This window comes from Ascaphus truei, chromosome 21, assembly GCF_040206685.1.
Source record: "Ascaphus truei isolate aAscTru1 chromosome 21, aAscTru1.hap1, whole genome shotgun sequence".
NCBI classification, from domain to species: domain Eukaryota; kingdom Metazoa; phylum Chordata; class Amphibia; order Anura; family Ascaphidae; genus Ascaphus; species Ascaphus truei.
This window is the reverse complement of record NC_134503.1, coordinates 3,947,773-4,215,272: the sequence shown is the minus strand read 5'-3', so window position 1 is coordinate 4,215,272 and position 267,500 is coordinate 3,947,773. Positions and strand designations below refer to the sequence as shown.

General features: G+C 51.9%; 12 protein-coding genes and 1 long non-coding RNA gene across 46 annotated transcripts in view; 5 read left to right on the top strand and 8 right to left on the bottom strand.

Annotated features, from left to right (window-relative positions):
* Positions 1–14,543, top strand: part of CERCAM (cerebral endothelial cell adhesion molecule) — an 18,372-nt gene extending 3,829 nt beyond the window's left edge. For 3 of the 5 annotated variants that reach the window (XM_075578556.1, XM_075578558.1, XM_075578560.1), the window contains exons 2-12: positions 1,469–1,579; positions 1,708–1,825; positions 2,944–3,078; positions 3,408–3,612; positions 4,649–4,768; positions 5,537–5,613; positions 8,145–8,251; positions 8,716–8,848; positions 9,792–9,955; positions 11,059–11,262; positions 12,907–14,543. In XM_075578556.1, coding sequence (XP_075434671.1) covers positions 1,469–1,579; positions 1,708–1,825; positions 2,944–3,078; positions 3,408–3,612; positions 4,649–4,768; positions 5,537–5,613; positions 8,145–8,251; positions 8,716–8,848; positions 9,792–9,955; positions 11,059–11,262; positions 12,907–13,144 — 1,612 coding nt within the window. In that variant the 3' untranslated portion in view covers positions 13,145–14,543. Of the gene's footprint in view, positions 1–551; positions 601–1,468; positions 1,580–1,707; positions 1,826–2,943; positions 3,079–3,407; positions 3,613–4,648; positions 4,769–5,536; positions 5,614–8,144; positions 8,252–8,715; positions 8,849–9,791; positions 9,956–11,058; positions 11,263–12,906 lie in introns of all 5 variants that reach the window. The other 2 variants (XM_075578559.1, XM_075578557.1) reach the window with 2 other exon arrangements.
* Positions 14,544–16,076: 1,533 nt separating this feature from the next.
* Positions 16,077–26,380, top strand: CFAP157 (cilia and flagella associated protein 157). Of its 3 annotated transcripts, XM_075578552.1 has the most exons (10): positions 16,077–16,243; positions 16,584–16,855; positions 17,671–17,824; positions 18,397–18,664; positions 19,230–19,360; positions 20,368–20,518; positions 21,554–21,738; positions 22,968–23,139; positions 24,145–24,298; positions 24,506–26,379. In XM_075578552.1, the coding sequence occupies exons 1-9, from the start codon at positions 16,104–16,106 to the stop codon at positions 24,247–24,249; spliced, it is 1,578 nt and encodes a 525-aa protein (XP_075434667.1). In that variant the 5' UTR covers positions 16,077–16,103; the 3' UTR covers positions 24,250–24,298; positions 24,506–26,379. The 3 variants fall into 3 exon arrangements, with proteins under 3 accessions (XP_075434667.1, XP_075434666.1, XP_075434668.1); XM_075578551.1 differs by having other exon boundaries at positions 24,145–26,380; XM_075578553.1 differs by lacking the exons at positions 24,145–24,298; positions 24,506–26,379 and adding an exon at positions 24,029–24,138.
* Positions 20,234–28,752, bottom strand: PTRH1 (peptidyl-tRNA hydrolase 1 homolog). Of its 2 annotated transcripts, XR_012789563.1 has the most exons (6): positions 26,766–28,752; positions 25,858–26,077; positions 25,410–25,509; positions 25,175–25,220; positions 24,772–25,090; positions 20,234–20,807 (listed from the first exon to the last, which is right to left on the bottom strand). XR_012789563.1 is itself a non-coding variant. In XM_075578555.1 (5 exons), the coding sequence occupies exons 1-5, from the start codon at positions 26,940–26,942 to the stop codon at positions 24,872–24,874; spliced, it is 762 nt and encodes a 253-aa protein (XP_075434670.1). In that variant the 5' UTR covers positions 26,943–28,752; the 3' UTR covers positions 24,309–24,871. The 2 variants fall into 2 exon arrangements, 1 of the variants encoding a protein (XP_075434670.1); XM_075578555.1 differs by lacking the exon at positions 20,234–20,807 and having other exon boundaries at positions 24,309–25,090.
* Positions 28,753–30,658: 1,906 nt separating this feature from the next.
* LOC142471978 (carboxypeptidase M-like) lies at positions 30,659–36,306 on the bottom strand. Of its 9 annotated transcripts, none has more exons than XM_075578537.1 (9): positions 36,040–36,306; positions 34,759–34,946; positions 34,202–34,299; positions 33,831–34,003; positions 33,356–33,540; positions 33,098–33,253; positions 31,996–32,148; positions 31,726–31,874; positions 30,659–30,837 (listed from the first exon to the last, which is right to left on the bottom strand). In XM_075578537.1, the coding sequence occupies exons 2-9, from the start codon at positions 34,943–34,945 to the stop codon at positions 30,718–30,720; spliced, it is 1,221 nt and encodes a 406-aa protein (XP_075434652.1). In that variant the 5' UTR covers position 34,946; positions 36,040–36,306; the 3' UTR covers positions 30,659–30,717. The 9 variants fall into 9 exon arrangements, with proteins under 9 accessions (XP_075434652.1, XP_075434653.1, XP_075434654.1 ...); XM_075578538.1 differs by having other exon boundaries at positions 34,759–34,895; XM_075578539.1 differs by having other exon boundaries at positions 34,759–34,895; positions 36,063–36,306.
* Positions 36,307–36,378: 72 nt separating this feature from the next.
* Positions 36,379–45,877, top strand: TTC16 (tetratricopeptide repeat domain 16). Of its 4 annotated transcripts, none has more exons than XM_075578527.1 (14): positions 36,379–36,493; positions 36,913–36,972; positions 37,059–37,237; positions 38,343–38,433; positions 38,608–38,751; positions 39,240–39,340; positions 39,699–39,828; positions 40,867–41,081; positions 41,987–42,240; positions 42,658–42,799; positions 42,885–43,050; positions 43,537–43,670; positions 43,889–44,009; positions 44,692–45,877. In XM_075578527.1, exons 1-14 carry the CDS (start codon positions 36,473–36,475, stop codon positions 44,845–44,847), a joined length of 1,914 nt encoding a protein of 637 aa, XP_075434642.1. In that variant the 5' UTR covers positions 36,379–36,472; the 3' UTR covers positions 44,848–45,877. The 4 variants fall into 4 exon arrangements, with proteins under 4 accessions (XP_075434642.1, XP_075434644.1, XP_075434645.1 ...); XM_075578528.1 differs by having other exon boundaries at positions 36,411–36,500; XM_075578529.1 differs by lacking the exon at positions 36,913–36,972.
* A 3,283-nt stretch (positions 45,878–49,160) lies between these two features.
* On the bottom strand, positions 49,161–54,312 carry TOR2A (torsin family 2 member A). 3 transcript variants are annotated; one of them, XM_075578548.1, is made up of 5 exons: positions 54,141–54,312; positions 52,940–53,205; positions 51,798–51,973; positions 51,135–51,262; positions 49,161–50,344 (listed from the first exon to the last, which is right to left on the bottom strand). In XM_075578548.1, the coding sequence occupies exons 1-5, from the start codon at positions 54,271–54,273 to the stop codon at positions 50,100–50,102; spliced, it is 948 nt and encodes a 315-aa protein (XP_075434663.1). In that variant the 5' UTR covers positions 54,274–54,312; the 3' UTR covers positions 49,161–50,099. The 3 variants fall into 3 exon arrangements, with proteins under 3 accessions (XP_075434663.1, XP_075434665.1, XP_075434664.1); XM_075578550.1 differs by lacking the exon at positions 54,141–54,312 and having other exon boundaries at positions 53,107–53,205; XM_075578549.1 differs by lacking the exon at positions 54,141–54,312 and having other exon boundaries at positions 51,798–51,987; positions 52,940–53,076.
* A 3,012-nt stretch (positions 54,313–57,324) lies between these two features.
* Positions 57,325–92,202, bottom strand: SH2D3C (SH2 domain containing 3C). 7 transcript variants are annotated; one of them, XM_075578521.1, is made up of 12 exons: positions 91,556–92,202; positions 88,340–88,904; positions 80,804–80,843; positions 71,208–71,336; positions 70,260–70,699; positions 69,509–69,612; positions 68,152–68,675; positions 67,632–67,747; positions 66,551–66,722; positions 65,860–65,971; positions 64,737–64,943; positions 57,325–59,519 (listed from the first exon to the last, which is right to left on the bottom strand). In XM_075578521.1, exons 1-12 carry the CDS (start codon positions 91,593–91,595, stop codon positions 59,344–59,346), a joined length of 2,625 nt encoding a protein of 874 aa, XP_075434636.1. In that variant the 5' UTR covers positions 91,596–92,202; the 3' UTR covers positions 57,325–59,343. The 7 variants fall into 7 exon arrangements, with proteins under 7 accessions (XP_075434636.1, XP_075434635.1, XP_075434637.1 ...); XM_075578520.1 differs by having other exon boundaries at positions 69,509–69,633; positions 91,556–92,200; XM_075578522.1 differs by lacking the exons at positions 88,340–88,904; positions 91,556–92,202 and adding an exon at positions 85,311–85,466 and having other exon boundaries at positions 69,509–69,633.
* An 852-nt stretch (positions 92,203–93,054) lies between these two features.
* On the top strand, positions 93,055–101,598 carry CDK9 (cyclin dependent kinase 9). Of its 2 annotated transcripts, none has more exons than XM_075578547.1 (7): positions 93,055–93,456; positions 96,916–96,997; positions 97,521–97,611; positions 98,815–98,981; positions 99,080–99,251; positions 99,537–99,685; positions 100,169–101,598. In XM_075578547.1, the coding sequence occupies exons 1-7, from the start codon at positions 93,365–93,367 to the stop codon at positions 100,532–100,534; spliced, it is 1,119 nt and encodes a 372-aa protein (XP_075434662.1). In that variant the 5' UTR covers positions 93,055–93,364; the 3' UTR covers positions 100,535–101,598. The 2 variants fall into 2 exon arrangements, with proteins under 2 accessions (XP_075434662.1, XP_075434661.1); XM_075578546.1 differs by having other exon boundaries at positions 98,803–98,981.
* Positions 101,599–104,285: 2,687 nt separating this feature from the next.
* Positions 104,286–123,447, top strand: FPGS (folylpolyglutamate synthase). Of its 3 annotated transcripts, none has more exons than XM_075578534.1 (15): positions 104,286–104,443; positions 111,627–111,755; positions 113,879–113,932; positions 114,031–114,095; positions 117,700–117,814; positions 118,851–118,928; positions 119,162–119,223; positions 119,675–119,777; positions 120,641–120,718; positions 120,798–120,945; positions 121,093–121,191; positions 121,814–121,964; positions 122,141–122,216; positions 122,449–122,515; positions 122,632–123,447. In XM_075578534.1, exons 1-15 carry the CDS (start codon positions 104,420–104,422, stop codon positions 123,054–123,056), a joined length of 1,674 nt encoding a protein of 557 aa, XP_075434649.1. In that variant the 5' UTR covers positions 104,286–104,419; the 3' UTR covers positions 123,057–123,447. The 3 variants fall into 3 exon arrangements, with proteins under 3 accessions (XP_075434649.1, XP_075434648.1, XP_075434647.1); XM_075578532.1 differs by lacking the exon at positions 104,286–104,443 and adding an exon at positions 108,355–108,568; XM_075578533.1 differs by lacking the exons at positions 104,286–104,443; positions 113,879–113,932 and adding an exon at positions 108,354–108,568.
* A 4,144-nt stretch (positions 123,448–127,591) lies between these two features.
* Positions 127,592–129,614, bottom strand: LOC142471981 (uncharacterized). Its single transcript, XR_012789562.1, has 2 exons — positions 128,703–129,614; positions 127,592–128,626 (listed from the first exon to the last, which is right to left on the bottom strand). It is a non-coding gene; the product is annotated as an uncharacterized LOC142471981 (long non-coding RNA).
* Positions 129,615–129,786: 172 nt separating this feature from the next.
* On the bottom strand, positions 129,787–188,449 carry ENG (endoglin). Its single transcript, XM_075578531.1, has 15 exons — positions 187,582–188,449; positions 168,117–168,259; positions 151,923–152,054; positions 149,115–149,286; positions 146,429–146,594; positions 145,308–145,440; positions 144,460–144,628; positions 143,599–143,720; positions 141,738–141,869; positions 139,691–139,723; positions 135,560–135,667; positions 133,740–133,958; positions 132,877–132,949; positions 131,162–131,263; positions 129,787–130,534 (listed from the first exon to the last, which is right to left on the bottom strand). Exons 1-15 carry the CDS (start codon positions 187,634–187,636, stop codon positions 130,416–130,418), a joined length of 1,878 nt encoding a protein of 625 aa, XP_075434646.1. The 5' UTR covers positions 187,637–188,449; the 3' UTR covers positions 129,787–130,415.
* A 25,404-nt stretch (positions 188,450–213,853) lies between these two features.
* AK1 (adenylate kinase 1) lies at positions 213,854–253,420 on the bottom strand. Of its 5 annotated transcripts, none has more exons than XM_075578515.1 (14): positions 253,346–253,420; positions 250,795–250,972; positions 250,288–250,452; positions 249,926–250,098; positions 247,899–248,012; positions 247,577–247,768; positions 246,723–246,813; positions 245,799–245,878; positions 228,608–228,647; positions 225,242–225,277; positions 224,178–224,341; positions 223,298–223,414; positions 219,119–219,310; positions 213,854–214,461 (listed from the first exon to the last, which is right to left on the bottom strand). In XM_075578515.1, the coding sequence occupies exons 1-14, from the start codon at positions 253,403–253,405 to the stop codon at positions 214,393–214,395; spliced, it is 1,671 nt and encodes a 556-aa protein (XP_075434630.1). In that variant the 5' UTR covers positions 253,406–253,420; the 3' UTR covers positions 213,854–214,392. The 5 variants fall into 5 exon arrangements, with proteins under 5 accessions (XP_075434630.1, XP_075434632.1, XP_075434631.1 ...); XM_075578517.1 differs by having other exon boundaries at positions 250,288–250,353; XM_075578516.1 differs by lacking the exon at positions 253,346–253,420 and adding an exon at positions 251,447–251,464.
* A 3,190-nt stretch (positions 253,421–256,610) lies between these two features.
* On the bottom strand, positions 256,611–266,612 carry ST6GALNAC6 (ST6 N-acetylgalactosaminide alpha-2,6-sialyltransferase 6). Its single transcript, XM_075578514.1, has 3 exons — positions 266,175–266,612; positions 263,440–263,547; positions 256,611–257,522 (listed from the first exon to the last, which is right to left on the bottom strand). The coding sequence occupies exons 1-3, from the start codon at positions 266,477–266,479 to the stop codon at positions 257,315–257,317; spliced, it is 621 nt and encodes a 206-aa protein (XP_075434629.1). The 5' UTR covers positions 266,480–266,612; the 3' UTR covers positions 256,611–257,314.
* Positions 266,613–267,500: the final 888 nt, after the last annotated feature.

The following is a 267,500-nucleotide window of genomic DNA, read 5'->3' as shown; positions in this document are numbered from 1 at the left end:
ATGCTGCTCTGCGACTGCACATCTGGCTCTGCCTGTGATATGCTGCTCTGCACACTGCACATCTGGGCCTGCCTGTGACATGCTGCTCTGCGACTGCACATCTGGGCCTGCCTGTGACATGCTGCTCTCTGCGCACTGCACATCTGGGCCTGCCTGTGACATGCTGCTCTGCGACTGCACATCTGGGCCTGACTGTGACATGCTGCTCTGCGCACTGCACATCTGGGCCTGCCTGTGAAATGCTGCTCTGCACACTGCACATCTGGGCCTGCCTGACACATGCTGCTCTGCGACTGCACATCTGGGCCTGCCTGTGACATGCTGCTCTGCGCACTGCACATCTGGGCCTGCCTGTGACATGCTGCTCTGCACACTGCACATCTGGCTCTGCCTGTGACATGCTGCTCTGCGCACTGCACATCTGGCTCTGCCTGTGACATGCTGCTCTGCACACTGCACACCTGAGCCTATATTTAAATAAATAAACATTGTAAAACCTACATAATAATAATTCACAATTTGCGTTAATCCGAGTGTTTCTTCTCCTTGAGGCACCAAGGAGTTGCTGAGTTTGCTTACGCCTGAAACTAGCTCAGCCTGGTATTTATTGCTCCGGTACATGGGGCAGTATGGGTATTTGGGGCAGGTTGGGTATATGGGGCAGTTTGGGTATATGGGGGAGTTTGGGTATATGGGGCAGTTTGGGTATATGTGGGTGTTTGGGTATATGGGGCAGTTTGTGTATATGGGGGAGTATGGGTATAGGGGGCAGTTTGGGTATATGGGACAGATCGGGTATATGGGGCAGATCGGGTATAGGGGGCAGTTTGGGTATATGAGGCAGTATGGGTATATGAGGCAGTTAGGGTATATGGGGCAGTTCGGGTATGGGGATTTTGGATATATGAGGCAGTTTGGGTATATGGGGCCGTTTGGGTATTTGGGGCAGTTTGGGTATATGGGGCAATTTTGGGTATATGGGGCAGTTTGGGTATGTGGGGCAGTATGGGTATGTGGGGCAGTATGGGTATATGGGGCCGTTTGGGTATATGGGGCAGTATGGGTTTATGGGGCCGTTTGGGTATGTGGGGTCGTTTGGGTATATGGGGCAGTATGGGTATATGGGGCAGTATGGGTATATGGGGCAGTTTGGGTATGTGGGGCCGTTTGGGTATATGGGCAGTATGGGTATATGGGGCAGTTTGGGTATGTGGGGCCGTTTGGGTATATGGGGCAGTTTGGGTATATGGGGCCGTTTGGGTATATGGGGCAGTATGGGTATATGGGGCAGTTTGGGTATGTGGGGCCGTTTGGGTATATGGGCAGTATGGGTATATGGGGCCGTTTGGGTATATGGGGCCGTTTGGGTATATGGGGCCGTTTGGGTATGTGGGGCCGTTTGGGTATATGGGGCAGTTGGGACAGGCCCGCTTTACTTTCCGATACAAGCGTGTGTTTTTCTGTGCAGGTGTGCGACGGATCACAATGAGGACGGCAGCAGAGCGATGCTGCAGCGGTGGCTGGGAGCGGTGCAGCATTTGTATCACTCGGTGGTGTGGACAGAACAGGAGAAGCCCAGGTAACACAGCAAGAAGTCTCCCTCCCTGTGTGTGTGTGCAGAAATATATATATATCTCAAGCTGCAGAATTAGGGCAGATAGTTTATGAAGGACATGCCCCTATGTTCCCCCCCCCCCCCCCTTACAGGTGGTACCCTGAGGAGACTGGCCCGAAGCACTGGCCCAAAGAACGCTATGAGCATCTGATGGAGCTGAGGCAGGCAGCGCTGACCTACGCACGGGAACACAAGGCTGATTATATCCTGGTAAGGTCACCAACGTGAGGGCAAAAGGGCACTTTTAAAAACTTCTACACACCTGAAAAAGTAATGCACGGGAGCGTATAAGTGGAACATAGAGATATATTCATACCAAAATAAAACCATTTATGACAAAATAGAAATAATGCAATTATGGACTAATATAGTTTAAGTTCAAAAACGCAGCCCAAACAGCTCAGGGAATGTCACAAATATTCCACGATAAACTCTGATTTGAATTAAGACTTCTTAAGGTGCGGGTTATCCCAATTATGGAATAGAAAAGAAACAAAATCAATATATCAATAGTGTTATATGTAAGAAAATCCCTGTATTGTAAGGCTTTTCCCTGTGTGCTCATATAGTGAGAGCGTGGTGTTATAAGGGTTTTTTTCTGTGTGCACATATGATAGTTATATTGATAAGGCGCGGCTCAGCGAGTAAAGACACTGACTGGCACTGAGCGTATGAAGCAGGGGAACCTGGTTCAATTCCCGGTGTCGGCTCCTTGTGACCTTGGGTAAGTCACTTTATCTCCCTGTGCCTCAGGCACCAAACACATAGATTGTAAGCTCCGCGGGGCAGGGAGCTGTGCCTGCAAAATGTCTCTGTAAAGCGCTACGTAAAACTAGCAGCGCTATACAAGAGCAAACAATTATTATTATTGTATTGTAGGTATTTTCTCGCCCCATTTTCTCGTAGTTATTTCATTTCTCTCCCACTATCAGAGCCCTGATGGACTCATTCCAACATGGAACAACGAAGAAATATGAGAACGCAAAGTGCCGTATGTCCGTCTGAATCACTGCGCCGCTTTAACACATACATATTACATATATGTCATTTTTTTACATACAGACATATTACACTATTCTGGTCTTTTTACATTACATGTATAATTGGGATCAACTGCGCCTTAAGTCTTCATCCAACCGTTGAGATGATTCGTTTTTATGCCTTTAAATGTATCCAAATGTGATATTCTTGCGGCCCTCCTGCTCCTAATTTTCGGGTCGGATCTGGGCCGTTCGGAGAACTGGTTGAAGATCCCAGCGGCGCAGTGGCCTGGCGCGGTGCGGCTCTGTAGCGGCGCCGTGTATCAGCGTGGCTCTGCTCTCTCGCAGTTCGCGGATGCAGATAACATCCTGACGAATGACGAGACCCTGCGGCTGCTGATGGCGGAGAACAGAACCCTCATCGCTCCCATGCTGGATTCGCAGACGGGTTACTCCAACTTTTGGTGCGGGATTACCCCCCAGGTAAATTACAGGGGGGGGGGAAGAATGACCGGGACAATGCCAGAAGGGGGGACAGCAAAATCTATAAGGCAGGCCATGGAGCGCCGGCGCTCGCGATGTTTCTGTGACGCGATGGCTGGGTCACATGAGCTGTTCACCCCGACACGCCTCCCCGTCGCGTCTACCCCTAGGGCACAAATCTCTCCTGCTACAGGCGTGTGTGACGCCGTGCGAACTAACCATGGACGCGTGTACTAACCATGGACGCGTGTAGATTAGTATATGCTTTGCTGCCCCGTGGCTCTGTGGTACTGTCCCCTCACTAATCTCCGCTGCGTGGTTGCCCTCAGGGTTTTTACCGCAGGACGCCTGACTATTACCCCACCAAGAACCGCCAGCGCTCCGGCTGCTTCCCGGTGCCTATGGTTCACTCTACCTTCCTCCTGGACCTGCGCAAGGAGGACAGTCACGGGCTGGCCTTCTACCCCCCACACGCCAACTACAGCTGGACGTACGATGACATCATCGTGTTCGCGTACTCATGCCAGGCAGCAGGTGCGATATAAGGGGGGTTGTTACTGGAAGGAATGATGATGGGGGGTGTTACTGGAAGGATGTTGGGGGTGTTACTGGAAGCATGTTGGGGATGTTACTGGAAGGATGTTGGGGGTGTTACTGGAAGCATGTTGGGGGTGTTACTGGAAGGATGTTGGGGGTTTTGGGGTGTTACTGAAAGGAATGATGTGGGCTGTTACTGGAAGGATGTTGGGGGTGTTACTGGAATGATGTTGGGGGTGTTACTGGAAGGATGTTGGGGGTGTTACTGGAAGGATGTTGGGGGTGTTACTGGAAGGATGTTGGGTATGTTACTGGAAGGATGTTGGGGGTGTTACTGGAAGGATGTTGGGGGTGTTACTGGAAGGATGTTGGGGGTGTTACTGGAAATATGTTGGGGGTGTTACTGGAAGGATGTTGGGGGTGCTACATGAAGGATGTTGGGGGTGTTACTGGAAGGATGTTGGGGGTGCTACATGAAGGATGTTGGGGGTGTTACTGGAAGGATGTTGGGGGTGCTACTTGAAGGATGTTGGGGGTGTTACTGGAAGGATGTTGGGGGTTTTGGGGTGTTACTGGAAGGATGTTGGGGTGTTACTGGAAGGATCTTGGGGTGTTACTGGAAGGATGTTGGGGGTGTTACTGGAAGGATGTTGGGGGTGCTACATGAAGGATGTTGGGGGTGTTACTGGAAGGATGTTGGGGGTGCTACTTGAAGGATGTTGGGGGTGTTACTGGAAGGATGTTGGGGGTTTTGGGGTGTTACTGGAAGGATGTTGGGGTGTTACTGGAAGGATGTTGGGGGTGTTATTGGATGTTGGAGGCTTTGGGGTGTTACTGGATGGATAATGAAGTTTTCAGGGGGGGGGGGGGTCACAAGGTGAAGCCTAGGTTGGATTGCCCTTTGTACTGGAGTCCCCCCCCCCCCCCCCGCCCCTCTTACTCGCTAGTGATTTTTCCCCTCGGGGTTGGAGAGGATGGGGGTCGGACCGCTGCGGGGATGCCGGGGGAGGGTCTGACTGTGTGTGTGTTGCAGGGGTGCAGAGTTACGTGTGTAACACCCATCGCTATGGTTACATGAATGTCCCTGCGCAGCCGCACCAGTCGCTAGAGGACGACGGTCTGAACTTTGTGCATCTCATGCTGGAAGCCATGGGTGAGAGGGGGGGTGAGAGAGCGGGGGGGGGGAGCACGAGAGGGTGGGGCTGTGAGGGGGGTGAGAGGGGGGGTGAGAGAGCGGGGGGGCACGAGAGGGTGGGGCTGTGAGGGGTGAGAGGGCGGGGCTGTGAAGGGGTGAGAGGGGGGGTGAGAGAGCGGGGGGGGTGAGAGAGCGGGGGGGGCACGAGAGGGTGGGGCTGTGAGGGGGGTGAGAGGGCGGGGCTGTGAGGGGGGTGAGGGTGGGGGTGAGAGCGGGGGGGTGAGAGTGGGGGGGGGCTGTGAGGGTGGGGGGCTGTGAGGGTTGGGGTGAGAGTGGGGGGCTGTGAGGGGGGTGAGAGTGGGGGGGGGGCTGTGAGGGGGTGAGGGCGGGGCTGTGAGGGGGGTGAGAGTGGGGGGGGGCTGTGAGGGGGTGAGGGTGGGGGTGAGAGCGGGGGGCTGTGAGGGTGGGGTGAGAGTGGGGGGGCTGTGAAAGGATGGACTGTAAGGGGGGTGAGAGCGGGGGGGCTGTGGGGGTGAGAGGGCGGGGCTTTGAGGGAGGGTGAGTGGGGTGAGAGGGTGGGGCTGTGAGTGGGGCTGCAAGGGCAGTAGGGGAGGGGTAGGGTGAGGCAAGTGGTAGGGGTAAGAAGGGGGTAGACGTGAGAGGGGTGGACAAAAGGGGAAGGCGGGGGAGAGTGGAAGGAGTGAGGAGGGAGTTGTGAGAGAGTGGAGTGAGGGGAGAGGGGAGTGTGAGGAGGGGTCTCGTTTCACCCTCTGTACTCCCTTGCAGTTGATGGACACCCCATGCTCCCCTCTCAGTATCTCACCCCATCCCAGAGGCAAACTGACAAGATGGGGTTTGACGAGGTAAAGTATGGGAGGCAGAAATACAGATCCCCTACTGTCCTGTCCCCTATACCACCATCTCCTACTGTCCTGTCCCCCTATAACACCATCTCCTACTGTCCTGTCCCCCTATACCACCATCTCCTACTGTCCTATCCCCCTATACCACCATCTCCTACTGTCCTGTCCCCCTATACCACCATCTCCTACTGTCCTGTCCCCCTATACCACCATCTCCTACTGTCCTGTCCCCCTATACCACCATCTCCTACTGTCCTGTCCCCCTATACCACCATCTCCTACTGTCCTGTCCCCCTATACCACCATCTCCTACTGTCCTGTCCCTCTATACCACCATCTCCTACTGTCCTGTCCCCCTATACCACCATCTCCTACTGTCCTGTCCCCCTATACCACCATCTCCTACTGTCCTGTCCCTCTATACCACCATCTCCTACTGTCCTGTCCCCCTATACCACCATCTCCTACTGTCCTGTCCCCCTATACCACCATCTCCTACTGTCATGTCCCCCTATACCACCATCTCCTACTGTCCTGTCCCCCTATACCACCATCTCCTACTGTCCTGTCCCCCTATACCACCATCTCCTACTGTCCTGTCCCCCTATACCACCATCTCCTACTGTCCTGTCCCCCTATACCACCATCTCCTACTGTCCTGTCCCTCTATACCACCATCTCCTACTGTCCTGTCCCCCTATACCACCATCTCCTACTGTCCTGTCCCCCTATACCACCATCTCCTACTGTCCTGTCCCTCTATACCACCATCTCCTACTGTCCTGTCCCCCTATACCACCATCTCCTACTGTCCTGTCCCCCTATACCACCATCTCCTACTGTCCTGTCCCCCTATACCACCATCTCCTACTGTCCTGTCCCCCTATACCACCATCTCCTACTGTCCTGTCCCCCTATACCACCATCTCCTACTGTCCTGTCCCCCTATACCACCATCTCCTACTGTCCTGTCCCCCTATACCACCATCTCCTACTGTCCTGTCCCCCTATACCACCATCTCCTAATGTCCTGTCCCCCTATACCACCATCTCCTACTGTCCTGTCCCCCTATACCACCATCTCCTACTGTCCTGTCCCCCTATACCACCATCTCCTACTGTCCTGTCCCTCTATACCACCATCTCCTACTGTCCTGTCCCCCTATACCACCATCTCCTACTGTCCTGTCCCTCTATACCACCATCTCCTACTGTCCTGTCCCCCTATACCACCATCTCCTACTGTCCTGTCCCCCTATACCACCATCTCCTACTGTCCTGTCCCTCTATACCACCATCTCCTACTGTCCTGTCCCCCTATACCACCATCTCCTACTGTCCTGTCCCCCTATACCACCATCTCCTACTGTCCTGTCCCCCTATACCACCATCTCCTACTGTTCTGTCCCCCTATACCACCATCTCCTACTGTCCTGTCCCTCTATACCACCATCTCCTACTGTCCTGTCCCCCTATACCACCATCTCCTACTGTCCTGTCCCCCTATACCACCATCTCCTACTGTCCTGTCCCTCTATACCACCATCTCCTACTGTCCTGTCCCCCTATACCACCATCTCCTACTGTCCTGTCCCCCTATACCACCCCTCTGGGTTTCCCCTCTCATATCCCCCTATACCACCATCTCCTATCCTTGCCCCGCTGGTTACAAAAGGTTTTCTGAAGCCAGGGTCACGTTTGATGTGAATGGCCCCCGATAGCATTAACACAGTTCCCTTTTAAATCACTCCAAGCCCTGTAATATTTCCTCCACTTTATTGGGAAAAGCAGCAGAACACAGATACTTGTGGATGGTATGTAGTGGTAATTATTGGTTAGAAACCGGTAAAAAGAGATGGCGTCACCATGGGGGATGAACAGAGAAGGGGTTCTGTACTCACTGTCTCCAGGGTGGAAAAGGAAGTGAGGGGCAGTGTGGGTAAAGGGATAGTCTAGGGGCAGACTATGTCTGAACAAACAGGAGGGGGGGCAGACTAGCCCATTCTGGTGAGGAGCTCAGAAACTGCTGTAGCAGCTCACTGATTCCATGCTCGCAGGCAAGGAATGCAACATTGTTGCAAGTTACACAGGCACAGTATGTGTGTGCAAACTCCATGCAGCTGGGAATGAGATCTGACAGGCAGAAGCTGCAAAGGAGAGAGGGGGGTGAGTCAGGAATGTGGTTCTTGTTCCATGACAAAAGGGTTCATTTTCTTTTGATTGACACTTTACTCCCTGCCTCCTCTCCTGCTTCTCCCCTCCCTCCCAGGTCCCATCTCCTGCTTCTCCACCCCCTCCCGTCCCTTTTTCCATCTCCTCTCTCTCCCCCCTTCAGCTCCCGCGCCCTTCTCTCTGGCTCCTACCCCCATGCCCCCCTCTGTGGCCCAACACCCCATTGCCCTGCTCTCTGGCTCCTCCCCCGTGCCACCACTCTGGCTCCTCCCCCCGTGCCACCTCTCTGGCTCCTCCCCCTGCGCCCTTACCTGTCTCCTCCCTCTCAGATTGCAGTAATGCTCCCCTCTCTGCCGCAGGTCTTCCTGATTAGCTTGCTCCGCCGGCCTGACCGGCGCGAGAGGATGCTGCGCTCTCTGTATGAGCAGGAGATCTCGTGCCGTGTGCTGGACGCTGTAGACGGGAGGTGACGTGTCATTTATAACTTAAACCACATAGAGACTGCGCCGGTCACATGATCTTGTGTTCAGCATCTGATATCGATCTAGATAACACAGTGCTGTGTACACTGGCTGCATCATACACTCATTAATACACTGACACTGCCATGCCTGATAAATGCAGCGTTAAGTACCTTGCGAGGTGCAGTGCCAGGCACATTGTCAGTAATACACAGAAATACAGTGCTGTGCACATTACCAGCACTATACAGACATTATTATAGTACCAAGTACATCGTCAGACCTAGATATACTATCTTGTGTTCCTTGCCAGCCGTATTTCTACATCTTTATCACAATGTATTCTGCCGGTGATATACACCAAGATATGGGAATACGGACAGCTCATATACACAGATACCTCTGTACAGCGCCGAGGACACTGCCGCAGAATATAGTGCTGATTGGGATGGGTTGTGCCTTCCCTCAGCGCCCTGAACAGCAGTGACATTAAGCGGCTGGGCGTGAGTCTGCTGCCCGGATACTTCGACCCTTTCTCGGGCCGGACTCTCACCAAAGGCGAGGTGGGCTGCTTCCTGAGCCACTTCCACATCTGGGAGCAGGTAAGGGGCCGGCGGCTCTCCCGCTCTGCGCGGCGGGGTGTGATACATTGTATTCCTCTGCCGACCCCTCCTGGTTTATTTCTTATTTGCCGCTGGCGGCTCCTTCTCTCCAGGTAACCACACCCCTCCTGCGCTCGTTCTCTTTGCACCCAAACAGATTTCTCTCTTGATCCTATCGTACTCTCCTCCTCCTCTCTCTCCTCCCTCCTTCCTCTATTTTCTTCCTCCATCCTCTCTTCTCCTTCCTCCCTCCCTCTCTATCCTTCCCCTCTCTCTCCTTTCTCTCCTCTCTCCTTTCTGTTTCCTCCCTCTCTTTCCTCACTCTCTCCTTTCTCTCTCTCTCTCTGTCTCTCTCCCTCCTTCCCCTCTCTCTTCACCCTCTCCTTCCTCTCTTCTCTCTCTCGCCTTCATCTCATCTTTGTTTCTCCTTCCGCTCTCTCCCTCCCTCCTTCCACTCTTCTCTCTCCTTCCTCTCTCTCTCCTTCCTCTCTCTCTCTCCTTCCTCTCTCTCTCCTTCCTCTCTCTCTCCTTCCTCTCTCTCTCCTTCCTCTCTCTCCTTCCTCTCTCTCCTTCTCTTCTCTCTCCTCTCTCTCTCTCCTTCCTCTCTCTCTCTCCTTCCTCTCTTGCTCTCTGTCTCTCCCTCCTTCCTCTCTTCTCTCTCTCTCCTCTCTCTCTCTCTCCTTCCTCTCATTCTCTCCTTCCTCTCTCGCTCTCTGTCTCTCCCTCCTTCCTCTCTTCTCTCTCTCCTTTGTTTGCTTCCTCTCCCCTTGCTCTCTTCTCTCCCTCTTTCCTCTTTGCTCAGTAACACCCCTCTCTTCCTTCTTTCTCCTCTTCTCTATCATCTTCTCTCCATCTGTTTCCTCTCTCTTTCTCCCAGTAACCTTAACACCCCCCCCCCCACCCTGGGTCTTCCATTCTCTCTGTTTCTCTCCCCCTCTCTCAGTCACACTCCTCTCCGGTCCCCCCCTGCCCCTCTCAGATCGCCGAGCGCCAGCTTGACGTGACTCTCGTTTTTGAGGATGACGTGCGCTTCCAATCGTTCTTCAAGCGGAAGATGATCCGACTCATGGAAGACGTTCGCAGCGCCCACCTGGATTGGGACCTGATGTAAGGATGCATTTATTACCGTACCACAACAAGCAATGACCAGGAGAGGGCGATATGGGTGTGCAGACTCGGATCTGAGCTGCTGGGGCGATGTTGCTTGCAAAACGTGGCCAATATGCACTTGAACCTGTGTGTTACAGCTGTGAGCTGCTTAGTGCTATTACTGCCCTGCCATGTGTAATTGAGCCACAATGCCTATAAAAAAAGCTGTATTATTATCCTGATTTCCTAGTGGTCGTCCTAATGCATACCTTACAGGTAGTTTCCCCATAGGTAGGTGTACGTGGTTGGTTTATAGTTAAATTCACCAGTATATACGTGTCTCTGGAATAAGAGGGAACCACGGTTCCAATATCGGTGCTCTAGCGTACACAAACAATGTCCCGCAGTCTTCATTTATATAGGACATATATTGAATATATTATTATAACATTTGTAAATGCAGTGTGTCCAGAGAAGCATGAGGCGTCTTGTACATACGAAAAGTCATTTATACGCTTTGAAGAAAAAAAAACTTGATAATTGCACAAAGTGCGCACGTGCGAAACGCGTCGGCGGCCCTTTCTGCTTGCTCTCTTCCTTTTTATCATGGTGCTGTTGGCCCAACAGATATTTGTAACAATTTGTGAGCGATCCAGCCTCCATCGCTTCATTTCAGCAGTCCACCGCGTATTCCTTCGCCCTGGGCATTTTACTTCCTATATGTGTCTCTGGTAGTTATAGGTAGGTGCACTGGTCTGTATAAGTAGGTGTGATAAGTAGGTGCTCCTGGTAGTTATAGGTGAGTATCCCTGTAGGTAGGTGTCCCTGGCAGTATTAGGAAGTGTCCCTGATATTTAAAGGCTGTTCTCCTGTAGGTAGATGTCCCTGGAAGTTATAGGTAGGTGTACCTGATTGTTAAAAGTTGTGCCCCTGCAGGTAGGTGACCCTGCTATTTAAAGGCTGTTCTCCTTTAGGTAGGTGCCCCTGCTAGTTAAAGGCTGTTCTCCTGTAGGTAGGTCCCCCTGGTAGTTAAAGGCTGTTCTCCTGTAGGTAGGTCCCTCTGGTAGTTATAGGTTGGTCCCCCTCTCAGTGCCTCCACGATATGTCTCTCTTTGCCGCAGATACATAGGGAGGAAGCAGGTTACGTCCGATCCGGAGCCACCTGTGGACAATGTCAGGAGCCTGGTGCATGCGGACTATTCCTACTGGACTCTGTGCTACGTCATCTCCCTGCAGGGGGCCCAGAAGCTGCTGAACGCTGAGCCGCTCTCCAAAATGCTCCCTGTGGACGAGTTCCTGCCCATCATGTCTGACACACACCCAAAGTAAGTGCCCCCTGGGATGCCTGTGCTAAGCTCTGTGTGTGACACTGTGTCCTGGAATCCATGTGCCCATCTCTGTATGCGACTGTGTGTCCTGGAATCCATGTGCCCATCTCTGTATGCGACTGTGTGTCCTGGAATCCATGTGTCCATCTCTCTGTATGCGACTGTGTGTCCTGGAATCCATGTGCCCATCTCTATGCGACCGTGTGTCCTCGGATCCCTGTACACATCTCTGTATGCGACTGTGTGTCCTGGAATCCATGTGTCCATCTCTGTATGCGACGTGTGTCCTGGAATCCATGTGCCCATCTCTGTATGCGACCGTGTGTCCTGGAATCCATGTGTCCATCTCTGTATGCGACGTGTGTCCTGGAATCCATGTGCCCATCTCTGTATGCGACGTGTGTCCTGGAATCCATGTGCCCATCTCTGTATGCGACCGTGTGTCCTGGAATCCATGTGCCCATCTCTGTATGCGACCGTGTGTCCTGGAATCCATGTGTCCATCTCTCTGTATGCGACGTGTGTCCTGGAATCCATGTGCCCATCTCTGTATGCGACCGTGTGTCCTGGAATCCATGTGTCCATCTCTCTGTATGCGACTGTGTGTCCTGGAATCCATGTGCCCATCTCTCTGTATGTGACCGTGTGTCCTCGGATCCCTGTACACATCTCTGTATGCGACTGTGTGTCCTGGGATCCATGTGCCCATCTCTGTATGCGACTGTGTGTCCTGGGATCCATGTGTCCATCTCTCTGTATGCGACAGTGTGTCCTGGGATCCATGTGTCCATCTCTCTGTATGCGACAGTGTGTCCTGGGATCCATGTGTCCATCTCTCTGTATGGCACGGTGTGTCCTGGGATCCGTGTGTCCATCTCTCTGTATGCAACAGTGTGTCCTGGGATCCATGTGTCCATCTCTCTGTATGCGACAGTGTGTCCTGGGATCCATGTGTCCATCTCTCTGTATGGCACGGTGTGTCCTGGGATCCGTGTGTCCATCTCTCTGTATGCAACAGTGTGTCCTGGGATCCATGTGTCCATCTCTCTGTATTCGACAGTGTGTCCTGGGATCCATGTGCCCATTTCTCTGTATTCAACCGTGTGTTCTGGGATCCTTGTGCCCATCTCTCTGTATGCCACGGTGTGTCCTGGGATCCATGTGCCCATCTCTGTATGCCACTCTGTGTCTGGGATCCATGTGTCCATCTCTCTGTATGCCATTGTGTGTCCTGCGATCCATGTGCCCATCTCTCTGTATGCCACAGTGTGTCCTGGGATCCGTGTGTCCATCTCTCTGTGTGTGACACTGTGTCCTGGGATCCATGTGTCCATCTCTCTGTGTGTGACACTGTGTCCTGGGATCCATGTGTCCATCTCTCTGTATGCGACTGTGTGTCCTGGGATCCATGTGTCCATCTCTCTGTGTGTGACACTGTGTCCTCGGATCCATGTGTCCATCTCTCTGTATGCGACTGTGTGTCCTGGGATCCATGTGTCCATCTCTCTGTGTGTGACACTGTGTCCTGGGATCCATGTGCCCATCTCTCTGGCTACTTATTCTGTTCTGCGGCTTGCGGACCATGTGCACATGTCTTTCCATTCATTCACCCATATCTATCTTGCCCCACTTTGCCCGCAGTGAGGAGCACAAGCAGCACTTTGTGAACAGGAACCTGCGTGTGTTCTCTGTGGACCCCCTACTCGTCTACCCCACCCACTACGCCGGGGAGCCCAGCTGGCTGAGTGACACTGAGACATCCACCCTCTGGGACAATGACAACATTCACACAAACTGGAGCGGCTCCCAGAAGACCCTCAAGGACTCAAGAGGGGACGCCCACCAGGGGCTGCGCCCCGGGTCCCACGATGAGCTGTGAGCCTGGGAAGGAGATCATGCTTTGTAACCTCCAGTGCCCTCATGTCCACATCTGTGACACGCGTGGCCTCCATGGAAGACACGGAAGGGTTGTTTAAGGACCCTATTGTCCCAGGTTAAGGGCAGGCTGCACCTTCTTAAAATAGCTCATAATCTTAAAATGAGCTACTAAATGTGAAATAAAACGATTGAGATATCCATATTAAGTGTAAGAATAGATAGACTCACTATTAATCCCTCGGGTTTCTGCTGCTGCTTGTGCAAAGGCATAAACCTCCTTCTCTCCTCTCCTCTCATGGTGTGGAGGACCACGGGGAGAAGTCCAGTTTGTGCAGATCCAGGAAGCTGGTAAGAGTCCCGATACACTTCTGTGTCATAAGTTGCACCAGAAACCTTCCATGTCTGCAGATATCGCAATGATTTAATTTCATGTTGTATATGAGCTGGAGGAGCGGCTCAGCGAGTAAAGACACAGACTCTGAGTGAGGGGAGCCTGGTTCAATTCCGGGTGTCAGCTCCTTGTGACCTTGGGCAAGACCTAAACATAGATTGTAAGCTCTTCGGGGCAGGGACTTGTGCCTACAAATACTCTATGTACAGTGCTGCCCACTTTGTCAGCGCTATAGAAGTCCTTCCTGTGGATCTGCATTGTTAAGCGGTCCTAGCTAAGTGGTAAAGACGATGCAGTCTGATTTTAAAATGAATTATTTCAGGCGCCTCTACCTGCAGTAAGGGGGAGAGGGGTCATTCTCACTCTCTCACTCTTCATCTCATAGTTTGCACATCATCAGTGGCCATATATAGAGGCTACCTATAGACAGCACATTACTGAAGGAGGTCTTTGCCAGACTTGATGCTTCAGAGTATACAGAATTTCCCCTAAGAGTCTGGGAGTTTTATCCAAAAAAAAACCTCCTTAACCCCTTCAGGGGCCTGCAAATGTGTCACTTCATCTATGAAACAGAACATGCATTGCTGTCTGCCACGTTGTCACGTCGCTGTCTGCCACGTTGCGGAAATACATTTATTGGGAACATTTGTGGCCGTCCTATTTACTGTTAATTTGAATTCAGGTGTTTGAATTTGAATCTAAAACTTCTCAGGTTCTGATGCAGGAGCGGCCAACTCCAGTCCTCGAGGGCCACCAACGGGTCAGGCTTTCAGGATATCTCCTGCTTCAGCACAGGTGGTGCAGTCGTTCATTGAGCCACCTGTGCTGAAGCAGGGATATCCGGAAAACCTGACCTCTCGGTGGCCCTCGAGAACTGGAGTTGGCCGCCCCCTGATCTAATGAAAGGCAAACAACTAATTCTAGTTCATAGGATAATTTGGTTGACAATTGTATTAATTCAAATAAATGTGTGTGTATCTATATATAAACCTTTTTCCTTTTCGTGGAAGTCTTCTAAGAGTACAGTTATGGGGAAGTCCAGATATATATCACGCGGTTTAAAGTTTGTCAGAATGACAGTGTTTAAACTGCAGCTAACACAAGTCTATTCAGGTAGGTACAACGGAGGGTGTTACTCAGCGGTTTCGAATGACATGGAATATTCACAGACATCTTCAAGGAACAATGTGCTGATGCGGAAATCTAACGCAGAAGACCAAGTTAATTACTGTTACGCTAATCTCGGTCACTCCAAATTCTAATTATACTTAGCGGCAAAATAGGTTGTGAAAATAATAGGTTTTGGTTCAAAGGGCCGGCGTGTGCCCGGCTGCAGAGACGCGATAGTTATTCCGTGATGGAAGTGAGCGTGGTGGTTGAGGTCTGGCCCATACTGCCCTGCGAATGTGGGTATTAATTGATAAATGAAGGGGAATACAAACTCAACCAAGCAGAAGAGTGCACACTTTATATAATGTTTGTAAGTGTGATTATACTTTATCCAATGGTGTATTTTATGTGTGTATGCACTTTACTCTGACGGGTGTGTGTGTTGTTTTGGGGGGATTTGCACCTATTTCTCTATAACGGTGCTCAACTGCAGTCCTCAAGCCTCCCCAAACGTCAGGTTTACAGGGTATCCCTGCTTCAGCACAGGTGGCTTAACCAGTCCCAGCTTCAGCACAGGCGGCTCAGAAGCTCAGTCTTTGAGCAGGGATATCCTGAAAACCTGACCTGTTGGAAGGGTTGCCCCCTCTTACTGAAGGCTACCCCGGAGATAACATTTCTAAATGTAGCGCTTACCGTCAGCGGCTTCCGGCATCTTCCCCTGCAACTCCCGTCAAATGGCGCCGCGTTTGCCATGACAACGGGGCGCCTTATGATGCCGAGACGTCACGGCGACGCGGCGTCGCGAGACGACGTGTAGCGTCTCGTTACGGCTGCACCATTTGACGCCGCGCAGCCATATTGACGGGAGTTGCAGGGGGACGAGGCCGGACGGTGCCGCCACCGCCCAGCGGTTTACAAGGTAAACCCGTGGCCCGGAGATTTGTGGCCAAAAAACGTAGTCTCCGGGTCAAACCCGGAGTGGTGGCAGCCCTGCCTGTTGGGGGGGCTTGAGGAGTTGAGCCCCACTGGCCTATGAGATGCAAGTTATTGATTATTTTAGTAGGCGTGCGCCAGTTGCTTTACCAGTGATACATTAACCCCTGAGTTGTCAGAGGAGTGAGATCTCCTGATCACATGGAGATAAGTGGCAGCCAGCATGGGGACTCTGTGCAGTGACTCCGCCCACTTGTAGCTCCACCCTGTGGGCGTGGCTGGGTGACATGTGCTGGTGACGTCTGCTGCCTAGCAACGGGACGCTGAAAACTTCCCAGGCCTAACACAGAGGGGACACCGGGGAGGAGGGGACAGAGAGGGGGACCGAGAAGCAGGGTAGGGGGGGTGGGGGGACACAGAGTAGGGACCGGGGGGGACACACACAGAGGGAGAGGAGGGGGACCGAGAAGCAGGGTAGGGGGACCGGGAAGGGGGGGGGACCGGGAAGGGGGGGGGGGAGGTCGGGATGGCTCCCAAGAAGAAAGGGAAGCGCAGCGCGTCCGGGAAGAAGAAGGAAGTGATCCCGGAGAAAGTGGAGCCTCTGTCCGAGCAAAGCAAGGAGTTCTGTCAGATGCAGATCCGAGACCTGGAGGGCCGGCTACAGAGGTGACCTACTGCATCTATATAGCATCTATACTGTATAATACACACATATATATACCCACCCACGCACACATATACACAGGATATATGTATTATACGTTTCACTTTTTTTTAAATATAGGTGTGTCATCATGTGTATATATATATATATATATATATATATATATATATATATATATATATATGTATGTATGTAAATTTATATATTATATATACACACACACAAACACAATATCTATCAATATATACTGATATTCACACTAATTGGAAATGTCTAACAAGTGTCTCTCTCTCTCTCTCTCTCTCTCTCTCTCTCTCTCTCTTTGTATGTACACATATACAGGTATCAGCAGAAATGGGACGAAGTGACCACAAAGGAGAACCTGTTCCAGGCTCAGTATGAGCAGCTGTCCAGAGACAAGAAGGAGATTGTGCTTTTCCTAAAGCGCACACTGAACAAGCGTCAGGACCAGATCGAAGACCTGAATGACCAGCTGGTGGGTCTCCAGCAGACCAAGGATGCAGAGAAGGACGCTTACGAGGCCCAGCTGACTCAAGTGCGACGCGAGTTCCAGGAGAACAAGGACCAGCTCACCTCGGAGAACATGCTGCTAGGTAACTGCATCCATAGATCCCCAACCCTGTGCAGTACGGGATGGGGAATACACCTTCACTGCAGGAATCCTATAGGGTCCCAAGGCTTTCTGTACAGGGACCTGTGAAGGGCGATTAGTAGGCTAGGATTTCAGGATTTACATACCTGATACCTAAGCAAGTTGTCTGTGATAATTAAGGCTAACTGGTTAGGTAGGTGGTAAGTAGATCTTAAAAACCTGGCTTGTTGGTTGCACTCAAGGACATTGAGAATCTCATCATATTATACCAGGAGCAGAAGCACATCTCCCAGCATCCCACGCTGCAAGCCTTGGGGCAGTAGAATCTGGTCACATGGAGGCATTAGGCTGACTAGTCATAATGGCTGAGCCACCTGTGCTGAAGCAGGGAGATCCTGAAAACCTGACCTGCTGGTGGCCCTTGAGGACTGGAGTGGGCCACCTCTGTATTAGACTATAATTCCCGAGTTGTTTTTCAAAGCGAATACATAAAAATGTAGCCAGGCCCAAACGTTTGTCAGTGTTCCTGGTATACACTAATCTAAAAAGATGCAGCGACACATAGACTGATGTGCAAAACACAGAATCAACGCAGCACCAACCTTTTTATATTAATTATCCGGGGGCCACCCTCAGCTGTCACAGTTATATACAGATCAACATAGAAGAAACGAAAACAGGAGATATTGGTTCAGGGCTGAGAAAACATATTCAAGTAGATCCCACAGACACATAGTAAACCAATTCAGGAAGAGACCGAGTGCGGACGTCTCTCCGATAGGGATGTGATGCTGACCCGTGTTCCTCTCCTTGCAGCGGGGAAGCTGGCCTCACTGGAGGAGTTCAAGGTGCAGAAAGAGGAGCTGATGGCCAAATTCGCTGCTCTCGAGGAGTCTTTGAGAAAACAAGAAGAGGATCAAAAAGAGCTGATCTACCAGCTGGAGAAGAAGGCCGTCTTGGACAAGGACAGGTCAATGAGGGTGTAGTGCTGGGCGGGAAGATAATGGAATGACTGGTACATCCAGCAGCCCCAATACATGAAGAATGGGGGAGGCCATTGGCAATAATGCTGATTGCGATCTAACTAGAATAAGACTGGGGCCAGGTTAACACTTGCCATTTGCGTTGCATATTCCTCCTCCACTGAAGGTGTTAAATGCTATTTGGGATCTTTGATTTCTTTTAATGAACAACTGGGCAGTTTAAAAATATATTCATCTGAAGATTGGAAGTCGTTGGCAACAGGTGTTCCTCAGCTTCCTCCCTCAACTAAAGTCGTAAAACTTCAAATGCATATACTCTTAGACTTTCAGAGCTGCCATGTCTAAAGAGGACCATTGTGGGTTAAACGCGTGTATACTGTGTACTAATAATTGGCCCAATTACAATTCCGGTTTATTTTTCTTCATATATTTCCTAAAATGGAAAGTAGACGCATTCCCTGTATACTACGGGCATCTTGTATTCGTTGCTTATGGTTAGAACCATATCAGAACACCTGTCTGTAGGAGGGTGAGTCCCTGACCTCCGCTCGCCCTGCAGGCTGAAGAAGGAGATGGTGCAACGCGTCAACACAGTGGCAGCCGAGTTCCGCAGGATGTCCAACAACCAGATGGCCGAGACCACGAAGCGGGCGATCCGCGAGAACGTGTCCATCAGCTCGCAGCTCACGAAGATGTCCGACAAGAGCATGGAGATGATCCACGAGAACGACAAACTGAAAGAGCGAGAGGCAGAGCTGATAAAACAGCTGGAGTTGCTGGAGCAAAATGAGACGGAGCTGGTGAAGAACAACCTCAGCAACCAGAAGGTGACGGGGAGCCCCTCATATAACGTTATATGTAACTAATTACCTACTTGATGGCTTTTGCGTTGAATTACCTACCTAATACTTGGCTAGATATGGATGGGCACATATCTATTTTGGTGTATCGTTATTCAATTAACACTTATTATGTAACACCATGAGTGTCCTACAGTATCAAAGCCTTGCATGCAGAAAGTGGAGGCTAACATTAGCACAATATTTATTCAATCATTCAATTAATCAAATTATTTAATGAATCCAATGTATGCATGCTTGTTGCATCAGCTTGTTTGGAGGAATCCTTAATATAAGCTTGTCTATACCTTTTTTATGGTTTTTGTTTATAAAATAAAACTGTGAATAATGCTGGTTATCATTCAGCTGTAGCTCGAACGATAGAGTAGATTTCACATTTTACTTTCACTAGGAGTAACCCAGAAAACGCTGATTTGGGCAAACCTGGGCTCGCCTGTAACTTTTCTATGAAGGTTTTTTCCAACACTGTTATATACCGAGGAGTTGCGGAAGGATTGCATCTCCCACACGTAAGCATATGATGTTGTTCCAGGTGATCTGGATGCTGACAGAGAAGTGTCAGCAACAGCAGGAGATACTGGACCAGTGTGTGGAGACGAAGCGTGAACTGAACCAGCTGCAGACGGAGCACAAGGACCTTCAAGAGGAGGCCCAGACATTGCAGTGAGTCCTGTTACAGACTCTGTGCCCTCCCAGGGAGGGTTTAAAGGCAGCTGCACCCCAAGGAAAAACTGTAATCTAAAGCCCACTCCCATGTAAAACCTCCCTCTCACTGCCCGACACCTCTGGAATACCCTTCCCCCAGTGGCGAATTTAAAATGTTGTCGCCCATAGGCACTTACCTCTTTGCTGCTCGGGCTGCCTCCTCCTGCAGTGTCGTGGCGTCATTAACCATTCCAACGCGACTCCATGCGACATCACGTTGTCATGTCAACGTGTCGCCATGTGACATCACAGCGTCATTTGATGCCGCGATGCTACAGGAGGGCAGCACGAAGGAGAAGGTAAGAGACCTTTACAGAGGCCCCCACGCTCTCCCCTAGCAATCAGTGGGGAAGAGAGGGGGGGGGGGCTCTCTATATGGGGAAAAAAAAGAGTGAAAAAAAACAGAAAGTGTGCCGCCCTAGGCCTGGGCTTAATGGGAAATCCGCCACTGCCATCCCCTCAATATCCGGCTGGCCCCCTCTCTCCACCGCTGAGACCCATCTTATAACACACCTCTGTAACGCAGCTTATGGGCAGCTTCGCTGGCTGGTACTATACATCTTGGATGCAGTAACTTTTACCCCTCGCAGACGCACTGACCAGAACCTCCTCCTACTGTCCCTCTAAGTTCTCCCCACGTACCACTTAGAGTGTAAGCTCTTCGGGGCAGGGACTCCTTTTCCTAATGTTACTTTTATGTGGCAAGCGCTTATTCCCACTATGTGTTATATTACTATGTCCCGTGTATTGCTGCTGTGACGCGCTGTGTACAGGCGTGGCGCTATATAAATAAAGATAGACATAGATGTTTTTATGTAAATGAATGCGGCCTGGGATTACAACACAGAACAAACAGGATGAGGGTGGCTATAAATTGCTGGTTCTTTGTATGTTAAAATAAAGTGGCCTCCACCGTGGCTTCTTGTAGGGGGCATATTTAGGATTTCCATCTGTGGTTCCTACAGACAAAACGTGTCCTCTCTGGAAGAAGAGGTACAGAGATCCATGCAGGAGAAGGACAGTCTGAGCAGGCAGCAGGAGGAGGAGAGGAAGAGCAGGGAATCCGTGGCCCGTGTCCTGGGACAAGCGTCCGAGTCTCTGAAGGACTTGCTGCTGGTAACTGAGCAGATACACCGCTCACTGCATATTCACGTACACATTCTCACCACAACTTGTGCCTATAGGATCTAATGCAGGATCCAAGCCACTATTAGGGAAGGATGAAGAGAACCACCATTAAAGTCAGCCGGCGGTAAGGTGTCTTCCAACGCCCGCAGGTATTCCGTGGCAGAGGGCTTCTTAGCAAGTGTGGGCCCATATGCTGTTACGAGTGATAGGCTTAGAGAAAATACCTCCTCAGTGAAGGGGTAGTGGAGTCATGGCGCAGCCTGCCAGGAGAGGTGTGCTTAACAAAAAAAGATCAGGGATTAAATAAAACCCGAGGGGCTTCATGGCAGGTAGGACATTAAAACTTAGTCAAGTGCAGGCAATCTGCCGATCATTTCTACGGTGTGTTGGGAAACATGCAGAGTGGTTATAGATATTATTGCAATAGGATCTAAGTACACGTAGTGTTCTAACCATGTAAATATATAAGCAAAGAAGGGTGGGAGCCGTGTTGGTCCGTTCTTCCATGTAGTAACACGAGGGAGAGAGGGAGTAGGGGGTGTGATACCTTTTATTGGACCAACAAGTAGTTGAAATGTTACAAGCTTTCCAACCTCTCAGGGTGCTTCATCAGGTCCTTCCTACCTCTACCCTGAGAGGTTGGAAAGCCTGTAACATATCAACTACTTGTTTGTCCCTCCTCTGTTACTACTCCCTCTCCCTCCTCTGTTACTACTCCCTCTCCCTCCTCTGTTACTACTCCGTCGTGTGTTACTACTCATTCTCCCTCCTCTGTTACTACTCCCTCTCCCTCCTGTTACTACTCCCTCGTGTGTTACTACTCCCTCTCCCTCCTCTGTTACTACTCCCTCGTGTGTTACTACTCCTTCTCCCTCGTGTGTTACTACTCCCTCTCCCTCCTCTGTTACTAACCGTAAATATATCACACTTTTCTACAATGATATCCAAAGACATTGCTCCCTTGTTTAATAGACGTGTGCAGGACAGCTGCCTTCACACACACAATGCTTCATGTCTCTGCAGGGGAAACCAAGCGAAGATGGAGAAGACCTAGAAGTCATATTGCAAGCGAGGCGGAACCACACGTTGCAGAAGCTGCTGTTGCTGTTAAACAGCGCGGCCACCCTGGGTCTGGGGCCCAGCCTTCATGCCTTCCAGACTAAGGACGCGCACTTCACGGAGCACAGGATGGCACCCAAGGGAGACAGGTACACCTCCGTGTTCCCAAGGGCAGGCTAAGCCTTAGCCCCTCCAGATGCAGGTCATGAGGGAGCTATACCAGTATCATTGCACCGCAGGAAACAGAAGGCAGACCAATCGGAGTCAGTTCCAGAAAAGGAGGCCAGGGGAACAAAGAGAAGTAGTAAACGTAAATATCCAAAGAAGGGACTTCTACGAACTGCTGTCCTTTTGAAAATGCAATTCCTCCAATGTGAGCCCATAACAGTGCCATGTTTCAGAGTTGTCTGTTTTATTTGTGGGGGTTCTGAAAAACAGACAACTTCTGGTGTTTTTAATGTTTCAATGGTAGCCAGTTTCAGGTTGTATACGTTGCAGTCTGTAACATGGGACAATGTTTCACTCCCTTTAGGCTCCTATCTTTTGTGTGATGTCGCTGTTCAGCGATTCCCGCGTAGGCGTTTGTGAGGTGTCACCACGGGGTTCGCCATAAAAAATATGTAGGTGGTATAGGGAACATAGTATAGGGAGTCGCTGAGCCCGTGTGGGGCCTGCACACCTAGTAAGGCCCCAAACCGCACCCTAGCATGGGGTTATATTGTAGCTGTCACTTATAGCTAAAGATTCCAGTCGCTCCCCACAATGCTTTGCATCCACAGCAGCAAGGCATTGTGGGACGTGACTTTGGAAGCTCCCGTAGTGAGTGACAGCTATACCCCCTCACCCCCCATGTTGCCTGCACACACAGAGGGGCAGTTTGGGGCCTTAGGCGTGTGTTCCCCACACAAGCTCAGACATTATACTGCCTGGGATCGCTCGCACCATTTTGTTAGCGATAGTCTGATGAGTGGACAATAAGATTAATTAGGGGTTCTGGGAAGGAATATTCTAGCAGTGGGAGCTCCGTGTAATAAAGACTGGGCACCGCTGATGTATAGTAATGAGCATGTCCTGCACTTCTCCTGTTTGTTTGAATAACAGGGAGGGGGCATGCAACATTAAGATTATGCCATTATCAGAGCCCAGGAAAATAGACTAAGGGATAAGAAAACAGTTGTCATTCCTCTTCCAAAGAATCCATCCAAGTCGAGGTTATATTTAACGGATGATTTCATTTGCTGAAACCAAATTCCATCGGTAAGAGGTTTACAAAACTCTGTGAACTTAGTGCGACTGATCTTTATATGCACGGGCTACACATCGCACGGCTCAGAGAAGGGTGCAGGGCAGTCACTAAACGTCTTGCTCTTGTCCCCAGGCTGCACCTGTCCCCAGTACTGAAAGGACCCGGTGTCGTCTCTCACTATCGGATGGGAGACTTAGGTCTGGTGCCCAGACCAGACATCAACACAGCAGTGCTCAGCAAAATCGGGATGCTCTCCAGAACCACCAGGCTGGGACCCTTACGGGGGAAACACAGCGCACCAAAGGTACCGCCCATACTGAACGACATGAGGATGGAAGGGGAGCCATGTCATTGATTATAGCCCGGGAAAAAAATCAGCTGGACCAGCACTCAAAATAACTGATCACAGGTCAACTTGCCAACCGTTCAACTGTTTGCAAAAAGTATTCCAGTTTCATTTCAACATGTTGCACTTTCTAGCATCCAAAACAATATAGTGGCAAGCACAACAAAAAGCCCTTAGTTGCGCTAGCATTCCTTCCAGTAGCTATTTATTTATAAAAATGTGTTACCAGGAAGTAATACATTGAGAGTTACCTCTCGTTTTCAAGTATGTCCTGGGCACAGAGTTATAACAATACATGGTTACATTAAAAGAACAGGAGGTTATGGAGTCAATTCAGACATTTCATTGACAAGAGTTGGAAAATTGGGTACAAGGGATAAAGGGCTTGTGAGTTTCAGATTGAAATAAGAGCAGCTTTAACAAAAGCAAACGGTTCACACACTTTTGCTGCCCTTCGCTGGTCCTGTGCAGAGGGGGAGACCCATCAAGCTGTCTGCCTTAGGGGTAACGCAGAAGTACACTGGGGTGGTTCAGAATCAATGCAGCTGTAAATACAAAGTTCTTTATCTATCGTGTGTGTCTAAGGGGTTTTTATTATGTCTGCTACTATTGTGTTTTGGATGCTTGAAGGTGCAATATGTTGAAATTACGTTGAAGAATCGGCAAGTTATTTTTGACTTGTGATACGTTATTTTGAGTACTGGTTCAAGAGAATTTTTTTTATACGTTGCGGTGAAGGATCGGAGCACCAAAGGAGACAACAAATACACGATTGGAGAGTACAAGTTCCTTGTGTATTGTGTATAGCCCACCTTCTCCTTATTGGATACACTCTACCCTCTCCTAGTTGGATACATTCCTACCTTCACCATCCTATGACCTGAAAATGGCAGGTGACCCAAGGATCCCTAGGAGCCCTGGCTGAAAAACACTGCATTATTCTCTGCTCCTCCTTGGTTTCAGGACGTGCTTTCCCTCAGCCTGGAAGAAATTCCGCTGAAGCAAACTGCTCTACCAGGAATCCTAGCTCAGCCAACCAATAAGACACCGATTCTCATCGCCAAATGAAGACCGCGATGAAATGTGACCAGCAAGTATATGTCAAATAAAAAACAAGGTGCAAAAACAACATTCTGCATCCATCAAAAGAGAGATGATAGATTTAATCATGCATTCCTCAAACATAATGTGGAAATATATTTACGTATATTAAAGCAAATATCAACTCAGCAACACTAGAACATATTACATTTATTGTGGGTTTTCATATTCTGATATTACGTTATACATTAAAAATACTTTATAATCTGTCTATTTACTTAAGGTGAACAATCATTTGCTTGTGAACAGTTAAATGAACATCGTCTGATGTCACAGACAACTAGACCAGAGAGAGAGACCATAACCCCATCCCTCCACGTCTTAACCACTGGGATAGAAAAAGATGGCCACCCCGAAGTCACATTAAATAGAAAGAAGTGTAAAAAACGTGTACAGTGACTTTAGTGATTTTTTTCTATTGCAATATTCAAGTTATACCAGCACTCCTCGTAAAAAGTCTTTGTAAAGTGAATACAGCATCTGACTTACGAAGATAGGGCTTGGAGGTATCCGATTGTGTCAGGTTTTTCAGATCACTGACCACAGTCAATCGGCAGCTTCCACTGGCACGCGAACACTTGCTTTACTGTCAGGATTTGTTGGGTCCCTCTTCTGCGTTCCGTAACGTCTTGGCACTCGGTATTGTCCCACTCCGCTGCATGATGTGTGCCAGGACCAGCTCCACACCCTGCTCCAAAACTCGCGGCAGAATCTCTTGCTCATCGCCGGTAAAGCGCCCAAGTACATGCCGCTCCACTGAAGAGTGGCCAACTGGGCGGCCAATGCCAACCCTGAGCCTGACCATGTTCTGCATGAGTGGAAGAGAAACCATGTTACCCGAGAGCTGGGGTGTAGGATGTCTGCCTGTGTTTGTAATAGGTTATGAACTTACATCTGATTGCAGACGTTCAATGCAGGAACGGACACCATTGTGGCCCCTAAAATAAACAGATATAGGTCACAAGGTGTGATTCAGATGTCTCAGCTGAGAACATTAGTCTTTACATCTTCCTAATCCTCATCAGGTGGCTGAATCCCACCTAGAGTGAGGCGCTCTTTTATAGCACGCCTTTGCATTAGACACATTTTTAGGTCTTGAGTTAAGCAACAAAGTCATAGTCTGTCACCTGGCGCTTCCTCCAAGCTTCAGGGACATCTTCCCAAGCGGCTTGTCCAGCTCATCATGCAGGAGATAGATACTCTCGGGAGTCAGACGAAACTTTCCAGCTGACAGAAGTGAGACAGGGTATATATATATATTAGGTTATAGGAAACAGGAGTCAGACAGAAATCTAGAGCGATATAACAGAACACTTCTCTAAAGCAAGACCTCCATTGAGTTCAATCTTTGAGGCTCTTACAGTGGACTATCAGCACATCCGTTACCTACCTTATTTAGTTTTCTACCATAATAACAAGAACTTCCTTTATTGTTACAGGTGTGCCGAAGTATCTATAACCTGAAATTTGGCTCTGAAATAAGTTTTATGTCATTCTTGTGCTTGTTGTCGGTTTGTCTGCGCTGATGAGCCACACAGAGAATGTGAAAATACTGGTGGGATTCATGACTCTTACCGGCACTGGCCACACTCCTTCCATTAATGTTCATGAGTTGCCGAGGCTTTAATAGCACCACCTGAACCTGACCAATAGAGGTCAGAACAAGGTCTGCTCCACACTGCTTGTCTGTCTTCCACTGCTCAGCAATGTCCAGCCTGCGAGCCAGCTGATTCACCACTGCCATGCCAACACTGTGCCTAGTGCCTGCCATTCCATGATTCCCTAGCCCTGCCACCTAGAGAGAGAACAGCAAGGGTTACAATACTACAATAAAAACCTGTCAATAATTAAGGGTTTCATTTTCTTTCCCACCCCTTCTATCTACCCCCATGTCTCTTTATCTTCCTCTCCCGTCTCTGATGTTCAGTGATTTAAATTTTCTTTATTTATTTTTTAACTTTTATTTAAAAAATGTAATGTATTTATTCCTATGGAACAGCTGTTTAGATAAATATCACCATCAATTTCTTACATATGGTTATTATCAGACCCTACTGGGACCCCACATTTGCAAGAAACATCCGTTTCTGGCTAATCTGTATAAATATATATATATATGTGTAGCAATTCAGTTTATATTAAATCCGTAAATCATACACAACCTAAAATTTGACGGTGTGTAATTACATTATTTCTAAAAAGAACGTAAAAAAGTACAAAATGGTCATTTGTCTTTTCTTTAAAGGTACTTTTTAGTTTCCTAAACCTCTTTAAATATGTTTCTGTGACTCATAACCCCTACGTATCCCTAATGTTGCACATTGACAGCTATCTTAATAAAGATCATTGGGCACATGTGGAAGTCTTCCCACACCAACATGGCCGCCACGTTGGTTCACCATGGGGTCACGTGGTCGAGCTTCTAGCCATAAGGAATATACGATCAGCCTCGGTTCTAAATGACGCCGGTAGCTCCTCCTCACCATTAGCCGCTGTTCCCCAGTGCGACTTTCTAGGGCTACTTCACTTAGACACCGACCCAGGCGGAGACAGCAAAGGGCTCTTAGCGACAGCATCCCGATTTCCAGGCACCAAACACCCACCCATCGGCCATGCGTGAGAGTAGCAACATGGCGCCACTGAACTTCCGGAAACGTCATAAGAAAGGAAAACAAGCCACTTCCGGTAATTAACAGAGTCCTAAATAGGGTCGCCTAGTGATGAACACATAGTTACTATGGAGAATGGAGTTATAGATCCAGTATATGGTACAAATGTCTCAGCCCAAGCATCAGTGTAGTCTCAGTCTTTTACTTTTCCATTTAAATGCCATGTTTTGGTGTCAAGCCCTATGCTAATGAAGTGCCACCTATCTGTATTGAGTCTGACCTATTGAAAGGAATTCTCACTCATTATCAAGCATTTAACCTCAGAGATAATTTATCTGGACAGCAGTGCATGAAAATAAAGCCCAATCAGAAGCAATCGGATTAATCAAATTATTTTTACAGGGCTCATATGGACAACGCCTGTCCTTCATACTCTGAAGCAATCCTGTCTCTGTTCTGGCTTTTAAGCGTTAAAGTGCAGATTGGAGGGCCCTGTAAAAAGAATTTGATTAATCCGATAGCTTAATGTGACTCCCGACAATATTTTACTATCTTTCATCACCATGGATTTTCCTCACAACAAACTTTCCAATATTTGTATGGAATCAGCTCTAAAACAAACCAGTCTCTGAAAACCTGGATTTCCCACAACCTGGAAGCACACTATTCAGTCTTTATTTTATTTTTTAAACACTTTAGGGGATTATTTTATAAAGTCTCCCAGATGCAAAACTGGGATAAAACCAGGCCCAAAACAGCATCATATTTATCAAAGAAAATACATCGTATTGAAAGCAATGGGAGGGTTTCCTTTCATAAATCTGGTGCAATAAAACTGGAACAACCTACCAGAGACTCTCATATCCACCACCAGCTTAAGTTCTTTCAAATCTAAGGCTGTCTCACACTTTAATCTGGTCTGTAACTGTTTCATACGCTCATAATATATATTTTCTTTAACTGTGCATGCAATGTCTTGTATATAATGTATACCTTGTTCATTTATGTAACTGTATTTGTAACCATGTATTATTTTGTTTTACTCTGTGCCCAGGACATACTTGAAAACGAGAGGTAACTCTCAATGTATTACTTCCTGGTAAAATATTTTTTATAAAAAAATAAATAAATAAATAAATTGTTCATATTGCTTTTTTTCCTAGTTTTGCATCCCAGAGAGTTTAATAAATAGTGCCCTATATTTGTTATTCTGGATTGAAAGGTATTAGCATGAGAAGTAAAGGGTACCAGGGTAGGTAAAAAGCCATGGCTAGCCTTCAATCTCAGTGCAGCGTCATAACTTGGCCTGTGAACTTGGAACTCACTCCAGATATTGTGCACATTGATGATGGGTGTATCACCTCCCAAGGATGGGTGATTGTCTCAATATGCATGGAGCACATCGGACTCAAGCTATGGAAGCATCAAACACATTACAAGTGTGTAGTAACCTTTTTACAATGTGTTGTAGCTACCACTGCCCGCATTGGCTATTGCTCTTCATCTGTTGATTTGCATGTTATTTTGTTGTAGGATGGGATAGCTTTTCATGGACCAGCACAAGAGTTCTTCATCAATGAAATTGTAGTAGACTGAGCTTTTCAGACCTCGCTGGTCTCTTCTTCAAGTGTACTCTTTGACTTTACAGGAGTGATCCCATTAAAGCTTATGGAGCAAGTAATGTGTGTAAAGGGTGATTAGGACTTTTTAGCAATACAATCATACTTGATGCCTGTTGTGGCATCTTATATAATTATGATAATAATGAGGGGGAAGACTTTACAGCAGAGGTTTAAAACCATAATGCAGGGGTTTCAGTCCTCAAGATCCGCTAACAGGTCAGGTTTTCAGGATATCCCTGATTCAGCACAAGTGGCTCAGTCTCAGCTTCAGTACAAGTGGCTCAGTCGAGCCACCTGTGCTGAAGCAGGGATATCCTTAAAACCTGACCTGTTGGGGGGTTTTGGGGACTGAAGTTGAGAACCCCTGTCGTAATTAATCATTGTCAATGATTACATGTGCTGACCGACCGCTCAATAACCTCTATCCCCTTCCAAACACTAACACAGAAACCAAAGATTTACTGCAAAGGGCTCTCACTGCCGGAGCGGAGTACAACGCTTTGCAGACCCCTCTGGCAGTGACAGCGTTAAAGGGCAGTTGGGGTGAGACCTATAAATAATTGACATGGCAAAGGGTGTGCATGTTGGGGCTACTTTGAATCCTACTAACCCTGACTTTTTGGAGTATATTTGCAGGTATGCTTAGTATCATTACATAGTGCAGCATATTCATTATTAGGGCGCCTGTTCCACATCCCTGTAACGTGCTATGCTGCCTTCATTTAGCTCTTTTTCTGGCAGCGGGGCTCTGCGACGTAATACAGACAATAAGAGGCATTTCAGGCATTTGTTTTAGTTACATTTGGGCACCTGCAAGAAATGTGAGCGGGTAACAGGGTCCAGTGATTGGACAGTGAGTCACTTAAACCCCATTAATATTGCAGGCACACTTGGCAGTGAAGAGGTTAATTACCCATGCAAACAGGGGCTGTGACGCTATCAACACTGGGGCCCCGATTTACCAAACAGCGCTATGCCTTCCGCAGTCCTTAACGCCCAATGACTTAAATAGGCTTCTATGTGTTCTGAGGCTGACCACCGTTTAGTAAATCTGGGCCTATCTCTGTTACTGGTGTGGGAAGGGGGGTTTTGTGTGTCTGGTGGGAGCCCCGAGGCGCCGAGCCCGGGGTGATGGGGCAGATTCAGGGTTCACAGGCTGCTGTAATAAACATATAAGGAGACAGAGGTTCTCCTAAAAAAGATCCCAGTTTACTGCACAACAAGACTGAAAGTAATTAGGGTTCAAATACCCAACCAAGATAAGGTAGAATAGGCTCTAAAGGGTCCCATTACGTAACCGCTCCCAGCACCTCCCACCTTGAGAAAGCGCCAGCCCCTTATGCGCGAAACGTACGTCGGCTTGACGTCATCGCGTTGACGTCGTGTAGGAGGAATCACGGGTGAGGTTGTTCCTGAGTATAGCTGGTAGGGCGGGAAGAGCTGGGTTTGAATGGTGCAGGTTTATTGTGCTTATTAAATGCATACAAGCGTTCGATTTGAGCTGATTTAACAGTGTTTTGCTTGTTCCCACTGGACGCCTATTGTGGGCTGGGTGTGTGATATATTACACACGGGACTTAGTATTGATTGATATACTACCATTTGATGCACTGCACCCTATGCTGATTGCTATATCTGCATTGAGGTATTTACAGCACTCATCCTATCAGCTCTACCCATTCCAGCACCCTATCTTGAGACAAGAAAGACTATTGCCTTATGCTTATTTACCCGTTTTCCCAATATTGTCTCATATGAACAACCCTAATTTGGCTAGGGGATACATACTTTATTATTCTGGATTTAACCCTAGATATCCCTGAACCCTTCACCACCCGATATATGTGTTTTAAGTGTTTTTATAATAGTTTTGAGTATGTGTTACTGCGCCGAATTTTGCTTAACATTAAAGTATTTATTGTTTTTAGCCTATGGGCATTTTTAGTGGTAATTGTCCTCCTGCAGTGCTGGGAGCGGTTACGTAATGGGACCCTTTAGAGCCTATTCTAACTTATCTTGGTTGGGTATTTGAACCCTAATTATTTTCAGTCTTGTTGTGCAGTAAACTGGGATCTTTTTTAGGAGAACCTCTGTCTCCTTATATGTTTATGTCTGTCATCCCTATCCCTTTTGCACCGACTGTAATTATATTGCGTATTACTTTTTTTATTGCGGTGAGCGGTATTTCACAAGTTATGCATGTTTCACAGGCTGCTGCCCTTCTGCTTGTTTAATCTGACGTTGTACGTATTGGCTGAGTAAGGGTTAGATGTGCCGGTCACTGTCACTATTTCCCTCAGGGGCAAAAATCCCGGAGCTTCCACCTGCAAATGAAACAAGAAGGAGACAGCGTGAGAGCTCGGAAACCCCGAATACATACCGCCATCACACCGGCTCTGCGGAGGTAAAGTGAGCAGACTAGGGAGTCAAATGCAATATAACGGACGGGTGAGATAAGGCCGCATAACACTCTGTTGCCCTAAATAGTCAAAACCCATGTCCCTTTGTCTATTGCCCTATGTAAGCGGTATTAGATAGGACCACGGGTACAAACGAGGAAATAGGGAGAAGATAATGGAATGAAGAAGGCAGCACATCTCCACTGAGCTGGGTGAGGAACACTTCCGCGTGTATTCCATGCTGCTTTATATAGAGAGAGCACAATGAGAGCCGGAATGTCCGGTCACATAATCCCCGTGTTACGAGGCCAGTGATAGGGGACTGTGCAATCTCATGCAGGTCGGGGGGGGGGGGGGGGGCGGCTGTATGTGTTGACGTTTGTTTGCATTTGTTAACAATTTTGCTTTCTAATGCAGCACACAATATGTGAGGAGGCTTTGGGATATATTCACTGTGAGATATCTTTAATGGCCCTCACTTGAATGGATGTTAATGGCTGATAATGGACATTGTTCTTGAGTGAATATACACCAACATCTGTAATCCAGTGGCGGCCAACTTCAGACCTCAAGGGCCACCAACAGGTCAGGTTTTAAGGTTATCCCTGCTTCAGCATAGGTGGCTCACTCAACAGCTGCACCACCTGTGCTGAAGCAAGGATATCCTTAAAACCTAACCTGTTGGTGGCCCTTGAGGACTGGAGTTGGCCACCCCTGCTCTAAACCAAAGCCTAGGCCTCTGAAACAGGAAACCATATTACATGACCCTAGCATGTTATTGCCATGTTGGCATGTGACAGTCTCTGCACTCACATACAAGGTGTATTTTCCGGGCAGTACAATCTTGTAGAACTCCCCATTGCTGGCTGCTGTGTATAGGTATTCCTCAGGTCCTGCTACCATGCGGAGGGCCGCTCTCGGTATGGGGTTCCCGGCAGTGTCCAGCACTCGGCCTTTAATCCCTGGAGAATGATAAAGTCGGCCATGGTGGTTCCCATCGGCTGCTCCCAGGTTTTTGGGTGCAGCTCCGTTTTCTGAGTGTAAGTGACACTTCTCACTCTCTTCACTTTAAGTGGCACTCACCTTTGTGCACCTGTTTGATGAGCTCTATGAGTGCTTGTTGGTTTTGTTGCCAGAGAGTCTGGAGCTGGTCGTCCACGGGGTACTTGCAACACGACACCTCCAAAGTCACCTCAAGGCACTGGCCCTGAATGTAATTGTAATCCTGCAGACACCCTGCGCAGAACAGTAAATGGATATCAGTGCCTCAGGCACGTCCCTCCAGTGCTGGCGGGGTTAACATCCCATATCTCTTCCTATAAAGACTTGCCAAATAGGCCATTGATGCACAAGATACACAGGAACGGTAAACGGTTACAGGGATGTATGTGTAGATGGGGGCTCTCTTAGGGCCTTATTCTATATCCGCCAATTAGGCCGTTGTGGCCAAACCTCCTCATTTACTTCAATGGGGAATTTCGTTCTAAGGCATGTTGATCGGGCGCAGAGGAGGAACCAGGTACTGTTGCGCCCGCGGCATGTTCCACCAAAGGCACCCCCCCCCATCCATTTCTCTCACCCTCCCCACCTCTCTCCATCCATTCCCTTCCCCATCACCCATCCATTTCTCTCACCCTCCCCACCTTTCTCCATCCATTCCTTTCCCCATCACCATTCCATTTCTTCCCTCCCCTTCATCCATTTATTTTCCCCTCCCCTCCATTTATTTATTTCTCCCTTTCTCTCCATCCATTGATTTCTCCCCGCCCTCCATCCACTTCTTCCCCCCATCCATTTATTCCCCCCCCCCTCCTTCATCCATTAATTTCTCTTCCCCCCCTGCCCCCCTCCTCTCAGCTAAGAGACCCCGGTCCATACCTGTGGCGTGAAGCCCATCCAGGTGGCAGACACCAGAAGTTGTGACTGACTTCTGGGTCGAACAGCTGGGGCGGGCTCCGCTGCCGCCCTTCTTAGCCTCGGCCATCACCATCCTCAGCCATCCTCTGCCGCCTGTCACTGCCAGCCTGACCTGCGCCCATGGCAACTGCCACCCTCACCCCTCCCCCTGGTTCCGCCTCTGATCGGGCGATACGGCTGAAGTAGAACAAGCCCCCTTGTTTCAGCTTAACTGAAGCACATGCTGTTCTACCCTTGGTGCTTATCCCTCAGTGGAGATAATTCCTACCTTTGACAGGGTACCATGCGGCAGAATTAATGACTCCACCAGGAAACGACTCGTTGCATAAATTTCCTTTGTGCATGGTCTTGTGGGCTCTTGCATAAGTCTTTGCTAAATATCTAAACACTTCATCATCGGGGGTCTTGGCGTCCCCTGGAAGACCTGGGCAAAGGAAAGGTCACAGTGAGATCAATGGTTACAGGTGAGAAGGGTAACCACAGGCCTCGAATCCAGCGTGGAATGTTGCACCTAGAGGATGCTTACCTGCCTGGTTAAAGCTAAATGGATAAACGGCAACGACCGCCCCTCCGTGGAGAGTACCCGAGAGCACAAAGGTCTCTTTCTGAAACCACTGCATGACAGCGAGGGTCTCCGGCTCCGGGGGGGATGGGTTTGGGCCGAAGAAGTATGGGAAATTCCGATTCAAATCTACGTTGTGAAAATTATTCCTGAAAAGCGAAAGCAATGAATGAAAGGCGGCAGCAAACCCGGGAACATTCACGCCCACGGTCTGCGCACATACATGTAAAACACACGCGAGGATTTCTCACGTGCAACACGCACAACTTGAGGAAAAGTCACTTTGTGCCTAAATCTTTAACTGCCACACAGGGCAACAATGCACTGCACAGCTCCAAGAGGAATATAACTGCATGGTGCAGTAAAAGGGACCCCAACCAGTACACTTCCAATGTTCTCTTTCTAGAACACATGTGACTGTGCAGTTCCTGAGAATTACCTCCCGTGTTCTCCCCCGCAGTCTCCTGGGGTAGACACCTTGAAGCCATCTGGGTTCATTGCCGGCAGAAAGTGGATCCTGGTGCTTTTTATAAGAGCTGTGATGTCTTCATCGTGTCCATAATTGATCAAGAGGTAGTCAATCAAATGAAGCAACAACTCTCGTCCTACCGGCTAAAGAGAGAAAGACTGCTAGGTGAAGTGACATGAATGAACTGTTACATTTCTTGTGTGGCAAACGCGCATCTCTGCTTTCAATACTTCGTCTGACACAGGGGTCTGCAATGCATTATTACTCTGCAATGTGTCGCTGACCCCTGTGGCAACCAAGGGTTAACCCGCACTTATATATATATACGTCCCAGCTTGTACCTCATTTCCGTGGATATTTCCAATGTACTTCACTTCTGGAATTCCAATCATATGGAGTGCCGGGAAGTAGCCAATGGCCAAAACCCAAAGAGGTACCCCTAAACCAGGAGAGAGCAGGTGAGACGCATGCATGGTTACATGGTATATTCTCCCTGTGACCCAGGTAATTCAGGGTTTATGGTTATAACACCTAAGAAGAGGAGAAACTCTACAATTGAGGGGCACGGTGAGGAATCCGGAAGGGGACCTAGTGCCTCGATGGCCAAAAGCTCAGATCAGGAGGAAAGGAGGGGACTTATTGACATGCATTGGAATAATAATATACACAATATACCTGTAAGCCATACATACAGAGAAGTAACGATGCCTCTATAGTAACAACATAAAGCTTCCTTCTGAATCCATGGGAGCATCTAATGTCTTAAGAGTGAGACTCTGAATTATAAATGGCTGATGCCCTTGAAGAGCGTGGTGTGTTTAAGAGGGTTGATGTGCGGAGAATGAGTGTGAATGGAGAGGCGTAGTAGCTGAGTACCATACAGTATAACACCCCAGACCTTGGACAGATCTCCCAATGGAGTAGAGGTGGGTGATGGACGAATATTTCTCCTTCACGTCCCACAGCACGGCCTCCAGCTCCTTCTCATCGTGGTATTTAAAAGGCAGACTGCTGGATTGCATGTTCTTACTCAGACTGGGGAAGAGGAGGTGGAGGAGCAGAGCTAACCAGGCTGCAGCCGGCATTCTGGAGTCAGATGGGGAATCAGTGTTACCAAAGGCAACAGGCTCCTTTAACCCTTCCTAGCTAGAGGGGCCCTGCGGCTGCGATGGGATTAACATACAATTAGTCAGCTGCCAAAGGGTTAGTGCAGGGGAGGCCAACTCCAGTCCTTAACGGCCACCAACAGGTCAGGTATTGGGGATATCCTTGCTTCAGCACAGGTGGCTCAATCAGTGGCCACGCTAGCGCTGAGCGTGCAGCGCTTGCCGAGTTTAGTTTCTGCAATTTAAATTGTCCCATCCCCGCTCACGCAGTGCGCACGCACACTCTCCCAAGCTTGGCGCTTGGGGAGACAAAAAAAAGAGTTTGAAGCGCGCTCAACAAGCCCCCAATGCCCCCACGCGCGCGCTTGCAAAATAGGTGACTGAGACAAATTATATGGTATACCACGACTGACCTGGTGGCGAAAGGGTTAATTTGTTTGTGAACAGGTTGCAAGGAATGTCTGAGGAGGATGGGGACAGTGAGACTGTGTGACAGACAGTGAGACTGTGTGACAGACAGTGAGACTGTGTGACAGACAGTGAGACTGTGTGACAGACAGTGAGACTGTGTGACAGACAGTGAGACAGTGTGACAGACAGTGAGACAGTGTGACAGACAGTGAGACAGCGAGACAGTGTGACAGACAGTGTGACAGACAGTGTGACAGACAGTGAGACAGTGTGACAGTGAGACAGTGTGACAGACAGTGAGACAGTGTGACAGTAAGTGAGACAGTGTGACAGTAAGTGAGACAGTGTGATAGACAGTGAGACAGTGTGACAGACAGTGAGACAGTGTGACAGACAGTGAGACAGTGTGACAGACAGTGAGACAGTGTGACAGACAGTGAGACAGTGTGACAGACAGTGAGACAGTGTGACAGACAGTGAGACAGTGTGACAGACAGTGTGACAGTGTGACAGTGAGACAGTGTGACAGACAGTGAGACAGTGTGACAGTAAGTGAGACAGTGTGACAGTAAGTGAGACAGTGTGACAGACAGTGAGACAGTGTGACAGTAAGTGAGACAGTGTGACAGACAGTGAGACAGTGTGACATTGTGACTGTTTACCGAGAGAGAAGGGTTACTCTTACTGTTAGCAACTTCAGGGTCACATGCAACTAACAAGATGAGTTACATATACACCCTGTAATATTATCACACCACCCGGGCACTCAGGCCCTGGCCTGGGCGTAGGCTCGGGGTCCGGGTGAGGCCCCGGTGCTGGGATCGGTTCCTATCCGGTGTGTTGTCCTGGGGCCGGGCCATTAAAGGCAGCGGCGTCTGGTCACCATAGCAACATGACAGCGTCGCCCCCTGGATACAGCTTAGCAACTCGACGACCCGCCCCTAGATACAGCATTGCAACTCGACGCCCCGCCCCTAGATACAGCATAGCGACTCGACGCCCCGCCCCCTAGATACTTCATAGCAACGGGATGCGCCCCCTGGCAACGGAAAAAACGAATAGGCCGCAAGAGCTGTTATTGGGGCATGAGTTCTGATGCAAGTGCAGAGGCTGCAGGTATATGGTGTGTGCAATAAGGGGAAGGGGACTGCGGGTGTTGGTTATATACAGGCCGTGTTATTAAGCACAGAGAGGCAATGTTTGGGTTGTAGTATGGGTGGCCAACTCCAGTCCTTCCCCCCCCAACAGGTCAGGTTTTGATGATATCCCTGCTTCAGTACAGATGGCTAAATCAAAAGCGCAGTTTTCGACTGCTGAAGCAGGGACTGATTGATCTACCTGTGCTGAAGCAGGGACTGATTGAGCGACCTGCGCTGAAGCTGGGATATCCTGAAAACCTGACCTGTTGGGGGAGGGGGGGGGGGCACTGGAGTTGATCACCCTGGGTTATAGACTACAGGAGAAGCTTGTATATCTGTGCCTGAAAGGTGTATTGTGTGACAAGAGAGGCCTCGTGTTGATGCTTCTCCCTTCAGGGACCCTCGGATATGATGGCCGAGAAGGTGTCCGGGACAGATCCCTTATTACTGGAGGAGGTGAGGCTCTGTCACACGGTGTCACCGCCGTCCCCCTGGGCTGTGGTTGGCTACGCGTCCGTTTGATCCCCTGTCCTCTCCCGCAGGTGACAGGGGAGCAGCTATTCCCCACTGCGGTGAGTGAAGAAAAGCTCGACCAAGCATGGCAGAAATCCCACCGGAGGATATTCGGCTCCAGCCAGCTCTTCTTGCACTTGGAGGGCAGACCCCACCGGCCCACACCGTTCTCTCTCCCAGATATCGTGAAAGAAAAGGTCGCAGAGCAGTAAGGAGACTCTTCTGGGGACAGGGGTCCCTGCCGCTGTAATAGGAGCTTATGATTGTTAAATATAATACCAGGCACCATTTTGCCCCCTGGAATATGTATACGCTGCCCTCTGTAATAACACGGGGTGTCCCCAAACATTCCGAGGTCATCAAACCCCAATCATGCTCGCTTTATTGGGGTCAGCTGCTGAACCGATTGTCAGATGTGTTGACCAAGTGGGGGGGGAAAAAAGCCTTAGACGGGTTGGAAAGATGTAGTCATCCTTAGTATGGGAGGTACATGCTATTTAAAGATACAGTGGGAGTTAGTTGGGTTATCATCTGTTGCACATTTGTGTCCCTTTAGGACAAACTAGTCCTTAAATGCATAGTTATAGTGAAACCCCATCACATGGACTCGCAGAGGTGACCCCAAGAGAGTCACCGGGGGCCCCCTTAGAGGTTTGAAATTAATGACCTAAAAGCAAATTAGCAAGTCTCATGTAAATGTCACTTTACCCTGTCAATGAAGTGACAATGAAAGTATCATCATACATTCAGTGTAATTAATATTCATTACAAGTGGGGTGAAGAATATTACACGTTACATACTACATGTAACATTATCAGCACCGCGCTGTAACAGTTACACACGTCATACACAACACACAGAAACATGCTGTTACCTGCGAACGTGACGCTCTTCCCAAGACATCTGTTATCTAGTTTAGTATTTGTATCACCCACCATAACATTAAAGAATTCAATTATTTATATTCATGTTTTCTCTAGTGTATTGTATCATCTATCAGTATACGTAGAAAAAAAACCCACTCCTTTCCTATTTTGGAGATGTGAGTGCACCCAGAAACACAAATCGTACCAAAAAATAGTTATACAAGATGTTGTTAGGTGGTAGTTAAAACCCGTATTAACTTCCTCACCCAATAAATTATTTGCTACATTTGGCGGCCCCCGACAGCGTGCGGCCCCCGGGAAATTGCCCGGTTTGCCCTTTCCTAAGGCCACTCTTGACGTGTAGTAATCCCTGTGGTCTGGTTTTCATTCTAACCTGGCTGGCTCCGGCCTGCTTCTGAGTCTCTGACGTGACTCTCCTCCTGTAGCTATAAACGCGGCGTCGATTCTCTGTCTCGGGAGGAATGGGACAAAGCTGTTATCTCCTTTTCAAAGGCTATCAACTTGGACCCAGACACGGTAAGCTAGAGCGCGGCATGTTCTCCGAACGAACACACTGCGACAGGTCTCTGCTGGGGGTTCCTCTGGCGAGGCTCCCCCCTTCCCTTCTCCACCCTGTACCTTGAGATAAGAGGCCCGGGCCCCGTGTTGATGGTGCCGTACAGTAAGAAGCGGACGTTCGTATCTCCGCAGGTGGAGCTGTACGTGAAACGCGCCGAGGCTTTTCTCCAGCTCTGCGACTTCCAGTCTGTGGTTCTAAACCTCAGGAGGGCCTGTTCCATCGCTCTGCCCCGGGAGGAGGATGTAGCTCTGCTGAGCTTCACGCTGTACCTGCAGGTCACTACAGCACATACAGCTCACGGGGGTTATTAATGGGGGTTATTAATGGGGGCTATTTATGCAGCTGTTCCAGTCCAAAAATATAACCAAACATATGGCAGCGGCTTTAAAATTCAGTTTCATATGTAAAGAGGCCTCAAACTAACAGTACAATCAACCTCAAGTAAGTGATTCATATGAAGGGTTAACACATGTGCATTCAATGTTTAAAGGTCCTTTTCTTAAGCATGAGATAACGGCAGAAATCATTTTTATTTCTAATTATTTTTTAAAAGAGTAGGAGGGATTAGTGCTTTCACCCATCAGTGGCTGGAGGGTGTGCGGAATTAATGGCGTGTATGCACTTGTGGCGCAGATACAGCTACAAGCAGTTGCAGTACAAAAAGAGAGTCAGAAATCACATTTTCATCCATGTTTTGCAACCAGTTGTTGCTCTGGCTGGAATCTTCACACGACTGCCGATGTCTGCTGTGATTGCCTTGCAGGGTCAGTGCCTGTTTGAGCAGGGATCCTACCTGGACGCGCTGGAATCTTTTACTCGCGCGTCAGAGCTCCAGCCCTGGAACTCGCACTATCACATGCGCAGGTGAGCCAGGGCGCGTGCCGAGTGATGAGCAAGTTCATGGCTTCTGCCACTAGGGGAGGGGAGAGCGAGGTGGTCTTGTAATGGTTGTACAACATGGTGTCAATCACAGCGTAACCAATCAGGTCAATTTTAAGCCCAGACACATATCCCTAACTCTCCGTGCTATCACACTGCATTGTAACTATGCCCCAAATCTATGACATTGGCAGTATTTAAACATCAGCGTTGACTTTCACCCTGAGTGCTGAAGCTATCAACTTGTCTACATGTAGGTTATTTGCCGAGGACACACGTTATTGCAAATATCCTGCCTGTGACTTCCTTCTTTGTTGCTGTTCTCTTTGTGTCTGGCTGACAGTATTTCCTGTCTCGCTGCCCTGGGACAACATGCTGATTGCATCCGCTTGGTCAGTAAACAGTTGGAAGAGAAGCGACAGAATCCCGACCTGTATGTGGTTCGTGCAAGGCTGTATGGTCACCTGAGTAAGGTAATAGTGCACTGAGTGGGAGGCAGGGAGGGGGAGGCAGGGAGGGGGAGGCAGAGAGGGGGAGGCAGGGGGGGAGGCAGGAAGGGGGAGGGAGAGTGGGAGGCAGGGAGGGAGAGGGGGAGGCAGGGAGGGAGAGGGGGAGGCAGGGAGGGAGAGCGAGAGGCAGGGAGGAAGAGCGAGAGGCAGGGAGGAAGAGCGAGAGGCAGGAGGAAGAGCGAGAGGCAGGGAGGAAGAGCGAGAGGCAGGGAGGAAGAGCGAGAGGCAGGGAGGAAGAGCGAGAGGCAGGGAGGCAGAGCGAGAGGCAGAGAGAGAGGCAGGGAGGCAGAGCGAGAGGTAGGGAGGCAGAGCGAGAGGCAGGGAGGCAGAGCGAGAGGCAGGGAGGCAGAGCGAGAGGCAGGGAGGCAGAGCGAGAGGCAGGGAGGCAGAGCGAGAGGCAGGGAGGCAGAGCGAGAGGCGGGGAGGCAGAGCGAGAGGCAGGGAGGCAGAGCGAGAGGCAGGGAGGAAGAGAGTGGGAGGCAGAGTGGGAGGCAGGGAGGAAGAGCGAGAGGTAGGGAGGAAGAGCGAGAGGCAGGGAGGAAGAGCGAGAGGCAGGGAGGAAGAGCGAGAGGCAGGGAGGAAGAGCGAGAGGCAGGGAGGAAGAGAGTGGGAGGCAGGCAGGGAGAAAGAGGCAGAGAGAGTGAGACAGAGAGTAAAGTAAGGTAATAGTGCACTGAGTCTCTTTAGTAGCTCCATATTAAATCCATTGAAAGTGTTCATAAGGTTCAGGGTCTCCAGATGTGTCCATAAGGAATCATAGGGTTTGATTTCCTCTGGCTGCTCCCGTTACTGTGATGTCACTGCGTGATGTCACTGTGGGATTAGCGAGTGCTTGTACAGCCAGAGCTCCCCTCCCCACCTTCCCTTATCTTTATTGGCTCTCTAATCAGGATACGGGGGATAGGAGGAAAGAAAACACTTGATTGATAAACACTTGCCCGTTCAGTGGCAACTAAGAAATTCAACTGCCCGACTGGGCCACTCTTGTCTTGTACCTGCCAGCCCACCCTGAGCTTCCACGATGTGCAGAGGGCTCTGGCATTGGAACCGCAGCACCCTGAAGCCCGCGTCTTGCAGGAGACACTGGCGGCAAAGGCGGAAGAGGCAAAGGTGATGGCCGTCAATTATGCAGTTCAAGGGCAGCTCCAGGAAGCTCTGAGGAAGATCTGCATCGCCATCGAGCACAATCCTTCCTCCGCAGGGTACCACATTCTCAGGTAACCGCTCTGCTTATTTATGTACATAAAATATACAGCTCTTTTGTCAACAACTGCGGTCATTTTAGGATAATGTTTACGTCTATAAGAGGGGTTTCCAGCCTTTCTTTGGTTAAGGAACCCTATGTGAAATTCTGAGGAACCCCAACCCCCTCTAATAGCGCGTCTGAGATCAGATGCATTGTAAGGAACCCCAACCCTCTCTAATAGCGCGTCTGAGATCAGATGCATTGTAAGGAACCCCAACCCTCTCTAATAGCGCGTCTGAGATCAGATGCAGTGTAAGTAACCCCAACCCTCTCTAATAGCGCGTCTGAGATCAGATGCAGTGTAAGGAACCCCAACCCTCTCTAATAGCGCGTCTGAGATCAGATGCATTGTAAGGAACCCCAACACTCTCTAATAGCGCGTCTGAAATCAGATGCACTGTAAGGAACCCCAACACTCTCTAATAGCGCGTCTGAAATTAGATGCACTGTAAGGAACCCCAACCCTCTCTAATAGCGCGTCTGAGATCAGATGCATTGTAAATTCTTCTGTATTTGGTACAATTTTACAATGACCTGAAAATTACAGGGAGCCCTTTAGGGACGCCCGGGGAACCTAAATTCTTCCTAGGAACCCAGGTTGAAAAACACAGGTCTATAAACATGTGGGTGCAGTACATTGAGGCACTGTTTGTACCAGGTTCAGATATACATCCTATTTACACAACGGATTTATTTATCAGAGGCTCCCCCACTGCAAAAGTGCAAATCAGAGAAACCATACCAGCGAACACAACAGAAATATATAGGGCACCAACACTAGACCAGAAGATTTGCCACTTGTGCCCGGAAACCGATATCCATTACTCCAGGTAACTGCTCTTGTTATTGATGCGCTTCACCCATTTCCCCTGGCAGGGGCACAGTGTACAGGAGGCTGGCGGATTTCAGCGCTGCCGTGGATGACTATGTGCTGGCGATGCAGCTGTGCAGTGCGCAGGGCGCGGAGGGAAGCCGGGCAGAGGCTGAGGCCCAGAGCCAGCTGCTACTCACCTACAATGACTTCGCTGTGCACTGTTACATGAAGGGCTTCTACGAGGAGGGGACGCTGCTGCTGAACAAGGCTCTGAAGGGGGAAAGAAACAAGAAGGAGCTTTATATCAACCGGGGCGGTGAGTAGGGTCGCCGGGGCGGTGGGAAGGGTCCCCGGGGCGGTGAGTAGGGTCACTGGGGCGGTGAGAAGGGTCACCGGGGTGGTGAGTAGGGTCACAGGGGTGGTGAGAAGGGTCCCCGGGGCGGTGAGTAGGGTCTCAGGGGTGGTGAGTAGGGTCTCGGGGGTGGTGAGTAGGGTCACAGGGGCGGTGAGAAGGGTCCCCGGGGCGGTGAGTAGGGTCTCGGGGGTGGTGAGTAGGGTCACCGGGGCGGTGATGAGTGAAGGAGATAGGTGAGGATGAGATGCGTCGGTGTGTAAAAGTGGTGTGACACGCACCGTTAAACTAAACAACACCATTGTTTACCGAGTAGGACCAATGTACTTGAAATCAGCAGTCACCCGTCGGTTAACTAACGCCCCTCTTCCTTCCCACCAGACTGCTTCTTCCAGCTGGGGGAGCTGTCCTTTGCCCTGGCAGATTACCAGCAGGCTCTAGAGCTGGATCCCTCAGACTGGGGTGTACGGACACGGATCGCCAGGCTCCAGGATAAGCTGGGGCTGCAGGCTCAGCAGCGGAGGTGGGCAGAGTTGTAGGGCTGATGTAGCACGTGTGAAGGGGTAGCAGTTACTAAGCTTTCCTCCCCGCTCGTGCTCCCACAACAGGCAGTACCAGCAGGCCGAGCTTCACTTCTCCGAAGGTATTAAGGAGCAGCCCCTTCTCCCGCAGCTGTACTTGCACCGGGCTCGGGTCAGGCGGTGCCTGCAGAACACGATGGATGCGCAGGTGGACGCCGTGATCGCCATTCTGCTGGATTCCAACAACGACGAGGTACCTGGGTCACCAGAGATTGCCACGTTGCGCGCTAAAGCGAAAAAACCTTAACCCACGGGTGCCCAACTCCAGCCCCCGGGGGGGAGGGGAGGAGGGGGGGAGGGGGGGGGCGTAGCTTGCGCTCCGTCACCAGTTCTGAATACAATTTCCTAGAATTCAGAAAATCTGCATCGCGACGGCAAATTGTGCGCCAGGGTAGCTAGTGGGGCCGGGCCCTTGGAGGGTCGGTTCTTGTCCCTGCAGCGCACGCCATAGCGCGATGCAGCAGGCACCGGGGACCTGGCCTAAGGGTCACGTCCCCTTACTAATTCTCCTGGATCTCTCTGCTGCCTTCGACACTGTTGCACCCCCCCCCCCCCCCCATTGTACTGCGCTGGGGAATATGTTGGCGCTTTACAACTAAACGATAATAATAACCCGTGGTAACGCCAGGCGGGGATTTACGGTACTGTAGCGCACACGTGCGGCCTTTTTCTCTCGCAGGCTGTTCCGATTGTGATGAATTTTTTCCCTGGGAAAACCCTGCCGGAGATTTTGAGCAGCAAACTGTCCGACGTCGCTCGGTGTGCGCTGGAGAGAAGCCGGAGAGACGTCCCCGCTAGCTGGAACGAGAACGAGTGAGTCACATGTGAGCCGCCGTTTTGGGTCTTCAATGAGGCGGTGTTCCACTTCTGCCAGTGACAGAGACCGCCTGGGCCGACTGCCCAATAGATGCAGTGACCCATATGCCCAAAGATAAGGGGCGTTATCAGCAAGTCCAGTGCAACTAGAAGACCTGAGCTAATCCCTGGGAGGTTAAAGGGCAGGCTGACCCTTCTCGTTTGTTTTATTGCAGCCATTCCTTATATAAACTAGCGGGAGCTGCTCCGGCCACAGAAGCCGAAAGAAAACCAGGCGTGGCTCTGTGCGTGGCCAACCCGCAGCTGTGCGCAGAAATGAGTCGCAGCCGCAGGAAAGTAAGTGGCGACTGAGTGGCATCGCTGCAGAATAACCGTCACATCTTTCGCATGCACAGGCCCACACGGAAGGGGGCACCTCTCCTCTATAACATGAGACGTCACCGCACTAACGAGAGGATCAAGTGTAAATCTTTAGTGTTTACTCGTAACGCTAAGGTCTGTTTGTCACCAGTACGGTGAGAAAGCGCCCAGCAATATAAAGAGATCTTCCCGCAGTGCAGTCTTATCTGCTTAGCACTGGCACTGTGCTGTCTCATACCCTGCAACTGTACCGATGTCTGCCCATGTGTGAGACTCAAGGAGCGCTCCCCAATAACGGTCTCCCAGTGGGTGAAGCTCCGACCCTTAAGCTAATTACAGATGATCAGGGATTGATGTTTTTTTTTGGTAAAAAGATCTTTGAATATATAATAAATTGCATGGGGTCTTCAGAGAAGATTCTCAGTTGTTTAGAAGCCCCTGTACCCCAAGATGACAGAGGTACTAAAGTGTACCTATTTTCAAGTGCCCAATCCTGGAGGGCGTGCCCCGCGCCGGTGCAGCCTTTCTCCCCGTTGTATGCAATCAGCTTTTCCACACTTTGCGGAGTGTCAGCAAACTTACTGGTCAGCAGCAAATTCTGTATTTAGTTTACTCCGTTGTCAGAAGGTGAGAGAACGTTTTATGGTGTTTATTCCAGATTAACGCAGAGATTCATAAAGTTTTGAACAGAAGAGGCTGCTTGCAGTCCACAGCCCCCCAGATACACAGACCGCCCCCGGCCAAAGTGGAAGAATCCTCCTTTAAAGCTCCCTACCATTGGAGGACCTTTGGGATAGGCCTCACACATCCCTGATAAAGACTACAAACGTTAACCCCGTGCTGTGTAACAGGAGCAGAGGCGGCGTAGGGTGCCTAATTACTGAAGCTCTTGGAAACGGCTCATGAAGCAGGACATGGAACCACAAGGCCACCATACTCACACTGTGTCACATGGAACCACAAGGCCACCATACTGACTGTGTCACATGGAACCACAAGGCCACCATACTCACTGTGTCACATGGAACCACAAGGCCACCATACTCACTGTCACATGGAAACACAAGGCTACCAAACTCACACTGTCACATGGAACCACAAGAACACCATACTCACACTGTCACATGGAACCACAAGGCCACCATACTCGCACTGTCACATGGAACCACAAGGCCACCATACTCACACTGTCACATGGAACCACAAGAACACCATATTCACACTGTCACATGGAACCACAAGGCCACCATACTCACACTGTGTCACATGGAAACACAAGGCTTCCAAACTCACTATGTCACATGGAACCACAAGGCCACCATACTCACACTGTCACATGGAAACACAAGGCCACCATACTCACTGTGTCACATGGAACCAGAAGGCCACCATACTCTCACTGTGTCACATGGAACCACAAGGCTACCATACTCACACTGTGTCACATGGAAACACAAGGCTTCCAAACTCACTATGTCACATGGAACCACAAGGCCACCATACTCACTGTGTCACATGGAACCAGAAGGCCACCATACTCACACTGTCACATGGACAATTCACGTTTTATTGAACAGAATATTAAAGCAGTATTTCTCACTGAACACATCCACTTGGAATGGGATTTGGGGGACATGGGGAATCCTGTCCTATGCTGATTAAAACACTGGGTGGGAAACAGACAGGAGGGTGAGAAACCAACCCGTGGTTAACACAGCACAGAGACAACATGCGTGCGTGCCCATGTTTGTGTGTGTGCCCGTGTTTGTGTGTGTGCCCGTGTTTGTGTGTGTGCCGTGTTTGTGTGCGTGCCCGTGTTTGTGTGCGTGCCCGTGTTTGTGTGCGTGCCCGTGTTTGTGTGCGTGCCCGTGTTTGTGTGTGTGCCGTCACATACGTATCCACACAAACCGACACATCTAAATGTGTTATATGCATATATCACAACAATAATAATATGCTGTATATAGAGGAACATTCCCTCTTGGGCCCCCCTTTTATTACACAAGTGGGAAGCAGGGGGACTCCGGAGCGTAACCGCATATATTTCAGCTCCGGGGACCCCCTGCCTCCTGAGACGTTTACGGGAGAAGGTGCCGGCGATCACTTTTTGCCCATGTAATCCGGCCCAATAGGAAGCAGCGACGGCTGACGTAATGCGCGCGTTTTAAACACCATTATGTTTCCCCTGGAGGGGACTGTACCGGTGGCATCTTCCCCAGAAAGCATCTTGGGAACCAGGGGGAGGTATATATATATATATATTTCTGGTATTTGTGAGTGTCCGAACATTAATTACTGCTCTTACAGCAATGAGGAGTAATATTATTAGCGTTTATTTGTAAAGCGCCAACGTATTCTGCAGAGCAGTGCAATGGGGGCACAATTACATAAACAGAATGACATACAAATAAGGACAGACACAGGAGGTAATGGGCGCCCTGATCCGGAGAGCTTACAATCTACAGGGAATGAGGGGCAATGTTGAAACAAAAGGTAAAGTGGCCGCTCGTTGTGGGGACGGAGTATGCCTCAGGGTGGGGGGGTATGGTCCAACTGCCCTGCTGGATCCATTGAGGTTTAGGGGTTGCGGCTGTTAACATGGAGTTTGGTCCAGCCGCACAGCCGGAGGGGAGGTGGATGTTAGGGGTATGCCGGATAGGCTACCATAAATGAGAGAGATCTGCGCGATACCGGAGATCTCCGTGGAGGTGCTGAAGAAGATGGTGTGGTACCGAGTGGTGGACGAGCAGGCCGAACTTCTAGGTGAGGCCTAAATCTCATACACACCTTGTGTAGTGTGACATTTGGGCCCCACTTAGAGTTGGACTGGCACAGACCTTCCCCGAAAGGGCTCGGATCTCTCCACTTTCCTTTCACAAAATACTTCTGCTTTATGGCCTTTCCTAAGGCAGGAAAAAAGTGACTCCCCTATCACTGCACCACCATCAATCTCTGGGCTGCAAGGTTCTATCACAATTAGCGCCCATACAGAATACTTACCTGCCCCAGGACTCGAACTCTGCACCTTACACACAGAGAGAGTCTGCACACTCCAAAGAGCCACCAGCAGCTAACACAGTGACAGCCTCCCTGAGATTCTTATATTGTATTGTATGTCGTGTGTATCCCTCCATCACAACCCTTAAATAAAAGGATCACTTGGGAGATTTGAACCCTTGATTCAGTCACTTCAGATAAAGCATTTAAACCTCTGAGCCACTTTGGAAGAAAGTCATTCTGCGATGTTTTATAACAGATAACACCTTGGCGAGAGGACCGTGCGGGATTGTATTCTTGCTTTGGGATTATGACCCAGTCAGTATAGTCACAGGGTGTATGGGAAGCCTTACACATCCTGTTTTGTGGTATTTTGGTTACTGTATAACCACTAACCAAATGAGTACAGCAAAGCATCATGGGGCATTGCTTCTTCTCAGCAAAGAAAATGGAAGCGGGCACACTGAAGATGCAATTTAATGTGCCACCAAAGGATCCAACCGTTCGGCACATTAAATTGCATCTTCAGAAAGACCGTGTGCCTGCTTCCATTTTCTTTGCTGATCTCCTTTGGGGCGTCTGGACCTCCCTGGACACAGGGCACCGGCAGATAAGTACCCCCCTCCAGCACCTATTAGCGGTGTGCCATGTGCTTCTATATATGACTGCATTGCTTCTTCTCACCATAAGCGACAACGGTTTTTTAAAAGCTATACACTAATACTGTAAAAATCAGACAGAGCCAGGCTGAGCCAATCACTGTGAGAGCAGCTGGTGAAGAATAGAGGCATTTCATTGTTCTGGGCATCTCTCTCCCTCAGTGCAACAGGGCTGTGTGTGTCAGTGTGCTCCAGAAAATGTATGACTGGTATTAGGAGACTGGTCCATATTTCCATCTGGGTTTTATAAATCAAGGGATAGTGAAATTGTGTTCATTCAGATCAGTAACAGAACAAACCCTTGCTAGTTTTGTATGGTATTTTCACACCTCCTTTCAACTTGTGGTGAGTACACTCGATGAGCCACAGCGCTTCCCTCATTACATATTAGGGAAATTATACCCATTATTTCTCAGTCTCCAAAAGGGGATTTTCCCGTGCGGAGTGAAGCAGAGTTAGAGGTGCTGATCCAAGAACTCTGTTCTGCTGATCCACACGCTGCCAGCTTCATGTTAGATGTGCATCCTGATGATGTTTGGGCGTTGCTAATGAAATAGAAATGACAGAGGTCTGGCTCTGAGAATTAGGGGGGGCGGGAGGTCTGGCTCTGAGAATTAGGGGGGGGGGTCTGGTTCTGAGGATTGGGGGGGAGGGAGGTCTGGCTCTGAGGATTGGGGGGGAGGGAGGTCTGGCTCTGAGGATTTGGGGGGGGGAGGTCTGGCTCTGGGGATTGGGGGGCAGTGTATTAACACCCACACTCTCTGCTTGTGTCAAACATATTAACAATGTTAATAAGTTTCATGCAGCACACTAGGGCGACCTCATTCAAAGCGCACAAATTCCTGGAACGCGTTTCTGCGTTTGCCTTTTCTACCAATGGGGAGAATGAGGCAGCAATGCAGGTGTTACATCACCCCCAGGATCATATGTCATCATCATTTTGTTGCAGCCTACCACAATATTTTCACATTTAATGCATCAAGTTAACACACCAATGTGGACATGTCTTTCTTTCCTTGTGTCAGTGTAATACAGCTCCTCCTTAACCGAGGATTAGGGAATTGTCACCAGCAAGAGAACAGAATAACCACGCTTATAGCCGCACACGCTCCGCGGCGTTACTTGGTCTGTTTGATGCAGGCTGAGCACGTACCAACCTGACGCAGTGTGATGTTTTGAAAATGCATCTTTTGGGAGCGCGCCCGTCTGTTTTTCAGACATAAAACAACACCTACAGTGTAAGGAGACTTTACAAATCCTACAAGCTGCAACTTTAACCGTACTTAAAATCTTATTTACAAACATGCACATACAAATTTTCTTAATGGTTTTGTGTCTGTACCCAAATCTGCAGTGAGTATAATCACACAGATCTCATTGTGTTGGCGTTTTCAGAACCAGTCAGCAGAGTCATTCTTATCTGCGGTTTGTATACAATGCTCCAGTGAAGACTGAATAAGAACACAGTAACACCATTTCCTTCCTATCTGATAGGAACCTGTTTAATGATACTGGACCCAGTAGCAGAGAGCATCAAGTTTAAATCCCTAGTGTTTATTCTAAGGTCCGTTTGTCAGTACCGACAGTGTCACATGGACAATTCAAGCTTTATGGAACAGAATATTAAAGCAGTATTTCTCACTGAACACATCCGCTTGGGCTGGGATGTGGGGACATGAGAAATCCAATACTATGCTGATAAAACCACTAGCCACTGCTCCAAACTCAGAGAGGAGAGGTCCCGCTCTCTGTCCTCTCAGCGGCAAAGCCAGGCCATGTGTTAGGAATAACTAGCTCATCACACACAGACATGTAGATAAGTGCAATAAAGGTTTGCTTGCTAATTCATTGATTATGAATAACATCTGGGCTAGTTGGGGTGCTGAGAAACACAGCTCTGAGTACAAAAGTCACTCATTAAAATATGCCTGAGATTAACTGTTAAAGAAATACAGGAACAAGAGAATTCCAGTATTTTGAATGACATCTGAAAGTGTTTCCACGCGGCGCCCGCCTGCGCCATTCCCAGCTCCGCGCCATGTACCGCTGTGTGATACGGGTCACTAGCAGCGCGCCGCATGGCAGCCCCCACTACCGATTACTGAGCACACAATACTGATTCTGTGCACCAGTCCAGGCACACCTGCCTTTCCTTTTCGTTACTTTTGATAAAGTTCAATTCTCTTGGAAAGTAGAGCAATAATTCCCATACCAAATGCAGGGATCTGCGGCTCTGTGTCATTACCCGCTGGGCAGCAACTTAGCGTTCTCCACAAGCTGCTGGGGACAGTTGTCCTATTCATTGCTGGACCAAGGAAGGAACAAAACACAGCCAGTTCACATAAGGGACTGGACCCCTTCCTGAGGTATCGTTGCCAGATGACTTTATTATGTGAACCTCCCAGATCGGTCACAAGAAGTAGTTGATCCGAGACGCCACCGTCTTGCAGCCCGTCGATGAGAAGACCTTTTCCTCTTCAGGGAAGTAAACGAGGCTCTCGGTGACGGAACGGACGACGTCTTCCTGCGGCTCCGAACCCTGCTGCTCCATCTCGCTGCGCACACACTGACTCACGTGGCACGGACGCAGAGGTAAGAAAGGCACCATGACATCTATGAGATGTTGACGAATAATCTGTGACTTCCAGAAGCCATCTGCCAAAGACAAACACAAGACTGAGCAGCGACCTTACTTTAGAAGGGACTGTGCGGCCCTCACTCTTACTGCGCTGCATCCAACTGGAATGTCAATCCCTTCATACAGAAAGCCAAGAAGGATCCCATCAAAACATCCATGTGGGCCCCAAAGAATCCAGTCCTGTTTGCAGCAGATAAGATCCACTTGACCCACCTAGTGTGGCTATCTGCTGGAAACCCTCTCACCCTATTGATCCCCGGCTTGCTATTCGTATTTATGATAGCCGTAGATCTATCCCCAGCATGGTTGCGTTTCCGTACCACCTGTTGGAAGGTTGTTCTGGGCGGCCACCACACTCCTCGGTGAAGAATAAAAAAAAACACAACTACTTTAGCAACACTGGATTTTGGTGTTCCACTCTCAGGGATTTATATTAACTTTAAGGATAAAACCAGCGGTTTAATAAATATTTATACAAGGATTCTCACCCAAAATACAGAGATTTGTGGGCTTCTGAAAACCACCAATAATGCCGCATGCAAGAGTCTCCTGCCCAAAAGGCGCCGTATAACCCATTCAAGTACATGTTCTGTAAGGTGTCTTACAAGAAGGCTGCTTAGTGAACATGGGCCTTCGCCCTCATGGGACAACAATGGCAAAAGTCAGCTCTATGCCTGGACTGCTCATTGTGTTTAATAGCCGAGCAACGAGAGTACCAATACCCAAGTAACTATCGTCCCAGAGGACCACATACTTTGTGCGGGACTGGATTCCCCAGGGTTCACGTGGGGGTAAATGCTGACTCACGCTTTGGGTTGTTGAGCACAGCTTTGGAGATGGCCGATTCCACGTCACATAGCTGGATCTCCTCTCGGTCCTTGCGGTTCCTCCAGAATTCCAGCGCCACCTGGCTGATGTCTTCTCCCCCAGCATTGCTACAGCAAAACAGAACAATGGCGCATGTTGTATACCAATGCCAAGTATGACCCAGGAGGCAGCAGAGCAGGCAGTATTTTCATCATCTCTGATCCGTGACGTGTGCTACTCCAGATAAGACAGACAAACGCCATCTTTAGCTCCCTGCAGAGGGCCAACTATTACAGTCATATCACAGGAAAACTGAACATCTAACGGATAGCTGACAACTCTGCGAAAGGGGCTTTTGACACAAAAACACATTGGGTAACCAGTGTGGGGATGTTGTTGCCTGAAGACACTTTCGATTACATTATATCTGATAAACTTAATGTATTGATACTTTATAGCAATAGATTGAGCTCCCTACACATCATTTTTAAATTCTGTGTACAGTATTTAATGTATTCTCTATGTATGAGCTTTGCCATTTCTCCTTTTGAGAAACCCTTTCGTCTTCCTTGGTAGAAGGTACAAGAGGCAGTTTTGATTCTGCGTCCCATTAAGACAACCCTTTGGAGACCCGTCGAGCTGTAGCTGTAGTCATGACTTTACCTGATGAAGAGAAATATAGCTTTCCTGTAGTTGGATCCAAACACGACCCAAGAGGGCCCAAGGAAAGGGACAATGACATCGATCAGCCCGGGGTGCATCTTATCCATCTCCTCAAAGACGAAGATGGAACGACCACAAGCAGAGAGGTTCCCCTGGATCCAGAGCTTCAGGTCCTCCTACAGAATCAGATCTGGTATCAGGCAAGGCAAACACGTCTTGTAAGTCCACATGGAAGAGATACATCTTACAAGAGAGAAGGATTCATGGCGTTGTCGGCTAAATGTCGAGCTTCCAAGAGACACATTTGTAAGAGATACTTGATAATTGAAGGTTTCACTGTGGGCAGCCCAGACAATGCCTACAATGAACTGCCAGGTCTGTTAGACACGTCTCCTCAGTATACAGAAGTAAATGGAGGATACAAGGCACTACGGATTTTTTTCACGAGGTTTATTGTGTCTAAACAGCTCACAGCACAACGTTTCGACCTACTCAGAGGTCTTTATCAAGTTACTTGGATCCTCCATTTACTTCTATGCTCAGGATCTCTTAAGCAGGTTTTCCTTGAACCGAGAGCACCGGAAGAAAATAGGAAGTATTTTGCCTTTTTACACTGTTATACCTTGTGTATTATATCCGCAGTATACAGTACATCTCACTTCAGGTACAAGCCCGTTCTAGGTTTTACTTTCCTTCTGGAAAATTCCTCTATGCTTTAAGCAGAGGGGTGGCCAACTCTAGTCCTCAGAGGCCACCAACAGGCCAGGCATTAGGGATATCCCTGATGGTGGTCCTTGTGGACTGGAGTTGGCCACTCCTGGCTTAAAGCCCTCAATTATATCCCTCCTTCCATTCCGGCAGTGCCCAGTCAATGACCTACATGGGACCTGGGAGGGATAGCGATGTGTTTGCACAGTAATAAGATGCTGGTAGCTCTGGCAGAATAATGGTGTTTAATAAGGCGTAAAGCTGCAGACCAAGCTATAGGGGTAAAGAACCCATCAGCTTGGACTGCTGCTTAAAGATGACAAAACCCGTTAACGGCATTGGAGGCTGCTCCTACAGAGACTTGGATAATGATTTGCAATGTGATGATATTATTGGGCTGGGACTCGCTCTTGTTATAGAGAGGTCTTGCTAACCTTGTACTGCTCTATACTTTGCACATGAGGGAAGTGCAGGATTGGAGAGAAGTGATGGACGTAAGGGCTGCGGCTTCCGTCTCTGTACAAATGCTTCACCAGCAGAGAGCTCACAAAGGTCTTCCCTGTGCCGCTCCAACCATGGAAGGATAAAACCAAGGGCTTACTGGGCAGCTCCGTCTCCACAAACCGCTTCACGGCCTTCACCAGAAGCTCCCGCGCCAGGTGCTGCCCAAACACAGTGCGAGCAAGGGCACAATCCAACGCTGTGTGTCAAGGAGCCAGGAAAAAGGGACGGAAGAGTGGCGTGTTAATAGGAAGCACAGACAGAACCTGCAGTACATACTGTGAGACGGCCATTCATATACAGATAGAGGCCCATATTAGCTTAGCAGTTTAGGCACATTCTAGATCTGAAAAAAAACTTTTAGCCCAGTCAAGTCAATGGGCTGTAGGTGACTTATAGCAGAAGAGTGCTTAGTATATATGGACCCATACCATACACTTCTGTAAAAAGTTACCCAGATACATTCTATAGCAGGAACTATGTCACTGTATATGGCCATCAATTCCTTGTATAGACCCCATCTCTATCACATAGATCTACATGTGTTACCACTACCCCAAAATACAGCCCTACTTTCCCCTACCACCCCCCCCCAAATACAGCCCTACTTTCCCCTACCACCCCCCCCAAATACAGCCCTACTTTCCCCTACCACCCCCCCCAAATACAGCCCTACTTCCCCCCCAAATACAGCCCTACTTTCCCCTACCCCCCCCAAATACAGCCCTACTTCCCCCTAACCCCCCAAATACAGCCCTACTTTCCCTACCACCCCAAATACAGCCCTACTTTCCCCTACCACCCCCCCCCCAAATACAGCCCTACTTTCCCCTACCACCCCCCCCCAAATACAGCCCTACTCTCCCCTACCACCCCCCCCCCCAAATACAGCCCTATTTTCCCCTACCACCCCCCCCCCCCAAATACAGCCCTACTTTCCCCTACCACCCCCCCCCCCCCCAAATACAGCCCTACTTCCCCCTAGCCCCCAAATAGTGCCCTACAGCCCTACTTCCCCCCCCCCCCCCAATACACACTGCACGATAAGCAGACTCCCCCCTAGCGCCCAGAGCCCCGATACATGGGGGATAAGCAGTCAGTCAGCCTGAGTAGTGGGACAGGACGCGCACTCACCGCTCACTTCCGGCCGGAAGTCGCACTCGCAGAAGTGATAGAGACTGCAGGGCAGAGCGGACAGCTCCCAGCCGCTACCGGAACCCGCGGCGATAACCAGCAGCACTGCAAGCTGTCCCCACCGAGCCGCCATACTCACCCCGCCCCGGGGCACCACGGGAAATATAGTCTCTAACTATAGCTCGGCACGGCCGCCGTACGTAACTGTCAGCGTGTTTACGTTTCACGTTGTGACGTGATATGGCAGCCATGTTGGTGAGGTCAGGGAACAAAACTCACAGTATAAGCCACATTGTTATATATTATGAGAGAATGTTATTTTGTCACGTGTACAATGTATTGCTTGCTCTTTATTCTTTGTGATCACATTTATTAGGCTGAAGGAGTTACTAAAATACATGAACGCTGCCTGAAGTTCCATAAACATAAATAGGAAATGCTATACATGATGTATATCGTTATATAGCGCCCGCAGTGTACTCTGCGCTGTACAAAGAGACAAGGCTGTACAGGCAATTCTGTATTGAGGGCAGGTAACAGGGTCGCCACCTTCTGTTCAATGATAACCCGGAGACTTAAGAAAAAAAAAGGTTTTTATTTATACATTTAACTCCCTACCTTCTCCGACGGCGGCATCTCCCCCAGTATTGTCCCATCAAGATGGCTCCGCAACGTCAAATGGCAATGTGTTGCCATGACAACGGTTTGCAACGCCATGCGACATGTTGCCGTGACAATGGGACGCCCCTGTGGCCCCGTGTTGCCATGACAATGTGACGCCTAATGGCGCCGCAAGGTCCCGTTGTCATGGCAACACGTCATTCGACGTTGCGGAGCCATCTTGTCGGGACCACGCAGGGGATGATGCCGCGGCGGGATGAAGGTAAGAGCCGGGCCCCTGCACCAAACATCCCAGCCGGCCCTGCAGTAACCCGGAGATTTCACATCTCAACCCGTAGTCTGGGGATACCGAGCCAAAACCCGGAGTCTCCGGGTCAAACCCGGAGTTATGGCAACCCTGGCAGGTTACCTGTGCTAGTGAGTCCTTGTTCGGTTCTGATTCACCCACTAGGAGTTAAATCAGAACCTCACTAATGATCAGGAGAAGTTCGGGGGGTATTACTGCTGGATAATAATGGGCAGAGAGGTGAGATCTCTTAGGGACTTATTCTATATCCGCCAAAGCAGCCGATCAGGGCGTTTTCAGCTGAAATTCCCCCCTGTAGTCAAGTCAATGGGGAACTGCGGCTCAAAGCGCCCGATCGGTCACTTGGGCGGATATAGAATAAGCCCCTTAACCAGAGTTTGCAACCACACGGCAAAGTATTTTTTGCAGGGGGAGGGGGGAGGGTGACGTCACAAACTTGTTCAGTTTTCTTGTTAAATTAAATTGAAAGAATTGATGAAAACAGCAAACTTTCACCTTTTTTTGTCAGTTTAAAAGTAAATTGTCGAAAATACTAAGGTCTCTGGAGCAGGGTCCTCCTCCCTTACAGCTCTGTATCTGTTTCTCCTTATTTGTATATTGTATGTAATTCTGTTTATGTCATTTACATATCTCTGTTCCCCCATTGTACCGCGCTGCGGAATATGTTGGTGTTTTACAAATAGACAGAGTGTTCAAATACAGGACAGTCTGGTTCAATACTGGACACCTGGCACCCTACTCCTATCTAAATATTAATAATAATCCCCTGATTATCAGATCACAGCCCCCCCCCCCCCTTCTCAACATCAGTGAGAGTATCCCTATTGTAACAAGAAAAGCGACAACATTCACACCTCCCAAGAAACCATCATTTGACACCGTGGACCACCCTCTTCTCCTTCACATTCTCCATACTCTTGGTATTTGGAACAAAGCTCTATCCTGGATCTCTTCTTACCTCTCCCATTGTACTTTCAGTGTCTCTTCTGCTAACACCTCCTCCTCTATTGATCTCTCTGTGGGGGTACCCCAGGGCTCTGTCCTGGGACCTCTTCTCTTTTCTCTGTATATACTCTCTCTAGGTGACCTAATAACATCTTTTGGGTTTAATTATCACCTCTATGCTGACGACACACAAATATACTTTTCAACACCCGACCTTACACCTGCTGTACAAACCAAAGTTTCTGATTGTCTCTCTGCTATATCATCCTGGATGGCCCTCCGCCGCCTTAAACTCAACATGGCTAAAACAGAGCTCCTCATACTTCGTCCCAAACCTGGCCCTACTACCTCCTTCCACATTACTGTTGGAACTACGATCATTTACCCAGTAGCCCAAGCACGCTGCCTAGGGGTCACACTCGACTCCTCTCTCACATTCGCCCCTCACATTCAAAACATTTCTAAAACCTGTTGCCATTTCCTCCGCAATATAACTAAGATACGCCCTTTCCTCTGTTGCTCGACTGCTAAAACTCTGACTCAGGCCCTCATTCTCTCCCGTCTTGATTACTGTAACCTCCTGCTGTCCGGCCTTCCTGCCTCTCACCTGTCTCTCCTACAATCTATCCTAAATGCTGCTGCCAGAATCACTCTACTCTTTCCTAGATCTGTCTCAGCATCTCCCCTCCTGAAATCCCTCTCCTGGCTTCCGATCAAATCCCGCATCTCACACTCCATTCTTCTCCTCACTTTTAAAGCTTTACACTCTTCTGCCCCTCCTTACATCTCAGCCCTAATTTCTCGATATGCACCATCCAGACTCTTGCGTTCTTCTCAAGGATGCTTTCTTTCTACCCCCTTTGTATCTAAAGCCCTCTCCCGCCTTAAACCTTTTTCATTGACTGCCCCTCACTCCTGGAATGCCCTTCCCCTCAGTACCCGACTAGCACCCTCTCTATCCACCTTTAAGACCCAACTTAAGACACACTTGCTTAAAGAAGCATATGAATAGCACTGTGGATATTCTGAACACGATACATAAAGCTTGGCCCCCTGCAGACGCACTTACCAGAATTCCCTCCTACTGTCTCTGTACGTTCTCCCTACCTACCAATTAGACTGTAAGCTCCTCGGGGCAGGGACTCCTCTTCCTCAATGTTACTTTTATGTCTAAAGCACTTATTCCCATGATCTGTTATTTATATTATCTGTTATTTATTTAATTACCACATGTATTACTGCTGTGAAGCGCTATGTACATTAATGGCGCTATATAAATAAAGACATACAATACAATACAATAAAAAGGGATTATGTACATCAACACATTTATTTACATGGGATCTGCAGCACACAGCTATGTAGAAAGCCTGTACAGCGCGGAGCAGCGCGAGCTGCCGCTGAGTGTGGCGCGGAATTATTTACACACTGCAGGGGTTCCGTGACACACCCAGGAACGGGACGCCGGTGCCTCCGCACGTCAGATCCGGGCGCTCACAGGGAGAAGGCATTGTACTGTCTGTATGTGTACGTTTTCCCCCGCGTGGTCGCACCTTGACCTCGGACATCGACCTTCGGACTACAAACTGCTACAGTGTATCACTTTAGCCAACTATAGACACCCTTTTTTTTTTTTTTTTTAAACCTAAATACTTGGCAACGGCTTAAGGACGACATTAAGATTAACCCCTTCAGGCCTGGAATGGCTGGCAAGCAACATATTTACATTTGTGCAAAAAGGTTTTTAATTAACCCCCCCCCGTCCCCGCTATATACTGTATATATATATTCCTGCAACCCATTGTGAAGGGTCTTCTGTTTGGGAGAAAAAGTCTGTAGAATCAGGGCAATCATTTTATTTGGACATAGCCGGACTGCCCGGGGTGGATGATCTTTATCAGGGTTTGCAAACACAGTTAGTTGCTGGCACTGGAGACCGAGACCCTTACTCAATAAGCCCTGAACCGGCGGCGTCTTCTCGGCGCTGGGGAAGTGATCGACTCCATTCAAATGAATAGGCCTAACGTTTTCTACAGCACAGGGCAGCGGCTTTGCTGCCCCTAGGCCGCCTCCTTGCTGCCGCCCTCCTGCTCCTTTGGAATCGCAGCTCTTCCCTAGGGGCGGCCAAATCCAGTCCTCAAGAGCCACCAACAGGTCAGGTTTTCAGGATATCCCTGCTTCGGCACAGGTGGCTCAATGGAGCCACCTGTGCTGAAGCAGAGACTGATTGAACCACCTGTGCCGAAGCTGGTACTGACTGAGCCACCTGTGCTGAAGCAGGGATATCCTAAAAACCTGACCTGTTGGTGGCCCTCAGGGCTGGAGTTGGCCACCCCTGATAGTTGTACAGCTTCGCTGCAGTGCAGGTGCAGTGCGTTTAATGAGCCCCTTTGCACATCCTGGCGCTGGCGAGACGCACGCAGTGACACACACAGTTACTATCAGTTAGACGATGGGTGGTGCGGGCACTCTCAACCATGCCCCGGTGTCTCTCCTGTCATTCTCTCTACGCCCAGTAGGTGGCTTCCTGAGTCCATAATTGTCACAGAAGGACAATTGGGAAACTATTTCTGAAACCCCAGTGGTTAGGTGACCGTTTATCAGGTTATCTGCTCGGGCCACCTGGAAGGGGCAGAGGTGACTGCTGGGTTATCCCAGCGTCGCAGAGCAAGGTCTCCTCCAGCAGTGAAGAGGTTAAAACACCTCTAACCATCACACTATAAACACGCGACACCCTGCCGGCCGCTGGTGCGATGCTCTGCCTTAGTATTGATACCGATATGCCAGCCTCCGGGGACTGAGATCGGTGAGGTTCGGGGGCACTACAGGAGACCAAAGAGTGTCATTTTAATGGGAAAGTGCCCATGTTTATCAGTGAGATTCCACCGCCGTCCGCGGCTCCGATGCCAAAAATCAGCCAGACTGACCCCAAATCTCTGACAGCCGACACGTCTGTTAATAGACGCTACAGAATGAGCGACTGAAGGATGTCACGCAACTTCTTCACCGCCACAGCGGCTTGGGCAGGGCTCACCGGCACTGAAGTGGTTAAACCAGGAGTGGCCAAATCCAGTCCGCAAGGGCCACCAACAGTTCAGGTTTTAAGGCTATCCCTGCTTCAGCACAGGTGGCTGAAATCAGTGGCTCAGTCAAAGACCACTGATTGAGCCACCTGTGCTGAAGCAGGGACATCCCCAATACCGGACCTGTCGGTGGCACTTGAGGACTGAAGTTGGCCACTCCTGGGTTAGATCATCCTGTGGGCGTGTCCCTTTACTGTCCCGCCCCTTATTCCGACTGAACCCCCCCTCTTCGGCGCGAGGCTCTCTGTTACAATTCGCTGAAGCGCACTGCAGGTTCCAGCTTGTGCGAGAGGGCGGTCAGCACCTTGTCGAACTTGTCGTATCGCTCGGCCTGGCTGCCGGACGCCCCCCGGCTTCCCCAGAGCATCCGCATCTGAAACTCCGTGCTGGAGACCTCCAGGAGATCCGACCTCGGGTGAAACCCTGGGGAGGGAGGAGAGAGCGGCACCAGTGAGAGAGGAAGGCCGAGGGGAGTCACACAAACTAGCCCGTATCAGGGCGAGCACGCCTTTGTCCTATCCTAGTGATGATAGATGTATCAGGGTGAGTAAGGCTTAGGTCTATCCTAGTGATGATAGATGTATCAGGGTGAGTAAGGCTTAGTTCTATCCTAGTGATGATAGATGTATCAGGGTGAGTAAGGCTTAGTTCTATCCTAGTGATGATAGATGTATCAGGGTGAGTAAGGCTTAGTTCTATCCTAGTGATGATAGATGTATCAGGGTGAGTAAGGCTTAGTTCTCTCCTGGTGATGGTAGATGTATCAGGGTGAGTAAGGCTTAGTTCTATCCTAGTGATGATAGATGTATCAGGGTGAGTAAGGCTTAGTTCTATCCTAGTGATGATAGATGTATCAGGGTGAGTAAGGCTTAGTACTATCCTAGTGATGATAGATGTATCAGGGTGAGTAAGGCTTAGTTCTATCCTAGTGATAGATGTATCAGGGTGAGTAAGGCCTAGTACTATCCTAGTGATAGATATATCAGGGTGAGTAAGGCTTAGTTCTCTCCTGGTGATGATAGATGTATCAGGGTGAGTAAGGCTTAGGTCTATCCTAGTGATGATAGATGTATCAGGGTGAGTAAGGCTTAGGTCTATCCTAGTGATGATAGATGTATCAGGGTGAGTAAGGCTTAGGTCTATCCTAGTGATGATAGATGTATCAGGGTGAGTAAGGCTTAGGTCTATCCTAGTGATGATAGATGTATCAGGGTGAGTAAGGCTTAGGTCTATCCTAGTGATGATAGATGTATCAGGGTGAGTAAGGCTTAGTACTATCCTAGTGATGATAGATGTATCAGGGTGAGTAAGGCTTAGGTCTATCCTAGTGATGATAGATGTATCAGGGTGAGTAAGGCTTAGGTCTATCCTAGTGATGATAGATGTATCAGGGTGAGTAAGGCTTAGGTCTATCCTAGTGATGATAGATGTATCAGGGTGAGTAAGGCTTAGTACTATCCTAGTGATGATAGATGTATCAGGGTGAGTAAGGCTTAGTTCTATCCTAGTGATGATAGATGTATCAGGGTGAGTAAGGCTTAGTTCTATCCTAGTGATGATAGATGTATCAGGGTGAGTAAGGCTTAGTACTATCCTAGTGATGATAGATGTATCAGGGTGAGTAAGGCTTAGTTCTATCCTAGTGATAGATGTATCAGGGTGAGTAAGGCCTAGTACTATCCTAGTGATAGATATATCAGGGTGAGTAAGGCTTAGTTCTCTCCTGGTGATGATAGATGTATCAGGGTGAGTAAGGCTTAGGTCTATCCTAGTGATGATAGATGTATCAGGGTGAGTAAGGCTTAGTTCTATCTTAGTGATGATAGATGTATCAGGGTGAGTAAGGCTTAGTTCTATCCTAGTGATGATAGATGTATCAGGGTGAGTAAGGCTTAGTTCTATCCTAGTGATGATAGATGTATCAGGGTGAGTAAGGCTTAGTTCTCTCCTGGTGATGGTAGATGTATCAGGGTGAGTAAGGCTTAGTTCTATCCTAGTGATGATAGATGTATCAGGGTGAGTAAGGCTTAGTTCTATCCTAGTGATGATAGATGTATCAGGGTGAGTAAGGCTTAGTACTATCCTAGTGATGATAGATGTATCAGGGTGAGTAAGGCTTAGTTCTATCCTAGTGATAGATGTATCAGGGTGAGTAAGGCCTAGTACTATCCTAGTGATAGATATATCAGGGTGAGTAAGGCTTAGTTCTCTCCTGGTGATGATAGATGTATCAGGGTGAGTAAGGCTTAGGTCTATCCTAGTGATGATAGATGTATCAGGGTGAGTAAGGCTTAGGTCTATCCTAGTGATGATAGATGTATCAGGGTGAGTAAGGCTTAGGTCTATCCTAGTGATGATAGATGTATCAGGGTGAGTAAGGCTTAGGTCTATCCTAGTGATGATAGATGTATCAGGGTGAGTAAGGCTTAGGTCTATCCTAGTGATGATAGATGTATCAGGGTGAGTAAGGCTTAGTACTATCCTAGTGATGATAGATGTATCAGGGTGAGTAAGGCTTAGGTCTATCCTAGTGATGATAGATGTATCAGGGTGAGTAAGGCTTAGGTCTATCCTAGTGATGATAGATGTATCAGGGTGAGTAAGGCTTAGTACTATCCTAGTGATGATAGATGTATCAGGGTGAGTAAGGCTTAGGTCTATCCTAGTGATGATAGATGTATCAGGGTGAGTAAGGCTTAGGTCTATCCTAGTGATGATAGATGTATCAGGGTGAGTAAGGCTTAGTACTATCCTAGTGATGATAGATGTATCAGGGTGAGTAAGGCTTAGTTCTATCCTAGTGATGATAGATGTATCAGGGCGAGTAAGGCTTAGTTCTATCCTAGTGATGATAGATGTATCAGGGTGAGTAAGGCTTAGTTCTATCCTAGTGATGATAGATGTATCAGGGTGAGTAAGGCTTAGTACTATCCTAGTGATGATAGATGTATCAGGGAGTACGCCTTTGTTCTATCCTAGTGATGATAGATGTATCAGGGTGAGTAAGGCCTAGTACTATCCTAGTGATAGATATATCAGGGTGAGTAAGGCTTAGTTCTCTCCTGGTGATGATAGATGTATCAGGGTGAGTAAGGCTTAGGTCTATCCTAGTGATGATAGATGTATCAGGGTGAGTAAGGCTTAGTTCTATCCTAGTGATGATAGATGTATCAGGGTGAGTAAGGCCTAGTACTATCCTAGTGATAGATATATCAGGGTGAGTAAGGCTTAGTTCTCTCCTGGTGATGATAGATGTATCAGGGTGAGTAAGGCTTAGGTCTATCCTAGTGATGATAGATGTATCAGGGTGAGTAAGGCTTAGTTCTATCCTAGTGATGATAGATGTATCAGGGTGAGTAAGGCTTAGGTCTATCCTAGTGATGATAGATGTATCAGGGTGAGTAAGGCTTAGTTCTATCCTAGTGATGATAGATGTATCAGGGTGAGTAAGGCTTAGTTCTATCTTAGTGATGATAGATGTATCAGGGTGAGTAAGGCTTAGTTCTATCCTAGTGATGATAGATGTATCAGGGTGAGTAAGGCTTAGGTCTATCCTAGTGATGATAGATGTATCAGGGTGAGTAAGGCTTAGTTCTCTCCTGGTGATGGTAGATGTATCAGGGTGAGTAAGGCTTAGTTCTATCCTAGTGATGACAGATGTATCAGGGTGAGTAAGGCTTAGTTCTATCCTAGTGATGGTAGATGTATCAGGGCGAGTACGCCTTTGTTCTATCCTAGTGATGATAGATGTATCAAGGTGAGTAAGGCTTAGTTCTATCCTAGTGATAGATGTATCAGGGTGAGTAAGGCCTAGTACTATCCTAGTGATAGATATATCAGGGTGAGTAAGGCTTAGTTCTCTCCTGGTGATGATAGATGTATCAGGGTGAGTAAGGCTTAGGTCTATCCTAGTGATGATAGATGTATCAGGGTGAGTAAGGCTTAGTTCTATCCTAGTGATGATAGATGTATCAGGGTGAGTAAGGCTTAGGTCTATCCTAGTGATGATAGATGTATCAGGGTGAGTAAGGCTTAGTTCTATCCTAGTGATGATAGATGTATCAGGGTGAGTAAGGCTTAGTTCTATCTTAGTGATGATAGATGTATCAGGGTGAGTAAGGCTTAGTGCTATCCTAGTGATGATAGATGTATCAGGGTGAGTAAGGCTTAGGTATATCCCAGTGATGATAGATGTATCAGGGTGAGTAAGGCTTAGTTCTCTCCTGGTGATGGTAGATGTATCAGGGTGAGTAAGGCTTAGTTCTATCCTAGTGATGACAGATGTATCAGGGTGAGTAAGGCTTAGTTCTATCCTAGTGATGGTAGATGTATCAGGGCGAGTACGCCTTTGTTCTATCCTAGTGATGATAGATGTATCAAGGTGAGTAAGGCTTAGTTCTATCCTAGTGATAGATGTATCAGGGTGAGTAAGGCTTAGTTCTATCCTAGTGATGATTGATGTATCAGGGTGAGTAAGGCTTAGTTCTACCCTAGTGATAGATGTATCAGGGTGAGTAAGGCTTAGTTCTATCCTAGTGATGATAGATGTATCAGGGTGAGTAAGGCTTAGTTCTATCCTAGTGATGATAGATGTATCAGGGTGAGTAAGGCTTAGTTCTATCCTAGTGATGATAGATGTATCAGGGTGAGTAAGGCTTAGTTCTATCCCAGTGATGATAGATGTATCAGGGTGAGTAAGGCTTAGTTCTATCCCAGTGATGATAAATGTATCAGGGTGAGTAAGGCTTAGTTCTCTCCTGGTGATGATAGATGTATCAGGGTGAGTAAGGCTTAGTTATATCCTAGTGATGATAGATGTATCAGGGTGAGTAAGGCTTAGTTCTATCCCAGTGATGATAGATGTATCAGGGTGAGTAAGGCTTAGTTCTCTCCTGGTGATGATAGATGTATCAGGGTGAGTAAGGCTTAGTTATATCCTAGTGATGATAGATGTATCAGGGTGAGTAAGACTTAGGTCTATCCTAGTGATGATAGATGTATCAGGGTGAGTAAGGCTTAGTTCTCTCCTGGTGATGATAGATGTATCAGGGTGAGTAAGGCTTAGTTCTATCCTAGTGATGGTAGATGTATCAGGGTGAGTAAGGCTTAGGTCTATCCTAGTGATAGATGTATCAGGGTGAGTAAGGCTTAGTTCTATCCTAGTGATGATAGATGTATCAGGGTAAGGCTTAGTACTATCCTAGTGATGATAGATGTATCAGGGTGAGTAAGGCTTAGGTCTATCCTAGTGATGGTAGATGTATCAGGGTGAGTAAGGCTTAGTTCTCTCCTGGTGATGATAGATGTACCAGGGTGAGTAAGGCTTAGTTCTCCCTGGTGATGATAGATGTATCAGGGTGAGTAAGGCTTAGGTCTATCCTAGTGATGGTAGATGTATCAGGGTGAGTAAGGCTTAGGTCTATCCTAGTGATGGTAGATGTATCAGGGTGAGTAAGGCTTAGGTCTATCCTAGTGATGGTAGATGTATCAGGGTGAGTAAGGCTTAGTTCTCTCCTGGTGATGATAGATGTATCAGGGTGAGTAAGGCTTAGGTCTCTCCTAGTGATGATAGATGTATCAGGGTGAGTAAGACTTAGTTCTATCCTAGTGATGGTAAGCGCCGGCTCTAAGCGTTCTTACCCTGCAGCCTCATCTCTGCGTTGGTGCGGTAAAGGCCTCCGTGATGCGCCACCATTCTAGCGGCTTCCAGGTGCGCCATCACCACCTCCACGCCACTGTCAACGCTGTCCCAAGGCTCCCCTCCTTCCGACAGCGCTACGTCTCGCTCCAAGAGGGTGATGAGGGGAACGATGTGGGGGAACGTGGTGTTACTCAGAGGGGGGTTCTCTGCAGAGAGATTAGGAACATGCGTAGGGTGGCATCGTACCCATGAGTCCACCCAAGGGCTGTGTCATAAACCTACTATCCGACCTTCTGCCTGCCGGCGTGATGCACTGATCTTGCACCGGCAGCTATGCATTGTTCTACTTTCTCCCTGGTAAAAGTTCCCTCATCCCAAAAGATTACATTTGGGTATATTTATCATCGGCTGCTGGCACCAACGCGGGTGCAACCATAGCCAACCATTCTTTCCTGCGGAGGATATGACGGCCATCTTATAGTAACCCTCCAAAATCCAAACATACCCCACATTTCCCCAACATATATCTGGGATGCTGCAGCAAAAAAAAATTGAAAAAGCAAAAATAATGTCATTAAATGATAATAATTGCCCGTGCAGAGGAAATGGAAGTGGCGCCTAAGGCCCGGGCCATAGAGGGGTGAGGAGTTCCGAGCCGCGCTGACGCTGAGGCTCGCCTGCTGAAATCTGCGCGATTTCATGCCCATGCAGGCGAGCCAGCGGGCGCGATCGGAGGCGGGGGGAGACTGAGGGAGGCGGGGCAGTGACGTCGCTGGGCCAATCGCCCGCGACGCACTGACGTCGACGTCACGGCGCCGTGACGTTGACGCAGCTCCGCGCTGATTGGATGTTTTCAGCTGACAGCGCGCTGAAAAACAGCTTGGCGCTCGGCTGAAAACTCCAGCGCCTGCGGACGCTCGCGCGAGCCCCTTCTCAAGGCATCCTCATTGAGGATGCAGGGGCTCAGCGCGGAGCGTCCGCACGGCTCAGCACGGCCAATCCGTCTATGGACTTGGCCTAAGGAAGCATAAGAGCTTGTTAAGCTTTTGGCTGCCAGAGCTTTGAGTAGAGAGCGCCGCCCCGGTGTTGATCATAAGCACGGCACGGGGCAGGGTTTTTTACCTTTGCCTTCGTTCAGACTCTTCAGGAACGGCTTCAGCTTCTTCTCGTACAGGATGGCTCCCTCCGTGTGCCGCTGCCTCAGTCCCATCCACGTCTGCTCCAGCCGGGAAATCTGAGCACGGGGACAGGCGGGAGACCTTACTGCTCCGGGTAACCACGTGCCAGCCCTCAAGGGCCACCACCAGGTCAGGCTTTCAGGATATTCCTGCTTCAGCACAGGTGGCTCAATCAGTGGCTCAGTCAAACACTGAGCTACCTGTGCTGAAGCTGGTACTGATTGAGCCACCTGTTCTGAAGCAGGGATATCTTTAAAACCTTGCCCCATTGGTGGCCCTTGAGGGCTGGAGTTGGCCACTCCTGCTCTAGTACAAGGGGCTCAACTCCAGTCCTTAAGGGCCACCAACGAGGCCACGTTTTAAGAATATCGCTTCCAGCATTAGTCCCTCCCAGATCCTAATAAATGCCCCTATTAAATCCTACAGGGAGGAGGAACCCGCTGAGCTGAACGGCGATTCTTCCAGCGCCAACCCTCCCCCCCTGTATATATGGCAGCGGGGGGCTGAAATAAAGGCTGCTGCGTTATCGCCGGATATATCAGCGTTCTGTGGCCCAGGGGAGGATTCACATCACATTTCGGGGGCACCTAGGGCTGAGGGAGAAAGGGTTAAGGGGCCCGGTTTATGGCCATTACCTGTGGCATTTCCAAGGCGCCCATCACGGCGGCGAAGCTGAACATGTTTCCCAGAGTGCCTTTCAGCTCGGCCGCCAGCTGGATGGTTTTGTGGAGCAGGGAGGCCCTCTCCTCTGTGCAGCCGGTACAGCCCAGGATGTCCACGGCAATCAGGATGGACATGGTGTGGAATCTGCACAGTGACCGAGCGGTCAGCAAGGACTGCCCAGTGACAGCGACAAGGGGGGGTCTGTGAGGGGTGGGGGAGGTGTCTCTGAGGGGTGGTGGGGGGGGGTCTGTGAGGGGTGGGGGGTCTGTGAGGATGAGAGGGGTCTGTGAGAATAAGGAGGGTCTGTGAGGGGGAGGGGGGGTCTGTGAGGATGATGGGTGGTCTATGAGGATGAGAGGGGGGGTCTATGAGGATGAGGAGGGTCTGTGAGGATGAGGGGGGGGGGTCTGTGATGGTAAGGGGGGGTCTGTGAGGATGAGGGGGTCTGTGAGGGGGGGGGGGTTGTGAGGTTGAGGAGGGCTCTGTGAGGATGAGGGGGGTATATGAGGATAAGAGGAGTATGTGAGAATGAACGGGGTATGTGAGGATAAGGGGGTCTGTGAGGATAAGGGGGGTCTGTGAGGATAAGGGGGGTATATGAGGATAAGAGGAGTATGTGAGAATGAAGGGGGTATGTGAGGATAAGGGGGTCTGTGAGGATAAGGGGGTCTGTGAGGATAAGGGGGGTCTGTGAGGATAAGGGGGGTCTGTGAGGAGTGGGGGGATGAGAGGGGGCCTGTGAGGATAAGGGGGGTCTGTGAACATGATGTGAGGATAAGGGGGGTCTGTGAGGGGTGGGGGGGGGGCGAGAGGGGTCTGTGAGGATGAAGGGGGTCTGTGAGGATGAGGGGGGGTCTGTGAGGATGAAGGGGGTCTGTGAGGATGAGGGGGGGTCTGTGAGGATGAGGGGGGTCTGTGAGGATAAGGGGGGGCTCTGTGAGGATGAGGGGGGGTCTGTGAGGACGAGGGGGGGTCTGTGAGGATGAGGGGGGGTCTGTGAGGATGAGGGGTGTCTGGGGCTAATAATAATAATAATAGAAGGTGACCGCGCACCTTTCCAGGAGGTCGAGCCGCAGCTGGCGCCCGTGCGGCAGTGTTAGGAGCTCCATGCCCGAGCTCACCCCCATGGTCCGCTGCATCTCCCTGGTAACGCCCAGTATCCTGGCAACCTGCAAACAACGCGGGAAGGGGGATTAATGTCTCCTAATAGGGAACAGGCCGGAGCCTGATACCGAGGAAAGCGGCCCTAACGGGGGGGCTGTAATCAGCAATAGCAATTATTTTAACCCCTTCGCAGGCTGAGGGGGGGCAGTAACACATTGGCAGCGAAGGGGTTACTGTAATTGTTCTGAAGCATGAGACAGTGTTTCCGTTGCGCACGCATATCATGACATCATGGTGACATAGATGCGCATATTAATGATGTGTGTATAGATGTGGAAACAAACCAAGAGCTAAATACGCCAACGTAAACGCCCAAGAAGTGAGATTTGTTCATGGGGCTTCAGCTCGCTCCGGTTTGGTACCCAACTCTGCCGCCTCCATCGTACCTCTACATTCACCCCCCTCTTACCTCGCAGTCTGTTTTGGTGATGTGCTTGGCTATAGTCTTGGCGTCTACTTCTGCAAACAGCTCTTTGACCTTCTTCAGGATGGACATCTCCAACGGTTTGTTGTCCGAAGGGATTAGCGTGGACTTGAAGGTGGAAGGGTAGAAGGTGGATCTGGCTTCCACGCTGGGGGCGATGAAGCCCCCCCTGTCTCTCTCCGCTTCCTCCACCCCGCGGATGCCCCCGGCCTTGGCGCCCTCGTCTACTTTTAACCGTTCCACGTAGCTCTTGGGGGGGAGCGGTTTGTTGGGTGCTTCCTGTGTCGGAGAGGCTGGGCGCAGCTGGCAGTAGTGTCCGCTGTCCGGGTCGCTGTAGCTGTTGGTGGAAGATGAAGGAGAGATGCGCGGGTATCCGTGGTTTGGAGTGGAGTGGGAGCTGTCGGCCATATTTAATGCAGTCTTGTTCGTATTGCATACATAGGGCTCGCTGGATCTTCTCAGCACTGGGGAGGCTGGAGCGGGAGACCCCTGGGGCTTCACCCTGAGGACTGTATTTGTACAGGGAGAAGCACATGAGCACTGGAAGAGGTCCTACACGCGGTGCACACACTAGAAACATACATAGCCTCTGCACATATTACATGTACAATCACCATACAGTACATGTATAGTGCTACCAATGCACTCTAAGACATATATCATTGGTGGCCAACTCCAGTTCCTGCTTCAGCACAAGTGGCTCAATCAGTGACTCACTCAATGACTGCACCACCTGTGCTGAAGCAGGGATATCCTGTTGGTGGCCCTTGAAGACAGGAGTTGGTCACCTCTGTCATATAAAATCCTTAGGTGATCACAACCTAACTCTTGCTACCTGAGGCACAGGGGGATGAAGTAGCATGCCCAAGGTGATACTGTGTCTGTATGAGGACCCTCCCACTTCAGAGACAAGTGTCTCAATTACAGGGCTAACACAGCTAGGAATCTAATCTATAGTACCAGTGGTAGACACGGGTGAATTGAGTTGAAACATAGAGATGGACTACTTCAAAGGTTAGCACCATCCTTCTTGCAGACCATATGTCGGGTCACACCTGCTAAGCCAGTTGCTTGAATGGGCAGTATGGAGCCTTAGGCCGCGCTTATAGTCCCGGCGACGCGACGTCGCGTCAAAACAAATGTATTGCATCCATCGCGTGCGCTTATAGTAGGAGCGACGCGGCCGAGCGGCGGCTTGGTCGCGAGCGCTGGAAGTCACTTCAATTTGATTTTTTTCACCGACGTCAGCGTCGCCGTCGCCGCGCCGGGACTATAAGCGCGACCTTACTGCTTAGCACCGCGCAGTAAACGCGGCCCGCGGTGCCTTTATCATGGCATGTACCTGTGCTGTAGGCCGGGGTCCCGGGGGTCTCGGAGATGGGAGACATGGGAGAGTGCAGGTCCTGGATCTGGTCCACGCTGACCGCGCAGTTCCGGATGACGTCTCTGTGATGCGGGGAGGAAGAACTGTCAGGGAGAGAGAAAACAGGCGGTCTCGGTGATCCCATTCCTCTTCGGACGTTACTCTACATATACGTGGGGGCGTGGGTAACAGGTAAGGGAACCGTCCTCACTAACCCCTTCTCCTCTTCATCACGGGACAGGCATGCAACCCCAGAGCCATCTACATGGGTGCCGAGTACCAACTAGTATCCATTGTACTTCAGTGAATAGTTATAGGAACAAATTCTAGTGTTTAAGAGCGGTGGTCATAGGCTTTCTTTTAACCCTTTTGCTGCCAGAGATCCCTGGAGATTAGGGGCAGAGCTACTTCCTAGGAGGGACTGACCCTTCAAGTCCGAGCTGAGCAACCCCAGGCTCAGGAGCCACCAACAGGGCAGGTTTTCAGGATATCCCTGCTTCCGCACAGGTAGCTCCAGCCATAAGGACTGCGCCACCTGTGCTGAGGCAGGGATACCCTGAAAACCTGATCTGTTGGCAGCTCTGGAGGACTGGAGTTGGCCACCTCCTGCCTCAAGTGACTTGGCAAAGGACGTGTGTCCATCACTGCCCCTAGGGCCTGACCAATGTGCATGGCGCACACTCTTGGAACCTGGACAACCCGCGCTCCCCTTGGCGGTGCACGTTTGTACCTGTTCGGGCACCCGTTGCACTTGGTAATCTTGTCGGCGGTGAGTCCGTCTGTCATGGTGATGCTCCTGCGCTTCATGTGTCCTTTCTGCGGGCTGCGGGATCCCCCCTGCCTCCCGGGGGACAGCCCGTAGCTGGCCTCCAGGTACCGGAGTGGGAACGTGCGGTTGATGGGACAGTAGATAAGGGCGCCGCTCTGCTCCGACACCGCCCGCCGGCTGCCCACGTAGAAACGCACCAGCGCCGGGATGTTATCGAAGCTCTCCTGCTCGAACAGGTACTGTATGCGCGTGTAGCTCTCCGTGGTCTTCACCATCACCTTGTTGATCTTGAAATGCAGGGGATCGTTCTTCCATCTGCAGGTCAGCACATAGTCTCCCAGACTGGTCAGCGAGTCCCGGATCAGGAAGTCACTGTTTCGCTGGACCAAGCTCTCAGAGACCTGAGTGAACAAGAACATTGACCGGAAGAGATTGGTAATGTGCCTTAAACCCAAGTTTGTCCCAATGACTTCACAACAACCGTCTCTAATGACGCCCAGCGAATGTCATCGACTGCTTCCGAGAAAGGCTTAGCACGGTTCAGTGAATCTGGGCCCGTGTATTAAACACGCTCAATGCTCTCTCCTCCTTGCGTGTGCCTCACACACCGGGGTTAAAGGAGGAACCATATGTGGCATCATGTAATTGACATTTCAAAAACTAGGGAGCACTCAGCCACGTAACACTGCTCGTACTATTTGACACAGTCGTTTTGTATCTTGTAACTACTGGAGGATGTTACAAAGGGACAAATCCTCACGTACAGGCAGCTCGTACACAGGGCAGCACATGCAAAGAAGGATTCACGTAAGCCTCTAATCGTGGAAGGGGGCGCATGCAAGAGGTGGCAGGCCCCTCTGGCAGTGGAAGGGTTAGGCAGTTCTGATTAACTGGTGGACGCCACCTTACCTCCCGTGGGATACGTCCGTGGTACCAGGCGTGGCTGCGCAGATCCGAACTGTTCAGTTTCAGCTCCTCTTCTAACTCTTTGTGCAACTTTTCCGGCGGGGCGTCCAAGATGTATTTCTCCTTCGAGAACTGGAGGAACAGAAGAGACTTTAGGAAACGGTAACCCCGCCCTGCTACATCTCTCTCCTGGCGTCAGACTCTCTCACCGGACGTCAGTCTCTCTCACCGGACGTCAGTCTCTCTCACCGGACGTCAGTCTCTCTCACCGGACGTCAGTCTCTCTCACCGGACGTCAGTCTCTCTCACCGGACGTCAGTCTCTCTCACCGGATGTCAGTTTCTCACCGGACGTCAGTCACTCTCCGGACGTCAGTCTCTCACCGGACGTCAGTCACTCTCACCGGACACCCGTCACTCTCACCGGATGTCAGTCATTCACCGGACACTAGTCTCTCTCACCGGACAATAGTCTCTCTCACCGGACAATAGTCTCTCTCACCGGACGTCAGTCACTCTCCGGACGTCAGTCACTCTCCGGACGTCAGTCACTCTCCGGACGTCAGTCACTCTCCGGACGCCAGTCACTCTCCGGATGCCAGTCTCCCACCGGACGCCAGTCTCTCACCATTTGCATTCAGTATAATGTAGTTCCCACGTATTTTCTTTCCTGAACCGTATGACTTATTTGCCGATCCCTTTAATCCCCTGGTAATCACAGGCATCGTGTCCCTGACCCGGTCTAGGATATTTGGTCACTGCCATTTTGCCGCATCAAAATCTCTGCTGGTGTTTAGCTGCCGCCCGCCACGCCCCTAGAATACCTCTGTCTGCCGTGTCACCGCCAAGTTAAGCCCCATACCTTATCCCTTACCCTAAAACCCCCTAATCTTACCGCATAACACTACCCTAAAAACCTTAACCCCCTACCCTAAAAACCCCTAATCTTACCCCATAACACTACCCTAAAAACCTTAACACCCTACCCTAAAACCCCTTACCCCCCTACCCTAAAACCCCCTACCCTAAAACCCCTTACCCCCCCTACCCTAAAACCCCCTACCCTAAAACCCCTTACCCCCTACCCTAAAAACCCCTACCCTAAAACCCCTTACCCCCTACCCTAAAACCCCCTACCCTAAAACCCCTTACCCCCCCTACCCTAAAACCCCCTACCCTAAAACCCCTTACCCCCTACCCTAAAACCCCTTACCCCCTACCCTAAAAACCCTTACCCCCCTATCCTAAAACCCCTTCAATTAACGTATTCTATTGGCGAAGCGGCTCAGTGTCCAGCGGCGGCAGCGAACGGTTCCGTGGTGACCAGACGCCGGCAGAGACTTGGTCGCGACGACACGGTCCAACCAAATGTCCGATTCCGTCCCTGACCACCTTCACCAAGGTCCCTCTGGGGTTCGAAAAGTGAGCCAATGTGCAGGTCCCCCGCCGTATTAACCCTTTCAGCGCCGGAGAGGGTCGCCGTACCAGGGGGCCAATGGCCCCAGTGGGGTCACGTGACGGCGGCGGGGCACTGAAAGCGTTAATGCCGAGATGTAAATATGGTCCCCGGACATCTGGTTCCGAGTCCATAGCACCCCGTTGTACCCCCGTACCTCACTTCTTACGTTCCATGCAACCGGGAGCAAATATGAGCCCCGTCCCCCATATAATGTCTTCCACGTCCCCCATATAATGTCTTCCACGTCCCCCATATAATGTCTTCCACGTCCCCCATATAATGTCTTCCACGTCCCCCATATAATGTCTTCCACGTCCCCCATATAATGTCTTCCACGTCCCCCATATAATGTCTTCCACGTCCCCCATATAATGTCTTCCACATCCCCCATATAATGTCTTCCACGTCCCCCATATAATGTCTTCCACGTCCCCCATATAACGTCTTCCACGTCCCTTCAAACACTGGCGAGGCTGGTTAACACTTCCCTTATAGGGTTGCCAACTGACCCTATCGTAATAGGATCAGCTCCAGCCGTTTAAATCTGGAGGGGAGATTTAAGTGTCCGAAGGATCTCTCTTTAAACACGGTGGCAGCTCAGGATCCTCAAAACCCACTGCCCCGCACAGCTTAACCCTTTCGCGGCCAGAGGGGCCTGCAACGCGAACGCGTTGCAGGCCCCTCTGGCCTCGAAAAGGGTTAACAACCTGCGGGTAGGGGGTTAAAGCCGACCAGGTGGCAGCTCCCAGAATCCCCCGCTCACGCCAGCATGAGATAATCTCCCTCCGCACACAATCGCAATCAGAGCCGGCCTGGGGGGGGGGGGGGGAGGGGGGAGAGAGCCGTGAATAATACAGACGGTTTAGAGGCGTCGTCTGCATTGTAATGAGCTTTCGCTGCCGCTGAAGCACCTGAGCCGATAACCCGCGCACAGCACCCCTCCTCCTGTGCCAAGGGAGCGATGATGTCATATCCCAAGTCGGCAGCATCCCTCATGTATAGGAAGATCTGATCGAAGACATACAGTATACACGGGCGACCCTCACATCACCTCGCACGCTCACCTCGCACGCTCACCTCGCACGCTCACTGGTCATTTAAACACCATTTTTTTGGGGGGGGGGGGAGAGATTTTTTTTGCCCATAAAGTGGCACAAATTTGCAGAAGTTTTTAAGGTTTCTAAACAAATAAAACGCGGCGAATGATCACTTCTGTTTAACCCTTGTGCTGCCACACGTGTCAGCAACGCCAACCAGAGCCGCAGAGCGTTAAAGAAAGAAAAAACCACAAGGTGCTTTCCGGTAACCGCTACAAACATGTCGCTGTTTCCTGTACAGATTTGCACACACATTTTCAGGGCAAAAACCAACACCTCTGGGCCGCGTCTGTGCCTGACAGCTTCGTACGTTACAGCAGGGGCGCTAAACGCCAGTCCTCGAGCCCCTCCAACAGGTCAGGTTTTCAGGATTTCCCTGCTTCAGCACAGATGGCTCAATCAGTCCCTGTTTCAGCACAGGTGGCTCAGTCTGTGACTGAGCCTCTGATTGAGCCCCCTGTGCTGAAGATGGGATATCCTGAAAACCTGTTGGGGGGAGGGGGGGGGCTTGATGACTGGAGTTGAGCCCCCCTGCGTTACAGGACTTATTTAGGAAGGTCTCCCGCTTCTGAGATTGTGTTCCCGAAATGTGGTGCCCCCTCTATTCTCCAGCAAAACCTTCCTTGCTCGTCTCTTGTATATTCCAGGAAAATGTGCAAACTGTGGGACCGCGCACAATGACGCCACATGTCTCTCCGTGTAGCGAGCAGGGGAGGTGGGGAGTCTGGTCCTATCACTGGCGCGGACTCAGCCTAAATATTCCCATGGTGGACCCAAGGCGCGTGTGGATGCTGTTGCCTTGTCAACCGTCCCCTGCCAAAGCCCAGCGTTCAATGTGCGGTCGGACAACTTTCCTGTTACACCATTCGCCCGCTACCACAAAACCACACGGGATCCAGGCATTGATTCTTGGTCTACAGAGGGTTCTGCTTAATTCGGCGCTAGTGGGAGGATGTTACTGCGCTGAGCCGTGCGCGCTCAAACCTTGAATAGGGCTGGCACAGCCCCGGGCAGTGCCACCTTACACACATGAATACAAGCCAGTAACGAGTATCTTCTTGCCCCGTAACACATTTACAGGCCTGGTGGTTTTCTGAGGACAGCGGTATGATGTTCAGGAGGCCGCCCAAACCATGAAAATCAACATACAAAGCAATATTGACTATGACCCAACCAGCTGCTCTCACAGCTCTACCTCCGCACACTCCCACTTACTGCTTCCCCAACACCAACTCCCTCACACATTACCTGCTCTCACAGCTCTACCTCCGCACACTCCCACTTACTGCTTCCCCAACACCAACTCCCTCACACATTACCTGCTCTCACAGCTCTACCTCCGCACACTCCCACTTACTGCTTCCCCAACTCCCTCACACATTACCTGCTCTCACAGCTCTACCTCCGCTCACTCCCACTTACTGCTTCCCCAACACCAACTCCCTCACACATTACCTGCTCTCACAGCTCTACCTCCGCACACTCCCACTTACTGCTTCCCCAACTCCCTCACACATTACCTGCTCTCACAGCTCTACCTCCGCACACTCCCACTTACTGCTTCCCCAACTCCCTCACACATTACCTGCTCTCACAGCTCTACCTCCGCACACTCCCACTTACTGCTTCCCCAACTCCCTCACACATTACCTACTCTCACAGCTCTACCTCCGCACAATCCCACTTACTGCTTCCCCAACTCCCTCACACATTACCTGCTCTCACAGCTCTACCTCCGCTCACTCCCACTTACTGCTTCCCCAACACCAACTCCCTCACACATTACCTGCTCTCACAGCTCTACCTCCCCACACTCCCACTTGCTGCTTCCCCAACTCCCTCACACATTACCTGCTCTCACAGCTCTACCTCCGCACACTCCCACTTACTGCTTCCCCAACTCCCTCACACATTACCTGCTCTCACAGCTCTACCTCCGCTCCCTCCCACTTACTGCTTCCCCAACACCAACTCCCTCACACATTACCTGCTCTCACAGCTCTACCTACGCACACTCCCACTTACTGCTTCCCCAACGCCAACTCCCTCACACATTACCTGCTCTCACAGCTCTACCTACGCACACTCCCACTTACTGCTTCCCCAACACTAACTCCCTCACACATTACCTGCTCTCACAGCTCTACCTCCGCACACTCCCACTTACTGCTTCCCCAACACCAACTCCCTCACACATTACCTGCTCTCACAGCTCTACCTCCGCTCACTCCCACTTACTGCTTCCCCAACTCCCTCACACATTACCTGCTCTCACAGCTCTACCTCCGCACACTCCCACTTACTGCTTCCCCAACACCAACTCCCTCACATAACATGCGGCTATCCAAAACACACCCACCTTCTCATCCCCCTGTAATTTATGTTTTCACTTACCCTTCCGTATAGATTGTAAGCTCCTTGGGGCAGGGCCCTGCTTACCTACTGTAACAATGTAAGTTAATGTTTGTTATTTTATTGGGGGGTTGGCCTCCAACCCTGTTGTACTACGCTACAGAATATATTGGAGCATTATAAATAAATGATGATAATAATTATAAGAGCAAGATGAAATTCCACTGATGAGGGAATTATTAAGCTGAGGACTATGCAACAATAATGCTGAATATCTCCGATCTCATGTCACATGGCTCATTAAATCCCAAGTGCCTTATATCCCTATATCAGTCCATCCCACCTCTAGGTGTTATACACAGATCGCACGCACACAGCCTGACACCTCGGCCATTCTGAGGGATACCAGGTTACTGTCACACTGACATGCTGGTAATGTGAGGGGGGGGGATTGTCTTCACAGACTGCTGACTTTATTCTATCACAGCCCGCTGGACAGCGTATGCCGAGCTTTGCTGATGACATATGTAGTGAAGGGGAAAATTGGTTATTAAACGCCCCCCCCCCCCAAATCCCCATTTTTTTAGATATTGGATTTTGGGGTGCAGCATTTTGCTTATGCTCTGTATGTCCCAAATGCGGTACGAGGTTCCTCCCCCCTTGTCTATTTTTTACGTTATCTCCCCTTCCACGGGGGGCTGCATCACCTCCCTGCGCTGCTATTGGCTAAAAATGATGTCATTGCTCCGAGGGATAGGTAGGATGCTATTGGTGGAGGTGCAGAGATGCTGCCGTCACCGGAGCAACACCCAGTCATTCATACATTGCTCCATCACCCATCCTCTCGCCTGTAACCCCTGAAGTGCCGGAGCGCGGCAACGCTCCCCCCTACATACACCCCCGCGCTAGTGGGAGGGGGACTGGCGGGTGTAACCCCATCCAATGCCAGAGACGAACAGCACAATAATTAATTTACCATGTGTACTGTGGTCTATCCATCAACTCTCATTCCTGGGGCTATTAACGTTTCGGCGCTGGAGAAACCGCAAGACCGGAGACTAGCACTTACATTTCTACACTGCGTCGCGGATTGGTGGTCAAGTGCATACACCCCGTAAGGCTGCTCCCCCCCCCCCCAGCAAAGGCTGAAATAATAGCTCTTCCGAACACATGGTCAGAGCTTCCTGCCGTATTGGATAAGCTGGTGTCTTTATACCTCTTTATCATCTGAAGGAACCAGCCAAGCATTCAAAAAAAACACCAGGCACTGATGGGTTAATATCCTCTGTTCATGTGTGATCAGTGCATACACCCCCTATCCTGCATACATGTGTCCACACGTGTCCACCGCGCACTGCAGTGACTGTGAAAAAAAGACATATGTCCACCATGCTCATTACTACTGTACATTGCACACAGACCGACCATAGGCAGAGAAAAGAGAGTGATCCCGGAACTGAACTCCTGACACTGGCCACTACCTGTGCCTAGAAAGTGCTGCTCGCGCTCACTAACCGGCAGGAAACACGTTACGTGTCACTTGTGGCTTTCATTTATACGCCCGCCTATCCGCCTATCTACCTGTTATCAGGGGAACCATCGCAGAATTCAAAAAGGTCTCTCCCTGTCCCCCACATCAGGGCATCGCTAGGAGCCCGCATGGCATCGCTAGAAGCTGGCACCGCTAGGAGCCCGTGTGGCATTGCTAGGAGCTGGCACCGCTAAGAGCCCGCGTGGCATCACTAGGAGCCCGCACCGCTAGGAGCCCGCATGGCATCGCTAGGAGCCCGCATCGGTAGGAGCCCACTTCGCTAGGAGCCCGCGTGGCATCGCTAGGAGCCCGCATGGCATCGCTAGGAGCCCGCATCGCTAGGAGCCCGCATGGCATCACTAGGAGCCGACCCGGTGTCGCTAGGAGCCGGCGTCTCGATGCCGATACGGTAATGCTGCCGCCCTCAGCACGGAGAACGGCGTTAGAAAACGGGAACATTGCAGATTTCGCATTTTCTAGGCACTTACGTCTTAACAAAACGGTTGATTTTTGTCACAGCCGAAAGAAAAAAAACGCACATCAATCTCGGGGTTAAAAAGAAAATTGGCGGGTTTTTTTTTTTAGGCGTGAATAGAGACGGACAGACCTTTCTTTAACCCATTCAGCGCCAGAGGAGACAGCAACGCATTGCAAAGCAATGCGTTGCTGTCTCCTCTGGCGCTGAGTGGGTTAATGCACAGGTTAACTGCACCTACTGCGAGTACAGAAGAGTGGACATGCCAGTCGCCTCTGGGCATACCCCTTAACCCCTTCATACCGGCTCCTTACCTGTACCTGCATCAAAGAGCCGCGGTAAAAGCAGCATGCCGCCGCTGACAGAGCGCTCCACAGGCTGCATCTCTCTGTCATGGTTAATACAATCCTCCATCCAATTTAAGAGGAAATATCCCCAAAGTGTCCCCCCCTGTCCCTGGTCCCCCCCCGTGTGTGTGTGTGTGTGTTAGCTGGGCTGTGCACTGTGTCTCTGTGTGCACCCTCTCTGCCTGTGTAACTGATGCTGGCAGCCGGTGCTGATGCTGCTAGGATGCAGGCTGCTTCATGCATTACCTCATCCCTTGTCAAGAGAGCATCATGGGAGGAGCCCAGGAGCTCGTAAAAATGCGCCCATGGCCAAGCCCCTCCCCTTCACTCCCCCCCCCCCTCTCTCTCTGCCTCCTCAGCCTCACCACCACCCCCCTCTCTCTCTGCCTCCTCAGCCTCACCACCAGCCCCCTCTCTCTCTGCCTCCTCAGCCTCACCACCAGCCCCCCTCTCTCTCTGCCTCCTCAGCCTCACCACCAGCCCCCCTCTCTCTGTGCCTCCTCAGCCTCACCACCAGCCCCCCTCTCTCTCTGCCTCCTCAGCCTCACCACCACCCCCCCTCTCTCTCTGCCTCCTCTGCCTCACCACCACCCCCCCTCTCTCTCTGCCTCCTCAGCCTCACCACCCCCCCCACTCTCTCTGCCTCCTCAGCCTCACCACCACCCCCCTCTCTCTCTGCCTCCTCAGCCTCACCACCACCCCCTCTCTCTCTCTGCCTCCTCAGCCTCACCACCACCCCCTCTCTCTCTGCCTCCTCAGCCTCACCACCAGCCCCCCTCTCTCTCTGCCTCCTCAGCCTCACCACCACCCCCCCTCTCTCTCTGCCTCCTCAGCCTCACCACCCCCCCCCTCTCTCTCTGCCTCCTCAGCCTCACCACCCCCCCCCCTCTCTCTCTGCCTCCTCAGCCTCACCACCACTCCCCCTCTCTCTCTGCCTCCTCAGCCTCACCACCCCCCCTCTCTTTCTCTGCCTCCTCAGCCTCACCACCACCCCCCTCTCTCTCTGCCTCCTCAGCCTCACCACCACCCCCCTCTCTCTCTGCCTCCTCAGCCTCACCACCACCCCCTATCTCTCTGCCTCCTCAGCCTCACCACCACCCCTCTCTCTCTGCCTCCTCAGCCTCACCCCCCCCTCTCTCTGCCTCCTCAGCCTCACCACCACCCCCCTCTCTCTCTGCCTCCTCAGCCTCACCACCACCCCCTCTCTCTCTGCCTCCTCAGCCTCACCACCCCCCCCTCTCTCTGCCTCCTCAGCCTCACCACCACCACCCCTCTCTCTCTGCCGCCTCAGCCTCACCACCACCCCCTCTCTCTCTCTGCCTCCTCAGCCTAACCACCACCCCCCTCTTCCTTGAGTTTAGGCTGACAAGGAGGGGTGGGGTGGCTGCGTGTGAATGAGTAGTGGCTGAGCTAGTGGGGGAAGGGAGGTGGCATTAGGTCAATGGGGAAGTTCTGAGCTTCATATGGGGCGTTCCGGGTTCCTCTGGTAGCAGAAGGGGTTAAGAGAGCGAGCCACCATCACCCTCCCTGGCTTCAAATGTATCGCACCTTATTAACAAGCTTCTTCCATTTAACCGTGACCAAACATGAGTATTGAGTAGCTCCTCCTATGGCCTCCTTATCACCTCTCCCCATCTTGTCATTAATCCAGGCACGGCTAAACCGACCCAAATCGCCTTCATGTATCAATGTCCGGAGACGCATATTTCAATCATCGTTTTCCGCCGCTTTCTTGCCAGGCTGGCAATGCGTTGGAGTGCGTTCAAGGCCATTTTGGCAAAGAAGGAGTTAACCCCCCAAAAAGCCCAGTCAAATTGAGCGGCCGGACCAAACTTCACACTATCCAACACCCCCCAACCATCCAAACCCCCAAATATTAATAGGATCAGCTGTGCGGCTGGACCATACTCCGTCCTGATGTATACTCCGTCTTACAATGAGCAGCCACTTCACCTTTTGTTTCAACATTGCCCCTCGTCCCCATTAGAGTGTCAGATCTCAGGGCCAGGGTGTATGTGTATTTGTATGTAACGCTGTTTATGTCATTATCATATCTCTGTTCCCCCATTGTACCACGCTGCGCATTACATATCTATTATAATAATAGAAATAATAATATTTCCTGCACTAGAGAAGCTTTGCTATACGACCCCTCTTTGGTTTATTTCACATATTATTTAGCATAGCGTTATGTGTGCAAATATTGCGCGGGACATTGTGCGCTTAGCCTCAGCAGCCTGGCATTGTATAAAGACGTGTTGATGGCTGAGGCTGCAGCTCCCACCCATTCTGCTCCAGCAATCAGAAAGCAGCAACCCCCCCCCGGGGGTGAGTCTTACCTTCACATACTCGCTCCCCGCGTCCACACTGTCACAGGCACTGCAACAGAACAAGAGGCAGAGTGAGACCTCTATCATTGCTGTACACATTACAATAACACAGGGGGTGTCAACCCCAGTCCTCAAGACCCCCCAACAGGTCAGGTGTTGAGGATATCGCTGCTTCAACACAGGTGGCTCAATCAGTGGCTCAGTCGAAGACTGCACCACCTGTGCTGAAGCAGGGATATCCTGAAAACCTAACCTGTTGGGGGGTGGGGGGGGGTCTTGAGGAATGGGAGCTGACAACGCCTGCAAAACACAAGCACTATTAATCCCCCTGTTCATGCTGACCCAAAAAGCTGACTATTTACTTTAATAGCCTGTGGCACCGTTAACTTGGACAAGGTCACAAGAAGCACTATTGTACCAAATTCTCCCACTTCAATAATAAGCATCTTCACACAAGGATGCTCTTTTTCTCCCCTTAACACAGTGGTAACAAATCTTTTAAAATTGCTTCCCCCCCCCCCCCTCCAAAAATACTTGTTTTGCTCTTGGAACCCCCTTCTACATTGGGAGCTCCTTCAAACAACCCCATGTAACAGAATGAGGATTCCACGTACGTACGCTAATTCCAGCTCACTCTTTCGTTCCCTTCTTCTCTCTACTTGCCACTCTATTCTCTCCTTTTTCTGAGCCGCGTTCTGCATCTCCCTGTGTGTAAATCCCTCCCGGGGTTGGGAAACCCTTCCCTAACCGACTGTCTTGTTGTGTATGGGCTCAGATTTTGGGAGTTCCTCTTAGTAGCACGTCTGCTCCGAGACCCCCTTCTGCTCTGTGAGCAAAGGACACCATGTTCCTGGTCGAGGTGAATCACTGACGGGACCATAGGGGTCAAGTAGCAGGGTGTGACTACCCCCCCGGTCAAAGGCGCAACGCAGGAAACAGCCTGCTCTATCCCCGACTCTGGACAATGCAAGGCTTCCTCTCTGCTATGCCTGCATCCTCTTATGGAAAGACATGTGTAGGCACACGCACACTACTCAGCCATGTCCAGTCTGACTCACGACCAAGGGCAGACACATGGCTCCAGGCCCACAGGGCAGATACATCCAGGCCTGATTTCCTTAACATCTTTTCTCAAAGGATTCTGGGATTTGTTCCATTGTTTACTGCCAAGATAAGAGGTTTTGCTTCTCTGGATCAATAGAACTATAAAAAGGTTCAACTCGACGGGCGTGTCTTTATTCCACCTAAACGACAGCTCCTATGTTACTTTTTAATATATGGGACGGATGTTCATCTGGATGTACAATTAAAGCTAGAATGACAAAAAAAAATGTTACTTTGTCATCTGGTTCTTCTAAAAAGTATCATTCACTTTTGGGTTCTGCGTACCCATATTTGTGAAAGGAAAGGCTTGTGGATCAATCAAAGCCGAGGTGGCCAGTAGTGGCTAAGCTGCAACATCAACCCTTATATATCTTTAAACACCTCCACTTAGGGTCGCCAGACGTCCCGTACATTCAGGGCTGTCCCTTGTGTCATAGACTTGTCACATTGTCCCGGAAAGGTCTGTCGGAACCCATCATTGTCCCACATCTTAGCGCCTTGACGTGAAATGCCTGAACTTAAAAGGACTGTAATACATTTCTACGCGAGTGTAAGAGTTATCTCTTCTGATAGCTGTCGCCTTACTACATTATTAAAGTAATAAAGTTAGGACACTGCCTGGTCATCTCCTAATACCCTGACATCCACCCTTATAGGTGTTAGGTCAACGCGAGTCTTTCCCTGCCTGACCAAGCGCAGAGATGATAAAAAACAAAGACTATAGTGGTCAGCGGGAGATACCGTTTAGCGCCAAGCATTTGCACATCATTCCGCACTCGTTACGACGTTGCACTTTTACACTGGATTTCGCCATCCCATATTATAAAAACTTCAATGTGACCCCCCTACCTCCGCTGCTAGAGGGGTCCGCAATGGCAAAGCAATGCAATAAGGAGGATAATGCAGCACTGACCCTACTTGGCATTCATAGTGGCAATACAAGTCGTGCTAACTTACTAGAGATCAGAGGTAAAGCCCCTGAAATGCGTAGGTCCCCAGACTGCAGGCTGTACGCTCCTGTTGTGGAAGAATTTATGTGCGGGATGTAGAAATGCAAAGCTTGGCATTACACATTTGAAATCTCACTGCGCACACACAGCCCCACGCTGTGTCCCAGTCCAGAAACTGAGACGGGGTGGGGGGGGGGGGGTACAGCCAAGGAGCCCTCTATCAGGGGACCATGGCCCCTCTATCAATAACCAGGGATCTTTATTGTAAGCAGATGAGGTCGGTGGTGAGAGAGAGAGAGAGAGAGAGAGAGAGAGAGACAGAGAGAGACAGAGAGAAAGAGACAGAGAGAAAGAGAGAGAGACAGAGAGAGAGACAGAGAGAGAAAGAGAGAGAGAGACAGATAGAGAAAGACAGAGAGAGAAATGGGCAAGCAGGGAGGGAGAGAAATACAAAGAGGAAGAGGAGAAGTACTGACGAGCAGACGTTGAAAGAAGACAATGCAGGGACAGACAGGAAGAAAGAGTGAAGGGGCAGTGGGACTCACATCACTTTGTTCTATCAAGCAGGGGGTGACCGAGAGTGCTTGTAGGGAAGGAGTGACTGAGCAGGGCTGCACTGCTAAGGAGGCTCCATTAACCCCTCCACTGCCAGAGGGGCCTGCAACGCATTGCTCCAGCGAAGGGGTTAAAGAAATCCTGGCGTCTCTAGCAGAGACAGTGTGCTCTGCATGTCCTCGTGGGCAGGAAGAGGTTAATAGGAGGGAAGAAATCCCGGTGGGATGCCGTACAGGCTTAGGCATTAGGAGAGCAACACTGCGCAGCCAGTTACCCTGCAATGGGGAGGGTTAGGTATTCTGGCCTCAACTGCAGGTTCCTCTGTCAGCAAAGTGGGGGTATGAAACCCTGAGCAGCTACCTGCACCGTGCCACCCGTCCCTCTCGTGCCAGTCCTATGCCACACTACAGTCACCATCTGCCATGCATTACCACCCCTCTCTTCTCCGTCAAGCTGCAGCCTCAGCAGAAACAGCTCTGCCGGTTACACCAACACACCCCGAATCCTGGTCCCAAATACAGCTCAGGGACCCAGGCAATCGCTGAATACAAATGTCACTTTATCCTGTCCCTCTGTGCTCCCTGGGTCTTTACACCCAAAGATAACCTACACAGTGTAAGATAGTGGGTTTCAACCTTTTCTTGGTTAAGCAACCCAATAATTATATTGTGAAATTCTGTGGAACCCCGACCCTCTCTAATAGCGCATCTGAGTTCTAATGTATTGTAAGGAACCCCAACCCTCTCTAATAGCGCGTCCGAGATCAGATGCATTGTAAGGAACCCCAACCCTCTCTAATAGCGCATCCGAGATCAGATGCATTGTAAGGAACCCCAAACCTCTCTAATAGCGCGTCTGAGTTCAGATGTATTGTAAGGAACCCCAACCCTCTCTAATAGCGCGTCTGAGTTCAGATGTATTGTAAGGAACCCCAACCCTCTCTAATAGCACGTCCGAGATCAGATGCATTGTAAGGAGCCCCAACCCTCTCTAATAGCGCGTTTGAGATAAGATGCATTGTAAGGAACCCCAACCCTCTCTAATAGCACGTCCGAGATCAGATGCATTGTAAGGAACCCCAACCCTCTCTAATAGCGCGTTTGAGATAAGATGCATTGTAAGGAACCCCAACCCTCTCTAATAGCGCGTCTGAGATAAGATGCATTGTAAGGAACCCCAACCCTCTCTAATAGCGTGTCTGAGATCAGATGCATTGTAAGGAACCCCAACCCTCTCTAATAGCGCGTCTGAGATCAGATGCATTGTAAGGAACCCCAACCCTCTCTAATAGCGCGTCTGAGATCAGATGCATTGTAAATTCTTCTGTATTTGGTACAATTTTCAAATGACCTGAAAATTGCTGGGAACCCTTTAGGGATGCTTGTGGAACACAAGGGTTCCTAGAATCCCCAGTTGAAAAACACTGATATGAGCCCTCACCAGTCCCAAACTTTGATAAGTCCCTCCACCTTTTTTTATCCACATACGAATAAGCCCAACTTATTTTAAGGGAGCCAGGACCTGTGAGAACCCATTTCTTCTCTAGCCTCCCTACATTTTATTTATACTAAAAAAACAACAACTATCCTTGCATTAAAACAACGTGAGGTTTTCTGCACACGAGAGACCAAGGGGGGTGGGGGGGGGGAGGTCTCCCCCTCTGCACCTCCTAAAAGAAGTTCTGAAATATAATCCATCTTGACCCAAGTCTCCCTCCTTTATACGTCCTCACCCCGGTCTTTACATTGTAGGCTCCTCTGAGCAAGAGCCCTGTGATATTAGGATGTTGTAATCTGCTGCTACATTTAAATCTGATTGGTGTCTACTGTTCATTTTCCATTGTACTGCTCCGCGGAATAAGTTAGCGCTCTACAATCAAATCATAGCGACAGCAGCCGTCCCCTTACCAGTAGCCCATGGGGTAAAATCGTCTCCCCACGTCCATCATGGATCTGAAATCCAAACTCATCCTGGGGAGCAAACTTCTCTGCTCCTGCGCTACCAGTGCTTGTGAACTTGGGCTGGTCCGTCCTGGACCCCAGCAGCCTCCCTCCTCCTCTTTTTGTCCCTCCCTCTCACTGCCCTTCATGGAATGTGGAGCAGAGCAAGGGGCTCGCACAGCCCTCTCTTGGCTCTCTCAGCTGATGGAATTCCAGGTCATTAACATGCTCCTAGCATCCCAGGCCTCCTCACGCTCTCATCAAGCAGGGAGAGGAAAAGTTATCTCTCTGGGGATGTGTCTCAAACTTAGAAGCACTTGTTTCAGAACCAGAGAACAATGTGACACTGCCTGTTCCAGAGCCTGAGAACAATGTGACTTTGCCTGTTACAGAACCCGAGAACAATGTGACTTTGCCTGTTCCAGAACCCGAGAACTATGTGACTATGCCTGTTACAGAACCCGCGAACAATGTGACTTTGCCTGTTACAGAACCCGCGAACAATGTGACTTTGCCTGTTACAGAACGCGAGAACAATGTTACTTTGCCTGTTCTAGAACCCGAGAACAATGTGACGTTGCCTGTTCCAGAACCCGAGAACAATGTGACGTTGCCTGTTCCAGAACCCGAGAACAATGTGACTCTGTTTGTTCCAGAACCCGAGAACAATGTGACTTTGCCTGTTACAGAACCCGAGAACAATGTGACTATGCCTGTTCCAGAACCCGCGAACAATGTGACTTTGCCTGTTACAGAACCCGCGAACAATGTGACTTTGCCTGTTACAGAACCCGCGAACAATGTGACTTTGCCTGTTACAGAACGCGAGAACAATGTTACTTTGCCTGTTCTAGAACCCGAGAACAATGTGACGTTGCCTGTTCCAGAACCCGAGAACAATGTGACGTTGCCTGTTCCAGAACCCGAGAACAATGTGACTCTGTTTGTTCCAGAACCCGAGAACAATGTGACTTTGCCTGTTACAGAACCCGAGAACAATGTGACTATGCCTGTTCCAGAACCCGCGAACAATGTGACTTTGCCTGTTACAGAACCCGCGAACAATGTGACTTTGCCTGTTACAGAACCCGCGAACAATGTGACTTTGCCTGTTACAGAACGCGAGAACAATGTTACTTTGCCTGTTCTAGAACCCGAGAACAATGTGACGTTGCCTGTTCCAGAACCCGAGAACAATGTGACGTTGCCTGTTCCAGAACCCGAGAACAATGTGACTCTGTTTGTTCCAGAACCCGAGAACAATGTGACTCTGCCTGTTCCAGAACCCGAGAACAATGTGACTCTGCCTGTTACAGAACCCGAGAACAATGTGACTCTGCCTGTTCCAGAACCCGAGAACAATGTGACTCTGCCTGTTCCAGAACCCGAGAACAATGTGACTCTGCCTGTTCCAGAACCAGAGAACAAGGTGACTATGCCTGTTCCAGAACCTGAGAGCAAGATGACTCTGCCTGTTCCAGAACCCGAGAACAATGTGACTCTGCCTGTTCCAGAACCCGAGAACAATGTGACTCTGCCTGTTCCAGAACCTGCGAATAATGTGACGTTGCCTGTTCCAGAACCCGAGAACAATGTGACTCTGTTTGTTCCAGAACCCGAGAACAATGTTACTTTGCCTGTTACAGAACCCGGGAACAATGTGACTCTGTTTGTTACAGAACCCGAGAACAATGTGACTCTGCCTGTTACAGAACCCGAGAACAATGTGACGCTGCCTGTTACAGAGCCTGAGAACAATGTGACGTTGCCTGTTCCAGAACCCGAGAACAATGTGACTCTGTTTGTTCCAGAACCCGAGAACAATGTGACTCTGCCTGTTACAGAACCCGGGAACAATGTGACTCTGCCTGTTACAGAACCCGAGAACAATGTGACTCTGCCTGTTACAGAACCCGAGAACAATGTGACTCTGCCTGTTACAGAACCCGAGAACAATGTGACTCTGCCTGTTACAGAACCCGAGAACAATGTGACTCTGCCTGTTCCAGAACCCGAGAACAATGTGACTCTGCCTGTTCCAGAACCCGAGAACAATGTGACTCTGCCTGTTCCAGAACCCGAGAACAATGTGACTCTGCCTGTTCCAGAACCCGAGAACAATGTGACTATGCCTGTTCCAGAACCCGCGAACAATGTGACTCTGCCTGTTCCAGAACCCTGTGAACAATGTGACTTTGCCTTTTACAGAACCCGAGAACAAGGTGACTCTGCCTGTTCCAGAACCCGAGAACAATGTGACTCTGCCTGTTACAGAACCCGAGAACAATGTGACTCTGCCTGTTCCACAACCCGAGAACAAGATGACTCTGTTTGTTACAGAACCCGAGAACAATGTGACTCTGCCTGTTCCAGAACCCGAGAACAATGTGACTCAGAAAATACATAGCCCAAGGATAAATGTTCTTCATTCTTAACCTGTAAAAGCCTGTTGATGCCTGACGCTTATTTGTAACTGCCTCTAGAATAATAAATGATATTTACACAAACCTGTGTCGAGCGAATAATTATTGGAACAAAGAATCTGTATTTTCACACACTGGATAAATGTTTTTGGAACAAAGCCATTGAAAATAAATATTTATTTTCCCTCTCCCTGTTCCAGAACCCGAGAACAATGTGTCTGCCTGTTCCAGAACCCAAAAACAATGTGATCGCATGTTCTAGAACCCAAGAACTGAAATTGCTTTCTACAGATCATAGAACTGTATTAGCCCCTACCACTTCAGCTGGGGGGCTATTCCATGAGCCCACCACCTTTCTGGAAAGAAGTACTACCTCATATTTCCCCTAAGTCTTCCACCCTCCAGCTTCAGAGCGAGGGAGGGAGACCTAGAACATGTGAGGACATACTCCACAATGTAACTGTCTCTTCCGAAGCCAGAGATCAAGGTTACAGTGCTCCGTATGGACACAGGGTGATACTGGGCCCTCAGCGTTATAGTATCTGATAATATCCCAAGAGTCTCTTGTCTTACCTGTCCTCACAGCTTCCTTTGCACTCTCCATGTCCATCCCCTGCCCTCTCCGCACCGCCCTGCCCCTCTCTCCGTGCTGGGACCTGTTCAGGTGTCTCACGGGTCACAGGGTGGGGACCACAGAGAATCTCTGAAGGCTTCTGTCCTGGTCTGTCCCCCTGGCGCAGTTCCCCACGAGGTGTTGGGGTGCTGACTTTTGGAGCGGGAGCCTCGTATAGGTTTGGAGGTGCTTGCTTGCCCGCTGCTTTTAGGGACGGGACAACGATGATATCGTTTGGGTCGTAGGACGGTGGGTCAACTGTGGGTGTCAATGTTTCCTTTTTGGCTTTGGGCACACGTTTGGTGTTGGTTCTGGGCATCGTTCCCATGTGGCTATACATGTCGCATGACCTGGCATAGGATGGGCTCCTGGGTATGGCTGTGAGGTCATCCTGAGTCTTCTCAAAGGGGCTTTCCCCGCTGACGCCATCGTGGTGCTGCTGTAACCCTGCGTCTCGAGATCCCCCTCTGCGGAAGGCACGGGGGAGGCTGCTCAGACTGCCAAAGCCTTTGAATTTAAAGAACTCTGCAAAGAGTACAGCAAGACATGTATGGAAGAACGTATCAAGCATCTGGCTCAGGTCACCAAACATTCAGGAGTACACGCTTATTGTAAAGGTCATTGTAGATACATTTAAAGACCTGAAAACTATTATATTGACACATTGTGCATGTATTTGTTACATCTGTACCACAACTTGTTAGAAATTAGCAGGAGGAGAGAGTCTTGGGACCACATCCAGGCCCTTTCCAGGCAGCATTTGGCAGTCGAACGGCCCTGGGCTGAAAGAGTAACGTAGTGGCAATGTTGCTGCCTCGGAAGTGGGTGAACCCAGTTTGAAACCTGGTCTCAGCTCAACTTTGTGATCTTTATCTCCCTGTGCCACGGGCATCACAATTACGATGGTGAGCTCTTGTGGGTAAGGAATCGTTGTGCCTGCAAATGTCTCCGTTCAGTGCTGTGTAACACGGTCAGCGCTCTATACCATGATATTTCTTATATAGCGCTGCAATGTACTCAGCTCTGGGCATAGAGTGTTGCAGACATAGATCCCTGCCCCACAGAGCTTACAATCCAAAGCAGTGGTGCCCAACTCCAGTCCTCAAGGTCAGGTTTTCAGGATATCCCTGCTTCAGCACAGCCGGCTCAGTAGAAGACTGAGCCACTGACTGAGCCGCCTGTGCTGACGCAAGGAGTGATTGAGCCCCTATGCTGAAGCAGGGACATCCTAATATACCTGACCTGTTGGTGGCCTTTGAGGACAGGAGTGGCCTGCCCCTGGATTAACCCCTTCCCTGCCCGAGCGGCCTGCAACACATTGCACGGTGTTAAGGGGTGGGGTGTGAGAATAAGCGTCTCAAATGAAGAAGTACGGGATCCCTGGGCTACAGACACCGCAGCCCGCAAGTTCACATGTTACTGTAGCCAAAAATATTCACTGACCGCGCCCCCCCCCCCCCTCCCTCCGCTGGACTTCCCCTTGTAGCTCTTACTACAGGCCAGGGATATTATGGACGTTTACCCAAGTTAAACCTTCCTTGCCAACGTATTGCAGGGCAAAGGTTAACCCCTTCACAGTCAGGCGGGTCTGCCATACATCGCAGAATTAGGTTTTGCGGGCTAAAGAGGCAATCCAGGCGGCGCTTTAAAAAAAAATAATATATATATATATATAAAGCAGAAAATATCCGTATTAGTCCAGTTGCGATAGTGCAGAATAAATGAGTTCTTCAGTATTAGGTGATACCTTTTTTATTAGACTAACAATTTATGTCATAGGACAAGCTTTCGAGAGTTCTCCTCTCTTCTTCAGGTCTAGCAATACTGATATAAAAATCAAAATCCTCAATGGAATGTTTAAAAGCACCCAAGAACGGAAAACATTTGAACTCAGAATGATAAGACTCTTTGACACCAAAACCAAAGGACTTAATGCGGACATGGGTTTTCTTACACCCTATCAAAATTGCTTGTAATTATCCTGCTTGCCTCTATTCTTATCCACACTTTCTCTCCCCCCCAGTATCCCTCCCCCTCCCCACCTTTCTTTGACACTGTCCTCTGGCTTCAAACACTTAACACCCTACCTTATCTACAGTAAATATCTGTTGTTTTTTTTTCTTCCTCTCTCTACACTGTTTTAGCCATTGAATCCTTTGTATATCAGTATTGCTTGACCTGAAGAAGAGAGGAGAACTCTCGAAAGCTTGTCCTATGACATAAATTGTTAGTCCAATAAAAAAGGTATCACCTAATACTGAAGAACTCATTTATTCTGCACTATATATATGTATATATATATAAAATCCTGATGTGCAAAATCCGCAGCACTCACCAATTCAAATGCAAAAATAATTTAATGTAGAAACACAAGCATCAGGGGTAACAACAGGAAAAAAGAAGCAACGTTTCGACCTCCCGGTACTTTCTCAAGCTCCGTTGCTGAAGCTGGGATATCCTGAAAACCTGACCTGTTGGGGTTCTTGAGGACTGGAGTTGAGAACCCCCTGTCCTATGTCACAAGCTAGTTCATCTAACTTCTACTTCAGGTGGTTACCCAACCTCACCCCAGACCTAGCAGGTGTGCTGACGCAGAAAGGACAAGGAATGATGCACAGTTTGATACCTCTGATTGCAGTATGCGCGTCACAGAACTCCTCTTATTAACGCCACCCTGCTCCCACTCTGCAGCACGCCGTGCAAAATCAGAGCAAAGTGTCGTGAATCGATACATTTCGGGGAGGTATGAGATGGAAAAAGAAGGTACATATCCTTCCAGCTACCCCAAAAGATTACCTGAGCGCCACGCTTAGAAGAAAGATAAAGAAGGCCTTAGCACAAGGGTTGGCAACTCCAGTCCTCAAGGGCCACCAACAGGTCAGGTTTTCAGGATGTCCCTGCTTCAGCACAGGTGGCTCAATCAGTCCTTGCTGCAGCACAGGCAGCTCAATCAGTGGCTGTGCAGAAGCAGGGATATCCTTAAAACCCGACTTGTTGGTGGCCCTTGAGGACTGGAGCTGCCCACCTCTGCTTAGCACGTGCTGGAAGCCCAGTCTTTGTAGTGGGAGGATCTAATGTGCTAGTGGTTGTCTCTTCTTTTACACTGGAAGGGTGCTAGAAACAATAGAATGCTGTTGTGAATAATACTCCGATTGCTGGTAAATATGGATACTCACTGAATTTCTTGGCGCTGTGCTTCTTTGCGCTGTCACTCATTTTGCTGCTTAGTCAATCGTGAGAACAAGTTGCAAACCCTCTTACACTTACATTGAGCGTTTGTCACCCCCGCGCCCCGTGCTGGGGCCGTCCCCCCTCTGCACCGTTTCCTCTGTTTCGATGCGCTCTTACACATCTTCCTGCCTCATGTCTCTTATCTGTCCGTGTGGTTTGGGTGCTGAGCTCTTTAACCACAAAGCTTGCTGGGTAGCAGTGACTATCCTGTAAAGATGCTCATCTGAGGAACCAGAGACCCAAAGTCAGCTATGTGTGACTTGGGAAAGTCATTTTATCTCCCTTGCGACCTTGAAATATCAAGTTTGTAAGCTCTTGGGGACAGCAAGTCTAGCTACGGTATGCTCAGCGCTGCACACACAGTTATCTCAGTGCAGGCCTCACTGTAGGAGGGAGCGGTGTATAGGACAGGTCCCCTCTCAGGGCTGTGACAGGCAGGTCCCCTCTTAGGGCTGTGACAGGCAGGTCACCTCTCAGGGCTGTGACATGCAGGTCCCCTCTCAGGGCTGTGACAGACAGGTCACCTCTCAGGGCTGTAACAGGCAGGTCCTATTGGGACTGGCAAGTCCCCTCTCAGGGCTGTGACAGACAGGTCCCCTCTCAGGGCTGGGACATTCACAGAACATTCCCCTCCCTCTCTTTCTCCCCCTCCTCCCCCCCCTCTTTCTCCCCTCCCCTCCCTCCCCCCTCTTTCTCCCCTCCCCCCTCCCCCCTCTTTCTCCCCTCCCCCCCTCCTCTCTTCTCTCCCCCCCCCTCTTTCTCCCCCCCCCTCTTTCTCCCCCCCCCTCTTTCTCCCCCCCCCTCTTTCCCCCCCCTCTCTCTTTCTCTCCCCCCCTCTCTCTCTCCCCCCTTTCTCTCTCTTCCCCCCCCTCTCTTTCTCCCCCCCTCCCTTCTCCCCCCCCTCTTTCTCCTCCCCCCCCTCTTTCTCCTCCCCCCCCTCTTTCTCCCTCTCTCTCTCTCCCCCCTCTCTCTCTCCCCCCTTTCTCTCTCTTCCCCCCCCTTTTTTTCTCCCCCCCTCTCTTTCTCTCCCCCCTCTCTCTTTCTCTTCCCCCCCCCTCTCTCTCTCTTCCCCCCCCTTTCTCTCTCCCCCCCCCTTTCTCTCTCCCCCCCCTCTTTCTCCTCCCCCCCCTCTTTCTCCTCCCCCCCTCTTTCTCCCTTTCTCTCCCCCCTCTCTTTCTCTCCCCCCCTCTCTTTCTCTTCCCCCCCCCTTTCTCTCTCTTTCCCCCCCCCCTTTCTCTCTCTTCCCCCCCCCCTTTCTCTCTCTTCCCCCCCCTTTCTCTCTCCCCCCCCCCCTTTCTCTCTCCCCCCCCCCCTTTCTCTCTCCCCCCCCTTTCTCTCTCCCCCCCCCCCTTTCTCTCTTCCCCCCCCCCTTTCTCTCTCCCCCCCCCCCTTTCTCTCTCCCCCCCCCTTTCTCTCTCCCCCCCCCCTCTCCCAGGCCGCACCTCCCTCCCTCCCCTCGGCCCCCCGTGTCTCCGCCCCGCCGGTTTGCGGCCTGTCCCCCCCGCATGGAGCGCAGACACAGCCCGGCCGGAGAAGAGCCCGCTGCGTGAGCCCCGCAGTGAGTGCGAGAGCCGGGGAGCCGCGGCGCCGCCCTCACACTGGGAGAGACCGAGGCTTTGAGGCCTACCCCCGGGAGCAGCCTGAACTCCTCGGCCCAGCACCGGGAGAGGCCGGCGGCCGGCGGCCTGTGTCCCGAGCCGGAATCCCGCGGCCCGGCCGGGTCGGAACCGCCTCCCTCCACCTCGGGCCCGGCCATGTCCAAGAACTACGACTCGGTGGAATTCCCGTTCTGTGACGAGGTGTCAAAGTACGAGAGGCTGGCGAAGATCGGGCAGGGCACGTTCGGGTGAGGAGACCGGGGAGGGGGGGCGGTGTATATACACACGGGGGGATACATACAGAGGGGGTGTATACATGCACGGGGGGGATACATACAGATGGGTATATATAAACGTGGGGATACATAGAGAGCGGTATATATACACGTGGGGATACATACAGAGGGGTATATATACACGTGGGGATACTTAGAGAGGGGTATATATACACGTGGGGATACTTAGAGAGGGGTATATATACACGTGGGGATACATACAGAGGGGTATATATACACGTGGGGATACATACAGAGGGGTATATATACATGTGGGGATACATACAGAGGGGTATATATACACGTGGGGATACATAGAGAGGGGTATATATACACGTGGGGATACATAGAGAGGGGTATATATACACGTGGGGATACATAGAGAGGGGTATATGTGCACGGCGGATACATAGAGAGGGGTATATATGCACGGGGATACATAGAGATACATACAGAGGGGTATATATACACGTGGGGATACATAGAGAGGGGTATATATGCATGGCGGATACATAGAGAGGGGTATATATGCATGGCGGATACATAGAGAGGGGTATATATACACGTGGGGATACATAGAGAGGGGTATATATGCACGAGGGATACATAGAGAGGGGTATATATGCACGGGGGATACATAGAGAGGGGTATATATGCACGGGGGATACATAGAGAGGGGTATATAGGCACGGCGGATACATAGACAGGGGTATATATGCACGGCGGATACATAGACAGGGGTATATATGCACGGCGGATACATAGACAGGTGTATATATGCACGGCGGATACATAGAGAGGTGTATATATGCACGGCGGATACATAGAGGGGTATATATGCACGGCGGATACATAGAGAGGGGTATATATGCACGGCGGATACATAGAGGGGTATATATGCACGGCGGATACATAGAGAGGGGTATATATGCACGGCGGATACATAGACGGGTATATATGCACGGCGGATACATAGAGAGGTGTATATATGCACGGCGGATACATAGAGAGGGGTATATATGCACGGCGGATACATAGACGGATACATAGACGGGTATATATGCACGGCGGATACATAGAGAGGGGTATATATGCACGGCGGATACATAGAGAGGGGTATATATGCACGGCGGATACATAGAGGGGTATATATGCACGGCGGATACATAGAGACGGGTATATATGCACGGCGGATACATAGAGGGGTATATATGCACGGCGGATACATAGAGAGGTGTATATATGCACGGCGGATACATAGAGGGGTATATATGCACGGCGGATACATAGAGAGGGGTATATATGCACGGCGGATACATAGAGGGGTATATATGCACGGGGGATACATAGAGAGGGGTATATATGCACGGGGGATACATAGAGAGGGGTATATATGCACGGGGGATACATAGAGAGGGTATATATGCACGGGGGATACATACAGAGGGGTATATACACGAGGGATACATACAGAGGGGTATTTATGCACAGGGGGATACATACAGAGGGATGTATATGCACGGGGGATACATACAGAGGGGTATATTTGCACAGGGAATACATAGAGAGGGGTATATATGCACGGCGGATACATAGAGAGGGGTATATATGCACGGCGGATACATAGAGAGGGGTATATATGCACGGCGGATACATAGAGAGGGGTATATATGCACGGCGGATACATAGAGAGGTATATAGGCACGAGGGATACATACAGAGGGGTGTATTTGCACGGGGAATAAATAAAGAGGGGTGTATATGCACGGGGGGTACATACAGAGGGGTGTATATGCACGGGGGGGTACATACAGAGGGGTGTATATGCACGGAGGGTACATACAGAGGGGTGTATATGTACGGGGGGTACATACAGAGGGGTGTATATGCACGGGGGGTACATACAGAGGGGTGTATATGCACGGGGTACATACAGAGGGGTGTATATGCACGGAGGGTACATACAGAGGGGTGTATATGTACGGGGGGTACATACAGAGGGGTGTATATGCACGGGGGGTACATACAGAGGGGTGTATATGCACGGGGTACATACAGAGGGGTGTATATGCACGGGGGGTACATACAGAGGGGTGTATATGCACGGGGGGTACATACAGAGGGGTGTATATGCACGGGGGGTACATACAGAGGGGTGTATATGCACGGGGGGTACATACAGAGGGGTGTATATGCACGGGGGGTACATACAGAGGGGTGTATATGCACGGGGGGTACATACAGAGGGGTGTATATGCACGGGGGGTACATACAGAGGGGTGTATATGCACAGAGGGTACATACAGAGGGGTGTATATGCACGGGGGTACATACAGAGGGGTGTATATGCACGATGGGTACATACAGAGGGGTGTATATGCACGGGGGGTACATACAGAGGGGTGTATATGCACGGGGGGTACATACAGAGGGGTGTATATGCACGGGGTACATACAGAGGGGTGTATATGCACTGGGGTACATACAGAGGGGTGTATATGCACGGGGGGTACATACAGAGGGGTGTATATGCACGGGGGTACATACAGGGGGGTGTATATGCACAGGGGGTACATACAGAGGGGTGTATATGCACAGGGGGTACATACAGAGGGGTGTATATGCACGGGCGGTACATACAGAGGGGTGTATATGCACAGGCGGTACATACAGAGGGGTGTATATGCACAGGGGTACATACAGAGGGGTGTATATGCATGGGGGTACATACAGAGGGGTGTATATGCACGGGGGATACATACAGAGGGGTGTATATGCACGGGGGTACATACAGAGGGGTGTATATGCACGGGGATACATACAGAGGGGTGTATATGCACGGGGGTACATACAGAGGGGTGTATATGCACGGGGGTACATACAGAGGGGTGTATATGCACGGGGTGATAAATCATAGATTGTAAACTTATCAGAGCAGGGACTGTGTGTGTAACATTCCTACGTGCTGCGTACTGTGCACTATATACTGTAATTGTGACACGCTCTGAGTCCCATTGGGAGAAAAGCACTATATATAAAAACGTTATTATACATACAGAGGGGGTATATATGCACCGGTAGCGCATACATACTGCGTGTGTGTGTGTGTCACATATACATACACACCCTGTGTCATACATACAGAAGGGCTATATATGCACGGGGCATACATACAGAGAGGGTATCTCCCCTCCTGCGCTAATCACTAGCGGAGGCGTGGGGCAGTATTCACATGCCCGCCGGCATTACGCAGCTGACCGGAGCGGGGAGGAGCTCATACCCACGGCTGCAATGTCACTTCTAGCAGCGCAGAATATATACTGTATACATGTCTGTAATGTGCAGCCCTTTTGGGGGCTCTAGGGCCACATGTGATGTTGCACATTATATATCTATCTATCTCTATCTCACCTTACTACGTTTGCTCCACAGGGAGGTGTTCAAAGCCAAGCATCGCCAGACCGGGAAGAAAGTGGCGCTGAAAAAGGTGCTGATGGAGAACGAGAAGGAAGGGGTAAGAGAGGCCGATCCCCCCACTGCTCCGCCTCTAATAAAATCCCTTTGCAGCGCCTCTGTAATGCATTAAATCAGGGGCGGCCAACTCCAGTCCTCAAGGGCCACCAACAGCTCAGGTAATAAGGATATCCCTGCTTCAGCACAAGTGGCTCAGCCAATGACTGCACCACCTGTGCTGAAGTAGGGCTAGCCTCTAAACCTAATCTGCTTGTGGCCCTTGATTACTGGAGGTGACCGTTCTGGTACAGGGGGCTTCCAGTCCTCAAGGGCCACCAACAGATCAGGCAATAAGGGTATCCCGACTTCAGCACGGGTGGCTCAATCAACGACTGAGCCGCCTGTGCTGAAGCAGGGATATCCTGAAAACCTGACCTGTTAGTGTCCCTTGAGGACTGCAGTTGCCCACCCCTGCATTACATTGTAACCCTCATCACCAGCTGCTGGAAGCAGGGGGGCCGGGAAATAGTGGGGGTGGGGGTACGCGCTCTCGCACATCAATCCTTTCTTTCGTCTCCTTTCAGTTCCCCATCACGGCTCTGCGAGAGATTAAAATCCTGCAGCTGCTGAAGCACGAGAACGTGGTGAATCTCATCGAGATTTGCCGGACTAAAGGTAGCACGAGTCTTGTGTCTGCCTGAGCGCTCACACCGCTGCATGTACGCGCTATGCGGTCTCGCTGGGGGGGGGGGGGGCAGGGGGTGCGGTAGCAAGCGGGCACCCGGGTGCATGGTTACCATCTAATTCTTGTTAACCTCTTCACTGTCACGGGCAACGAAATGTCAAAAGGTAACAGATGTGGATGCTGCGTATTTAGCCTCTCGCTGGGAGAGGGTCCCGGAGGGGCAATTACACCACGAACACCCCCCCCCCCCCCCCCGTCTGCCCCAAATCTAAACATTGCTAGCTGGAATCTGTCGGGGTGTACCGTCATAAGGTTTGGTCGCCTTCCACCAGGGGTGGCCAACTGTCCTCAAGGGCCCCTAACAGGTCAGGTATTCAGGATATCCCTGCTTCAGCACAGGTGGCTCAATCAGAGGCTCAGTCTTTGACTGAGCCACCTGTGCTGAAGCTGGAATATCATTGAAAACCTGTCCTGTTGGTGGCCCTTGAAGACTGGAGTTGGCCGCCCATCGCCTCCCTGTATTATTGAGGTGCATTTTTTCTTCCAAATAATTATCGAGGAATTTTAAAGCAGAAATCTTTCCCGTTTCTCAACTTCTGCAACTGCGCGGAGCCTTAAAACGCCTCCAACCTGCTTTGGTTGTGTTGTCTACTTCATCAGCGCCTCCAAATTATATCCGTGGGTTATAATTACTAATGAGAAATGGGGAAGGAGAAAATGACACTTTTTCCTGCTTCCCGCGCTATTTTAGACCTTTTGACGGAAATGCCGTTCCACAATTTGCCCCCTGGCAGTGAACGGGGTTAATTCAAAGAGGCAGGGACCACTTGTGACCAAAAGCGAACGAACAGAAACTCGGGTCAACGGATAAAAACGCCAGTGACGGATTAAATTATAACTATCGGGCGGGCGGTAAGCAATTCGGATACATTTTTGCAAGTTCCCACTTGCATCGGGAGGGAGAATATCGATTTTAACGCATTTATTCCACTGCAGATGATACGTTTAACCGCCTCTGGCAGCGCAGGGGTCGAGTTCCCATGCATGCTACAAATCCCCCTGAGCGCCTCCGGCCTGTTCTTTCCGTTGGTCCTGGGTGGTCTTTGCCCCTTTGAAGAATGTTCCGAATATAAGCTTCTGCTGGGAGTGTCAGAGCCTTTCCGAGACTTTTTCCCACCTAGTTTCTCCTACAGCCAACCAGTATAATAGATACAAGGGCAGCATCTTCTTGGTGTTTGATTTCTGCGAGCATGACCTAGCCGGGCTGCTGAGCAATGCCCACGTCAAGTTCACCCTGTCCGAGATCAAGAAGGTGATGCAGATGCTTCTCAACGGCCTCTACTACATCCACAGGAACAAGGTGAGCGCGCGCCGCCCCGTCTCTTCCCTCCCCTGGCGGCTCGCGCCAGGACCGGTGGCCACCTTGGGTTTACCGTGTCTGACGTTTTCGGGTTCCAGATCTTGCACCGCGACATGAAGGCGGCGAATGTGCTGATCACCAGGGACGGGGTGCTGAAACTGGCCGACTTTGGGCTGGCCAGGGCCTTCAGCCTGGCGAAGAACAGCCAGCCGAACCGTTACACCAACCGCGTGGTGACGCTCTGGTACCGGCCCCCTGAGCTGCTTCTGGGTATGTGTGGTTAGGACACGGTCAACTGTGTGTTTATCATAACGCGCCAACATATTCCGCAGCGCAGTACAATGGGGTCTAGAGACGATGACCATAAAATATCAAACATTAACCCCAGTGGTGGGGAACCTCAAATAGTTTTAGGGCCCACAGATCCAGCCCCAATATCCTATTGCTCCATTACAAGTTACTAAATGCTCTGTTTGAATGAAGGGCCTGTGAGCATGGCGCAGTATATTGTAATTGGTGAAGAACAATGGTTTTATGGCTGTCTTCTGCCTTTAGGGGAGCGTGACTACGGACCCCCCATTGACTTGTGGGGTGCAGGCTGCATCATGGCTGAGATGTGGACTAGGAGCCCAATCATGCAGGGGAACACAGAACAACACCAGCTGACACTCATCAGCCAGCTGTGTGGCTCCATCACACCGGAGGTGAGTGTCAACTCAGGTTCTACCACACGCGGAGTCGAGTGCCAGCTGATAGCAGAGCGTTCTTCTGTTGGATGTTGCTGGTGTTTGTAAAAACAGACACAGCAGCGGTGCCTCCCTCCAGGTCCGTGACTATCAGGGGGTTCCCTGGGCTGGGCCATGTTAATTTCAGCGCCGGGGGAACCCTCTTGTTCCTGAGACACTTATCGGAAACACTGGCACAGGTTCTTCCTGATTGTTTAATTCCCTAGTGTCACTGGGGGGGGGGGGGATGGGTTTAAGGTGCCATTTTGTTTCCCCTGGAGGGGATGATACTGGCGCGAAGTTTACAGGTATCTCGGGAACCGAGGAGCTCCGGGGACTCGCTGCTTCTCACCTATAATTTAATTTTGTATCTACCATGTGTCACAGTTGGTGTCCAGCCGTAAGTATACAGCAGCCATGCCCTGTAGCAGGTGGACTTACTTCTTGTCTCCCCATCTGTAGGTCTGGCCCAACGTAGATAAATATGAACTGTACCAGAAGCTGGAGCTGCCCAAGGGCCAGAAGAGGAAGGTGAAGGATAGACTCAAGGCTTATGTGAAAGACCCGTACGCTCTGGACCTCATAGACAAGCTGCTGGTTCTGGACCCAGCTCAGAGAACGGACAGCGATGACGCTCTGAACCATGACTTCTTCTGGTCTGACCCAATGCCTTCTGACCTGAAGAACATGCTCTCCACCCACAACCAGTCCATGTTTGAGTACCTGGCCCCTCCCAGGAGGAGAGGAGGTCACATGCCCCAGCAGCCAGCCAATCAGAGCAGGAACCCTGCAGCCACAAACCAATCAGAGTTTGACAGGGTCTTCTGAGGACATGTATGGGACTTGAACATTTTATTTATGGGAAGGACAAAGGAAGAACACCTAGACATTTTTCTGCTCACAGATTTGATTCCGTAACGAGAATATTGTGTGAGGAGGAGGAGTTTGCATGGGTGCATCTCGTCACCTCGAGGACCCAGTGACAGTGTTAGAGCCACCTACTAAAACCCACTACCCGTACTGAGCACCATTTCAGTTCTGTAGGAGACACCATAGATGGTCTGCGTCCTGAGCTAGGGATTCAAACTTGATCTTGGTCCAAATGGTTTGTCCTTTGGCCCTGTTACTTTGTAGCCCGAGTGGTACTTCTTGATCTAGATTAAATTTGCACATCAGGCATTCCAGATTTAGAAAACGATGATTTAGGTGCATGGCCGGCCAAACATTTCAGCTTGTGTGCAAGGTCATCCTGGGCAAGGCGTGAGAATTATCCTACGGGTCTTGTGATAAGTGGCCCAGAGACTGAACCTTCTTTAATACTCACGTGGAATTGGGGTCCCGCTGCTGTCTCCCTGCAATCCCTAAGCCCATATATATTATCAGGAGCGCCCTACGTCTGCCTGTATTTGGGCGATCCTGGCATGCTCTAACCGAGCTGGATTGCTTAACGCCATTCTTATAATTAGAATGAGCTTCCTCTGCAGAGTGACCTGCAAAATACATCGGCGTTTGTTGAATGCTTCCCAAATGTTTACAACACTGTGCAATGTGGCACTGAGGTGGTCCGCAAAGAGGTGTGAGCTGCTCCTCATCCTGCACAAGGGTTGGAACAGTTCTCCGAGCCGAAAAACGGTTCTTCCTGTGATAAAAGCTGTTGGTTACATGTTTTTTTTTTTATTTTATAATGTGGTATACTTGAAACAAATAATGTTCCTTACAGGGATTGTGTAATTGGTATGATTTAGGCTCTGTGCCCTCACACTTCCATGTCGCTGACTGTGCCTGCGGTTCCAGGTTTCGATAATTGAACTGATTTTCCGAAGGCTTTCTGCATTGCCGTTTCTTTTGTGTATTTGATACAAAACTACCATTAAATAATTACATTCTCCTACTGTTCTGTGTAAAGACATTTTATATGCATTGTGCATTTCTTCCTCGTGCTGATAATTAAAAAAAAAAGTTTAAAAAACACTGCGTTACCCCGACCCTCTCTAATAGCGCGTCTGAGATCAGATGCATTGTAAGGAACCCCAACCCTCTCTAATAGAGCGTCTGAGATCAGATGCATTGTAAGGAACCCCAACCCTCTCTAATAGCGCGTCTGAGATCAGATGCATTGTAAGGAACCCCAACCCTCTCTAATAGCGCGTCTGAGATCAGATGCATTGTAAGGAACCCCAACCCTCTCTAATAGCGCGTCTGAGATCAGATGCTTCGTTAATTCTTCTGTAGTTGGTACAATTTTCAAATTATCTGAAAATTGCAGATACCCCTTTTAGGAACGTCCGTGGAAAACGCCAGTTGTAAAACACGGATCCAAGTGTTGAAAGCAAAGCTTGTTCTTGTACCACAATAAGTGCGGAAACATGACGCCTAATCAATACACTTCATTACTTCATTCATACGAATGGATTTCTGATCTTCCCAAGCAAGGAGAAGACGGCTTCACAGCATATTGGAAAGGGGGCAATAATTCCTGCATAAGACCCCCAGTGCTCGTGGTTAAGTATGGTAAGGCACCATGTGTTATCTGTAATTAGCCTTACAGAGCATGGGCCGGTATCCTGTAATGCGGACTTCAGTATTATTTGGGGATACCCATTTTTTATTTGAACTTACAATTGCTATTTTACGGCACGCTTTAGAGCGTCACAACTCACGTCGCGCAATACAGATTTACTAAGATTGAATGAGTATCAGCGATCCTGTGTGGTTTATTTGCAACCGGTTGTGTAGTATTAGATATGGGGCGGCCAACTTCAGTCCTCAAGGGCCACCAACAGGTCAGGTTTTCAGAATATCCCTGCTTCAGCACAGGTGGTGCAGTCATTATGACTGAGCCACCTGTGCTGAAGCAGTGGTCCTGAAAACCTGACCTGTTGGTGGCCCTTGAGGACGAGTTGGCCGCCCCTGTATTAGATACTTGCTGCCTAATTCCCCCACCCGCCCACTCATTATGCACCGTTAAAACGCATTAATGTATTAAGCTTCCTTGGGTTGCTATAGCAACCATTTATAAAGGCACAGCACTCCCTCCTTTGTAATAGGCGGCCATATTGTGAACCCCAGGAAGCAGGATCTTTGCCGATTGATCACGGGAGAACGTAGCGATCGGCAGCTTAGATAATGACATTTCCTTAAAGGAAAGCAACTGGTGCATCTATTAAAGCAGGGGGGTGCAAACTGGGGGGCGCGTGAGATTTTCGGGGGGGGGGGGGAGGGCACGGCAGTTACAGGGGCCCCGCGCTTACCTGAAGCCTCTAACTTTACTTACCTTAACTTTCCAGTGATGCGTTGCCATGGCAACCTGGCATCATTTGATGCCGGGGGGGGGTGAGAGCAGGCAGGGGGGTGCAGGGAGAAGAGTTTGTGCACCCCTCTATTAAAGCAAACGACAAATGCAAACTATTGCCACTTTTACCACAGATGTCAAATACAAGATAACACTCTCGGGCCGGGAGAGAAGGACTGACCGAGGGGATAGCAAATAAACAGAGGCAATAAGTGGGTGAACGTGAGTGAGAGATGGGGAGAGCCTGTAGGCCGGAGCTTCCAGCAGCAGTGTAAGGGGGGGGGCAGTGTGAGGGGGGGGGGGGGCAGTGTGAGGGGGGGGGGGGGCAGTGTGAGGGGGGGGGGGGGGCAGTGTGAGGGGGGGGGGGGGCAGTGTGAGGGGGGGGGGGGGGGGCAGTGTGAGGGGGGGGGGGGCAGTGTGAGGGGGGGGGGGGGGCAGTGTGAGGGGGGGGGGGGGCAGTGTGGGGGGGGGGGGGCAGTGTGAGGGGGGGGGGGGGCAGTGTGAGGGGGGGGGGGGGCAGTGTGAGGGGGGGGGGCAGTGTGAGGGGGGGGGGGGGGCAGTGTGAGGGGGGGGGGGGCAGTGTGAGGGGGGGGGGGGCAGTGTGAGGAGGGGGGGGGGGGCAGTGTGAGGAGGGGGGGGGGCAGTGTGAGGGGGGGGGGGCAGTGTGAGGGGGGGGGGGGGCAGTGTGAGGGGGGGGGGGGGCAGTGTGAGGGGGGGGGGCAGTGTGAGGGGGGGGGGGGCAGTGTGAGGGGGGGGGGCAGTGAGGGGGGGGCAGTGTGAGGGGGAGGGCAGTGTGAGGGGGGGGGTTAAAGCAGAATAACAGGTGCAATCTTATATACTGTATACATTTCTTAATAAATCAGTCCTGTAGTATTAGATACTTACTAGCTTCCTTTATTTTAAAATTCAACTCTTAATGCCATTTTTAATGAGTTAATATACTGTATTTCTTTGACTTCTATAGCCGGCTTTAGCACACCTGCCCCGCAGTGCAAGATATAACACTTTCCTGTTTGGGAGAATTTGTTGCCAATGTTCCCAGCCGTTTGAGCTGCAAACTGTAACAATATGAATAGGTATTGGAGGTAGAGGAAGCACACAGGAGGAGGCAGCCACATGTGACCCCTTCGCTCCTGCCGGACCGGTTCATACCCAGCGTGCTGTTAAGGACCCGACGTCATGGTTCGCCCCGCAGTACAACTAGAAAACCTCCCCTCTGCCTCCTGGTGATCTGGGCAGCTCCACCTCCCGGCACACACCCCTGCAATGCACGACCGGATTGGAAGTCCACTTGCTACTTTCCCACGCAAAACTTCTTGTTTTGAAAACTGCCCCAGCGCCCTTTGCCCTGGCCGGGCGACTTCTTGAATCCAGCCCCCAGGGGTGTTTACTCCTGCACGCTGCCCTTGTGATTGAAGCTCATGATGGCCAAGAATCTGCACAAGGTAACGCAACTCTTGCGGAGCAGTGTGTGCACACCTCTGGCACGTATCTACCTGCCTTCGTGGGCTTATAACATGTGCGCTTGTGTGCAGTCACATGGGGTATTCAAGTCACGCCGCACGATCGGCACTACCATTTTAGTGCAGGGGTGGGCAACTGCAGTCCTCAAGGGTCAACCAGCAGGTCAGGTTTTCAGGATATCCCTGCTTCAGCACAGGTGGCTCAATCAGTCTCTGCTTCAGCACAGGTGGCTCAATCAGTCTCTGCTTCAGCACAGGTGGCTCAATCAGAGGCTCAGTCGAAGACAATCATATAAATTACAAATAATATAAATAACACATAATGGGAAGAAGTGTTTCAGACATAAAAGTAATATTTAGGAAGAGGAGTCCCTGCCCCGAAGAGCTTACAATCTAATTGGTAGGTAGGAAGAACGTACAGAGACAGTAGGAGGGTGTTCTGCTAAGTGCGTCTGCAGGGGGCCAAGCTTTATGTATCAGGTGTAAATTATCAGCCATTGAGCTACTCATATGCTTCCTTAAGCAGTTGTGTTTTAAGATGGGTTTTAAAGGTGGATAGAGAGGGTGCTAGTCGGATATTGAGGGGAAGGGCATTCCAGAGGTGTGGGTCAGTGAAAGAATCGCCAATTGAAAAAGGGCGATTCTTTCAGGCAGTCAGTGAGAAAGGTTTAAGGCGGGAGAGGGCTTTAGATACAAACAAAGGGGGTAGAGAGAAGACATCCTTGAGAAGAACGCAAGAGTCTGGATGGTGCATACCGAGAAATTAGGGCTGAGATGTAAGGAGGGGCAGAAGAGTGTAAAGCTTTAAAAGTGAGGAGGAGAATGGAGTGTGAGATGCGGGATTTGATAGGAAGCCAGGAGAGGGATTTCAGGGGGGAGATGCTGAGACAGATCTAGGAAAGAGTAGAGGGATTCTGGCAGCAGCATTTAGGATAGATTGTAGGGGAGACAGGTGAGAGGCAGGAAGGCCGGACAGCAGGAGGTTATAGTAGTCGAGGCGGGAGAGAATGGGGGTCTGTGTCAGAGTTTTTGCAGTCGAGTAACAGAGGAAAAGATGTTTCGCGTGAGCAACAGGTGTGCGTGATGTCACGCGATCAGTGCGCATGCGCGGTCACGATAAACGCGGCCTTAGACAACATGTACAGCTAAACCCGGGATAAGGAAGTATAAATGGCTGTCAGTGCGGCAGAAGAGGACCCAAGATGCAAAGTTCTGTGGGGAAGATCACGTGACCAGGCAGTCACGAGATACAATTGGTGCACTGCTAGAGAGAGGGCAGGGCTCAAAAAGGGGTGTGCCAGAGCCTGTTTCTGAAGAGGAAGGGGATGTGACTTTGTAAATGTTTGCTCTAGAAACAAAAAATGCTTGTTACATTATAATACATGAAAAATGTCATTCAGAGTGTTTTTTTATATATAATTCTACAAGTATTTTCTCATAGTACAGATCTGATTTTTTTTTTTTTTAAAACGTAGAATATTGTGTGTGTGAGAGAGAGAAAGACAGCACGAGAGATAATCACATAAAAGTGGTTTATTGGGTCCAATATGCACACATATGTCCATTTATGTTAACGCATATGTGTGCATTTTGGACCCAATACTGCCTAATCAGTAGCACCCCCAATCGAGCCCTTAGCTCTGCCATCGCCCCTCAGTTGATTGAGCCTCGGTTTAAGGTCAGTAAAGCTAGTGGGAGAGCTTTTTCAAGAACCACCCCAAGACTCTGGCCTAAAGCAGCCGTCCAAGCTGCAGTTTTTTTTTTTAAAACATTTTTATTTTATTTTTCCCCTTTAATACGCGCATCAATCCAATCCACACAATGATAAGTAATTAGCTAAGTTGCCGATCGATCCGTACTCTTGTGATTGATCGGCGAAGATTCGGCTCGGGGGGTTCACTAAATGGCTGTCAGTGCAGCAGAAGAGGACCAAAGATGCAAAGTTCTGTGGGGAAGATCATGTGACCAGGCAGTCACTAGATACAATCGGTGAACTGCTAGAGAGAGGGCAGGGCTCAAAAAGGGATGTGCCGGAGCCTGTTTCAGAAGAGGAAGGGGATGTGACTTTGTAAATGGTTGCTATAGAAACAAAAAATGATTGTTACATTATAATACATGAAAAATGTCATTCAGAGTTGTTTAAAAAAAATGCAACAAGTATTTTCTCATAAAAAATAATAAATGTTCCCAGCACAATGTGCTGGGAACATTTATTATTTTTTAGTATTTTGCTTAGGAGGAATTAGGGTCCCCCTTGTTCCACATTGCACCTATTACCCTTTATACATTTGTGTGCTGTCTATACTTTGTTCTTAAGTATTTTCTCATAGTACAGAACTGATTTTTTTTTTAAACACATGTAGGATATTGCTTGGTCTGCAGCTTTAAGCTCCCTGCGGCTTTAAGAAATCATTAAGCTTTACTTGCATTCAGAAAGGAATTAAAAACCTTCATTTTTAAACAAAGACTGGCAACCAGACCCCAATACCTTGGCAGCCATCTTTCCTGCTCCCGTTCGTGTTTCCTACCCCTCGTCGCTCCCCTATATGTTTTCGGTAGGTCCCGGTTGCAGGTCTGGGTTGGGTGCTCTCCTTGAGTTCCTACACGTGCTCTAGTACGGGGTTTCTTGGTGAGCAGCGCGTCAGAAAAAACAATCCAACTAAAGGCTAACACTCCGTGTAAAATGACATTGTAACTCGGTTTGTTTTTTTAATTAATGTTTTTAATCGGTTTCCTGGGAACTTGAAGGAACATAAAGTATTGATAATTTGACGGACCGCTCAGCCCCTGTATCCTGCACGCTGGGGTGTCGTGTTAAACAAGGCGATCAATGTCCTAATAGACTAGCGGTGCTGTCCGGAACGTCGGAGAGCAAAGTATAGTGGTGCTGTGCACGACTGACGAATTAGGCCGGGGCCATGGTACCTTCGTCCGTGCGGAGGCGTGCGCGGCCGTGACGTCACCCACGTGAAGCGGGTGAGTTTTGTGGCGTTCATAGGGGCGTCACGGAGCTGGTTTGCCCTCACTGGGCGAACCGCTCACGTGACCGGCCTGTCGCGCCAAGAAATCCGTTTCCGCCCGCACGTTGCATGGACGCGATCACTGCCTTAAGGCAGTCTGATCGCTCAGCGTGCGGACGCCTCAGTGCGGTCTGCGTCACCATGGCCCCAGCCTTAGGTGCTCATGTCTGTCTTGGCGATGATCACCTAGTGCAGGGCTGCTCAACTCCAGCTAGAAAGCTCAGGCTGCGGAGGGTAATAATAGTATGGTGGTATGAAGCGGGCGCTCCACTGCCGAGATATAACATCAAAAAGGCAGGGAAAAGGAGCGGGAGTATATCTCTGATGTGCGCGCTATTAGAGATATACTCGTGGTTCTCTCCCCTTTTTTCTGCTGAGAGGTTTTTAACAGATGAAATGACCGTGTACTGGAGCAGCTCAGGGGTAATGTCGCTGCCTTTCACGTGGGCGATCCCAGTTTGAATCCCAATATCTGACCATGGGCAAGTCACTTTCTCTCCCCGCGCCTCAAGCAGCAAAATGAGATTGTAAACTCTACAGGGGAGGGAGGGCGTCTATGTACAGCGCCGCGTATACTGTCAGCACCATATAAGCAAATAAATATGATATTATTATTCCACACCGCACAGGTCATGCACCATTACAGCTCCGAGGGGCTCTCACATCAGCGAAGGGACCAGCACACTGGCGGCCATATTTAAGTGGTCCATCATTAAAAAAAAAAAAACCACTGTGAAATTGGAAAGTTCTGGGCTGTCTGACATGGGAGCAACATGGGGAGAAAAAGGGGCTCTGGCAGAAGCCCCAAAGTGGGTATGTCGGGTGGCTGTGATGTCACAGGGGGCGTGTCTCACATGGCCATGTGGCTGGCAGGCCAGAGATTCTGCCACACACAAGATGGTGGCACGGGCGCGCTGACAGCGCTTCGGGTGAGAGGTCACGGGGGAGGGGGGTCTGGGGCTTCAGCATGGCTCCCCGGTACCGTGCTCTGCACGTGGCGCTCCGGCTTCTCCCGCCCCCCACCGGCAGACCCCGTTCCCGAAGTCTCAGCACCCGGCCGGCCCCGGCTGTCCGAATGGAGTATCAGGTAATATCCGGGGGGGGGAGGGGGTTACATCAGCCGGGAACACGTGGGGGAGGGAAGGGGCCTGGAGAGTTACCGGGGAGGGTCCCCCGGCCTGCGGGGGGAAGGAAGGGGCCTGGTCAGTCACGGGGGGGTGGGGGGTTCGCCGGCCTGCGGGGCTCTTCATCACAGTCCCAAACATTATATACAATGATAAATATAACTATGTAACTATATAAACCTCATGGGATACATAAATGTGTAACTATATAAACCTCATGGGAGATATAAATGTGTGTTTGAGTGCATATAATATATTCATACATTCATACACCGGTAATCTGGAGAAATGAGAACAGTACACGGATATCGGTGGTTATCATCAATATTATAATCTGAATATTGTAGCCCAAATAGAGCCAACGTTTCGGCCATGAGGAAAGTCCTCTGTGCAAAGGCCGAAACGTTGTATGTTCTCATCTCTACAGATGCACAGTTTGGGCCACGTATGGTTTTGTGTTTCTTATATACGTGCATGCGTGTGATTCACTTATATGAAGGCGTGCTGCTGTCCACAAGCAAGCAACATGGCACACACAGGTCAGGGGGCTAAAAAGGGGACCGAGCGGGGACATTTAGCCAGGCGGGTGGAGATATACACTGCTTTTTGTAATTATTATGCGTCATAGTGCTGACATTATACGCAGCGCTGTACATGCAGGCACAGCCAGTCCTTGCCCTGGGGAGCATACAATCTAATTTTGGTACCTGAGGCCAGGGCGATAAAGTGACCCGCCCAAGATCTAATTAGCAGGGTGTCCGACTCGGACAGTGGTATGAATAAGTTGATTCTGGAGTGTGTGTGTGTGTGTGTGTGTATGTGTGTATATATATATATATATATATATATATATATATATATATATATATATATATATATATATATAGTGTTCGACAAACCTATACATTTGCACGCCCCGGGCGAGTGGATTTACCATCGTGGCGAGCTCCTATTCGCCCAAGCAGCACACGTGTGGTAATAGGTGGCGAGTAGATTTTTTTTGGTGATTTGTCGACCACTGTATGTATATATATGTATGTATGTATGTATATATATATATATATATATATATATATATATATATATATATATATATTTATTTGCCAGCCCCTAGGAAGAGGTTGGCCATTTGAACTGAAGTATATGTAAAAAATGTATAATCCCACTGATAAGTTTACTTTTTCAACTAAGAGGCGAAGACGCACCCCTTCTCCTCCTCCCTTGAATAGCAGCTTTGTACGTGCTGGCAAATATTAAAAGAACGGATATTTGTAAGTGGTTCCTGTACCAGTATAGGCGCTAATGCGAGTCAACTGAGCGTCTTGTGATCTCCTATGTTGTGGAATGTTGTTCCTAGAACGCGGTGCTGCCAACCGCAGCGCCCGTCGTGCTGAGCAGGAGGGTGCCGCTGCCCTGTGACAGGCTGAAGGTGCCTTCATTTACGTTGTCACTGTTTCTGTACATTTAATGTAGTGTTTAATTTTTCCCCAAAAAAGAATATCTATCTATATATCTCTATCTCTCTCTCTAGACGGTTTGGATGTCATGTCAGATGGTGTATATATTATGTGGCAGGAGATCAGTAACATACAGTGTGTTTCTCTGTGTAATATTTATTGGCAGTACTTGCTATGTAGGTATGGGCAGGGTGATAAGAGGATAGTGGGCAGTCTGGCAACAAGCAGGGACTCACACTGGGTTTATGGGTAAGAGGTGTATATATTGTCACCGTTTGCTATATACCCCTTATCAAGGCTGCTGTGCTCAGCCGAAAAACGTCTGAGCTTATTGGCAGGCGAAATATCAAACAAAATATCCCGTTTCTTGCTAGTCCGTTGTGCTCTCCAATATTTCCCATCACAGGGTGGCATGGGGGGGGGGGGGTGCAATTTGTATAGACTGGCACAGCTTAAGTTGGTTATCTGCCCTGTAATTATTTATTTCAGACGGGAGTGAAGCTTCTCTTCAGGTTTAAACGTACAAATTTTTAAATTAAAAATACTGTCCTGATTTTACTTCTGTTTTTACGAATTGAACGCCACTAAAATGATCAGAGACGTTTTTTTCGTATCCAGAATAATGTTTGTTCTGCGACGTGTCAATATTGATAATACAGCTCTGTGAACCCCCCCCCTCTGGTACCTGATAAGCGAGCCGGGGGGGGGGGGGGGGGATGTCACAGCCCTCTGGGTACTGTACCAGTGTCACACTAGTTGAGCTCTGGCTGTGACCAGGAAACCTTCCGGAAATGACTGAGGTGGCATGTAATTCCCGTCCTTCTCTATGGCCGGTAATCTGATTATTTGGGGATACCTCGCTGATTTTCTATCTCTCTCTGGAACCTGCACCCCACCTGCAGGGTGCTGTGTTACGGTGACCCCCTTGTTGTGCTACCCATCCCTTTTTAGTATTTTTTTTGGTGCACCTCATGCGCTGCGCAGTGGCTGCATCCTTTCACTGCCGCGCCACGCTACCATCTACCTGCATTATTTCTGTATTCTTTCACCAGTTCTTCTGTAAGTCCCTGCGGCTGCTCCAGTGCAAATGAGATTTCCATGTTTTTAATCACAAACGGAGAAAATAAGGCTTGCGTTGCGGTTCCCTCCTGCAGTGAAAAGGTTAAGCCTGCGTTTATAGTAGGCGTGCGCGCCTCTCGCCCCAGCGATGGGTGAATTGAGCTTCCAGCGATTGGGGAAGGCGCGGCGGACGCGTCACCAGGCTGGTTCGTCCTCATTGGCTGAAGCTCTCGCGTGATGCGGCCGTCGCGCATGAAGACAGAATCATTTGTCTCTTCAAAAATCTGCTGCGCGATGGCTCTGCGTCACGCGGGCACTGTGGGCGGCCTCATAGGGAGGAGGTCTATTCTCGCCGTCGCTAGCACTATTATCTCAGCCTAACATGGAAGGGGTCCGTTCTTCTCCCAGTGTTAGCTGCACCCGCCAGTTGTTATTTTCAGCCCCCGCGGGGAGGTGGTCATGCACAGTGACACCGCAGCCGGCTGAAACTTCTTCTCCCCCGCAGGATGCTATACGCACCCTGAACACCCTGCAGACCAACGCCAGCTACCTGGAGCAGGTGAAGAGGCAGCGGGACGATCCCCAGGAGCAGCTGGACGCTATGAGGGGATTTCTGGAGAGGAGCGGCTTGCAGGCGAGTGTGTTTGATGAACGGTTACATATCTTGTATACCGACCTGTGAGGCTGCGTTCCTTGCATGTTACTCGTGATTTTTCTGGCGTAAAACGCGGATATAAGAGAATATAAAAATGCTATATTCATGTTGAAATCCATCTACTGTTACAGAATGTTATAAACAAAGATACGTTACAGAATGGGGGATCCTAGGCAGTATAACGGGGTCCTTACCAGCGTGTGGGGACTGCGCACTTAGGCCCCAAAGTGCACCTTAGCGTGGTGGGGGGTATAGCCGTTATTTACAGCAGGAGCTTCCATAGTCGCTCCCCCACCATGCTTTGCATCCACAGCGGCAATGCATTGTGGGGCGTGACTTTGGAATCTCCTGCATTGAGTGACGGCAAAACCCCCCCATGCTGCCTGCACACACTAAGGGGCAATTTAGGGCCTTATTACGTTTGTACCCCACGTGCTCAGGACACTATATACTGCCTGGGATCGGACATACAGTTTGGGGGATTATTATGTGTGTCCCCCACACGCTCAGGACACGATATACTGCCTGGGATCGGACATACAGTTTGGGGGATTATTATGTGTGTACCCCACGTGCTCAGGACACGATATACTGCCTGGGATCGGACATACAGTTTGGGGGATTATTATGTGTGTACCCCACGTGCTCAGGACACGATATACTGCCTGGGATCGGACATACAGTTTGGGGGATTATTATGTGTGTCCCCCACACGCTCAGGACACGATATACTGCCTGGGATCGGACATACAGTTTTGTTAGCGATAGTCTGAGTCGACATCAAGATTTATTCATTAGGGGTTCACGTAAGGGGGTGCATAATGTAAAGGCCGGGAACCACGGGAATAATGCATATATCTGTAGTCCACTGTGACGCTAGCAGTGTCTTTTCATATCCTCTTCCCTATTAGGGGGGTGGGGTCTTGGGGCTCCGCCTCAGAGCTTCGATCTTCCCTAAGTTTTGGGGTCTGTCCCTTGCCCATGTCCATATGTACAATTCTGGTTAGTCCCCCCCTTTTTCCAAGTTACCCCAACAACTGGTGAATAGGAAAATGGCATGGGAACAAGAAAATGATAAAATATTTAATTAAATCATTTAATGAACATCAGACAAAAAGTCTTGAATCTCCCGCGCGTTTTACAGCACGGAGCGCTTTCTTATATATATATATATATATATATATATATATTTACACCTACACACAGAAACAGCTTCAGTACGTAGTAATACGCAGGGCTCGACAAATGCACTCGCCCGATCGCCACGGGTGAGTACATTTTGTCCGCTGTCGAGTACGTGGCGGCGGTGTCTCCTGGCTTTCTAAGTCGTCCTCTTCAAATTTATCTTTGTCCCCTGCAGCTCCACTTAAAATGTCTGCGCGGCGTCAAATGATGCAGCGTCATTTGACACCACGTGGCTATTTTAACTGGAGCTGCAGGGAAGATAGGCCGCACCATGACTTCGGACCCCCGCCGCAGGTAAGAGTTGTGAGGGAGTGTTTTTTTTTTTGGGGGGGGGGGGGGGAGGCGAGTGACTTTTCCCCCAGTTTGTCGGGAAGCGACATCACACTTCCACGTTAACACACACACTAAAGAAGAAAAGTCCCCAGAATTTGTGTTCCAAGTTGAAAATGAGACTTACATTTATTCCATAATGTGTTCAGTAAGAATGACAGCTGCTAAAATAAGCAACGTTTCAAGTCACAATAACTCGTGTGTATATTTATATATATCTCTGTATATAAATAATACTGTTATGTTGATATTAAGATAATCTGTAGTACATATCTAATCTATCTGTAATCTATCACATTAGAATAGTGCCTCATCTCAACTCACTCGCCCCCATATTCATCAGTACTAGGTATCACTCTACTAACTGTATATAATATATCGTGTGTGCGTGCGTGTGTGTGTACGTGTGTGTGCGGGCGTGTGCGCGTGTGCGTGCGTGTGTGCGTGCGTGCGGGCGTGTGTGCGGGCGTGTGCGCGCGCGCGCTCGGTGCTGAAATGGGACTTCCCCACACTCCTATCCCTTGTACACATGTTTTCTGACTCTGAGGACGTTGTGATTATCACAGAATCTGTCTGTTCTCTCTCAGGTGGAAGACCTGGACCAGCTCAATATTATTCATGTTACTGGGACAAAAGGGAAGGTGAGGAAGGGGTGATATAGGGGGGGGGGGGATTTGGGGCAGGAAAGGGGAGTACGGGGCCCTCTATAGATCCTAAACTATATGGTGGTGTTTTTAAGGGGTCCACGTGCGCCTTCACAGAGCAAATACTGCGAAACTACGGACTGAAGACTGGATTCTACAGGTACGGGGGGCGGGGGGGAAGAGGGGTGAGTGTATGGGAGGGGGGGTGAGTGTATGGGAGGGGGGGTGAGTGTATGGGAGGGGGGGTGAGTGTATGGGAGGAGGGGTGAGTGTATGGGAGGAGGGGGGAGTGTACGGGAGGGGGGGTGAGTGTATGGGAGGGGGGGTGAGTGTATGGGAGGGGGGGTGAGTGTATGGGAGGGGGGGTGAGTGTATGGGAGGGGGGGTGAGTGTATGGGAGGGGGGGTGAGTGTATGGGAGGGGGGGTGAGTGTATGGGAGGGGGGGTGAGTGTATGGGAGGAGGGGTGAGTGTATGGGAGGGGGGGTGAGTGTATGGGAGGAGGGGTGAGTGTATGGGAGGGGGGGTGAGTGTATGGGAGGAGGGGTGAGTGTATGGGAGGAGGGGTGAGTGTATGGGAGGAGGGGTGAGTGTATGGGAGGAGGGGTGAGTGTATGGGAGGAGGGGTGAGTGTATGGGAGGAGGGGTGAGTGTATGGGAGGAGGGGTGAGTGTATGGGAGGAGGGGTGAGTGTATGGGAGGAGGGGTGAGTGTATGGGAGGAGGGGTGAGTGTATGGGAGGGGGGTGAGTGTATGGGAGGGGGGGTGAGTGTATGGGAGGAGGGGTGAGTGTATGGGAGGAGGGGTGAGTGTATGGGAGGGGGGGTGAGTGTATGGGAGGAGGGGTGAGTGTATGGGAGGAGGGGTGAGTGTATGGGAGGAGGGGTGAGTGTATGGGAGGAGGGGTGAGTGTATGGGAGGAGGGGTGAGTGTATGGGAGGAGGGGTGAGTGTATGGGAGGAGGGGTGAGTGTATGGGAGGAGGGGTGAGTGTATGGGAGGAGGGGTGAGTGTATGGGAGGAGGGGTGAGTGTATGGGAGGAGGGGTGAGTGTATGGGAGGAGGGGTGAGTGTATGGGAGGAGGGGTGAGTGTATGGGAGGAGGGGTGAGTGTTGGGAGGAGGGGTGAGTGTATGGGAGGAGGGGTGAGTGTATGGGAGGAGGGGTGAGTGTATGGAGGAGGGGTGAGTGTATGGAGGAGGGGTGAGTGTATGGGAGGAGGGGTGAGTGTATGGGAGGAGGGGTGAGTGTATGGGAGGGGGGGTGAGTGTATGGAGGGGGGGGGTGAGTGTATGGGAGGGGGGTGAGTGTATGGGAGGGGGGGTGAGTGTATGGGAGGGGGGGTGAGTGTATGGGAGGAGGGTGAGTGTATGGGAGGAGGGGTGAGTGTATGGGAGGAGGGGTGAGTGTATGGGAGGAGGGGTGAGTGTATGGGAGGAGGGGTGAGTGTATGGGAGGGGGGGTGAGTGTATGGGAGGGGGGGTGAGTGTATGGGAGAGGGGGTGAGTGTATGGGAGGGGGGTGAGTGTATGGGAGGAGGGGTGAGTGTATGGGAGGAGGGGTGAGTGTATGGGAGGAGGGGTGAGTGTATGGGAGGAGGGGTGAGTGTATGGGAGGAGGGGTGAGTGTATGGAGGAGGGGTGAGTGTATGGGAGGAGGGTGAGTGTATGGGAGGAGGGGTGAGTGTATGGGAGGAGGGGTGAGTGTATGGGAGGAGGGGTGAGTGTATGGGAGGAGGGTGAGTGTATGGGAGGAGGGGTGAGTGTATGGGAGGAGGGGTGAGTGTATGGGAGGAGGGGTGAGTGTATGGGAGGAGGGGTGAGTGTATGGGAGGAGGGGTGAGTGTATGGGAGGAGGGGTGAGTGTATGGGAGGAGGGGTGAGTGTATGGGAGGAGGGGTGAGTGTATGGGAGGGGGGGGTGAGTGTATGGGAGGGGGGGTGAGTGTATGGGAGGGGGGGTGAGTGTATGGGAGGGGGGGTGAGTGTATGGGAGGAGGGGTGAGTGTATGGGAGGAGGGGTGAGTGTATGGGAGGAGGGGTGAGTGTATGGGAGAGGGGTGAGTGTATGGGAGAGGGGTGAGTGTATGGGAGGAGGGGTGAGTGTATGGGAGGAGGGGGTGAGTGTATGGGAGAGGGGGTGAGTGTATGGGAGAGGGGGTGAGTGTATGGGAGGGGGGTGAGTGTATGGGAGGAGGGGTGAGTGTATGGGAGGAGGGGTGAGTGTATGGGAGGAGGGGTGAGTGTATGGGAGGAGGGGTGAGTGTATGGGAGGAGGGGTGAGTGTATGGAGGAGGGGTGAGTGTATGGGAGGAGGGGTGAGTGTATGGAGGGGGGGTGAGTGTATGGGGGGGGGGGGCGGGGAAGAGGAGGGGTGTGAGCCAAACCCCAATGCTTCTGGAACTCTCCCCCAGGAGGTGACTGGTTTATCTGTATGAGGAGGTTTGGCAAAGGCGACGGTGATAAATGTCACTGTTGCGTATAGAATTGCATGAAGTTTCCAGGCGTGTAGCATTCACCAGGCGTTGTAGCATTCACCAGGCGTGTAGCATTCACCAGGCAGTGTAGCATTCACCAGGCGTGTAGCATTCACCAGGCGTGTAGCATTCACCAGGCGTGTAGCATTCACCAGGCGTGTAGCATACACCAGGCATATGACGTGCGACTTATCTGGAGGGCCTCCCGTCACTGGGAGCCCCACTTATTTTAGCGGCAGCTAATACTCTTCAATACTCTCTCCTACTGGCCAAGTTATTTACAGTTTGTATTGTAGAACGCCCGCCGCTCTTATCCAGACCCGCCCGCCCCCCGCCGCTCTTATTCAGACCCGCCCTCCCGCCCGCCGCTCTTATCCAGACCCGCCCCCGCCCGCCGCTCTTATCCAGACCTGCCCCCCGCCCGCCGCTCTTATCCAGACCCGCCCCCCCGCCCGCCGCTCTTATCCAGACCCGCCCCCCCCGCCCGCCGCTCTTATCCAGACCCGCCCCCCGCCCGCCGCTCTTATCAGACCTGCCCCCGCCCGCCGCTCTTATCCAGACCCGCCCCCCGCCCGCCGCTCTTATCCAGACCCGCCCCCCCGCCCGCCGCTCTTATCCAGACCCGCCCCCCGCCCGCCGCTCTTATCCAGACCCGCCCCCCGCCCGCCGCTCTTATCCAGACCTGCCCCCCGCCGCTCTTATCCAGACCTGCCCCCGCCCGCCGCTCTTATCCAGACCCGCCCGCCGCTCTTATCCAGGCCCCGCCCCCCCCGCCCGCCGCTCTTATCCAGACCCGCCCCCCGCCCGCCGCTCTTATCCAGACCCGCCCCCCGCCCGCCGCTCTTATCCAGACCCGCCCCCCCGCCCGCCGCTCTTATCCAGACCCGCCCCCCGCCCGCCGCTCTTATCCAGACCCGCCCCCCCCCCCGCCGCTCTTATCCAGACCCGCCCCCCCCCCCCCGCCGCTCTTATCCAGACCCGCCCGCCGCTCTTATCCAGACCCGCCCGCCGCTCTTATCCAGACCCGCCCCCCCCCCCCGCCGCTCTTATCCAGACCCGCCCCCCGCCCGCCGCTCTTATCCAGACCCGCCCGCCGCTCTTATCCAGACCCGCCCGCCGCTCTTATCCAGACCCGCCCCCCCGCCCGCCGCTCTTATCCAGACCCGCCCGCCGCTCTTATCCAGACCCGCCCCCCGCCGCTCTTATCCAGACCCGCCCCCCGCCGCTCGCACCCCGGAGGGGGGTCGTGATGGGGTTAAGTCAGTGTTGAATCTACCTCTTTGCCCCACAGCTCCCCACACCTGGTGCAGGTGAGAGAGAGAATCCGAATTAACGGGCAGCCAATCAGCAAGGAGCTCTTCAGCAAGTACTTCTGGCAGGTGTACAACCGCTTGGAAGAGACGACGGTGAGTAGCGTGGGGGGAGGGGCCTTCTAACGCCTCCACTTCCAGGAGGTCTGTAACGCGGGGCAGGGGGGCAGGGGTGCGTTGTTTATGCGGCTGAGACACCTGGTGGCGAGTATTACATTTCCTGAGTGGCAGCAGTGGCTTTGCTGATGTAAACCCGCGCATGGTGTCATTCTGAGCGCTCACGTCCTTCTCAGCCCAGTTTTGCAGCCGCGAGACGATTAGTCGCCTCACGTTTTACACCCTGCGCCCCGCAGATTCTGTGTTGTAAACTTCCTTTAAAATTAGAAACACAGAACGTGACGGCAGATAAGAAGCACGTGACCCCCCGTGGCTTCCCGTGGCCCGCCGTGTCTGCCCACTTTCCTCCCTGCTGTGAGACCTCGGACCCCGTTTGGCTTTCTTTCAGATTTAGGCTTTAGCCTTGTATGCATCCCAGGCAGGTTTGAATTCCCTTAATGCAATGGTGCGCAAACTGGGGGGCGCGAGATTTTTCAGGGGGTGCGCGGGCGGTCACCGAGGGCTCTTCTCCAAGGCATTTAAATTAAATGCCGGGGACCGTGCGAGGCCTCTGTAACTCGCTTGCCTTGACTTCCAGCAACGTCGGGGTCATTTGACACACGAGCCAATGTAAGGGAGGGGGGGACAGCATGCAGGGGGAGAAGTTTGCGCACCCCTGCCTTAATGTATCTGCCCCTACCACTGATGGGGGGCTGTTCACAGAGAGGGGGGTGTATTTATGGAAGTACTTGCATTTCCCCTTTGCTGCCACCCTCCAGCCTCAGAGAATGGCTTCTTGTTCTCCACTTCTCTCTCTCTGATATATGCTTCCCTCCTGCACTTTGTTAAAACCCTTTATGCTTTGAAGTGTGTTGTGGGCCCCATCCAGCACTGAGTGGGTTAATGCTGGAAGGGTGTACTGATCTTGGATGACTTCTGCATCACCCTTAATCCAAGCCGTATTACTAGGGCATTGGTTTTGGGGGGGCTGCAGACGGGTAGATGCCTCACACCCTGTTCTCTGCACCCCCTCCAGGACGATGCCAGCTCCTCCATGCCAGCTTACTTCCGCTTCCTGACCATCATGGCGTTTCACGTCTTTCTGCAGGAAAAGGTGAGTGACGCTCCACCCTCTCATAATGCCGAGAGGCCGCCCTTGAGCCTCTGTCTTGTTCACGCCCTTGCCTCTCGCTACCCCCGCCTCGCCCACTCACCCCCCGCCTAACGCTCGCTCCCCCGTCTCGCTCTCACTCCCCCGCCTCTCGCTCCCCCCGTCTCGCCCACTCACCCCCTCGCCTAACGTCCGCTCCCCCGTCTCGCTCTCACTCCCCCGCCTCTCGCTCACAGGTGGACCTTGCGGTGCTGGAAGTTGGGATTGGAGGAGCGTACGACTGTACGAACATAATCAGGTGTGTAACGCACAACACCGTGTGTGTACGAGAAACCGGCGACTCTCCTGGCTCTGCTCACCTAAGCCATACAATAAGTGCGAACAGCCTAACGTACAATATAACGCATATTAATAAGCAGATCCCTGTCTCAAGGAGCTCACAATCTAATTCAGAATCTGTCTCCCGGTTTCCTACTGAAATCCCTATTTGCGGCTGAACACGTTTGTCCCAGATTTACGGAAGAAATCCTGTTTAGGTGAATGTGTTTAACCCCGCATGGTTAGCGTGTGGCAAAGCCTTTCGATTGTTTTGTAAATCTGGGCCTTGGTGTTAGCTGTGCGTTTTAACATTTTCACACCCGTGTGCACTAATTGAAATGAATGCTAGTTACGAGGTGCTATAGCTTAGCACCATGTAGTACACCTGGGCCTCAGTGTGATGGCTTCAGTTGTGGTACCATTGTTCACAGGAAACCGGTCGTGTGTGGGGTATCTTCTCTTGGCATCGACCATACGAGCATCTTGGGGGACACGATAGAAAAGATCGCCTGGCAGAAGGGGGGCATATTCAAGGTATGGTGGGCTGTGTACAGGGTGCGTGCTGTATATATGCGGCTCCCTCTTCCCTGGTATTATATCATGATATTGCTGGCGTAGTGCATTTAAAGTCTCATAGTTTGAGAGAGACGCAGGCCGTCACAACCTAAGTGCGTACACAATAATGTATTGCCCGCATATGTACTACAACTGCTGGACACAAACTCCCCCCCCCCCCCCCCCTCACACTATCTCCCAAACTAATAACACATTGTGGGATGAGGTTACGGTGGAAAAATTGACATCTTATCGAAATGCTTCAGTAAATAAGTTCCAAAGGGTTCTAGCTCTATGGTATAAACCGGTTTAGCTTCCCATTCTTGCAGATATAGCCGACGTTTCCAGATCCGTCCCACCTCCAGCTATCTGGCGTTGAGCCACCGCGATCCTAGATATTTTTCCAAGTTCAAAATATTCAGACTTTTGTCGTACTTCAGTAGGGCGTTCAGGTGTTTGTGGGGGGTTTTCCTGTGTAAAACGCTTGCTCGCGCGTGTTCTTGTCACCTCAATGTGAAACGCAGACTTGCCTTTCGACACAATGTCCGTGTGTTGAATATTGGTCATTTCGGCGCAGTGGTCTGTGGTTCCCAGCTCCGGTTCTCACGGTGGTTTCGAAGGATAAGCCAAACTGCTGCGCCGGTGTCTGAATCGCAATGCGCGAGTCGCTGATTGAGCCGGGTTATCCTTAATACCTGGAGTTGGGAAACATTGCTCAGAACTGAAGTGGTTAAAGGGCTGGTGAGGGTTTTGCACCCCTAATTAGTTGGCCAGTACCCCCTTGTGTTTGCGCCCTGGCTGTGGGTGGGAAGGACCCTGACCTTGTTTGATCCCTCTCTCAGCCAGGTGTCCCGGCATTCACCGTCCAGCAGCCCACACAACCCCTGAAGGTGCTGAAAGAACGAGCCCAGGAGATCGGGGTAAGTTTCTGTCCCCTCTGTGCCCACCTCTGCAGCAGCCTAGGTCTTGGCTATCCTAACCACCTCTCTGTCCCTGCAGTGCCCCCTCTACATGTGCCCTGACCTGGGCGATTATGAGGATAAGGGCAGCGGCCTGAGCCTGGGGCTGGCAGGGGATCACCAGAAATCAAACGCATCCCTGGCACTACAGCTGGCGCAGACGTGGCTGCAGCAGCATGGCTATCCAGGTAATGCGCCCGCTGCTGCGCGGTTACGCGCTTCGCAGCGAGACTTGGGTAACGCGCGGTGAATTTCTCTGCGTCAGAGACGGAGAACTGCTGAGGTTTAGCGCGGTGTGTCTGCCGAGCTGCTGCTACGGTTTTTCCTCTCTGCAGATGTTGGTGAGCAGAAGAGTCTCTGCCCCAGGCTCCCCGCAGTCAGGTGGCCCCTCCCGCTGGCGTCTGCCTTCCGCCCCAGCATCCCCATGGCACAAGGTGAGCGGGTGTTTGATCTGTGACGTGTGTGTGTGTGTGTGTGTGTGTGTGTTTACACTTCCCTGCACGCACACAATGCCAGGCAGCCATGTAGTACCTCACAGTGACCACCAGGTGGCTTTTTACAGTACATGCGTGCGGGTAGAGTACTGGGCGTGTTATCTTCAGTGACCACAAGATGGCGAAAGCGGCGCACTTTTACCTTACTGATTCCTCACTCTGTTTTTTTTACCCTTTGAGGAGCTTTAAACTCCTGACAATATTGGGCAGGGGTGGCCCACTCCTAAAGGGCCACCAACAGGTCAGGTTTTTCAAAATATCCCAGCTTCAGCACAGGTGGCTCAATCAGAGACTCAGTCTTTGACTGAGCCTCTGATTGATTGAGCCACCTGTGCTGAACCAGGGATATGCTGAAAACCTGGCCTGTTGGTGGCCCTTGAGGACTGCAGTTGGCCAAACTATAAAGAAGTATACTGTTAGATGCACATGACGTGCCAATGTGTATCCGGAGCGATCCGCAGCTTCCGAGGCAGTGTGCGCAGATGGTGTGCCTGTCCCACAGCAGCCAGGGATCCGCCCCCTCTTGTCCTTGCCGTGACCTTCGCCCTCTCCCCCTCCGCAGGGTTACAGGACACGGTCTGGCTCGGGCGCACACAGATCCTGCAGCGCGGGCCCGTCTCCTATTACATTGACGGAGCGCACACCAGTAGCAGCGTGAAGGCCTGTGTCCGGTGGTTCTGCCGGGCGGCGCTGAATGAAGAGCAGGCCGGAGTGTAAGGAGATGGTCACTGTTCCCCCGGGGCTCTGACAGCCTGCGGGCACCTCGTGTGTTAGAGATGGGGGGAGGGGGGATTGGGTATCAGTGCTGTGGGATACAGTATAAACCTGTTGCTGACAGACGTGCACATTTGTTTGGATGCTGTACGATGCTGATCTCCTCTCTCTGCAGGGGATCTGTGGTCCGGGTCCTGGTATTCAATGCCACTGGGGAGCGGGATACAGCCGCTCTGCTGAAGCTTCTCCAGGTAACGATACTGTGCAGTACACCTGGAATACCTGGGGTGGGGGATGGATGTATGTATGTACAATACATCGTTTCTTGTCTTTTGATGAGTGTTGGATCTAAATATTTGATTGGTGAAAAGCTCTAACTATTTTACATGGTGTTGTATGGGCGAGTGCTTTCTTCGCAGGGTGTTGCGGGTTGATTTCAGGGGGTCGTTGCCCAGCACTGAGTGTGGTGTCTGTTTGTTTCAGCCCTGCCATTTTGACTATGCCGTGTTCTGCCCAAACATCAGTGAGGTGTCCGGTGTGGGGAATGCAGGTGAGTGACCGGACAGGCCCAGCGTCTGATCTGTTCTGCAGCTCATGCCTCAGTACGTAACCCCTGAGGTGACTTGGTGCCGGGTCTCTGATACGTACAATGCTTTCCTTCCTCAGACCAGCAGAACTTTAATGTGACGCTGGAGAACGTCCTGAACCGGTGCCTGCAGAACCAGAAGCATTGGAACCGGCTGATGGAGGAGCGAAGCGGTTCTGACCCGTGGGGCCCGGTCCTGCCCGTGGATCCCCTGCTCAAGGACTGCCCACGTCGGGTGCCCCTGCTCCTCACCCCCTCCTCCGAGCGACTCCTCAACTGCAACTCTCTGGTGTTCCCCTGCATCTCCTACGCCCTCCAATGGGCCACCCAGGGGAGAGACCCCGACTTCCTGTGCCCGGCCGCCAACCTGCTGCACCATCACCCCGTGGCAAGTTCTGGCTCCGTGCTGCTGAGGGAGACGGCGCGGGTCCAGGTGCTGGTGACGGGGAGTCTGCATCTCGTGGGGGGCGTGCTCAAACTGCTCGACCAATCACTGTCCCAGTAATGCTGGGGGTGGGGGGGGCGGGGGTTTGTTCATTTAATCTTCCTACGTGAATGACTGCGCTCTCCCCACGGCGGGTTTTATTTCTCCCTGGAAACGGTTAACCACTTGGCTGCCAGGCACGGTGGCGATGCATTTCTTTTTAAACATTTTTGCGATGTGTTGCATTCCTCTCTGGCAACAAAGCGTCTTAGCCCCTCTGGTGCTGGACAGGCCAGCAATGCATCTCTCACCGGCGGGGCGGGAGAGGGGGGGGGAGATGATGTACCCCACTTGTTGCTTTTTCCTATCCCCCTGCTGCCACCTTGGTACGTGGGACAGGGGGGGAGGGGGAGATCTGGGCACCGCTGGTTCATTTTTATTTCATTCCTGCAGAAAATATTTATTAACATTCCTTGTTGCGTCTGTTTTTATTCCTCCGGATAGGGTACAGATACGTCTCTGCTGCCCGTCTTTCCGATACGTTGGCGCACTGTAGAACCCTGCGGGACGCATGGGATTCTGGGTACGGTTCTGTGTTCAGGGCGGTTGCAGGTTTGGGAGGCCTCGTGTTCATTATACATCCATTTCTCTCTTGTTATTGTTTTATATAGCATCAGCTGCGGACACATCCCTTCAGAGGAAAAGTACGGTGACTTCAACATGTAGGGCATGATTATACAAGAGTGGGTCGGGGAGCTCACAATCTATAAGAAATTCAGCCAATCAATATGCAAAAGTATTTAGACCAGGGGCTGACCAACTCCAGTACTCAAGGGCCACCAACAGGTCAGGATTTCCCTGCTTCAGCACAGGTGGCTTAATCAGTGGCTCAGTCGAAGCAGACAGCCACCTGTGATGACGCAGAGACTGGTTTAGCCCCTGCGCTGAAGCAGGGCTATCCTGAAAACTTGATCTGACGGTGGCCCTTGCCGACTGGAGTTGGCGACCCCTGCTTAAGACGCTGGTTTGTGTGGGTTATTAAAGTCTTGTCACCCACAGAAGCGATGGCGGAGCTCACTCTTGATTTTAAATGCTGTATGGGTTTAGGCAATTTTAAAGGGGGGTTATGCTGCGCTCCACAATGATAAATTGTATACAGTTTACCGGTGCTGCTGGTTCAAGGAGGTACCTGTCAGGTATGTTCCAAGGCAATACTCAGGAAGGGAGGATCCAACGCTCCACGTTTTTTTAAATAAAGTTAATTGATTGCCACACAATGTTTCGACCAATAGGTCTTTCTCAAGGGACTAGGCATACACCAACTGAGGATTAACCCAGTATATATATATATATATATATCCTCAACCAAAGACAATACAACAGGTGAAAACAAGTTAAAAAAAATCACTGGCTACTCACTTCAAATGACCTTGCCTGTTTGAAGAAAATCAATCAAGATAAGCATTGATTATTTTACAAACTTTTAACCTACAGTCATTAGAGCACTAGTTACTGGACTCTGTTCAATTACCTTGCACTTTTATTTAAAAAAACGTGGAGCGTTGAATCCTCCCTTCCTGAGTATGGGTTTAGGAGCACTGTACATTACTGCTAAGTATCACCGCCGCACCCAAACCTGCTGTAGCTCACGCTTACAGCTTACTCCCTGACCTGCTTTCTGTTGCAAACGGCCGCGTATGTCTGCCCCTTCCAATCAGACTGTCTGTCCCCTGGCTCATCACAGCGGTGACGCCAGCAACTGGGCAGCCATCTTTAATACCCACGTTCCCCCTTCTCGCAGGACCTTGTCTGTTAGGGGAGACGGGCAGAGCAGGGACATCCCAGCAGGATGGCAGTTACTTGTAGAAATGTGTGTATATGAATAATTTCCTCTGGGTCCTGTCCCTGGAAGCCCACTGTCCCGGATCAGGACCTTCCTGGGTTGGGTTCTGTGAGGAAGCCGCAGCCTGGACCAGTGCCCGCTAACCCCCCCCCCCCCCCCACCCCCCGTACTGCCTTCTCGCAGCCAAACACTGGCTGCCTTGCTTGAGCCGTGGCCCGTCCGTGGCTCCCCGGGGAATCTCTTTGTTGTTAAGGAGCCGGAGGGGAAGCGCCAGTATTTTGTCTGACGCGGCTGAAAAATCTGATCGGGGCTTTATTTTTATGTTTTCTTCTCCGTTCTCTTTCTTGACCCCTCTGTTTTCAGGCCCGTGTCGCCCGCACACAGACGCAAAGTCTGCATATTTGTGGCGTATCACAACTCCTGATACGTGACTTTATTTTGGATGGGCCGGCTTCCCCCCCCACGGGGCCGGCTTCCCCCCCCCCCCCACGGGGCCGCCTCTTTGTGTAGCAGCCAAGAGCGGACATCAAAGCACCGGTTTCAATGAGCTACAATCCCGTCGCCACTGACCTGAAGCGCTCTGCAAGCTAAGGGCTCGAGTTATACCAGCTGCCGCCGAGCGACACCGCGATCCGGTGACGTCGCCCTCGCGCTGCCGCCGCGTGGCATCTTGATCTATACCAGGGAAACGGAAAAGCGGAGATGGAGGCGAGGCCGTGAGTGGTTCGCCCGCGGAGGACTGTATGTACTTGCTGCTGCCTGAAGCCACAAAGCGGCTTGTGGTCGGCGTGGCAGCCCCCCCCATTTTAATCGTAAAAATAAATAACCCGACGCATTTGCAGTTGGTTACAAAGGGGGGAGATGGGGAGGAAGTGATCATAATGAACACACAACGTTTGCGCGCTCACACAGCCACTGGGGCCTGCCCCCTAGAGGGCTGTGCTGTGGTGTGTGGCGCTCACCGCCGTGCCCGCCGGGCACTCATCCTAACCATGGGGTTCTGGACCCCCGTCCTTAAGATCCCCCTCCCCCAACAGGTCAGGTTTTAAGGATATTTGGATCTAGGACAAGCGCAGACAAAGGGACCTCCAATGGTGTAGTAAGTAAAACCAATTTATTAAACGGGTAGAGGGCAAAGTTTGCACTCGCGAGTTAAGGCCGTGTCCATGGTCGGCGAGACCGCATGGAGCAGCGTGCGCGTGGCGCGATCACCATGCCTTACGGCAATGATCGCGTCCATGGGACGTGCGGCGCGCGCAGCATCAGATACATTCGATTATGCATCGGCCAGGTCGCGAGCGGTTTGACCAATGAGGGGGAACCAGCCCCGTGACATCACGGGTGCGCCCACGGCACGCCTCCCTGTCACCTCTACCCCGACCACAAATCGCTGCAGTTAAAATGCGGATGACGTCGCGCACACGGTCGCTAGCGCGCGCTCACTATGGACCCCGCCTTGGGAGGCTATCCTGGGGCTTTTCCGATGGTGCGCCATTGCTGTGGCCACTAGCGCTGTACCTCCAGGCGTCCCGGGAGATCCCTAGCGCAGAGTTGCGGCGTGATCGTTCGGCAGGGCAGGGGAGGCTCAGCTGCTATGGAAGCTTTGAAGACCCGCCAACGCGTTTCGCAAGACACAGCTTGCTTCCTCAGGGCTAGTGGGTTGTCTCCAAAGGTACGGAGCGCCACCACTGCTGAATTGAGCGCACAGGAATATTTGCCTTTCGGGTTTTAAGGATATCCCTGCTTCAGCACAGGTGGTGCAGTCAAAAGACTGAACCTCTGATTGAACTCCCTGTGCTGAAGCAGGGATATCCTTAAAACCTGACCTGCTTGGGGGGGTCTTCAGTTGAGAACCCATTACTAGCCAAAGTTGCAAAAGTAGCAACTTCCCTCTTCATTATAATTCAAGTTACCGGGGAGCCCTCGGCACCGGTGTGTGTTACCGGGGAGCCCTCGGCACCGGTGTGTGTGCTACCGGGGAGCCCTCGGCACCGGTGTGTGCTACCGGGGAGCCCTCGGCACTGGTGTGTGCTACCGGGGAGCCCTCGGCACCCGTGTGTGCTACCGGGGAGCCCTCGGCACCCGTGTGTGTTACCGGGGAGCCCTCGGCACCGGTGTGTGCTACCGGGGAGCCCTCGGCACCGGTGTGTGTTACCGGGGAACCCTCGGCACCCGTGTGTGTTACCGGGGAGCCCTCGGCACCCGTGTGTGTTACCGGGGAGCCCTCGGCACCCGTGTGTGTTACCGGGGAGCCCTCGGCACCGGTGTGTGTTACCGGGGAGCCCTCGGCACCCGTGTGTGTTACCGGGGAGCCCTCGGCACCCGTGTGTGTTACCGGGGAGCCCTCGGCACCCGTGTGTGTTACCGGGGAGCCCTCGGCACCCGTGTGTGTTACCGGGGAGCCCTCGGCACCCGTGTGTGTTACCGGGGAGCCCTCGGCACCCGTGTGTGTTACCGGGGAGCCCTCGGCACCCGTGTGTGTTACCGGGGAGCCCTCGGCACCCGTGTGTGTTACCGGGGAGCCCTCGGAACCCGTGTGTGTTACCGGGGAGCCCTCGGCACCCGTGTGTGTTACCGGGGAGCCCTCGGCACCTGTGTGTGGTCGCCTCTCGGGGGGGGGGGGCTTGTGTTGGTTTTGATAGCACCCCCCCTGCAGAATTACCCAGTTTTGTGGGAAATCTTTTCTGTTGATATGTGGGACAGGAGCTCTAACACATGTAATCTGCGCTAGCGTCCGCATTTACACGTAGGATTTATAAAAGCAACACAACTGTTTTATCTGGTTCATATTTTATTATACAAAAGAATTCAGTAATAATAATCTCAAACACAAGTTTATAGGGCGGCATATGTCGGCTTATAAGGCTTTTAACCCTCGGAAGGAGTTAAACAGTATTTTTTACGTGTGTCCATGTCCTAACTCGCCCCCGCCACGCGCGCCCGCTCCTCTCCCTGAGTTACAAGGATGGGGGAGGATTCCAGATGACCCAAATCTTGCTCAGTGATTACTAAAGAGACAATCCAAGCGTCTTGATAATAAAAAAAAAAAAACGAATCGAAAACTAATTACCTAAACTGCTGATCGATTTGTACTCCCGTGATCAGTCAGCCAAATCCTGCTTCACGGGGTACACTAAATGGCCGCCTTTCAGTTTAAAATCAAACCTTCAGTCAGTGTAACTCAGCAGCTACAATGTGTTCTTATATTACCAAGGTAACATTATCTATTGTTACAGTTCGCAGCTCAAAGTGCTGGGAATCTTGGCAACAAATGATCACAAACAGGAAAGTGTTACAAAGATCTCAATGCTTGGGAAGTGGGGTGAGTGGAAGTGGAGTTGAATTTTAAAATAATAAAAGGGTAGTAAGTATCTCACACCACAGCGCGGATTTCTTTATAACGCACACGTAGGACGTTGCTGGGATTGCTCCTTTGGGCCGCAGGTTCTGCAAACACTGGGACACAATGTTACAGGATCTTCCTACTGGCCCGCATAACGGGGGCGACTTAACTACACGGGCAGTACCGGCGTCACCGGTGAGGGCAGGCGTCGCACCGCTCGGCCGCGGGGATCCCCTTCTGTGCCGCGGGGATCCCCTTCTGTGCCGGTCCTTTAGAAAATTTATGAAGGGGGAAAAAAAGTGGTTTTCTTGAATTTTGTTGCAGCGAAGGGACTGCACCGTTAACCCCTTTCATGCCAGGGGCCTCCAAGGCATTGTTCCCCATCTGGCAGCAGAGGGGTTAATGCAGGGGGCGGCCAACGCCAGTCCTCAAGGGCCACCGACGGGTCAGGGTTTCGGGATATCCCTGCTTCAGCACAGGTGGCTGTCATAATGAGCCGTTGACTGAGCCACCTGTGCTGAAGCAGGGATATCCTGACAACCTGACCTCTTCGTGGCCCTCCCCTGGGTTAAGGCTCAAGTCGCCACCTGGCGGTTCTGTCCCAGGATTTAAACATGGAAGAACACACAACATTTTGGGGTAAATTATAAACATTTATATACTGTACCAACATATATCTTTTTCTAATCGCGGCAAAATATATTTTCTACAACCGGGAAAAATAATAAACTCCCCCCCCCAAATAAATATATACAACCCCTGTTGGCCCTCACTCACTGCAGCGGGGAAGACCGCCCGCCCGCCCGCCCGCGGCTGCAGTGAGCAGTGACCATCAGACCAATATTAATCATATTAATACAAGTAATAACTGTAACGGTATAGGTTACGGTGCATAGTGCCTCTGGCTTTTCTTCCCATATAGCAGGATATGTGCGCTCCTAAACGGGTGTTACAATGTAGCTGGTGGGGCCGTGGGTTAGAAATGCGTCGGGAGAATAACCAGGGCTCCAATGCCTGGCGCAGTTCGCCCCAATATGACCTTTGTTGCAAAGTGAGCTCCATGCGGATGCCCTTTTAGAGCAGATTCACCAATGGTCTTTCTTCTTTCCTCGCTGTATTTGTTTTGAACTTTTATATAATAGGCAGCAGGGAACCCGCAAGGCAGCACAGAGCTGTTTACCATGCAGACTACAAACAGGCCTTTCGGATAAATGTCTCATCTTTTTCTGATCAGATAAGGTTATTTGACGTCTATCGATGTCACAGAGTAAGAGGGGCTTAGCAGCTGTAGTCATTTAAGTTTGGGGCTAAAAAAAAATTAGGGAGAAAATACCAGGGAGGTGAAACCCGCCGCCGCATTGCGAGGAATTATTTAACAAATGCGCAGTTTTCCCTGTGTTTTTACTTTGATTCATTCACAAGGGTAAGCGTGTCCACACCTACCTTGCCTCCTCCCCCCCACCCCCCCCAAACCTGTCATTCTCCCCCCGCACCTCATACAGCCTCCCCCCACCAGATTCTAAACCCCCCACCTCCCACAGCAGGCTTTCCCACCCACATCATAACGCCTTTCCCTCCCCCCCCCCCCCCGGCAGACGCTTTCTCCCCTCCCCCCCCCCCCCGCGACACCAGACCTTCCCCTCCGTTTCCATCCCCACTGCTTGTGTTCTGATCCGGTGATATATAAGAAGATTTGGACTGGTTCCCCTGAGTGGTTTCGTTAGTTACCAAAGTCTGTATTTGTTCCTGAATAAATAGCGATGGAAAAAAAGGGAATTTAAGGTAAAACTGGGTGTGCTTGTTAACCCCGCGCCTCCTTTTATGCAACAAAGGGGTTCGGTTTTGGAAAATCGAGAGAGAATTCAACTCCCCGTCGGCAGAACCAGGGGACGGTGAACCCTGGGCCCGATACCCCACAGTTCAGCGGTGGACCACCAGGAAACACGCTCGGTACCACTGTAGGCCGTGGCGTATTCCACTTGCTTTGCCGCTTATTGTTCCATTTGGCGCCTGGCCTCCTTTGGTAACACTACAAATGACGGGGGACTGCCTGACCGCCGCCGCACACGCCAAATGGTTAGCGGTGGCGTGTCAGACGGCGTTGGGGTGCAGTAATGTCAGGTGGAAGCTCGTCCTGCTTATGGGCCGGCTCGGGGCCCTTAAGATCAGACAGCAGGTGGAGGTTGAGGTCACGCTGTAGGAACAGGCCCTGGCAGACTAGGCCGCCGTGTGATGCTGGCGGTCTCCCTCCCGGTTACGCTCGGCTGCTGGTAGAGCAGGGGGTGCTCTGCGTGCTGCCCATGCTGGGGTTTGCGCTGCTGCTTTCCGACTCCCTGGTCATTGCCGGTCCTGGCTGCATCTTATTGGACGAGCCTGAGAGACGCGGGGATAAAGGATTAGTGTCTTGTATGCTAGTCGCTCAATCAGGACGTTTGTGTTTCTCTCGCGCTAATCATCTAGGAAGTATCGCTCGAGGCAGACAACTGGCTGACAAACAAACGTGTGTGTGTGTGTGTGTGTGTGTGTGTGTGTGTGTGTGTGTGTGTGTGTGTGTGTGTGTGTGTGTGTGTGTGTGTGTGTGTGTGTGTGTGTGTGTGTGTGTGTGTGTGTGTGTGTGTGTCACATCATCTTCAGCCCTTGTTGATCCACTGCTGGCCTAGTCAGTCCCACCGCTAGGTTTTCTGTGGTGCAGGACTCGAGCTCCCGGCTGAGTTGTTGGTGGGGGATAGGGGTCCAGACTCCTGTTGTAAGCATGGCAGAGGGGCCTGGGCTAATGGCCGCACGGAGGGCCTACTTGTTGAGTGTGGGGACTTGGCTTGTCCGAGCATGCAGGGAAGGGGAGCCCGACCTGTGGTCAGCCATGGCCCTCATCCACTGGGCCCAAAAGAGGTGTCCTGGCTAACGTCTCCTTGTATATAATTCCCCCCACCCCCCAAATGCACAGCCCGCACGCAACTCGCAGTGTGCACTAGTAATATAGCAGGCGTGGTATGTACTCACGTGTGTGCATGTAGATGTACCACAAGGCGGCTGTGAGGAGTGCGCCGATCAGAAAAGCGCCGAAGGTGATTCCCAGAACAGACGCCATGCCAAGACCCACATCTGAAGAGACACAGCAGCCATTACTGAGTACCCCTGTAACACCGCCCTGCACCCCACTCCCTATATATCCTATCACAGCGGCCATTACTGAGTACCCCTGTAACACCGCCCTGCACCCCACAGCGGCCATTACTGAGTACCCCTGTAACACAGCCCTGCACCCCACTCCCTATATATCCTATCACAGTGGTTATTGGCCTTCTAAGGCCTATAGAATCCTTTAGACATGCAGGGACTCTGTGGATCCCCTTAAAATGTATGATGACTGAAACCCAAATTTATTTATACTATATAATAAAATATACTGTTGCTGGGGTAGGGCTGACATTTTCCAAATAAACTAACAGCTGCATATATTATAAATCATTTATGGTAATGAAGTATTAACATTTAAAACATACATCCAAAACAAAACATGGGTTATTAAAGAACCGTGTGGTCTCCGGATACCCCAGAACACAGGCTGCAGAGCCATGTCCTCCCAGAACCCACTGCTCCATGTTTTTGGCCTTTCCTCGCCCGTTCTGCATAATTTGTAACTCTGCTTCCAATCTGTGCATTTTCCAGCCTATTTCCACGCTAGTTCTGTGCACTTTTGCTTTGCCCTTTGAACGTGTGACGTGTGACGTGTGACGTGTGACGTGTGACGTGTGACGTGTGACGTGTGACGTGTGACGTGTGACGTGTGACGTGTGACGTGCTAAACCTTTGGCTGTCACTCCGTGCATCTCCTTGGATGTCATATTTTTTTTTTTTGCTACATAACGATATTTTTATTGTGTGCAGTAATTTTATATAGTGTATAGTTATTTACCTTGCACATTGCTGGTGAATGGCAGCAATTAGGTGTTTCCTATTAAGTTACATGTGTTTTAATGTGATTCCTCCCCTGCGACATGTGTTTAGCATGCGTGTTGGCAGCCAGGCACCCCCGTGTCCCTGACGTGCTCCCGCCCGTGTACGTGTGTGAGCTGCGGTGATGAGCATTTGCTATCTCTTTCCTGTGGCCCTGGCTCTGGTGTTTATTTTGGCTTCCTGTCGCTTCCTTCCTCCCTTCTTATCTCCCCTCCCGCGGGGCTGGGGTCAGTGCGCACTCCTTCCTGAGGTCAGCGGCTGCCCCGGTACTGACCGCTCCCCGTCTGTGACATCACAGGGGCTGAGGGGCGGTGGAGTCTGCAGCTACTGCCTGTGGCTCATAGAAAAAACACCCCAGCCGGAACCCAGCGAGGAAACTACTGAAGTCCAGTCACCCGTCTGCCGCGACGCTCGCTGAATTTGAACGGGTCAAGATCACCAACTGCGTTAGATAAACCATAGATGTTTCATTCTGTGTCCCTTCTATGGCACAGTGACAAGCGGATAAACTCAAAGGGTCTGCCACTGTAACCATGCAGGTACACACGCAATGGGTAACAAGTCCCTTCTGTGTGCCACTCAGTGAGACAGAAATGATAGGTTGTACATCGCTATTGTCTGTGTGTCACCCTGTGGTGAGTGGGTCAGACTCAACAGACGTGGTGCCACCCTACATGCAGCAGATAGGCTCTGTCTCTCTGCCCCCCCTGTGTCTATCTCTCCCTGACGCGGTGGGAAAGGGGGAGCAGCAGATTTACCCCGATCTGTGGATCCAAGGCGGGTGATCGTCACGGTCAATGAGCTCTGCAGGAGACTTTGTGGAGGGCATTCCTGAGAGAGGGAGAGAGCAGGGGACAGAGAGTCAGGAACCAACGAAAACCACTCAAATTATACCCCGGGGGTAACAATACCCCCAAGCTATAAGGAATACACTAGCCACCCCACTAACAATATTCCACCCAGTGCTGTGCTCAGTAACTCATACACCAGTGTTTCCACTAATACTCCATTTCTGCTGCCTTGTGAAGTAAATCAATGTAACACGCACCTCTTGCCCGGAGAGGTGGCACTTAAGGACCTTTTTATTGAATATGCTGTGAAATTGCTTCCCCGTGCGGGAGAAGGTTTCAGTCCCACCCATTTGAATGGAGCTGGTCCCTTCTACAGAGCTTAATAGCATATTCAAAGAGGCCTGGGAGAGATGCCTACCTCTGGGGTCATAGGTTAACCTATGTCCGTTTTCCCTAACCTGGGAGGTTGCATCGCTTCCCCCCTTCATGGCCCAGGATGAGAGTGGGGACACGGGCATGAGGAGAAACAGAAGGTGCCAAAGAAAAGGGGGAACATTGACAAATGGAGGGGGAGTCAGGAAGAGTGACAGAAAGTGGCCTAATTAATTTATTCCACTATCTTTTATAGTAAGTTGTGGGGGGTACAAGCAGCCAAATGGACATCCTGCTCTGTGCACCGAATACAGAACAAGGGGTACAAACGGTTTTTGAGGGGAGGATTGGTTTGAAAAGACAGGGAACCACTGGCTTATGCAATCCGAGAGCACCCTTCGGTGCCGCTGTTCACAAGTGAAGCTCCCCTTCCAATCCATGTCACTAGGTGCACTCACCGGAGAGGCTTTCTCAGACAGGCAGAGGGTGCAGATCAGTTCCCCGAGGCGTGAGGCAGTGTCCGGGGGAGCTCTGTGCTCGAGGTGAAAGGTCCAGGTCCTCATCGTATTGGAATCCACCAGCTGTCGGACTGCACTCACCACCTGTCGCTCGCCCTCCACCTGCAGAAAGCACTCCGTCAGCTGCACGGGTTTGCACGGCTCCATGCTGGCCGACACCTGAAGGGCGGAAGAGAGAGGCGAGGAAGCACAGCTTGAAGTCACACCACGGATGTTTGTCTTATGGTTGAGTTGCCATGAAATAGCAACATGCTAGGGGACCACAATGAAAAAACTGTAGATTGGTTGGACAGCTATCCGGACAAAAAGGGCACCACACAACTCACACAACTCACACAACTCACACAACTCACACAACTCACACAACTCACCGGGTAGTGTAGAAATAAAAAAGTTTTATTGGGTTACATGTTAAAAAAAACTAAAACATTCTAGGGACAGAACAGGGACAAAAGTCTCCCGCGCGTTTCACGCTACACAGCGCTTTCTGAAGGCGACTCCGTGAGAAAGTGCTGTGTAGGGTGGGAGGAGAATTTTGTCCCTGTTCTGTCCCTAGAAAGTTTTTTCTTTTTTTTAACATTAATTCAATAAAACGTTTTTATTTTTACACTACCCGGTGAGTTGTGCGAGTTGTGCGAGTTGTGCGAGTTGTGCGAGTTGTGCGAGTTGTGCGAGTTGTGCGAGTTGTCGTCCGAAAAGCTGTCCAACCAATCTACAGTTTTTTCATTGTGCAAATCTTCCGCTTGGAGTGGCGCTTCAACAGTGGATGCGGGTTCCGGCGTCGACTACACGCGTCATCTGACCGGTGACGGGACGGCGGTTAGATCCAGCGCAGCGTTACATGAGACCGCAGTGTGACAGCGTGGAGGCTCCAATATACCGGGAGTTTATATACAGCTCCAGCACGGACTGCGGACTACGAGACGCTGCATCTCGCCGGAGCGGGACCAAACGGGGGCGGAGGTGGGACTTCCATGTGGTGAAGGGGCTTCAGATCAAGTCTCCTCTGTTGTGCATATACCCCTGCCAGTTGTCCAGTAATACCCCGTTATTTACCCCGTAAGTCCTTATCTCTATCAAGTTTACTACACGTGAAGACACCGGTCACTAATCTGCACCAGCTCGTGTAACTGCCGAATATATCCAGACCACAGTACTGTATATACTACCAATAATAACATTATACGGACTTTACCAGGCTAAATCCATAGGTGGAACTTGGAGCTATTGTGATTTCTTGCTAGGGGACCACAGCCTGCCCCCCTACCTCCCCCCACCAGGACATTAATGGGGGATCAAGGCATCTGCTTGGGGGTTAGGTACACAAAACAACACAAACTCCCAGCAGGTAAAGGACCCCTCGTCTTCATCGCTGGGAAACGTCGCTCGCAGATCCAGGTCATTCTCGTTACCGGCTGGAATGCCGATTTCTTGTGTTTTATTTGTTTATTATTTTTGGGGTTTGTCCGGGAATGTTCCTCTCGAGTTAATCCTACTCGCGTTATTTTATTATCTTATACTTTTTTATTCATCACAAAAAGCAAAAAGAACGGAATTCAGAAAATTAGGATCCTAAATAACACCGCAGGGAACACGTAGCACATATAGGGCGGGAAACATAACATCTATAGAGCAGGGAATACACATACCCACCCATGGGGGGGGTGGGAAATGGCACCTATAGGGTGGGAAACACATAGCACTTTTATAGGGTAGGAAACAGCACCTATAGAGCAGGAAGCAAACAGAATCTCGGGTACCTTCCCATAGGCGGCCTTGTCAGTTTGGAGCACAGTTACGGTCGTGTTGAACTCCGGGCTGTCGAACAACTCCAGCTGGACGAGGGGAGGGGAGCACGAGATGGGCATCTGAGAGAGAGGACGGAGAGGTGAAGTCCAGGGCTCAGAACCCACTCTCCTGCGCCCCACTCTCCTGCCCCCCCACTCTCCTGCCCCCCCACTCTCCTGCGCCCCCACGCTCCTGCTCCCCACTCTCCTGCCCCCCCCACTCTCCTGCCCCCCCACTCTCCTGCCCCCCCACTCTCCTGCGCCCCCACTCTCCTGCGCCCCCACTCCATTTCACGTTATTATTTTCACTCCTTTATAGAAAAGTTATTCTTGTAAGATAATCAAATAATTTCTGATTCTATAGGGGCCTCTCCTTATACACAGGTTCCTGAAATTAACATCAAATCTGATCTTTATGATAATTTGTATTTTAATCTATATATATATATACAGTGTTCGACAATTGTATACATTTACTCGCCCGGGGCGGGTGGATTTAACCCCCGGGCGAGTAACTATTGGCCCAAGCAGCACACGTGTTTTTTTTTTAAATTCCCCCGTTCGCGCTGAAATTTCCCTGCTCGCGCTAAAAAAAAAAAAAAAAAAAAAACTCCCCTACCTGACTCCTGATTGGCGCGCGCTCCAGGCTTTGTGGGCGCGCGGCCAGGCTCTATATGAGCCCGCCCCCAACGAGCGGCCATTCTGCCTGGAGCTCTGTTGGAGGGTAAGTATTCTCCATGCTGCGGCCCCTCTGCTCCTTCCCTGCGATCCCCCTGGTCCCCACATGGCTCCCTACTCCCCACCGCGGAAGCTCTCCTGTCCCATTCCCCTGCTCCTGTCCCCTCCTCCTGTCCCCTGCTCCTGTCCCCTGTCCCCTCCTCCTGTCCCCTGCTCCATTCCCCTGTCCCCTCCTCCTGCTACCTTCCCCTCTTCCTGCTCCTGTCCCCTTCCCCTCCTCCTGTCGCCTTCCCCTCGATCCACCGATCGATGTCAGGGGCGGGAGGTCCCCGCTGCTGCAGCCCGGTTGGCTTGCGGGGGGGGGGGGCTCGGCCCTCACCACGTGCCTCCCATGCGTCCCCTACCTTCATGATGGCGCAGCCGCCGCATGAGGTGGGGGGATGTCGGCCTGGCCCCCCCCCCGCCACGAGCATCATGCCGCCGCGGGCTGGGGGGGAAGAAGCAGCCTGCAGCTTGGCCGTGCACTGTGACATGCCGGCGAGGGGAGCAGGGCAGTGGCGGCCACGGCGGGGCTGACTGTCACCTGGGGCGCCCAGTGGGGGATACCTCGCCACGTGCCTCCCACCCACCCTGCTGATTGGGGGGGGGGGGATGTCGGCCTGCCCCCCACACGAGCGGGAGATGGGCGCGGGTGGGTGGGGGATTTGCGTGGTGCTGGTCGCGGCCTTTCCTCCCCTGTGTGTGTGTGAGAATGTGTATGTGTGTGTGTGTGGGAGAATGTGTGTGTGTGAGAATGTGTATGTGTGTGTGTGTGGGAGAATGTGTGTGTGTGTGACACCAGAGGTCCCCCCAAGTCAGTAACCCCCCCCCCAGTCAGTAACCTCCCCCCAGTCAGTCACCCCCCCAGTCAGTCAGTCTCCCCCCCCCTGTCAGTCACCCCCCAACCCCAGTCAGTGTCAGTCACCCCCCACCCCCAGTCAGTGTCAGTCACCCCCACCCCCAGTCAGTGTCAGTCACCCCCCACCCCCAGTCAGTGTCAGTCACCCCCACCCCCAGTCAGTGTCAGTCACCCCCCCACCCCCAGTCAGTGTCAGTCACCCCCCCACCCCCAGTCAGTGTCAGTCACCACCCCAGTCAGTGTCAGTCACCCCCCCAACCCCAGTCAGTGTCAGTCGCCCCCCCACCCCAGTCAGTGTCAGTCACCCCCCCACCCCCAGTCAGTGTCAGTCACCCCCCCACCCCAGTCAGTGTCAGTCACCCCCCCTACCCCCAGTCAGTGTCAGTCACCCCCCCACCCCCAGTCAGTGTCAGTCACCCCCCCACCCCCAGTCAGTGTCAGTCACCCCCCCACCCCCAGTCAGTGTCAGTCACCCCCCCACCCCCAGTCAGTGTCAGTCACCCCCCACCCCCAGTCAGTGTCAGTCACCCCCCCACCCCCAGTCAGTGTCAGTCACCCCCCCACCCCCAGTCAGTGTCAGTCACCCCCCCAACCCCAGTCAGTGTCAGTCACCCCCCCCACCCCCAGTCAGTGTCAGTCACCCCCCCACCCCCAGTCAGTGTCAGTCACCCCCCACCCCCAGTCAGTGTCAGTCACTCACCCACCCAGTCACCCCTGCCCCACCCAGCCACTCACCCAGCAAACCACTCAACCAGCCAGTCACTCACCCAGCCTCTCTCTCTGTGTATCACCCACCCTCTGTGTGTGTCACCCACCGTTTCTCTTCTCTGTCTCCCCCACACTCTCTCTCCCCCCCACACACTCTCTCTCTCCCCCCCACACACTCTCTCTCCCCCCCCCCACACTCTCTCTCTCCCCCCCACACTCTCTCTCTCCCCCCCCACACTCTCTCTCTCCCCCCCACACGCTCTCTCTCCCCCCCACATGCTCTCTCTCCCCCCCACATGCTCTCTCTCCCCCCCACACTCTCTCCCACACACTCTCTCTCTCTCTCCCCCACACTCTCTCTCTCTCTCTCTCCCCCACACTCTCTCTCTCTCTCTCTCTCTCTCTCTCTCCCCACACTCTCTCTCTCCCCCACACTCTCTCTCTCTCTCTCCCCCACACTCTCTCTCTCTCCCCCACACTCTCTCTCCCTCTCTCCCCCACACTCTCTCCCTCTCTCCCCCACACTCTCTCTCCCTCTCTCCCCCACACTCTCTCTCCCTCTCTCCCCCACACTCTCTCTCCCTCTCTCCCCCACACTCTCTCTCCCTCTCTCCCCCACACTCTCTCTCCCTCTCCCCAACACTCTCTCTCTCCCTCTCCCCCACACGCTCTCTCTCTCTCTCTCCCCCACACTCTCTCTCTCTCTCCCCCACACTCTCTCTCTCTGTCACTCCCACACTCTCTCTCTCTGTCACTCACACTCTGGATCTCTTATTTACCCTATATATCTTAACTGCCCTATACTACACCGAAATCTTAACTACCCTATACTGCTTTCTTCCAGATCTGGCTCAAGCTTCACACGGAAGACATCGGAACCCCCCCCTAACCCAGAAGACAGGTAATGAACACCTCCCCAATGTATAACATTGCGGGAATGAGCGTACCTGGACATTGAGGGACTGCGGATCAGGTAAGATCCCAGGTGGGATTGCTGCTTTAGATATTGTGAAGCGGGGACATCCAGACATTGGTTAAGGGGTTCAGGAAACTAGTCATTCACACCTGGCTTTTATTTCTAGATCCGACATTTACACACACACATGTAACAAGGACTAATTGTAGTATAATGTAATACAATAAATACATTTATGTCAAAAACGAATGTTGTTCTGACTAGGAATTTATTAAATGTATTTTATTTATATATTTTATTTTAAAGCGGGGTTGGGGGCGGGGTTGGGGGCGGGATTAGGGGCGGGACTAGGTGGCGAGTAGATTTTTGGGTTGGGCGAGTAGATTTTTGGGTGATTTGTCGAACACTGTATATATATATATATATATATATATATATATATATATATATATATATATATATATATATGTGTATATATATATATATATATATATATATATATATGGGTCGCTGCGGGCAGCAGCAGGTATTGGCCACAGAGACCAATAACTGTCCATACTGAAGCAGTTAACCTCTGCATTGCTGGCAGCGGAGAGGGTGCCTGCTAAATCAGTTGATTATATTGTAGTTATTGTCTTTGTTTTAAACAGTAATCCTGCTGAAACTTGTTGATTTTTTTTTTGGTTCTGCGTTCTTTAAAGAAAAAAAAGGAATTTATTTGAAAAAAGTCTCCATCTGTTTTTCATTTAATAAAACAAAAACTGCGTTGTAAAAACATTCCTTTCTAACATGAAGTCCAGCCAGCTTTTAGTCCCAATCTTGCATAGATTTGGAATTTCTTGAAACGTGATACAGTACAGCACAGTACCGCTACTTTCTATGCAACCCACTTAAGGTCACTTACCGAGAAAGGCAACGCCGGGGCTTTAATCTGCAGCTGTAGAAAAGGGATAAAGAAACGGTTATTTTACTCACAATAAATACCACGCTAGGATAATTCAAATCAGAAATAAATATTGATTAAAAAACAGGGGTACCAGCAAATTGAATCTTTGCCCGCAGAGCTCACAATCAAATCTCAATTGATCAAAATCTCTCTCCCCCCAAATAAACAGGGGCAGAAAGAAGCGTCCCCGTTACCAGATAAAAACAGCACCCAGAATACTGGGATTCTCTCTTCAGTTACCATAGCTAAAGGCTTCAACAACTCAAACTACAGGTAACGTTACAGGGAGGGGAACATTTTGGACGCCCGCTGTCTGCCCATTGTCCTCCCTGTTGAGATGCCTCGGACGTTCCGAGAGCCTCGGCCTTCTCTCATACCCAGATCTTCAGACCTCCATTAGCTGGGCTCTAATAATGGCCGTGATCAATATCAGTACCGGGCGTGATGTCCCCTGAGGTTAGCGCGTATCCACAAAGCTAATTGTACGCGAAAACAAGGGCCGCTGTATATCTCATTGGCACAGGCTTAACGGGCAGGTTAAACGAGCCGTTCTGAGTTCTCTCTGTGCAGGGCGTCTGTTTCTCAGACTGATATCTGATTAACGAATACCTTGTTGATTTTTGCTTATTGAATAAAACCAATGTGCTGTGCACCTGTAAATCGTAACAAAGGGGCCCTTTAATAAGGAGGTGGGCTCATTAATAAGGAGGTGGGCTCATTAATAAGGAGGTGGGCCCTTTAATAAGGAGGTGGGCCCTTTAATAAGGAGGTGGGCCCTTTAATAAGGAGGTGGGCCCTTTAATAAGGAGGTGGGCCCTTTAATAAGGAGGTGGGCTCATTAATAAGGATGTGGGCTCATTAATAAGGAGGTGGGCTTCAAAAGAAACGCGATGGGGCACCCTGCTTTAGGCCCACCGGGAGGTGGATGCTGGCACTGTACCTGCTCAGTGGGTACTGCATGGATGACCTCTATTCGGATACGGGAGCACCCCGGAACAGAGCCACGCAGCCAAGGGCAGTCTCCCCAGCCAAACGGTGCGTCCTGGGCTTATATACAGCCAACGTGGCTAATGCCAGCTGGTTACGTTGGCACCGCCTCGCGTTAGCTTCAAATAACACGGCGTTACGCCGTCTTACCCAAAGGGGGCGTTACTCCCACCCGGACCCTGATAACATGGCGTTACGCCGTCTTACCCAAAGGGGGCGTTACTCCCATCCGGACCCTGATAACACGGCGTTACGCCGTCTTACCCAAAGGGGGCGTCACTCCCACCCGGACCCCGATAACATGGCGTTACGCCGTCTTACCCAAAGGGGGCGTCACTCCCATCCGGACCCCGATAACACGGCGTTACGCCGTCTTACCCAAAGGGGGCGTCACTCCCATCCGGACCCTGATAACATGGCGTTACGCCGTCTTACCCAAAGGGGGCGTTACTCCCATCCGGACCCTGATAACATGGCGTTACGCCGTCTTACCCAAAGGGGGCGTCACTCCCATCCGGACCCTGATAACATGGCGTTACGCCGTCTTACCCAAAGGGGGCGTCACTCCCATCCGGACCCTGATAACATGGCGTTACGCCGTCTTACCCAAAGGGGGCGTTACTCCCATCCGGACCCTGATAACATGGCGTTACGCCGTCTTACCCAAAGGGGGCGTTACTCCCATCCGGACCCTGATAACACGGGTTATGTGAGAGGGAGCGAGAGAAGATCTCCTCACGTCACGTTAAATTCCTGCGTTAACTATAAGGGACCTTATATCACCAGCGTCCGTATAGGTAACGCAAGGGCCTCTCCAACCCAAAACAAGAATCACAACCTAATCTTAATGAGCTTTGAAGATACATCTTAATTATTAACGAGGTGTTAATTTAGGTTAGCACCTTGTCACGTCAACACCGGACCTGTGGATCTGGGTCTTAGAAACCTGGGTCCATCCCAAGCAGCTTTGACTGGCCGTACTGGACACCCCACCCCCACCCCCCCTTTACCCGCTCACCGTGTTGTGGAGGCCGGTCTCGTCTTTCTTCGTCGCACAGCCCTCGGAGCTGGTCATCAGTTTGAAGGAGTCTCCGTTGTCCATTGCTTTGCAGTCAGGGTCTTCCAAGGTTATTTCAGTGGTGTTGTGTGCCTGAGGGAGGAGCGCAGACAGGTGAGGGAGGAGCGCGGACAGGTGAACGAGGAGCGCGGACAGGTGAGGGAGGAGCGCGGACAGGTGAGGGAGGAGCGCGGACAGGTGAGGGAGGAGCGCGGACAGGTGAGGGAGGAGCGCGGACAGGTGAGGGAGGAGCGCGAACAGGTGAGGGAGGAGCGCGGACAGGTGAGGGAGGAGCGCGGACAGGTGAGGGAGGAGCGCGGACAGGTGAGGGAGGAGCGCGGACAGGTGAGGGGGGAGCGCGGACAGGTGAGGGGGGAGCGCGGACAGGTGAGGGGGGAGCGCGGACAGGTGAGGGAGGAGCGCGGACAGGTGAGGGAGGAGCGCGGACAGGTGAGGGAGGAGCGCGGACAGGTGAAGGGGGAGGAGCGCGGACAGGTGAGGGGGGAGGAGCGCGGACAGGTGAGGGGGGGAGCGCGGACAGGTGAGGGGGGAGCGCAGACAGGTGAGGGAGGAGCGCGGACAGGTGAGGGAGGAGCGCGGACAGGTGAGGGGGGAGGAGCGCGGACAGGTGAGGGGGGAGGAGCGCGGACAGGCGAGGGAGGAGCGCGGACAGGTGAGGGGGGAGGAGCGCGGACAGGTGAGGGGGGAGGAGCACGGACAGGTGAGGGGGGAGCGCGGACAGGTGAGGCCCTTGCTGACGACGCTCCGGCCTCAGTGCTGCCCGTGTTTGTTAGTGTAACTGCTTCTGAGAATACACATTTAGAGTTTCATTGACACAGTAAATGTTTTGCTTCCCAGGACCTTACACAAGTGTGACAGTATACACAGTGTATACAGGGACATTAGCCCGTCAGCCATGGAGCAGCCTGCAACGCATGGCATTGCAGTGTATTTATGTATAACAACATGTATATAGCTCCCTTATACAGGGCGCTGTACATTAGTTAGTAAAATAAGGGTGGGTTACATACAGTGTGGAACATTTCATGTGATGGGCATAGAGTAATTGTTAAGATGTCTTTGTGGTGGGCAGGGGTGGGAACATTATGGTCGGGCTATGGGTTAGGTGTATTGAGAGCTTGGCTGGTTGGTGGGCAGGGGGTGGGAACATTATGGTCGGCTATGGGTTAGGTGTATGGAGAGCTTGCCTGGTTGGTGGGCAGGGGTGGGAACATTATGGTCGGGCTATGGGTTAGGTGTATTGAGAGCTTGCCTGGTTGGTGGGCAGGGGTGGGAACATTATGGTCGGGCTATGGGTTAGGTGCATTGAGAGCTTGCCTGGTTAGTGGGCAGGGGGTGGGAACATTATGGTCGGGCTATGGGTTAGGTGTATTGAGAGTTTGCCTGGTTGGTGGGCAAAAAGTATCTGAACTGTGTCTGATAGCAGCAGAACAATAGGCCTTAAGCGCACGTTTTAGCGCACGTAATAATAATGCTATACTAAGACAAAGAAGAAACACTTAAAACAGATACATGTTAATAAAAAATAAAAAAAACAAAGCCAACAATCCACTTAAGGACATCTATTCTGTTTGTTTGGACACATCTGCTGGTTCTGCATTTCAGGACTAGGAGAAGGTTGCAATTCTGTATATAAATCTAAGTGAGCTACATCTGCTGCTCCACGTGCTCCCCCAGGCGCGCAGACGCGCAGGCGCGCAGGCACGCAGGCACGCAGGCACGCAGGCAAGCTCCTGTGGATGGGGTGAGCTGCCCGATTTCAGACCCCTCACAGTTGTCCCCGGTCTCCTCCCTTCCTTACCTGGAAGAATGTCTTCTCCAGCGTCACCTCCATGTGTGTATCATTACACTTCGTACAATAGACCAGCTGCACTGTTTTTTGTGTTGACATGGTGGGAGGTGCTGTGTTCCCCTCCTTGGCCACTGTAGGGGGGCAGGGGTGGAAGAGGTCAGAGGGTTTCCCTTACAGAATGTTACCTGCCCTGCATTACTTTTGGACTGTCCCCAGCCAGTACACCTTTGCCGGTGTCCCCAATCCTCCCACCTGGTTCTATGAGAGACGAAGGCGCCACCTTGGAAATGCGTGGATGTGAAAATGTTATGTAGCCTGTTCTAGTGGCCACCATGCGTACACGCCATATGGGGTTCCAGGGTGACATTATATTGCCATGTATGGAAGACAGAACACGTGACATTTGTAGGATTAAATAATTAACTCTCTCGCCACAGAGCATTGCGTTGCTGGGCCGCCTGGCAACGAAAGGGTTAAGATTGTGCATGCCTGTGAGCCGGTTATAAGCGAGTCTGTGCGCCTGGTAATCAGCGCGCTTGTTTGCCGGTTCCGTACGCAGGTCTGTGCGTTTGGCCTCTCTAATTTGCCGTCACGCCAGGTAAGATTTAAACCTCAATCATTTGAAACGGTGCTGAACTCTCCTCCAAGATGGGGAAGACGTCTTCACAGCTTACTGAATAGGGGCCTCTGAGTCTTTGGTCCAAGACTGGCCCAATTTCTTAGGCAAAAAAACTACACCAGATATCTCAAAGAAAATAACTCTGATGCTTTCAGTGTAATTTTATACCTTGTGCACTTTTTTGCTCCAGAATTGCACCAAATAATGTTTGTACACTGCCCTCTATGTGCGTGGGCCTGGACGTCACTCACCACAGGCCATCGGCACAGTGACAGAAATGGAATCGGCGAGCTCCAGGTACAATATACTCTTGAATCCTTTGTCCAGGACGTAACTGATCAGACTCTCCTTGGTATCGGGGAGAGTTACACCCTGCAACATATAATCCCCAAAGGCCTGGATCTTGTATTCGCCACTTGCCTGAAAAGACAAAGGAAAAGGGTGAGAAAGACAGAGTCGGGGGAGGGAGACGGGGAGAAGCAGGTATGGAAAGATAGAAGAACTGAGAAAGGAACAGGGAGAGAAAGAGAGAGAGAGAAAGAAAGAGAGAAAGAGAGAGCGAGAAAGAGAGAGAAAGAGAGAGAAAGAGAGAGAAAGAGAGAGAAAAAGAAAGAGAGAGAGAGAAAGAGAGAGAAAGAGAGAGAAAAAGAAAGAGAGAGAGAGAAAGAGAGAGAAAGAGAGAGCAAGAAAGAGAGAGAAAGAGAGAAAAAGAATGAGAGAAAGAAAGAGAGAGAAAGAGAGAAAGAGAGAAAGAGAGAGAGAGAGAGAGAGAGAGAGAGAGAAAGAGAGAGAGAGAGAGAGAGAGAGAGAGAGAGAGAGAGAGAGAGAGAGAGAGAGAGAGAGAGAGAAAGAGAGAGAAAGAGAGAGAAAGAGAGAAGGAGAGAAGGAGAGAGAAAGAAAGAGAAAGAAAGAGAGAGAAAGAAAGAAAGAAAGAGAAGGAAAGAGAGAGAAAGAGAGGAATCGACCGGAAAGCAGACCTAGAGGGAAGGAGGAAAGATTTGGGGAGAATGGCTATGGGAGAAAGAGTAAACAGTTTGCCTCACTCCCTGCCATCCCTACAAGGGCCCCTAGCATGGAGACTCTGCCTCCAGGCTCTCACCTCGATCTTGAATGAGTGCTTAGATTGGATGAGCCAAGAGTAGACCTCCTCGCTCTTGAGGAATACCATGTTCTCGTCACCCACCGCGCATGGATCGTTGGTGGCGTCCACCTTCACCTTTATTGGGGTAGAGCTGGCAGAAAAAGTCCAGGGGTGAGTTAACCACATGGTGCCTCAATCTGCCCCCTCCCCCCCCAAAAAAAATCTTAGGGCCTCTGTATCAAGGCAATTTTGGAGAAAAAACAGGGCATTTTCATCCATGTATATAAAATAATTTAGCTCCAATTTTGCCCCGTCTGCCCCAGCTTGCACCTTGGGGAGAGTCAGTAGGAGGAGTTGTGGGGGGGGGGGGGGGGTGATTTACATGGTGCACAGATTATAATGAGATGTATCACATTCTGCGTCTCTGTCCCAGCATGCACCTTGGGGAGAGTCAGTAGGAGGAGTTGGGGGGAGTTACATGGGGCACAGATTATAATGAGATGTATCACATTCTGCGTCTCTGTCCCAGCATGCACCTTGGGGAGAGTCAGTAGGAGGAGTTGGGGGGAGTTACATGGGGCACAGATTATAATGAGATGTATCACATTCTGCGTCTCTGTCCCAGCTTGCACCTTGGGGAGAGTCAGTAGGAGGTGTTGGGGAGGAGTTACATGGGACACAGATTATGATGAGATGTATCACATTCTGCGTCTCTGTCCCAGCATGCACCTTGGGGAGAGTCAGTAGGAGGAGTTGGGGGGAGTTACATGGGGCACAGATTATGATGAGATGTATCACATTCTGCGTCTCTGCCCCAGCATGCACCTTGGGGAGAGTCAGTAGGAGGAGTTGGGGGGAGTTACATGGTGCACAGATTGTTCCTCTAGTATACTGATTACACAATGTTGTGTGTTTTTTTGTCCTTTCTGTATTTGCGCTGTAGGGTTCTCCTTTTTCTGTGACTGAATAGAGGCTGCAGTCGGGTATCAGCAGCATTAACCCCTCACTGTCTGCAATGCGGTTCTGGCCCCTCTGGCAGCGAGTGGTTTAAAATCTGAGATTACAAATATTTTCCCTGCCGGTCTCCCCCCCCACCCCCGGACATTACCCAGAATCCTCTGCAGTGTACGTCACGTTACCTGGGTTTAGGGAAGGGGTGAGTCACGTGTAGGATGTAGGCCTTTTTCATGCTGCTGGAGCCGGAGATCTGGCAGCCACTCACTTCCGTGGCCAGGAACTCGCTCTCCAGGATCCCCGTGGACCTGAAGTTCTCCTGCAGGACACAGGAGGTCCGAGTACCGAGGTCTGCGGGAGACAGAACCCATCAGCTGCTTGTAGGAAAGAGGGAGGATGGAAGTTCACTGGGCACCTGGTGTGACCCATTGATATATAGGGGTCTTAGTTATATATAAAGGCCTCTGTGATATTTATACATGGAGCTTCTATAATGCTCTGTGATATAGGGACCTTTTATATATACATTAGTGGCCATGGATATATAGCGGCATATGATTTAGTGTTGTAAGGTCTCACTCACCCTCTCCTCTCATATACAGCACTCACCCATCCCCTCACATACACAGCACTCACCCCTCTCCTCACATACACAGCACTCACCCCTCTCCTCACATACACAGCACTCACCCCTCCCCTCACATACGCAGCACTCACCCATCCCCTCCCATACGTAGCACTCACCCATCCCCTCACATACACAGCACTCACCCCTCTCCTCACATACACAGCACTCACCCCTCTCCTCACATACACAGCACTCACCCATCCCCTCACATACGCAGCACTCACCCATCCCCTCACATACACAGCACTCACCCCTCTCCTCACATACACAGCACTCACCCATCCCCTCACATACACAGCACTCACCCCTCCCCTCACATACGCAGCACTCACCCATCCCCTCACATACACAGCACTCACCCATCCCCTCACATACACAGCACTCACCCCTCCCCTCACATACGCAGCACTCACCCATCCCCTCACATACGCAGCACTCACCCCTCCCCTCACATACACAGCACTCACCCCTCCCCTCACATACACAGCACTCACCCATCCCCTCACATACACAGCACTCACCCCTCCCCTCACATACGCAGCACTCACCCATCCCCTCCCATACGTAGCACTCACCCATCCCCTCACATACACAGCACTCACCCCTCTCCTCACATACACAGCACTCACCCCTCTCCTCACATACACAGCACTCACCCATCCCCTCACATACGCAGCACTCACCCATCCCCTCACATACACAGCACTCACCCCTCTCCTCACATACACAGCACTCACCCATCCCCTCACATACACAGCACTCACCCCTCCCCTCACATACGCAGCACTCACCCATCCCCTCACATACACAGCACTCACCCATCCCCTCACATACACAGCACTCACCCCTCCCCTCACATACGCAGCACTCACCCATCCCCTCACATACGCAGCACTCACCCCTCCCCTCACATACACAGCACTCACCCCTCCCCTCACATACACAGCACTCACCCATCCCCTCACATACACAGCACTCACCCCTCCCCTCACATACGCAGCACTCACCCATCCCCTCCCATACGTAGCACTCACCCATCCCCTCACATACACAGCACTCACCCCTCTCCTCACATACACAGCACTCACCCCTCCCCTCACATACACAGCACTCACCCCTCCCCTCACATACGCAGCACTCACCCATCCCCTCACATACGCAGCACTCACCCCTCCCCTCACATACACAGCACTCACCCATCCCCTCCCATACGTAGCACTCACCCCTCCCCTCACATACACAGCACTCACCCCTCCCATACGTAGCACTCACCCATCCCCTCACATACACAGCACTCACCCATCCCCTCACATACACAGCACTCACCCATCCCCTCACATACACAGCACTCACCCAGCCCCTCACATACACAGCACTCACCCATCCCCTCACATACACAGCACTCACCCATCCCCTCACATACACAGCACTCACCCATCCCCTCCCATACGTAGCACTCACCCATCCCCTCACATACACAGCACTCACCCATCCCCTCACATACACAGCACTCACCCATCCCCTCACATACACAGCACTCACCCATCCCCTCACATACACAGCACTCACCCATCCCCTCACATACACAGCACTCACCCAGCCCCTCACATACACAGCACTCACCCATCCCCTCACATACACAGCACTCACCCATCCCCTCACATACACAGCACTCACCCATCCCCTCACATACACAGCACTCACCCATTCCCTCACATACACAGCACTCACCCAGCCCCTCACATATGCAGCACTCACCCATCCCCTCATATACGCAGCACTCACCCACCCCCTTACATACACAGCACTCACCCATCCCCTCACATACACAGCACTCACCATCCCCTCACTTACACAGCACTCACCCCTCCTCTCACATACACAGCACTCACCCAGCCCCTCACATACGCAGCACTCACCCATCCCCTCACATGCGCAGCACTCACCCATTCCCTCACATACACAGCACTCACCCAGCCCCTCACATACACAGCACTCACCCAGCCCCTCACATACACAGCACTCACCCAGCCCCTCACATACACAGCACCCACCCCTCCCCTCACATACAGAGCACTCACCCATCCCCTCACATACACAGCACTCACCCCTCCCCTCACATACACAGAACTCACCCATCCCCTCACATACGCAGCACTCACCCCTTCCCTCACATACACAGCACTCACCCCTCCCCTCACATATGCAGCACTCACCTCTCCCCTCACATACACAGCACTCACCCCTCCCCACATTGAGATAGATGGTCTGTGGGTCCTGCAGCTCACTGAAGGATGTGACCTCCCCGTATTTCTCCTGAGCCCACTGCAGGAGCCCCTCACTGTCTGCTGGGAGGTTCTTCTCTTTATTGCTGGTCGGGGGGTTTGTCGCCATAAAGAAAATATGATCGGGGTACTGAAAGAGACCAGTATTCAGGCAAACCCTACACACCGACCCCTCAGAGACAGGGGTGACACCTAACCACCAGCACATACAGAGACGATGGAACCCAGCCACCCTACATACTGTACACCATCACCCCATATAGAGAGTATATGAGACAACCATCCTACATGCTATATACACCATCACCCCATATAGAGAGGATAGGGCCCAACCATTTCACATACTATATACACCATCACCCCATATAGAGAGGATAGGAGACAACCATCCTACATACTATATACACCATCACCCCATATAGAGAGGATAGGAGACAACCATCCTACATACTATATACACCATCACCCCATATAGAGAGGATAGGAGACAACCATCCTACATACTATATACACCATCACCCCATATAGAGAGGATAGGAGACAACCATCCTACATACTATATACACCATCATCCCATATAGAGAGGATACTAAGCAACTACACTACATACAGTACACCATCACCCCATATAGAGAGGATAGGACCCAAGCATCCTACATAGTGTACTCCATCACCCCATATAGAAATGATAGGACCCAGCCACCCTATAGATACCATCACCCCATATAGAGAGGATAGGAGTTCATATGATCCAACCACCCTACATACTGTACATCACCCCATATAGAGAGGCTAGGACCCAGCCACCCTACATACTGTACACCATCACCCTATATAGAGAGGACAGGACTCAACCACCCTATAGATATAATCACCCCATATAGAGAGGTTAGGAGCCATCCCCCTATATAGAGAGGATAGGACCCAACCACCATACATATTGTACACCATCACCCTATATAGAGAGGATAGGAGTTCATAGGCCCCAACCACCCTACATACTGTACATCACCCCATATAGTGTGTTTGTGTGCACTGTGTGTGCTGCGCATACTGTCTGCGTCTGTATATGTGTGTGCGTGTGCAGGGTGTGGGTATACTTCGCATACTGTCTGCATATGTATATATATGTGTGTGTGTGTGTACACTTCGCATACTGTCTGCGTATGTATACTGTATATATGTGTGTGTGTGTGTGTGTGTGTGTGTGTGTGTGTGTGTGTGTGTGTGTGTGTGTCTGTACTTTGCATACTGTCTGTGTATGTGTATATATATATGTGTGTGTGTGTGTACTTTGCATACTGTCTGCGTATGTCTATGTGTGTGTGTGTGTGTGTGTGTACTTTGCATACTGTCTGCGTATGTATATATATATATATATATATATATATATATATATATATATAAAAAGAAAAGAGAAAAAGCGCCCGATCCTTGTGTAAAATCAGATGAACATTTTAATAAATCATGGACAAGACAAATGCACACTTACAATTTGTCTGATTAAAATAAGCATTTTATGGGACCTGCCCATGCACCAATCGAAGACTCCACAGTCACCTCCGCTCTGCAATCTCACGATCAGTTCGCGACCCAGTAATTGAGAACGCCGTTTTATCCAAGGTGTATATACAACAACCATCCGTCAGGAGCTTCTCAGCAGCGTGCGTCCGCCATTACTCCCACACATGTGGTGCTGGATACCGGAAGGACTTTCCTTGTATTTCCTTGGTCTCTCTCTGGTGCCGAAGGCAGGTCAGCCACCGTAGTTGCAATGCAAACCGTCCCTACGCGTTTCTTCCGCCTTAGGGACGGTTTGCATTGCAACTACGGTGGCTGACCTGCCTTCGGCACCAGAGAGAGACCAAGGAAATACAAGGAAAGTCCTTCCGGTATCCAGCACCACATGTGTGGGAGTAATGGCGGACGCACGCTGCTGAGAAGCTCCTGACGGATGGTTGTTGTATATACACTTTGGATAAAACGGCGTTCTCAATTACTGGGTCGCGAACTGATCGTGAGATTGCAGAGCGGAGGTGACTGTGGAGTCTTCGATTGGTGCATGGGCAGGTCCCATAAAATGCTTATTTTAATCAGACAAATTGTAAGTGTGCATTTGTCTTGTCCATGATTTATTAAAATGTTCATCTGATTTTACACAAGGATCGGGCGCTTTTTCTCTTTTCTTTTTCTAATAGGTACTATGGGAACTTGGTGAGCCCAAGAAGAAGCAGCCTGGACCTTTGTTTTATTCACTCATGGACTTCATTTGGACTTAAGTATCAATTTTTAGTTTAATTTTTGTATTTTTATGCTATTTTTTATGTTCAACAGATTATTTAATTTTTTTTTATATATATTTTTGCACATTTTTTCAATTACATTTTGTTAAATTTATGGTTTTTTTATATATTATAATTCAATTAGTATAGGCAGGCACTAGTTGGTTCATGTAAACATCTTATTCAATATTGATATTTGGTGCAACATTTTGGCACACGTCACCGGAGCGGCAGCAATTTGGGTGTGCTGAAAAAAGGAGCGCTGTCTTTATAACTGTTTATATATATATATATATATATATATATATATATATATATATATATATGTGTGTGTGTGTGTACTTTGCATACCGTGTGTGTGTGTGTGTGTGTGTGTGTGTGTGTGTGTGTGTGTGTGTGCGCGTGTGTGTGTGCGTGTGTGTGTGCGTGTGTGTACTTTGCATACCGTCTGTGTACGTGTACATGTGTGCACCATGATACTCACATGCACAGTGAGCGGGGCAGGGAACCCTGTGACTGTCATGTTCAGCACGTGTCCTTTCATATTAATGACCAGCACCGCGGGAAGGTCCGAACGCCTCTGCTTGTCCATTCCTGTCACCTCCACGTTCAGAACCTTAAACCAAGCGACAGAGCATGTTACTGAGGCCCCGACACATGCAAAGTGTCACTACACGTGACGGCTACATGCCACAGAAGATAACACGTATGTACCGATCACAATATAATACCAAGGATGCAAAACCCGCAACAGAGAGAACTATTGTATATTTGTTTCCCTTTTATCAGTCACAAAGTGAGTTATGGTGAGTAACAAAGCGAGTTATGGTGAGTAACAAAGCGAGTTATGGTGAGTAACAAAGCGAGTTATGGTGAGTAACAAAGCGAGTTATGGTGAGTAACAAAGCGAGTTATGGGGAGTAACAAAGCGAGTTATGGTGAGTAACAAAGCGAGTTATGGTGAGTAACAAAGCGAGTTATGGTGAGTAACAAAGCGAGTTATGGTGAGTAACAAAGCGAGTTATGGTGAGTAACAAAGCGAGTTATGGGGAGTAACAAAGCGAGTTATGGGGAGTAACAAAGCGAGTTATGGGGAGTAACAAAGCGAGTTATGGTGAGTAACAAAGCGAGTTATGGGGAGTAACAAAGCGAGTTATGGGGAGTAACAAAGCGAGTTATGGGGAGTAACAAAGCGAGTTATGGGGAGTAACAAAGCGAGTTATGGGGAGTAACAAAGCGAGTTATGGTGAGTAACAAAGCGAGTTATGGTGAGTAACAAAGCGAGTTATGGTGAGTAACAAAGCGAGTTATGGTGAGTAACAAAGCGAGTTATGGTGAGTAACAAAGCGAGTTATGGTGAGTAACAAAGCGAGTTATGGTGAGTAACAAAGCGAGTTATGGTGAGTAACAAAGCGAGTTATGGTGAGTAACAAAGCGAGTTATGGTGGGTAACAAAGTGACGAAACCCTCGACCGCACATCAACAAAAAGCATTCACGTCTCAGACAGCTCTGCAGCCTGCCTTTCCCCATTATCTCTTAGCATGCAATGCTTCCACTGCAGCCAGGGATTCTGGGAAATAACATGCAAATGAGGACTCACAGTGTCACTTTTTTGCTTCTTTCCCATTTTTACATGGACCCCCTATAAGTTTCTCCCTGCCGTGTTACACAGCTTTTGCTGCACAGCCTGAGTTACAGAAGCACAATCACTTTTATACATTATACCCTGTGCCCTCTGCGCGTCCGTCTCTCCCTCATCTGCCTCAGATCGTTATCCTGCGTTTTACATCCGTGTTACACGCGTGGGATATTTTGATAATCAGTATGGCTTGTCCTGAGAAGGTGAGACAACTCTCAAAAACTTGTCTGAAAATATCAATTGGTAGTCCAAATTAAAAAAAGGTTCCCCCTTAATACTGAGCATAAAAAAGGTATCCCCCTAATACTGAGCATAAAAAAGGTATCCCCCTAATACTGAGCATAAAAAAGGTATCCCCCTAATACTGAGCATAAAAAAGGTACCCCCTAATACTGAGTATAAAAAAGGTATCCCCCTAATACTGAGCATAAAAAAGGTATCCCCCTAATACTGAGCATAAAAAGGTACCCCCTAATACTGAGCATAAAAAGGTATCCCCTAATACTGAGCATAAAAAAGGTATCCCCCTAATACTGAGCATAAAAAATGTATCCCCTAATACTGAGCATAAAAAGGTATCCCCCTAATACTGAGCAGAAAAAGGTACCGCCTAATACTGAGCATAAAAAGGTACCCCCTAATACTGAGCATAAAAAAGGTATCCCCCTAATACTGAGCATAAAAAAGGTATCCCCTAATACTGAGCATAAAAAAGGTATCCCCCTAATACTGAGCATAAAAAAGGTATCCCCCTAATACTGAGCATAAAAAAGGTATCCCCCTAATACTGAGCATAAAAAGGTATCCCCCTAATACTGAGCATAAAAAGGTATCCCCCTAATACTGAGCAGAAAAAGGTACCCCCTAATACTGAGCAGAAAAAGGTACCCCCTAATACTGAGCATAAAAAAGGTATCCCCCTAATACTGAGCATAAAAAAGGTATCCCCCTAATACTGAGCATAAAAAAGGTATCCCCCTAATACTGAGCATAAAAAAGGTATCCCCCTAATACTGAGCATAAAAAAGGTATCCCCCTAATACTGAGCATAAAAAGGTACCCCCTAATACTGAGCATAAAAAAGGTATCCCCCTAATACTGAGCATAAAAAAGGTATCCCCCTAATACTGAGCATAAAAAATGTATCCCCTAATACTGAGCATAAAAAGGTATCCCCCTAATACTGAGCAGAAAAAGGTACCCCCTAATACTGAGCAGAAAAAGGTACCCCCTAATACTGAGCATAAAAAAGGTATCCCCCTAATACTGAGCATAAAAAAGGTATCCCCCTAATACTGAGCATAAAAAAGGTATCCCCCTAATACTGAGCATAAAAAAGGTATCCCCCTAATACTGAGCATAAAAAGGTATCCCCCTAATACTGAGCATAAAAAAGGTATCCCCCTAATACTGAGCATAAAAAAGGTATCCCCCTAATACTGAGCATAAAAAGGTATCCCCCTTAATACTGAGCATAAAAAGGTATCCCCCTAATACTGAGCATAAAAAAGGTATCCCCCTAATACTGAGCATAAAAAGGTATCCCCCTAATACTGAGCATAAAAAAGGTATCCCCCTAATACTGAGCAGAAAAAGGTATCCCCCTAATACTGAGCAGAAAAAGGTACCCCCTAATACCGAGCAGAAAAAGGTATCCCCTAATACTGAGCAGAAAAAGGTATCCCCCTAATACTGAGCAGAAAAAGGTACCCCCTAATACTGAGCAGAAAAAGGTACCCCCTAATACTGAGCAGAAAAAGGTACCCCCTAATACTGAGCAGAAAAAGGTATCCCCCTAATACTGAGCAGAAAAAGGTATCCCCCTAATACTGAGCATAAAAAAGGTATCCCCCTAATACTGAGCAGAAAAAGGTACCCCCTAATACTGAGCAGAAAAAGGTACCCCCTAATACTGAGCAGAAAAAGGTATCCCCCTACTACTGAGCAGAAAAAGGTATCCCCCTAATACTGAGCAGAAAAAGGTATCCCCCTAATACTGAGCATAAAAAAGGTATCCCCCTAATACTGAGCATAAAAATGTATCCCCCTAATACTGAGCATAAAAGGTACCCCCTAATACTGAGCATAAAAAGGTATCCCCTAATACTGAGCATAAAAAGGTACCCCCTAATACTGAGCATAAAAAAGGTATCCCCCTAATACTGAGCAGAAAAAGGTACCCCCTAATACTGAGCAGAAAAAGGTACCCCCTAAAACTGAGCAGAAAAAGGAACCCCCTAATACTGAGCAGAAAAAGGTACCCCCTAATACTGAGCATAAAAAGGTATCCCCCTAATACTGAGCATAAAAAGGTATCCCCCTAATACTGAGCATAAAAAGGTACCCCCTAATACTGAGCAGAAAAAGGTATCCCCTAATACTGAGCAGAAAAAGGTATCCCCTAATACTGAGCATAAAAAGGTACCCCCTAATACTGAGCAGAAAAAGGTACCCCCTAATACTGAGCATAAAAAGGTATCCCCCTAATACTGAGCATAAAAAGGTATCCCCCTAATACTGAGCATAAAAAGGTATCCACCTAATACTGAGCATAAAAAGGTACCCCCTAATACTGAGCATAAAAAGGTATCCCCCTAATACTGAGCATAAAAAGGTATCCCCCTAATACTGAGCATAAAAAGGTATCCCCCTAATACTGAGCATAAAAAGGTATCCCCCTAATACTGAGCATAAAAAGGTACCACCTAATACTGAGCATAAAAAGGTACCCCCTAATACTGAGCATAAAAAGGTACCCCCTAATACTGAGCAGAAAAAGGTACCCCCTAATACTGAGCAGAAAAAGGTACCCCCTAATACTGAGCATAAAAAGGTACCCCCTAATACTGAGCAGAAAAAGGTACCCCCTAATACTGAGCATAAAAAGGTACCCCCTAATACTGAGCATAAAAAGGTACCCCCTAATACTGAGCATAAAAAGGTATCCCCCTAATACTGAGCATAAAAAAGGTATCCCCCCAATACTGAGCATAAAAAGGTACCCCCTAATACTGAGCATAAAAAGGTACCCCCTAATACTGAGCATAAAAAGGTACCCCCTAATACTGAGCATAAAAAGGTATCCCCCTAATACTGAGCATAAAAAAGGTATCCCCCCAATACTGAGCATAAAAAGGTACCCCCTAATACTGAGCATAAAAAGGTACCCCCTAATACTGAGCATAAAAACGTATCCCCCTAATACGGAGCATAAAAAGGTACCCCCTACTACTGAGCAGAAAAAGGTATCCCCCTAATACTGAGCAGAAAAAGGTATCCCCCTAATACTGAGCATAAAAAGGTATCCCCCTAATACTGAGCATAAAAAGGTATCCCCCTAATACTGAGCAGAAAAAGGTACCCCCTAATACTGAGCAGAAAAAGGTATTCCCCTAATACTGAGCAGAAAAAGGTACCCCCTAATACTGAGCATAAAAAAGGTATCCCCCTAATACTGAGCATAAAAAGGTATCCCCCTAATACTGAGCAGAAAAAGGTACCCCCTAATACTGAGCATAAAAAGGTATCCCCCTAATACTGAGCAGAAAAAGGTACCCCCTACTACTGAGCAGAAAAAGGTATCCCCCTAATACTGAGCAGAAAAAGGTATCCCCCTAATACTGAGCAGAAAAAGGTATCCCCCTAATACTGAGCAGAAAAAGGTACCCCCTAATACTGAGCAGAAAAAGGTACCCCCTAATACTGAGCATAAAAAGGTATCCCCTAATACTGAGCATAAAAAGGTATCCCCCTAATACTGAGCATAAAAAGGTATCCCCCTAATACTGAGCAGAAAAAGGTACCCCCTAATACTGAGCATAAAAAGGTATCCCCCTAATACTGAGCAGAAAAAGGTACCCCCTACTACTGAGCAGAAAAAGGTATCCCCCTAATACTGAGCAGAAAAAGGTATCCCCCTAATACTGAGCAGAAAAAGGTATCCCCCTAATACTGAGCAGAAAAAGGTACCCCCTAATACTGAGCAGAAAAAGGTATCCCCCTAATACTGAGCATAAAAAGGTACCCCCTAATACTGAGCATAAAAATGTATCCCCCTAATACTGAGCAGAAAAAGGTACCCCCTAATACTGAGCATAAAAAGGTATCCCCCTAATACTGAGCAGAAAAAGGTATCCCCCTAATACTGAGCATAAAAAGGTATCCCCCTAATACTGAGCAGAAAAAGGTACCCCCTAATACTGAGCATAAAAAGGTATCCCCCTAATACTGAGCAGAAAAAGGTATCCCCCTAATACTGAGCATAAAAAGGTACCCCCTAATACTGAGCATAAAAAGGTATCCCCCTAATACTGAGCATAAAAATGTATCCCCCTAATACTGAGCAGAAAAAGGTACCCCCTACTACTGAGCAGAAAAAGGTATCCCCCTAATACTGAGCAGAAAAAGGTATCCCCCTAATACTGAGCAGAAAAAGGTATCCCCCTAATACTGAGCAGAAAAAGGTACCCCCTAATACTGAGCAGAAAAAGGTACCCCCTAATACTGAGCATAAAAAGGTATCCCCTAATACTGAGCATAAAAAGGTATCCCCCTAATACTGAGCATAAAAAGGTATCCCCCTAATACTGAGCATAAAAAGGTATCCCCCTAATACTGAGCAGAAAAAGGTACCCCCTAATACTGAGCATAAAAAGGTATCCCCCTAATACTGAGAAGAAAAAGGTACCCCCTACTACTGAGCAGAAAAAGGTATCCCCCTAATACTGAGCAGAAAAAGGTATCCCCCTAATACTGAGCAGAAAAAGGTATCCCCCTAATACTGAGCAGAAAAAGGTACCCCCTAATACTGAGCAGAAAAAGGTATCCCCCTAATACTGAGCATAAAAAGGTACCCCCTAATACTGAGCATAAAAAGGTATCCCCCTAATACTGAGCAGAAAAAGGTACCCCCTAATACTGAGCATAAAAAGGTATCCCCCTAATACTGAGCAGAAAAAGGTATCCCCCTAATACTGAGCATAAAAAGGTATCCCCCTAATACTGAGCAGAAAAAGGTACCCCCTAATACTGAGCATAAAAAGGTATCCCCCTAATACTGAGCAGAAAAAGGTATCCCCCTAATACTGAGCATAAAAAGGTACCCCCTAATACTGAGCAGAAAAAGGTACCCCCCTAATACTGAGCATAAAAATGTATCCCCCTAATACTGAGCATAAAAAAGGTATCCCCCCTAATACTGAGCAGAAAAAGGTACCCCCTAATACTGAGCATAAAAAGGTATCCCCCTAATACTGAGCATAAAAAGGTATCCCCCTAATACTGAGCAGAAAAAGGTATCCCCCTAATACTGAGCATAAAAAGGTACCCCCTAATACTGAGCATAAAAAGGTATCCCCCTAATACTGAGCAGAAAAAGGTACCCCCTAATACTGAGCATAAAAAGGTATCCCCCTAATACTGAGCAGAAAAAGGTATCCCCCTAATACTGAGCAGAAAAAGGTACCCCCTAATACTGAGCATAAAAAAGGTATCCCCCTAATACTGAGCAGAAAAAGGTATCCCCCTAATACTGAGCAGAAAAAGGTATCCCCCCAATACTGAGCATAAAAAGGTATCCCCCTAATACTGAGCAGAAAAAGGTACCCCCTAATACTGAGCATAAAAAGGTATCCCCCTAATACTGAGCAGAAAAAGGTATCCCCCTAATACTGAGCATAAAAAGGTACCCCCTAATACTGAGCATAAAAAGGTACCCCCCTAATACTGAGCATAAAAATGTATCCCCCTAATACTGAGCAGAAAAAGGTACCCCCTAATACTGAGCATAAAAAGGTATCCCCCTAATACTGAGCATAAAAAGGTATCCCCCTAATACTGAGCATAAAAAGGTATCCCCCTAATACTGAGCAGAAAAAGGTATCCCCCTAATACTGAGCATAAAAAGGTACCCCCTAATACTGAGCATAAAAAGGTATCCCCCTAATACTGAGCAGAAAAAGGTACCCCCTAATACTGAGCATAAAAAGGTATCCCCCTAATACTGAGCAGAAAAAGGTACCCCCTAATACTGAGCAGAAAAAGGTACCCCCTAATACTGAGCATAAAAAAGGTATCCCCCTAATACTGAGCAGAAAAAGGTATCCCCCTAATACTGAGCATAAAAAGGTATCCCCCCAATACTGAGCATAAAAAGGTATCCCCCTAATACTGAGCATAAAAAGGTACCCCCTAATACTGAGCATAAAAAGGTACCCCCTAATACTGAGCAGAAAAAGGTACCCCCTAATACTGAGCAGAAAAAGGTACCCCCTAATACTGAGCAGAAAAAGGTACCCCCTAATACTGAGCATAAAAAGGTACCCCCCTAATACTGAGCATAAAAATGTATCCCCCTAATACTGAGCAGAAAAAGGTACCCCCTAATACTGAGCATAAAAAGGTATCCCCCTAATACTGAGCATAAAAAGGTATCCCCCTAATACTGAGCAGAAAAAGGTATCCCCCTAATACTGAGCATAAAAAGGTACCCCCTAATACTGAGCATAAAAAGGTATCCCCCTAATACTGAGCAGAAAAAGGTACCCCCTAATACTGAGCATAAAAAGGTATCCCCCTAATACTGAGCAGAAAAAGGTACCCCCTAATACTGAGCAGAAAAAGGTACCCCCTAATACTGAGCATAAAAAAGGTATCCCCCTAATACTGAGCAGAAAAAGGTATCCCCCTAATACTGAGCAGAAAAAGGTATCCCCCCAATACTGAGCATAAAAAGGTATCCCCCTAATACTGAGCATAAAAAGGTACCCCCTAATACTGAGCATAAAAAGGTACCCCCTAATACTGAGCAGAAAAAGGTACCCCCTAATACTGAGCAGAAAAAGGTACCCCCTAATACTGAGCAGAAAAAGGTACCCCCTAATACTGAGCATAAAAAGGTATCCCCCTAATACTGAGCAGAAAAAGGTACCCCCTAATACTGAGCAGAAAAAGGTACCCCCTAATACTGAGCATAAAAAGGTACCCCCTAATACTGAGCTTCTCATATTCCTTCCAGCCATTCCCTGCAATGTACTTTACTGATGGTTCCTGTCTCTGCCGCTAAGTTTCACTTGTCCCACAGGTTCAGAAACCCGGAGGTTAGCGCTGGTTTGGGAAGCCATGTTTTATAGAGCGTGAGCAGCGATCTAGCACAAAACAGGGGCGAATGGGGGAGACAGACGCACAAAACAGGGGCGAATGGGGGAGACAGACGCACAAAACAGGGGCGAATGGGGGAGACAGACGCACAAAACAGGGGCGAATGGGGGAGACAGACGCACAAAACAGGGGCGAATGGGGGAGACAGACGCACTAAACAGGGCTTATTGTGCCCACTTCGTAACAAGTCTACATCTAGTGGAGCAAAGCTCGTTGGACGGGGGTTCCTAAAATATGTGTGTGTATTTCTGTTTTTAGAATGTGCTAACATACGGCTGGGGGCGGTGCAATCAGAGCGTGGGCGCGGTGCAATCAGAGCGTGGGCGCGGTGCAATCAGAGCGTGGGCGCGGTGCAATCAGAGCGTGGGCGCGGTGCAATCAGAGCGTGGGCGCGGTGCAATCAGAGCGTGGGCGCGGTGCAATCAGAGCGTGGGCGCGGTGCAATCAGAGCGTGGGCGCGGTGCAATCAGAGCGTGGGCGCGGTGCAATCAGAGCGTGGGCGCGGTGCAGTCAGAGCGTGGGCGCGGTGCAGTCAGAGCGTGGGCGCGGTGCAGTCAGAGCGTGGGCGCGGTGCAATCAGAGCGTGGGCGCGGTGCAATCAGAGCGTGGGCGCGGTGCAGTCAGAGCGTGGGCGCGGTGCAATCAGAGCGTGGGCGCGGTGCAATCAGAGCGTGGGCGCGGTGCAATCAGAGCGTGGGCGCGGTGCAGTCAGAGCGTGGGCGCGGTGCAATCAGAGCGTGGGCGCGGTGCAATCAGAGCGTGGGCGCGGTGCAATCAGAGCGTGGGCGCGGTGCAGTCAGAGCGTGGGCGCGGTGCAATCAGAGCGTGGGCGCGGTGCAATCAGAGCGTGGGCGCGGTGCAGTCAGAGCGTGGGCGCGGTGCAGTCAGAGCGTGGGCGCGGTGCAGTCAGAGCGTGGGCGCGGTGCAATCAGAGCGTGGGCGCGGTGCAATCAGAGCGTGGGCGCGGTGCAATCAGAGCGTGGGCGCGGTGCAATCAGAGCGTGGGCGCGGTGCAATCAGAGCGTGGGCGCGGTGCAATCAGAGCGTGGGCGCGGTGCAATCAGAGCGTGGGCGCGGTGCAGTCAGAGCGTGGGCGCGGTGCAATCAGAGCGTGGGCGCGGTGCAATCAGAGCGCGGGCGCGGTGCAGTCAGAGCGTGGGCGCGGTGCAATCAGAGCGTGGGCGCGGTGCAGTCAGAGCGTGGGCGCGGTGCAGTCAGAGCGTGGGCGCGGTGCAATCAGAGCGTGGGCGCGGTGCAATCAGAGCGCGGGCGCGGTGCAATCAGAGCGCGGGCGCGGTGCAATCAGAGCGCGGGCGCGGTGCAATCAGAGCGCGGGCGCGGTGCAATCAGAGCGCGGGCGCGGTGCAATCAGAGCGTGGGCGCGGTGCAGTCAGAGCGTGGGCGCGGTGCAGTCAGAGCGTGGGCGCGGTGCAATCAGAGCGTGGGCGCGGTGCAATCAGAGCGTGGGCGCGGTGCAATCAGAGCGTGGGCGCGGTGCAGTCAGAGCGTGGGCGCGGTGCAATCAGAGCGCGGGCGCGGTGCAATCAGAGCGTGGGCGTGGTGCAATCAGAGCGTGGGCGCGGTGCAGTCAGAGCGTGGGCGCGGTGCAGTCAGAGCGTGGGCGCGGTGCAGTCAGAGCGTGGGCGCGGTGCAGTCAGAGCGTGGGCGCGGTGCAATCAGAGCGTGGGCGCGGTGCAATCAGAGCGCGGGCGCGGTGCAATCAGAGCGTGGGCGCGGTGCAATCAGAGCGTGGGCGCGGTGCAGTCAGAGCGTGGGCGCGGTGCAATCAGAGCGTGGGCGCGGTGCAGTCAGAGCGTGGGCGCGGTGCAATCAGAGCGTGGGCGCGGTGCAGTCAGAGCGTGGGCGCGGTGCAGTCAGAGCGTGGGCGCGGTGCAATCAGAGCGTGGGCGCGGTGCAATCAGAGCGTGGGCGCGGTGCAATCAGAGCGTGGGCGCGGTGCAGTCAGAGCGTGGGCGCGGTGCAATCAGAGCGCGGGCGCGGTGCAATCAGAGCGTGGGCGTGGTGCAATCAGAGCGTGGGCGCGGTGCAGTCAGAGCGTGGGCGCGGTGCAGTCAGAGCGTGGGCGCGGTGCAGTCAGAGCGTGGGCGCGGTGCAGTCAGAGCGTGGGCGCGGTGCAATCAGAGCGTGGGCGCGGTGCAATCAGAGCGCGGGCGCGGTGCAATCAGAGCGTGGGCGCGGTGCAATCAGAGCGTGGGCGCGGTGCAGTCAGAGCGTGGGCGCGGTGCAATCAGAGCGTGGGCGCGGTGCAATCAGAGCGCGGGCGCGGTGCAGTCAGAGCGTGGGGGCGGTGCAGTCAGAGCGTGGGCGCGGTGCAATCAGAGCGTGGGCGCGGTGCAATCAGAGCGTGGGCGCGGTGCAATCAGAGCGGGGGCGCGGTGCAATCAGAGCGCGGGCGCGGTGCAATCAGAGCGCGGGGGCGGTGCAATCAGAGCGCGGGGGCGGTGCAATCAGAGCGCGGGCGCGGTGCAATCAGAGCGCGGGGGCGGTGCAATCAGAGCGCGGGCGCGGTGCAGTCAGAGCGCGGGCGCGGTGCAATCAGAGCGTGGGCGCGGTGCAGTCAGAGCGTGGGCGCGGTGCAATCAGAGCGCGGGGGCGGTGCAATCAGAGCGCGGGGGCGGTGCAATCAGAGCGCGGGGGCGGTGCAATCAGAGCGCGGGCGCGGTGCAATCAGAGCGCGGGGGCGGTGCAATCAGAGCGCGGGCGCGGTGCAGTCAGAGCGTGGGCGCGGTACAATCAGAGCGTGGGCGCGGTGCAGTCAGAGCGTGGGCGCGGTGCAATCAGAGCGTGGGCGCGGTGCAGTCAGAGCGTGGGCGCGGTGCAATCAGAGCGTGGGCGCGGTGCAGTCAGAGCGTGGGCGCGGTGCAATCAGAGCGTGGGCGCGGTGCAATCAGAGCGTGGGCGCGGTGCAATCAGAGCGTGGGCGCGGTGCAATCAGAGCGCGGGCGCGGTGCAATCAGAGCGTGGGCGCGGTGCAATCAGAGCGTGGGCGCGGTGCAATCAGAGCGCGGGCGCGGTACAATCAGAGCGTGGGCGCGGTGCAATCAGAGCGTGGGCGCGGTGCAATCAGAGCGTGGGCGCGGTGCAATCAGAGCGTGGGCGCGGTGCAATCAGAGCGTGGGCGCGGTGCAATCAGAGCGTGGGCGCGGTGCAATCAGAGCGTGGGCGCGGTGCAATCAGAGCGTGGGCGCGGTGCAATCAGAGCGTGGGCGCGGTGCAATCAGAGCGTGGGCGCGGTGCAATCAGAGCGTGGGCGCGGTGCAATCAGAGCGCGGGCGCGGTGCAATCAGAGCGCGGGCGCGGTGCAATCAGAGCGTGGGCGCGGTGCAGTCAGAGCGTGGGCGCGGTGCAGTCAGAGCGTGGGCGCGGTGCAAGCAGAGCGCGGGCGCGGTACAATCAGAGCGTGGGCGCGGTGCAATCAGAGCGTGGGCGCGGTGCAATCAGAGCGTGGGCGCGGTGCAATCAGAGCGTGGGCGCGGTGCAGTCAGAGCGTGGGCGCGGTGCAGTCAGAGCGTGGGCGCGGTGCAATCAGAGCGTGGGCGCGGTGCAGTCAGAGCGTGGGCGCGGTGCAATCAGAGCGTGGGCGCGGTGCAATCAGAGCGTGGGCGCGGTGCAATCAGAGCGTGGGCGCGGTGCAATCAGAGCGTGGGCGCGGTACAATCAGAGCGTGGGCGCGGTGCAATCAGAGCGTGGGCGCGGTGCAATCAGAGCGTGGGCGCGGTGCAATCAGAGCGTGGGCGCGGTACAATCCGAGCGTGGGCGCGGTGCAGTCAGAGCGTGGGCGCGGTGCAATCAGAGCGTGGGCGCGGTGCAATCAGAGCGTGGGCGCGGTGCAATCAGAGCGTGGGCGCGGGTACAATCAGAGCGTGGGCGCGGTACAATCAGAGCGTGGGCGCGGTGCAATCAGAGCGTGGGCGCGGTGCAATCAGAGCGTGGGCGCGGTGCAATCAGAGCGTGGGCGCGGTACAATCCGAGCGTGGGCGCGGTGCAGTCAGAGCGTGGGCGCGGTGCAATCAGAGCGTGGGCGCGGTGCAATCAGAGCGTGGGCGCGGTACAATCAGAGCGTGGGCGCGGTGCAATCAGAGCGTGGGCGCGGTACAATCAGAGCGTGGGCGCGGTGCAATCAGAGCGTGGGGGCGGTGCAATCAGAGCGTGGGCGCGGTACAATCAGAGCGCGGGCGCGGTGCAATCAGAGCGCGGGCGCGGTGCAATCAGAGCGCGGGCGCGGTACAATCAGAGCGTGGGCGCGGTGCAATCAGAGCGTGGGCGCGGTGCAGTCAGAGCGTGGGCGCGGTGCAGTCAGAGCGTGGGCGCGGTGCAATCAGAGCGTGGGCGCGGTGCAATCGGAGCGTGGGCGCGGTGCAATCAGAGCGTGGGCGCGGTGCAGTCAGAGCGTGGGCGCGGTGCAATCAGAGCGCGGGCGCGGTGCAATCAGAGCGTGGGCGCGGTGCAATCAGAGCGTGGGCGCGGTGCAATCAGAGCGTGGGCGCGGTGCAATCGGAGCGTGGGCGCGGTGCAATCAGAGCGTGGGCGCGGTGCAATCGGAGCGTGGGCGCGGTGCAATCGGAGCGTGGGCGCGGTGCAATCGGAGCGTGGGCGCGGTGCAATCGGAGCGTGGGCGCGGTGCAGTCAGAGCGTGGGCGCGGTGCAATCAGAGCGCGGGCGCGGTGCAGTCAGAGCGTGGGCGCGGTGCAATCAGAGCGTGGGCGCGGTGCAGTCAGAGCGTGGGCGCGGTGCAATCAGAGCGTGGGCGCGGTGCAGTCAGAGCGTGGGCGCGGTGCAATCAGAGCGTGGGCGCGGTGCAATCAGAGCGTGGGCGCGGTGCAATCAGAGCGTGGGCGCGGTGCAATCAGAGCGTGGGCGCGGTGCAATCAGAGCGTGGGCGCGGTGCAATCAGAGCGTGGGCGCGGTGCAATCAGAGCGTGGGCGCGGTGCAATCAGAGCGTGGGCGCGGTGCAGTCAGAGCGTGGGCGCGGTGCAGTCAGCGCGTGGGCGCGGTGCAATCAGAGCGTGGGCGCGGTGCAATCAGAGCGTGGGCGCGGTGCAATCGGAGCGTGGGCGCGGTGCAATCGGAGCGTGGGCGCGGTGCAATCGGAGCGTGGGCGCGGTGCAGTCAGAGCGTGGGCGCGGTGCAATCAGAGCGCGGGCGCGGTGCAGTCAGAGCGTGGGCGCGGTGCAATCAGAGCGTGGGCGCGGTGCAGTCAGAGCGTGGGCGCGGTGCAATCAGAGCGTGGGCGCGGTGCAGTCAGAGCGTGGGCGCGGTGCAATCAGAGCGTGGGCGCGGTGCAATCAGAGCGTGGGCGCGGTGCAATCAGAGCGTGGGCGCGGTGCAATCAGAGCGTGGGCGCGGTGCAATCAGAGCGTGGGCGCGGTGCAATCAGAGCGCGGGCGCGGTGCAATCAGAGCGTGGGCGCGGTGCAATCAGAGCGTGGGCGCGGTGCAATCAGAGCGTGGGCGCGGTGCAGTCAGAGCGTGGGCGCGGTGCAATCAGAGCGTGGGCGCGGTGCAATCAGAGCGTGGGCGCGGTGCAATCAGAGCGTGGGCGCGGTGCAATCAGAGCGTGGGCGCGGTGCAATCAGAGCGTGGGCGCGGTGCAATCAGAGCGCGGGCGCGGTGCAATCAGAGCGCGGGCGCGGTGCAATCAGAGCGCGGGCGCGGTGCAATCAGAGCGTGGGCGCGGTGCAATCAGAGCGTGGGCGCGGTGCAATCAGAGCGTGGGCGCGGTGCAATCAGAGCGTGGGCGCGGTGCAATCAGAGCGTGGGCGCGGTGCAATCAGAGCGTGGGCGCGGTGCAATCAGAGCGTGGGCGCGGTGCAGTCAGCGCGTGGGCGCGGTGCAATCAGAGCGTGGGCGCGGTGCAATCAGAGCGTGGGCGCGGTGCAGTCAGAGCGTGGGCGCGGTGCAGTCAGCGCGTGGAGGGGCGAGGGGGAGAGCCTGTGGTTACTAAATTAATCCGCTCCCCTTACGCGTAACGGAGTAACCTGAAAATAAGTCGGCCGTGGTACCCTGAGGGATAACGTAGCGGGGGCCTCATTCCGATGCCCCTCCCCCCCACAGCTTGATCGCGGCAGAAACTGTCGCCGGCGCCATGGACTTTTGGTCCTTCGGTTGCGGCGCCGCGGGACATCCGTGCCAATCTAGGGCCAGGTCTTCAGAGGCCGGTTACTGACTTAACGAGGCCCTCACCCAAGTCACAAAGCAGCACAGATTCCTGGGAAATATGCTAATTTGTATATGCAAAGTAAATTCAACTGATCCAAAATTTGCATATTTCCCAAGTATCCCAGGGGTGCTCCGTTTTGTGCACGGTGTCTCTCCCCGTGCTGCACACAGGGGCGTTTGGGGGGCGGTATTACAGCCCCTGGGAACATTTTTACCCCGGTGTGTGTACCCTGGGAAAGCATTGGGAATAAATCGCTCCCCAAACCTTCCTGCTGTCCCCCGCCCCGGCCCCTCTCGGCGGGGGAGAGAAGCCGAGACATTTGTTTTTGCTTAGGGCGAAAGGAATGAAGCAATGTGAGAAACAACAACAAGGAGCGCAGGGCCAAGGGAACAGTCACTTTGAGTTAGTAAATCTGCGGTGCTGACCTATGAAGTGGGAGAGGGTTTCCTTGGCCTGCTTCAGCTTAATTCCCATGAAAACCCCCTTCTTTTCAAGGCTGAAGTGCAACATGCCGGGAATTTCCCACCGGTAAAGTGACGCTATGATGTGCGTTCTGTAACGGCAAAGTGTGGCCCTCGGTGACGCCGACGCCGCCGCACAACCCGACTCACTTGCTATTTATACTCTGTGTTTCAGACATTGTTTCCCAGTAACTGGACGGCGGCTTCTGCTGCACTTCCCGTAATTCTTCTGTGAGCCAAATGTGGCCTCTCCCCCTTACCTCGCTGTGTCACACACAAACACACACACATGCTGCCTGTGCCTACACACACTACATAACTACACCCGCGCTGCCTGTGCCACACACACACACTCCATGTCGCCAGGTGCTGTCTTCGTATCACCACACACTACATAACAACATACACTTCCTTTAACACACACACACATGCTTCCACCCACACAAACATCTGGTGACCTTGCCAATACACACACACCCTGCACCTCCTCAACACACATTGCTGGTGACACACACACACAATACTCACCATCCCACTGTCAATGACATTGAGCACGTACACCTCCTGCCGGGACACCTGGCTCACACACTGCCGGTGACACACACACACACTGCCGGTGACACAAACACACACACTGCCGGTGACACACACACACTGCCGGTGACACACACACACACACTGCCGGTGACACACACACACACTGCCGGTGACACACACACACACACTGCCGGTGATACACACACAGACACAATACTCACCATCCCACTCTCAATGACATTGAGCACGTACACCTCCTGCCGGGACACCTGGCTCACACACTGCCGGTGACACACACACACACTGCCGGTGACACACACACACACACTGCCGGTGACACACACACACTGCGTGTGACACACACACACAATACTCACCATCCCACTCCCAATGACATTGAGCACGTACACCTCCTGCCGGGACACCTGGCTCACACACTGCCGGTGATACACACACACACACTGCCGGTGACACACACACACACACACACACTGCCGGTGACACACACACACACTGCCGGTGACACACACATTGCTGGTGACACACACATACAACACTCACCATCCCACTGTCAATGACATTGAGCACGTACACCTCCTGCCGGGACACCTGGCTCACACACTGCCGGTGACACACACACACACACACACACTGCCGGTGACACACACACTGCGTGTGACACACACACACACAATACTCACCATCCCACTCCCAATGACATTGAGCACGTACACCTCCTGCCGGGACACCTGGCTCACACAGCCCTGCTTGGTGAGGTCATGTCTCTGTATCGCGGTTATGCCGTCCAGGACCTGCGCTTCACACTTCCCGGGATCCACTGGATCTGCAAGGATAAAACAAGACACCAGTCACCCACCAGTACCCATGGGAGAACCCACAAATAAAGACTAATGTCACAGAGTCACCCTAAGGTGTAGGGGACAAAGTAATCCTCATGTCACCCACAAGAAATAGCTGGACCCGTGTCTCTTCTGTCTTTGTGTCACTGCCGCACTTTGTGATAAAGACAGGCTAATGTACACACCCATGTAGGTAGTAGGGAGACTGCTGACATTGTGTCACCATATAGTTAAAGGGACCACCTCCTCACTGAGAGGGAGTGCTGCTTAATCTTTACGTCGCCCTATGGTGAGACAGACGTCTCTAACCATTGGTCACCAGTGTCACACTGTAGTTGGAAGGACAGATTTGTTGAGTGTTTGATCGCCTCTGTTACCCTATAATGGGAAGGATGGGGATACGGAGCCAAAGGTCCCATCTGTCACTTTGCAATAGTAGGTACAGTCTCATTGAGTCACTGTACGCTATGTCACTCAGAGAGGGGGTCTCGTGGGTTGGGAAGTCCCTCCGTCTCACCACGTGTCCTGCTGTCAGACACACTCGGTCTATATATATACACTGCCTGCCCTCTGGATGTGCGGGCAGCTTCCTGCGTCGGAGGCGAGAGCGGACACGCGGAAACCTCACGCGGGGGGTTAACAGGAGCATTAATTAATGAAGGGGCTTATATCCAGCCTCTGTGCGGGGTCACAGACCTGGGCCCTCACTATTGTGCTCAACTTCCTGCCCGCAACATAAACATCCCTTATCTGGATGCTACAGACAGCCCTGTAACCTCAATATACAGCCCTACTCAGTATAAAGTCTCTTCCACAGCCTGCAGGACCTCTATATACTGCTCCTTCTGACTGCTGTAGGACTGCAGCCCCCAACACAGCAGTATATAATATATAATAGATACACACACACACACACGTCTGCACTAGGTATTGTTTAGTAGCAGTGTGATGTTTTATTGTTAGCAGTGCCCTTTCTCCCTAGTTGCTTGTAGTAGTGGGCAGACAGCAGCGCTGGGTGGGTGCCCCTCCCTGGGCTGGGTGGGTGCCCCTCCCGTCCCCTTGCGGTCCCTGCGTCACCGTCAGGCCAGCTGGCACCACATTATGTCACTATCAGATAAAGCCGCACAGCCGGGTGCCGGGAGAGAGGCGCTCGGCGGATCAGATAGGGAAGAAAATGGAAAAGGGAAGTTCTCTGAAAATCAAAAATAAATACAGACGCCCCCTCCCCCCCCCCCCCAACAGTGGGCACCGCGTCACCGACGCGTCTCAGTGTCTCCCCAGAGCCAAGCGCCCAGCAGCAAAACAACAAGGAGAGGGGGGTGCCAACCGGGCTCAGACAGAGGCAGGGTGTCCGCAGAGAGGCACAGGGAGGGCATGGGGCAGGGAGAGAGGGGAGAGAGGCAAAGGGAGAGCAGGGGGGCAGAGAGGCACAGGGAGGGCAGGGAGAGAGGGGAGAGAGGCAAAGGGAGAGCAGGGGGGCAGAGAGGCACAGGGAGGGCATGGGGGCAGGGAGAGAGGGGAGAGAGGCAAAGGGAGAGCAGGGGGGCAGAGAGGCACAGGGAGGGCAGGGAGAGAGGGGAGAGAGGCAAAGGGAGAGCAGGGGGGCAGAGAGGCACAGGGAGGGCATGGGGGCAGGGAGAGAGGCAAAGGGAGAGCAGGGGGGCAGAGAGGCACAGGGAGGGCATGGGGGCAGGGAGAGAGGGGAGAGAGGCAAAGGGAGAGCAGGGGGGCAGAGAGGCACAGGGAGGACATGGGGGCAGGGAGAGAGGCAAAGGGAAGGCATGGGCAGAGAAAGGGGAGAGAGGCAATGGGAAGGCATGGGCAGAGAGAGAGAGAGGGGAGAGAGGCAAAGGGAGAGCAGGGGGCATAGAGGCACAGGGAGGGCATGGGCAGAGAAAGGGGAGAGAGGCAATGGGAAGGCATGGGCAGAGAGAGAGAGAGGGGAGAGAGGCAAAGGGAGAGCAGGGGGCAGAGAGGCACAGGGAGGGCTAGGGCAGAGAGAGGTGAGAGAGGCAAAGGATAGCAGGGGGGCAGAGAGGCGCAGGGAAGGCATGGGCAGAGAGAGGGGAGAGAGGCAATGGGAAGGCATGGGCAGAGAGAGAGGAGAGAGAGGCAAAGGGAGAGCAGGGGGCAGAGAGGCAAAGGGAGAGCAGGGGGGCAGAGAGGCACAGGGAGAGCAGGGGGCAGAGAGAGAGAGAGGCACAGGGAAGGCACGGGCAGAGAGAGGGGAGAGAGGCAATGGGAAGGCATGGGCAGAGAGAGAGGGGAGAGAGGCAAAGGGAGAGCAGGGGGCAGAGAGGCACAGGGAGGGCAAGGGGCAGAGAGAGGTGAGAGAAGCAAAGGGAGAGCAGAAAGGTACAAAGAGGAAAGAGGCACAGTGAGAGCAAAGAGAGAGAAGAGGCACAGGGAGAGCAAAGAGAGAAGAGGCACAGGGACAGCAAAGAGGAGAGAGAGAGAGAGAGAGAGAGAGAGAGAGAGAAGAGAGGCACAGGGAGAGCAAAGAGAGAGAAGAGAGGCACATGGGAGAGAGAGAGCAGAGGAGAGACAGAGATAAACTAATTTGGCTTTAGCTAACACCTCTACACAGGTATCTCTATCCATCCCTAATCTCACACCTGCAGGCACAGTCCCAAATCTATTATTGCAGCTCAGTGTGGACGGTGCATCCCTGCCCCAGACGCTGTGTGCCTAAAACTGAGATCCTCCTAATTCCACCTACACCTGGCGCATCACAACACACGCACGCGCACATCTATCGTCTCGCCAAAACACCTGGTGTGGAAAGAAATCAGGTGTGACATTTCCACAGGGCCAGGCTAATGAATAGGCAAACTAGAGGGCCTCCCTGGGACCCGCAGAATCTCGGGGACCCGGCCAGCCCCCCGCAGGATCACTCAGAGGGCCTCCCTGGGACCCCCAGAATCTCGGGGACCCGGCCAGCCCCCCCCGCAGGATCACTCAGAGGGCCTCCCTGGGACCCCCAGAATTTCTGGGACCTGGCCAGCGCCCCCACAGGATCACCTAGAGGGCCTCCCTGGGACCCCCAGAATCTCGGGGACCCGGCCAGTAACTTTGTGAGTTTGGTCTTCACCATACAGGTGTGTGAGAACACGTCATGCCGCGATCAAAAGAAATCTCTGCGGACCTCAGAAAAGCCGTTATTGATTCTCATCAGTCTAGAAAGGGTCTAGAAAGGCTCCACCAATCCACTGTAGATAGTCTACAAATGGAGTCCACAGTCACTCTACCCAGAAGCAGTCACCCTACCAACATGTCACCAAGAACAAACCGGCAAATCACCCAGGAAGTCACAAAGAACCCCAGAGTAACACCCAAGGATCTGCAGGCCCCTCTCGCCTCGGCTAATGTGAGGGTTCATGACTCAACTATCAGAAAATGACTGAACAAGAACGGTGTTCATAGAAGTTCGCCAAAGAGCACATGGATGATCCTCAAGACTTCTGGAACAATGTTCTCTGGACAGACGAGTCAAAGGTAGAACTTTTTGGCCCCAATGAGAAATGTTATGTTTGGCAAAAACCAAACACTGCGTTCCAACAGAAGAACCTCATCCCAACCGTCAAGCATGGGGGTGGGAGTGTGATGGTTTGGGGCTGCTTATGTGGTTACACCACTTGGACCACTTAATCATATGGCACATAACCGGTCCTGTGTTTCTAGACATTAACTCCTAAGCAGTGGACCACATCCAGTGGTTTGTACACTAAAACTCCTTACAGGACAATTGATATTCGATCTGCACTACTCCAATGGTCTAAAAAAAAAACAGTCCTATTTGCTAGTAAAGTGTAAACCAGGTCACTAAGCGTCGCACACTCCCTCTATATCTAAGAAGATCTTCTTTATCTGAGGGGACAATGTGATCTCCGAAATTGTCTAAATGCCCAACTGAAATGGTCTGAAAGCCAGTCCTGCTGCTGAAGTTCAAACATCCGAAAGCACACGGAGTTAAATACTCCCTCCTGACCTCAGAGGGGTGTCTTCCTCCTGGTGACAACTGCTATTGCTGAACCTGTTTAAATCCACAATTCAAATGGTCTAAAAACCAGTCCTGTCTGCTGATCTAGTTCAAACACAAACACTCGCTCGCTCCACCCTTAAGAACGGTCTTCCCCTCGGAGGGGCTCGTGTCACCATTGAATTTATCTAAAGATCAGCCTTTTTAGGGATTATCCCACCCACACCCATTGGCTGCACCTAAGCGGTGTGAATATAATTCGGAACAGTGGATATCACCCCCGGCTTCCGTTGGGTCTTTTGTGCTTTGTCTAATTTTAATCATTTTCGCGTTGCCTATAAGTCTGATATTTCATAATCCGATTTATAATAGACGTTAAGTTTTAATCATGTTACCATGTCACATTTTTGCTTCTCTTTTCTTCTCTTTTCTTGCCTCTGCGGGTATTTGCTCACCCTCTTACCTTCTCTTCCGGAGCAGCGCCTCCTGCAATCATGTGACCACGCGTCGCCATGACAACGCGACGTAGGAGGAGATGCCGCTCTGCAGAAGGTAAGAGGCCCCCCCCGCCAAAACCCCACGGCACCGAGCCCCGCAAAACTCACAGCCGGCCCTGTATATACCGTATATATATATGTGTGCGCAGTGTCACTGGTAGCACGCGCTACAGGGGAGGGCCAAACTGGTACCTCGCTTAGCGCCAAATAAGCTCTTAATACGCGTCTGCCCCCAACCCCTCCCCCAGTCACATTTATGCTCTTACTAAAACTTGTTACTTCTTCCTTTTGTAAGATGTCCGAGATCCACCCTTTCCTCTGTCAATGTACTGCTAAAAAACTCTGTATCCTCTCCCACCTGGAATATTGTAACATACTGCTACTAACGGGCCTCCCGCTCGCCACATTCTCCTCTGCAAGCTATCCCAAATCCTGCAGCTGCAAGCTATCCCAAATCCTGCAGCTGCAAGCTATCCCAAATCCTGCAGCTGCAAGCTATCCCAGATCCTGCAGCTGCAAGCTATCCCAAATCCTGCAGCTGCAAGCTATCCCAAATCCTGCAGCTGCAAGCTATCCCAGATCCTGCAGCTGCAAGCTATCCCAGATCCTGCAGCTGCAAGCTATCCCAAATCCTGCAGCTGCAAGCTATCCCAGATCCTGCAGCTGCAAGCTATCCCAGATCCTGCAGCTGCAAGCTATCCCAAATCCTGCAGCTGCAAGCTATCCCAGATCCTGCAGCTGCAAGCTATCCCAAATCCTGCAGCTGCAAGCTATCCCAGATCCTGCAGCTGCAAGCTATCCCAAATCCTGCAGCTGCAAGCTATCCCAGATCCTGCAGCTGCAAGCTATCCCAGATCCTGCAGCTGCAAGCTATCCCAGATCCTGCAGCTGCAAGCTATCCCAAATCCTGCAGCTGCAAGCTATCCCAGATCCTGCAGCTGCAAGCTATCCCAAATCCTGCAGCTGCAAGCTATCCCAAATCCTGCAGCTGCAAGCTATCCCAGATCCTGCAGCTGCAAGCTATCCCAGATCCTGCAGCTGCAAGCTATCCCAAATCCTGCAGCTGCAAGCTATCCCAGATCCTGCAGCTGCAAGCTATCCCAGATCCTGCAGCTGCAAGCTATCCCAGATCCTGCAGCTGCAAGCTATCCCAGATCCTGCAGCTGCAATCACCACAGCTCCCCTCCCTTACCTCCCAGCCTCGCCACTCGCCTCCCTACATATGAGCTCTGACTTCTTGCTAGGCCCCTGCTCGTCTCCAGCGCTCTGCTCATAACTGTCTCCTTTCCACCCCTTCTGCTCTCTCTCTCGCCTTAAACCTTTTGCCCTCCCTGCCCCTTACCTGTGGAAGTCCCTCACACTCGGTATACGCCAAGCACCTTCTCCCCACCTTTAAGCAAACCTAGAAACTCACCTCGTGACTGCAGCATCCCAACAGCCTGGACTCGTGGCCACGGTCCCACACTCACCACCCATTGTGGCCAAGCTCTGCCATCTACTGCACTTATTCCTTCACCTGCCGCCTCTGTAACTCCCAACATACCACTTAGAGTGTAAGCTCTCCGGGGCAGGGATTTCCTTTCCTAGTGTCTGATTTTATGCTTGTAGCATTTATTGTATTAGAATTCCCTGTAGTGTATGGTCTCTTTTGTAAAGCGCTGAGAACACTGCAGGTGCTATATAAATAAAATTACACACACACACACACACACACACACACACACACACACACACACACACACACACACACACACACACACACTAGATAGGCACAGGGAGAGAGAGAAAGCAAAGAGACAGACAGACAGACGGATAGAGAGAGCGCGAGACATGCAGAAACACAGAGAGAGAGCAGAGACACAGAGAGAGAGCAGAGACACACAGAGAGAGAGCAGAGACACAGAGAGAGAGAGAGAGAGAGAGAGAGAGAGAGAGCAGAGACACAGAGAGAGAGAGCAGAGACACAGAGTGAGAGAGAGCAGAGACACAGAGAGAGAGAGAGCAGAGACACAGAGAGAGAGCGGAGAAGCAGAGAGAGAGCAGAGACACAGAGAGAGAGAGCAGAGACACAGAGAGAGAGAGCAGAGACACACAGAGAGAGAGAGAGCAGAGACACACAGAGAGAGAGAGAGCAGAGACACAGAGAGAGAGCAGAGACACAGAGAGAGAGAGCAGAGACACAGAAAGAGAGAGCAGAGACACAGAAAGAGAGAGCAAAGAGACACAGAAAGAGAGAGCAGAGACACAGAAAGAGAGAGCAAAGAGACACAGAAAGAGAGAGCAGAAAGACAGAAAGAGAGAGCAAAGAGACACAGAAAGAGAGAGCAGAGACAGAGGGGCCTATGCAGAGAGCAGCGAATTTTAAAATTGGCGAATTTATTAAAAAGTAGCTTTTTTGGAGAGTTTTATTCTCCATATGCAGAAAAGTGCGAATTCTGCTATGTTTAACATGGATGCGTGTGGCGAGTTTAAATTGGCGAGATGCGCGCTTCAGAAACGTGTAAAAACAAATTCGCGCCTTTTTTTTCCCTTTGCAATGGCCGCGAGCGGCAGCTTCTTGCCAGTTTTTTTTGGCGAGGCAAAAAGGAGACAATCGCGCCATTTTATTGGCGCGAACAGCCGCTAGATGCCGTTCGCGCCTCTCTGCATACGGATATTTTTAAAACTGGCGAGATTGAGGTTCTCGCCAGCCGCGAGGCGAGTTTTACAAATAGAAAAGAAAAATTGGCGCGTTTTTCGGAACTCGCCATTTTCTGCTGCTTTCTGCGCGATTTTCTCCAAAAAATGGCGAATTTCGAAATAGCGCTGCTCTCTGCATAGGCCCCAGAGTGAGAGAAATAACACACATGTAGAGACGAGAGGCCTAGAGAGAAGATATAGTTGACACTCTGCGGTGCTCTTATACAGAGAGATGCAGCCGCCCATCACGTGTACACACAGGACATTCTATGTATTCCCTCTGAAGCACACAAACTGCACACTGATCTTTAACCCCTGAGAGACCCAAGCGCTGCAGATCTGAGCGCTGACCGCGCGTCTCCGCACAGCCACCCCAGCGCTGCAGATCTGAGCGCTGACCGCGCGTCTCCGCAAAGCCTCCCCAGTATTGCAGATCTGAGCGCTGACCGCGCGTCTCCGCACAGCCTCCCAAGCGCTGCAGATCTGAGCGCTGACCGCGCGTCTCCGCAAAGCCTCCCCAGTATTGCAGATCTGAGCGCTGACCGCGCGTCTCCGCACAGCCTCCCCAGCGCTGCAGATCTGAGCGCTGACCGCGCGTCTCCGCACAGCCTCCCAAGCGCTGCAGATCTGAGCGCTGACCGCGCGTCTCCGCACAGCCTCCCAAGCGCTGCAGATCTGATCGCTGACCGCGCGCCTCCGCACAGCCTCCCCAGCGCTGCAGATCTGAGCGCTGACTGAGCGTCTCCGCACAGCCTCCCAAGCGCTGCAGATCTGATCGCTGACCGCGCGTCTCCGCACAGCCTCCCCAGCGCTGCAGATCTGAGCGCTGACCGCGCGTCTCCGCACAGCCTCCCCAGCGCTGCAGATCTGAGCGCTGACCGCGTGTCTCCGCACAGCCTCCCCAGCGCTGCAGAACTGAGCGCTGACCGCGCGTCTCCGCACCGCCTCCCCACTGCTGCAGATCTGAGCGCTGACCGCGCGTCTCCGCACTGCCTCCCCACTGCTGCAGATCTGAGCGCTGACCGCGCGTCTCCGCACAGCCTCCCCAGCGCTGCAGATCTGAGCGCTGACCGCGCGTCTCCGCACAGCCTCCCCAGCGCTGCAGATCTGAGCGCTGACCGCGCGTCTCCGCACAGCCTCCCCAGCGCTGCAGAACTGAGCGCTGACCGCGCGTCTCCGCACAGCCTCCCCAGCGCTGCAGATCTGAGCGCTGACCGCGCGTCTCCGCACAGCCTCCCCAGCGCTGCAGATCTGAGCGCTGACCGCGCGTCTCCGCACAGCCTCCCCAGCGCTGCAGATCTGAGCGCTGACCGCGCGTCTCCGCACAGCCTCCCCAGCGCTGCAGATCTGAGCGCTGACCGCGCGTCTCCGCACAGCCTCCCCAGCGCTGCAGATCTGAGCGCTGACCGCGCGTCTCCGCACAGCCTCCCCAGCGCTCAGATAAACCGCGCGTCTCCGCACAGCCTCCCCAGCGCTGCAGAACTGAGCGCTGACCGCGCGTCTCCGCACAGCCTCCCCAGCGCTGCAGATCTGAGCGCTGACCGCGCGTCTCCGCACAGCCTCCCCAGCGCTGCAGATCTGAGCGCTGACCGCGCGTCTCGCAAAGCCTCCCCAGCGCTGCAGATCTGAGCGCTGACCGCGCGTCTCCGCACAGCCTCCCTAGCGCTGCAGATCTGAGCGCTGACCGCGCGTCTCCGCACAGCCTCCCCAGTGCTGCAGAACTGAGCGCTGACCGCGCGTCTCCGCACAGCCTCCCCAGCGCTGCAGATCTGAGCGCTGACCGCGCGTCTCCGCACAGCCTCCCCACTGCTGCAGATCTGAGCGCTGACCGCGCGTCTCCGCAAAGCCTCCCCAGCGCTGCAGATCTGAGCGCTGACCGCGCGTCTCCGCACAGCCTCCCCAGCGCTGCAGATCTGAGCGCTGACCGCGCGTCTCCGCACAGCCTCCCCAGCGCTGCAGAACTGAGCGCTGACCGCGCGTCTCCGCACAGCCTCCCCAGCGCTGCAGAACTGAGCGCTGACAGCGCGTCTCCGCACAGCCTCCCCAGCGCTGCAGATCTGAGCGCTGACCGCGCGTCTCCGCACAGCCTCCCCAGCGCTGCAGATCTGAGCGCTGACCGCGCGTCTCCGCACAGCCTCCCCAGCGCTGCAGATCTGAGCGCTGACCGCGCGTCTCCGCACAGCCTCCCCAGCGCTGCAGAACTGAGCGCTGACCGCGCGTCTCCACACAGCCTCCCAAGCGCTGCAGAACTGAGTGCTGACCGCGCGTCTCCGCACAGCATCCCCAGCGCTGCAGATCTGATCGCTGACCGCGCGTCTCCGCACAGCCTCCCCAGCGCTGCAGATCTGAGCGCTGACCGCGCGTCTCCGCAAAGCCTCCCCAGTGCTGCAGATCTGAGCGCGATCTCCGCACAGCCTCCCCAGCGCTGCAGATCTGAGCGCTGACCACGCGTCTCCGCACAGCCTCCCCAGCGCTGCAGATCTGAGCGCTGACCGCGCGTCTCCGCACAGCCTCCCCAGCGCTGCAGATCTGAGCGCTGACCGCGCGTCTCCGCACAGCCTCCCCAGCGCTGCAGATCTGAGCGCTGACCGCGCGTCTCCGCACAGCCTCCCCAGCGCTGCAGATCTGAGCGCTGACCGCGCGTCTCCGCACAGCCTCCCCAGCGCTGCAGATCTGAGCGCTGACCGCGCGTCTCCGAGCTAGGAGCAGGATACAGGATGGACGAGCACTTCAGTCCTATTTCAATGTTAACAGGATGGAGCCAGCCAGACGGACACAGCCGCGGTGGTGGAAGCGCTTCTCGGGTATTCCAGGCACCGCTGGTCACTTCCTGCGCTGACCCCTCTCACGTCGCGAGGGGAGGTGACACCACCGAGGAATCCGGGTCCCGTGGCACCATTTACTTCATAACACGGACCGGGCCCATCTCTGCTCGCATCAAAGGCCGTGGTCTGTGTGACGCGACGATGGGGTACAGAGAACCCCGACTTCTGTTATTAGATTGTAAGCTCATTGGGGCAGGGGCTCCGTTAGCTTTATGTTGTAATTTACCTGTTACACTTATTCCCATTGTTTGTAATGTACACTATTTACCTCCAATTGTAATGTTGTACAGCGCTGTGTACATGGCCAGGCGATGCAAATAAACATATACATACACACCTAGAGAACCCCAACTTCTGTAATAACAAGACCGGAGTACCCCAACTTCTGTAATAACAAGACCAGAGTACCCCAACTTCTGTAATAACAAGACCAGAGTACCCCAACTTCTGTAATAACAAGACCAGAGTACCCCAACTTCTGTAATAACAAGACCAGAGTACCCCAACTTCTGTAATAACAAGACCAGAGTACCCCAACTTCTGTAATAACAAGACCAGAGTACCCCAACTTCTGTAATAACAAGACCGGAGTACCCCAACTTCTGTAATGACAAGACCGGAGTACCCCAACTTCTGTAATAACAAGACAGGAGTACCCCAACTTCTGTAATAACAAGACCAGAGTACCCCAACTTCTGTAATAACAAGACCAGAGTACCCCAACTTCTGTAATAACAAGACCAGAGTACCCCAACTTCTGTAATAACAAGACCAGAGTACCCCAACTTCTGTAATAACAAGACCGGAGTACCCCAACTTCTGTAATAACAAGACCGGAGTACCCCAACTTCTGTAATAACAAGTCCGGAGTACCCCAACTTCTGTAATAACAAGACCAGAGTACCCCAACTTCTGTAATGACAAGACCGGAGTACCCCAACTTCTGTAATAACAAGACCGGAGTACCCCAACTTCTGTAATAACAAGACCAGAGTACCCCAACTTCTGTAATAATAAGACCAGAGTACCCCAACTTCTGTAATAACAAGACCAGAGTACCCCAACTTCTGTAATAACAAGACCAGAGTACCCCAACTTCTGTAATAACAAGACCAGAGTACCCCAACTTCTGTAATAACAAGACCGGAGTACCCCAACTTCTGTAATGACAAGACCGGAGTACCCCAACTTCTGCAATAACAAGACCAGAGTACCCCAACTTCTGTAATAACAAGACCAGAGTACCCCAACTTCTGTAATAACAAGACCGGAGTACCCCAACTTCTGTAATAACAAGACCGGAGTACCCCAACTTCTGTAATAACAAGACCAGAGTACCCCAACTTCTGTAATAACAAGACCAGAGTACCCCAACTTCTGTAATAACAAGACCAGAGTACCCCAACTTCTGTAATAACAAGACCGGAGTACCCCAACTTCTGTAATAACAAGACCGGAGTACCCCAACTTCTGTAATAACAAGACCAGAGTACCCCAACATCTGTAATAACAAGACCGGAATACCCAACTTCTGTAATAACAAGTCCGGAGTACCCCAACTTCTGTAATGACAAGTCCGGAGTACCCCAACTTCTGTAATGACAAGACCGGAGTACCCCAACTTCTGTAATGACAAGACCGGAGTACCCCAACTTCTGTAATGACAAGACCAGAGTACCCCAACTTCTGTAATAACAAGTCCGGAGTACCCCAACTTCTGTAATAACAAGTCCGGAGTACCCCAACTTCTGTAATAACAAGTCCGGAGTACCCCATCTTCTGTACTAACAAGACCGGAGTACCCCAACTTCTGTAATAAGACCGGAGTACCCCATTTCGCATGAACGGAAACGCCGGAGTCGCTGTACACGGCATAAAGACGCGTGTTTCTGAACTCTACCAAATATGTGAGGAAGAAGCTTTAGACCAGGGGTGGGCAACTCCAGTCCTCAAGGGCCACCAACAGGTCATCATTATCCCTGCTTCAGCACAGGTGTGCAGTCATAATGACTGAGCCACATTGAGCCACTTGTGCTGAAGCAGGGATATCATGAAAACCTTACCTGTTGGTGGCCCTTGAGCACTGGAGTTGTCCACCCCTGGTTTAGACTGCATTGTGCTTGGTCGTACTCAGTATTCAGTATTACTCAGTATTCTATTCCAATGAAACTACAGGTACCTGCCTCAGCACCGAGGGGCCTCAGCACCGAGGGGCCGCATTGCACTGAGGGGCCTCAGCACCGAGGGGCCGCATTGCACTGAGGGGCCTCAGCACCGAGGGGCCGCATTGCACTGAGGGGCCTCAGCACAGAGGGGCCGCATTGCACTGAAGGGCCTCAGCACCGAGGGGCCGCATTGCACTGAAGGGCCTCAGCACCGAGGGGCCTCGGCACAGTCAGTGGTTCCCTTTGCCCCCTCCCTCCCCCATCCCTCAAACATTCGCTCCCTCTGACCCCCCTCCCCCAGACAGTCGCTCTCTCTGACCCCCCTCCCCCAGACAGTCGCTCCCTCTGACCCCCCTCCCCCAGACAGTCGCTCCCTCTGACCCCGCTCCCCCAGACAGTCTCTCCCTCTGACCCCGCTCCCCCAGACAGTCGCTCCCTCTGACCCCCCTCCCCCAGACAGTCGCTCCCTCTGACCCCGCTCCCCCAGTCACTCCCTCTGACCCCCCTCCCACAGACAGTCGCTCCCTCTGACCCCGCTCCCCCAGACAGTCGCTCCCTCTGACCCCCCTCCCACAGACAGTCTCTCCCTCTGACCCCGCTCCCCCAGACAGTTGCTCCCTCTGACCCCTCCCCCAGACAGTCGCTCCCTCTGACCCCGCTCCCCCAGACAGTCGCTCCCTCTGACCCCCCTCCCACAGACAGTCACTCCCTCTGACCCCCCTCCCCCAGACAGTCGCTCCCTCTGACCCCGCTCCCCCAGACAGTCGCTCCCTCTGACCCCCCTCCCCCAGACAGTCGCTCCCTCTGACCCCCCTCCCCAGACAGTCGCTCCCTCTGACCCCCCTCCCCCAGACAGTTGCTCCCTCTGACCCCCCTCCCCCAGACAGTTGCTCCCTCTGCCCCCCCTCCCCAGACAGTCGCTCCCTCTGACCCCCCTCCCCCAGACAGTTGCTCCCTCTGACCCCGCTCCCCCAGACAGTCGCTCCCTCTGACCCCCCTCCCCCAGACAGTTGCTCCCTCTGACCCCGCTCCCCCAGACAGTCGCTCCCTCTGACCCCCCTCCCCCAGACAGTCACTCCCTCTGACCCCCCTCCCACAGACAGTCGCTCCCTCTGACCCCCCTCCCCCAGACAGTTGCTCCCTCTGACCCCCCTCCCCCAGACAGTCGCTCCCTCTGACCCCGCTCCCCCAGACAGTCGCTCCCTCTGACCCCCCTCCCCCAGACAGTCGCTCCCCCAAGACAGTCGCTCCCTCTGACCCCCCTTTCCCAGACAGTTGCTCCCTCTGACCCCCCTCTCCCAGACAGTTGCTCCCACTGCCCCCCCCCCCTAGGCTATCGCTCTCCCCCCCCCCCACCAGACACCCCACAGTATAAACAGCTGAGTTTATTTATCAAAGTCACTCAGCTGAGAGACAGCACACGATTTATCCAATTGTTCCGTGCTGTTCCAGGGCTGCGGGAGCCTGTGATAAATAAACCCCTTTGTACAGCAGCTGGAGTTGATTTGCAATTGGGATTTACAATCACACCCCACGGGCCACATATGGGAGCTGCACGCATTGTAATTTCAGGGGCGCACAGGCAGCTGGGAGCAGGGGAACAGCTGGGAGCAGGGCGAGGTGAGGGAAGGGCGAGCTGGGAGCAGGGCGAGCTGATGGAAGGGCGAGCTTGGAGCAGGGCGAGGTGGGTCTATTTTGATCTGGTTTAAAACTGATTGGCCGGCGAAGCAATTCTACTTGTTGCCAAGTAGAACAAAGAAAAAACAGTCAAACAAATATATAAGGGAACCAACACGTGCACTGTAAAAAGTGCACTTCAAAAAGAAGGGTTAACTCAGAAGACCCCACGATGGGGGACACCGAGCAGAGCACCCCGCCTAACGCCCACTGGGAGGCAAACTCCGAAACCGTCCCAGCGGACTCGGCGTACGTGAACTCTGCCCGGATACGGGAGTGCACCAGTGCCCGGAACACTGCCACGATGTTCGTTGGGACCCCCCTCTCCAAACACTGCTTCCTGGTCTTGTAAATGGCTACCTTAGCCACTGCCAGGAGCAGGGTGACCAGGAGATCCCTAGGAGGTCCCTTATTGTCTCGGGACACTGTGCACCCAAAATAAAAAGATGAGGGGAAAAACCCAGCCAGAACTGCAGAAGAAGTCTCCTCAAGGTGGATAAGAGGGGCTGCAGTCTGGCGCAGCTCAGGTAAATGTGGAATACGGACCCCCGCTCGCCACAGAAGGGACAGGCGGCGGGGGAGTCCGTGAAGTGTGCCAAGTACTCTCCTGTGCTCAGCGCTCCGTGGGGGACCCCCCAACTCAAATCCCCGGCGGGACGGGGAACCAAAGCTGAATAGAGCTCTCTCCACCGGGGTCTCTCGCCCTCGTTCCCAAGAAATACCCGCCTCCAGATGGTGTCTGGGCGGGTGACAAGGGCGAGGTAGTGCACTATATGGAGCACCAGAGAATACAGGACTTTCCTCTGCATGCCGCGAAAACATGCCGGGGACATATCCCCCAACCCGCTGAGTTTGGGGGAGATGGGAGCCCGAGGGGGTTGCCGTGGTTTGGGTTCCACGCAAAGATCCGGAGAGCTGAAGTTGATAGGGTGACAAGGCTCTCCGGTCTGCAAAACCCCCTCGATGAAGGTGCGTGAGTCGGGGTGGACTGCATCTTTAATCTCCCGGAGCAGGGCGAGCTGATGGAAGGGCGAGCTGGGAGCAGGGCGAGCTGATGGAAGGGCGAGCTGGGAGCAGGGCGAGCTGATGGAAGGGCGAGCTGATGGAAGGGCGAGCTGGGAGCAGGGCGAGCTGATGGAAGGGCGAGCTGGGAGCAGGGCGAGCTGATGGAAGGGCGAGCTGGGAGCAGGGCGAGCTGATGGAAGGGCGAGCTGATGGAAGGGCGAGCTGGGAGCAGGGCGAGCTGATGGAAGGGCGAGCTGGGAGCAGGGCGAGCTGATGGAAGGGCGAGCTGATGGAAGGGCGAGCTGGGAGCAGGGCGAGCTGATGGAAGGGCGAGCTGGGAGCAGGGCGAGCTGATGGAAGGGCGAGCTGGGAGCAGGGCGAGCTGATGGAAGGGCGATCTGATGGAAGGGCGAGCTGGGAGCAGGGCGAGCTGATGGAAGGGCGAGCTGGGAGCAGGGCGAGCTGATGGAAGGGCGAGCTGATGGAAGGGCGAGCTGGGAGCAGGGCGAGCTGATGGAAGGGCGAGCTGGGAGCAGGGCGAGCTGATGGAAGGGCGAGCTGATGGAAGGGCGGGCTGGGAGCAGGGCAAGCTGATGGAAGGGCGAGCTGGGCGCAGGGCGAGCTGATGGAAGGGCGAGCTGGGAGCAGGGTGAGCTGATGGAAGGGCGAGCTGGGCGCAGGGCGAGCTGATGGAAGGGCGAGCTGATGGAAGGGCGAGCTGATAGAAGGGTGAGCTGAGAGCAGGGCGAGCTGATGGAAGGGCGAGCTGGGAGCAGGGCGAGCTGATGGAAGGGCGAGCTGGGAGCAGGGCGAGCTGATGGAAGGGTGAGCTGGGAGCAGGGCGAGCTGATGGAAGGGCGAGCTGATGGAAGGGCGAGCTGATGGAAGGGCGACCTGGGAGCAGGGCGAGCTGATGGAAGGGCGAGCTGATGGAAGGGCGAGCTGATGGAAGGGCGAGCTGGGAGCAGGGCGAGCTGATGGAAGGGCGAGCTGGGAGCAGGGCGAGCTGATGGAAGGGCGAGCTGATGGAAGGGCGAGCTGGGAGCAGGGCGAGCTGATGGAAGGGCGAGCTGGGAGCAGGGCGAGCTGATGGAAGGGCGAGCTGGGAGCAGGGCGAGCTGATGGAAGGGCGATCTGATGGAAGGGCGAGCTGGGAGCAGGGCGAGCTGATGGAAGGGCGAGCTGATGGAAGGGCAAGCTGGGAGCAGGGCGAGCTGATGGAAGGGCGAGCTGGGAGCAGGGCGAGCTGATGGAAGGGCGAGCTGATGGAAGGGCGGGCTGGGAGCAGGGCAAGCTGATGGAAGGGCGAGCTGGGCGCAGGGCGAGCTGATGGAAGGGCGAGCTGGGAGCAGGGTGAGCTGATGGAAGGGCGAGCTGGGCGCAGGGCGAGCTGATGGAAGGGCGAGCTGATGGAAGGGCGAGCTGATAGAAGGGTGAGCTGAGAGCAGGGCAAGCTGATGGAAGGGCGAGCTGGGAGCAGGGCGAGCTGATGGAAGGGCGAGCTGGGAGCAGGGCGAGCTGATGGAAGGGTGAGCTGGGAGCAGGGCGAGCTGATGGAAGGGCGAGCTGATGGAAGGGCGACCTGGGAGCAGGGCGAGCTGATGGAAGGGCGAGCTGATGGAAGGGCGAGCTGAGAGCAGGGCGAGCTGATGGAAGGGTGAGCTGGGAGCAGGGCGAGCTGGGAGCAGGGCGAGCTGATGGAAGGGTGAGCTGGGAGCAGGGCGAGCTGATGGAAGGGCGAGCTGATGGAAGGGCGAGCTGGGAGCAGGGCGAGCTGATGGAAGGGCGAGCTGATGGAAGGGCGGCCTGGGAGCAGGGCGAGCTGATGGAAGGGCGAGCTGGGAGCAGGGCGAGCTGATGGAAGGGCGAGCTGGGAGCAGGGCGAGCTGGGAGCAGGGCGAACTGATGGAAGGGCGAGCTGGGAGCAGGGCGAGCTGGGAGCAGGGCGAGCTGATGGAAGGGCGAGCTGATGGAAGGGCGAGCTGATGGAAGGGCGAGCTGGGAGCAGGGCGAGCTGGGAGCAGGGCGAGCTGATGGAAGGGCGAGCTGATGGAAGGGCGAGCTGGGAGCAGGGCGAGCTGGGAGCAGGGCGAGCTGATGGAAGGGCGAGCTGATGGAAGGGCGAGCTGGGAGCAGGGCGAGCTGGGAGCAGGGCGAGCTGATGGAAGGGCGAGCTGATGGAAGGGCGAGCTGGGAGCAGGGCGAGCTGATGGAAGGGCGAGCTGATGGAAGGGCGAGCTGATGGAAGGGCGAGCTGATGGAAGGGCGAGCTGATGGAAGGGCGAGCTGATGGAAGGGCGAGCTGATGGAAGGGCGAGCTGGGAGCCCCCACCACGTGGGCACACACTGGGCAGTACAGGACACCCAGACCCGGACACACTCGCCCTTCACTGCCCACAACATACACAGAAAGCGGTTCCCGATAAGCCTCTGTGTAAGCAGCCGGCCGCTGCGCTGCGTCCGCGCAGCACAGACACAATGCACGCAGGGAGCAAGTCATTCCACTGCAATAGTGCCAATCGGGAGCCATTGTAGTATTGGCTTCAATCGGGAGTTTTCGTTTCATTGCGCCCAGATCGGAACTATCGCAGTTTAGAGAAGATTGCAATGAATAACACCCCGTGCTCCCTGTATTACACACGCAGGGTTACAATCTATATGGGAATGAACATGGGCTGCTTTCACTACGATGCACACCAGGGTAGGGTTATCATGGGATAAGGGCTTGTCTCGGGACTGGAAACCTGTGATGTTGCCACTTAGAGTGTAAGCTCTTCGGGACAGGGTTCCCTTATGTTACCATATACTTGCGGCTCTCATTCTCCCCACTGCATTTCATTGACCTCGTAGCGCACATCTGCAAAGCGCTGTGTACACTGCGGGCCCCCGGAATAAATGAAGGGGTACATGCATCACATGACGGGCTGCCGGCCGCCAGCAGCTGTGTGTGTGGGGGGGGGGGAGGGGGGGAAGACATCACAAGCTAACGACCAATTTGCCAATCAACTTGATTAGCGTCCATTAAAGGAGAGACACCCAGCAGCTGGCTCCCCGCGGGGCCCCCTGAGGTTATAACCCTTTCAGTGCCTGTGGCCCCCCCCCCCTGTTTGGGAAGGAAGTCACATAATGTCCCCCGATTCTCCCTGCTCCGGCTTCTCACAAATGACATGTTCCTGGAATCAAATCCAGGCAGCGTTAGCAACCCCCGGGGGGGCGTGGGAGGGGGACGTGGGAGGGGGACGTGGGATGTTATCCGTGGGCTCAGAAAAACGTCACCCCCCCTTTCTGTTCTCAGAACGTCAATCTGATATAGGTCAGGGGCGGCCAGCTCCCATCCTCAAGGGCCACCAACAGGTCGGGTATTAGGGCGATCCCAGCTTCAGCACAGCCGGCTCAACCAGTGGCTCAGTCGAGCCACTGATTGAGCCGGCTGTGCTGAAGCAGGGACTGATTGAGCCACCTGTGCTGAAGCAGGGACTGATTGAGCCACCTGTGCTGAAGCAGTGAAGAAAGAAAAGAATCACTGCAGATCGACTGAGCCACCTGGGCTGACGCAGGGATATCCTGAAAACCTGACCTGTTGGTGGCCCTTGAGGGCTGGAGTTGGCCACTCCTGATTAAGGGAGATAGTTCTTAATATTAAGGGGGTTATTTACTAAAGTTTCTGGCTGCAATACAGAGGCAAAGACCATGCAATACAGAGGCAAAGACCATGCAAAAGCTACAGAATGATCACAAGGAAAAGTCCCATTACTCCCAGCGGGACCCCCCTGGGTGATGAATACGGCTCTGGGTTTGCACTGATTTTGCACTGATTTTGCACTGATTTTGCACTGATTTGACCCCCACTTTTGCAGCCGGAAGGCTTCAGTTAACAGACCCCGACGTGTCCCCTCACCCACGCCAGCGCTGCACAAACTGTGATTTCTCTGGCAATAACCCTCGGTGGGGGCCACGCCGCCCCCCCCCACCTCCCCCCACCCCACCTCCCAAAGGGACCGCGGCACATTTCCACCCCCATTCTGCAGCGGAGAGCTGCCTTTAATCTGGACCGACCATGTACGCACAGTATGGACATACTATCCGTTTAAGATTGTAAGCTCTTGGGGGCAGGGACTCCTTTTCCTTTAATGTCTGCAGTGCTTACGCGCATGTCTCTTATTATCTAAGCGTCGGGTACTTTTGATGGCGCCACACAAATAAAGAGAGACATACACGGAAGGAACCATGCTGAGTACCAGACGTGAGTGAAGGAGGAGGAGGTCTCCGTGGTCTGAAGAGCTAGCAATCGAAATAACACTGCACATGTCCCTCTTCTGTTATTGCCCCCCCACAATAAATCATTCATTGGGTGGGGCAGTTTGGGAGCCGGAGAAAACAAAGCAGCTCCGGTCAGCGTAACGGTGCTGAGGCTGCGCAAGCAGACATCTTTATATCGGCCACACTGGGGACGGAAAGGCAGCCGGCTGGGGAACTTACTTGGCCGCCCCATGGCGTGACAGAGAACGAAAAGCATCAGCTGTAGCGCCTTCATCCCTCAGCTGCTCTCCTCCTCTTCCCCCGGGTTTCTGCTCCGTCTTTAGCCCGTGTCCAGCGGCGCCGGCTTGGAGCAGGCTTCCTGCGTGCGGCGGCAGAGCGAGGTCACAGCTGGGCGGGTTGGCACAGAGCGGCGCAGAGGCAGGCGGCCACGGAAAGCCAGATTTCGTTGCTCTCGCAGAGATTCGCTGGCGATTAATCAGAGAGAGAGAGAGAGAGCGCGAGAGAGGAAGCTGGTGATGCAACAGGAGAGATAGGGGGGGGGGGGACTGAGTGGGACAGAGGTCCAGCTTGCTCTGTGCGGGGCACAGACACGGCTCAGCTCTCTGAAGGGACGTCTGCAGGAAACCAGAGCGATGGGAGAAGGAGGAGGTCTTATTCATCTGGAAACCACTGGCCCAGCCGGAGAGGAAATGCCTTTTACACAAGCAGAAATTCTCCAAGGAGCCCAAATACCAGGACAGGGGCCAGCAAAACAGAACACCCCCCCCCCCCTCCTCTTAACACACGTCTCAGAGACGTGGTGTAGTGGTTAAGGAGCAGGGACCCTACTGGCGCAGTGGTAAATGTCACAGTCTTTGAAGTGGTATGCCTGTGTCGGGTCCATGTAATGTTGGGCAAGTGGCCAATGGGCCAAGCAGTGCTAAGGTATCTTACGGGACAATTAGGATGGGCTGTAAAGGTTTCCCCGTGGTTTCGCACCGCTTAGTACATTTGGTCCTATTCCTCCCGGTACCTCAGTAACCATAGATAGATTGTAAGCTCTGATGGGCAGGGACGCAGACAAGTCCTGGGCTGTATAAGAAAAATATATATATCCTCATTATTATTATAACAAAGGATTTATTTACTAAAGTGTCCCAGCTGCAAAACCAGTGCAAAACCAGTGCAAGCACAGTGCAAAACCAGTGCAAGCACAGCACCAGATCGATCAACATAAAGGAATCACATTGAAAGGCAAATGGACTGTTTCCTCTGATAATTCTGGTGCTGTTTTGGGGGGTGGTTTTGCACAGAAACATAAATTGTGATGGCAGATAATAAGCACGTGGCTTCACGTGGCCCCCGTGGCTGCACGTGGCCCCCCTTGTCCGCCCATGTTCCTATCTGCTGTGAGACCTCAGACCCTATGTGACCTTTGGCTTTCCATCATATTAAGGATTTAGCCTTCTGCCTATCCCAAGCATGTTTGACTTCCCTTATTGTATCACCCCCTACCACCTCTGCTGGGTCGCTATTCCACGCACCCACCACCCTTTCCGATAAGTACTTCCTCACACGTCGCGGGCTGCCACCCTCCAGCGTCCGAGCGTGACTTCTTGTTTCTGAAATCTGCTTCTCTCCTGTACTTTGTTGAAACCTTTTATCTATGTGAAATTTACGATCATTTCCCCCTCTCCCTTCTCTCCTCTAAGCTGCGCATATTCACATCCTGTAGTCTTTCCTGGGGAGACTCGTGCTGCATATCGTGCCCCATCCTAGTAACCATCCTAGTAACCCTTCTAGTAACCCTTCTAGTAACCCTTCTAGTAACCCTTCTAGTAACCCATCTAGTAACCCTTCTAGTAACCCTTCTAGTAACCCTTCTAGTAACCCTTCTAGTAACCCTTCTAGTAACCCATCTAGTAACCCATCTAGTAACCCTTCTAGTAACCCTTCTAGTAACCCTTCTAGTAACCCTTCTAGTAACCATCCTAGTAACCCTTCTAGTAACCCTTCTAGTAACCCATCTAGTAACCCATCTAGTAACCCATCTAGTAACCATCCTAGTAACCCTTCTAGTAACCCTTCTAGTAACCCATCTAGTAACCCATCTAGTAACCCTTCTAGTAACCCTTCTAGTAACCCTTCTAGTAACCCTTCTAGTAACCCTTCTAGTAACCCATCTAGTAACCATCCTAGTAACCCTTCTAGTAACCCTTCTAGTAACCATCTCCAATCTGAGAAGGAGCGGCTCAGCGAGTAACGACACTGACTGACACACTGAGGTTGGAGCAGGGGAACCTGGTTCAATTCCCGGTGTCGGCTCCTTGTGACCTTGGGCAAGTCACTTTATCTCCCTGTGCCTCAGGCACCAAACACATAGATTGTAAGCTCCGCGGGGCAAGGACCTGTGTCTGTAAAGTGCTACGTAAAACAAGCAGCGCTATACAACAAACAATTATTATTACTTATGGATGTCCTTACGGAGACCTGGTCTTCAGAATGGAACACAGTACTGTGGGTGAGGTCTTGCCACTGATCTAGAAAGTGGCATCACCCTCTCCCTGCTTCCACCGCCACGCCCTATACACCCTAACACCCGCATTGCTTCCTACATCTAAGTCTGCAGAAATACTGACTCCCAGGCTGCGATCCTGTGTAGTTGGTGACGTTATAGCGCCATTAATCCTGTATTTATTATATCTGCCTTTGGATCTTTGTGCATTATTTTGCACTTTTTGTCATTCAAATGGTAGTTGCCGCACTCCCTCCCATTCTTCTAATCTACCTAAAATATTACAAAATGTATCCCCCCCCCACCCCCCCCCCCCCCCATCCCTGGGGTGCTCGCCCTGTCACAGAGCTTTGTGTCACCTTTCTCGTTATGCACCATCCAGACTCTTGCGTTCTGCTCAAGGATGTCTTCCTTCTACCCCCTTTGTATCTAAAGCCCTCTCCCGCCTTAAACCTTTCTCACTGACTGCCCCAAACCTCTGGAATGCCCTTCCCCTCAGTACCCGACTAGCACCCTCTCTATCCACCTTTAAGACCCACCTTAAGACACACTTGCATAAAGAAGCATATGAATAGCACTTTGAATATTCTGAACACATGATACATAAAGCTTGGCCCCCTGCAGACGCACTTACCAGAACTCCCTCCTACTGTCTCTGTACGTTCTCCCTACCTACCAATTAGACTGTAAGCTCCTCGGGGCAGGGACTCCTCTTCCTCAATGTTACTTTTATGTCTAAAGCACTTATTCCCATGATCTGTTATTTATATTATCTGTTATTTATTTGATTACCACATTTATTACTACTGTGAAGCGCTATGTACATTAATGGCGCTATATAAATAAAGACGTACAATACCTGCCCCAGTTTTTGGTTCAGTTGCTGCATGGGGTCTCCTCCCCTGAGAGAGAGCGCACCACATGGAGAGAGAGAGAGAGAGAGCACACCACATGGAGAGAGAGAGAGAGAGAGAGAGAGAGAGCGCCACATGGAGAGAGAGAGAGAGAGAGCGCCACATGGAGAGAGAGAGAGTGCACCACATGGAGAGAGAGAGAGAGAGCGCCACATGGAGAGAGAGAGAGCGCACCACATGGAGAGAGAGAGAGAGAGAGCGCACCACATGGAGAGAGAGAGAGAGAGAGAGAGCGCCACATGGAGAGAGAGAGCGCACCACATGGAGAGAGAGAGCGTGCACCACATGAAGAGAGAGAGAGAGAGAGCGCACCACATGGAGAGAGAGAGAGAGAGCGCACCACATGGAGAGAGAGAGAGAGAGCGCCACATGGAGAGAGAGAGAGCGCACCACATGGAGAGAGAGAGAGAGAGAGAGCGCACCACATGGAGAGAGAGAGAGAGCGCACACCACATGGAGAGAGAGAGAGAGCGCCACATGGAGAGAGAGAGAGAGCGCCACATGGAGAGAGAGAGAGCGCACCACATGGAGAGAGAGAGAGAGCGCACCAAATGGAGAGAGAGAGAGAGAGCGCACACCACATGGAGAGAGAGAGAGAGCGCCACATGGAGAGAGAGAGAGCGCACCACATGGAGAGAGAGAGAGCGCACCACATGGAGAGAGAGAGAGAGAGAGAGCGCACCACATGGAGAGAGAGAGAGCGCACCACATGGAGAGAGAGAGAGAGAGCGCACCACATGGAGAGAGAGAGAGCGCGCACCACATGGAGAGAGAGAGAGAGCGCGCACCACATGGAGAGAGAGAGAGAGCGCGCACCACATGGAGAGAGAGAGAGAGCGCCACATGGAGAGAGAGAGAGCGCACCACATGGAGAGAGAGAGAGAGCGCACCACATGGAGAGAGAGAGAGCGCACCACATGGAGAGAGAGAGAGAGAGCGCACCACATGGAGAGAGAGAGAGCGCGCACCACATGGAGAGAGAGAGAGAGCGCGCACCACATGGAGAGAGAGAGAGAGAGCACACCACATGGAGAGAGAGAGAGAGCGCCACATGGAGAGAGAGAGCGCACCACATGGAGAGAGAGAGAGAGAGCACACCACATGGAGAGAGAGAGCGCACCACATGGAGAGAGAGAGAGAGAGCGCACACATGGAGAGAGAGAGAGCGCACCACATGGAGAGAGAGAGAGAGCGCACCACATGGAGAGAGAGAGCGCACCACATGGAGAGAGAGAGCGCACCACATGGAGAGAGAGAGCGCACCACATGGAGAGAGAGAGCGCACCACATGGAGAGAGAGAGAGCGCACCACATGGAGAGAGAGAGAGAGAGAGAGAGAGAGCGCACCACATGGAGAGAGAGAGAGAGAGAGAGCGCACCACATGGAGAGAGAGAGAGAACACCACATGGAGAGAGAGAGCGCGCACCACATGGAGAGAGAGAGAGAGAGCGCACCACATGGAGAGAGAGAGAGCGCGCACCACATGGAGAGAGAGAGCGCACTACATGGAGAGAGAGAGAGAGCGCTCACCACATGGAGAGAGAGAGAGCGCGCACCACAAGGAGAGAGAGAGAGAGCGAGCGCGCACCACATGGAGAGAGAGAGAGAGCGCACCACATGGAGAGAGAGAGAGAGAGCGCACCACATGGAGAGAAAGAGAGAGCGCACCACATGGAGAGAGCAAGAGAGCGCGCACCACATGGAGAAAGAGAGAGAGAGAGCGCGCACCACATGGAGAGAGAGAGAGAGAGCGCACCACATGGAGAGAGAGAGAGCTCACCACATGGAGAAAGAGAGAGAGAGCGCACCACATGGAGAGAGAGAGCGCTCACCACATGGAGAAAGAGAGAGAGAGACTAGAGCGCACCACATGGAGAGAGAGAGCGCGGACCACATGGGGAGAGAGAGCGCACCACATGGAGAGAGAGAGAGCGCACCACATGGAGAGAGAGAGAGAGAGCGCACCACATGGAGAGAGAGAGCGCACCACATGGGGAGAGAGAGAGCGCTCACCACATGGAGAGAGAGAGAGAGCGCGCACCACATGGAGAGAGAGAGCGCGGACCACATGGGGAGAGAGAGAGCGCGCACCACATGGGGAGAGAGAGAGAGCGCACCACATGGAGAGAGAGAGAGCGCACCACATGGAGAGAGAGAGAGAGCGCACCACATGGAGAGAGAGAGAGCGCACCACATGGAGAGAGAGAGCGCACCACATGGAGAGAGCGAGAGAGAGAGCGCACCACATGGGGAGAGAGAGAGAGCTCACCACATGGAGAGAGAGCGCTCACCACATGGAGAGAGAGAGAACGTGCAACACATGGAGAGAGAGAGAGAGAGAGAGAGAGCGCACCACATGGAGAGAGAGAGAGCGCACACCACATGGAGAGAGAGAGCGCACCACATGGAGAGTGAGAGAGCGCACACCACATGGAGAGTGAGAGAGAGCGCACCACATGGAGAGAGAGAGCGCGCACCACATGGAGAGTGAGAGAGAGCGCACCACATGGAGAGTGAGAGAGAGCGCACCACATGGAGAGAGAGCCTGCACCACATGGAGAGAGAGTGCGCACCACATCGAGAGAGAGAGAGCGCATACCACATGGAGAGAGAGAGCGCACCACATGGAGAATGAGAGAGAGCTCACCACATGGAGAGAGAGCGCGCACCACATGGAGAGAGAGAGCGCACCACATGGAGAGTGAGAGAGAGCGCACCACATGGAGAGAGAGAGAGAGCGCTCACCACTTGGAGAGAGAGCACGCACCACATGGAGAGAGAGAGAGAGAGAGAGCGCTCACCACATGGAGAGAGAGAGAGCGCTCACCACATGGAGAGAGAGAGAGAAAGAGAGAGAGCTCACCACATGGAGAGAGAGAGAGAGAGAGAGAGTGCGCACCACATGGAGAGAGAGAGAGAGCACACACCACATGGAGAGAGAGAGAGAGAGCGTGCACCACATGGAGAGAGAGAGAGCGCACCACATGGAGAGAGAGAGAGAGCGCGCACCACATGGAGAGAGAGCGCACCACATGGAGAGAGAGAGAGAGCGCACCACATGGAGAGAGAGAGAGCGCACCACATGGAGAGAGCTCACCACATGGAGAGAGAGAGAGAGTGCGCACCACATGGAGAGAGAGAGAGCGCGCGCACCACATGGAGAGAGAGAGAGCGCACCACATGGAGAGAGAGAGAGAGCGCGCACCACATGGAGAGAGAGAGCGCACCACATGGAGAGAGAGAGAGCGCACCACATGGAGAGAGCTCACCACATGGAGAGAGAGAGAGCGCACCACATGGAGAGAGAGCGCACCACATGGAGAGAGCGCGCTCACCGCATGGAGAGAGAGAGCGCGCACCACATGGAGAGAGAGAGAGCGCACCACATGGAGAGAGAGAGAGAGAGCGCGCACCACATGGAGAGAGAGAGAGCGCACCACATGGAGAGAGAGAGAGAGCGCGCACCACATGGAGAGAGAGTGCTCACCACATGGAGAGAGAGAGCGCTCACCACATGGAGAGAGAGAGAGAGCGCGCACCACATGGAGAGAGAGAGCGCTCACCACATGGAGAGAGAGCGTGCACCACATGGAGAGAGAGAGAGAGAGAGAGAGCGCGCACCACATGGAGAGAGAGAGAGAGAGCGCGCACCACATGGAGAGAGAGCGCTCACCACATGGAGAGAGAGAGCGCTCACCAAATGGAGAGAGAGAGAGAGCGCGCACCACATGGAGAGAGAGAGCGCACCACATGGAGAGAGAGAGAGCGCTCACCACATGGAGAGAGAAAGAGAGCGCGCACCACATGGAGAGAGAGCGCACACCCCATGGAGAGAGAGAGCGCTCACCACATGGAGAGAGAGAGAGCGCACCACATGGAGAGAGAGAGAGCGCACCACATGGAGAGAGAGAGAGCTCACCACATGGAGAGAGAGAGAGAGCGCACCACATGGAGAGAGAGAGCGCGTGCACCACATGGAGAGAGAGAGAGCACACCACATGGAGAGAGAGAGAGAGAGCTCACCACATGGAGAGAGAGAGCTCACCACATGGAGAGAGAGAGAGCTCACCACATGGAGAGAGAGAGAGCGCACCACATTGAGAGAGAGAGCGCGCACCACATGGAGAGCTCACCACATGGAGAGAGAGAGAGAGCGCGCACCACATGGAGAGAGAGAGAGAGCTCACCCCATGGGGAGAGAGAGAGCGCACCACATGGAGAGAGAGAGCGCACCACATGGAGAGAGAGAGAGAGCGCACCACATGGAGAGAGAGCACACCACATGGAGAGAGAGAGAGAGAGCTCACCACATGGAGAGAGAGAGAGCTCACCACATGGGGAGAGAGAGAGAGAGCGCACCACATGGAGAGAGAGCACACCACATGGAGAGAGAGAGCTCACCACATGGAGAGAGAGAGAGCTCACCACATGGGGAGAGAGAGAGCTCACCACATGAGGAGAGAGAGAGGGTGCTCACCACATGGAGAGAGAGAGCGCACCACATGGAGAGAGAGAGAGCGCGTGCACCACATGGAGACAGAGAGAGAGCGCGCACCACATGGAGAGAGAGAGAGAGTGCTCACCACATGGAGAGAGAGCGCTCACCACATGGAGACAGAGAGCACACCACATGGAGAGAGAGAGCGCACCACATGGAGAGAGAGAGAGCGCTCACCACATGGAGAGAGAGAGAGCGCGCACCACATGGAGAGAGAGCGCTCACCACATGGAAAGAGAGAGCGCTCACCACATGGAGAGAGAGAGAGAGAGCGCACCACATGGAGAGAGAGAGAGCGCGCACCACATGGAGAGAGAGAGAGAGAGCGTGCACCACATAGAGAGAGAGAGAGCGCGCACCACATGGAGAGAGAGAGAGAGAGCGCGCACCACATGGAGAGAGAGCGCTCACCACATGGAGAGAGAGCGTTCACCACATGAAGAGAGAGAGAGAGCGCGCATCACATGGAGAGAGAGAGCGCACCACATGGAGAGAGAGAGAGCGCTCACCACATGGAGAGAGAAAGAGAGCGCGCACCACATGGAGAGAGGGCGCGTGCACCACATGGAGAGAGAGAGAGAGCGCACCACATGGAGAGAGAGAGAGTGCACCACATGGAGAGAGAGAGCGCGCACCACATCGAGTGAGAGAGAGCACTCACCACATGGAGAGAGAGAGAGAGAGAGCGCACCACATGGAGAGAGAGAGAGCGCGCGCACCACATGGAGAGAGAGAGAGCGCACCACATGGAGAGAGAGCGCTCACCACATGGAGAGAGAGAGCTCACCACATGGAGAGAGAGAGAGCGCACCACATGGAGAGAGAGAGAGAGAGCTCACCACATGGAGAGAGAGAGGGCGCACCACATGGAGAGAGAGAGAGAGCTCACCACATGGAGAGAGAGAGAGAGCTCACCACATGGAGAGAGAGAGAGAGAGAGAGAGAGAGCGCACCACATGGAGAGAGAGCGCTCACCACATGGAGAGAGAGAGAGAGCTCACCACATGGAGAGAGAGAGCGCACCACATGGAGAGAGAGCACTCACCACATGGAGAGAGAGAGAGCGCGCACCACATGGAGAGAGAGCGTGCACCACATGGAGAGAGAGCGCTCACCACATGGAGAGAGAGAGAGCGCACCACATGGAGAGAGAGAGAGCTCACCACATGGAGAGAGAGAGAGCGCACCACATGGAGAGAGAGAGAGCGCGCACCACATGGAGAGAGAGAGAGCGCGCACCACATGGAGAGAGAGAGCGCACCACATGGAGAGAGAGAGAGAGCTCACCACATGGAGAGAGAGAGCGCTCACCACATGGAGAGAGAGAGAGCGCACCACATGGAGAGAGAGAGCGCGCACCACATGGAGAGAGAGAGTTCACCACATGGAGAGAGAGAGCGCGCACCACATGGAGAGAGAGAGCTCACCACATGGAGAGAGAGAGCGCTCACCACATGGAGAGAGAGCGCTCACCACATGGAGAGAGAGCGCTCACCACATGGAGAGAGAACGCGCACCACATGGAGAGAGAGCGCGCACCACATGGAGAGAGAGCGCTCACCACATGGAGAGAGAGCGCGCCACATGGTGTAAGTCTGGGTAACATGTTATTGGTATAAAACGCCTCGGCGCACTCACAAGAGTCGCAGTTACATCACATTGTGAGAATCTTCTCATTGGATAATAGGGTCTGGGAACATCCGCACGTGTGTGTGTGTGGTGTGTGTGTGTGTGTGTGTGTGGTGTGTGTGTGTGTGTGTGTGTGGTGTGTGTGTGGTGTGGTGTGGTGTGGTGTGTGTGGTGTGGTGTGTGTGTGTGGTGTGGTGTGTGTGTGTGGTGTGGTGTGTGTGGTGTGGTGTGTGTGTGGTGTGGTGTGTGTGTGTGTTGCCGAAATTGTCACAGTGTGTATACATAGTGTTTATATATAATGATACATTATATAGGACGTTATACAGCATAGACCGGGGGTCACAAACATGTAGCCCCCCCAGGCACATTTACGTGACCCTTGGATTCTCCCCAGAAGAGGAGCGTTTGAGCCGTGACCGCAGCCCAAACATCGGAAAGTGATCCTCGCTGGGCCCGTCCCATATAGAGATGGAGGTGGGAGTCTGGATGCAGCGCGTGTGTGTGTGTGTGTGTGTGCCTCGCTGGGCCCGTCCCATATAGAGATGGAGGTGGAAGTCTAGGTGCGGCCTGTGTTTGTGGTACGGGGAGTGGCAGTGCTTGGCCACTGGAGATACTTAGTGTCAGGTGTGTCACGTGTGTGTAAGTGTGAGAGTGCGGGCGCCGGGCGCATAGTGCGAGACGCCAGTGAGAAACCAGACAAACAGACAGACGAGATGCAGAGTAAAAAGGAGAGGCACAGATATGGCGGGCAGTACCAGAGAAAGTGGGGAATGGGGAAACAGAGAGAGGGGAGGGAAGGAAACACATTGAGGATGGAGCGGAGCACAGTAAGCCTTTCTTAATGGTTCTTCTAACACTGGGAAACGCTCTGCCGATGCTGGTCAATGTTAGACAGTAGTTCTGATAACTGGGGACATAGTATACGGCTCGGCACCCCAACCCCACCTCAGCAAACTTGATAAACTCTTCAACTCAATCTGCCGCTTTGTACTACAATGTACTTACAACACACATCGCTGCGAAATGCTCAGAGAACTAGATTAGTCATCACTAGAGTCTAGGCGCAAAGTTCACCTTTCCTGTCTTGCCTTCAAATACGTTCTGGGCAAGCTACCCAGCTACCTGAACATGCTCCTCACCCCTACCACACGCAGCACCTATCATCTGAGATCTGACTCCAAAAGACTGTTCATGGTCCCAAGGTTTAGCAAAGTATCCGGCCGCTCCTCCTCCTCTTACCGTGCACCCCAAAACTGGAACAGTCTACCGGAGACTCTCACAGCCGCCACCAGTCTAAATTCTTTCAAAACTAAAGCTGTCTCACATTATAATCTGGTCTGTAACTGTTACATACACCTATAATATATATTATCTGTAACTGTGCCTGCAATGTCTTGTATATAATGTATAACCCTGTACACGTAATGTAACCATGTATTTGTAACCATGTATTATTTGTCATCTTAACTCTGTGCCCAGGACATACTCTCAGTGTATTACTTCCTGGTAACACATTTTTATAAATAAATAAATGGCTTATCACAGGGGTTCTGAAACCCACTCCTCAAACCCCCCAACAGGTCAGATTTTCAGGTTATCCCTGCTTCAGCACAGGTGGCTCAGTCAACTGCACCCCCTGTGCTGAAGCAGGGATATCCTTAAAACCTGACCTGCTGGGAGGTCTTGAGGACTGGATTTCAGAACCCCTGGCTTAGCAGGAGGAATGTATCGCCGGCTCCAGGCTCTGTTGATGTATTCCACGCGGTAACCCCGCGCTCCGCGTTCTTCGGAGAGGTTTAGGAGACATTGCTGCTCCCTGCAGGAAACCGAGAGACAGATATTTTTGGGATTTGATTGTGCAACCAACTCACAATAGGAATAAATGGCCGGGGGCATTTCCCGTCTGTCACCCCGCGTACGACTGGCGACAGTTAAAGGTCAGGAAATGCCCTGTCTGCGTCCTTGCGTGCTGTGTCCTATGCAAATATATCACGGAGACACAGCGTCAGAGACACAAACACAGGGGCTTATTCCAACAGAAAGTCACACTCAGTATGTATGTATATATCATGTTATTTATATAGTGCCAACAGTGTATGCAACGTTACAATACGGGGTGAGGGATAAACACAGGGGCTTATTCCAACAGAAAGTCACACTCAGTATGTATGTATATATCATGTTATTTATATAGTGCCAACAGTGTATGCAACGTTACAATACAGGGTGAGTAACTGACAAACAACAGATACATGACAAGATAAGCACCTTAAAGTGGTATGTTGGGGGTAGGGGCAGATTGCAGACAAATATCGTCCCAGGCGATATGTCGCATACCGGCCCACCTTCTCCCACGACACCGCGGAGTCATGTGACGTCAGGCCGCCATGACAACGCGACGCTGCAGGAGGAGATGCCGCTCCAAGCTGAGAGCGAGCGCGCCGTGCCCTGAGAACAGGGGCGATTAGTGTGCAGTGTGGTTGCGGGCGCGGGTGCCGGGGGGGACGTGGCCGTGACGTCGCGTGAGCAGTTCGCCCTCATTGGCTGAATCGCGACACGTGACCAGGACACGTGCGACAAATTCAAAAGAATTGGTCTCGGCAAGCAGCTGAGCCCAGAGCGCGCGCGCTCAGGACAAACACATTGTCGCAATGTGTTTGATCACGCTGAGCGCGACCGCGACCGCGTGCTCAGCTTCACCCTGGGCGCGGCTTTACAGAAGCCCCGCGCTGTCCCCCGGCAATCAGTTTTAGGTCTTGGCCATGTTTGGCGCTTGCTGGTGGAAGCGTGCTGACGCGCGCTCCCGCTCAGCACTGAGCCCCTACAGCTGCAATTAGAGCGGCTTTAGTAGGGGCTCACGTGCGCTTCCGCGCGCTTGCGGAAGCGCAGGTCTTAGGGGAATTTAAAATTCCCCCGCTTGCCGGCGAGACAGGCCGGTCACGTGAGCGGTTCGCCCAATGAGGGCGAACCAGCTCCGTGACGTCACTGGCCCGCCCCCGGCCAGTGACGCGCCCGCCCCTGGACCGCCCCCGGACGGCTGCTGAGAGCGCTTGCGGTAAGCAACCGCAAGGCCAGGGAAAGCACCCTGAGCCTCAGCGCGCCTCAGCACGCCTCAGCACGCCAGCGGTAAGCGTGTCCGAGGCCTTATTGTTGTGGGGAAGAACGCGGGGCCTCTGTTAATCAAGCCCCCGCTTACACTCTCGCTTCCCCCCTCTCACTCACTCCAACACACACAGACCTCCCCCTCCCCCCAACAACCTTACCCTGGGGCCAGGTCTCCTCAATGGTGACTCCACAGCTCCCTCCTCTGGTGGGGCGGATGTTGGACCCGACTTCCCGCGCCCGACAGGAAGAGGGAGAGGATTGCAGACAGTGACCGCCGGGCCGCAGCACGGGCAAGTGCCGGCCGCAGCACCGGCCAACCGGGGGCAAGCCTGACGGCCCCAGCGGACAATCCGCCCCCGGTGTGGAGGATTACAGACCGGAGGGGTAAAAGTGCGTTTATCCGGCGCGCAGACAGGGAGGTCGCGTGCGTCTGAAGGTCGCGGCAGATGCCGGAGATAATTGGACGAGATGCTTCTTTTAACGTGGGGCTGGGCGGGCGAAAGAAAAGTTTGGGTGTTTTGGTTCGGTTTGGAACGTTTGGAGCGAAGGGCCCATAATGATGAGTTCTTCTCGCGGCGGGAACGCTTTTGCCGCTGCTATAATGTAAAGAATATTTTTGCAAGAGATAAATGTGATTCCCTCACGCTGAGAGAACGCCGGTGTGAGTCACGGCAGCCAGGGATTCTGGATAATTACATTACACGACAGCCAGGGATTCTGGGTAATTACATTACACGGCAGCCAGGGATTCTGGGTAATTACATTACACGGCAGCCAGGGATTCTGGGTGATTACATTACACGACAGCCAGGGATTCTGGGTAATTACATTACACGGCAGCCAGGGATTCTGGGTAATTACATTACACGGCAGCCAGGGATTCTGGGTGATTACATTACACGACAGCCAGGGATTCTGGGTAATTACATTACACGGCAGCCAGGGATTCTGGGTAATTACATTACACGGCAGCCAGGGATTCTGGGTAATTACATTACACGGCAGCAGGTGAAACGATTGCGTGTTTTGAGAGAACAGTAAATAAAACTCCCCCCTGTGAGCACATTCACACGTCTGTGACAGGTCTGACACGCTGCGCTTCCCCATTATCTCTTACCATACAGTGCTTCCACTGCCGCCAGGGATTCTGGGTAATTACATTAGTAGGGTTTCTGGCTCTGCACTTCTGTAACCCCGGCTGCTGCAAAGCGGTGTAATGCGGCAGGCAGAAGCTTATGGGATCCCATGTACATCCCCGCCTCACCCCACCATACACCCCCGCCTCACCCACCACCCCACCATACACCCCCGCCTCACCCACCACCCCACCATACACCCCCGCCTCACCCTCCACCCCACCATACACCCCCGCCTCACCCACCTCACCCACCTCACCCACCACCCCATCATACACCCCTGCCTCACCCACCACCCCACCATACACCCCCACCTCACCCACCCCACCATACACCCCCGCCTCACCCACCACCCCACCATACACCCCCGCCTCACCACCCCACCATACACCCCCGCCTCACCCACCACCCCACCATACACCCCCGCCTCACCACCCCACCATACACCCCCGCCTCACCACCCCACCATACACCCCCGCCTCACCACCCCACCATACACCCCCGCCTCACCACCCCATCATAAACCCCCGCCTCACCCACCACCACACCATACACCCCCGCCTCACCCACCACCCCACCATACACCCCCGCCTCACCCCGCCATACATCCCCGCCTCACCCACCACCCCATCATACACCCCCGCCTCACCCACCACCCCACCATACACCCCCGCCTCACCCACCATACATCCCCGCCTCACCCACCACCCCACCATACACCCCCGCCTCACTCACCTCACCCACAACCCCATCATACACCCCCGCCTCACCCACCACCCCACCATACATCCCCGCCTCACCCACCACCACACCATACACCCCCGCCTCACCCACCACCCCACCATACACCCCCGCCTCACCCCGCCATACATCCCCGCCTCACCCACCACCCCATCATACACCCCCGCCTCACCCACCACCCCACCATACACCCCCGCCTCACCCACCACCCCACCATACACCCCCGCCTCACCCACCATACATCCCCGCCTCACCCACCACCCCACCATACACCCCCGCCTCACTCACCTCACCCACAACCCCATCATACACCCCCGCCTCACCCACCACCCCACCATACATCCCCGCCTCACCCACCACCCCACCATACACCCCCGCCTCACCACCCCACCATACACCCCCGCCTCACCACCCCACCATACACCCCCGCCTCACCACCCCACCATACACCCCCGCCTCACCACCCCATCATACACCCCCGCCTCACCCACCACCCCACCATACACCCCCGCCTCACCCACCACCCCACCATACACCCCCGCCTCACCCACCACCCCACCATACACCCCCGCCTCACCCCGCCATACATCCCCGCCTCACCCACCACCCCATCATACACCCCCGCCTCACCCACCACCCCACCATACACCCCCGCCTCACCCACCATACATCCCCGCCTCACCCACCACCCCACCATACACCCCCGCCTCACTCACCTCACCCACAACCCCATCATACACCCCCGCCTCACCCACCACCCCACCATACATCCCCGCCTCACCCACCACCCCACCCCACCATACACCCCCGCCTCACCACCCCACCATACACCCCCGCCTCACCACCCCACCATACACCCCCGCCTCACCACCCCACCATACACCCCCGCCTCACCACTCCATCATACACCCCCGCCTCACCCACCACCCCACCATACACCCCCGCCTCACCCACCACCCCACCATACACCCCCGCCTCACCCACCACCCCACCATACACCCCCGCCTCACCCCGCCATACATCCCCGCCTCACCCACCACCCCATCATACACCCCCGCCTCACCCACCACCCCACCATACACCCCCGCCTCACCCACCATACATCCCCGCCTCACCCACCACCCCACCATACACCCCCGCCTCACCCACCTCACCCACAACCCCATCATACACCCCCGCCTCACCCACCACCCCACCATACAACCAGCCTCACCCACCACCCCACCATACACCCCCGCCTCACCCGCCATACATCCCCGCCTCACCCCACCATACATCCCCGCCTCACCCACCACCCCACCATACATCCCCGCCTCACCCACCACCCCACCATACATCCCCGCCTCACCCACCACCCCACCATACACCCCCGCCTCAGCCCGCCATACACCCCCGCCTCACCCCGCCACCCCACCATACACCCCCGCCTCACCCCACCACCCCATCATACACCCCCGCCTCACCCACCATACATCCCCGCCTCACCCACCACCCCACCATACACCCCCGCCTCACCCGCCATACATCCCCGCCTCACCCACCACCCCCACCATACACCCCCGCCTCACCCACCTCACCCACCACCCCATCATACACCCCCGCCTCACCCACCACCCCACCATACATACCCGCCTCACCCACCACCCCACCATACACCCCCGCCTCACCCCGCCATACATCCCCGCCTCACCCACCACCCCATCATACACCCCCGCCTCACCCACCACCCCACCATACACCCCCGCCTCACCCCGCCATACATCCCCGCCTCACCCACCACCCCATCATACACCCCCGCCTCACCCCGCCATACATCCCCGCCTCACCCACCACCCCACCATACACCCCTGCCTCACCCACCTCACCCACCACCCCAGCATACACCCCCGCCTCACCCACCACCCCACCATACATCCCCGCCTCACCCACCACCCCACCATACACCCCTGCCTCACCCGCCATACATCCCCGCCTCACCCCACCATACATCCCCGCCTCACCCACCACCCCACCATACATCCCCACCTCACCCACCACCCCACCATACATCCCCGCCTCACCCACTACCCCACCATACACCCCCGCCTCATCCCGCCATACACCCCCGCCTCACCCCGCCACCCCATCATACACCCCCGCCTCACCCACCACCCCATCATACACCCCCGCCTCACCCACCATACATCCCCACCTCACCCACCACCCCACCATAAACCCCCGCCTCACCGCCATACATCCCCGCCTCACCCACCACCCCACCATACACCCCCGCCTCACCCACCTCACCCACCACCCCATCATACACCCCCGCCTCACCCACCACCCCACCATACATCCCCACCTCACCCACCACCCCACCATACACCCCCGCCTCAACCCCCACCCCACCATACACCCCCGCCTCACCCGCCATACATCCCCGCCTCACCCCACCATACATCCCCGCCTCACCCACCACCCCACCATACATCCCCGCCTCACCCACCACCCCACCATACACCCCCGCCTCACCCCGCCATACATCCCCGCCTCACCCCACCATACATCCCCGCCTCACCCACCACCCCTCCATACATACCCGCCTCACCCACCACCCCACCATACACCCCCGCCTCACCGCGCCATACACCCCCGCCTCACCCCGCCACCCCACCATACACCCCCGCCTCACCCCACCACCCCATCATACACCCCCGCCTCACCCACCATACATCCCCGCCTCACCCACCATACATCCCCGCCTCACCCACCACCCCACCATACACCCCCGCCATACATCCCCGCCTCACCCACCACCCCACCATACACCCCCGCCTCACCCACCTCACACACCACCCCATCATACACCCCCGCCTCACCCACCATACATCCCCGCCTCACCCACCATACATTCCCGCCTCACCCACCACCCCACCATACACCCCCGACCTACATCCCCGCCTCACCCACCACCCCACCATACACCCCCGCCTCACCCACCTCACACACCACCCCACCATACACCCCCGCCTCACCCACCTCACACACCACCCCACCATACACCCCCGCCTCACCTACCTCACACACCACCCCACCATACATACCCGCCTCACCCACCACCCCACCATACACCCCCGCCTCACCCGCCATACATCCCCGCCTCACCCCACCATACATCCCCGCCTCACCCACCACCCCACCCCACCATACATCCCCGCCTCACCCACCACCCCACCATACACCCCCACCATACATACCCGCCTCACCCACCACCCCACCATACACCCCCGCCTCACCCGCCATACATCCCCGCCTCACCCCACCATACATCCCCGCCTCACCCACCACCCCACCCCACCATACATCCCCGCCTCACCCACCACCCCACCATACACCCCCGCCTCACCCCGCCATACACCCCCGCCTCACCCCGCCACCCCACCATACACCCCCGCCTCACCCCGCCACCCCATCATACACCTCCGCCTCACCCCACCACCCCATCATACACCCCCGCCTCACCCCACCACCCCATCATACACCCCATCATACATCCCCGCCTCACCCCATCATACATCCCCGCCTCACCCACCACCCCAGCATACATCCCCGCCTCACCCACCACCTCACCATACATCCCCGCCTCACCCACCATACATCCCCGCCTCACCCATCACCCCACCATACACCCCCGCCTCACCCCGTCATACACCCCCGCCTCACCCCGCCACCCCACCATACACCCCCGCCTCACCCCACCACCCCATCATACACCCCCGCCTCACCCCACCACCCCATCATACACCCCATCATACACCCACGCCTCAACCCTCCACCCCATCATACACCCCCGCCTCACCCCAATACAACCCCGCCTCACCCCGCCATACACCCCCGCCTCACCCCGCCACACACCTCTGCATCACCCCACCATACATCCCCGCCTCACCCATCACCCCACCATACACCCCCGCCTCACCCCGCCATACATCCCCGCCTCACCCACCACCCCACCATACACCCCCGCCTCACCCCACCACCCCATCATACACCCCCGCCTCACCCCGCCATACATCCCCGCCTCACCCACCACCCCACCATACACCCCCGCCTCACCCCGCCATACATCCCCGCCTCACCCACCACCCCACCATACACCCCCGCCTCACCCCGCCATACATCCCCGCCTCACCCACCACCCCACCATACACCCCCGCCTCACCCCACCACCCCATCATACACCCCCGCCTCACCCCGCCACCCCATCATACATCCCCGCCTCACCCACCGCACACCCCCGCCTCACCCCACCATACATCCCCGCCTCACCCACCCCACCATACACCCCCGCCTCACCCCACCATACATCCCCGCCTCACCCACCACCCCATCATACACCCCGCGTCACCCCGCCACCCCACCATACACCCCCGCCTCACCCCACCATACACCCCCACCTCACCCCGACATACATCCCCGCCTCACCCACCACCCCACCATACACCCCCGCCTCACCCCGCCATACATCCCCGCCTCACCCACCACCCCACCATACACCCCCGCCTCACCCCACCACCCCATCATACACCCCCGCCTCACCCCGCCACCCCATCATACATCCCCGCCTCACCCACCGCACACCCCCGCCTCACCCCACCATACATCCCCGCCTCACCCACCCCACCATACACCCCCGCCTCACCCCACCATACATCCCCGCCTCACCCACCACCCCATCATACACCCCGCGTCACCCCGCCACCCCACCATACACCCCCGCCTCACCCCACCATACACCCCCACCTCACCCCGACATACATCCCCGCCTCACCCACCACCCAACCATACACCCCCGCCTCACCCCGCCATACATCCCTGCCTCACCCACCACCCCATCATACACCCCGCGTCACCCCGCGTCACCCCGCGTCACCACGCCACCCCACCATACACCCCCGCCTCACCCCACCATACATCCCCGCCTCACCCACCACCCTACCATACACCCCCGCCTCATCCACCACCCCACCATACACCCCCGCCTCACCCCGCCACCCCACCATACACCCCCGCCTCACTCCGCCACCCCACCATACACCCCCGCCTCACCCCGCCATACACCCCGCCTCACCCCGCCTCACCCCGCCTCACCCCGCCACCCCACCATACATCCCCGCCTCACCCCACCATACATCCCCGCCTCCCCACCATACACCCCCGCCTCATCCACCACCCCACCATACACCCCCGCCTCACCCCACCACCCCACCATACACCCCCGCCTCACCCCGCCACCCCACCATACATCCCCGTCTCATCCACCATTGCCACCCCACCATTCACCCTGCCTCACCAACACCCCATCATACACCCCCGCCTCACCCCACCATACATCCCTGCCTCACCAACACCCCATCATACACCCCCGCCTCACCCCACCATACATCCCCACCTCACCCCGCCACCCCAGCATACACCCCCGCCTCATCCACCACCCCACCATACATCCCCGCCTTACCCACCACCCCACCATACATCCCCGCCTCACCCACCACCCCACCCCACCATACACCCCTGCCTCACCCCACCACCCCACCATACATCCCTGCCTCACCCACCACCCCACCATACACCCCCCGCCACCCCACCATACACCCCCTCCTCACCCACCACCCCATCATACACCCCGCGTCACCCCGCCACCCCACCATACATCCCCGCCTCACCCACCACCCCACCCCACCATACACCCCCGCCTCACCCCGCCACCCCACCACCCATCCCCGCCTCACCCACCACCCCACCATACACCCCCGCCACCCCCACCATACACCCCCTCCTCACCCACCACCCCATCATACACCCCGCATCACCCCGCCACCCCACCATACATCCCCGGCTCACCCACCACCCCATCATACACCCCGCGTCACCCCGCCACCCCACCATACATCCCCGCCTCACCCACCACCCCATCATACACCCCGCGTCACCCCGCCACCCCACCATACACCCCCGTCTCACCCACCACCCCATCATACACCCCACGTCACCCCGCCACCCCACCATACACCCCTGCCTCACCCCACCATACATCCCCGCCTCACCCCGCCACCCCACCATACACCCCCGCCTCATCCACCACCCCACCATACACCCCCGCTTCACCCTGCCACCCCACCATACATCCCCGCCTCACCCACCACCCCACCCCACCATACACCCCCGCCTCACCCTGTCACCCCACCATACATCCCCGCCTCACCCACAACCCCACCCCACCATACACCCCCGCCTCACCCCACCATACACCCCCGTCTCACCCACCACCCCATCATACACCCCACGTCACCCCGCCACCCCACCATACACCCCTGCCTCACCCCACCATACATCCCCGCCTCACCCACCACCCCATCATACACCCCCGCCTCACCCCGCCACCCCATCATACACCCCGCCTCACCCTGCCACCCCATCATACACCCCGCCTCACCCTGCCACCCCACCATACACCCCCGCCTCACCACCCCCGCCACCCCACCATACACCCCCGCCTCACCCCGCCACCCCACCATACACCCCCGCCTCACCCCGCCACCCCATCATACACCCCCGCCTCACACTGCCACCCCACCATACACCCCCGCCTCACCAACACCCCATCATACACACCCGCCACACCCCACCATACAAACCCGCCACCAAACCATACACCCCCGCCACCCCACCATACACCCCCACCTCACCCACCACACCCACCACCCCATCATACACCCCTGCCTCACCCCACCACCCCACCATTCCCCCCACGCCTCACCACCATACACCCCCGCCTCACCCACCACCCCATCATACACCCCCGCCTCACCCCACCACCCCACCATTCCCCCCACGCCTCACCCACCACCCCACCATACACCCCCGCCTCACCCCACCATACACCCCCGCCACCCCACCATACACCCCCGCCTCACCCACCACCCCATCATACACCCCTGCCTCACCCCGCCACCCCATCATACACCCCGCCTCACCCTGCCACCCCACCATACACCCCCGCCTCACCACCACCGCCACCCCACCATGCACCCCCGCCTCACCAACACCCCATCATACACACCCGCCTCACCCCACCATACACCCCCGCCACCCCACCATACACCCCCGCCTCACCCCGCCACCCCATCATACACCCCCGCCTCACACTGCCACCCCACCATACACCCCCGCCTCACCAACACCCCATCATACACCCCCGCCTCACCCCACCATACAAACCCGCCACCCCACCATACACCCCCGCCTCACCCACCACCCCATCATACACCCCCGCCTCACCCCACCACCCCACCATTCCCCCCACGCCTCACCACCATACACCCCCGCCTCACCCACCACCCCATCATACACCCCCGCCTCACCCCACCACCCCACCATTCCCCCCACGCCTCACCCACCACCCCATCATACACCCCCGCCTCACCCCACCATACACCCCCGCCACCCCACCATACACCCCCGCCTCACCCACCACCCCATCATACACCCCCACCTCACCCTGCCACGCCACCATACACCCCCGCCTCCCCACCATACACCCCCGCCTCCCCACCATACACCCCCGCCACCTCCCCACCCCACCATGCACCCCCACCCCGCCTCCCCACCATACACCCCCACCTCACCCCGCCAAACATCCCCCGCCTCACCCCACCACCCCACCATGCACCTCCGCCTCCCCCACCACCCCACCACCCCACCACCCACTCCCACCCCACCATACACCCCGCCTCACCCCGCCGCCCCACCACACCCCCCTGCCTCATCGCCTCACCCCGCCACCCCACCATGCACCCACGCTTCACCCCACCGCCCCACCATTTTATTTATTTATGAAATATTTTACCAGGAAGTAATACATTGAGAGTTGCCTCTCGTTTTCAATTATGTCCTGGGCACAGAGTTATTGTAAGACAAATAATACATGGAAACATATACAGTTACATAAGTCAGCAGGGTTATACATTATATACAAGACATTGCATGCACAGTAAGAGATAATATATATTATGGCGTATGTAGCAGTTACAGACCAGATTAAACTATCAGACAGCTTTAGTTTTGAAAGAAGTTAGACTGGTGGAGGCTGTGAGTCTCTGGTAGACTGTTCCAGTTGTGTTGTGCACGGTAAGAGGAGGAGCGGCCGGATACTTTGCTGAACCTTGGGACCATGAACAGTCTTTTGGAGTCAGATCTCAGATGATAGGTGCTGCGTGTGGTGGGGGTGAGGAGCTTGTTCAGATAGGCGGGTAGCTTGCCCAGAACGTATTTGAAGGCAAGACAGGAAAGGTGCACTTTGCGCCTAGACTCTAGTGATGACCAATCTAGTTCTTTGAGCATATCGCAGTGATGTGTGTTGTAGTTGCATTGGAGAACAAAACGACAAATTGAATTGTAGAGGGTGTCAAGTTTGCTAAGGTGGGTTTGAGGTGCCGAGCCATATACTGTGTCTCCATAGTGTATAATTGGCATTAGCATCTGCTGTGCGATACGCTTTCTGACCAGGAGACTTAGGGAGGATTTGTTCCTGTAAAGTACCCCTAGTTTGGCATAAGTTTTGGGTGTCAGGGTAACAATGTGCATCCCGAATGTTAAGTGGGAGTCAAACCATATGTCCAGATATTTATAACTAGTAACAGGAGTTAGGGTGGCGTTAATGTTGGTTCTGATCTGGAGCTCAGTCAGTTTAGAAATGTAGTCTTGGTCCCAAATACTATTGTTACAGTCTTGTCAGTTTGTTTTGGGAAATCCAGTTTTCGAGTCTCAACAAGTCAGATTGAAGTATGTGTTCAAGGTCGCAGAGGCTATGGCTGTGTGCATATAAGATTGTATCATCTGCATACATGTGTATTGAAGCTTCCTTACAAGCTATAGGAAGATCATTGATGAACGCTGAGAAGAGTAGGGGCCCCAGAACAGAGCCTTGCGGGACACCACAGGTGATATCCAAGGGGTTGGAGTTAGCGCCTGAGATGGACACGTTGGGATCTACCTGATAGGTAGGACTGAAACCAGTTTAAAGCATGCTTCCCTATTCCAGAGCTCTGGAGTTTGTTAAGCAGGATAGCATGATCAACAGTATCAAAAGCCTTTGCAAAATCTAGGAATATTGCACCAGTGAGTTGTCCCCTTTCCATTCTACACTGGATCTCATTGCAAACTTTTAGCAGGGTAGTTACCGTGGAGTGTTTGGGGCGAAAGCCAGATTGAAATTCACTAGGGAAATTTGTCTTGGTATAGTAATCGCTTAATTGGGAGTGAACACATTTTCCCATGACTTTAGATAGTATTGGGAGAAGAGAGATTGGCCTGTAGTTTAAGACAGTGTTTTTGTCCCCACTTTTGAAGATTGGGACAACTCTGGCAGTTTTCCAGGTCTTAGGGATATGGCCTGCAGACAGAATAGAGTTGACTTTGGAAGCAATTGGTTTGGCAATGGCTGGGGCACCAAGTCGTAGGAACTTAGATTGCAGTTGGTCAGGTCCACATTGGCTGCTTAGTTTTAATTCGAGGAGCGCTTGTGTAATCTCCTCTTCGGATACTGGGACAAATTGAAAATTATGGGCAGTGTTGGGAGGGGGTGGGGCTATAGGGGTACTCAAAGAATGAGATTAATGTTTGTGGTTTGTGTTGCGTTTCGCTAATAAGTTAGTGGCACACCCCACAAAGTAATCATTGAATGCATTTGCAATGTCAATGGGATTTGTCAGGGTAATATCCCCCTTAGTTATATTACTTGGTTGTTGATGGTTAGAAGGCTGGAATATATTGTTGATAACCTTCCAGAAGTTAGCTGGGTTTGATGTATTCTGGAGGAGATTGTCAGAGTAATATTGTGCTTTTGCATGCCTTGTTTGCCTTGTGCACATGTTCCGCATGCATCTGTAGGGACTGAGATCCTTGGTAGTGCCAGTTACTTTGTAGCTTTTCTACAAGGCATCCCTGAACTGGTAGAGTGCTATAAGGTCAGGTGTAACCCACGGAGGGTGGGCCCCCCGTACTCTACATACCATACACCCCCGCCTCACCATACACCCCCGCTTCACCCTACCATACACCCTCACACCCCCCTGCCTCACCCACCACCACCATACACTCTCACCCCACCATACACCCTCACCCCCCCCCCCCCATGACTTGGGCTTCAGTCTCCTGATCCTTCTAGATTGTAAGCTCCATGCAGCAGGGAATTCCTTCCTATGATGTCAGTTTGTCTTAACATATATGCAAGTATATATATATATATATATATATATACAGTGTTCGACAAACCTATACATTTGCTCGCCCCGGGCGAGTGGATTTAACCCCCGGGCGAGTAAATATTGGCCCAAGCAGCACACGTTTGGTACTAGGTGGCGAGTAGATTTTTTTGTGTGGCGAGTAGATTTTTTGATGATTTGTCAACCACTGTGTATATATATATATATATATATATATATATATATATATATATATATATATATATATATATATATATATATATATATATATATAAAAACTCAGTATGGTAAACCCCATCCTCATTGCTTCATTGCATAGCCAGTTAACCAACCCCACACTGATGAGACCCATTAAGGTCGAAACAGTCTGTCTGTGGGTGGGTTTGCTGGCTATGCATCTTAACCCTGGCTGTGCTCAAAGCTGTGACCATGCAGCAAGCTTAAGCCTATAGGGAACCATGTTAAAAATGGTTTTGAAGCAAAAAGTGACACTGTGTGCTCATTTGCATGTCATTTCCCAGAATCCCTTGCTGCAGTGGAAGTGCTGTGTGCTGGGTGATAATGGTGAAAGGCGGGGGTGCAGACCTGCCTAAGACATGCAAATGAGCATACAGTTATATTTCCATTTGATATATATATATATATATTTATATAGTGCCATCCATGTATATTGCACAGTAATCACTAATACACGCAACATAATATAACACACAGTGGGAATAAACGCTTCAGGAAAAGAAGTCCCTGCCCCGAAGAGCTTACAATCTATATGTACTGTTGTCATATAATGTTATTGCCCTTCCACTTTGTACTGCGCTACGAAATATTTTTGAACCACCCAAATAAAAGAGGATAATAATAACCCTTCTCTTCTTCACACCTCTGGCCATATGCAGCGAATATGAGCTGTAGGGCAGAAACCCCTCAACACAGGGTGCAGATTTGGTGTCTGGCACTTCTCATGGTGAACCCCAAAATGCACATAAGATGTTAATTATCCAATGGATTAGCGTTTGTCCCCCTCAGGAGACGAATCTCGGGGGGGGGGGGGGGGGTCTGTGTGCCAAGTGCCAGCTTCTCCATCCCCGTTACAAAGACACGAGGCAGGGAGATGCTCACGAACATACAAACTGTTAGCATGAAGCCCCATGTACATGTACAAAAGAGATATGCACCAAAATAACACTTATTTCAGCGCAGGCTAATTACAGGTGGACCAGAGTTTCAACCCGCATTCCTTCTTACTAAATACCGCAATCAAACCGTACGCCTTTCAGGCAGCTGGATAATTCCATTCTGGACCAGTCCCAAAAGACGTTGCAAAACCCAGTGTAATACTTTTTCCTCCCCTTCTCCTCCACCAGCCAGTTCCTTCACATCAAGAGGTCAGAGGTGTGCACACAGCTTTGAGCAGTCAGATTTATGAGCGCCAAGAGGAAATACCCCAATCTGAACTTTTTTTCCCCTCCCTTTAACCCTTTATAGCAAATGCACAAATCTTATGACCCTGCCACCCATTCACCCCCCCCTCCCCCCCCGTCTCCATCCCAGGCCAAGCGAGGGCATAAACAGCAGGCCTTGGCCCTCATCAAAAAAGATCCTTTCCGGTTTCAGGAAAGACCACGTTTTCAGCCCGAGAGATAGCGACAGAGACAGAAAAATAACAAAAAAAACAACCCAAGAAGAAAAACCAGGAGCCAAAGCAAACGACCTTGCACGTATCCTTGAAGTCGTTTACTGTTCAAGAAAACAGGAAGAGAATGATGATATGAACGCTCTGGGGACAGATAGATGGGGGCTTGTGGAATGCACCTCCCTACTGGAAGACACATTCTTTCCAGTCTCTTGGGGGTTGGAGTGACGCAGGAGACCACTGAAGCACAGCCACGGGAGATGGGGCGGGCAGGACGAGTGCCGGAGGAATGAGCGCCTTAAGATTAGTGCGTGTTGGGTCATTTTGTTTTCTTCGTCCGTGATGGTTTAGGGCAGGGGGTGGCCAACTCCAGTCCTCGAGGGCCGCCAACAGGGCAGGTTTTAAGGATATCCCTGCTTCAGGACAGGTGGCTCAGTCAAAGACTGAGCCATCTGTGCTGAAGAAGGACCGATTGAGCCACCTGTGCTGAAGCAGGGATATCCTTAAAACCTGACCTATTGGTGGCCCTCGGGGACTGGCGTTGGCCGCCGCTGGTTAAGGGCGTTTAGGAGAAGGCTTGAGAATAAGGCAAATATTGTTTCCGCTTTCATGTTTTATTTCAGGTTGTTTAGCGCATCGCAAACTTGTTTGAAGACATCGTCTACACTTCCCTCTGCGTGGATCTGCGGGGGAGAAGAAAGGAGTCCCATTACCCTCCTTGCTGTCAGAACGGCTCACAACACTTTGCCATTAACGCGCGGCGTGGCACGGCGTGGCCCACATGTCCCTCTGCTTACCCGCTATGAAGCCTCTGTCCCATTCTGATCTTTAACGCCTTTCCATATTTAGCCTATCGCAGGCCCTGAGATTCCTACACTGTATTAGCCTCCACTACAGGGCCGCCAACAGGGGGGGTCTGCCGGGGTTGGTGTCCCGGGCCCGCACAGCGCTGCAGATTTCCCCCGACCTCTGGCCAGGCCCTGCTGTCGGTCCCCGGCTCTCAGGTGCGTATAAGCCTCTTCCTTTCTCTGCCCTACGCCACCGAGCTTCCACTGCCGTCACGCGACGGGGCTCTCTGACGTCAGCGCGCCGGAAGTCAGCTTGACCCAGCTTCCAGCACGCTGTGTGTTGACGTCACATAGGTGTGTGTGTGTGTGTATATATATATATATAAAACTGAAAGTTTGGTTGTGTGTCGGTTTGTGAGGATGCTCATTGGTGTTACGGCGGCTCACGCTGTGATTGGCCTGCAGGGTGGGGGTGACGTCAGAAACACAAATATCCACGCCCTCACAGCCTCCTCACACCGCCTGAGAGCCACACGCCGCATCCTGAGCCACACCGCACTTCACCTCTAGCCGCCCCACACCCTCCACCGTCCCGAGTCCCACCCCCAGGCTCCCAACGTGGGACGGAGGGGAAGCACCAACACCGCTTCCCCAGCGCACACCTCCTGCCAATCTCTCCCTCTCCCGCCGCTTCCCCCCCGGTCCCAATGTGGGATGGAGGGGAAGCGCCAACACCACTTCCCCCGCGGGCGCCTCCTGCCCCAGCCCGCCAGTGTCGCCACCCCCCCCCCACCCGCCAACTTCCCGCGCGCACCTCCACTGAGCCCACCCCCAGCCAGCTGCCGCGGGGATATCAGGGACAGGGGGGGGGGAAGCGTCTGACGGCAGGAAGCAGCACCCACCCGGTCAAGGTAAGTTACCCACCCCACCCAGTCACTGTCATCACCCCACCCAGTCACTGCCTCCCACCCACCCAGTTACTGCCTCCCAAAAGTCACTGCCTCCCACCCACCCAGTCACTGCCTCCAAAGTCACTGCCTCCCTCCCACCCCACCACCCAGTCACTGCCTCCCGACCACCCCCCCACCCAGTCACTGCCTAAGTCACTGCCTCCCTCTCACCCAGTCACTGCCTCCCTAGTCACTGCCTCCCACCCACCCAGTCACTGCAAATGTCACTGCCTCCCTCCCACCCACCCAGTCACTGCAAATGTCACTGCCTCCCTCCCACCCACCCAGTCACTGCAAATGTCACTGCCTCCCTCCCACCCACCCAGTCACTACCTCCCTCCCACCCACCCAGTCACTGCAAATGTCACTGCCTCCCTCCCACCCACCCAGTCACTACCTCCCTCCCACCCACCCAGTCACTGCCTCCCAAGTCACTGCCCCCACTCTGAAGGGGGGAAATCACTACCCTACTGCCGCCCCCCCAGTGAGCCACCGCCGCTGAGCTCTGAAGGGGCGTGGGGAGGATTACAACCCTCACGCCCTCCCCAGTGAGCCACCGCCTAGCTGTGAAGGGGGGATCCCAACCCGCCGCCCCCCCAGTGACCCGCTGCTGCAGAGCTCTGAAGGGGGGGGGGGCAAATTGGACATGTGAAGGGGGTGGGGGGGTAGACTAGCCCGCGAGCAAGGGGGCGGGGATCGGACATGTTAACGCGGGGGGGGAGGGGAGGAACGCAGAGAGCAGGGAAAATTAAATGTATGTATATATACAGTGGTTGACAAATCACCAAAAAATCTACTCGCCACACAAAAAAATCTACTCGCCACCTAGTACCAAACGTGTGCTGCTTGGGCCAATATTTACTCGCCCGGGGGTTAAATCCACTCGCCCGGGGCGAGCAAATGTATAGGTTTGTCGAACACTGTATATACATACACACATACACACATACACACATACACACATACACACATACACACATACACACATACACACATACACACATACACACATACACACATACACACATACACACATACACACATACACACATACACACATACACACATACACACATACACACATACACACATACACACATACACACATATACACACATACACACATACACACATACACACATACATACACACATACATACACACATACACACACACATACACACATACACACATACATACACACATACATACACACATACATACACACATACATACACACATACATACACACATACATACACACATACATACACACATACATACATATATACATATATACATATATACATACACACACACACACACACACACACACACACACACACACACACACACACACACACACACACACACACACACACACACACACACACACACACACACACACACACTGTGCTCATTTGCATGTAAATTCCCAGAATCCCTTGCTGCAGTGGGAGCACTGGGCCGGTCGCGTGACTGCCAAAAGCCAATGGCAGTCCATGACGTGTCACGCTGGCCCCGCCCCCGTCCAGCACACAAGCGCGCACGCTGACACTCATGCAGGGACACGAAAAAGCTCCTGCTTGAGCAGGAGAGCATGAGCGTCAGCGCTGTGAATGTCACCATGTCCGAGGCCTAAGACATGTGAAGGTGCCCACGAGGGATATTCTTTATGATTGGCTATAAAATAATAATAATTATCTGCTAACAGTGGAGGGTTTTTGTTGCCTTTTTCACCCACCATAACTTAAAATGTAATGTTATTCATAAATACATAGAGAGCGAGTGTTGTACATGTGTGTTTAAAGCTGCAGTTCAGTCTATTTTTTTTTTTTTTTAATTAATTTTTTTACTTCAATAGTTTCATGTGTGCAATCTCTAATTACCCAAAGAACTGTATAGCTGCCGGTCAATGCGTTCTCCATGTATTGATCGGCGAAATTTGGTGACATCATTAGAGAAGGGATATGTTTTTCTTCTGCTTCTGTCACTCAGTGCAAGCTCATGAATATTCATGAGCACTCCTGCATTGACATGTGCTAGAGGGAGGGCAGGGCTCACAAAGGGGTGTGCCAGGGCTTGTGACAGGACATGAAGGGGCAGTGCCTTAGCAAATGGCTGTTAAAATAGAATACAAGAAAATTGGTCTTTCAAAGTTGTTTTTTTAAAAACAGAAAATGCTAAAAGTATTTTTTCTTACTACAGAACTGATTTATTAAAAAAACCCACATGCAGGATATTGACTGAACGGCAGCTTTAAATGATCAAATGAGCACACAGTAATATTTCCATTTGCTAAATGATCATGATATTCTGGCGACACCTAGTGGCTGACAGATAAAGTGCACTGCCCATTATTCATAGATAAAGCAGAGGGAATTGTTGGATGGACAGACGGACGGACGGACGGACGGACGGACGGACGGACGGACGGACGGACGGACAGACAGATGGACACAAAGCCATTCGGAAGAGATCTGTTGGGGAAGATCTCTCTCCCTGATAAGGAAAAGGATGGCTCCAGAAAGTGTGTTGGATGCCTTATGATTTAGGGGTTACCTGCATGAACCCTTCTACATATACAAAATAAAACATGTTTCTTGGTTAGGAAAAACCTCACGAAGGCATGGCTGATGCAGCCACCGCTGGGGTGGAATCCTGGCAGCACATTACAGGTGCTCTGACTGCATGGATTAATGAATTATTCGTTTTTATTACCCACATGAGGGGATCAAATACTGGGGCAGGGACATAGTGATTTTCTGGCAGTTAGTCCGGCATTTCCCCATTTTCCCCAGCGTCCCCCATGATCTTCCCATCGTTCCCCATTTTCCCCAGCGTCCCCCCCATGATCTTCCCATCGTTCCCCATTTTCCCCAGCGTCCCCCATGATCTTCGCATCGTTCCCCATTTTCCCCAGCGTCCCCCATGATCTTCCCATCGTTCCCCATTTTCCCCAGCGTCCCCCCATGATCTTCCCATCGTTCCCCATTTTCCCCAGCGTCCCCCATGATCTTCCCATCGTTCCCCATTTTCCCCAGCGTCCCCCCATGATCTTCCCATCATTCCCCATTTTCCCCATCGTCCCCCATGATCTTCCCATCGTTCCCCATTTTCCCCAGCGTCCCCCATGATCTTCCCATCGTTCCCCATTTTCCCCAGCGTCCCCCCATGATCTTCCCATCGTTCCCCATTTTCCCCAGCGTCCCCCCCATGATCTTCCCATCGTTCCCCATTTTCCCCAGCGTCCCCCCCATGATCTTCCCATCGTTCCCCATTTTCCCCAGCGTCCCCCCATGATCTTCCCATCGTTCCCCATTTTCCCCAGCGTCCCCCCGATGTACCAAGGTTTACGGAAACTTGCTAAGCTGTTAATGCACCTTACAGCACTTTCAAGTAAATAGGGTGTCTTCTACTAACTGCTTAGCACCACTTAGTAAATATTCCCCTGCATATTGAGATTATTACTGCTGCCTATAAGGGCACAAGATCAGGCCTTTTGTGCCAATAATGCAAGGACTTCAATATCTCAGGGGCGGGAGCAGCCTCGCACCCTTGTCTAGCCTCTGGTGGGTTAGGATTTTGGAGGACGGCCGTACCTTTCGTACAATACCTCTTCCCTCATACATAGCGATAACGGGCTCTGTGGCTTTGTAATAGGTCTGCAGGCGGTTTTTGATGGTTGCCTCGTTGTCATCTGCCCGCCCGCTGGTCTCACCACGCTTCAGTAACCGTTTCACCATCGTTTCCGATCCGGCGTCGATGTACAGGAGCAGTGATGGAGCAGCAATCTGTAACGAGAGATGGGAGAGGGGCTGTGGGGTCAGGGCTGCAAAAGGGGCCGACAGTAGACATCCTTGAGCAGAATGCAAGAGACGGGCAGGTGTATAGTGCGATATTAGGGTGAGATGTAAGGAGGGGCAGAGGGGTGTATAGTGCGATATTAGGGTGAGATGTAAGGAGAAGCAGAGGAGGGAATAGTGAGATATTAGGGTGAGATGTAAGGAGGGGCAGAGGAGGGTATAGTGAGATATTAGGGTGAGATGTAACGAGGGGGAGAGGAGGGTATAGTGAGATATTAGGGTGAGATGTAAGGAGGGGCAGAGGAGGGTATAGTGAGATATTAGGGTGAGATGTAAGGAGGGGGGTATAGTGAGATATTAGTGTGATAAGTAAGGAGGGGGAGAGGAGGGTATAGTGAGATATTAGGGTGAGATGTAAGGAGGGGGAGAGGAGGGTATAGTGAGATATTGGTGAGATGTAAGGAGGGGCAGAGGAGGAGATAGTGAGATATTAGGGTGAGATGTAAGGATGGGAGAGGAGGGAATAGTGAGATATTAGGGTGAGACGTAAGGAGGGGCAGAGGAGGGTATAGTGATATATTAGGGTGAGATGTAAGGAGGGGCAGAGGAGGGTATAGTGATATATTAGGGTGAGATGTAAGGAGGGGCAGAGGGGTGTATTGTGAGATATTAGGGTGAGACGTAAGGAGGGGCAGAGGAGGGTATAGTGATATATTAGGGTGAGATGTAAGGAGGGGCAGATGAGGGTATTGTGATATATTAGGGTGAGATGTAAGGAGGGGCAGAGGGGTGTATAGTGAGATATTAGGGTGAGATGTAAGGAGGGGCAGAGGAGGGTAGTGAGATATTAGGGTGAGATGTAAGGAGGGGGAGAGGAGTGTATAGTGAGATATGGGGAGAGGAGTGTATAGTGAGATATAAGGAGGGGCAGAGGAATGTATAGTGAGATATTAGGGTGAGATATAAGGAGGGGAAGAGGAGTGTATAGTGAGATATTAGGGTGAGATGTAAGGAGGAGGAGAGGAGGGTATAGTGAGATATGAGGGTGAGATGTAAGGAGGGGCAGAGGAGGGTATAGTGAGATATTAGGGTGAGGTGTAAGGAGGAGGAGAGGAGGGTATAGTGAGATATGAGGGTGAGATGTAAGGAGGGGCAGAGGAGGGTATAGTGAGATATTAGGGTGAGGTGTAAGATGGGGCAGAGGAGGGTATAGTGAGATATTAGGGTAAGATGTGAGGATGGGAGAGGGGTGTATAGTGAGATATTGGGGTGAGATGAGAGGAGGGTATAGTGAGATATTAGGGTGAGATGTAAGGAGGGGCAGAGGAGGACATAGGGAGATATTAGGGTGAGATGTAAGGAGGGGCAGAGGAGGGTATAGTGAGATATTAGGGTGAGATGTAAGGAGGGGCAGAGGAGTGTATAGTGAGATATAAGGGTGAGATATAAGGAGGGGCAGAGAAGGGTATAGTGAGATATTAGGGGGGAGAGTAGTGTATTGCTTTAGATGAGATAAGGAGTATACAGGACTGAATGGGAAGCCAGGAGAGGGATTCCTGCAGGAGAGACGCTGAGACAGATTTAGGAGAGAGAGGGATTCTAGCAGCAGCGTGGTAGCATATGGATTTTGTGGTTATGTGGGAGAGATGGGATACACACACAGCTCGGGGCGAGTGGATTTGGGAGCTGGCGGGGCGGCCTCCTCTTCCCTCGCAGATTAGATCGCTAACACATGCAGCGGGATTGTAGGTAGACACCAGGCAAGGCCGGGCTGGCAAGGGGGGGAAATTGCCCCCCCGGACTGGTCCTATTTGGAGGAATGTGGGCCGCTCTCTGCTTTGCAGCAACTGCGGCCAGCACGGCAGCAGGAGCGGATAGAGGTGTGTGTGTGTGTGTGTGTGTGTGTGTGTGATGGTGTGTAAAAAAAAGTGACAAAAACCCTCCACAGTAAAGCATAAAGCAAATGGAAATATAACTGTGTGCACATTTGCATGTCTTAGACAGGTCTGCAACCCCGCCTTTCACCATTATCACTCAGTGCATCCACTGCAGCAAGGGATTCTGGGAAATAACATGGTCCCATATACATATATACACACACACAAATCTCTACAGTCAGTATTGGTCCCCGAAGGCAGTGTCGGGGTTAATCCTTTGCAGGCCTGCATTGTTACACTTTAGCATCTAACATGTTGCATTCTAAAGGTCAGAGTTCGCCCTGCCTTAATTCTACAGACTGCCTAACGGGTCACATGGTTATGGTGCGACTATTCTGCAACATGTATTCTGCCCAGCAACCGCGGGTGGGTTATATCCCTTACCAAGGTTATAAAAGTAACATACATGTGCTTAGACCCCAGACCAGGGGAGGATCCCAACGTCGTCAGCGAAGACCCCATTTAACATCAAAGAAGGATCCCTAAACACCCAGGGTGGCTGGAAGGTCCCCACCCTATCCTTGCTTGTAAGTGGGATACCGTTATTGTTTGCCAGTGCTAGGGTACGTTCCGGTGTTAGGAAGGGACCCGCGGGAACCTGCATCGCGTAAACCTACTCAAAGGCAGGGTTCTGAAAGAGGAAATCCAGAGGGGGTCCAATAGGAGCTCCAGTGGGTAACCCCCTTATCTGTCGTCAGCAGGGCAAAAGGCTCTCCTGGAGAGTGAGCCATTGCCAATCTCATAGCAAGAGGGAACTGGGTTACAAGAGTTCAAAAGTGCTGGAAACCTGTCCTGTTTCACAAGAGAGTGTCTGCCCCCCCTTCAAGAATGTATATGCATATAAGGAAGTGAATCCGTGTTCAATAAACCACGGTAAAAAGTTCCCGGCACCCTCTTGACTCCACCGCACTCCTCATACAAAGCCAGCTACCCTGAGATGCATCTGAAAACCTGTCCTGTTGATGACAACCAGGTAAACCACTGAGCAACTACACCTTTTATTCAGGCACCAACCCTGTTTTAAAGTGACAGAGACTGTTTAAATATCCCTCCTTTTCACTGTACACCCTATCCTTCATGCTGGGGGGGGGGGGGGTGGGTGGGGGGGAGAGGGTCAGGGGTGTTACACACACACACATATATATATTTATATTGAAAGTACCCGGCATTACTTGGGAATTCTAAGAAACTAACCTCATCCTTCCCCTCCTCCTCCTCTCACACCCCCCCACCCCCCGACCCCTTCTCTCTCTCCCCCCCTCCATCCCTTTCCTTTAATACCTTATGATGTCCCCAATTCTTCCCGCCTCTCTGTTCTCCAGCATTATTACCTTCTCCTCACGTGCCAACGGACTTCCTCTTTCTTTGTCCTCTTTCTGTGTAAGCTTTAAAGCTGCTCTCCTTATCTGCCACCAGGCTATGTGCATTACGATGTCACCAGTATGACGTCGTGCCAGATACATTCTGTAGCATACCCAGGTACAAACACCCAGTGGCTGACGTGCTGAGAGAAAGTGTAATAACTCATAGAATGTACTTATTGTATCCAAACATGAACAAAACCTGGCACCTTGATATCTTGAACCAACAGGCAAAATGTGGTTACGATATCTTAAGAGGCGTCCAAATGTACAGCGAGCAGACAAACAGCTTTCCAACATATAGTAGTAGATCATGGAACAGCCTCCCAGCACAGGTGGTAGGGGGTAATACAGTAAGGGAACGTAAAAAATGCTTGGGACAGACATACGGCTAAATCGGAACTATAAAAGGTGGCTAAGTATCAAATGGGGTCTGACACTTTACAGCAGATAGGAAAATGGGCAGACACGGGGGGGTCAAGTGTCGTCAATTCTATATATCCATGTTTCGGACAATCTCCTAGTAACGAGTATTTACAGCCCGCAACAATGCTTCTTTTCTGCAGCAGCAGCAGCGAAGCCCCCAGAATTCTGCATTGCACCCCAAAAACGCACAAATAACACAGATTTATAGAAAGGAAGAACAAGAGAGAGATGTCAGATCGCACGTCCCTCACCTTCTTCTCAAACTCGGTCCCCTGCTTGACCTCGCGAGGGTATCCGTCGATGAGAAATCCCTTGGAGGAGTCTGCCTTTGCAATCATAGCGTCTCTCAACATGTCCAGCACGGTGTCCTGGGAAAGGGGGGCGCAGAAACATCGTCACTTCTTTCCAACGCGGTGGTTTTCGCATTTTTATTAGTGTGTTCATTTTCAGAGGAAGGCGATGTTCATATAGCAATACGTAAAGCCGGAAGTGGCCAGCTCCGGTCCTCAACAAGTCAGGTTTTAAGGATATCCCTGCTTCAGTACAGTGTACGGATATCCCTGCTTCTGTTCTGAAGCAAGGATATCCCCAATACCTGGCCTGTTGGTGGCCCTTGGGGACCGGAGTTGGCCACTCATGCTATAAGCAATATAAGCGCAATCTGTCCCTGCCCTGCAGAATAATAGTTACACTGTGGAATTCATTGCCTGTGGAGACTGTGATGGCAGATTCAATAGATATGTTGAAGTAAAGGTTGGACATCTCGTTAGAAAGGATATTTATGCATCACTAAATTATTTGAATTGAATAAAAAAGATCGTAATCTTTTTCCCAAACTTGAAAATCCAGGTTAGATCTTTGTATTATTCTATGCTATTACCAACCACCCCCGATCTGTCCTCTCCCACTAACACTAGAATATTCTCTTCTCCTCCAGCAACCATCCCCCAAATATAATCATGCTAGTGTCCATCTGTTGACTTCCATCACTTTATTATTGCCGAAAAGTGATGAGCGATTGTGAGATAAGATGGTAGGTAACATGTAATAGACACCAGTGTAGGTGGAGGACAGGGCCAGATATTTCCATCCTTCAAGAGTCTCCAATGAGGGCCCATGGATGGGACTTACCAATGGAACCAACTCTCCTTTCTCCATGATGGCAGACAGAGTCTTCCCCCGGTCTGATCCAGAGGTCACCTCTGCCCTCAGTAGGTCTCCGGTAGATAGGTGGGTATAGCCATATTTCTCCACAATCCTTTCGCACTGTGTCCCCTTCCCAGAGCCTGGTCCTCCTAAGAGAACCCCAATACAATGAAGTTAGATACCTGGATTATCTCCAAGGCTGCAGAGCCATCAAATGAATAATGAGTAATTGGTTTTGTCCCCCAAATTTTTTTTTCGTGTTTTGGTTTTGTCAGAACCGAATTGGTTTTGGATTTGCAAAAAAAATGATGGAATAAAAATATTATGTGGAAAAAAAATTGGTGGAACTTTTTCGTTAAAGTTGGTCATTTATTTTGTTCGTAAACTGAAAAGTTTGCAGCGTTTATTAAAAGGAGAATGAGCCGTTCTTGGGTTTGGGCTCGAAATTTCACGCCGAAGTACGAGGCGAACGTTCGAATGAGCATTAAAAGTTCAAATTTCTAACCCGCCCAACCTTAGAAATAATGAACATAATTAGAAATGAACACGAACAAGGAAAGGAGAGAATACATGAATGCAAATAAAAACTGGATTTAAGATAAATAAAGGTTCGAATCTTCTAGGAACATGGAGTAAAATTGTAGTTTAGTAGAAATTCTTTATTTTATTTAGACTTTTAAATATTTCTTTCTTTTTTTTTTAAATCTTTTACAGGGATCCATAAAGTTTCAATAATGGTTGATTTATTGGATTCAAAGATGATCAGAAGAAAAGATATGTGGCCTATCTTGTTGGTCCAAATCATTGTATAATATTTACAATATGGCAATTTCCTAACACGGCTTGTAGAGAGCTCTGTGTGTTGGCACCAGATTGATAGCAGCAGCTTGAGAGGGAATGTTTGTTTCTCAAACGGGACTTGAAGAGCCAAAAGGTTATTTCAGCTTCTTCCTCAGTTACAGGTCTCTGTTACCTCTCACATGTATATGTTACTTTGTAGCACACAGCTTCTCTTTGCAAAATAAGCTCTATACAATGCTGGCACTTACCCACCACGAAGATGATTTTGCAGTTCTTTAGTTTTTCTGAGGAAAGAAAAGAAGAGGGAGTTTATCTAAACCACAAAGAGCAGATACAAACCCTCCCTAAAATGTGGGAGAATCCAACCCATCAGGATAAAGGATTTGGGATAAACATCCTGCAGAGTTCCAACTCAAAACCTGCAGAGACAAATACCAAGCACTGCATCTAGGAGACCCTAGCAACACAAACCCGGAAATCGGCATCTAAAAGGGGTGGAAGTCTCAAAGCCCACAAAACCAGGAGACCCATATCACAGAGAACCAGGAGACCCAAATCCCACAGAACCAGGAGACCCAAATCCCACAGAATCAGGAGGCCCAAATCAGAGAGAACCAGGAGACCCAAATCCCACAGAACCAGGAGACCCAAATCACAGAGAACCAGGAGACCCAAATCACAGAGAACCAGGAGACCCAAATCACAGAGAACCAGGAGACCCAAATCCCACAGAATCAGGGGGCCCAAATCAGAGAGAACCAGAAGACCCAACTTCCACAAAACCAGGAGACCGAAATTCCACAGACCTGGGAAACTAAAGAGCAAGAGACAAACGTCAGAGAACAAGAAACCAACCCCTGAAATCTCCAGGGGGGTGAGGGGGGGGGAGGGCAAAAGAAGCTAAGAATTCAGCAGGTGGGGCCAACGGTTATGTATCATTGAGAAGTGGGTATTTACTCCTAAGGAACATTTTAGTTGCCCCTGAGGAGTTGGTAGTAGCCATTGACAAGTGGGTATTTATTTACCCATAGTATTTACTTAAGTTAGTTACCTATGACTGATTTGTCGCTGGAACAGTTTGTCTCGTCGATGGTTGAGCAGCCAACCCCCATGTCTCAGTCTCTTCCAGCCGTCTCTGGTCACTTCCACGACTGTCTTGGGTTACTGTCTGTCTCTCCTGGCAATTCCTATCTTTTCCCCCGGGTTCACCAGTCTCGTGTCTCTTCTGATCCTAAACTCACCACTCTAAGCTGTTTGATCCTCTCCTGGCTTTCTCCAACACTATCTAGGCTGTATCTAATAACACTCTCTTTCTTGGCTTTTGATATTACTCGCTCTCGCTTTGGTAGTATTCACTCTCGCATGGCACTCTCTCTCACTGGCTGCCTCGGATTAATATGTACCCATGGCAGTTTCTTGGGTGTCCCTGTGGGAGGAGGGTGACAGTATGAGATGTCTCTGTTTCTGGGAGTTTCTCTCTGCCTTTCTGGGTGTCTCTGGCTGTCTCTTTTCCCTCCTCCTCCTCGGCCGGTCCTTGTGGTCAGTGGCACTCGGCCCGTTGCCATGGAGAGGGACGCTAACACTTCAGAGAAGCCTGTGAGCAGTAACCAAGGCCAACAGCAAACAATAACAACAGTGACACCGACACTAGAAACTGATCCTGTTACCCTACTGTCACAACTGCCCCGACACAATTGCCCCACAGACCCCACACACAACTACTCCATGACATAATTGCCCTCTGACACAACCACCTCTCCTGTTACAACGGTCTCCTAAAATAGGGGTACTCAACAACCCTCCCCCCCAACTGATCAGTTTTAAGGATGCCCCTGCTTCAGCACAGGTGGTGCAGTTTGTGACTGAGCCACCTGTGCGAAGGCAGGAATATCCTTAAAAACTGACCTGTTGGGGGGGGGGTCTTGAGGACTGGAGTTGAGCGCCCATGTCCTAACACACCTACCCCACTGAATGTAACTGCCCCATGACTATCCTGTAATGCCCCACACATAATACCCCCCCCCCCCCATGTTCATCACAAAGAAGGTTTATTGCTACTGTAGCTGGGGAGCAGAAGGGCGGCTTGTTTAGTGGAGATCAGCAATTTCCAAGCATGTGGTTAACGTGACCGATGGCTGTAGATGGAGCAGCTATAAATAGGGCCTGGTCAGTGCTGGGGAGGAGACCCTGGCTCGGCACTCGCTTCTAATTATGACTTTGGGAGTAGATCGCTCAGTAAATATGCAGAATGAACCAATGGAGAGCAGGAGTACTGGGGTTAGAAAATAGGGCAATTATAGGGAGAGACTTGTGTCTTTGAACTCAAATCAGTCACCCACTTCAGAGGACAGCACCTTATGATGGGGTCCCCATTTAGCCAGATACATGGCAGTTTCTGGGAAATAACTCAGTCATGTAAAAACCCGACTTCACCAGTTTTTATTGTTTGTTTAATAATGTAGGGTATATTTTGCTGAAGAGGCATGAAGCCCATATCAGCGAGGGGTTAACAGTCGTTGAGATGTAAGCTCCGAAGCCAACTCTGAATAGTAGAACGATGGATGTACCAGAATATGAAATGTTACCTGCAAGTGAGTTTCTGGGGAATTGAGGACCAAAAAAAAGGACATTTTTATGGAAACATCGTGATTGGTAAAAGTAGGACACCAGTGAAGTCTATGAGGACACGGACACTAAAGGTGAGTGACAGGACCTCCGACGAGTGAGTCTACTTCCCAATTAGTGTGTGAGACTGGAAGAGAGAGGCTGCCTTTCATTGAATGAGACCGCATTCTGCGGAGTGAGTTTACTCCCGAAATAATGTACGAGACCTAAGGAGTGGCACGGCCTTCCAATGAGTGGCACGACCTTCCAATGAGTGGCACGGCCTTCCAATGAGTGCCGTCCAATTAGTGAAAATCAGTGCCTTCCAATTAGTGAAAATCGGTGCCTTCGATTGAGTGACATTAGGAGGCATTGTCACTCATTGGAAGGCATAGTCACTCATTGGAAGGTATTGTCACTCATTGGAAGTTATTGTCACTTATTGGAAGGCAGTGTCACACTGTATTGTCACTCATTGGAAAGCAGTGCCACTCATTGGAAGGCAGTGTCACTCATTGGAAGGCAGTGTCACTCATTGGAAGGCAGTGTCACTCATTGGAAGGCAGTGTCACTCATTGGAAGGCAGTGTCACTCATTGGAAGGCAGTGTCACTCATTGGAAGGCAGTGAGTGACAATGCCTTCCAATGAGTGAGAATGAGAATCCCTTCCAATAAGTGACTGCCAAATGAGACTGCCTTCCAAAGACCCGAGATACCTTGCAGTAAGTGAAAATGGCTCCAAATGAGCATCAATGAATCTTCACCATGCACACTGCTGGGCTTTGGGACGAGGCACTTATGCAGGGCTGAGTTAGCATATGAAACAAGTCTTTCACATATTTTGACCGCCTAGGTGGAACTTCATCTTCAACCCCAATGTTACTTCTCTTCCCACTTAAATTGGTTGGAGAACTGACTGGGAGGTCATCACCTGCATGAGGGGTAACCCAAAATACCAACAGAGGCAGACAGTCAGAAGCAGGAAGCACAGGGAAGAGGAAGGGTCTTACCTGCCATTTCTGTGGGTTGCTGGGCGAAGAAGACTTCTATCTGCAGGTAGAGAACAAGGGCTAGGTCAGAATCGTCCATTAACATAATAGAGACCCGTTGGGTTTATGTGCACGGTTCTCCTACAATTGCATAGTGATATAAAGTTGCAGCGTACATGTAATGGTGCTGGGCTTATTTCAAAAGAAAATAAAACAAAATCATGTTAAACACAGCAATAACGTGTTTAAAAAAAAAACAACATTTTAAAGAACAAATATTACCAGTGTGGTGGTGTATGAATATACCGGAAGGAACCCCTCTCACCCCTTTTGTGCCATGGGGCGGTCAGCAAGCACATTGCTACTCTGGCACAGAAAGGGTTACAATGGTTCCTTGTTTTTCTTAAACACGTTTTGAGATTTGTGTGTTAACCTGGAAATCCTATTTCTTGTACCCCCTTTAAATTGTCCCGGAAAAGGGGTGCTCGCAGACAGAGATGGTTCTTCCATTAGGTAGAGTACAGTAGGTGTCCACCCAGGGCCCTGCAGCTAGATCCAAGCACCAACACCAATGCTTCTGGCTGAATCTATGGGTTTCCTGGTCCCTAAGGACACATGGAACACCTCTTGGATACAACACAGACTCCGTCCACCTCCATGCACCCCTTTCTTGTACGGCACCCACGGGTGGAACCTTATGGTCAGTGGGAGGCCATGTAAGCATCAGCTCTAACATGGGTCACCCTCCTACAAAAAGCTGCAAAACATTGGGGGGTCGGCCCCGTCAAAACTTTTGCAAAACCTAGAGCCCCCTCTGCTTTCAGATTGCGAAGGAACAGTCATTGATGGCAGGTAATTTGAGCCTTTGACGTGTGCTCCTTATTTTTGGGGGGGATTTACTTGACTCCCCGTAAACCTCCCGTACCTCTTCTGTGCCTCGTGCTGCTGGAGCCGAGCCGGTCATGGTTACTCTCAGCGCCTGCCTTGTGCATTGTCTGGGTTTTGTCGCCCGGGGCAGACTTGGATATGTCATGTATACCTCAATATAAAGTTATCCAATTTCCTCCCCAGTGCTCAGGGGTAAGAGAGAGAAAGCTGTGAAATTCATTAAAAAGGTAAGTGTAACCCTTTCAGCACCAGGCAGGACCTTTTTCTCTGCTGCTCTTTAACCCTTGCCTCACCAGATGGACATGCATGGGTGATTCACACTGCCTGCAGGGCTTGCGATGCATGGATGGGAATAGCCTCTCTGACCAGCAAGAACACTGCTGCTCGGAACTATCTCCTGGCAGAGCCCATCCTGCAATACTGTATGTCCCAGGCCCTAGAAGCGAAGGTGCTGAAGGAACGACGTATCTTTACTATAACAGGGACCTCTCTATACAGAACTCCACGGACAGCTCCTCTTCTCCTGGCAACTGATCTCCGCAAGCAAACACACATTCACACGCATGCACTGACACAAGCACAGTCACAGAGACACACACTCACACAAGCACAGACACAGAGAGACACACACATTCACACGCATGCACTGACTCAAGCACAGTCACAGACACACACTCACACAAGCACACAAGCACAGTCACAGAGACACACACACATTCACACACAAGCACAGACACAGAGAGACACACACATTCACACGCATGCACTGACACAAGCACAGTCACAGAGACACACACACACACACACAAGCACAGACACAGACAGACACACACATTCACACGCATACACTGACTCAAGCAGTCACAGAGACACACACATGCACAAACACACACTCACACAAGCAGACACAGAGAGATACACACATTCACACGCATGCACTGACTCAAGCACAGTCACAGAGACACACACATGCACAAACACACACTCACACAAGCACAGACATAGAGAGACACACACATTCACACGCATGTACCGACACAAGCAGTCGCAGAGAGACACACACATTCACACGCATGCACCGACACAAGCACAGTCACAGAGACACACACACATTCACACACAAGCACAGACACAGAGAGACACACACATTCACACGCATGCACTGACACAAGCAGTCGCAGAGAGACACACACATTCACACGCATGCACCGACACAAGCACAGTCACAATGACACACACATTCACACGCATGCACTGACACACAGACACTCACATTCACATGCATGCACAGACACAGAGACACTCACAATAACACGCATGCACAGACACACCCACACTGTGACACACATTCACACGCGTGTACTGACACACACAGACATGCAAACAAGCACATGCACAAACACACAGGCAGCACAAATACATTCACAGACATGCATACATACATATAGGCAGACACAAATACACAGGCAACACAAATGCACATTCACAAACATGCACAAATAGGCAGATACAAATACACAGGTAACACACAGATCAGACACACGTGAGAAGCGTGTTCACCTCTCACTGCACCTCCTCCCGCGCTAAGCTCATCCAATAGGTGAGAGGGAACAGCGAAAAGGGTCGCTGGCTGCCGGCTGTTACCACGGCAACAGCCACATATCAGGCGATAAACACGGCGTAGGAACAAATGGATCCAGCGAGGGGAGGTGGGTAACGAGATGGAGTGGGAGGAATTATTAACCCCTTCAATGCCAGCGGAGCATGCAATGCCTGGTATTGTAATGCACTGCATGGTCCCTCTGGCAGTGATGTGGTTAAAAAAAAAAAAGATACAAGCAAAAGAAAAGAAATCCCAAAGACCTCTGGACTGGCCCCAAAAACATTTTCTGCTTCCCCCCCAAATTCTGCAAACATTATAAAATTATCACTACTTTCATCAACGCAGAGAAAGTGATTACAGACGCACACGGTATATGTGAGAATAATTTCTTATCTGATGCAGAATGTTAGATTTTCATCTAACATCTAATCAAACTGCCCCCCCAACCCCCCCCCCCCCCAACTCCTCCCCCCAAGGTGCATGCTGGGGCAGAGATGCAGAATGTGATACATCTCATTATAATCTGTGCACCATGTAACTCCCCCCAACTCCTCCTACTAACTCTCCCCAAGGTGCAAGCTGGGGCAGAGACGCAGAATGTGATACATCTCATTATAATCTGTGCCCCATGTAACTCCCCCAACTCCTCCTACTGACTCTCCCCAAGGTGCAAGCTGGGACAGAGACGCAGAATGTGATACATCTCATTATAATCTGTGCACTATGTAACTCCCCCCAACTCCTCCTACTGACTCTCCCCAAGGTGCATGCTGGGACAGAGACGCAGAATGTGATACATCTCATTATAATCTGTGCACTATGTAACTCCCCCCAACTCCTCCTACTGACTCTCCCCAAGGTGCATGCTGGGACAGAGACGCAGAATGTGATACATCTCATTATAATCTGTGCCCCATGTAACTCCCCCCAACTCCTCCTACTGACTCTCCCCAAGGTGCAAACTGGGGCAGAGACGCAGAATGTGATACATCTCATTATAATCTGTGCACCATGTAACTCCCCCCAACTCCTCCTACTGACTCTCCCCAAGGTGCATGCTGGGACAGAGACGCAGAATGTGATACATCTCATTATAATCTGTGCACTATGTAACTCCCCCCAACTCCTCCTACTGACTCTCCCCAAGGTGCATGCTGGGACAGAGACGCAGAATGTGATACATCTCATTATAATCTGTGCCCCATGTAACTCCCCCCAACTCCTCCTACTGACTCTCCCCAAGGTGCAAGCTGGGGCAGAGACGCAGAATGTGATACATCTCATTATAATCTGTGCACCATGTAACTCCCCCCAACTCCTCCTACTGACTCTCCCCAAGGTGCATGCTGGGACAGAGACGCAGAATGTGATACATCTCATTATAATCTGTGCACCATGTAACTCCCCCCAACTCCTCCTACTGACTCTCCCCAAGGTGCATGCTGGGACAGAGACGCAGAATGTGATACATCTCATTATAATCTGTGCACCATGTAACTCCCCCCAACTCCTCCTACTGACCCTCCCCCAAGGTGCAAGCTGGGGCAGATGACTCAACGTTGGAGCAAAATGCTGCGATACCTGGGTGCAGGGTGAAAACGCCCTAGTTTTGCTCCACAATTACCTTAATACATAGAACCCCAGCGTATTTAACACGGTATTGTTGCCCTGACTGCTGCATTTAGCAGATTATTTAAGTGGGTAAATGATTGGGGACTTCCCATTTCAGACTCGCTTCCGGTAATTCCAGCGCCCGGAGGAGGACGCCGTGCTAAACTCCAACACTGCAAACTAGGAGTACGCAAGGGGCAGGTGACGGGGAGTCGGAAGCTTTACTGTATTTACGGACAGGTCACAATGAGATCGGGCAAACCCCATATTATAAAGGAGATATGTCAAATTCTCCACCTCTCTCTGCCGCCTCGTCCCCGCTCCTTACTACAGAAATACTCCTCCGGGTAAGAAGTGGCATCAACTGTGGGAAACTGACATACAATAGTAAAGAAACCTCAGCTAGGATATTCAGTGTACTGTGTATGTGTGTATGTATATTACACACATATACACACACTTGTGTGTCTTGATGTATACTTGTGGTCTCTAAATCAAAGAAATGTGTTAGAAAGACACAAACTGTCAGTATTAGTTTTTCGGGAGGGTCGTTGTTTTGTGTGTGTGTGTGTGTTGTTGTGTGTGTGTTGTGTAAATGGATCTTACCTCTCTGCCCTGCACTGGCTGCCTGTCTCTCTCCCTTGCTGCGAGCTGTTCCTGACAATACCGTCAGCCTCTAATGCTCCTTCTATCTATATTTAATGAGATGAAAGAATAAACTCCTCCGCCTCTCATTCCCATGGGAATCTCCCTGCGGCTGCGTCACGCGGCTGCGTCACGCTGCGCGCACAATACTTTGGGGCCTATTCTAGTAGCTGTGCTATTGTACATAAGCAGCGGGGGAAATGCGCCACCTCGCCGTATTCTGACGGATTTTCCGCTTGTGAAATATCACGCCAATAAACATACAGTAAACCACGCGCTGGGGGGGGGGGGATCACTTAGCACAGGCGCGCCACCATATTTTTCCGGGGGAAAAAACGGCACGAATGACGAGCAAGAAACTGAGACATTTGTGTACTTTTAAAAAAAAAAAAGTCAATGGGACACAATCCCAAAAACCAAGACGTCTGGTCACCCTAATATACGCTGAAGCAGTGGCTCAGGAGTCTGAAACCAAATCACATTGCCTCTGAAGCAGCGGAACCTGGTTCAGATTCCAGTCCCCGCTCCTTGTGACTTGGGCAATTCATTCTAGCTCCATTTGCCTTCCTGTGCCACCAAAATTAGATTGTAAGCTCTGCAGACCAGGGATTTATTTATTTATTATTGAGTTTCCATGGTTACGTAGACAGTACAGGGAAAAGGTAGAAAAAGGGGAATAAAAGTAATTAAATGAGGGAGTCCCTGCCCAACAAAGCTAGGACAGCTAATCTTGCCTCTATTGGGGCGATTTTGCCGACATTGAGGTGGCGAGATCAGGCGTGCGCGTATTTCCGACCGCGTTTGCATTGGGGACTATACGGTGGTGCTGGAATACCAGCAGATTGGCCGGGGCCGCACCGCACGCGTTTGCCGAGCTGGAAGGAAATCGCATGATGTAAGAAAGCCCCCGGCGCAGTTTGGACAGGGGAGAAGGGTGTCCACAATACAACGACCCGTATATCCCAGCGCAAGGGCTCTCCCCACGGGTGTGCACGTCCCAAAGAAGAAAAGGCCCCTGGGTATGCGTTAAAGCGGAGGTTCCCGGACTGTATTACACGTGCTCCCCTGCCAGATAATACTCGTTCAGTGAAAGATTAGTGAATAAATCTTATCGCCGACTCGCCAGACTATCGCTACCATAACTGTGTGACCGATCCCAGGCAGTATATAGTGTCCTGAGCTTGTGGGGACACACGCTTAATAATCCCCCAAACTGTGTGACCGACCCCAGGCAGTATATAGTGTCCTGAGCTTGTGGGGACACACGCTTAATAATCCCCCAAACTGTGTGACCGATCCCAGGCAGTATATAGTGTCCTGAGCTTGTGGGGGGACACGCTTAATAATCCCCCAAACTGTGTGACCGATCCCAGGCAGTATATAGTGTCCTGAGCTTGTGGGGGGACACGCTTAATAATCCCCCAAACTGTGTGACCGATCCCAGGCAGTATATAGTGTCCTGAGCGCGTGGGGGGACACACACGCTTAATAATCCCCCAAACTGTGGGACCGATCCCAGGCAGTATATAGTGTCCTGAGCTTGTGGGGGACACACATAATAATCCCCCAAACTGTGTGACAGATCCCAGGCAGTATATAGTGTCCTGAGCTTGTGGGACACACAGACATACACACACACAAACACGATAATCCCCCAAACTGTGTGACAGATCCCAGGCAGTATATAGTGTCCTGAGCTCGTGGGGGACACACATAATAATCCCCCAAACTGTGTGACCGACCCCAGGCAGTATATAGTGTCCTGAGCTTGTGGGGGACATGCGCTTAATAATCCCCCAAAATGTGGGACCGATCCCAGGCAGTATATAGTGTCCTGAGCTCGTGGGGGGAACACAAGCTTAATAATCCCCCAAACTGTGACCGATCCCAGGCAGTATATAGTGTCCTGAGCACGTGGGGGACACACACGCTTAATAATCCCCCAAACTGTGTGACCGATCCCAGGCAGTATATAGTGTCCTGAGCGCGTGGGGGGAACACACACATAATAATCCCCAAACTGTGTGACCGATCCCAGGCAGTATATAGTGTCCTGAGCACGTGGGGGGAACACACGCTTAATAATCCCCCAAACTGTGGGACCGATCCCAGGCAGTATAGTTGGAGTGGCCGGGACAGTCCCGTTTTTTTTTTGCCTTCTGTCCTGGTGTCTGAAATCTATGTAAAAGTTCCGCTGCGCTGATCACGCACGCGCGGTCGGATAGGCGCTGATCACGCACGCGCGGTCGGATAGGCACTGATCACGCACGCTCGCGTCGGATAGGCGCTGATCACGCACGCGCGGTCGGATAGGCGCCGATCACGCACGCTCGCGTCGGATAGGCGCTGAACACGCACGCGCGGTCGGATAGGCGCTGATCACGCACACGCAGTCGGATAGGCGCCGATCACGCATTCGCCACGGACACTTTCTGGTCGCGTGTGCACAATCGACGCTTGCGAAACATTTGTCCCGGGAAAAATATAGTCACCCCAAGTATAGTGTCCTGACCTCGTGGGGGGCAGACACTCTTAATAAGGCCCCAAACTGCCCCTCCGTGTGTGCGGGCAGCATGGGGGGTACAGCTGTCACTGCGGGAGCTTCCAAAGTCACGCCCCACAATGCCTTGCTGCTGTAGATACAGCACGCTAAGGTGCAGTTTGGGGCCTTACTAAGTGCACAGTCCCCACACGGGATCCGGAACCCCCTATACCCCTATACTGCCTGGAATCTGCCACCCACCCTTTGGAGACACCTCACAAACCCCACTGTCGTGAATCACTTAAAGGATATGGGCACCTGCAGCCTATTCGTATACCATTCACTTACTGCAGTGAGCAGCATGTCACCATATACTAATTCAGGGGCACTTGACTCCACCCCCCCCTCCCCCCCCAACAGGACAGGTTTTCAAGATACCCCAGCTTCAGCACAGCTGGCTCAATCAGTCCCTGCTTCAGGACAGGTGGCTCAATCAGAGGCTCAGTCAAAAACTGAGCCTCTGATTGAGCCACCAGTGCGGAAGCTGGGATATCCTGAAAACCTGTCCTGTTGGGGGAGGATTGAGGACGGGAGTTGAGCCCCTGCACTAATCCACTAGGGGCACATCACATAATTAACAAACCCACTTACCTGCGACTACCCCTTAAATTCCCTCTGCCTGATACTTGATGTGTCCTCCAACAAGAGTTGTAGGTGCATGGAACCACCACCCAGCAGATGTGGTGGAGGTACCCCCAGCCAGAGAACCCAAAGTCTTGGCATAGGCTCAGAGACCCCTACAGATATATGTGGCAGTAAAGCAGCTTACGTCCTCTCTACACCGTGAAAAGGACACGAACTCCAGAAGCTAAAAGGAGCTTAGGTTAGGTGAGAAGTGCCTGGACTGGGAAAGACCATTAACCCCCGGGGCGCTGACCTTCTGGCATCACACCTGCTCTCCGCCAACGTGCAAGAGTCCCCTACAAATAGGGTGACATTTAATCTTGGGCAGGGAGCCTCGCACCCCCCTCCCCGATAATAAATCACTCAGCATCTCCAGCTTCGGTGGGGCGGCCCCGTGGGACAAACGCAGCCCACGAAGGTTCTCGCCGTGGCCCCCCGAAAGACACTCGGCTCCTGCTAATGTCATACCAGTTGGTTAGGTAGGGAAGTGCAGTTTGTCTCACGGACGCTTCGAAGTTAGGGGGATGCAAGAATATATGGTACAGCTGTTATAAATGAAATGGGTAGGGGGATAACTTTAGGGGGTTTAGCGGTTAGGGTAGGGGATAACTTTAGGGGTTTAGCGGTTAGGGTAGGGGGATAACTTTAAGGGGTTTAGCGGTTAGGGTAGGGGGATAACTTTAGGGGGTTTAGTGGTTATGGTCGGGGGATAACTTTAGGGGGTTTAGCGATTAGGGTAGGGGGATAACTTAAGGGGGTTTAGCGGTTAGGGTAGGGGGATAACTTTAGGGGTATTAATGGTTAGGGTAGGGGGTAACTTTAGGGGTTTTAATGGTTAGGGTTGGGGATAACTTTAGGAGATCTAGTGGTTGGTGTAAGGGCGTAGAGTAAAGGGTTATAGGGTAGGGTTAAGGTTTAGTGTAGGGGGTAGCTTTAGTATTAGGGCGTTTTAGGATAAGGGCTAAGGTTCGGGACTAACCTTAGCGGCGAAGCAGCCGGAGGCCGAGGGTTCCGGCGGCGGGGAGAGTTGGGCCGAGCACCGGCGGTCATTTGATCGCAGGAAATCGGCTGTGACCGAATGACCGAGACCCCCTCTAGCCAAAGCTGAACAAAGCTGTGCGTATTCTGTGCGTTTTATATCCAGGGGTAGTTATTGGTCTTCTTGGAGACAGACTTTGGAGCCTATAGCGCTGTTACACATGCGCAACTATGAAACTACCAACAAAAATGTCAGGCAGTGTTGAATGCCCGAGTGCTTTCCCTTAACTGTACATTGCCAAGTTGGATAGAGGTTTTACACAGCTGTTCTGCACGTCCTGTCCCCCACTCAGGCTCACATTACGCCCCGTCCCCCGAACCCCTTCCTAATAAGGCCGCAGAGCCCAAAGCCCCAGCCTGCTTCCAGGTTCTAAGTATGGATCAGTCCCTGCGTCTCCGCACGCCCCACTCCAGCTGCACAGGCAGAACCCCCTGTGCGTTCCCCGCCCTGCGCCATCGCACGGCAGTTCCCCAAGAAGCCAGGAAGCCGTGCCAAGATTATTGTAATGTCATTTTAGATATCATTTAAAAAAGGGATTATATTTCAACATTTTGCAAATCATTTGAAACAGGAGTGGCCAACTCCGGCCTTCAAGGGCCACCAACAGGTCAGGTTTTCAGGATATCCCTGCTTCAGCACAAGTGGCTCAGTCAGAACGACTGCTCCACCTGTGCTGAAGCAGGGATATCCTGAATACCTGGCCTGTTGGTGACCCTTATATATTGAGATTAGTGCAACTGAAAAGTGAGTTTGTGTGGGAAAAAGAAATGCACGTAACTGCCTGAAATACTAGCATGAAATTAGCAGGAGGAGAGAGTCCAAAGTCTGTGCCAGGCCCTTCGCTGCTCACCTGATCTGCAGTCTGCAACGCTCACCCACCGAGGTCTGTGCAAGGCCCTTCGCTGCTCACCTGATCTGCAGTCTGCAACGCTCACTCACCGAGGTCTGTGCAAGGCCCTTCGCTGCTCACCTGATCTGCAGTCTGCAACGCTCACCCACCGAGGTCTGTGCAAGGCCCTTCGCTGCTCACCTGATCTGCAGTCTGCAACGCTCACCCACCGAGGTCTGTGCAAGGCCCTTCGCTGCTCACCTTATCTGCAGTCTCCTACGCTCACCCACCGAGGTCTGTGCAAGGCCCTTCGCTGCTCACCTGATCTGCAGTCTCCTACGCTCACCCACCGAGGTCTGTGCCAGGCCCTTCGCTGCTCACCTGATCCGCAGTCTGCAACGCTCACCCACCGAGGTCTGTGCAAGGCCCTTCGCTGCTCACCTTATCTGCAGTCTGCAACGCTCACCCACCGAGGTCTGTGCCAGGCCCGTCGCTGCTCACCTTATCTGCAGTCTGCAACGCTCACCCACCGAGGTCTGTGCCAGGCCCGTCGCTGCTCACCTGATCTGCAGTCTGCAACGCTCACCCACCGAGGTCTGTGCCAGGCCCGTCGCTGCTCACCTGATCTGCAGTCTCCTACGCTCACCCACCGAGGTCTGTGCCAGGCCCGTCGCTGCTCACCTGATCTGCAGTCTCCTACGCTCACCCACCGAGGTCTGTGCCAGGCCCGTCACTGCTCACCTGATCTGCAGTCTGCAACGCTCACCCACCGAGGTCTGTGCAAGGCCCGTCGCTGCTCACCTGATCTGCAGTCTGCAACGCTCACCCACCGAGGTCTGTGCCAGGCCCTTCGCTGCTCACCTGAGCTGCAGTCTGCAACGCTCACCCACCGAGACGTAATAGCAATTCGACAGATCTCAGCAACCTGCAAATGCACCCAGCCTGGGCCAAAATAACACAACACGAGGATATGGGGAAAGGTGTGGCAGCGTTTCCGCCTTATCTCCCACTGTGAGGGGGCCGTGTGTGTTTTTATACGCAGAGCAATGTACAGGCCTGTGTATATTAGGAGTGGCCAACTCCTAGGCCTCAAGAGGGCAACCAACAGGTCAGGTTTTCAGGATATCCCTGCTTCAGCACAGGAAGTTGACTGAGCCACTGATTGATCTCCCTGTTGAATTAAGGATATCCTGAAAACCTGACCTGTTGCTGGTCCTTGAGGACGGGAGTTGGCCGCCCCTGGTATAGAGCCAATAAGCAGCTCTCTGGCAGCCTAGCGGTTAAATGCCCCCAGGTGGTACACCTGACCAGTGTGTTGTTGCAATCGGATTGATCAGCAGCTAAATGTCCCATTGGAAGGTGGAATGGTCGGGGTATCTCGTGCCGGCGGCGCTCTGATAGTGCAATCTAATCACCCAGGCTGGGGGCTGATAACGCCACACTATCTGAGAGCCGCGGATCTGCTTACTTTCTGCTCCCGACTGGCGTCACAACCAGGTGACCGGCACATTTTCCCCCTTAATGAGCCACTGTAGTAAGCGTATGCGCTGGGATTGACCCTTTCTGTGCCAGAGAGTACACCGGCGTGGCAAGGACGCGCTCCTGGCGTTACTCTGCTGAACACCGGCCGCAGTCATTAAGGGAGAAGCAAGTCCAGCGAGTAAAGACACTGACCGGCACCGAGTGTGGAGCAGGGGAGCCTGGGAGAAGGAGCGGCTCAGTGAGTACAGACACTGACTGGCACCGAGTGTGGAGCAGGGGAGCCTGGGATAAGGAGCGGCTCAGTGAGTAAAGACACTGACCGGCACCGAGTGTGGAGCAGGGGAGCCTGGGAGAAGGAGCGGCTCAGTGAGTACAGACACTGACTGGCACCGAGTGTGGAGCAAGGGAGCCTGGTTCTAATCCCGGGGTCGGCTCCTTGTGACCTTGGGCAAGTCACTTTACCTCCCTGTGCCTCAGGCACCAAACACGTAGATTGTAAGCTCCACGGGGCAGGGGCTGTGTGTGTAACATTCCTACGTGCTGCGTCCCGCGCGCTATATACTGTAACTGTGACACGCTCTGAGTCCCATTGGGAGAAAGTCGCTATATGAAAAAAGTTACACACCAGAAGACACGTCATATAATAATAATAATAATAATAATATTTTCCTTATATTGCTGACAATACACGCAGCACTTTACTTAGCATTTTGCAGGCGCAAGGAGTCCCTGCCCCGCAGAGCTTACACTCTAATATTTGGTGCCTGAGGCACAGGGAGATAAAGTGACTTGCCCAAGGTCACAAGGAGCTGACAGTGGATTTGAATTGGCTCACCCACTTCAAAGGCTGTGACATTACCCCAGAGCTTCTCCTACAGCCAACCCCATGCAATGTCCCTTTGCAATGCGTTGCTGGCAGTGAAGTGGTTAAAAGGATCAGCGCTATGGACCTGCACAGAACCACCTGGGCTCCCGGACCTTAATACATTACAGCAGGGATACATTCCCAGCCGATGTCTGTGGCACGGACCAATCACCGCCAGCCATCCACTCATCTGCCACGGAAAGTTCTCAGATGTACTACACGCATGTTGCAGTTACACGGCTTGGATACATGTGCATTCTGCTCAGGACACACACGGAATATCTCCCCCCGAAGCCCATTCCCAGGCGTCCGCACGACTCCCATTTACATGAGGTTTGTCCCACGTAATATAAAGCCACGCCACTTTCTGAAGCAGAGCGTGGGGACAAGCAACAGGTGGTAACTTTGTTACACATGCACGTGGCCCGAGATACACATGCAGTGGGTGCAGTGGTCTTAACATTCCCGGTCTGGAACCCCTGCGAGGGGGCTGGAACCCCCCTCCCACTGCAAAGAAATGGCAGCAAAGGGTTAAAGCAGGAGTAGCCAACTCCAGTCCTCAAAGGCCACCAACAGGTCAGGTTTTCAGGATATCCCTGCTTCAGCACAGGTGGTGCAGTCGTTGATTTAGCCACTCATTGAGCCACCTGTGCTGATGCAGGTATATCCTTAAAACCTGACCTGTTGGTGGCCCTTGAGGACTGGAGTTGGTCACTCCTGCAGTAAGCATGCATTGGCTCTAACCAATAAAACCACAGGACTGCCTGCTGCTGCTGTACTAACCTGTCTGTGCCTAGGCAGTAGAGACCAAGGGGCAGAGAGAAGAGGGCTTGGTATCTTCAGGCAGCTGCCCTGACTAACTGTGCCGCTATATATAGCTGGCTGCTGCAGTGCATGCTGGGAGCGGGATTGCTCGCCATATCACAGCCTGTAAAGGACAGCAGGCTTCCGCGCCGTGACCTGCATATCAATGTGAGGGAGAGGGGAGAGGAGAGAGGGAGGGAAGGGCTGGGGGAGAGGGAGGAAAAGTGATGTAGGCAGCTGAAGGAAGTGTAATATCATGTGGCGTGTTAGCTCATTAAGCATGTATATATATATATATATATATATATATATATGTGTGTATAGATATATCGATATATCAAGATTCATAACTGCATATATATCATTGTGTGTATGTGTACATTATATATATATATATATATATATATATATATATATATATATATATATATATATATATATATATATATATATATATATGCAAATACAACTGTATGTAACAGTTGTATTTGCATATTTGCTTTCCTGTAGAGGGTTTTTGTCACTTTTTTTACTCACCATAACTTAACTCAGTATTATATATATATATATATATATATATATATATATATATATATATACATACACACATATGTATATATAGGGGACAGTAATGGGTATTAATATGTAATGTAGATTTATAGTAATTCTGTATATATAAAACAGAGATATGTCAATATAATGTTAATTTATATGTTTATTGCAAGGTAACATGTATCTGTATATTGTAGAGCCATCTGTATACTGCAGAGTAACGTGTATCAGTATTCTACCAGCTAACATGCATCTATTCTACAGAGTAACCTGTATTTGTAGACTGTGGAGTAACAGGGAGCGGCTCAGCGAGTAAAGACACTGACTGATAACAGCGACACAGAGTGTGGAGCCGGGGAACCTGGCTCTAATCCTGGTGTCACCTCCTTGTGACCTTGGGCAAGTCACTTTACCTCCCTGTGCCTCAGGCACCAAACACATAGAGTGTAAGCTCATCTGGGCAGGGCACCTCACCTGTGCATGCAACATTCCTATGTGCTGTGTATCACGTGCTATACTGAGAGAAAAGCACTATATGAAATAAAGTTATTATTATTTTTTTCTTATTAACATGCATCAGTATTCTACGAAGTAACATGTATCTGTATACTGCAGAGTAACATGTATCTGTATACTGCAGAGTAACATGTATCTGTATACTGCAGAGTAACATGTATCTGTATACTGCAGAGTAACATGTATCTGTATACTGCAGAGTAACATGTATCTGTATACTGCAGAGTAACATGTATCTGTATACTGCAGAGTAACATGTATCTGTATACTGCAGAGTAACATGTATCTGTATACTGCAGAGTAACATGTATCTGTATACTGCAGAGTAACATGTATCTGTGTAACATGCATGTACACTGCAGAAAAACATGTATGTCTATATCTTGTTTTCCGCTTGAAGGGTAATAGATGTTCGTAGGGTTTCTGTGAGCGGCTGTTACCTCCTGATATCAGTGTACTGTACACGCTCCCCGCCCAGAGGAACAGTTACCCCTAACCAGGGTATTACAAGAAAGCAAACACAGATATACAGCCAGTAACAAGCTCTTCCCTCTGCATTTTATCTGTACCTGCTTCACACGGCATGTACACGTCACACGTCATAAAGTCTAGAGACACTAACACAAGGACAGGAACGCTGCAATGTAATCCACTGAAAGGTATCACAACCTGCAGCCCATTCACCGATTGCCCTGTTCTACACCAGTAATTCCTCCACAATCCTGCACGCACAGTTTAGTACACAGCAGGAAAACCCCGCGTCAATCGAAGGAGAACCCAAAAAGGAAAAAGGTGGTGCCCTGCCCTGCGAAGAGAAGCAAAAGGGCAGAGGTGCTCAACGCCCATCCTCAAGGGCTCAGCCATTGATTGAGCCGTCTGTGCTGAAGCAGGTACTGATTGAGATACCTGTGCTGAAGCAGGTACTGATTGAGCCACCTGTGCTGAAGCACGGACTGATTGAGCCATCTGTTGTGAAGCTGGGATATCCTCAAAACCTGACCTGTTGGAGGGTTTTGGGGACGGTATTTGAGCCCCTCCCCCCCCCCGGTCTGGAGCACAATAAATAAAAATCAAGTTATTCTTCACATGACAACAAAAAACCCAAAGCAGAGGGCAAGAAAAACCCTCCAACGCGTTCCACGCTTTATCGCCGCAGTGCACGGCCGCGCCTCCTTTTGGGATCTCCTTAGCTTGATCTGCAGACGGCAGGAAGCTCGCAAGCGGACACCGACTCGTCACGGTCGGGGGTGCGGGACTTCTGTTGTTCCCCCTCATATAGTTGGGGATTACCATAGACTTATGTTGATGTAGTACATGCCCACGAGGCTCCAAAGTGCCATTTCCCGCTGCGTTACGGGGGCATCCCCGGGTCGCTGATAGGTCGGTGGCAACGGCCACCCTAGACACGCCAAATATCATAGGCGCCTTGAACTGGAGTTTTATTCTTTCAGATCGTACCCCTCTACATTACGGGGTCAACAATTTGGATAAATGTTCTACTCCGACCACTGGCCGCGGCACTTATTATATTTCCGCACCAGTTGTGACCATTTTTATACAAGTAAAGCTGACGGATCGGTACCCGGTGAGGTCTCTGGCGCGCCGAAAGTGAACTGCTTTATACAAACCCTCGTGTCAGTCCGTTAAACGGGCCGGTGCCCTCTCTACTCTGCAGTCCTAATATCAAAGATAGGGGGCCTAGGCTCCCTCATATACCCCCTCTGAGGTACCATTAACCCCCAGTATGGAAGAATCGGGGAGGGAAGCATCATGGCGACATAGGAGAAGAAAAATCCCATGAAGAGAATGTGCAACGTGACGAAGACGGGGAAAAGAGGCTCGTCCTCCCCAACGCGTTTCAGCACCAGAGGAAGGGACGGTCTGTCCCAAAACGCGTTGGGCGATTGGAAAAATATGATAGATCTAATAATTTGTGCACCATGTAAATCCCTCCCACCCCCCCCCAACCCCCACCCCCTCCCCCCCAACCCCCACCCCCTCCCCCCCAACCCCCACCCCCTCCCCCCCAACCCCCACCCCCTCCCCCCCAACCTTGAAACAAGTTGTACCAGCGGAAATATAGGATTTCTCTGTGGATATATGTGAAAATCTATGCCAAGCAGAAACCATCTGATTCATACTGTACACACACTATATATATATATATATATATATATATATACAGTGTTCGACAAACCTATATATTTGCTCGCCCCGGGCGAGTGGATTTAACCCCCGGGCGAGTAAATATTGGCCCAAGCAGCACACGTTTGGTACAAGGTGGCGAGTAGATTTTTTTGTGTGGCGAGTAGATTTTTTGGTGATTTGTCAACCACTGTATATATATATATATATATATATATATATATATATATATATATAACAAAAATAGCCAATCTGCTAGAGGACTCCTTACGGATCTGTTACTGGCTGGGCCGATCACAGAACTGTACAAGGTGCTACAAGCAGTGACTGGTCCTTTAATGGTCAGCTGGTTATATAGGTTGCCTCACTGTTACAAACCATCCAGTGCACTGGACACAATGTCATTGAAATGGAACTCTATGTTGGGATAGTAGCTCCGTCTCTGAAACCCCCCACAGCAGGAGGCTGCTATCCTGTTATAATGGATCACCCCAACGCATTTCGCAATGCCCAGGGAGCGCAGACTGATGTGACTCCATTACAGGCTGGTATGCGGAAAACACTAAGTACGATTGCACATTTACCCCGTTCCGTGCCAGCCTCGTGCCCTGTAAGGCTGCGCTGATAGCGCCGGCGACGCGACCGTCGCGTCAAAACAAATGCATTGTCGCCGTCGTCGGCGCTTATAGTGCACGCGACAGAGCGTCACTGCTACGAAAATCTGGTAGTCACTGTTATTTGATTTTTTCGGCGACGGTCTCCCCTTGCGGCCAATCAAGAGCTTCTCCGTCCCTCTGCCTCTCCCCTTTATGACGTCGCCAGCGACGTCGCCTAAATTTGCAATATAACTATCGCAATGGCGACGGGTGACATCATCGGTCGCATCGCCGGCACTATAAGCGCGGCCTAACGCATTACAGGTTTGTGAGACGCTGTTACATCTTCAGGATGACCATGCATAGCAGCAATGTGGCTGGGTTGGTAACGCTACGATCAGCACTTGTTGACCAGTAATTCACCTGGAGGTTGACGCCCCCCCAGAGGAGAGAAGCGGGAACTGCAGTTACCTGTCCTGTCTGGTCCACGTCTCGCCGCTCCTCGTGGTCGTCCTCAGAACCGGAGGCACGGAAACTCTGCAGAGAGAATTCTGGAGCAGAGAGGGGGTGTCAGAGAGAGGGGTTGTCAGAGAGAGGGTGTGTCAGAGAGAGGGGGTGTCAGAGAGAGGGGGTGTCAGAGAGAGGGGGTGTCAGAGAGAGGGGGTGTCAGAGAGAGGGGGTGTCAGAGAGTGGGGGTGTCAGAGAGAGAGGGTGTCAGAGAGAGAGTGTCAGAGAGTGGGGGTGTCGGAGAGTGGGGGTGTCGGAGAGGGAGGGGGTGTCGGAGAGAGAGGGGGTGACGGAGAGAGAGGGTGTGTCGGAGAGAGAGGGAGAGAGGGGGTGTCAGAGAGGGGGTGTCAGAGAGAGGGGGGACAGAGAGTGGGGGTTTCAGAGAGGGGGTGTCAGAGAGAGAGGGGGGACAGAGAGTGGGGGTTTCAGAGAGAGAGGGGGGACGGAGAGTGGGGGTGTCAGAGAGTGGGGGTGTCAGAGAGAGAGAGGAGGGTCAGAGAGTGGGGGTGTCAGAGAGAGGGGGTTACAGCAGAAAAGACAAGGAAAGAAAGAGGGAGAGAGAAGCAGACAGAGGACTGAGAGTGGGGGTTTTACCCTTTGGTGCAGTTCACAGCAATGCATTACAGCAGAGGTCCTGAACTCCAGTCCGCAAGACTCATCAACAGGTCAGGTTTTCAGGATATCCCGCTTCAGCACAGGTGGCTCAGTCTTTAACTGCGCAACTGATTGAGCCACCTGTGCTGAAGCAGGAATATCCTGAAAACCTGACCTGTTGGGAGGGAGGGGGGTCTTGAGGACTGGAGTTGAGAATCCCTGCATTACAGGACCCTCTGGCGCTGAAGGGTTAAGATACCTGGGTTATCCGGACCTGCAAAGCCTCCAGCTCACCTGGCGACCGCAGACCTCCTGGGAAGAGCAGTCCCTGCACAGCACAGCAAATGTCCTCAAATATGTCATCCTCATCTCTGTCCGCATCAAACTGTTGGAGAGGAAGAGGGTCTCACATAGCAATCGGTGAGATCCGGACCCCCGCTCCGTGAGACACTGGAGACAGAACCCTTGCCGGCCTTGTGTAGTGACAGAACGTAGCAGTCACACTGCTGCGGAAATCTCACTATACCGTATATAATAATATTGTTTATTTTCTTGTGTGGTGCTGTCAGAGTGCGCAGCGCTGTACATAGTTCTCACAGGCACAAGTCGCTGACCCGCAGAGCTTACAATCTATGTGTGTGGTGCCTGAGGCACAGGGAGGTAAAGTGACTTGCCCAAGGTCACAAGCTGCGGACACCGGTTTTAGAACCAGGTTCCCCGGCGTCACACTCGGTGTCACTGTTATCAGAGTCAGTGTCTTTGCTCGCTGAGCCGCTCCTATCAATCCTGAATTGTCACTTCAAACTCCTAAAAATAGATAGCACGCAGAAGGCATTTTATTCCGTGTGAAAATGCGGCATTCGCAATGTTTAGAGACCGGCGATGGCAGATACAGTAGACATATGTAAATCAAAGACTGAGCCTCTGATTGAGCCACCTGTGCTGAAGCTGGGGTATCCTGAATGCCTGGCCTTTTTGGGGGGCTTGAGGACTGGAGTTGATCCCCCCTGTACTAAGGTCACAAGAAAGTGACCCCTGGAACTTCCAACTATGTTCTCCCAGTGACACCCAATGCCTTTATTACCAAGCCGCTCTGTCTTACTCTGCCCTCTCTGTGCCCCCAAACGCCCACTTGCTGGCAGCCTCACCCTGGCAATGAGACCCTTGTCCTGGTAGTACTTGACGATCAGGGGCAGGTTCTTTTTGAAGTTCTCCAGCCTCCTGTCGATGGCGTGAGCGTTATCGTCTGGCCGGCCCTGCTGAGCTGAACGTCTCTCCAGCCGCTGCCGCAGCCGCTGGCTCGAACAGGCCAGGAAAACCACCAGATCCGGGGAGCCGATCTGTTGGGACCCCCCCAAAACCATCACTTGAACACTCGTGGGAGATTCTGGGAGACAGTAAACCCGTTCACTGCCAGAGAAGCCAGCGGGTGATATGAGGAGCCGTGATTTGAAGCTACTTCCTCCCTACCTGCTCTTCAAAGGTAAACCCTTGTCCGATGTCCCTTGGAAAACCGTCCACTACGAAGCCATGTGCATCCTGTTGGTTTATGAACTGCTGCTTCAGCTCCTCGATCGTTGTCTCCTGCAACATAAGAGATACCCTGACACCCTATAGAGTCTCAGCAGCACACGAGTGCAGGTAGGTTACAGGTGTGTGATGGATGGTTAAGGAGGTGCGAAGGCTTAGCAGGCTATCGGTGAAGGGGAATGTTGGTAGGTTAAGGAGAGGGGAATGTTGTTGGGCTGTTAGTAGGGGATAGTGGCAGTTTATAGGTAGTTATGTAGCTAGGTTATAGAGAGATGTTGGTATCGTATCAAAAAGGGATTACAATAGTTGTGAAGAGAAACGTTTGTGGGTTACATTGGGGGATGTTGATAGGATATGGGTGGGAGGTTAGTGAGTTAATGTTAGGGGGCGGGGGGTGTACAAGTGAAGCAGACCTAACTACCCCCATTAACGTGAAAGAACGCTCAAAATAACATGGTAAATAACGTATCTGTTATCTTCTTAACCATAGAAATCAATGGTGCTGCTCGTAAACAATGCGCCAGTGTTATCGTATCGCGTTAACGGGCGCCGTAACGCCTGCTACACCTGGATGGTAGGTTACACGGGCTGCATACGTACAAGAGAGGAAGGGTCACCATTGATTCTAAAGAAGTAGGTTGTGCTTGGTGGGTTCTTGTAGGGCGTGTCAGTGGGTTATTGTAGGGTGTGTCAGTGGGTTCTTGTAGGGCGTGTCAGTGGGTTCTTGTAGGGCGTGTCAGTGGGTTCTTGTAGGGCGTGTCAGTGGGTTATTGTAGGGCGTGTCAGTGGGTTATTGTAGGGCGTGTCAGTGGGTTATTGTAGGGCGTGTCAGTGGGTTATTGTAGGGCGTGTCAGTGGGTTATTGTAGGGCGTGTCAGTGAGTTATTGTAGGGCGTGTCAGTGGGTTATTGTAGGGCGTGTCAGTGGGTTATTGTAGGGGGTGTCAGTGGGTTCTTGTAGGGGGTGTCAGTGGGTTCTTGTTGGGCGTGTCAGTGGGTTCTTGTAGAGCGTGTCAGTGGGTTCTTGTAGGGCGTGTCAGTGGGTTATTGTAGGGCGTGCCAGTGGGTTATTGTAGGGGGTGCCAGTGGGTTATTGTAGGGGGTGTCAGTGGGTTATTGTAGGGCGTGTCAGTGGGTTATTGTAGGGGGTGTCAGTGGGTTATTGTAGGGCGTGTCAGTGGGTTTTTGTAGGGCGTGTCACTGGGTTATTGTACGGCGTGTCAGTGGGTTATTGTAGGGCGTCAGTGGGTTATTGTAGGGCGTGTCAGTGGGTTATTGTAGGGCGTGTCAGTGGGTTATTTTAGGGTGTGTCCGTGGGTTATTGTAGGGCGTGTCAGTGGGTTCTTATAGGGAGTGTCAGTGGGTTATTGTAGGGAGTGTCAGTGGGTTATTGTAGGGCGTGTCAGTGGGTTATTGTAGGGCGTGTCAGTGGGTTATTGTAGGGTGTGTCAGTGGGTTATTGTAGGGCGTGTCAGTGGGTTCTTGTAGGATGTGTCAGTGGGTTATTGTAGGGCGTGTCAGTGGGTTATTGTAGGGTGTGTCAGTGGTTTATTGTAGGGGGTGTCAGTGGGTTATTGTAGGGCGTGTCAGTGGGTTCTTGTAGGGCGTGTCAGTGGGTTCTTGTAGGGCGTGTCAGTGGGTTCTTGTAGGGCGTGTCAGTGGGTTATTGTAGGGCGTGTCAGTGGGTTCTTGTAGGGCGTGTCAGTGGGTTCTTGTAGAGCGTGTCAGTGGGTTCTTGTAGGGCGTGTCAGTGGGTTATTGTAGGGCGTGTCAGTGGGTTATTGTAGGGTGTGTCAGTGGGTTATTGTAGGGTGTGTCAGTGGGTTATTGTAGGGTGTGTCAGTGGGTTATTGCAAGAACAGAGTGGAATATGTCATAGGTTATAATAGCACATATCAGTGTACCCTAAAATTGGGTATTGTGGGTGTGCAGGTGGAAAATGGAAGGCTGTACAGGCAGCACACATACAGGAGGAGCAAGTTCGCCCTTGGAGATGATTTGGGCTATCAGCTCCCACTTGCGGTCGCTGCTCGCGTGGTGAATCAGCTGCTTGCGCAGAATGTCCCCGACGGAGACACAGACAAAGCCAAAGTGAGATGCCATCTTGGCGCTCTGCGTCCCCTTTCCACTGCCTGGACCACCTGGGAAACCAGAATCAGTCCAAACACCACACAGAATCAAAACCAACACCTAACGCCATGCAGAACCAGATCCAAACACTTCACATCATTAGTCAGAGTCATTAATCTACACAATAGTGGACCAGACAGTATCAGAGAGATGCTAGTGACTTCACGCAGAGCCTGTGAGCCCAACACCAGTTTTCTCACCAATAACGAAGATGATTTTGGGACGCTCTCTGTTGGGGTCGAAGACGTCATATTCCTGGATAAGTCCTGTGGATTCCGTCATATCCGAATCACTATCGATAGAGAACTGGGACTGGATGGGAGGGAGACGCTCGAAACGGCGCAACTGGGGCGCGGGGAGCCCCTCTGAGGATGAGAAGACGCATGTTAGCCACCACACTAGCTAGACATGGGGGACACAGTGAAAGGGAACCAACGATGTGATCTCTGACAGCCAATGGGGAGGCACAACCTGTCCCTAGAACATATCCAGAAACGCAGGTGGTTCTATAGATAAAGAAGATAGATCTATACAGATGATGAGTCTGTGTATGGAGAAGGAAGTCGCAGCGTCCGTGTACAATGACATGAGGATACAGGGTTTCACCTTTATTAGATTAGTCCATGTATCAGAACATTGGAGTATTATACACACAGTGCGCGGATGTTCCCCTCCCAAACATGCACTGTGACTCCTGCCATCCTCACCTGTCCTGTGTGCCGGCATCTTCCCCTGCCCTCCATTGATGGGAGGTAAATTGCGACTCAGGAAGGTGTCCCACTGCACCTTCTCAGGACCCCCCATCTCCCGGACCCTCTGCAGGCACAGCTCCATGTAACCAATGGGGTCCTCCGGCCGGTAATACATCAGGCCGGTGAGCAGGCTCTGCAGAGACAAAGCACAGCGACAGTGACAGCGCAAAGAGAGGAGGTCACACGGACTATGCGAGCAGGAGCACTGAACCAGCTCACCTGCAAGAATAAGGGCATGAGAGAACCAAGGAAGTGATGAACAAGAGATGCCCCCCCCGACACACAAAGCAATTCCCTGAAATGCAGCACCCCCATTACAACTACAGCACGGCAAAGGAGACCCATGATCGCCCAGCATGCCGTGCTTCCATTGCAGCAAAGGATTCTGGGGAATGGCAATCACAGTGTGTCCGTTTTTGCTTCTTATCCACTCTCATTTGCATGTCATTACCCAGAACCCTTTGCTGCAGTGGAAGCACGTCGTGCTGTGAGATTTTTGGGGTAAGCACGTTTGAGGACTTGGTCAGACATGCGAACGTGCTCAGGCGTGTTCTTTGTCATTGCCGTATGCCGTACGGTGGAGGGTTTTTGTCACTTTTTCACTCACCATCAGTTACTTGTGTAACTACACCTAGATGAACACCAGTCCTGGTGCGTTGCTCGCAGATCCAGTAATGTATCCCTGGGTTAATAAATAGGTGTCCATCACCTGCATTTAACCTATTAAACACTTCACTGTCCTTAGTTCGCTTTTGTCCTAGGAGGGACTGCCCCATTAATGGTGATTCAAGCCCATGTTTACTAAGCGGTGCTCTGCAATAAGACAGCTTATGACACATTCACTTGGGTTTGCTGTATGGGTTTATTTTGACACCGCTTATTAAATGGGACCCAAACCTTCCTACAGAAGATAGGGCCACTGATAACGTTTTATTTGTTGATCCCGCTGTGTTGGACGTGGTTCCCGCTGTGTTGGACGGTTGGACGTGGATCCCGCTGTGTTTGACGTGGATCCCGCTGTGTTGGACGTGGATCCCGCTGTGTTGGACGGTTGGACATGAATCCCGCTGTGTTGGACGGAAGTGGATCCCGCTGTGTTGGACGGAAGTGGATCCCGCTGTGTTGGACGGTTGGACGTGGATCCCGCTGTGTTGGACGGTTGGACGTGAATCCCGCTGTGTTGGACGGAAGTGGATCCCGCTGTGTTGGACGGTTGGACGTGGATCCCGCTGTGTTGGACGTGGATCCCGCTGTGTTGGACGTGGATCCCGCTGTGTTGGACGTGGATCCCGCTGTGTTGGACGTGGATCCCGCTGTGTTGGACAGTTGGACGTGGATCACGCTGAGTTGGACGAGGATCCCGCTGTGTTGGAAGTGGATCCCGCTTTGTTGGACGGAAGTGGATCCCGCTGTGTTGGACGGTTGGACGTGGATCCCGCTGTGTTGGACGTGGATCCCGCTGTGTTGGACGGGCCCCATTAAAACACAGGGCATTGGGGATCTTTGTATTAACCCATAAGGTTTGGGTACTGACCCAAAGCGCTTAAAATTAAAATACATTGGTGCACACAACAGGCCTTGCTTGCTCTGATTGTGTGTGTGTGTATCTGTGTGCTTACGTGTGTGTGTGTGTGTGTGTGTGTATCTGTGTGCTTACGTGTGTGTGTGTATCTGTGTGCTTACATGTGTGTGTGTGTATCTGTGTGCTTACGTGTGTGTGTGTGTGCATCTGTGTGCTTACGTGTATGTGTATCTGTGTGCTTACATGTGTGTGTGTATCTGTGTGCGTGTGTATGTATCTGTGTGCTTGTGTGTGTGTGTGTATCTGTGTGCTTGCGTGTGTGTGTGTGTGTATCTGTGTGCTTACGTGTGTGTTTGTGTATCTGTGTGCTTATGTGTGTGTGTGTGTGTGTGTGTGTGTGTGTGTGTGTGTGTGTGTGTGTGTGCTTACGTGTGTGTGTGTGTATCTGTGTGCTTACGTGTGTGTGTGTGTATCTGTGTGCTTACGTGTGTGTGTGTGTATCTGTGTGCTTACGTGTGTGTGTATCTGTATCTGTGTGCTTACGTTTGTGTGCGTGTGTGTGTATCTGTGTGCTTACGTTTGTGTGCGTGTGTGTGTATCTGTGTGCTTACGTGTGTGTGTGTGTGTATCTGTGTGCTTAATTGTGTGTGTGTGTGTGTGTGTGTGTATCTGTGTATCTGTGTGCTTGTCACTGTGAAATTGGTCCCATATTAGATTACTAAAAATAAACAGCAACAGCTAGACTCATATATATATACTGTATATACACACATACATACACAGACAGAAGATATACACACATATACAGATACTGTATATAACACACATATACACACACACACTATACACAAATATACACACACACACACTATACACAAATATACACAAACACACATACACAAATATATACACACACACACACACACACACACACACACACACACACACACACACACACACACACACACACACACACACACACACCTCGAACAGTCTGGGGATGTGTCTTTCCGTCAGATAATCCTTCGCCTCCGCCGTGTTCATGCTGCAGCTCCCGGTCTGTTCCCGTTCTCCCTCCGGTCCCCGGTCTCCCCCCCGGTCCCCTCCCCCAGGTGTCCTGTCTCCCTCCGGTCACCGGTCTCCTGCCCCCGGTGTCCTGTCTCCCCCTCCGGTCCCCGGTGTCCTGTCTCCCCCTCCGGTCACCGGTCTCCTGCCCCCGGTGTCCTGTCTCCCTCCGGTCCCCGGTCTCCTGCCCCTGGTGTCCTGTCTCTCCCCCGGTCTCCGGTCTCCCCCCCGGTCCTTCTCTGCCCCAGAAGAAGCCGCAGAATCAGCTCAACAAACCCCCACTCACATCAGCCTCAGCACTGTCATATATCCCAGCCTCATATTATCATGACATGACACAGCTTCAATAGTATCATGACATAATCAGCCGGAAGTTTATCACGCTATAACCCATCCATATGATCACGACACAATATATAATAAGCCTTAATATTATCATTGCCAAAACACTGACTTTATATCATGACATAACCCAGTGTGCATACTATGATATGATGCAGCCGAAGGATAAATATTATCATGACATAACCTCATAACATGACATAAGCATCATTTTTACTACATAACCCAGCCTGAATATTATCATGATATCATGACACATCTGACACAACTTCAATATTATCATGATATAAACCAGCCTATATGTGCCAACAACATAACCCAACCTCAATATAATCATATTGCCCCGATATTCTCATGATATTCTCAATACTATCACAATATCACAGCCACATTCTCCTGCACATTATAATACCCGTCCCCAATATTATTGGTACATATCCCAGAAGAATAATGAGCATGGTGTAAAATCCCACTACTGATACTATCCCCCCATAAAACCTTGTGACATCTTCCAAAGTCCCGCGGCTGAACGCACAATATACTAACCTTTTATGGGAAAGCACAGCTTAGTCAACATGGGAGTAAAGGCCATAGGGCCCCCATGTGATAACTGCCATGTAATGCGTACGCTGTTATGGTTTATGTCAGGGGCGGCCATCTCCAGTCCTCAAGAGGCACCAACAGATCAGGTTGGCAGGATATCCCTGCTTCAGCGCAGGTGGTTCAACCGGTGGCTCAGTCTTCGACTGATGGGATAGGACATGAATGGTCAACTCCAGTCCTCAAGATCCACCAGCAGATCAGGTTTGCAGGATATCCCTGCTTCAGCGCAGGTGGTTCAATCAGTGGCTCAGTCTTCGACTGATGGGATAGGACATGAATGGCCAACTCCAGTCCTCGAGGGCCACCAACAGGTCAGGTTTGCAGGATATCCCTGCTTCAGCGCAGGTGGCTCATTGAGCCACCTGTGCTGAAGCAAGGATATCCTGAAAACCTGACCTTTTGGCGGCTCTTGAGCACTGGAGTTGGCCGCCCCTGCTCTATGTATCAGTGAATAGGAAAGTCTAGCCTGGTGCACTGCACTATTTTCCACTTGCGTTGTTCATTAAGATGGTTCCACCTGGAGCACCACAGCCCTGGCGGAGATTTGGGGCGTAGCAAACGGCAGCGAACTAAATCACAAGCAGTCATTTAATACAGTCTTAAACCCCTCTGGTAGCAAAGAGTTAATTTACACCATAATAATATGCAGCGGCTAACGACACCTCTTATAACCAGTCCCCAAATCACAAGGTGACGCATACAGGCCCAAGCAGAGCACGCCGTTTGAGCCAATCAGGGCGAACCAGCCTGGTGATGTCACGGCCACGCCTCCCCGTCACGCAAGTGATCTGAGCACACAGATCGCTCAGGCGACTTGCGCCCGCGCACTATGTCCGCAGCCTAAGGATGAGGACATCTCCCTACTTATTAAAGTCTCCGGATATTATTATTTGCGCCACTAACAACCCCACCCCACCCCTTCAAAAAAAACCCCATTGCTTTGGAAGGGATTCCCCGTTGGAAAGCACGGTGCTGTTTTTGTACGGTTAGACTTTGATTAATAATAACCTTGTTTAGAAAAAGCTGTAACTTTTCTGAACAGCTGAACCAGGACAGGCTCCCGTGTGGCCAGCAATATGTGGATACTTTGTATTAAAATCATATTTATAGGGATATTACCAATGCCTCTTGGGGTTTACACCAGTTCATAACCTCTCTGTATTTTGGAACAGGCCTTGGAAACCACTACTCCCAGGTAGGGTTGTATGAGACTGGAGCAGCTTGGATGTACTGAGCATCACGAAGCAGGTGACCACCTCCAGACATCTCGCATTCCTTATCAAATCTGCAATGGTGCTGTAACCCTATTGGTGCTTGGGCCTGATACACAACCCAAAGCACTAACCCCAGTCTGAGCGGATCCCCCTCCTCCCACAAATTGCGGTGTCCCCAGCACTGACAAAAAACACAAGAGAAACCTTTTTTTTTTTAAATTTTTTTAATTAAAATTAAAATGTATTTATTCCACTTCCCCCCTGGTATCCCCCACTTCTCCTTCCTTTGCCCCAGCCAGTCACCTGTCTTGTCAAAGTCAAGCGATTCATTCTTTCTTTTTAAAGAAAGGCTACAGCCGTTACTTAACATTTGTGCAGCTATGTATCAAAGCCGACGACGAAACCATTTAACATTCTCTCTGTATCAAATATCCCATACTCCTTTATACTCGCGTCTCTCCCCCCCTCCCCCCCCCCCCCCCCGGTCTCATACATTGCACACAGGCCTTTTCAAGGTTATTCATCAAAGCCTCTCGACTACAAAACTGGTTTAAAAAGAGAAAATGCCCAAGATGTACAGTAGCAATGAAAAGGCAGCCCGCTAAACGCCAGGAGACTTTGACCTTCTATAAATCTGGTGTTTCTTTTTGTTTTTTTAAGGGGGTATGGGGAACAGGGTACAGAAACCCAGAAGGAGGGGGCGGTGAGGTGCGTCTTCCCATCAATTCCACAGATAAGCATCACAATAACATCATTTGCAATATAACCTTGGCGGACGTGGGCTGGCTCCGTTGGGCAGGCGGGCTCACTTTAACATGGACCCCCGCCTCATCTTTCCACGCAGAGGCCGCTTACTTTGCGCACGGTTGTAATCGTGTGCCTGGGGTAAGCTGCGATCCTGTTCCTTCCCATGACCCCAGACACTCTTTTCTTCACTACTGCTCTGGGGTTCAGGCGGTCCTTCCAGCATGCTGCTGCTGGGCACCTTGCCCGTTAGGACACGGGGTATCTGTTTCCCACTGGCCAGGTTCGGACCCTCAATCGTCTGATCGAGGGGCTTTTTTTTTGCACTTTTATTGTCCTAGTTTTGCAGCGGAGAGAATTTGATGAACGACCCCCTTTGTTTCCTAGTAGGACTAGAACCGACTCAACACAGAATGTCATGTGTGTGTATCAATTAACTCATCCGTCACGTCGTACCTCTCATTCCTATAATCACCTTGATTCACTGCTCGTAAAGAGTTCCAAAAATATGCAGCACACGGGGTTATTTTGTAATCCTTCATACAAGTCACTAGATTTATTTTATGTGGGATCAATAAAAGCACATCCAAGATAGCAAGGTGCAGACAAAAAGCTAGATAACACTTCCGTACCCCACACACAAACTTTCCCAGACACACAGAACCACACAAAGTATACAGGGACTTGTGGTATAGTATTATGTCCGGAACTACAACCCCCAGCATCCCTTGCTGCCGAGTCATGGGATCAGCGTAGAAATTCTTCCAGGGACCAGCAGAGGACAGCTCACCGTGAGGACCACCCAGACCATTCTGAGTGAGAAGCCGGTGACACCTTCACTGTGTCCAATTGCCACCCACTGACCCAGCTTGTGCTCTGGCTGGACATCACCCAACGCCACACAAGGCTCCGAGCAAACCAGTGGACGGTGTGAGCAGGACAGCCGGGAGGGTGCCCGCCCCACGTGGGGAAGCGACAGCAGGGGTTAAAAGGACTCGGTCTCCAGATCGTGGAACCACTCGGGGTGAGAGAAGGAGATGTTGTACACCGACGCCCAGCGGGCGAACACCAGCTTCTCGGTGATGAAGCGGTGGTGATTCCCCCGACGCCCGCGCTCATTCTGGATATACGTCATACACTCGTCCGGACCCTTTGGCTCGTAGTAATGATACGGCATCTTGTGCTGGCGTTTACTGCGGGAGGGAAGGGGAGAGTTAGTATGAAAGGAGGGGAGGCTTCATCTCATAGACAGTCAGTGGGGCAATCCAAGCCCTTCTTTCAGTTTTAAATACAGGATTGAAGCAGGGGGGTCTCCAGAGCCGAACCCCAATAATTTCAGCGCCGGGGACCCCCTGCTTCCGGAGATACTAACCTTCGTAGTGGGCGCCGGTAGCCACTGCAGGGTTCGCTTTATGATTGGTTGTCAAAGCTCCCGGGCACTGCGGGCCAATAGGAAGCCGTGATGTCACCAGGTGCGGCTTCCTATTGGCCCATGCGGCTGGGGGCTTTAAACTGCAGGAGATACCGGCCCCCGCCTTCGGAGGGAAGTGTCTCTGGAAGAAGTGGGGTCCCCGCAGCGGAAATTGATGGGGTTCAGCTCCGGAGACACCCTGCTTCACTCCTGTGTTAAAAATGGGGGGGGGGGGGGGGGCGGAAACGAGCTTGCAGTGCTCCTTTAAAAGAAATACCCCATCAAGAGAGTATTTCAGACGCACTGCGCCCAGCAAAACGTTTCAGTAATATTCAGCAACCTGCATCAGACGTCCCCGAGAGGCAGATACCTGCGCAGGTAACGTCTCTGCTGAGTGAGGGGCTGCAAACGGCGTCCCGCAGACACACCGCGGCACAGGATCACTTCCTACACAGGCGCTGTGGCAATAGTGGCCATACGTAAGGGCAACCCAGGCAACTGTCAGGACCCCCCCCCCGCCCACACACTGCAGGGGCCCCCCACATTTTGCAAATGTTTTACTGGCTGAAGAAATTAATACGAGTTTTAACCACCCCCCTAACAACACCTTCTGTTACTATTTGTTGGTAATGTTTGTGCTTCTGGGTGCGTTCGTATCTCCAAAATAACCTCGTTACGTAGTGGGGGCTTTTTTTATACATAAACTGATAGCGTATGATACAATACACGAGAAAATATGATTGGATTAGCATTGATTTCCATTGAACATAATAACATTGGCAGAGATTTAGATGTTAGTGCTCTGATTGAGGAATTCGCTTCCAATAAGGCCCGAAAAGTTACATTCCAATAAATATACCAATGAATTGGATTAATCAATGAACTGGCTATTAACATATATCTCATTCTGATATCGTCACGGAACGCTCCTCTTTGCCTTGGGAAGAGCGTCACGTTCGCAGGTAACAGCGTGTTTCTGTGTGTGGTGTATGACGTGTGTAACTGTTACAGCGCGGTGCGGATATCATGTTACATGTAGTATGTAACGTGTAATATTCTTCACTCCACTTGTAATGAATATTAATTACACTGAATGTATGATGATACTTTCATTGTAACTTCAATGACAGGGTAAAGTGACATTTACATGAGAATTGCTTATTGGCCATGAAATTTAAACCTCTAAGGGGGCCCCCAATGACTCTTACCCGGGGCCCGAAGACACCTATGGCCACCCCTGCTTGTGGGGGCAAATTCAAAATCTCACGTCAGCGCTCACATTATTTACTATGAGATAGCTGGCTTGTCATGATCTGATCAACAGATGCAACCAAAAGTCTTCTTTGTCATACAGACTTAGGTTTCAAAATGTATCATGTTCACCATGTACTGTTAGCCCGATGGGAGAAGCGCAGTGTTCACTTTCTGCTACTCACATGTGGAATAAAGCCTCAGACCCGTGGGCGGTTACTGCAATGTATGATGGGTAAAGCGTGTTTCTCTGAATTCATGTATGTGATAAAGAAATACCTTTATTCCCCTTTCACCTACTTTCAGAGTCTTCGATTCTCAGAACTTGCTATAACTAGCTACTTGTTATCTAACAACAAGGTCTCCGTCTACTGGTTCCTGCTGATGAGTGGAAGAGCCCACCTTCTCTAAGGCCACGGACCCAGTCAGTGCGCGCGTGCGCACGTTGGAACGCCTGGCGGCGGGTCCACCCATTTCTGCAGCGATAAGATTGATGGCAGCAGGGGGGGGGCGAGGCGTGGGCGCGGCCATGATGCCATGCAGCTGGCTCGCCCTCATTGGCTGAACCACCGCCGTGACGTAACCATCGCTTGGCCGCCGCGCCCCCCCCCCCCCCCCCAAAAAAAATTATTGTCTTTTGGCAATGTGTTTGCGCCTACACGCTTTCAGCATGCGCAAGCACGGACTGATTGGGGCCGGCCCCAGAGAGGGCCGTCTCTTGTTCGTGCCGCGCATGCCATCACGCGCGCAGTCGCAATCACTTGAACCGAGGACTAATTGTGTGAAGCTATACAATCAATGAAACCTCTGCCTGCGTGCCGAGAGCTTTTGCAGAGGAACAGATTAGGATCCAGTTCCCACTCCCCCCGGTACTTCAATAAATATAGTCTCTGGCAGATTGTAAAAACGCCTCCTACCCCTTCTCCTAAAACCAGGGCGAAGCCTCGTTTCTTCCACATACATGAAATTGTATGAGAACACAGATGACACATGATATAATTCAGTAGAGGAAGAGGGTAAAGAAACCACCAATGATGAACCATGTATCCTTCCAGAAGAAGTGGCAAAAGCAATAAAATCCATGAAGAATGGAAAGGCTCCCGGGGAAGATGGGATTACAACCAAACTCGAGAGAAGCTGATTGAACAGGAATATTCCAGAACAATGGAGCAATACCATAGTTATCCTCATCCACAAGAAAGGATACAAAGACGAACTCAAGAACAACAGGCCAGTCTACTTCCAATCACTTCCAAGATAGTTACGAAGATACTCGCTAACCAGCTACAACAGAGCCCCGGACTTTGGTAGAAAAAAGGGGGGTCCTCCGGCGCGTTACTCTGCTTGTGGCTCCACGGCGTTTAAGGCATATAGGTGAGGGAGAGAAGAGAGGGGACCACAGTAAGGGACCAAAACAGTGATTATACACAGCTCTTCGTTTGATTGGGGAGGGAGGGAGGGGGGGGAGTAGAGGTGTTGGGAGATCAATAGAGATTGAACAATATTGCTACATAAAGGAGACACACTTACATCAAAAATATCTAATATCTTGAATTCTTCTACTCTTCTCCTTATATAGCTGCGTGTTGTTGAGGGTGAGGAAAAACCTTCTGGTATCCTCCTTAGCAAAAAATAAAGGGAACAAATAGTGCAATTCAGTTTATTAACAATGGAAAAAAAGAGATTGAACACTTACAAGCGGCCGATAATTTCAGGCATAGAGAGGAGATGCTGCCAGACTCCACAACGGATCCCTTCCTGGGTTGGGCTGCTTTGTCCTGGCTGTTTCCCTGTTGGCAGATGGTTGCTGTGTTGATCTTCACTTCGGGTGGCTGGGATTGAGAGTTTCCAAAGGCCCGTGCACAGGCTATGTCCTCCTCAAAAACGGCCTGTCCCTCAGCATACACAGCATACAGATTTCAGCTCCCTGCTCCGGTGCGCATGCGCATGCGCAGACGGCGGGATCGCCGAGCCAGATAGTACAGGGGAGTCAAATCCTCACACGTCACTGAGGAAGCATTGGCGAAACGCGTTTGACGTTTTTTGGCCATTACAAGCCACCGTAGTGAGGATTTGACTCCCCTGTACTATCTGGCTCGGCGATCCCGCCGTCTGCGCATGCGCATGCGCACCGGAGCAGGGAGCTGAAATCTGTATGCTGTGTATGCTGAGGGACAGGCCGTTTTTGAGGAGGACATAGCCTGTGCACGGGCCTTTGGAAACTCTCAATCCCAGCCACCCGAAGTGAAGATCAACACAGCAACCATCTGCCAACAGGGAAACAGCCAGGACAAAGCAGCCCAACCCAGGAAGGGATCCGTTGTGGAGTCTGGCAGCATCTCCTCTCTATGCCTGAAATTATCGGCCGCTTGTAAGTGTTCAATCTCTTTTTTTCCATTGTTAATAAACTGAATTGCACTATTTGTTCCCTTTATTTTTTGCTAAGGAGGATACCAGAAGGTTTTTCCTCACCCTCAACAACACGCAGCTATATAAGGAGAAGAGTAGAAGAATTCAAGATATTAGATATTTTTGATGTAAGTGTGTCTCCTTTATGTAGCAGTATTGTTCAATCTCTATTGATCTCCCAACACCTCTACTCCCCCCCCTCCCTCCCTCCCCAATCAAACGAAGAGCTGTGTATAATCACTGTCTTGGTCCCTTACTGTGGTCCCCTCTCTTCTCTCCCTCACCTATATGCCTTAAACGCCGTGGAGCCACAAGCAGAGTAACGCGCCGGAGGACCCCCCTTTTTTCTACCAGTATCCACACAGAGGTTGGTGAATCACCTCTGAGAGACTCAGGCTGCGGAACTGCTTTGTGCCAAGGACAGGAGCCATATATTGAACAGTAGGCTAATTCTTTTTTGGCGCAACTTTTCTCTCTTTTTATCAGAGCCCCGGACTTTGCCCAGCCTGGAGAACAAGCCGGATTTTGCAGCAGACGCAACACAATGGACCACATCCAAGTCAGACAAGAAGTGATTTCCCAAGTAATGAACATGATCTTCCACTCCGTTTAGGACTTGTAGATTATAAAAAGCATGTGATTCTGTCTAGACCTCAGCGGTTCTAGATGTATTAAGAAGACAAAGTGTTGAAGAAACGTACATTGATATTATAAAGAACATTTATGAGAATGTCACATCAACCATTAGATTACATCATGAAGACACATGTAAGGATCAGTGAGGAGGTGCAGCTGGCAATGTCACCAAAGCTTTTCACAGCAACACTTCAACAATTGCTCAAGACATTAGATGGGGAAGAAAAAGGAATCAAAAACCAACGGTGAATACTTGAGTCACCTGCAATTTTGCAGGCGACATTGTAATTTTGCCACAAGTCCAGAGGATCCCCAGAAACCAATCGGAGAACTCGCTGAAGAAAGTAAGAATGCGGCCTCAATATAAATCTCAGCGAGACCAACGAGACGTTCAACAAATGTGAAAACTCTGAAAAAGATCAAAATAAATGGAGTAGGACTAGAAGAAGTCAAAGACTAGGTCTACCTTGGCCGGCGAGTAACAATGGCTGGGAACCTTTTGAATGAAATCAACAGGGGAATGATGATGTTCCTGAAGCGGAAAGTGTTATACCACTGTGTTCTGCCCGTGCTCACCTATGGATGTGACCCGTGTGTTCTGCCCGTGCTCACCTATGGATGTGACCCGTGTGTTCTGCCCGTGCTCACGTATGGATGTGACCCGTGTGTTCTGCCCGTGCTCACGTATGGATGTGACCCGTGTGTTCTGCCCGTGCTCACCTATGGGTGTGAAACTTGGACCCTCAATGCACAGATAATTCAGAAGCTTCAGACAACGCAAAGAAGTATGGAGAGATGCATGCTGGGTATTACCCAAAGAGACAGGACACAGAACAAATGGGTACGAAACCAAACAAAAAAGTCTGTGACATCACCAGAAGGTTATTAAAATGGCGGTGGGCCGGACATATCGCAAGAAAAAAACGGCCATTGTTGGACAAATATAGCAGTCGACTGGATTCCAAGGGATATTAAAAGACCAAGACGACGACTTAAAGTAAGATGGGAGGATGGCAGCCGAAAATGTGTTGGATCAAGGTGGAGAAGAGACCCGGAGATCCTTGGGGAGGCTTCATCCAGCCATGAATCGAAAAGGGAAAATGATGAATGATGGGAGATATATGTATATATATTTATTTATTCATCACATGTAATGTTATCATTTGTTATGGTGGTAACAGTTTGATATTTTAGTATTGTTTAAAATTTTGAAAACAAAAAAATCAGCTCAGATCACTCGTTTAACTCGATAAATAAATTCAATTTTTATCATGGTGATTTTTTTTTTTTTATCCAAGACAGGGTGGCCTGCAATATTTGAAACACAGTCTGAAGTGGATCAGCGCCTGTAGGTTCTGAATGCGGATGGGAGGTTGGGAGGATGGGATGACAGGGGAGGTTACCTGCAGTAGTTAGGAGGTACCATCCCATACACGTGGACCTTATTACACAGTTCCACAGCGATCACCATGGTGAACCACCCCGTACTGAGCCAGGAGTGAGACTTCTCCCTGGGGGGACCGAAAACACACAGCAACAATGGGGTGACGTCAGACCTCAAATTATTATAAGTGCAGAACAACATATATTATTAACACTTCTGTAAACAAACTCAAACGTTTCTCCTGAAAAATTCAGGTTGCAAAAAAAGATATAAAAAATGAGTCCATCTCAAAATGCTATTTCTTATTTCTTAGCTTTCTCCCTATGTTTTTTTTTCCTTTTCTTCGTGGGGTTAATTTTTTTTCTCTCAATATAAAATCAAGCGTGGCAATATCATCATTACACAATGACATGGGCTGACACAGGACCGTGGTTCTAGGTCATCTCCGTGTGAGCTGGGAAAAGTTACTAGCGCTCCTAAACATATACTTATATTTAAGTTTAAGCTCTACGGGTCCGCGGACGGTGCCTGGGAAAGTCTGCGTCCCGAGCGCTATATTGTAACTGTGCAGCGATCCTAGTCCCGTGGCTGCTGCTCCTAGTCCCGTGGCTGCTGCTCCTAATCCCGTGGCCGCCACTCCTAGTCCCATGGCTGCTGCTCCTATGGTGCGCACAGCTGTGGCGCTTTGGACTAGGAGCGCTGGGCGACTGAAGTGTGGCAAATTGTACAGGGCGACCTGCCCGGCGCTGAATTGCAGTGGTGGCGGATGGAGAGAGTGCAGGGGGTGAGGGGAGGATGGAGAGAGTGCAGGGGGTGAGGGGAGGATGGAGAGAGTGCAGGGGGTGAGGGAGGATGGAGAGAGTGCAGGGGGTGAGGGGAGGATGGAGAGAGTGCAGAGGGTGAGGGGAGTATGGAGAGAGTGCAGGGGGTGAGGGGAGGATGGAGAGAGTGCAGGGGGTGAGGGGAGATGGAGAGAGTGCAGGGGGTGAGGGGAGGATGGAGAGAGTGCAGGGGGTGAGGGGAGGATGGAGAGAGTGCAGGGGGTGAGGGGAGGATGGAGAGAGTGCAGGGGGTGAGGAGAGGATGGAGAGAGTGCAGGGGGTGAGGAGAGGATGGAGAGAGTGCAGGGGGTGAGGGGAGGATGGAGAGAGTGCAGGGGGTGAGGGGAGGATGGAGAGAGTGCAGGGGTGAGGGGAGGATGAGAGAGTGCAGGGGGTGAGGGGAGGATGGAGAGAGTGCAGGGGGTGAGGGGAGGATGGAGAGAGTGCAGGGGGTGAGGGGAGGATGGAGAGAGTGCAGAGGGGTGAGGGGAGGATGGAGAGAGTGCAGGGGGTGAGGGGAGGATGGAGAGAGTGCAGGGGGTGAGGGGAGGATGGAGAGAGTGCAGGGGGTGAGGGGAGGATGGAGAGAGTGCAGGGGTGAGGGGAGGATGGAGAGAGTGCAGGGGGTGAGGGGAGGATGGAGAGAGTGCACAGGGGGTGAGGGGAGGATGGAGAGAGTGCAGGGGGTGAGGAGAGGATGGAGAGAGTGCAGGGGGTGAGGAGAGGATGGAGAGAGTGCAGGGGGTGAGGGGAGGATGGAGAGAGTGCAGGGGGTGAGGGGAAGATGGAGAGAGTGCAGGGGGTGAGGGGAGGATGGAGAGAGTGCAGGGGGTGAGATGAGGATGGAGAGAGTGCAGGGGGTGAGGAGAGGATGGAGAGAGTGCAGGGGGTGAGGGGAGGATGGAGAGAGTGCAGGGGGTGAGGGGAAGATGGAGAGAGTGCAGGGGGTGAGGGGAGGATGGAGAGAGTGCAGGGGGTGAGGAGAGGATGGAGAGAGTGCAGGGGGTGAGGAGAGGATGGAGAGAGTGCAGGGGGTGAGGAGAGGATGGAGAGAGTGCAGGGGGTGAGGGGAGGATGGAGAGAGTGCAGGGGGTGAGGAGAGGATGGAGAGAGTGCAGGGGGTGAGGGGAGGATGGAGAGTGCAGGGGGTGAGGGGAGGATGAAGAGAGTGCAGGGGTGAGGGGAGGATGGAGAGAGTGCAGGGGAGGATGGAGAGAGTGCAGGGGGTGAGGAGAGGATGGAGAGAGTGCAGGGGGTGAGGGGAGGATGGAGAGAGTGCAGGGGGTGAGGGGAGGATGGAGAGAGTGCAGGGGGTGAGGGGAGGATGAAGAGAGTGCAGGGGGTGAGGGGAGGATGAAGAGAGTGCAGGGGGTGAGGAGAGGATGGAGAGAGTGCAGGGGGTGAGGGGAGGATGGTGAGAGTGCACGGGGTGAGGAGAGGATGGAGAGAGTGCAGGGGGTGAGGAGAGGATGGAGAGAGTGCAGGGGGTGAGGGGAGGATGGAGAGAGTGCAGGGGGTGAGGAGAGGATGGAGAGAGTGCAGGGGGTGAGGGGAGGATGGAGAGAGTGCATGGGGTGAGGGGGAAAAGCAGGAGGATGCCTGACAACACCGCCGGGAAGTCTCGCCAGCGGCTAAAATGCACTGGCCCCAGGCGAGTGGGCGAGTGTTTTGTCGAGCCCTGTGTGTATATATATATATATATATATAATAATTATATTGCAATCTCTGTGCTACCCGTGACCTTATCATTCCTAATTATTACAATTGAATATTAATTTGTCATGCTAAAATGGTATTGTTTGCTTATGATTTTCATTAACCCTTACGCTGCCAGAGAGGCAGCGAGACAATGCTGGCCTCTGCCTGGCAGCAAAACGGTTCAGATTCTGGATTGGGTAATATTTTTCCATTCGTTATCGCCGTTTGGCCTCACCGATCCCTCCCCGTCTCCGCCCGGAACAGCTCATCAAACCGCGCCATGTTTCGGGGCGACACCACGAAGGCGGACACGTTGGGGAAGGCGGCGCTGGCGCGCTGGATGATGTGATACAGGTTGGTTTTGCTGTTCTGCTGCATCTTGCTGGGGGGTCCCCAGAAGATGAGGGTCTGCCCGGGGGCCCGGCTCAGGAACTCCTGCGGCCGGCGCAGCACGCGGTACACGCTGGAGTGCGCCACCACTCGGAACGTCGTCTTGTTCCCCACGTCGCGCTCATAGCCCGTGGCGGGGGCATCGTTCATGCGGATGGTGCACTCCGATTGGTCGATCTCGGAGCCCAGGCGCGTGTTCAGCAGGTGGCTGGAGCTCGTGACGATGACGCAGCTGTTACACTTGGGGCGCAGCGTCTAAGGAGAGGTCAGAGGACACGGTTGGCCAATCAGTGTGAGGCGATATCCCTTACTCCACAACGCGGAGGGACATTAAATGTCCTGAGTTAAAGAAAATGTAAACCTCAAATATTACTGACGGGGGGTACAGTTCTCACACACGGAAATGACTATTTAATGGAGTGGGAACTCAAAGCTGGACACAGGACTTTAGCCCTCTCTCTTTGCAAAGATTTATACATTATTTATGCTACAAAAGTGGAATAAGTGGAGCTGCGAGTTTGTAAATTGCAATGTAGTGTTAATTTAGGATTGTAATTAAAAAGCAGAGGTCGTTCTCCGGGAAGGGAAAAAGACCAAGAACATGCTCCAAAAACCCAAACCCGTGGAGTTTCGCCTTTCTTCCGATACCAAACGCACACAGCCCCTGTGAGCTCAGAACCCAAATCCATCATATATCATATATAGCTATATATATATATATATATATATATATATATATATATATATATATATATATATATATATATCTCTATATATCTATATCTATATAGATATATATACAGTGTTCGACAAACCTATACATTTGCTCGCCCCGGGCGAGTGGATTTAACCCCCGGGCGAGTAAATATTGGCCCAAGCAGCACACGTTTGGTACTAGGTGGCGAGTAGATTTTTTGGTGATTTGTCAACCACTATATATATATATATATAGATATATATCTATCTATCTATATACATATATACATACATACACATATATACATACTAGCCTCATGTATAGAACAAAAGACAAAAAGCCTCAGTGCTACATCTAACTTGAGATATTATATAGTTAAATACTTATCTGTTTATCTTTTCAGAAATAGGGGTCCGTTAGTTCAATTCTTTGGGCAAAGTATTTTAAGCCTCCGACCTAGTCCCGATACGGCCC

Excerpts from the sequence above, each read along its gene's own strand:
- PTRH1 (XM_075578555.1), bottom strand. The coding sequence starts at position 26,942 with ATGACGTTTCCGGAAGTTCAGTGGCGCCATGTTGCTACTCTCACGCAT. Across the intron at positions 26,078-26,765 it reads CTGGGGAACAGCGGCTAATG|GTGGCAGGGCTAGGGAATCA; the intron begins GTGAGGAGGAGC and ends TTCTCTCTCTAG. Across the intron at positions 25,091-25,174 it reads TTGAACGTCTGCAATCAGAT|AACATGGTCAGGCTCAGGGT; the intron begins GTAAGTTCATAA and ends CCACTCATGCAG.
- ST6GALNAC6 (XM_075578514.1), bottom strand. The coding sequence starts at position 266,479 with ATGAACGATGCCCCCGCCACGGGCTATGAGCGCGACGTGGGGAACAAG. Across the intron at positions 263,548-266,174 it reads GCGGAGACGGGGAGGGATCG|GGAGAAGTCTCACTCCTGGC; the intron begins GTGAGGCCAAAC and ends CGGTCCCCCCAG. Across the intron at positions 257,523-263,439 it reads GTACCTCCTAACTACTGCAG|TAAACGCCAGCACAAGATGC; the intron begins GTAACCTCCCCT and ends TCCCTCCCGCAG.
- SH2D3C (XM_075578520.1), bottom strand. The coding sequence starts at position 91,595 with ATGAGTGACAGCGCAAAGAAGCACAGCGCCAAGAAATTCA. Across the intron at positions 69,634-70,259 it reads TGCAACGGGTGCCCGAACAG|TTCTTCCTCCCCGCATCACA; the intron begins GTACAAACGTGC and ends TCTCCCTGACAG. Across the intron at positions 68,676-69,508 it reads GACCCCGGCCTACAGCACAG|TCCTCAGGGTGAAGCCCCAG; the intron begins GTACATGCCATG and ends GTACAAATACAG.
- AK1 (XM_075578515.1), bottom strand. The coding sequence starts at position 253,405 with ATGAACACGGCGGAGGCGAAGGATTATCTGACGGAAAGACACATCCCC. Across the intron at positions 246,814-247,576 it reads ACAAGGGTCTCATTGCCAGG|TTTGATGCGGACAGAGATGA; the intron begins GTGAGGCTGCCA and ends CCTCTCCAACAG. Across the intron at positions 224,342-225,241 it reads CAAAATCATCTTCGTGGTGG|GAGGACCAGGCTCTGGGAAG; the intron begins GTAAGTGCCAGC and ends GGGTTCTCTTAG.
- TTC16 (XM_075578527.1), top strand. The coding sequence starts at position 36,473 with ATGCAAGTGCAGAGGCTGCAG. Across the intron at positions 36,973-37,058 it reads ATCCCTTATTACTGGAGGAG|GTGACAGGGGAGCAGCTATT; the intron begins GTGAGGCTCTGT and ends CCTCTCCCGCAG. Across the intron at positions 39,341-39,698 it reads TCGCACTATCACATGCGCAG|TATTTCCTGTCTCGCTGCCC; the intron begins GTGAGCCAGGGC and ends TCTGGCTGACAG.
- CFAP157 (XM_075578551.1), top strand. The coding sequence starts at position 16,104 with ATGGCTCCCAAGAAGAAAGGGAAGCGCAGCGCGTCCGGGAAGAAGAAG. Across the intron at positions 17,825-18,396 it reads GCCGTCTTGGACAAGGACAG|GCTGAAGAAGGAGATGGTGC; the intron begins GTCAATGAGGGT and ends CTCGCCCTGCAG. Across the intron at positions 19,361-20,367 it reads GAGGAGGCCCAGACATTGCA|ACAAAACGTGTCCTCTCTGG; the intron begins GTGAGTCCTGTT and ends TGGTTCCTACAG.
- TOR2A (XM_075578548.1), bottom strand. The coding sequence starts at position 54,273 with ATGGCGGCTCGGTGGGGACAGCTTGCAGTGCTGCTGGTTATCGCCGCG. Across the intron at positions 53,206-54,140 it reads CTTCCGGCCGGAAGTGAGCG|CGTTGGATTGTGCCCTTGCT; the intron begins GTGAGTGCGCGT and ends CTTGACACACAG. Across the intron at positions 51,263-51,797 it reads GCTATATTTCTCTTCATCAG|CAATGCTGGGGGAGAAGACA; the intron begins GTAAAGTCATGA and ends GTTTTGCTGTAG.
- CDK9 (XM_075578546.1), top strand. The coding sequence starts at position 93,365 with ATGTCCAAGAACTACGACTCGGTGGAATTCCCGTTCTGTGACGAGGTG. Across the intron at positions 96,998-97,520 it reads TGGAGAACGAGAAGGAAGGG|TTCCCCATCACGGCTCTGCG; the intron begins GTAAGAGAGGCC and ends GTCTCCTTTCAG. Across the intron at positions 99,686-100,168 it reads GTGGCTCCATCACACCGGAG|GTCTGGCCCAACGTAGATAA; the intron begins GTGAGTGTCAAC and ends CCCCATCTGTAG.
- ENG (XM_075578531.1), bottom strand. The coding sequence starts at position 187,636 with ATGAAGGCGCTACAGCTGATGCTTTTCGTTCTCTGTCACGCCATGGGG. Across the intron at positions 132,950-133,739 it reads TGTCTGAGAAAGCCTCTCCG|GAATGCCCTCCACAAAGTCT; the intron begins GTGAGTGCACCT and ends TCCCTCTCTCAG. Across the intron at positions 130,535-131,161 it reads GTACATCTACATGCACACAC|GCTCGTCCAATAAGATGCAG; the intron begins GTGAGTACATAC and ends CGCGTCTCTCAG.
- LOC142471978 (XM_075578537.1), bottom strand. The coding sequence starts at position 34,945 with ATGCCGGCTGCAGCCTGGTTAGCTCTGCTCCTCCACCTCCTCTTCCCC. Across the intron at positions 32,149-33,097 it reads CGCATGGTACCCTGTCAAAG|GGTGTCTGCAGGATTACAAT; the intron begins GTAGGAATTATC and ends TGTTCTGCGCAG. Across the intron at positions 31,875-31,995 it reads CATCAAACAGGTGCACAAAG|GGATTAAAGGCCGAGTGCTG; the intron begins GTGAGTGCCACT and ends ATCATTCTCCAG.
- FPGS (XM_075578532.1), top strand. The coding sequence starts at position 108,449 with ATGGCTCCCCGGTACCGTGCTCTGCACGTGGCGCTCCGGCTTCTCCCG. Across the intron at positions 120,946-121,092 it reads GCAGCAGCATGGCTATCCAG|ATGTTGGTGAGCAGAAGAGT; the intron begins GTAATGCGCCCG and ends TCCTCTCTGCAG. Across the intron at positions 122,516-122,631 it reads GTCCGGTGTGGGGAATGCAG|ACCAGCAGAACTTTAATGTG; the intron begins GTGAGTGACCGG and ends TTCCTTCCTCAG.